Genomic DNA, 257,901 nt, shown 5'->3' on the forward strand with positions numbered 1-257,901 from the left:
CTCCAGCAGCACAGAGTATATCAGGAGAGGAGAGTTAGAGGGAGGAGCAGAGTCCTCCAGCAGCACAGAGTATATCAGGAGAGGAGAGTTAGAGGAAGGAGCAGAGACCTCCAGCAGCACAGAGTATATCAGGAGAGGAGAGTTAGAGGAAAGAGCAGAGTCCTCCAGCAGCACAGAGTGTATCAGGAGAGGAGAGTTAGAGGAAGGAGCAGAGACCTCCAGCAGCACAGAGTATATCAGGAGAGGAGGGTTAGAGGAAGGACCAGAGTCCTCCAGCAGCACAGAGTATATCAGGAGAGGAGAGTTAGAGGAAGGAGCAGAGTCATCCAGCAGCACAGAGTATATCAGGAGAGGAGAGTTAGATAGAGGAAGGAGCAGAGTCCTCCAGCAGCACAGAGTATATCAGGAGAGGAGAGTTAGAGGAAGGAGCAGAGTCCTCCAGCAGCACAGAGTATATCAGAAGAGGAGAGTTAGAGGAAGGAGCAGAGTCCTCCAGCAGCACAGAGTATATCAGGAGAGGAGAGTTAGAGGAAGGAGCAGAGTCCTCCAGCAGCACAGAGTATATCAGGAGAGGAGAGTTAGAGGGAGGAGCAGAGTCCTCCAGCAGCACAGAGTATATCAGGAGAGGAGAGTTAGAGGAAGGAGCAGAGTCCTCCAGCAGCACAGAGTATATCAGGAGAGGAGAGTTAGAGGAAGGAGCAGAGTCCTCCAGCAGCACAGAGTATATAAGGAGAGGAGAGTTAGAGGGAGGAGCAGAGTCCTCCAGCAGCACAGAGTATATCAGGAGTGGAGAGTTAGAGGGAGGAGCAGAGTCCTCCAGCAGCACAGAGTATATCAGGAGAGGAGAGTTAGATAGAGGAAGGAGCAGAGTCCTCCAGCAGCACAGAGTATATCAGGAGAGGAGGGTTAGAGGGAGGAGCAGAGTCCTCCAGCAGCACAGAGTATATCAGGAGAGGAGAGTTAGAGGAAGGAGCAGAGTCCTCCAGCAGCACAGAGTATATCAGGAGAGGAGAGTTAGAGGAAGGAGCAGAGTCCTCCAGCAGCACAGAGTATATCAGGAGAGGAGAGATGGAGGAAGGAGCAGAGTCCTCCAGCAGCACAGAGTATATCAGGAGAGGAGAGTTAGATAGAGGAACGAGCAGAGTCCTCCAGCAGCACAGAGTGTATCAGGAGAGGAGAGTTAGAGGAAGGAGCAGAGTCCTCCAGCAGCACAGAGTATATCAGGAGAGGAGAGTTACATAGAGGAAGGGGCAGAGTCCTCCAGCAGCACAGAGTATATCAGGAGAGGAGAGTTAGAGGAAGGAGCAGAGTCCTCCAGCAGCACAGAGTATATCAGGTGAGGAGGGTTAGAGGGAGGAGCAGAGTCCTCCAGCAGCACAGAGTATACCAGGAGAGGAGAGTTAGATAGAGGAAGGAGCAGAGTCCTCCAGCAGCACAGAGTATATCAGGAGAGGAGAGTCCTCCAGCAGCACAGAGTATATCAGGAGAGGAGAGTCCTCCAGCAGCACAGAGTATATCAGGAGAGGGGAGTTACAGGAAGGAGCAGAGTCCTCCAGCAGCACAGAGTATATCAGGAGAGGAGAGTTAGAGGAAGGAGCAGAGTCCTCCGGCAGCACAGAGTATATCAGGAGAGGAGAGTCCTCCAGCAGCACAGAGTATATCAGGAGAGGAGAGTTACAGGAAGGAGCAGAGTCCTCCAGCAGCACAGAGTATATCAGGAGAGTAAGATAGAGGAAGGAGCAGAGTCCTCCAGCAGCACAGAGTATATCAGGAGAGGAGAGTTAGAGGATGGAGCAGAGTCCTCCAGCAGCACAGAGTATATCAGGAGAGGAGAGTCAGAGGAAGGAGCAGAGACCTCCAGCAGCCCAGAGTATATCAGGAGAGGAGGGTTACATAGAGGATGGGGCAGAGTCCTCCAGCAGCACAGAGTATATCAGGAGAGGAGAGTTAGAGGGAGGAGCAGAGTCCTCCAGCAGCACAGAGTATATCAGGAGAGGAGAGGCCTCCAGCAGCACAGAGTATATCAGGAGAGGAGAGTTAGAGGGAGGAGCAGAGTCCTCCAGCAGCACAGAGTATATCAGGAGAGCAGAGTCCTCCAGTAGCACAGAGTATATCAGGAGAGGAGAGATAGAGGAAGGAGCAGACTCCTCCAGCAGCACAGAGTATATCAGGAGAGGAGAGTTAGAGGGAGGAGCAGAGTCCTCCAGCAGCACAGAGTATATCAGGAGAGGAGAGTTAGAGGAAGGAGCAGAGTCCTCCAGCAGCACAGAGTATATCAGGAGAGGAAATTTAGAGGAAGGAGTAGAGTCCTTCAGCAGCACAGAGTATATCAGGGGAGGAGAGTTAGAGGAAGGAGCAGAGTCCTCCAGCAGCACAGAGTATATCAGCAGAGGAGAGTTAGAGGAAGGAGCAGAGTCCTCCAGCAGCACAGAGTATATCAGGAGAGGAGAGTCAGATAGAGGGAGGAGCAGAGTCCTCCAGCAGCACAGAGTATATTAGGAGAGTAAGATAGAGGAAGGAGCAGAGTCCTCCAGCAGCACAGAGTATATCAGCAGAGGAGAGTTAGAGGAAGGAGCAGAGTCCTCCAGCAGCACAGAGTATATCAGGAGAGGAGAGTTAGAGGGAGGAGCAGAGTCCTCCAGCAGCACAGAGTATATCAGGAGAGTAAGATAGAGGAAGGAGCAGAGTCCTCCAGCAGCACAGAGTATATCAGGAGAGGAGAGTTAGAGGAAAGAGCATGACTCTGTCAGACCCCTAGTCACGTTTACCATAAAGATTTCATAAGAAAAATGTTGTTTTGTCATTCAAACCGCTCTGATCCTTTCTATTCTGGTTCATTTCCCTTCATATGTGAAAATAAGAATATGTCAATTTAAAGTGAAATAAAACTCTGACATAACATTCAATAAATATGTGGTTTCCTGCTCTTTATTGCCCATACAGTGATCATATTCGCTTTTGTGAACAAGTAATATTGCCGGTTTACAAATAACAAGGTTCCAAAGTACAGCATATCTGCTCTGAAAGCCGTCATTGCATTTTATTCATAGATTTTAATATATAAATACAGCAGCTAGCTATCTGTCTCTGCTTGTCAGCTCAGTACAGTTCTGTTTCAGCATGTGGCTGGCTGTAACTAATTGTAGTAACTGAGGAATGTAAACAAAGGGTAATGTTATCTCCTCTTCAGATGCGCATGACAAGCTGAAGGGGCTTTTCACTGCAAAACAAGGTGTTGTGTTGAACTATTTGAATGCTGTTCTGATATAATTGCTCTTCTGGTAGTAGATTTAAGGCTGTAAATAGACTTTTAGAGCAACTAAGATCGAGTTTCAGACCAAGGATGGGAATAAAGTTTAGAGAGAATTAAACACATTTTTTAGGAGATAAAATACATGTATTTACACAGATCTATACATCAGTCTTGACAGAGAGACAAATGAGGAAAAAGAGGGTCTGCTGGGCAGAGCCGGGACAAGGTCCTCCAGCACCCAAGGCTGAGACACCAAAGTGCCCCCCCTCCATCCCTCCCACCCCAGCCGTCACACACTGATTGCAATTACACTAAGAGGCCCCTCCCACCCCAGCTGTCACACACTGATTTCTATTACACTAAGAGGCCCCTCCATCCCTCCCACCCCAGCCGTCACACACTGATTGCTATTACACTAAGAGGCCCCTCCCATCCCTCCCACCCCAGCCGTCACACACTGATTGCTATTACACTAAGAGGCCCCTCCCCATCCCTCCCACCCCAGCCTTCACACACTGATTGCTATTACACTAAGAGGCCCCTCCCCATCCCTCCCACCCCAGCCGTCACACACTGATTGCTATTACACTAAGAGGCCCCTCCCCATCCCTCCCACCCCAGCCGTCACACACTGATTGCTATTACACTAAGAGGCCCCTCCCCATCCCTCCCACCCCAGCCGTCACACACTGATTGCTATTACACTAAGAGGCCCCTCCCCAATCCCTCCCACCCCAGCCGTCACACACTGATTGCTATTACACTAAGAGGTCCCTCCTCCATCCCTCCCACCCCAGCCGTCACACACTGATTGCTATTAGACTAAGAGGCCCCTCCCATCCCTCCACCCCAGCCGTCACACACTGGTTGCTATTACACTAAGAGGCCCCTCCCACCCGTCACACACTGATTGCTATTACACTAAGAGGCCCCTCCCCATCCCTCCCACCCCAGCCGTCACACACTGATTGCTATTACACTAAGAGGCCCCTCCCCATCCCTCCCACCCCAGCCGTCACACACTGATTGCTATTAGACTAAGAGGCCCCTCCCATCCCTCCACCCCAGCCGTCACACACTGGTTGCTATTACACTAAGAGGCCCCTCCCTCCCACCCCAGCCGTCACACACTGATTGCTACTAGACTAAGAGGCGCCCCAGGGCCCCCAACACCTTAGTCTCTAGTTATCTGGCTTGTAGTCACTTCCATGTATCTCCTTTTCTTATTTCTCTCTGCTTCAAACACAATAGGGGAATCATTGCGGAGTGAGTTGTGCACCCCCTCCTACACTGCACCCCGAGGCTGGAGCCTCTCTCGCCTCTGCCTCACCCTACGCCCCTTCCTACACTGCGCCCTGAGGCTGGAGCCTCTCTCGCCTCTGCCTCACCCTACGCCCCTTCCTACACTGCGCCGAGGCTGGAGCCTCTCTCGCCTCTGCCTCACCCTACGCCCCTTCCTACACTGCGCCCTGAGGCTGGAGCCTCTCTCGCCTCTGCCTCACCCTACGCCCCTTCCTACACTGCGCCCTGAGGCTGGAGCCTCTCTCGCCTCTGCCTCGCCCTACGCCCCTTCCTACACTGCGCCCTGAGGCTGGAGCCTCTCTCGCCTCTGCCTCACCCTACGCCCCCTCCTACACTGCGCCCTGAGGCTGGAGCCTCTCTCGCCTCTGCCTCACCCTACGCCCCTTCCTACACTGCGCCCTGAGGCTGGAGCCTCTCTCGCCTCTGCCTCGCCCCAGCCCTGCTGCTGGGAGCTATGCAACTTTCTAACACTGTAAGGGCATGTTCATACTATGAGCGTTTGCGGATTGTTTAAAGCGCAGGTGACTTTAGAAACCACCTTAAAAGCGCTTGTGCAATGATTTCCTATGAGAGTGCTCAGTGTTTTGATTGCTTTCCACTTGCAAAAGCGTTGCCTGTACCATTTTCTGTGCGCTTTGGCTCAATGGAAGGTATGGTGAATTCGAAAAGTGCTTTTAAAAATAAATACATTGTCTTTATTCCTTTCCAGGTCAACGAGCTCACTTCCTGACTGACGTCAGGAAGTAAAAATCTCAATCACTCATCAAAAGCGCTTTTCTAAGCTCAAAGCGCAGGGAAAAGCACTTTAAAAACTCTCAATAAATGGCTGAGTGCTTGCGATAGCGCTGGTCATTTATAATGTGAACAAGGCCTAAATGTTTATTTGGCCCAGTGCACACCAAAACCTCCAGCAGATCCGCAATACGCTAACGGTTTTGGGAGCTGATTTCAGAGCGATTCTAGGCATGTTTAGAGAGGTTTTCTACACATGCCTAGCGGTTTCTGGAGCGTTTTTGTGTAGCAGATGTCATATATTGTTACAGTAAAGCTGTTACTGAACAGCTTCTGTAACAAAAACGCCTGGAAAACCGCTCTGATCTGGCGTTTTTCAGAGCGGTTTGCGTTTTTCCTATCCTTTACATTGAGGACGAAACGCTTCAGAAAACCGCAAACGTGCAGCAGGAGGCACGTTTGCGGCTGGGCAAAAACCTCAAACCGCCGGTGTTTACCATCCCATAGAGATACATTAGCCAAGCGTTTTTACAGGCGGATGCAGCCGGCGGATCGCTCCAAAAACCGCGCAGTGTGCACTAGGCCTCTGACAGAGAAAGTACATGAAAGTCTAGGGGAGGAGCCTTTGTTTTTTAGCTGTAGAGGGTAGTTGGTGGAGACACTAGGGGGAGGAGCCTGTTTGGAGAGCGTGCGCTCGCATGCTCTCTGACTTTTTGGGGGGTGCTGCTGCTGGTGTTGTGTACAAATCTTTATATGTCACAAGGAAGTATCGACATATAGAGCAGGTTTTGTTGGGGGTCACAGAAATCCCCCCCTTTGGTCCAGTTCACATTGTCAGTCACCATTCTGCAATCTAACGCCACAGACTGAACCGGACACACATTGCCCTGGAGAGCAGGGCGTTTCAGGGGGGACCCTTCCGTGGACCTCAGACAGTTGGGGGTCTTCTGGGACATTTTTGTAGATTTAGGCCTCTTTCACAGTGGGACGGTGTGTTTTTGATGCAACGTTAAAGTCGCACAACGTGCCCCTAAAATTGGACGTTGTTTTGTACTGCGTTATGCGTCTCTTGGTGCGCCGTTTTCGTTGCATACTGATGGAACGAAAATGGCGCATGCATTACATTTAAGAAAAAAAAACAAAAAACATTACTGAGCATGTGCAACACACACAACGCAGCAGATTTATTGCTAAACGCACAGCATGCAGCACTTTCTACATATTGGTACACGGTACACACAACGCAACGTGTGCACTGTGAATGTCGCACAGACTTTGTATTGCTGTGCGTTACTCTGCGTTGGAACATTTTCCAACGTGCAACTTTAACGTCTCACTGTGAACGAGGCCTTAGGCTTCCGTAGTTTCTCTCTAGAGAGAAGAAACCACAAAACTAATTTTGTACACGGACTTCAGTGGTGCTGGGATTCAGGGCTTTCCTGCTGCTCCCCCCTCCATCACTGCGCCCCAGACACCTGCCTCCGCTGCCCATAGAAACAGGGATGCTTCCAAATCTCACATATTCAATTCTGTGGAACCAAAACTCAATCAACCAACGTCAAATTCCGGCAACATGAGAACAGAAAGGATGGCTTCTTCCATCGGTGAATTTGGTGTAAATGTTCTCCTAGGGCATATACAAAGACAAGACAAGACAAATAACATTTATATTGCGCTTTTCTCCTTGCGTACTCAAAGCGCCAGAGCAGAGCAGCAGCCACTAGGGCGCGCTCTATAGGCAGTAGTAGTGTAAGGGAGACTTGCCAAAGGTCTCCTACTGAATAGGTGCTGGCTTACTGAACAGGCAGAGCCGAGATTCAAACCCTGGTCTCCCGTGTCAGAGGCAGCGCCCTTAACCATTACACCATCAGCCAACTGCTGGTGGTGTAACATATACTGTATTTACTCGAGTATAAGTCTAGAAATGTAGGTCTGATTCACTTCATAAAAGTATAGGGGTCGACTTATAGATGAGTCACAGGCAACACTGAGTAAAGTGTGTACTGACGTTCCCATTTGCAGCAATGTACCCAGTGGTAGATGATACCATCCCAAGAAAACACAGGTGTGAAAGTCCTGGCCATGCCAAATAACAAGGAGAGGGGCGGGGGGAAATACTGGGCTGCATAAAAGGGAGTGAATAATTGCTGCACTTGGGGGCCTGGAGGATGTATTGGCTGCACTTAAAGGGGCACTTAAGTCTGTGGGAAAAAATGAGTTTTACTCACCTGGGGCTTCCAGCAGCCCCCTGCAGCTGTATTGTGCCCACGCTGACTCCATCAGATGCTCCTGGCCCCGCCGGCGGCCACTTCCGGTTTCGGCGACAGGAGCCGACAGGCCGGGAACGCGAGTGATTCTTCGCGTTCCCAGCCACCATAGTGCCATCTATGCTGCTATAGTATAAAGCATATAGCACATAACAGTCTGATCTGCAGATGACTGTCCGTTAACCTCCTTGGCGGTAACCCCGTGTGTGACACGGGGTAAGCCGCCGGAGGGTGCCGCTCAGGCCCTGCTGGGCCGATTTTCATAATTTTTGCTTTGCTGGACGCAGCTAGCACTTTGCTAGCTGCGCCAGCACTCTGATCGCCGCCGGCCCCTGCCCGATCGCCGCTATCTGCTGCGGCGCTGGCCCCCCCCCCTCCAGACCCCAGCGCTGCCTGGCCAATCAGTGCCAGGCAGCGCCGAGGGGTGGCCCGGGACTCCCAATGACGTCCCGACGTCAGTGACGTCGGTGACGTCATCCCGCCCCGTCGCCATGGCGACGGGGGAAGCCCTCCAGGAAATCCCGTTCTATGAACGGGATTTCCTGATCGGAGATCGCCGAAGGCGATCGAAGCGGGCGGGGGGATGCCGCTCAGCAGCGGCTATCATGTAGCGAGCCCTCGGCTCGCTACATGATAAAAATTTTTTTTTTTTTAAAAAAAACTGCTGCGCTCCCTCCTGGCGGTATTTTTCATACCGCCAAGGAGGTTAAGGTGTGTATGAGATCTGCAGATATTTCCAACGTTTGTGTGCACAGGCATGCGTGAAAAAGAAGGAAGGAAATAGACTATGAGAGCGTTTTGCAGGAAGTGATCTTTTGCAGGAAGTGATCTTTTGCAGGAAGTGATGTTTTGCATGTGTGCAGCATCTTTAGAAAGATCAGTCTTTCAAACCTCCCTGACAGACCTCTGTGACGGATCAATTCCTCAAGTTTGCAAAGATCTTCACCTGTGGGTGTACTCCGCTCAGGGCCTTTTCACACTTGTGCCCTTTACTTAGGCCCGGTTCACATTAGCGTTCGCTATCCAGATTTTCCGGATCTGATCCGGACCGCATACTGTACAAACGGAACGTACGTTCCGCATAGCAATGTAAAGTCTATGCGGACGTTCACACGCGTCCGTTCCGTACGTACTGGAGCCGGATCGGATCCGGACTCTTTTCCAACATGCGCTATTTTTTGGGTCTGGATCTCCGGCCCACGCACCCGGACCGGAGCCTGACAGCACCATCCGGAACACAGAAACCAATGGGAACGGAAGGCACAGAACACACTGCCTACAAAAACCTGACGTTCTACCCCACTTCCTATGCATATCCAAGCGGCCATTTCGGATGGGGACACATGGGCCAAGCATGTCTGGAGTGGAGCAGCAGTGACAGACGTGCTGGAGCTGTTTGGCAGAATGTCGGAGGTGGCGGTGAGGCCTACAGCGGAAGAACCTGATTCTACAGGTGCACCAGGTGCACCTTCTGCTGACCCCAACATTTTTTTATTTCAATTTCGCTATTTTTTGCGAACGGATCCGGATGGCAGCCTGATGCATGCCTGATGCAAACGGACCGGATCCGGATCGGAACCGTACGGTTCCGATCCAGATCAGGTCCTGATCTGATCAGGATCCGGTCCGTTTGCATGGCAAAACGCAAGTGTGAACGGGGCCTAACGCTTTCAGCATTGCTCAAAAGTGCTAGCATTAAAAAAACCGCTTGTTCAATTTATTATTTATAGTTCTGTTCTCAGCAAAGCGTTTAGCGTTTTGCTGAAACGCGTAGCATGCAGCATTTTCTGAGCAATTGGCGTTTCAATGTTAAGTATTAGCTATTAGCTAACCACTGAAAAAACTCTTTCTATAGAGTGAAAAATCGCTTGGAAATCGCTCATAAAAAACGCTGGAAAACGCCAGAAAATTGCTTAGCGCTTGCGTTTAGCGATTTTAGGTGTGAATAGGCCCTTAAAGTTAACCGGAGAGGTGGCAAAGGGAAAAATTACCATTACCTGGGGTTTCCTCCAGGCTAATCGCTCCCTCAATGTCCTCAATAAGCATCTGGATGCTCCTCAATTTGACCCGGAATGTTTCTCGGCTCAGCCACGCACCCACCCCCGTGGCCAGGAGCATTCTGCAGCAGCACGACTGGGAAGCGTGTGCAGCTGGACTGCGCCTGCACTGACTGGCCCCAACGGAACGATTTTCCAGGGCCTATTGCGGAGGATCCAGACGGCAACGCTGCATTTTATGCAGCAATGTTAGTCTATGGGACGCAGAAGGACCAGCGTTGCACCTGCGATTTACAGTATGCGTTTCGCAGACGCCGGTAGTGTTGCATAATATGCAGGCTGGCTGCCAAAACGCACATAATGAAAGTCTATGGGAACGCATATGCATTGCGTTTTCCATGCATTTTTACTGCGTTTTTAATTAAAAATTAATTTAAAATGCATTGCGTTTTCCATGCATTTTTACTGCGTTTTTAATTAAAAATTAAAGATCTCTGATGAGTTTCCACTTCCTGTTGTCTTGCTAGTGATTTTCATACATGAAAAAAAACGCATACAATGCGTTTTCCATTACGCATTAAAACACGTGCAAAATGCCTGCATAAAAACGCACAACGCACCAAAATCGCAAAGGCACCCTCCTCAAACGCTACTTTTTCACGCTGTCATATGTGAACCAGCCTCAGAATAGACTGTGTAGGTATGGATCTCATACTACATGGAGGGGGGTAAAACTGGCCTATGATCTTTCATTTTCCAAAGACTCTTATCTGATGTGTGTACCCAGCTTCAGTCATTGAGCCTCATGTGGACTGAACATGAACAATCACTCTAGGAAAGCCTCCAGATCTGGTCATTTATTACTGATTACTCAGCGAAGGTAGGGCTGGTGCACCCCAGAGCGGTTCTGGAGCGTTTTTAAAACCGCTTGCAGGGGGAAAACCGCTTGGCTAAAGAAAGTGAATGGGATGGTGCACACCAGAGCGACTCGTTTTTTCCACAAACGCAAACCGGGGTCTGCAGCATTTTTTAGATTTCTGAGGCGTTTCTGCCTCAATGTAAAGTATAGGAAAGTAGAAAACTGCTCTGAAAAACGCTACATCAGAGCGGTTTTCCAGGCGTTTTTGTTACAGAAGCTGTTCAGTAACAGCTTTACTGTAACAATATATGAAATCTGCTACACAAAAACGCTCCAAAAACCGCTAGACGGCCTAGTGCACACCGGAGCGTTTCCGCTGCGGTTTGCGATCTGCTTGCGGGTGCGGATCCGCTAGGGTAATGTATTTCAATGGGCTGGTGCACACCAGAGCAGGAGGCGTTTTGCAGAACCGCATACTCCCGGGCTGCTGCAGATTTTGGATTGCGGATGCGTTTCTGCCTCAATGTTAAGTATAGGAAAAACGCAAACCGCTCTGAAAAATGGCACTTCAGAGCGGTTTGCCAGGCGTTTTTTGTTACAGTAGCTGTTCAGTAACAGCTTTACTGTAACAATACATGAAATCTACTATACCAAAACCGCTACACAAAACCGCAAAACGCTAGCTGAAACGCTGCAGAAAAATAAGAAAAAGCGTTTCAAAATCTGCTAGCATTTTGCGGATCTGCTAGCGGTTTTTGGTGTGCACTAGGCCGACATGTTTAAAAAACCTCTCTCTGGCCTGGTGCACACCAAAAACCGCTAGCAGATCCGCAAAATGCTAGCAGATTTTGAAACGCTTTTTCTTCTTTTTCTGTAGCGTTTCAGCTAGCATTTTGCGGTTTTGTGAAGCGTTTTTGGTATAGTAGATTTCATGTATTGCTACAGTAAAGCTGTTACTGAACAGCTACTGTAACAAAAAACGCCTGGCAAACCTCTCTGAAGTGCCGTTTTTCAGAGCGGTTTGCGTTTTTCCTATACTTAACATTGAGGGAGAAACGCCTCCGCAATCCAAAATCTGCAGCAGCCCGGGAGTATGTGTTTCTGCAAAATACCTCCCGCTCTGGTGTGCACCAGCCCATTGAAATACATTACCCGAACCGCTCTGGTGTGCACTAGGCCTGAGGGTCCATTCACACTTGTAAAACGTAAAATGCTAGCGCTTTTGCTAGCATTTTGCTCTGGCGATTTTTGGCGATTAACGCAAAAAAAAATCGCCATTCACACTATTTTCGCGCTTAGCGCTTCTATAGCACTAAAAGCGATCGCCGGAAAATCGCCTGAAAATGGTGCAGGCTACATGTTTGCGTTTGGCGATTTGCGTTAATTGCCGGCGATTACTGCAAATCGCCCAAGTGAGAACGGGCCCATAGGGTATTATTGCACTAGCGCTTGAGTGTTTTGCCGAAATCGCCGGCAAAATGCTCTAGTGTGAATAGGCCCCCTAAGGGATTTTGAAAAGGACTTGTGCAATGTTAGTCTATGTGGCTGTTCTCATCGTAAGCGTTTTGCGATTAGCTGGAATGCAAATGCGTAGCCTGCAGTATTTTTCTGGCGATTCTGGAGCGATCGCATTAGCATATATAGATCCGCCAATCGCAATCGCTCCCAAAGCGCTGCAGTGTCCAGTGATTGTCCAGTGAAAAATCACTCCTGCAAAATGCTAGCGGTAATCGCCGGTGTTTTGCGGTTTTAGGTGTGAATGGGGCCTAAACATGCCTATAATCGCTCTGAAATCTGCTTCAAATACCTCCAGCGTTCTGCGGATCTGCTGGCAGTTTTTGGTGTGCACTGCCCCCCCCCCCAAACCGATCTCTACTCCCCGATAAATTCTCACCATATTCCACAGAAGACTTGGTCTCTCGCCACTGGGACGGGCGGATCATCCTCCTCAGCATTGTGGTACAATGGCCGCCTGCACTGGGTGCTCCAGTAAAGTATTGAAGCTGTCAGCAGAGGATGTGGCCCAAGTCTCAGCCCAGATCCTGTCCCAGGAGGAAAACCAAAACAAAGCGTAACCCCTTCATGTCCTCCCAGCAGGGCGCCGGCCCCGGGAGGCCAGACTAGGGACGGGAGTCAGAGTTATAAGATTATCCAGAGGTCAGGGCACCCACAATCCATAGATCAGTGTTTGGTGGATACTTTCCAAGGACACCTCCAGTAAATGTCGGGGGTGGGGGGCTTGTTCAAACAATCGATCAATTTCTCCACAATACGAAAATAGAAAAGATATTTTTTTATCAGCTTCCACCATGTGCTTTTGATGAGGTTTCAGAATAAATTTGAACAGGAGTTCATAAAACCACAGAATACACCAGCGCCCTGCCGATTGAGTGGTCATTACACACAGCCACCTGGACATTGTACTCAGCCACGTGGACATTGTACTCAGCCACGTGGACATTGTACGCAGCCACGTGGACATTGTACTCAGCCACGTGGACATTGTACGCAGCCACGTGGACATTGTACTCAGCCACGTGGACACTGTACGCAGCCACGTGGACATTGTACTCAGCCACGTGGACACTGTACTCAGCCACATGGACATTGTACACAGCCACCTGGACATTGTACACAGCCACGTGGACATTGTACACAGCCACGTGGACATTGTACTCAGCCACGTGGACATTGTACTCAGCCACGTGGACACTGTACGCAGCCACGTGGACATTGTACGCAGCCACGTGGACATTGTACGCAGCCACGTGGACATTGTACTCAGCCACGTGGACACTGTACGCAGCCACGTGGACATTGTACGCAGCCACGTGGACATTGTACGCAGCCACGTGGACATTGTACTCAGCCACGTGGACATTGTACGCAGCCACGTGGGCACTGTACGCAGCCACGTGGGCACTGTACGCAGCCACGTGGACACTGTACGCAGCCACGTGGACACTGTACGCAGCCACGTGGACATTGTACGCAGCCACGTGGACATTGCACTCAGCCACGTGGACATTGCACTCAGCCACGTGGACATTGCACACAGCCACCTGGACATTGCACACAGCCACCTGGACATTGTACACAGCCACGTGGACATTGTACACAGCCACGTGGACATTGTACACAGCCACGTGGACATTGTACACAGCCACGTGGACATTGTACTCAGCCACCTGGACATTGTACTCAGCCACGTGGACATTGTACTCAGCCACGTGGACATTGTACGCAGCCACGTGGACATTGTACGCAGCCACGTGGACATTGTACGCAGCCACGTGGACATTGTACGCAGCCACGTGGACATTGTACGCAGCCACGTGGACATTGTACGCAGCCACGTGGACATTGTACTCAGCCACGTGGACATTGTACGCAGCCACGTGGACATTGTACGCAGCCACGTGGACATTGTACGCAGCCACGTGGACATTGTACTCAGCCATGTGGACATTGTACGCAGCCACATGGACATTGTACGCAGCCACATGGACATTGTACTCAGTCACCTGGACATTGTACACAGCCACGTGGACATTGTACACAGCCACGTGGACATTGTACACAGCCACGTGGACATTGTACGCAGCCACGTGGACATTGTACACAGCCACGTGGACATTGTACTCCGCCACGTGGACATTGTACACAGCCACCTGGACATTGTACGCAGCCACGTGGACATTGTACACAGCCACGTGGACATTGTACTCAGCCACGTGGACATTGTACACAGCCACGTGGACATTGTACACAGCCACGTGGACATTGTACTCAGCCACGTGGGCACTGTACGCAGCCACGTGGACACTGTACGCAGCCACGTGGACACTGTACTCAGCCACGTGGGCACTGTACGCAGCCACGTGGACACTGTACGCAGCCACGTGGACACTGTACGCAGCCACGTGGACATTGTACGCAGCCACGTGGACATTGTACGCAGCCACGTGGACATTGTACGCAGCCACGTGGACATTGTACGCAGCCACGTGGACATTGTACGCAGCCACATGGACATTGTACTCAGCCATATGGACATTGTACTCAGCCACATGGACATTGTACACAGCCACATGGACATTGTACACAGCCACATGAGCGCTGGTAGGCAGCCATGTGTATATTGTCTGCCTCAGCTCCTTTCCGTTGCCTGGATGATGATGGGATATGGAGGCTGACATATTTATTTCCTTTTTAAGGACAACTGTAGTGAGAAGAATATTGAGGCTGCCATATTTTTTTCTTCCTTACCTGGCAGGCCCGATTATCCATTTGGCTGCAGTATTGTCTGAATCCCACAAGAAACAAGCATGCAGCTAATCTTGTCAGATCTGTTAAGGTCAGAAACACCTGATCTGCTGCATGCTTGTTCAGGGGCTATGGCTAATAGTATTAGAGGCAGAGGATCAGCATGACAGCCAGGCAACTGGTATTGCTTAAAAAGAAATAAATATGGCAGCCTCCATATCCCTCTCACTACAGTTCTCCTTAAAACAAAGCACTTTCCCTGGCTGTCCTGCCTCTAATACGTTTAGCCATAGACCCGGAACATGCATGCAGCAGATCAGGTGTTCTGACTGAAGTGTGACTAGATTAGCTGCATGCTTGTTTCTGGTGTGTGATTCAGCCACTACTGCAGCCAAATAGATCAGCAGGACTGCCAGGCAACTGGTATTGTTTAACAGGAAATAAACATGTCAGCCTCCATATGCCTGTCACTTCATGTGTGCTTTAAGCGATTGCTTGTTGGATTGTGCGGCTAGTAATCACCCCGCCACATACGGTAGATTGTCCAGCTGCCGACGCTCACCCCTCCCGTGTTCGCTCCATTCTGTACGGTGGTGAACATGCATTTCCCTCAGACACACCAGGAGATGACCAGAGCCCAGGAATGTATAAAACTGATATAAAAACTGAAATTAAAAAAGGGGAGGTGGCTACCGTCAATGATGACATCATATGACAATTACATCTTTTTATGCACAGGAAACGCGTTTCGTGGGTTTCCGCCCACCTCCTCAGGCCAATTGTATTGCCACAGTAGTCTGTGTAGCTGATCGAAGAGGCGCTTCTCTGTTCAGCTACAAACTACTGTGGCACTACAAATGGCCTGAGGAAGTGGGCGGAAACCCACGAAATGCATTGCCTGTGCCTATTAACATGTATTTGTCATAGGAGGGTTATTCATTTTCCTCAGACAGCCATCTACCCTTCAATGCCTGGGAAGAGGTGGAGGAGGGGCAGGAAACAACGCCTCACTTTGTAGTTCCGGAACTTCCTGGGTGTGTGCGGCCTGGAGACTGCTTGTTATTATGCTAAGTATTGGAGATAGATTTGGAATTTACACCTTTTCTTCCCAATGCCTCACCCCTAACCACCCATCCTCCGCCTAATGGTAACCCTATCCGATGCCTCACCCTAACCTTCTCCTCCGCCTAACGGTAACCTCTTCCTGATGCCTCACCCTAACCTTCTCCTCCGCCTAACGGTAACCCTATCCGATGCCTCACCCTAACCTTCTCCTCCGCCTAACGGTAACCTCTTCCTGATGCCTCACCCTAACCACCCATCCTCCACCTAACGGTAACCCTATCTGATGCCTCACCCTAACCTTCTCCTCCGCCTAACGGTAACCCTATCCGATGCCTCACCCTAACCTTCTCCTCCGCCTAACGGTAACCTCTTCCTGATGCCTCACCCTAACCACCCATCCTCCGCCTAACGGTAACCCTATCCGATGCCTCACCCTAACCTTCTCAACCGCCTAACGGTAACCTCTTCCCGATGCCTCACCCTAACCTTCTCCTCCGCCTAACGGTAACCTCTTCCCGATGTCTCACCCTAACCTTCTCCTTCGCCTAACGGTAACCCTATCCGATGCCTCACCCTAACCACCCATCCTCCGCCTAACGGTAACCCTATCCGATGCCTCACCCTAACCACCCATCCTCCGCCTAACGGTAACCCTATCCGATGCTTCACCCTAACCACCCATCCTCCACCTAACGGTAACCCTATCCGATGCCTCACCCTAACCACCCATCCTCCGCCTAACGGTAACCCTATCCGATGCCTCACCCTAACCACCCATCCTCCGCCTAACGGTAACCCTATCCGATGCCTCACCCTAACCACCCATCCTCCGCCTAACGGTAACCCTATCCGATGCCTCACCCTAACCACCCATCCTCCGCCTAACGGTAACCCTATCCGATGCCTCACCCTAACCACCCATCCTCCGCCTAACGGTAACCCTATCCGATGCCTCACCCTAACCACCCATCCTCCGCCTAACGGTAACCCTATCCGATGCCTCACCCTAACCACCCATCCTCCGCCTAACGGTAATCCTATCCGATGCCTCACCCTAACCACCCATCCTCCGCCTAAAGGTAACCCTATCTGATGCCTCACCCTAACCTTCTCCTCTGCCTAACGGTAAACTTACCTGATGCCTCACCCTAACCTTCTCCTCCGCCTAACAGTAACCTATTCCTGATGCCTCCCCCTAACCTTCTCCTCCGCCTAACGGTAACCTCTTCCGAATGCCTCACCCTAACCTTCTCCTCCGCCTAACAGTAACCTCTTCCTGATGTCTCACCCTAACCACCCATCCTCCGCCTAACGGTAACCCTATCCGATGCCTCACCCTAACCACCCATCCTCCGCCTAACGGTAACCCTATCTGATGCCTCACCCTAACCTTCTCCTCTGCCTAACGGTAAACTTTCCTGATGCCTCACCCTAACCTTCTCCTCCGCCTAACAGTAACCTCTTCCTGATGCCTCACCCTAACCACCCATCCTCCGCCTAACGGTAACCCTATCCGATGCCTCACCCTAACCTTCTCCTCCGCCTAACAGTAACCTCTTCCTGATGCCTCCCCCTAACCTTCTCCTCCGCCTAACGGTAACCTCTTCCGAATGCCTCACCCTAACCTTCTCCTCCGCCTAACGGTAACCTCTTCCCGATACCTCACCCTAACCTTCTCCTCCGCCTAACGGTAACCTCTTCCCGACGCCTCACCCTAACCTCCCCCTCCACCTAACAGTAACCTCTTCCCGATGCCTCACCCTAACCTTCTCCTCCACCTAATGGTAACCTCTTCCCGATGTCTCACCCTAACCTTCTCCTCCACCTAATGGTAATCTCTTCTCGATGCCTCACCCTAACCTTCTCCTCAGCCTAATGGTAACCCTATCCAATGCCTCACCCTAACCTTCTCCTCCGCCTAACGGTAACCTCTTCCCGATGCCTCACCCTAACCTTCTCCTCTGCCTAACGGTAAACTTACCTGATGCCTCACCCTAACCTTCTCCTCCGCCTAACAGTAACCTCTTCCTGATGCCTCACCCTAACCACCCATCCTCCGCCTAACGGTAACCCTATCCGATGCCTCACCCTAACCTTCTCCTGCGCCTAACGGTAACCTCTTCCTGATGCCTCCCCCTAACCTTCTCCTCCGCCTAACGGTAACCTCTTCCGAATGCCTCACCCTAACCTTCTCCTCCGCCTAACAGTAACCTCTTCCTGATGTCTCACCCTAACCACCCATCCTCCGCCTAACGGTAACCCTATCCGATGCCTCACCCTAACCACCCATCCTCCGCCTAACGGTAACCCTATCTGATGCCTCACCCTAACCTTCTCCTCTGCCTAACGGTAAACTTTCCTGATGCCTCACCCTAACCTTCTCCTCCGCCTAACAGTAACCTCTTCCTGATGCCTCACCCTAACCACCCATCCTCCGCCTAACGGTAACCCTATCCGATGCCTCACCCTAACCTTCTCCTCCGCCTAACAGTAACCTCTTCCTGATGCCTCCCCCTAACCTTCTCCTCCGCCTAACGGTAACCTCTTCCGAATGCCTCACCCTAACCTTCTCCTCCGCCTAACGGTAACCTCTTCCCGATACCTCACCCTAACCTTCTCCTCCGCCTAACGGTAACCTCTTCCCGATGCCTCACCCTAACCTCCCCCTCCACCTAACAGTAACCTCTTCCCGATGCCTCACCCTAACCTTCTCCTCCACCTAATGGTAACCTCTTCCCGATGTCTCACCCTAACCTTCTCCTCCACCTAATGGTAATCTCTTCTCGATGCCTCACCCTAACCTTCTCCTCAGCCTAATGGTAACCCTATCCAATGCCTCACCCTAACCTTCTCCTCCGCCTAACGGTAACCTCTTCCCGATGCCTCACCCAAACCTTCTCCTCCGCATAATGGTAACCTCTTCACGATGCCTCACCCTAACCACCCATCCTCCGCCTAACCGTAACCTCTTCCTGATGCCTCACCCTAACCTCCTCCTCCGCCTAATGGTAACCTCTTCCCGATGCCTCACCCTAAAAAACCTTTTCCTCCGCCTAACTGTAACCTCTTCCCGATGCCTCACCCTAACCACCCATCCTCCGCCTAACGGTAACCTCTTCCCAATGCCTCACCCTAACCACCCATCCTCCGCCTAACGGAAACCCTATCCGATGCCTCACCCTAACCTTCTCCTCTGCCCAACAGTAACCTCTTCCTGATGCCTCACCCTAACCTTCTCCGCCTAACGGTAACCTCTTCCCAATGCCTCACCCTAACCTTCTCCTCTGCCTAACGGTAACCTCTTCCTGATGCCTCACCATAACCTTCTCCTCCACCTAACGGTAACCTCTTCCCGATGCCTCACCCTATCCTTCTCCTCCACCTAATGGTAACCTCTTCCCGATGCCCCACCCTAACCTTCTCCTCCGCCTAACGGTAACCTCTCCCTGATGCCTCACCCTAACCTCCTCCTCCGCCTAACGGTAACCTCTTTCCAATGCCTCACCCTAACCTTCTCCTCCGCCTAACGGTAACCTCTTCCTGATGCCTCACCCTAACCACCCATCCTCAGCCTAACGGTAACCCTATCCGATGCCTCACCCTAACCTTCTCCTCCGCCTAACGGTAACCTCTTCCGAATGCCTCACCCTAACCTTCTCCTCCGCCTAACGGTAACCTCTTCCCAATGCCTCACCCTAACCTTCTCCTCTGCCTAACGGTAACCTCTTCCTGATGCCTCACCATAACCTTCTCCTCCACCTAACGGTAACCTCTTCCCGATGCCTCACCCTATCCTTCTCCTCCACCTAATGGTAACCTCTTCCCGATGCCTCACCCTAACCTTCTCCTCCGCCTAACGGTAACCTCTCCCTGATGCCTCACCCTAACCTCCTCCTCCGCCTAACGGTAACCTCTTTCCAATGCCTCACCCTAACCTTCTCCGTCTAACAGTAACCTCTTCCCGATGCCTCACCGTAACCTTCTCCTCCGCCTAACTGTAAGCTCTTCCCGATGCCTCACCCTAACCACCCATCCTCCGCCTAACAGTAACCTCTTTCCAATGCCTCACCCTAACCACCCATCCTCCGCCTAACAGTAACCCTATCTGATGCCTCACCGTAACCTTCTCCGCGTAACGGTAACCTTTTCCTGATGCCTCACCCTAACCTTCTCCTCCGCCTAATGGTAACCTTTTCCCGATGCCTCACCCTAACCTTCTCCTCCGCCTAACGGTAACCTCTTCCTGATGCCTCACCCTAACCACCCATCCTCAGCCTAACGGTAACCCTATCCGATGCCTCACCCTAACCTTCTCCTCCGCCTAACGGTAACCTCTTCCGAATGCCTCACCCTAACCTTCTCCTCCGCCTAACGGTAACCTCTTCCCGATGCCTCACCCTAACCTCCTCCTCCACCCAACAGTAACCTCTTCCCGATGCCTCACCCTAACCTTCTCCTCCGCCTAACGGTAACCTTTTCCTGATGCCTCACCCTAACCACCCATCCTCCGCCTAACGGTAACCCTATCCGATGCCTCACCCTAACCTTCTCCTCCGCTTAACGGTAATCTCTTCCCGATGCCTCACCCTAACCTCCTCCTCCACCTAACAGTAACCTCTTCCCGATGCCTCACCCTAACCTTCTCCTCCGCCTAACGGTAACCTCTTCCCGATGCCTCACCCTAACCTTCTCCTCCGCATAATGGTAACCTCTTCCCCGATGCCTCACCCTAACCACCCATCCTCCGCCTAACGGTAACCTCTTCCTGATGCCTCACCCTAACCTCCTCCTCCGGCTAACGGTAACCTCTTCCCCGATGCCCCACCCTAAACTTCTCTTCCCCCTAACTGTAACCTCTTCCCGATGCCTCACCCTAACCACCCATCCTCCGCCTAACGGTAACCTCTTTCCAATGCCTCACCCTAACCACCCATCCTCCGCCTAACAGTAACCCTATCTGATGCCTCACCCTAACCTTCTCCGCCTAACGGTAACCTCTTCCCGATGCCTCACCCTAACCTTCTCCTCTGCCTAACGGTAACCTCTTCCTGATGCCTCACCCTAATCTTCTCCTCCGCCTAACGGTAACCTCTTCCCGATGAATCACCCTAACCTTCTCCTCCGCCTAACGGTAACCCTATCCGATGCCTCGCCTTAACCTTCTCCTCCGCCTAACGGTAACCTCTTTCCCGATGCCTCACCCTAACCTTCTCCTCCGCCTATCGGTAACCTCTTCCCGATGCCTCACCCTAACCACCCATCCTCCGCCTAAGGGTAACCTCTTTCCAATGCCTCACCCTAACCACCCATACTCCGCCTAACAGTAACCCTATCTGATGCCTCACCCTAACTTTCTCCGCCTAACAGTAACCTCTTCCGAATGCCTCACCCGAACCTTCTCCTCCGCCTAACGGTAACCTCTTCCGAATGCCTCACCCTAACCTTCTCCTCCGCCTAACGGTAACCTCTTCCCGATGCCTCACCCTAACCACCCATCCTCCGCCTAACGGTAACCTCTTTCCAATGCCTCACCCTAACCACCCATCCTCCGCCTAACAGTAACCCTATCTCATGCCTCACCCTAACCTTCTCCTCCGCCTAACGGTAACCTCTTCCCGATGCCTCACCCTAACCACCCATCCTCCGCCTAACGGTAACCTCTTTCCAATGCCTCACCCTAACCACCCATCCTCCGCCTAACAGTAACCCTATCTGATGCCTCACCCTAACCTTCTCCGCCTAACGGTAACCTCTTCCCGATGCCTCACCCTAACCTTCTCCTCTGCCTAACGGTAACCTCTTCCTGATGCCTCACCCTAATCTTCTCCTCCGCCTAACGGTAACCTCTTCCCGATGCCTCACCCTAATCTTCTCCTCCGCCTAACGGTAACCCTATCCGATGCCTCGCCCTAACCTTCTCCTCCGCCTAACGGTAACCTCTTTCCCGATGCCTCACCCTAACCTTCTCCTCCGCCTAACGGTAACCTCTTCCCGATGCCTCACCCTAACCACCCATCCTCCGCCTAACGGTAACCTCTTTCCAATGCCTCACCCTAACCACCCATCCTCCGCCTAACAGTAACCCTATCTGATGCCTCACCCTAACTTTCTCCGCCTAACGGTAACCTCTTCCCGATGCCTCACCCTAACCTTCTCTTCTGCCTAACGGTAACCACTTCCTGATGCCTCACCCTAACCTTCTCCTCCGCCTAACGGCAACCTCTTCCCGATGCCTCACCCTAACCTTCTCCTCCACCTAACGGTAACCCTATCCGATGCCTCACCCTAACCTTCTCCTCCGCCTAACGGTAACCTCTTTCCCGATGCCTCACCCCAACCTTCTCCTCCGCCTAACGGTAACCTCTTCCCGATGTCTCACCCTAACCTTCTCCTCCACCTAATAGTAATCTCTTCTCGATGCCTCACCCTAACCTTCTCCTCAGCCTAATGGTAACCCTATCCAATGCCTCACCCTAACCTTCTCCTCCGCCTAACGGTAACCTCTTCCCGATGCCTCACCCTAACCTTCTCCTCCACATAATGGTAACCTCTTCCCGATGCCTCACTCTAACCACCCATCCTCCGCCTAACGGTAACCTCTTCCTGATGCCTCACCCTAACCTCCTCCTCCGCCTAACGGTAACCTCTTCCTGATGCCTCACCCTAACCTTATCCGCCTAACGGTAACCTCTTCCTGATGCCTCACCCTAACCTTCTCCTCCGCCTAACTGTAACCTCTTCCCGATGCCTCACCCTAACCACCCATCCTCCGCCTAACGGTAACCTCTTCCCAATGCCTCACCCTAACCACCCATCCTCCGCCTAACGGTAACCCTATCCGATGCCTCACCCTAACCTTCTCCTCTGCCTAACAGTAACCTCTTCCTGATGCCTCACCCTAACCTTCTCCGCCTAACGGTAACCTCTTCCCAATGCCTCACCCTAACCTTCTCCTCCACCTAACAGTAACCTCCTCCCAATGCCTCACCCTAACCTTCTCCTCCACCTAACGGTAACCTCTTCCCGATGCCTCACCCTAACCTTCTCCTCCACCTAATGGTAACCTCTTCCCGATGCCTCACCCTAACCTTCTCCCCCGCCTAACGGTAACCTCTTCCTGATGCCTCACCATAACCTTCTCCGCCTAACAGTAACCTCTTCCCGATGCCTCACCTTAACCTTCTCCTCCGCCTAACTGTAACCTCTTCCCGATGCCTCACCCTAACCACCAATCCTCCGCCTAACGGTAACCTCTTTCCAATGCCTCACCCTAACCACCCATCCTCCGCCTAAAAGTAACCCTATCTGATGCTTCACCCTACCCTTCTCCGCCTAACAGTAACCTCTTCCCGATGCCTCACACTAACCTTCTCCGCCTAACGGTAACCTCTTCCCAATGCCTCACCCTAACCTTCTCCTCTGCCTAGCGGTAACCTCTTCCTGATGCCTCACCCTAACCTGCTCCTCCGCCTAACGGTAACCTCTTCCCGATGCCTCACTCTAACCTTCTCCGCCTAACGGTAACCTCTTCCCGATCCCTCACCCTATCCTTCTCCTCCGCCTAACTGTAACCTCTTCCCGATGCCTCACCCTAACCACCCATCCTCCACCTAACGGTAACCTCTTCCTGATGCCTCACCCTAACCTTTTCCTCCACCTAACGGTAACCTCTTACCCGATGCCTCACCTTAACCTTCTCCTCCACCTAATGGTAACCTCTTCCCGATGCCTCACCCTAATCTTCTCGTCCACCTAACGGTAACCTCTTCCTGATGCCTCACCCTAACCTTCTCCTCCACCTAACGGTAACCTCTTCCCGATGCCTCACCCTAACCTTATCCTCCACCTAACGGTAACCTCTTCCCGATGCCTCACCCTAACCTTCTCCTCCGCCAAATAGTAACCTCTTCCCGATGCCTCACCCTAACCTCCTCCTCCACCTAACGGTAACCTTTTCCCAATGCCTCACCCTAACCTTCTCCTCCACCTAATGGTAACCTCTTCCCGATGATGCCTCACCGTAACCTTCTCCTCCACCTAACGGTAACCTCTTCCGATTCCTCACCCTAACCTTCTTCTCCACCTAACGGTAACCTCTTCCCGATGCCTCACCCTAACCTTCTCCTCTGCCTAACGGTAACCTCTCCTGATGCCTCACCCTAATCTTCTCCTCCGCCTAACGATAACCTCGTCCTGATGCCTCACCCTAACCTCCTCCTTCACCTAACGATAACCTCTCCCTGATGCCTCACCCTAACCTTCTCCTCCGCCTAATAGTAACCTCTTCCCAATGCCTCACCCTAACCTTCTCCTCCACCTAACGGTAACCTCTTCCGATTCCTCACCCTAACCTTCTCCTCCACCTAACGGTAACCTCATCCCGATGCCTCACCCTAACCTTCTCCTCCACCTAACGGTAACCTTTTCCCAATGCCTCACCCTAACCTTCTCCTCCGCCTAACGGTAACCTCTTCCCGATGCCTCACCCTAACCTTCTCCTCCACCTAATAGTAACCTCTTCCTGATGCCTCACCCTAACCTTCTCCTCCGCCTAATAGTAACCTCTTCCTGATGCCTCACCATAACCTTCTCCTCCACCTAACGGTAACCTCATCCCGATGGTGCCTCAACCTAACCTTCTCCTCTGCCTAATGGTAACCTCTTCCCTATGCCTCACCCTAACCTCCTCCTCCACCTAATGGTAACCTCATCCTGATGCCACACCGTAACCTTCTCCTCCGCCTAACTGTAACTGCTTCCTGATGCCCCACCCTAACCTTCTCCTCCACCTAACGGTAACTGCTTCCTGATGTCCCACCCTATCTTCCTCCTCCGCCTAACGGTAACCTCTTCCTAATGCCTTACCTTAACCTTCCCCTCCGCCTAACGGGCCTCACCCCAACCTTCTCCTCCGCCTAACGGTAACCTCGTCCTGATGCCTCACCCTAACCTTCTCCTCCGCCTAACAGTAACCTCTTCCCGATGCCTCACCCTAAACTTCTCCTCCACCTAACAGTAACCTCTTCCCGATGATGCCTCACCCTAACCTTCTCCTCCGCCTAATAGTAACCTCTTCCCGATGCCTCACCCTAACCTTCTCCTCCACCTAACGGTAACCTCTTCCGATTCGACACCCTAAACTTATCCTCCACCTAACGGTAATCTCTTACCGATGCCTCACCCTAACCTTCTCCTCCACCTAACGGTAACCTCTTCCGATTCCTCATCCTAACCTTCCCCTCCGCCTAATGGTAAACTCTTCCCGATGCCTCACCCTAACCTTCTCCTCTGCCTAACAGTAACCTCTTCCTGATGCCTCACCCTAACCTTCTCCTCCACCTAATGGTAACCTCTTCCCGATGATGCCTCACCCTAACCTTCTCCTCCACCTAACGGTAACCTCTTCCAATTCCTCACCCTAACCTTCTCCTCCGCCTAACGGTAACCTCTTCCCAATGCCTCACCCTAACCTTCTCCTCCACCTAACGGTAACCTCTTCCCGATGCCTCACCCTAACCTTCTCCTCTACCTAACGGTAACCTCTAATGATGCCTCACCCTAACCTTCTCCTCCACCTAATGGTAACCTCTTCCCGATGATGCCTCACCCTAACCTTCTCCTCCACCTAACGGTAACCTCTTCCAATTCCTCACCCTAACCTTCTCCTCCGCCTAACGGTAACCTCTTCCCAATGCCTCACCCTAATCTTCTCCTCCGCCTAACTGTAACCTCTTCCTGATGCCTCACCCTAACCTTCTCCTCCAATTAACAGTAACCTCTTCCCGATGCCTCACCCTAACTTTCTCCTCCACCTAATGGTAACCTCTTCCCGATGATGCCTCACCCTAACCTTCTCCTCCACCTAACGGTAACCTCTTCCCGATGCCTCACCCCAACCTTCTCCTCCACCTAACGGTAACCTCTTCCTGATGCCTCACCCTAACCTTCTCCTCTGCCTAACGGTAACCTCTCCTGATGCCTCACCCTAACCTTCTCCTCCGCTTAACAGTAACCTCTTTCCAATGCCTCACCCCAACCTTCTCCTCCACCTAACGGTAACCTCTTCCCAATGCCTCACCCTAACCTTCTCCTCCACCTAACGGTAACCTCTTCCCTATGCCTCACCCTAACCTCCTCCTCCACCTAACGGTAACCTCTTCCTGATGCCTCACCCTAACCTTCTCCTCCGCCTAATAGTAACCTCTTCCCGATGCCTCACCCTAACCTTCTCCTCCACGTAACGGTAACCTCTCCTGATGCCTCACCGTAACCTTCTCCTCCGCCTAACGGTAACTGCTTCCTGATGCCCCACCCTAACCTTCTCCTCCACCTAACGGTAACTGCTTCCTGATGCCCCACCCTAACCTTCTCCTCCACCTAACGGTAACTGCTTCCTGATGCCCCACCCTAACCTTCTCCTCCACCTAACGGTAACTGCTTCCTGATGCCCCACCCTAACCTTCTCCTCCACCTAACGGTAACTGCTTCCTGATGCCCCACCCTAAGTTCCTCCTCCGCCTAACGGTAACCTCTTCCCGATGCCTCACCCTAACCTTCCCCTCCGCCTAACGGTAACCTCTTCCTGATGCCTCACCCTAACCTTCTCCTCCGCCTAATGGTAACCTCTTCCCGATGCCTCACCCTAACCTTCTTCTCCGCCTAACGGTAACCTCTTCCCGTTGCCTCACCCTAACCTTCTCCTCCGCCTAACGGTAACCTCTTCCCGATGCCTCACCCTAACCTTCTCCTCTGCCTAACAGTAACCTCTTCCTGATGCCTCACCCTAACCTTCTCCTCCACCTAATAGTAACTTCTTCCCAATGCCTCACCCTAACCACCTCGTCCACCTAACGGTAACCTCTTCCCAATGCCTCACCCTAACCTTCTCCTCCACCTAATGGTAACCTCTTCCCGATGATGCCTCACCCTAACCTTCTCCTCCACCTAACGGTAATCTCTTCCCGATGCCTCACCCTAACCTTCTCCTCTGCCTAACAGTAACCTCTCCTGATGCCTCATCCTAACCTTCTCCTCCACCTAACGGTAACCTCTTCCTGATGCCTCACCCTAACCTTCTCCTCCACCTAACGGTAACCTCTTCCCTATGCCTCACCCTAACCTTCTCCTCCACCTAACGGTAACCTCTTCCTGATGCCTCACCCTAACCTTCTCCTCCGCCTAATAGTAACCTCTTCCCGATGCCTCACCCTAACCTTCTCCTCCACGTAACGGTAACCTCTCCTGATGCCTCACCGTAACCTTCTCCTCCGCCTAACGGTAACTGCTTCCTGATGCCCCACCCTAACCTTCTCCTCCACCTAACGGTAACTGCTTCCTGATGCCCCACCCTAAGTTCCTCCTCCGCCTAACGGTAACCTCTTCCCGATGCCTCACCCTAACCTTCCCCTCCGCCTAATGGTAACCTCTTCCTGATGCCTCACCCTAACCTTCTCCTCCGCCTAACGGTAACCTCTTCCCGATGCCTCACCCTAACCTTCTTCTCCGCCTAACGGTAACCTCTTCCCGTTGCCTCACCCTAACCTTCTCCTCCACCTAATAGTAACTTCTTCCCGATGCCTCACCCTAACCACCTCCTCCACCTAACGGTAACCTCTTCCCAATGCCTCACCCTAACCTTTTCCTCCACCTAACGGTAATCTCTTCCGATTCCTCACCCTAACCTTCTCCTCCACCTAACGGTAACCTCTTCCCGATGCCTCACCCTAACCTTCTCCTCTGCCTAACAGTAACCTCTCCTGATGCCTCATCCTAACCTTCTCCTCCACCTAACGGTAACCTCTTCCCGATGCCTCACCCTAATCTTCTCCTCAGCCTAACGGTAACCTCTTCTCAAAGCCTCACCCTAACCTTCTCCTCCACCTAACGGTAACCTTTTCCTGATGCCTCACCCTAACCTCCTCCTCAGCCTAACGGTAACCTCTTCCTGATGCCTCACCCTAACCTCCTTCTCAGCTTAACGGTAACCTCTTCCTGATGCCTCACTCTAACCTTCTCCTCCGCCTACCAGTAACCTCTTCCCGATGCCTCACCCTAACCTTCTCCTCGACCTAATGGTAACCTCTATCTGATGCCTCACCCTAACCACCCATCCTCCGCCTAACGGTAACCCTATCCGATGCCTCACCCTAACCTTCTCCTCCGCCTAACGGTAACCTCTTCCGATGCCTCACCCTAACCGTCTCCTCCACCTAATAGTAACCTCTTCCGATGCCTCACCCTAACCATCTCCTCCACCTAACGGTAACCTCTTCCCGATGCCTCATCCTAACCGTCTCCTCCGCCTAATAGTAACCTCTTCCCGATGCCTCACCCTAACCTTCTCCTCCACCTAACGTTAACCGCTTCCGATGCCTCACCGTAACCTTCTCCTCCACCTAATGGTAGCCTCTTCCCAATGCCTCACCCTAACCTTCTGCTCCCCTAACGTTAACCCTTCCCAATGCCTCACCCTAACCTTCTCCACCTAACGGTAACCTCTTCCCGATGCCTCACCCTAACCTTCTCCTCCGCCTAACGGTAACCTCTTCCCGATGCCTCACCCTAACCTTCTCCTTCGCCTAACAGTACCCTCTTCCCGATGCCTCACCCTAACCTCCTTTGCCTAACGGTAACCTCTTTCCAATGCCTCACCCTAACCTCCTCCTCCACCTAACGGTAACCTCTTCCTGATGCCTCACCCTAACCTTCTCCACCTAACTGTAACCTCTTCCCGATGCCTCACCCAACGGTAACCTCTTCCCGATGCCTCACCCTAACCTTCTCCTTCGCCTAATGGTAACCTCTTCCCAATGCCTCACCCTAACCTTCTCCTCTGCCTAACGGTAACCTATTCCCAAAGCCTCACCCTAACCTTCTCCTCCGCCTAATGGTAACCTCTTCCTGATGCCTCACCCTAACCTTCTCCTCTGCCTAATGGTAACCTCTTCCCGATGCCTCACCCTAACCTACTCCTCCACCTAACTGTAACCTCTTCCCGATGCCTCTCCATAACCTTCTCCTCCGCCTAATAACCTCTTCCCGATGCCTCACCCTAACCTTCTCCTCTGCCTAACAGTAACCGCTTCCCGATGCCTCACCCTAACCTCCTCCTCCGCCTAACGGTAACCTCTTCCCGATGCCCCACTCTAACCTTTTCCTCCGCCTAATAGTAACCTCTTCCCGATGCCTCACCCTAACCTTCTCCTCCACCTAACGGTAACCTCTTCCCAATGCCTCACCCTAACCTTCTCCTCTGCCTAACGGTAACCTCTTCCCAATGCCTCACCCTAACCTTCTCCTCCACCTAATGACAACCTCTTCCCGATGCCTCACCCTAACCTTCTCCTCTGCCTAACGGTAACCTCTTCGCAATGCTTCACCCTAACCTTCTCCTCTGCCTAACGGTAACCTCTTCCCAATGCCTCACCCTAACCTTCTCCTCCGCCTAACGTTAACCTCTTTCCGATGCCCCACCCTTACCTTCTCCTCCACCTAATGGTAACCTCTTCCCAATGCCTCGCACTAACCTTCCCCTCTGCCTAATGGTAAACTCTTCCCGATGCCTCACCCTAACCTTCTCCTCCGCCTAACAGTAACCTCTTCCTGATGCCTCACCCTAACCTCCTCCTAATGGTAACCTCTTCCCGATGCCTCACCCTAACCTTCCCCTTCGCCTAACGGTAACCTCTTCCTGATGCCTCACCCTAACCTTCTCCTCCGCCTAACTGTAACCTCTTCCCAATGCCTCACCCTAACCTTCCCCTCCGCCTAACGGTAACCTCTTCCCGATGCCTCACCCTAACCTTCTCCTCCGCCTAACGGTAACCTCTTCCTGATGCCTCACCCTAACCTTTTGTAACCTACCAATAGATTGGACCAGTTGAGTAAATTAAGAAAGACTTATGCAGTAAGATGGGAACCGTCTGGTCAGTCCAAGAAAGATTTAGGCTTCTGTCAGTTCTGGAAAGTCAAACTGCTATAAACTGAAGAAATATTTTAAGAAGATTAATTTACAAAAAGTCTTGTGGGGCAATCTTCAGCTGAGTTTTACTTAAAAGGAGCCATTTCAGTCAATATTCTCACTTCAATCGGAATGGACTCAAAGAAGGAAAATTATGAAATTAACCCTTGTGGCAGATCCATCAAAACGTCTTCAGAAAGGTCGAATCTACGGCATTGTTTCTGCCGAAATTGGGGAAAGCGATGAATGGAGAACGGTGGCGTTTCTCTATCGATGAGGGACGGGAATGGTACAGAATACTGCAGAGAATAGATGTATGGATTAATCTCATTATTAGTGAGCTCCTGGCCTCTGCAGTCCACCCGTGCCCGCCACACATACCAGCAGACAATGGCGGCTCGGAGCAGACGGGAGAACAGCACCCCGGGGACACTTTCTTGCAAAGAGTTTGGAAAAGCTTTTAGCTGCGCAGCTACAGAAACCTCTTAATGGGTCACAGAGAATAGAAGGAACAGACGCTGGTTTCCCTATCGCAGCAAATCCGCCGTGACTCAACCCTCGCCAGGAATACGCCACCTTCCTGCGAACCGCGCTTTCCCAGCAAGCGTGACTCACATTCTGCCTTCTGAGCTGGAAGAGAGGCCGGCACACGCCGAGGAAGAAACGCTGCAGACCGTTACTGCATACCCGACAAACATCAGGACCATCGACCACCACACGCCGAGGAGGAAACGCTGCAGACCGTCACTGCATACCCGACAAAAATCAGGAACATCGGCCACCACACGCCGAGGAGGAAACGCTGCAGGAATCACCGACCAACACTGCATACCCGACAAATATCAGGACCATTGGCCACCACACGCCGAGGAGGAAACACCGCAGGCACCACCGACCAACACTGCATACCCGACAAATATCAGGACCATTGGCCACCACACGCAGAGGAGGAAACGCTGCAGGAATCACCAACCAACACTGCATACCCGACAAACAGCAAGACCATTGGCCGCCACACGCTGAGGAAGAAATACCGCAGGCACCACCGACCACCACTGCATACCGGACAAATATCAGGACCATCGGCCACCACACGCAGAGGAGGAAACGCTGCAGGAATCACCGACCAACACTGCATACCCGACAAATATCAGGACCATTGGCCACCACACGCTGAGGAAGAAAGGACGCAGGAATCACCGACCACCACTGCATACCCGACAAATATCAGGACCATCGGCAACCACACGCCGAGGAGGAAACGCTGCAGGAATCACCGACCACCACTGCATACCCGACAAACAGCAAGACCATTGGCCGCCACACGCTGAGGAAGAAATACCGCAGGCACCACCGACCAACACTGCATACCGGACAAATATCAGGACCATCGGCCACCACACGCAGAGGAGGAAACGCTGCAGGAATCACCAACCAACACTGCATACCCGACAAACAGCAGGACCATTGGCCGCCACACGCTGAGGAAGAAACGCTGCAGGAATCACCGACCACCACTGCATACCGGACAAATATCAGGACCATTGGCCACCACACGCCGAGGAGGAAACGCTGCAGGAATCACCGACCAACACTGCATACCCGACAAATATCAGGACTATTGGCCACCACACGCCGAGGAGGAAACGCCGCAGGAATCACCGACCAACACTGCATACCTGACAAACATCAGGACCATTGGCCACCACACGCCGAGGAGGAAACGCTGCAGGAATCACCGACCAACACTGCATACCCGACAAATATCAGGACTATTGGCCACCACACGCTGAGGAAGAAACGCTGCAGGAATCACCGACCAACACTGCATACCCGACAAATATCAGGACTATTGGCCACCACACGCTGAGGAAGAAACGCTGCAGGAATCACCGACCAACACTGCATACCGGACAAATATCAGGACCATCGGCCACCACACGCAGAGGAGGAAACGCTGCAGGAATCACCAACCAACACTGCATACCCGACAAACAGCAGGACCATTGGCCGCCACACGCCGAGGAGGAAACGCTGCAGGAATCACCGACCACCACTGCATACCGGACAAATATCAGGACCATTGGCCACCACACGCCAAGGAGGAAACGCTGCAGGAATCACCGACCAACACTGCATACCCGACAAATATCAGGACTATTGGCCACCACACGCCGAGGAGGAAACGCTGCAGGAATCACCGACCACCACTGCATACCCGACAAACATCAGGACCATCGGCCACCACATGCCGAGGAGGAAACGCCGCCGGAATCACCGACCAACACTGCATACCCGACAAACAGCAGGACCATTGGCCACCACACGCTGAGGAAGAAAGGACGCAGGAATCACCGACCACCACTGCATACCGGACAAATATCAGGACCATCGGCCACCACACGCCGAGGAGGAAACGCTGCAGGAATCACCGACCAACACTGCATACCGGACAAATATCAGGACCATTGGCCACCACACGCTGAGGAAGAAAGGACGCAGGAATCACCGACCACCACTGCATACCCGACAAATATCAGGACCATTGGCCACCACACGCCGAGGAGGAAACGCTGCAGGAATCACCGACCAACACTGCATACCGGACAAATATCAGGACCATCGGCCACCACATGCCGAGGAGGAAACGCCGCCGGAATCACCGACCACCACTGCATACCCGACAAATATCAGGACTATTGGCCACCACACGCCGAGGAGGAAACGCTGCAGGAATCACCGACCACCACTGCATACCCGACAAACATCAGGACCATTGGCAACCATACGCCGAGGAAGAAACTCCGAAGGCACCACTGACCGTTACTGCATACCTGAAAAACATCAGGACTATCGGCAACTACACGCCGAGGAAGAAACGCCGCAGGAATCACCGACCACCACTGCATACCTGACAAACATCAGGACCATCGGCCACCACACGCTGAGGAAGAAAGGACGCAGGAATCACTGACCGTCAGTGCATACCTGACAAACATCAGGACCATCGGCCACCACACGCTGAGGAAGAAACTCCGCAGGTGAAAAACAGCAGCTTTCTGACTTGAATCCAATTGAGAATCTGTGGAGGGAGCTAAAGATCAGGGTGATGGCAAGAAGACCCTCCAACTTGAAAAGATTTGGAGCTCATTGCTAAAGATGAATGGGCAAAAATACCCGTGGAGACATGCAAAAAGCTGGTCTGCAAAAGCTGACATCTTCTGCAGCACTTTACAGAGTAGTATCCAAGAAAGCGATGTCCCGCTCGATGATCCAGCAATTAATAATCTTTATTGAAGCAGTAGGACATAGCACAACATGCCTGCTAACATGTTTCGAACACACAATGGTTCTTAATCATAGCATAAACCCACACTCTGTGAAAGCGACACCTTAATACTTAAAGGACTTACGAGGCGAACTGGCCCCAAAAAGTTAAATACTTGTATGAAATATCAATGCACGGAGGGCGCCATCCGCGCCGTTCCGCCGGGTCCCCGCATCTCAATGTGCCCCCCCCCGGCCGGTCCCGACCCCACAGCCCGGGTCGGGCTCTCCTTCCTCCAGTAAGATGGCCGACTGAGCTGGTCGCGGCTGCGCAGTCCGCATATGCACGTGTGCGGCTGCGCAGCTCTAGGGCCTCCCCCCCGATCCACGCTATAGGCCGTCTCCTGTTGCGTGGATCGGGGGGAAGGCCCTAGAGCTGCGCAGCTGCACTCGCGCATATGCGACGTGCGCAGCCGCGGCCAGCTCCGGCGGCCATCTTACTGGAGGAAGGAGAGCCCGACCCGGGCTGTGGGGTCGGGACCGGCCGGGGGGGGCACATTGAGATGCGGCCGGGGACCCGGCGGAACGGCACAGAGGGTGCGGACGGCGCCCTCCCTGCATTGATATTTCATACAGGTATTTAACTTTTTGGGGCCAGTTCGCCTCGCAAGTCCTTTAAAACCACACCTCCAAACATAGGAAAAGCCCAAAAAACAAGGGGTGGTTGGTTGAGCGGATTTTCACTTCACATAACATCCACTTTACGGAGTACATAGCCAGGTCACTAATTGATAGAAAAGCACAGAATCCAGGCTCATCTCCACAAGTAAAACTGAGGTGCTAACGAGAGGGTGGCCAAACCATAAAATCAATTAACTAAATGTAGAAACGAGGCTGGCATTGCATCCTGTTTTTTATCATCCTACAAGTTCCAAAAGCTATTCTAATGTGTTCTGGCTTACTGCAGCACGTTCTACTATCACCATCTCTGTAATAAATCAACTTATCTCTCTCTTGTCAGACTTGTCAGCCTGTGTCTGGAAGGCTGCCAAGTTCTTCAGTGTTGTGGTTCTGTGATGCACCTCCCCCTTCCAGGCCCCTCTCTGCACACTGCCTGTGTATTTAGATTAGGACAGCTTCTCTCTTCTCTCTTATCTTTTACAAGCTGGATAAATCCTCCTCTGAGCTGGCTGGGCTTTCACATACTGAGGAATTACATACAGGCAGAGCTGTCTGTACTCTGCAGGAAGAAACAGCCTGACACTTCAGTGGATGAGAGCTGAAGGGGGAAAGAAACACACAAATGATCTCTTGAGATTCAAAAGGAAGGGTGTATACAGCCTGCTTGTGTATGGATGTATTTTCTATGTGTGGACATACTGTACATCAACCTACTTCCTGTTTTGGTGGCCATTTTGTTTGTTTATAAACAAACTTTTTAAAACTGTTTTTAACCACTTTTAATGCGGCGGGGAGCGGCGAAATTGTGACAGAGGGTAATAGGAGATGTCCCCTAACGCACTGGTATGTTTACTTTTATGCGATTTTAACAATACAGATTCTCTTTAAAGGGAGGCCCACAACTAGTTCACAATCCTATGTGAGTGGAGGAGTTCTGTAGGAGCGGACCACACCGGCAGACAGGACACGGACTGGAATGTGTTATCGCCGCTGCCAGGTTATTATTTATACAGCACTATATAAATACTACATTATATTACGCAGCACTTTACAGAGTACATAGTCATGTCACTGACTGTCCTCAGGAAGAGCTCACACTCTAATCCTACCATAGTCATAGTGTAATGTCCTACCATATTATTATTATGTATTTATATAGCACTGACATCTTCTGCAGCACTTTACAGAGTACATAGCCAAGTCAATGACTGTCCTCAGGAAGAGCTCACACTCTAATCCTACCATAGTCATAGTCTAATGTCCTACCATATTATTAGTATGTATTTTATATAGCACCAACATATTCTGCAGCACTGTACAGAGTACATAGTTATGTCACTGGCTGTCCTCAGAGGAGCTCACAATCTAATCCTACCATAGCCATAGTGTAATGTCCTACCATATTATTATTATGTATTTATATAGCACCAACATCTTCTGCAACACATTACAGAGTACATAGCCATGTCACTGACTGTCCTCAGAGGAGCTCACAATCTAATCCTACCATAGTCATAGACTAATGTCCTACCATATTATTATTATTATGTATTTATATAGCACTGACATCTTCTGCAGCACTGTACAGAGTACATAGTCATGTCACTGACTGTCCTCAGAGGAGCTCACACTTTAATCTTACCATAGTCATAGTCTAATGTCCTACCATATTATTATTATGTATTTATATAGCACTGACATCTCCTGCAGCACATTACAGAGTACATAGCCATGTCACTGACTGTCCCCAGAGGAGCTCACAATCTAATCCTACCATAGTCACAGTCTAATGTCCTACCATATTATTATTATGAATTTATATAGCACTGACATCTTCTGCAGCACTTTACAGAGTACATAGTCATGTCACTGGCTGTACACAGAGGAGCTCACACTCTAATTCCTACCATAGTCATAGTGTAATGTCCTACCATATTATTAGTATGTATTTATGTAGCACTGACATCTTCTGCAGCACATTACAGAGTACATAGTAATGTCACTGACTGTCCCTCAGAGGAGCTCACACTAATTCCTACCATAGTCATATGTCTATGTATGTATCGTGTAGTGTATGTACAGTAGTCTATGGACAATTTAGGTGGAAGCCAGTTAAGTTATCTGTATGTTTTTGGGATGTCACGGTGCTGCCCGGATTGTGGTAGTTTCTGTAAAGGGTCCTCTGAAAGCGTTCACTCCACACTCTTCAAAAGTGATAAACCGCAACACAAACGTTTAAAGCATTTCATTGTTTATTTCAAAAACAGGAAAGTGAGGGCGGAAGTCAAGCAATGGGGCGAGGGTGGCGGGGAAGGGACTTGTATGTGAAGACAATAAACCAAATAAAAAAATCAAGATGGGTAACTCAGACCACAGACACAACTCTGAAGAGAGAGAAGGATAATAATAAAAAGTAAATTAAAAAACCACTTGGAAGATGGCTTTATTTGTTTAAAATAACCAGAAAACAAAAATGAAACATAAAATACAAATTTATTCACACTATAGTACTAACAATTTATCTCTTTAAAAAATGTGTTTTTTTTTCTGTTTTTTATTCCTTTTAGATCGACCTAAAATCAGCTTTATGTGTATGGTACAGTTCATAATATTTGTCCAGTATAGAAATTGGAGGATTGCGCAGCACCAAGTTTGTTTTTTTATTTTTTTCCCCTCAAATTTCCAAAAACTTTTAAATTTTTAAATCTTGTAAAAAGGTCCCGTGGGAATTTGTGATAACGTGTGTGTCAACTTATTGGTGGAAACGGGGAATATTCTCTACGGGTCGTCCTATTGGAGGAGACGGGGAGTAGTTTCTACGGGTCGTCCTATTGGTGGAAACGGGGAATATTCTCTACGGGTCGTCCTATTGGAGGAGACGGGGAGTAGTTTCTACGGGTCGTCCTATTGGTGGAAACGGGGAATATTTTCTACGGGTCGTCCTATTGGCGGAGACGGGGGAATATTCTCTACGGGTCATCCTATTGGAGGAGACGGGGAATATCTCTACGGGTCGTCCTATTGGCGGAGACGGGGGAATATTCTCTACGGGTCGTCCTATTGGAGGAGACGGGGAATATTTTCTACGGGTCGTCCTATTGGAGGAGACGGGGAATATTCTCTACGGGTCGTCCTATTGGAGGAGACGGGGAATATTTTCTACGGGTCGTCCTATTGGAGGAGACGGGGAATATTCTCTACGGGTCGTCCTATTGGAGGAGACGGGAATATTCTCTACGGGTCGTCCTATTGGAGGAGACGGGGAATAGTTTCTATGGGTCGTCCTATTGGAGGAGACGGGGGAATATTCTCTACGGGTCATCCTATTGGAGGAGACGGGGAATATTCTCTACGGGTCGTCCTATTGGAGGAGACGGGGAATATTCTCTACGGGTCGTCCTATTGGAGGAGACGGGGAATATTCTCTACGGGTCGTCCTATTGGAGGAGACGGGGAGTAGTTTCTACGGGTCGTCCTATTGGTGGAAACGGGGAATATTTTCTACGGGTCGTCCTATTGGCGGAGACGGGGGAATATTCTCTACGGGTCATCCTATTGGAGGAGACGGGGAATATTCTCTACGGGTCGTCCTATTGGCGGAGACGGGGAATATTCTCTACGGGTCGTCCTATTGGAGGAGACGGGGAATATTCTCTACGGGTCGTCCTATTGGCGGAGACGGGGAATATTCTCTACGGGTCGTCCTATTGGAGGAGACGGGGAATAGTTTCTACGGGTCGTCCTATTGGAGGAGACGGGGAATATTCTCTACGGGTCGTCCTATTGGAGGAGACGGGGAATAGTTTCTACGGGTCGTCCTATTGGAGGAGACGGGGAATATTCTCTACGGGTCGTCCTATTGGAGGAGACGGGGAATATTTTCTACGGGTCGTCCTATTGGAGGAGACGGGGAATATTCTCTACGGGTCGTCCTATTGGAGGAGACGGGGAATATTCTCTACGGGTCGTCCTAATGGCGGAGATGGGGAATATTCTCTACGGGTCATCCTATTGGAGGAGACGGGGAATATTCTCTACGGGTCGTCCTATTGGAGGAGACGGGGAATATTTTCTACGGGTCGTCCTATTGGCGGAGACGGGGAATATTCTCTACGGGTCGTCCTATTGGAGGAGACGGGGAATATTCTCTACGGGTCGTCCTAATGGCGGAGATGGGGAATATTCTCTACGGGTCATCCTATTGGAGGAGACGGGGAATATTCTCTACGGGTCGTCCTATTGGAGGAGACGGGGAATATTTTCTACGGGTCGTCCTATTGGCGGAGACGGGGAATATTCTCTACGGGTCATCCTATTGGAGGAGACGGGGAATATTCTCTACGGGTCGTCCTATTGGAGGAGACGGGGAATATTTTCTACGGGTCGTCCTATTGGAGGAGACGGGGAATATTCTCTACGGGTCGTCCTATTGGAGGAGACGGGGAATATTCTCTACGGGTTGTCCTATTGGCGGAGACGGGGAATATTCTCTACGGGTCGTCCTATTGGAGGAGACGGGGAATAGTTTCTACGGGTCGTCCTATTGGAGGAGACGGGGAATATTCTCTACGGGTCGTCCTATTGGAGGAGACGGGGAATAGTTTCTACGGGTCGTCCTATTGGAGGAGACGGGGAATATTCTCTACGGGTCGTCCCTATTGGCGGAGACGGGGAATATTCTCTACGGGTCATCCTATTGGAGGAGACGGGGAATAGTTTCTATGGGTCGTCCTACTGGAGGAGACGGGGAATATTCTCTACGGGTCGTCCTATTGGAGGAGACGGGGAATAGTTTCTACGGGTCGTCCTATTGGAGGAGACGGGGAATATTCTCTACGGGTCGTCCCTATTGGCGGAGACGGGGAATATTCTCTACGGGTCATCCTATTGGAGGAGACGGGGAATAGTTTCTATGGGTCGTCCTATTGGAGGAGACGGGGGAATATTCTCTACGGGTCGTCCTATTGGAGGAGACGGGGGAATATTCTCTACGGGTCGTCCCTATTGGAGGAGACGGGGGAATATTCTCTACGGGTCGTCCCTATTGGAGGAGACGGGGAATATTCTCTACGGGTCATCCTATTGGAGGAGACGGGGAATAGTTTCTACGGGTCGTCCTATTGGAGGAGACGGGGAATATTCTCTACGGGTCGTCCTATTGGAGGAGACGGGGAATATTTTCTACGGGTCGTCCTATTGGAGGAGACGGGGAATATTCTCTACGGGTCGTCCTATTGGCGGAGACGGGGAATATTCTCTACGGGTCGTCCTATTGGCGGAGACGGGGAATATTCTCTACGGGTCGTCCCTATTGGCGGAGACGGGGAATATTCTCTACGGGTCGTCCTATTGGAGGAGACGGGGAATATTCTCTACGGGTCGTCCTATTGGAGGAGACGGGGAATATTCTCTACGGGTCGTCCCTATTGGCGGAGACGGGGAATATTCTCTACGGGTCGTCCTATTGGCGGAGACGGGGAATATTCTCTACGGGTCGTCCTATTGGCGGAGACGGGGAATATTTTCTACGGGTCGTCCTATTGGAGGAGACGGGGAATAGTTTCTATGGGTCGTCCTATTGGAGGAGACGGGGGAATATTCTCTACGGGTCGTCCTATTGGAGGAGACGGGGGAATATTCTCTACGGGTCGTCCCTATTGGAGGAGACGGGGGAATATTCTCTACGGGTCGTCCCTATTGGAGGAGGCGGGGAATATTCTCTACGGGTCATCCTATTGGAGGAGACGGGGAATAGTTTCTACGGGTCGTCCTATTGGAGGAGACGGGGAATATTCTCTACGGGTCGTCCTATTGGCGGAGACGGGGAATATTCTCTACGGGTCGTCCTATTGGAGAAGACGGGGAATATTCTCTACGGGTCGTCCTATTGGCGGAGACGGGGAATATTCTCTACGGGTCGTCCTATTGGCGGAGACGGGGAATATTCTCTATGGGTCGTCCTATTGGCGGAGACGGGGAATATTCTCTACGGGTCGCCCTATTGGCGGAGACGGGGAATATTCTCTACGGGTCGTCCTGTTGGAGGAGACGGGGAATAGTTTCTACGGGTCCTCCTATTGGAGGAAACTGGGAATATTCTCTACGGGTCGTCCTATTGGCGGAGACGGGGAATATTCTCTACGGGTCGTCCTATTGGAGGAGACGGGGAATATTCTCTACGGGTCGTCCTATTGGAGGAGACCTGGAATATTTTCTACAGGTCGTCCTATTGGAGGAGACGGGGAATATTCTCTACGGGTCGTCCTATTGGAGGAGACGGGGAATATTTTCCAGGTTTGTGGACTGACCGAGGTCCCGCTAGTCTCCTCTCTGCAAACAAACAACAGTGAAGAGCAATTATAATTCTAGCCGGAGGCTTGTGGCAGAAGCATTCACTACAACACAACAGGATGACACTTTTTATTGGCTGAGAATTAATGAGATTTGATGCTGCTTTTAAGTTGAATTCTGGGGGTAAAAAAAGTTTCTCCACAAATCTTTATCAGGTTACAGTCCAGAGACTGCAATTTCTTGCAAGGCTTTTATGCGACCCAAGTCTGGTCTCAGAGACACCCAATGGCATGAGTTGGAGCTGAACAGTGTGATTATGTCACAACATGGGCCCTCTCCTTTCCCATCGAACACTAGAAAAGGCCAATGAGCTGATAAGGAGTGCGTTCAAATTGTACAATGGGCCAATTAAATTCACTTCCTGCTGAGTATGTTGGGCCAGATTCCAAATGCAATGCTATGTGCATACAATTTGTGTGGAAGCCAGAATTATCATCATCTCAATTCAACGTCTCTGCTGAGCAGCTTCCTTTTCGGTTTTACAACTGGTGCGTTTGGGGTTCTATGCTCCTCCCCCATCGCAGCGCACAGAATGCCTAACATATGACCCTGCGCCCCCCTCAACGTACTCCATGCTGGACAGGAAGTAAGTCACTGGAATTCCTGGGTTTCAGCGCCGCCGCCAACATGCTTAAAATGTCTGCATCGCCCGCAGACTTACATTACTTCCTCCATGGAATTCTGACGGAAACGCGTTGTTGACATTGCGGCAGCTGATCAGGCACTTCCGGTGCGATGCGGCGTGGTTAGTGTGCTAGGCCCCATTGCCGTTGCGTTACTTTGCGGTAAAACAGTAACACTACGCGTCATTCCAATGCAAGTGTAAAAGGGCCTCAGACATTCTCCACCAGACGGCATTTTACAAGCAGTTATTTCGTTATTGTACTTTAAATAAATATGTTCTCAAAATGACAAAAGTAAAACCTGAATTGCAGGATGTGGTTTTAACCTTCATCGGCCTCAGTTCATAAATCTCGCCACACGTGGGAAGCGCAGCTACACAAGAGCGATCTTCAGTGACCGAAACGCTTCCCAGTCACGCCACAAATAACGTTACTGTAATAGGAAGAACGTAGATAAATGACTATATTGTGAAATGAAGATCTTGCTGTAACGTCAGGTGTGGCTGATTAATTCATTATCAGGGGCTAAACAGGTCTTATCCGATGCCTGACACCTGAAACGGCATATATTTCAGGTTGATTGATCATCGCTGCCGTGTACAGCAGCCCATACACTATACAATATTTTTGCCCAATTCAGACATCTGATTGAACAACAATCGACGCTCTCCACCCCACCAGATCGGGATAGACTGTTTCTCCACGACTGATCTGAGCTATCGGTTGTAATCTCAATCGTGGGACGTTCGGGGCCGAGCTATGGGTAGCATTAGACTGGCAGCTTATTGGAGGAATTTCTCCCTTCTCTGCAGCCAGATACCCTCGGGTCTCACTAATCGTATTCAGTAAAGGGGACCCCCGCTGGCCATCTTCTAGGGACGATTACAGCTGATTAATGAGTCGCTAATAGTTCTGACTCATAGCAGCTTGGAATCAGCCAATGAGACACACTTCCTAATGATTCTATTGGGATAATTCCAAACCGCATACAATTTGTAGGCAGGCCAGAATGAGCACATCACGGACATCTCTAGAACAGATCACAAGCGCACACTAACCTACTGTACTCGGACCAGCACCGAAAGACGACTCACCCTGCTCTGACTATACCCTCCCCATTTTCTAATATATTCCCCTACCGACTACCTAATTTTGGTCCAATTACAAGCTCCCCCCCCCCCATAATTTGGGTTCCGGCTATTGTGTGCCGATATCATGGTAATTTATCCGTCTCTTCTCCAACACACTGAGCTCTGGTTCTGTGCAGATGTTGCAGAGGGTGTGTATGTGTCAAATCAGGGCATTGTGGGAATGCATAAACCCGCAACATTAAAGGGGGAGGTGTGATGGATTCACCTGCGTCAGATGCGCACCTCGCAGGAAAGTACACACACAAAGGCTTGCTTGTTACAGAATATGTTGCCGGTTTATAAATCCATAATAATAATTATGTGGGGTCCCCTGCTGTCCTATCACATGGCTCTCCAAAAGACTAAGCTCTGGTTCTGTGCAGACATTGCAGAAGGTGTGTGTGGGGCCCCCTGCTATCCTATCACATGGCTCTCCAATAGGTGCTCTACTGGATAAAGAACCATGAAATATTAACAAAAACCAAAATTTGGCGAGTTCTAAAACTACTAGTTTAAAAATGGGCTCTAGGTCTGTCACCGCCTAGCGCACGCACACACACGCCCACCTGGCCTATCCCAACGGCTGTTCCATGTGCAGTAGCACAAATGCATGTACACACACATACATGGACAGGATGCAGAGACACAGGGATTATTGTATAGGATTTCTGCTGAAATCTTAAGGTGGCCATACACTGGCCGATTTGCTATCAGATGGATCCCTCTCTGATCGAATCTGATCAGAGAGGGATCGTATGGCTGCCTTTACTGCAAACAGATTGTGATCGGTTTCAGGCTGAAATCGATTCACAATCTGTGGAGGTGGTGCTGCCGCCGCAGCCCCCCCGCATACATTACCTGCTCCGGCCGGCGCGTGGCCCCGCCGTCTTCTTCTCCGCTGGGCTCCGGGTTCCGGCTGGCTTCACTTCTTTCTGTCTGGGGAAGTTTAAACAGTAGAGGGCGCTCTACTGTTTAAACTTCCTGCCGGGACAAGAAGTTCAGTGAAGCCTGCCGGACTCGGAGACCAGTGCGGAGACGGAGCAGCGGTGACCAGGGGACATGCACTGACCGGAACAGGTAATGTATTGCCGCTGTATTGCGTCGGTCGTCGGGCATTCGAACACCGCTATCGACGCACTCCCGACCCGCCGGCGATCGAGTTAAATCTTTCTCACAGACGGCTCAACGGGAATCAACGGTAACAATTTATTTCGGATGGAAATCGATCGTTTGCGTAACGATTTCACAGCAGATTCGATCACAGTGAGTATATCGGCGGGAAAATCGTTAGGTGTATGGGCCCCTTAACTGAGGCCCAGTGCACACCAAAAACCGCTAGCAGATCTGCAAAACTCTAGAGGTTTTTGAAGCAGATTTTCAGAGTGATTCTAGGTATGTATAGACTAGAGAGGTTTCCTAAACAGGCCTAGCGTTTTCTGGAGCGTTTTTGTGTAGCAGATGCAGATGTCATATATTGTTACAGTAAAGCGGTTAGCGTTTTCCAGAGCGGTTTGAGCTTTTCCTATACTTTACATTGAGGCAGAAACGCTTCTGCAAACCGCAGACATGCAGCAGGAGGCACGTTTGCTGTTTGCTAAAAACCTCAAACCGCCAGTGTGCACCATCCCATAGAGATACATTAGCCAAGCGTTTTCACAGGCGGAAGCGGTTTGGAAAACACTACCAAAAACGCTTGGTGTGCAGTGGGCCTGACTGAGGTGAGATTGTAAATTCATATCTGATAGATATCTGACCGGGTATTGGTCAATCACTTGCTAAATCTTCCCTGATTGCGCAGTGTATGGGCGCCACATGCGGGCAAACAGGACGTCTCGCACTTTCCTGTTAGCGGACGAGTAAGTGGGCGGGGCTTAACTTCTGCTAACAGCTCAAATAGCATAAAGTGTTGGAACCCCATTTTGAACACTTATTTTAAAATATGCACGTTCTGAATGAACAGGTTTTGTAGAGAACCTCATTTAGGGCCCTTTCACGCTGGCGCGGTGCTTTACCTCAGCCTACCACTAGGGCAATGTAAGCCGATGGGGCAGGTCACACTGCCTGCGGTGCTTTACCTCAGCCTACCACTAGGGCAATGTAAGCCGATGGGGCAGGTCACACTGCCTGCGGTGCTTTACCTCAGCCTACCACTAGGGCAATGTAAGCCGATGGGGCAGGTCACACTGCCTGCGGTGCTTTACCTCAGCCTACCACTAGGGCAATGTAAGCCGATGGGGCAGGTCACACTGCCTGCGGTGCTTTACCTCAGCCTACCACTAGGGCAATGTAAGCCGATGGGGCAGGTCACACTGCCTGCGGTGCTTTACCTCAGCCTACCACTAGGGCAATGTAAGCCGATGGGGCAGGTCACACTGCCTGCGGTGCTTTACCTCAGCCTACCACTAGGGCAATGTAAGCCGATGGGGCAGGTCACACTGCCTGCGGTACGCCGGAAGCACCCCATGGCTCCTGCGGGGGAACTGGAAATCATGCAAGTTTATGATGACGTGCGTTTTCAAACTGGCCGCTGCGGTTTTTTGCGTGGCGCATGCGCAGAAACATATTCTAGCAATAGGCTACCGCACACGACATCGCTTCACCAACAGGAAGTGAGCTTACCTTCCTTCTTGGCCAGCTGCAAGACAGGGATTACCACGTACCAATGCAGCAATCCTGGAAGGCTGTTTTCGGCCTTGCCGCACCGCTACTGCCAATTTTCAGCGTGAAACAGACCATAAAAGAACTTGTTTTTGCAAAGTTAGGCTGCCCATTAGTGGTACAACATTCTCCTCAAATGCGAGCGTTTTATCAGATTTTTACAATCAAATTGTACAGAGAACCACGCAGTGTGTGGAGAAAATGGGTGTGAAAGGATTCTATGCTGGATTGGAACACAGAATTTTGTAGATTGGAATGTTGGATTTTAGGATCGTATCTGACAAGAGAACGTATGTTTTATGGGAAGAATCGATAATCACCTTCCGATTAGTTACCATCCCCCAGATCTGATGGAATGATCGCGTCGGAGGATAATATTGTACTGTTACTTGTAGCACATAGAAGATACTTGTAGAGCAGGTTACAGATCCTCTCTGAGGAGGGATTTCACCATGTTGTGCCAGAAGTGGCATGTTTTCTGATTACGCTTTGTTTTTGTATAGATTTATGCAGACACAGAAGCACTGGGCTAGTGCTGACATTGTGAAGCCCGTGTACACTTTGATATACTCTCCTCTCCCCTCCCCCCGCCTTTCCCCCGGGGGTTTCTACAAACACAAACCCTGAACCCCCCCTCCCCGCAATAACTGCACTCTGGCCTCCCATTGGGTCCTGGAGCTGTGTCCTGCCTCTTCCTGCCTTCCAGCAACCAATCAAAACATCTGATCCCAGTGCTCTCAATGGCTAATGTAGAGAGGGGAGGTGCACAGCTCTTCAGACAATAAAGGGTTACGTCTGCTTTTAAGTGCCCATGGCAGAAAAGTGTTTGTACTAAATGGGCACAGCACTGTCAAGCAGTCGGTCAGCATTCCCGGCCCTTCTGACACTGTAAAAAATATCATCTCATAAAAATAGCTTGTAATAAACAAAAGGTTATGTGTGGAATGGTCTTTGTAAAAGTAAGTCAACCGTGGCATTTGTCAGCCAAAGTTTCACAAGTTTTAAACAGCTGAGTCAGTATGGAAATATTACAAATTCTGACCAGTTTAAAGTGAAATGCCATCTTTTGTTCAGAATTGAATTCATAATCCCCTCCAGGCCTCCATGTGGCTACAGCAGAAGAAAATGCTACATGGGGGTGACACTCTGCTTGCATGACATCACAAGCACACCGCGGCTCCCACAGACCATGGGCGAAACATCACAAGGTTGAGTTTCACTTTAGATTTAAAAAAAAAGCGAGAAATTAATGTAATCAATATAGTTTTAATGAAAATGAAGTTAACCCCCCTCCCCAAATTGAAATTCATTAGATGCTCCCTACGGTGGGACTGCCCTGCAGATCAGCACTGCAGCCTCTGGTTACATGATTCTGGCAGCAGCATTACATCCTGTGGGGTGTGACTGTCCCCTGCTGGGGAAGAATGTCTCTGCAATAAACTCAGTACTGTCCCAGAGCAGGAGGAGGACATGTGACCAGAAATTCTTCTCCTTCACTATCGGGGGCTCCGGTGGTAACATGGAGGCTGCCATTCTGTGTACCTCTAAACAATGCCAGTACCCTCGACTGCCACGCTGAGTCATGGCCGGAACATGCATGGCAGCATTTATTAATAAAGGGGGCCACCACACATCACCGATTTTGGGGCCTCATTGACCATCCAGTTTGATAAATCAGCGCCGCAATGTCAGCCCAATCGAAGGTTCAATCGACTGATGGAAATCGATGGAATACAATGATCGGACACGCAGGATAGAACTTGGTTGACAGTGATTGATTACATGGCTGTAACGGCGTACAATATGGCAATGACCATAGAATGCGAGGGATCCCTGGCTGCTGCTCTCCCCCCCTACCCCGGGGCCCGAGGGGTGTAAAATCTCAACGCTACCTCGCCTCCTCCGCCGTCACCCCCGTGCTATGTGGTGGTGCTTGAGATTTTACATTGCACGGGCACCGGGGCAAGGATGGGCACCATAATATTACATCCATCGCTCTCAGCCACATACAGAGCAACCGGTGTGATCCCTCGAGATTCACCAACGCGTCTCATCCCTCTTCATCTCATCAAACACTTGTCACACCTTATTTCCAATCAGTCACACAGGAAGTGACTATCTGCCCTCCTTTCCTCCAGACGCAGTGAATCTGACACTGGAAGGAGGGGATCAGCCAGATACGCAGGTGAGAAGATGAGAGTATTGGAGGAGAGGACCAGCGTGACACACAGAAGTGACACACAGCAATACAGGCCTGACAGGCTGAGGCCCTCTCCATTTTGGACAGGATATACCCCAGGGACACTAAACCCTGCAACACCTGCACATGCGGGGCCGCACATCATATTAACCCCCCCCCCCCGCCCCCATTCCCCCGATTAGGAAGAGGCCTATGCAGCATCAAAGCCCATCAATGACTGCAGCCATCAGCCTATACAGCCAACACTTTGCTACATCGCAGCCTAGGACTCCGGGGAGCGTTCTGTTGTGGGAAGTGTTCCATTAGCGGGGAGCGTTCTGGTGTGGGGAACGTCACGTTGGTGGGGAGCGATCTGTTGGGCGTCGTGTTGGTGGAGAGCGTTCTGTTGGGCATTGCGTTGGTGGGGAGCGATCTGTTGGGCATTGCATTGGTGGAGAGCTTTCTGTTGGGCATTGCATTGGTGGGGATCGTTCTGCTGGGCGTCGCATTGGTGGGTAACTTTCTGTTGGGCATTGCGTTGGTGGGGATCGTTCTGTTGGGCATTGCGTTTGGTGGGGATCGTTCTGTTGGGCATTGCGTTGGTGGGGATCGTTCTGTTGGGCATTGCGTTTGGTGGGGATCGTTCTGTTGGGCATTGCGTTTGGTGGGGATCGTTCTGTTGGGCATTGCGTTTGGTGGGGATCGTTCTGTTGGGCATTGCGTTGGTGGGGATCGTTCTGTTGGGCTTCGCATTGGTGGAGAGCTTTCTGTTGGGCATTACGTTGGTGGAGAGCGTTCTGTTGGGCATTACGTTGGGGGGGGGGATCGTTCTGTTGGGCATTACGTTGGTGGAGATTGTTCTGTTAGGCGACGCGTTGGTGGAGAGCTTTCTGTTGGGCATTGCGTTGGTGGGTAGCTTTTCTGTTGGGCATTGCGTTGGTGGGTAGCTTTCCTGTTGGGCATTGCGTTGGTGGGTAGTTTTTCTGTTGGGCATTGCATTGGTGGAGATCGTTCTGTTGGGTGACGCGTTGGTGGAGAGCGTTCTGTTGGACATTACGTTGGTGGAGAGCGTTCTGTTGGACATTACGTTGGTGGAGAGCGTTCTGTTGGACATTACGTTGGTGGAGATCGTTCTGTTGGGCATTACGTTGGTGGAGAGCGTTCTGTTGGGCATTACGTTGGTGGAGAGCTTTCTGTTGGGCATTACGTTGGTGGAGAGCGTTCTGTTGGGCATTACGTTGGTGGAGAGCTTTCTGTTGGGCATTACGTTGGTGGAGAGCTTTCTGTTGGGCATTACGTTGGTGGAGAGCTTTCTGTTGGGCATTACGTTGGTGGAGAGCTTTCTGTTGGGCATTACGTTGGTGGAGAGCTTTCTGTTGGGCATTACGTTGGTGGAGAGCTTTCTGTTGGGCATTACGTTGGTGGGGAGCTTTCTGTTGGGCATTGCGTTGGTAAAGAACGTTCTGTTGGCAGAAAGCATTATGTTGGGCATCTGTTGGCAGAAAGCTTTCTGTTGGGCATTAAGTTGGTGGGGAGCGTTCTGTTGGGCATTGCGTTGGTAAAGAACGTTCTGTTGGCAGAAAGCATTATGTTGGGCATCTGTTGGCAGAAAGCATTATGTTGGGCATTCTGTTGTGGGGAGCGTTCTGTTGGGCGTCCTGTCGGCCAGGAGTTTTCCCGTTGGGCGTTCTGTTAGCAGGGATTGGTGTGCCGTTAGCGGGTAGCGTTCTGTTGTGGAGAGCATTGCGTTGGTGGTGAGGAATGTGCACAGATGGCCCCCTCCCTTTGCCTCTGATATAATCTCTCAGTATCTTCCTCAACAATAAACGGTTTGCGTTGCGATTTGTGGTTGCACAGAGCAGAATATTGCGCTGCGTATGAGTGACAACAGGGCTTTATAGAACTGCCCCCTCCTCCCCTTCCTGTTGGAGGGCTGGAAATACTTGTCTGTTAACTCCTTTCTATCCAAGGAGCTGCCGGGAGCCCCGTGGAAGGAGTCGGATTCACCAATGTCTGCAATGACTACAAAAGAGAGATAAGAAGAAACAGAATGGAGTCCAGGAATCATCTCCGTTAGTGTCGCAGGGCGGTCGCCAGAGGGCCCGTCTGTAAATCGTCTGTGTGGAGACAAGTGACGTGGCTGTCGGTAACGAAGGGTTCAGATTCTCACCGCTATCTCTCAATGGCCAAAAAGTAAGAGTGGGAGTAAAAAAATTAAACAAACAGGTCCAGAATTGTCCTCAGGAAAGGCTGGAGGAGCTGGTGTCCGGCAGCCCGTTCTCCTGCGGCTCCTCGGGGGCGGGCTGGCAGGGGGTGGAGCTCTTCAGCAGAGCATGTCGGCACTTGAGCGAGCCGCAGCGACAGCTGAACACTTTGCCTTTGATGTCCCAGAAGCGTTCGCCGTAATCAAACCTGCAAGGAAAAAAATCAGAGAGACGAATGAGTATTCCAGCGGCGGGAAGTGTCTGCATCTGCCAGCAGGCCTACTGTCATACTGAGCAACAACGCTGCCACAAGCTATGTACACATCTGTGATCACATCGGCTGACAGAACAGCTGCAATCACCATGCAGATATTCTCCCCCCCCCCCCCCCCCCCCCCCCCCGAAACAGAGTGTGATGTGACCAACAATACTCACCCGATCTCCTCCCCGGCGCTGATCTGTCGGCTGCTGAAGAGGGCGATGCGGGGGAAGCGTAGGTCTTGATGAGACATGAAGACCCTGACGGGCAGCAGGTTCGGCTCGCAGAGGTGGTTGATGAAGCGGCTGATGTTGCCGTAGAATCTGGCGTCAATACAGTACAGCTCTCCATCCTGCCACAGACAAGAGACCAAAGACATGTTACCCCGGCTAAAACACACAGGTAACACTAATCCAACAACACTAATCACACTAATCACACAGGTAACACTAATCCAACAAAATACACGTTACAGTCTGCAGATCGTTCCATACAGGTAACATTAACCTTACAAAATACACGTTACAGTCTACAGATCGTTCCATACAGGTAACATTAACCTTACAAAATACACATTACAGTCTACAGATCGATCCATACAGGTAACATTAACCTTACAAAATACATGTTACAGTCTACAGATCGTTCCATACAGGTAACACTAACCTTACAAAATACACGTTACAGTCTACTGATCGTTCCATACAGGTAACACTAACCTTACAAAATACATGTTACAGTCTACAGATCGTTCCATACAGGTAACACTAACCTTACAAAATACACGTTACAGTCTACTGATCGTTCCATACAGGTAACACTAACCTTACAAAATACACGTTACAGTCTACAGATCGTTCCATACAGGTAACATTAACCTTACAAAATACACATTACAGTCTACAGATCGTTCCATACAGGTAACATTAACCTTACAAAATACACATTACAGTCTACAGATCGATCCATACAGGTAACATTAACCTTACAAAATACACATTACAGTCTACAGATCGATCCATACAGGTAACATTAACCTTACAAAATACACATTACAGTCTACAGATCGTTCCATGCAGGTAACATTAACCTTACAAAATACACATTACAGTCTACAGATCGATCCATACAGGTAACATTAACCTTACAAAATACATGTTACAGTCTACAGATCGTTCCATACAGGTAACACTAACCTTACAAAATACACGTTACAGTCTACTGATCGTTCCATACAGGTAACACTAACCTTACAAAATACACGTTACAGTCTACTGATCGTTCCATACAGGTAACACTAACCTTACAAAATACACGTTACAGTCTACTGATCGTTCCATACAGGTAACACTAACCTTACAAAATACACGTTACAGTCTACTGATCGTTCCATACAGGTAACACTAACCTTACAAAATACACGTTACAGTCTACTGATCGTTCCATACAGGTAACACTAACCTTACAAAATACACGTTACAGTCTACAGATCGTTCCATACAGGTAACATTAACCTTACAAAATACACATTACAGTCTACAGATCGTTCCATACAGGTAACATTAACCTTACAAAATACACATTACAGTCTACAGATCGATCCATACAGGTAACATTAACCTTACAAAATACACATTACAGTCTACAGATCGATCCATACAGGTAACATTAACCTTACAAAATACACGTTACAGTCTACAGATCGTTCCATACAGGTAACATTAACCTTACAAAATACATGTTACAGTCTACAGATCGTTCCATACAGGTAACACTAACCTTACAAAATACACGTTACAGTCTACTGATCGTTCCATACAGGTAACACTAACCTTACAAAATACACGTTACAGTCTACAGATCGTTCCATACAGGTAACACTAACATTACAAAATACACATTACAGTCTACAGATCGTTCCATACAGGTAACACTAACCTTACAAAATACACATTACAGTCTACAGATCGTTCCATACAGGTAACATTAACCTTACAAAATACACATTACAGTCTACAGATCGTTCCATACAGGTAACATTAACCTTACAAAATACACATTACAGTCTACAGATCGTTCCATACAGGTAACATTAACCTTACAAAATACACATTACAGTCTACAGATCGATCCATACAGGTAACATTAACCTTACAAAATACACATTACAGTCTACAGATCGTTCCATACAGGTAACATTAACCTTACAAAATACACATTACAGTCTACAGATCGATCCATACAGGTAACATTAACCTTACAAAATACATGTTACAGTCTACAGATCGTTCCATACAGGTAACACTAACCTTACAAAATACACGTTACAGTCTACTGATCGTTCCATACAGGTAACACTAACCTTACAAAATACACGTTACAGTCTACAGATCGTTCCATACAGGTAACATTAACCTTACAAAATACACGTTACAGTCTACAGATCGTTCCATACAGGTAACACTAACCTTACAAAATACACATTACAGTCTACAGATCGTTCCATACAGGTAACACTAACCTTACAAAATACATATTACAGTCTACAGATCGTTCCATACAGGTAACACTAACCTTACAAAATACACGTTACAGTCTACAGATCGTTCCATACAGGTAACATTAACCTTACAAAATTATTATTATTATTATTATTATTTAGTATTTATATAGCGCCGACATATTACGCAGCGCTGTACAGTGTATATATATATATATATATATATCTTGTCACTAACTGTCCCTCAAAGGAGCTCACAATCTAATCCCTACCATTGCCATATGTCTATATTATGTAGTGTAAGTACTGTAGTCTAGGGCCAATTTTAGGGGGAGCCAATTAACTTATCCGTATGTTTTTGGAATGTGGGAGGAAACCGGAGTGCCCGGAGGAAACCCACGCAGACACGGAGAGAACATACAAACTCTTTGCAGATAGTGCCCTGGCTGGGATTCAAACCAGGGACCCAGCACTGCAAGGCGAGAGAGCTAACCACTACGCCACCGTGCTGCCCAAAATACATGCTACAGTCTACAGATCGTTCCATACAGGTAACATTAACCTTACAAAATACACATTACAGTCTACAGGTCGTTCCACACAGGTAACAATAACCTTACAAAATACACGTTACAGTCTACAGATCGTTCCATACAGGTAACACTAACCTTACAAAATACACGTTACAGTCTACAGATCGTTCCATACAGGTAACAATAACCTTACAAAATACACGTTACAGTCTACAGACCGTTCCATACAGGTAACATTAACCTTACAAAATACACATTACAGTCTACAGATCGTTCCATACAGGTAACATTAGGGTCCGTACACACGCCGGACTTTAGGCAACGACGGGTCCGTCGTTGCCTCCCGCTGGGTGGGCGTGCCAGCGACAGTCCGGCGTGTGTACGCTCTGTCGTCAGACTGATACGGCTGTTTCTGAGCGATGATCGCTCAGAAACAGCCGTATCAGTCTGACGACAGAGCGTACACACGCCGGACTGTCGCTGGCACGCCCACCCAGCGGGAGGCAACGACGGACCCGTCGTTGCCTAAAGTCCGGCGTGTGTACGGACCTTTAACCTTACAAAATACACGTTACAGTCTACAGATTGTTCCATACAGGTAACACTAACCTTACAAAATACACGTTACAGTCTACAGATCGTTCCATACAGGTAACACTAACCTTACAAAATACACGTTACAGTCTACAGACCGTTCCATACAGGTAACAATAACCTTACAAAATACACGTTACAGTCTACAGATCGTTCCATACAGGTAACATTAACCTTACAGAATACACGTTACAGTCTACAGATCGATCCATACAGGTAACAATAACCTTACAAAATACACGTTACAGTCTACAGACCGTTCCATACAGGTAACAATAACCTTACAAAATACACGTTACAGTGTACAGATCGTTCCATACAGGTAACACTAAACTTACAAAATACACGTTACAGTCTACAGACCGTTCCATACAGGTAATACTAACCTTACAAAATACACATTACAGTCTACAGATCGTTCCATACAGGTAACATTAACCTTACAAAATACACGTTACAGTCTACAGATCGTTCCATACAGGTAACAATAACCTTACAAAATACACGTTACAGTCTACAGATCGTTCCATACAGGTAACACTAACCTTACAAAATACACGTTACAGTCTACAGACCGTTCCATACAGGTAGCACTAACCTTACAAAATACATATTACAGTCTACAGACCGTTCCATACAGGTAACATTAACCTTACAAAATACATATTACAGTCTACAGATCGTTCCATACAGGTAACATTAACCTTACAAAATACACGCTACAGTCTACAGATCGTTCCATACAGGTAACACTAACCTTACAAAATACACGTTACAGTCTACAGACCGTTCCATGCAGGTAACATTAACCTTACAAAATACACATTACAGTCTACAGATCGTTCCATACAGGTAACATTAACCTTACAAAATACATGTTACAGTCTACAGATCGTTCCATACAGGTAACAATAACCTTACAAAATACACGTTACAGTCTACAGATCGTTCAATACAGGTAACATTAACCTTACAAAATACACGTTACAGTCTACAGATCGTTCTATACAGGTAACAATAACCTTACAAAATACACGTTACAGTCTACAGATCGTTCCATACAGGTAACATTAACCTTACAAAATACAAGTTACAGTCTACAGATCGTTCCATACAGGTAACAATAACCTTACAAAATACACGTTACAGTCTACAGATCGTTCCATACAGGTAACATTAACCTTACAAAATACACGTTACAGTCTACAGATAGATCCATACAGGTAACAATAACCTTACAAAATAAACGTTACAGTCTACAGATCGTTCCATACAGGTAACATTAACCTTACAAAATACACGTTACAGTCTACAGATCGTTCTATACAGGTAACAATAACCTTACAAAATACACGCTACAGTCTACAGACCGTTCCATACAGGTAACATTAACCTTACAAAATACAAGTTACAGTCTACAGATCGTTCTATACAGGTAACAATAACCTTACAAAATACACGTTACAGTCTACAGATCGTTCCATACAGGTAACATTAACCTTACAAAATACAAGTTACAGTCTACAGATCGTTCCATACAGGTAACAATAACCTTACAAAATACACGTTACAGTCTACAGATCGTTCCATACAGGTAACATTAACCTTACAAAATACACGTTACAGTCTACAGATCGATCCATACAGGTAACAATAACCTTACAAAATAAACGTTACAGTCTACAGATCGTTCCATACAGGTAACATTAACCTTACAAAATACACGTTACAGTCTACAGATCGTTCTATACAGGTAACATTAACCTTACAAAATACACGTTACAGTCTACAGATCGTTCCATACAGTAACATTAACCTTACAAAATACACGTTACAGTCTACAGATCATTCCATACAGGTAACATTAACCTTACAAAATACACGTTACAGTCTACAGATCGTTCCATACAGGTAACATTAACCTTACAAAATACACGTTACAGTCTACAGATCGTTCCATACAGGTAACAATAACCTTACAAAATACACGTTACAGTCTACAGATCGATCCATACAGGTAACATTAACCTTACAAAATACACGTTACAGTCTACAGATCGATCCATACAGGTAACATTAACCTTACAAAATACACGTTACAGTCTACAGATCGTTCCATACAGGTAACACTAACCTTACAAAATACACGTTACAGTCTACAGACCGTTCCATACAGGTAACATTAACCTTACAAAATACATGTTACAGTCTACAGATCGTTCCATACAGGTAACACTAACCTTACAAAATACACGTTACAGTCTACAGATCGTTCCATACAGGTAACAACAACCTTACAAAATACACGTTACAGTCTACAGATCGTTCCATACAGGTAACAATAACCTTACAAAATACACGTTACAGTGTACAGATCGTTCCATACAGGTAACATTAACCTTACAAAATACACGTTACAGTCTACAGATCGTTCCATACAGGTAACAATAACCTTACAAAATACATGTTACAGTCTACAGATCGTTCCATACAGGTAACATTAACCTTACAAAATACACCTTAGTCTACAGATCGTTCCATACAGGTAACATTAACCTTACAAAATACACGTTACAGTCTACAGATCGTTCCATACAGGTAACACTAACCTTACAAAATACACGTTACAGTCTACAGACCGTTCCATACAGGTAACACTAACCTTACAAAATACACGTTACAGTCTACAGATCGTTCCATACAGGTAACATTAACCTTACAAAATACACGTTACAGTCTACAGACCGTTCCATACAGGTAACATTAACCTTACAAAATACACGTTACAGTCTACAGACCGTTCCATACAGGTAACATTAACCTTACAAAATACACGTTACAGTCTACAGATCGTTCCATACAGGTAACAATAACCTTACAAAATACACATTACAGTCTACAGATCGTTTCACACAGGTAACAGCGATCACCCCTTCATTTCAAAACACATAGGCGGTTTCCAAATCTATTATTGGAAATATCTGTTCCCCTTCCCCCTCCACAAAAATGGGACAAATTTAAATAATCGTACTTAAAGTGTTCCGGAAGCGACATGTGACATGGTGAGATAAACATGTGTATGTACAGTGCAAAACATTCATAACCAGGGTTTTACACTTGTCTTATTTTGCTGCCTGGAAGAGTTAATTTGCAGGCATGGAAGTGGCAGCTTCTGTCTTGTCGGGAATATAGTAACCATCACTGATAAGCAAACCTCAGCCATAAAAGTTTTCCTGGCAGAATACAACTTCTGGGGCAGGGAGAGATACAATACATGAACTATTGACCTTTTTCTAACTCTGGGACACTTAGTAGGCTGCCACTGATTACAGACAGTACAACATTCAACCTACTTTGTAAATGTTAAATATAAAATAAAACCATAGGAGTAGGAGGATAAATATAATTGTTTATCATCTCCGTTCAATTTCACCTCGTGTTCACTTTAAAGGGGAACTGAAGAGAGAGGTATATGGAGGCTGTCATGCTTATTTCCTTTTAATCAATACCAGTTGCCTGGCAGCCCTGCTGGTCTATTTCTCTGCAGTAGTATCTGAATAACACCAGAAACAAGCATGCAGCTAGTCTTGTCAGATCTGACTTTAAAGTCTGAAACACCTGATCTGCTGCATGCTTGTTCAGGGGCTATGGCTAATAGCATTAGAGGCAGAGGATCAGCAGGGCTGCCAGGCAACTGGTATTGCTTAAAAGGAAATAAACATGACAGCCTCCATATACCTCTCTCTTCAGTTCCCCTTTAAGGCCAAAATGACCATTTTACTTTACACCTAAACGTATGAATATAGCTGCTATGGGAGTGTCTAGAATCCTGCAGCATGCCGGGCGCTGGTCAGTATGGCAGTTACAGACAAGAGTGCCGGGAATACACCAATCCTTGCTGACCAAACCTTCTGTGGGGCAAATATAATATATATATATATATATCCAGCCAGCATAATTTCCCTCTCCTGCCACCCCCGGAAGAATCAGGGCGTCTCTTGCAGTAACAGTTCAGACTGAAAATCACGTGAATTTTTGTCAGGACGCCACACGTGTTTCTGTGCGTTACGTTTTGACAGGACGATTATTAGCAAGACCTGTGCGCACGGTGAGTGATATTATACTGCAGCGCTTTACCTGGTGTGCAAAAACTTGCATTGGCTTTACGTTCTTATGCAATATTTCCATGTGGTAAATGGCTGTGAACCTGGCCTTGTGCTAACCAGCTGGGAGGGGGTAATATTACTGGCACATTCCATGCAAGCGAGGGAATCCTCTGATAACATCTGCTCATTTGTACCGGTAACTACAATATGGGAATATCTTCCGCAGAGGGATAAGCAGCTTGTAGAGTTCCCCCTTAGGATTGCCCCATGGGACGCCCCCATGATGATTGGGAAATACCAGCTATGTGATGCTCTCAGCAGCACAGGGCCGCCCCCGGAGCCGGTGTTAGGATGGCTCCTCCCTGTGCTGCAGCAGTGTGTAGAGTTCCCCCTTAGGATTGCCCCATGGGACGCCCCCGTGGTGATTTGGAAATACCAGCTATGTGATGCTCTCAGCAGCACAGGGCCGCCTCCGGAGCCGGTGTTAGGATGGCTCCTCCCTGTGCTGCAGCAGTGTGTAGAGTTCCCCCTTAGGATTGCCCCATGGGACGCCCAGTGATGATTGGGAAATACCAGCTATGTGATGCTCTCAGCAGCACAGGGCCGCCCCCGGAGCCGGTGTTAGGATGGCTCCTCCCTGTGCGGCAGCAGTGTGTAGAGTTCCCCCTTAGGATTGCCCCATGGGACGCCCAGTGATGATTGGGAAATACCAGCTATGTGATGCTCTCAGCAGCACAGGGCCGCCTCCAGAGCCGGTGTTAGGATGGCTCCTCCCTGTGCTTCAGTAGTGTGTAGAGTTCCCCCTTAGAATTGCCCCATGGGACACCCCCGTGATAATTGGGAAATACCAGCTATGTGATGCTCTCAGCAGCACAGGACCGCCTCCAGAGCCGGTGTTAGGATGGCTCCTCCCTGTACTGCAGCAGTGTGTAGAGTTCCCCCTTAGGATTGCCCCATGGGACGCCCCCGTGATGATTGGGAAATACCAGCTATGTGATGCTCTCAGCAGCACAGGGCCGCCTCCAGAGCCGGTGTTAGGATTGCTCCTCCCTGTGCTTCAGTAGTGTGTAGAGTTCCCCCTTAGGATTGCCCCATGGGACGCCCTGTGATGATTGGGAAATACCAGCTATGTGATGCTCTCAGCAGTGCAGGGCCGCCTCCAGAGCCGGTGTTAGGATGGCTCCTCCCTGTACTGCAGCAGCGTGTAGAGTTCCCCCTTAGGATTGCCCCATGACGATTGGGAAATACCAGCTATGTGATGCTCTCAGCAGCACAGGGCCGCCTCCAGAGCCGGTGTTAGGATGGCTCCTCCCTGTACTGCAGCAGCGTGTAGAGTTCCCCCTTAGGATTGCCCCATGACGATTGGGAAATACCAGCTATGTGATGCTCTCAGCAGCACAGGGCCGCCTCCGGAGCCGGTGTTAGGATGGCTCCTCCCTGTACTGCAGCAGTGTGTAGAGTTCCCCCTTAGGATTGCCCCATGGGACGCCCCCGTGATGATTGGGAAATACCAGCTATGTGATGCTCTCAGCAGTGCAGGGCCGCCTCCGGAGCCGGTGTTAGGATGGCTCCTCCATGTGCTGCAGCAGTGTGTAGAGTTCCCCCTTAGGATTGCCCCATGGGACGCCCCCCGTGATGATTGGGAAATACCAGCTATGTGATGCTCTCAGCAGTGCAGGGCCGCCTCCGGAGCCGGTGTTAGGATGGCTCCTCCATGTGCTGCAGCAGATTAATCACATTATCAGTAACAGGAAGCGCTGCGCGGGAAATCACGTGATCTCAAATTGCTTTAGCGATGCTGGCAACCTCTGCTGCTGCTGTTCACCCACAATGCCTTGCAAAGGCCAGACGCCAGGCCCAATTGATTCACTGTGAACTCCTGGTAACGACTGAGTAATCATCCAGCCAATGCAATAACTTACAGCAGCTGATATCCTAACAGTGAGCGTGCTGCTGCACAAAACCGAATATCTGCGCTATAAACGCAAGAAGTCCTCCAAATACTGAGGAAGGGAAGGAGAGGGGTAACGAAACCATGGAGGCCTTTACACCCCCCCCCCCCCTTCGTGTACTGAAGCCTACATACGTTCTGTAAGGCCAGATTACTGATCAGGACACACAGACCCTCCTGATGAGAGCTTCTCTGCAGAGGATGGGTGAGGAGGAGTGCAGGGAGCCAGGAATGAGGCCAGTACACTGAGGAGGAGTCACATCTTCCCTCATATCCTCAGGAAAAGAGAAAAAAGCTCTTTTCTTCAATTCTACAAGCCAAGTTTAATTAATGCTGCTAATTTCAGCCTTGTTGGGGCCGTGAGCGGAAAGATGCATTAAAGGAGTTGGATCTGCCTTCTGGGCACGCGGGTAATGATCTTTAATGGATGGCCGATGCCAGAGCCGCTCATCTGAAGCGAGGTCAGGTGTGGAGACTGACAACCAGCCAGCCCAGATTCAGCATCACCCGTCCCTACACAACCGTCCCTACACCGAGCCCTGACAGGAAATAACCCAGATACAGCGTCTCCCATCCCTACACAACCATCCCTACACCGAGCCCTGACAGGAAATAACCCAGATACAGCATCACTCGTCCCTACACCGAGCCCTGACAGGAAATAACCCACATACAGCATCACCCGTCCCTACACCGAGCCCCGTCAGGAAATAACCCACATACAGCATCACTCGTCCCTACACTGAGCCCTGACAGGAAATAACCCAGATACAGCATCACCCGTCCCTACACCGAGCCCTGACAGGAAATAACCCAGATACAGCATCACCCATCCCTACACCGAGCCCTGACAGGAAATAACCCAGATACAGCGTCTCCCGTCCCTACACCGAGCCCTGACAGGAAATAACCCAGATACAGCATCACTCGTCCCTACACCGAGCCCTGACAGGAAATAACCCAGATACAGCGTCTCCCGTCCCTACACAACCATCCCCACACCGAGGCCTGACAGGAAATAACCCAGATACAGCATCACCCATCTCTACACCGAGGCCTGACAGGAAATACACCAGATACAGCATCACCCGCCCCTACACCGAGCCCTGACAGGAAATAACCCAGATACAGCCTCACCCGTCCCTACACCGAGGCCTGACAGGAAATAACCCAGATACAGCGTCTCCCATCCCTACACTGAGCCCTAACAGGAAATAACCCAGATACAGCGTCTCCCATCCCTACACTGAGGCCTGACAGGAAATAACCCAGATACAGCGTCACCTGTCCCTACACCGAGGCCTGACAGGAAATAACCCAGATACAGCATCACCCGCCCCTACACCGAGCCCTGACAGGAAATAACCCAGATACAGCCTCACCCGTCCCTACACCGAGCCCTGACAGGAAATAACCCAGATACAGCATCACCCGCCCTACACCGAGGCCTGACAGGAAATAACCCAGATACAGCATCACCCGTCCCTACACCGAGCCCTGACAGGAAATAACCCAGATACAGCGTCTCCCATCCCTACACCGAGCCCTGACAGGAAATAACCCAGATACAGCGTCTCCCATCCCTACACCGAGGCCTGACAGGAAATAACCCAGATACAGCATCACCCGTCCCTACACCGAGCCCTGACAGGAAATAACCCAGATACAGCCTCACCCGTCCCTACACTGAGCCCTGACAGGAAATAACCCAGATACAGCCTCACCCGTCCCTACACTGAGGTCTGACGGGAAAACCCCCAGATACAGCGTCACCCGTCCCTACACCGAGGCCTGACGGGAAAACCCCCAGATACAGCGTCTCCCATCCCTACACCGAGCCCTGACAGGAAATAACCCAGATACAGCCTCACCCGTCCCTACACCGAGCCCTGACAGGAAATAACCCAGATACAGCATCTCCCTTCCCTACACCGAGGCCTGACAGGAAATAACCCAGATACAGCATCACCCGCCCCTACACCGAGGCCTGACAGGAAATAACCCAGATACAGCGTCTCCCATCCCTACACCGAGGCCTGACAGGAAATACACCAGATACAGCGTCACCTCTCCCTACACCGAGGCCTGACGGGAAATAACCCAGATACAGCGTCACCTGTCCCTACACCGAGCCCTGACAGGAAATAACCCAGATACAGCCTCACCCGTCCCTACACCGAGCCCTGACAGGAAATAACCCAGATACAGCGTAACCTGTCCCTACACTGAGGCCTGACAGGAAATAACCCAGATACAGCATCACCCGTCCCTACACTGAGGCCTGACAGGAAATAACCCAGATACAGCATCACCCGTCCCTACACCGAGCCCTGACAGGAAATAACCCAGATACAGCGTCACCCATCCCTACACCGAGCCCTGACAGGAAATAACCCAGATACAGCGTCACCCATCCCTACACCTAGGCCTGACAGGAAATAACCCAGATACAGCATCACCCGTCCCTACACCGAGGCCTGCCAGGAAATAACCCAGATACAGCGTCTCCCATCCCTACACCGAGCCCTGACAGGAAATAACCCAGATACAGCGTCTCCCATCTCTACACCGAGCCCTGACAGGAAATAACCCAGATACAGCGTCTCCCATCCCTACACTGAGCCCTGACAGGAAATAACCCAGATACAGCATCTCCCTTCCCTACACTGAGGCCTGACAGGAAATAACCCAGATACAGCCTCACCCGTCCCTACACCGAGCCCTGACAGGAAATAACCCAGATACAGCCTCACCCGTCCCTACACCGAGCCCTGACAGGAAATAACCCATATACAGCCTCACCCGTCCCTACACCGAGGCCTGACAGGAAATAACCCAGATACAGCGTCTCCCATCCCTACACCGAGGCCTGACAGGAAATAACCCAGATACAGCGTCTCCCATCCCTACACCGAGCCCTGACAGGAAATAACCCAGATACAGCATCACCCGCCCCTACACCGAGCCCTGACAGGAAATAACCCAGATACAGCGTCTCCCTTCCCTACACTGAGGCCTGACAGGAAATAACCCAGATACAGCCTCACCCGTCCCTACACCGAGGCCTGACAGGAAATAACCCAGATACAGCGTCTCCCATCCCTACACCGAGCCCTGACAGGAAATAACCCAGATACAGCATCACCCGCCCCTACACCGAGCCCTGACAGGAAATAACCCAGATACAGCGTCTCCCATCCCTACACTGAAGCCTGACAGGAAATAACCCAGATACAGCCTCACCCGTCCCTACACCGAGCCCTGACAGGAAATAACCCAGATACAGCGTCTCCCATCCCTACACTGAGGCCTGACAGGAAATAACCCAGATACAGCCTCACCCGTCCCTACACCGAGCCCTGACAGGAAATAACCCAGATACAGCCTCACCCGTCCCTACACCGAGCCCTGACAGGAAATAACCCAGATACAGCGTCTCCCATCCCTACACCTAGGCCTGACAGGAAATAACCCAGATACAGCGTCTCCCATCCCTACACCTAGGCCTGACAGGAAATAATCCAGATACAGCTCTAACAGCACTACAGCGTCACCTGTCCCTACACCGAGCCCTGACAGGAAATAACCCAGATACAGCGTCTCCCATCCCTACACCTAGGCCTGACAGGAAATAATCCAGATACAGCTCTAACAGCACTACAGCGTCACCTGTCCCTACACCGAGCCCTGACAGGAAATAACCCAGATACAGCGTCACCTGTCCCTACACCGAGGCCTGACAGGAAATAACCCAGATACAGCGTCTCCCATCCCTACACCTAGGCCTGACAGGAAATAATCCAGATACAGCTCTAACAGCACTACAGCGTCACCTGTCCCTACACCGAGCCCTGACAGGAAATAACCCAGATACAGCGTCACCTGTCCCTACACCGAGGCCTGACAGGAAATAACCCAGATACAGCGTCTCCCATCCTTACACCGAGCCCTGACAGGAAATAACCCAGATACAGCGTCACCCATCCTTACACCGAGGCCTGAAAGGAAATAACCCAGATACAGCATCACTCGTCCCTACACCGAGGCCTGACAGGAAATAACCCAGATACAGCGTCACCCATCCCTACACCGAGGCCTGACAGGAAATAACCCAGATACAGCGTCTCCCATCCCTACACCGAGGCCTGACAGGAAATAACCCAGATACAGCATCACTCGTCCCTACACCGAGGCCTGACAAGAAATAACCCAGATACAGCATCACCAGCCCCTACACCGAGGCCTGACAGGAAATAACCCAGATACAGCATCACCCGCCCCTACACCGAGGCCTGACAGGAAATAACCCAGATACAGCGTCTCCCATCCCTACACCGAGCCCTGACAGGAAATAACACAGATACAGCGTCACCCGCCCCTACACTGAGGCCTGCCTACAATTACTTTCCATAGAGGAAGTCCTGCCCACAATGTCTCTCTACCTAGGAAGTCCTGCCCACAATAAGTCTCTATAGAGGAAGTCCTGCCCACAATGATGATATAGAGAAAGTCCTGCCCACAATTAATCTCTACAGCAGGGCTGCACCTATACCTGGCTAACCTATACTGAAAGCACCTATACCTGGCTAACCTATACTGAATGCACCTATACATGGCTAACCTATACTGAAAGCACCTATACATGGCTAACCTATACTGAAGGCACGTATACTTAGCTAACCTATACTGAAGGCACCTATACCTGGCTAACCTATACTGAAGGCACCTATACCTGGCTAACCTATACTGAAGGCACCTATACCTGGCTAACCTATACTGAAAGCACCTATACCTGGCTAACCTATACTGAAGGCACTTATACCTGGCTAACCTATACTGAAGGCACCTATACCTGGCTAACCTATACTGAAGGCACCTATACCTGGCTAACCTATACTGAAGGCACCTATACCTGGCTAACCTATACTGAAGGCACCTATACCTGGCTAACCTATACTGAAAGCACCTATACCTGGCTAACCTATACTGAAGGCACCTATACCTGGCTAACCTATACTGAAAGCACCTATACCTGGCTAACCTATACTGAAAGCACCTATACCTGGCTAACCTATACTGAAAGCACCTATACCTGGCTAACCTATACTGAAGGCACCTATACCTGGCTAACCTATACTGAAGGCACCTATACCTGGCTAACCTATACTGAAAGCACCTATACCTGGCTAACCTATACTGAAAGCACCTATACCTGGCTAACCTATACTGAAAGCACCTATACCTGGCTAACCTATACTGAAGGCACCTATACCTGGCTAACCTATACTGAAAGCCCCTATACCTGGCTAACCTATACTGAAGACACCTATACCTGGTGAACCTATACTGAAGGCACTTATACCTAACTACCTATATGGGGGGGGGGGGGGGGGGGGGAATATTAAGCTTAGCATTCAAAACGTTGGTAGCTCTCCTGGCCTCTGCAAATTTTTAAGTATCTTGCAAATCAAAAAAGTGTGGGCACCCCTGCTCTACAGAATAAGTCCTGCCCACAATGACTCTCTATAGAAGTAGTCCTGAACACAATGTCGCTCTATAGAAGAAGTCCTGAACACAATGTCGCTCTATAGAAGAAGTCCTGCCCACAATGACTCCCTATAGAGGAAGTCCTGCCCACAATGACTCCCTATAGAGGAAGTCCTGCCCACAATGACTCCCTATAGAGGAAGTCCTGCCCACAATGACTCACTATAGAGGAAGTCCTGCCCACAATATCTCTCTATAGAGGAAGTCCTGCCCACAATGACTCTCTACAGAGGAAGTCCTGCCCACAATCACTCTCTACAGAGGAAGTCCTGCCCACAATCACTCTCTACAGAGGAAGTCCTGCCCACAATCACTCTCTACAGAAGAAGTCCTGCCCAAAATCACTCTCTACAGAGGAAGTCCTGCCCACAATGACTCACTATAGAGGAAGTCCTGTCCACAATGACTCACTATAGAGGAAGTCCTGCCCACAATACTCACTATAGAGGAAGTCCTGCCCACAATGTCTCTCTACAGAGGAAGTCCTGCCCACAATGACTCTCTACAGAGGAAGTCCTGCCCACAATGACTCACTATAGAGGAAGTCCTGCCCACAATGACTCACTATAGAGGAAGTCCTGCCCACAATATCTCTCTATAGAGGAAGTCCTGCCCACAATGACTCTCTACAGAGGAAGTCCTGCCCACAATCACTCTCTACAGAGGAAGTCCTGCCCACAATCATTCTCTACAGAGGAAGTCCTGCCCAAAATCACTCTCTACAGAGGAAGTCCTGCCCACAATGACTCAGTATAGAGGAAGTTCTGCCCACAATGACTCACTATAGAGGAAGTTCTGCCCACAATGACTCACTATAGAGGAAGTCCTGCCCACAATGTCTCTCTACAGAGGAAGTCCTGCCCACAATGACTCTCTACAGAGGAAGTCCTGCCCACAATGACTCACTATAGAGGAAGTCCTGCCCACAATGTCTTTCTATAGAGGAAGTCCTGCCCACAATGATTCTGTAGAGGAAGTACTGCCCACAATGACTCACTATAGAGGAAGTCCTGCCCACAATACTCACTATAGAGGAAGTCCTGCCCACAATGTCTCTCTACAGAGGAAGTCCTGCCCACAATGACTCTCTACAGAGGAAGTCCTGCCCACAATGACTCACTATAGAGGAAGTCCTGCCCACAATGACTCACTATAGAGGAAGTCCTGCCCACAATATCTCTCTATAGAGAAAGTCCTGCCCACAATGACTCTCTACAGAGGAAGTCCTGCCCACAATGACTCACTATAGAGGAAGTCCGGTCCACAATGACTCACTATAGAGGAAGTCCGGTCCACAATGACTCACTATAGAGGAAGTCCTGCCCACAGTGACTCACTATAGAGGAAGTCCTGCCCACAATGTCTCTCTACAGAGGAAGTCCTGCCCACAATGACTCTCTACAGAGGAAGTCCTGCCCACAATGACTCACTATAGAGGAAGTCCTGCCCACAATGACTCACTATAGAGGAAGTCCTGCCCACAATATCTCTGAGCCTATACAGCTTGAGGAAGGAGTTTGCCTTTGAAACAACGTCTGTCGCTGTCCCTGGGGGTTATCTTTATGCAATAAAGAGCTTAAATACATCTACGTGGTGTGCTGCTGATCTCTTCTACTTACACAATATCTCTCTATAGAGGAAGTCCTGCCCACAATATCTCTCTATAGAGGAATCCTGCCCACAATGTCTCTCTACAGAGGAAGTCCTGCCCACAATGACTCACTATAGAGGAAGTCCTGCCCACAATATCTCTCTATAGAGGAAGTCCTGCCCACAATGTCTCTCTACAGAGGAAGTCCTGCCCACAATGTCTCTCTACAGAGGAAGTCCTGCCCACAATGTCTCTCTACAGAGGAAGTCCTGCCCACAATGACTCACTATAGAGGAAGTCCTGCCCACAATGACTCACTATAGAGGAAGTCCTGCCCACAATGACTCACTATAGAGGAAATCCTGCCCACAATGACTCACTATAGAGGAAGTCCTGCCCACAATGACTCACTATAGAGGAAGTCCTGCCCACAATGACTCACTATAGAGGAAGTCCTGCCCACAATGACTCACTATAGAGGAAGTCCTGCCCACAATGTCTCTCTACAGAGGAAGTCCTGCCTACAATGTCTCTCTACAGAGGAAGTCCTGCCCACAATGACTCACTATAGAGGAAGTCCTGCCCACAATGACTCACTATAGAGGAAGTCCTGCCCACAATGACTCACTATAGAGGAAGTCCTGCCCACAATGACTCACTATAGAGGAAGTCCTGCCCACAATGACTCACTATAGAGGAAGTCCTGCCCACAATGACTCACTATAGAGGAAGTCCTGCCCACAATGACTCACTATAGAGGAAGTCCATCCAGTTTCTCTGTAGCTCTGCAAATAAAGAAGCGATCTGTTTACCCAACAGAACACTTATAGACGGCGCCGCCGATATAGGACAGGTAAATGTATCGATCAAAATCGGAAAATGCTGCTTAGGCCGGTGACAGAATTTAATAAAACTAGGAACTTTACACATGAAGGATGGCCTGATTCATAACGACACGCGTCTTGCTAGTCCCCGCCCCCTCATCAATACGCAGTGTGAGCTATGATGATCAGGACCCTCGACTTGCAGCTTCTGAGCTGACTCCGCCCCCCCATCAATACGCAGTGCGAGCTATGATGATCAGGACCCTCGAGCTGCACCTGCTGAGCTGCCCCTGTCCGGATACGCAGGGCCTGATACAGTGAGAGCTGTGTTAAGGAGGATCCTCGTTGCGTTGCAGCTGCTGTGCTAACCCCGCCTCCCCTCTCTCTCTGCCACGGGTGCCTGAACTGTATAAATATTGATTTTCCCTAATTATTCCTGAAACGCCGTTTATGCAGGTATAAATCACCGGTGTGTCAGTGGGGCATGTTCCTCTGCTCACCGGAGCCACTGGGTTGCCAGGATACATGTCACATCACCGATAAACACAGCGGCAGTTTTTTGCTTTTACAAAAGGGAATGTTACCTTGTTATCCAAATCAAACAGGAAGGTGTCGTCCTCCCGCACATCCGCTTCTGTGTCCGAAATCAGCTCCCCGACATACCTGATGTGAGGAAGACAAGAGACAAACTGTGCGTCAGACGGACGAGTACAAAGTGCGCTGCTCTGCACGAGCAGGTAGAAAAAGAAAAGTTATGTAAATGTAATACCTTTTAATGGCTAACTGGTATTACTAAAAGGTATTCCATTTACAAAACTTTGTTTTTTGTACTTAATTTTGTTTGGCCAACACAGAACAGAAACGTTTTTGCGGCTCTGCTTAAAGGGAACCTTAACTGAGAGAGATATGGATATTGCCTTTTAAACAATACCAGTTGCCTGGCTGTCCTGCTGATCTCTGTGGCTGCAGTAGTGGCTGAATCACACACCTGCAACAAGCATGCAGCTAATCCAATCTGACTTCAGTCAGAGCACCTGATCTGCATGCTTGTTGAGGGGCTGTGGCTAAAAGAATTAGAGACACAGGATCAGCAGGAGAGTCAGGCAACTGGTATTACTTTAAAAGGAAAAATCCATATCCTTCTGAGTTTAGGTTCCCTTTAAGAAAGTGCGCGACACGAAACTCCGCCAATCATTACTGCGACCGTATGACTGTCTTCTACCCTACAGGCCGTATACCTGTGTATTATGTGTATACCCTGTGTATTCATACTTTCAGCTGCTGTGCTTGTATAGCGCAGCGGCTGTATAGATGTGCAACAATAATAGCATTGCAGGTGTTGGATGCGGTGTCTGTATACCAGGCACTCCCATTACATGCCTACAGGACTTCTCAAGAGCCACCCCCACCCTATGGAACTCCCCTCCCACCTCCCCTCAGACATGCCTACCAAACGTTAACTCTCTTGGCTGAGTACCTTTTTTCACAGCTCTACCTTCTGTGTCCCTTCCTCACCCTTTAGATTGTAGGACTTTGGCAGGGTCTTCCCTTACGCTGGATCCACACTATAAGCGCTTTTTCCCATTCACTTTCATTAAAAATCACGGTAAAAATCACGTAAAAAAAAAAAACTGCCGCAAGTGGAAAAGGGCCCTTAGTGTGTTCTTCTTGATCTTGTAACCCAGCTATGACACCCTTCCCATGGACTAACTCGGACTTGAACTGCAGGATGTCTGTGAAATCACATGATCATGCATCTTCTACCGTTTTCATGGAAAACCCTGTGCTACCTTTGCCTGTCACCCCTTGTTTACATTGAATGCTCTAGCATCACACAGGTATCTGAAATGGTGTGAGACAAGCAGATATTGAATGGAACCGGGACCCTGATGCTCCGAGGCTCCCTGGGCAATGCGCTGTTTGACCGGTCTAATACTGGTTACTACTAATCGATGAGCCTGATTCCAGTCCGGTGCTGTCTGGTGGTGGTTGATAAAGAGCTGTGACATCAGAAGCAGTAATATTTTAAGGACTCAGCGGTGGATCTAATGGACAGAGCTTTGCTTTTAAGTAGTTTAATAAGTAGAAAATGTGCGCTGAACTTTTTGTGATATAAGTGCTGGAGTATTGGCCATACGTAGTTGAGAGCGCACTCAGACTATTGTTTGTTCATTTAAAGGGACCGAGCGCTTTGACTACAGGATATGTATCCCATGTGATGCCTGCCACCCCTTGTTTACACTGTATGTACCCCTATTTATTGTCCAGCGCTGCATAATATGTTATAAATACCATAAACTGAGCGCACTGCTGACCTGCCCCAGCACAGGAAGGATGATTTGTGAGCTCAGGCATTAGATCACAAGTGACTTGCAGCGCCTGTAGTGACTGCCGCCCTCCACCACTCACAGGAAGACCTTCAGTGTGTAAACAGGGCAGAAAATCCGGCCTGCAGGCAGCGCTTGTCACATGTGCTCTGCTGTCCCCACCTGGTGGCCAAAGCCGGAACAAGTCAGCAGAGACAGTCCCACTGACTGAAGGTGCGCACACATTACTCAATCTTCCTGCTCAATCCTCCATTCAATCAGATCGGGGGATAATCTTGTCCCATTCCGCTCCGCCCATGGAATCTGGACAATATCTGGTCAAATTGCCCAATTTACTCGATTGGGCAGGATGGAAATTATTGATAGATTGTAAAGGAATCAGCTGCTGTTCACATGATGTCCACTGACACAGAATGGATCTGTGGATTTCGGACAGATTGATTTATATACTCGGTACAAGTATGGTCACACGGTGGCTGGATAGTGTACTGGTTAATGAGACTCTGTAACACAATTTTTAGCCTTATTTCTTCTATCCTGTAAGTTCCTTCACCTGCTCTAATGTACTCTGGATTACTGCAGCCTTTTTTAGTTGCACTGTCTCTGTAATATATCCAATCATCTTTTCTTTGTCAAGCTTTGTCGACCCAGAGAGGAATGCACTGCCTCTGCTGTGATAGGGAGAAGTTATGCACGCCCCCTCCACACCCCCTGCAGGCTCTCTGTGTGTGTGCTTTGTTTATCCCTCACAGACAGTGTCTCTGCTCTCAGTTTCAGCTTGTCTGTCATGCAGTTTGTGAGGTTGAGGGAGCTGCCTGTCACATGCTAAGAAACTGTGAGAACCCCTGACTGGAGTGCAGATAATTCACTATGTAATAAAAACGTGTAGTATACTGTAACATGAGATACACACACACACACGTCACTTCCTGGTTAGCGGCCATGTGTTTTGTTTGTAAACACTGCCTAAAACTGGCGATTAAAAGCCAGGATCACGGCAGGGAGCGGCAGAAACGGCAAAGAGGGATCCAGGAGATCACAGTGACTTGATTGGTATGTTTTTTTAGTGTACAAATCGGACAGTACAGATTCTCTTTAAGGGCTCTGCCTTTGAAATGGGAGACCAGGGTTTGAATCCTGGCTAGGGTCAGTGCCTTTTCAGTAAGGAGTCCTTGGGCAAGACTTCCTAACTATGCAGGGTGTTATACACTTAAGGCTAGCTCGCACACCGCTAGCCAGCGATATTGCAAATCTGACGATTCATGCTTGTGATTCCCGTTCAATAGGACGAGAATCCCACGCAGCAGTGTGAATGTAGCCAAGTCCCCAAGTGTGAAGCGCCCCTTAGTGGCTGCAGCTCTTGAGCGCTGCAGAAATGTTGGGGTTATCTTCATGTTGTGGCTGCTCTGATGGAAAGGAACTGATGAATTGTGTCTTTGCAGAGAAACGACTCCCCCTCCCATCCAGGAGAGTCCCCGCCCCTCCTCCCCAGGAGAGTCCCCGCCCCTCCTCCCCAGGAGAGTCCCCGCCCCTCCTCCCCAGGAGAGTCCCTGCCCCCACCTCACCTCCCCAGGAGAGTCCCCCACCCCCCCCCCCCCCCCCTCCCCAGGAGAGTCCCGCTTGTAAGACATAAACCCTCTGTAAGTCTTCCTACTACTGGCGGGGAATGTATGCACGGTGTGTGCAATTCCATGACAGGACCATCACTTTCATTGTCTGACAGAATAAGAGGCGGACTTACTCGCACACAAATGTCCCCATGGGAATATCCTGCAGGGAGCGCACACCCCAGCCTTTGGTCTTGGTCCGGAACAGCTGTAATCTGACCCTGCAGCAAAAACACCAAGAGGTTAATAATATCTGTACTGAGCCAAAGTCTATATCCCCCCCCCAGGCTACAGATATCCTACCCCCAGTATGTACAGTATAAGCTGTTGCTCTGTGCCTGTACTGATAGTAAACTAGCTGCAGAGTGTGCTGATCTCTGCTACCTCCAGTATGTACAGTATAAACTGTTACTCTGTGCCTGTACTGATAGTAAACTAGCTGCAGCGTGTGCTGATCTCTGCTACCTCCAGTATGTACAGTATAAGCTGTTACTCTGTGCCTGTACTGATAGTAATCTAGCTGCAGTGTGTGCTGATCTCTGCTACCTCCAGTATATACAGTATAAGCGGTTACTCTGTGCCTGTACTGATAGTAAACTAGCTGCAGCATGTGCTGATCTCTGCTTCCTCCAGTATGTGCAGTATAAGCTGTTACTCTGTGCCAGTACTGATAGTAAGCTAGCTGCAGCGTGTGCTGATCTCTGCTACCTCCAGTATGTACAGTATTAGCTGTTACTCTGTGCCTGTACTGATAGTAAACTAGCTGCAATGTGTGGTGATTCCTGCTACCTCCAGTATGTACAGTATAAGCTGTTACTCTGTGCCTGTACTGATAGTAAACTAGCTGCAGCGTGTGCTGATCTCTGCTGCCTCCAGTATGTCCAGTATAAGCTGTTACTCTGTGCCAGTACTGATAGTAAGCTAGCTGCAGCGTGTGCTGATCTCTGCTGCCTCCAGTATGTACAGTATAAGCTGTTACTCTGTGCCTGTACTGATAGTAAACTAGCTGCAGTGTGTGCTGATCTCTGCTGCCTCCAGTATGTACAGTATAAGCTGTTACTCTGTGCCTGTACTGATAGTAAACTAGCTGCAGCATGTGCTGATCTCTGCTACCTCCAGTATGTACAGTATAAGCTGTTACTCTATCTGTACTGATAGTGAACTAGCTGCAGTGTGTGCTAATCTCTGCTACCTCCAGTATGTACAGTATAAGCTGTTACTCTGTGCCTGTACTGATAGTAAACTAGCTGCAGTGTGTGCTGATCTCTGCAAGCTCCAGTATGTACAGTATACGCTGTTACTCTGTGCCTGTACTGATAGTAAACTAGCTGCAGCGTGTGCTGATCTCTGCTGCCTCCAGTATGTACAGTATAAGCTGTTACTCTGTGTCTGTACTGATAGTAAACTAGCTGCAGCGTGTGCTGATCTTTGCTACCCCCAGTATGTACAGTATAGGATGTTACTCTGTGCTTGTACTGATAGTAAACTAGCTGCAGCATGTGCTGATCTCTGCTGCCTCCAGTATGTACAGTATAAGCTGTTACTCTGTGCCTGTACTGATAGTAAACTAGCTGCAGCGTGTGCTGATCTTTGCTACCCACAGTATGTACAGTACAAGCTGTTACTCTGTGCCTGTACTGATAGTAAACTAGCTGCAGCGTGTGCTGATCTCTGCTGCCTTCAGTATGTACAGTATAAGCTGTTACTCTGTGCCTGTACTGATAGTAAACTAGCTGCAGTGTGAGCTGATCTCTGCTGCCTCCAGTAAGTACAGTATAAGCTGTTACTCTGTACCTGTACTGATAGTAAACTAGCTGCAGTGTGTGCTGATCTCTGCTGCCTCCAGTATGTACAGTATAAGCTGTTACTCTGTGCCTGTACTGATAGTAAACTAGCTGCAGTGTGTGCTGATCTCTGCTACCCCCAGTATGTACAGTATAAGCTGTTACTCTGTGCCTGTACTGATAGTAAACTAGCTGCAGCGTGTGCTGATCTCTGCTGCCTCCAGTATGTACAGTATAAGCTGTTACTCTGTGTCTGTACTGATAGTAAACTAGCTGCAGCGTGTGCTGATCTTTGCTACCCCCAGTATGTACAGTATAGGATGTTACTCTGTGCTTGTACTGATAGTAAACTAGCTGCAGCGTGTGCTGATCTCTGCTGCCTCCAGTATGTACAGTATAAGCTGTTACTCTGTGCCTGTACTGATAGTAAACTAGCTGCAGCGTGTGCTGATCTTTGCTACCCCCAGTATGTACAGTACAAGCTGTTACTCTGTGCCTGTGCTGATAGTAAACTAGCTGCAGCGTGTGCTGATCTCTGCTGCCTCCAGTATGTACAGTATAAGCTGTTACTCTGTGCCTGTACTGATAGTAAACTAGCTGCAGCATGTGCTGATTTCTGCTGCCTCCAGTATGTACAGTATAAGCTGTTACTCTGTGCCTGTAATGATAGTAAACTAGCTGCAGTGTGTGCTGATCTCTGCTGCCTCCAGTATGTACAGTATAAGCTGTTACTCTGTACCTGTACTGATAGTAAACTAGCTGCAGTGTGTGCTGATCTCTGCTGCCTCCAGTATGTACAGTATAAGCTGTTACTCTGTGCCTGTACTGATAGTAAACTAGCTGCAGTGTGTGCTGATCTCTGCTACCCCCAGTATGTACAGTATAAGCTGTTACTCTGTGCCTGTACTGATAGTAATATAGCTGCAGTGTGTGCTGATCTCTGCTACCCCCAGTATGTACAGTATAAGCTGTTACTCTGTGCCTGTACTGATAGTAAACTAGCTGCAGTGTGTGCTGATCTCTGCTGCCTCCAGTGTGTACAGTATAAGCTGTTACTCTGTGCCTGTACTGATAGTAAACTAGCTGCAGTGTGTGCTGATCTCTGCTGCCTCCAGTATGTACAGTATAAGCTGTTACTCTGTACCTGTACTGATAGTAAGTTAGCTGCAGTGTGTGCTGATCTCTGCTACCTCCAGTATGTACAGTATAAGCTGTTACTCTGTGCCTGTACTGATAGTAAACTAGCTGCAGTGTGTGCTGATCTCTGCTACCCCCAGTATGTACAGTATAAGCTGTTACTCTGTGCCTGTACTGATAGTAATATAGCTGCAGTGTGAGCTGATCTCTGCTGCCTCCAGTGTGTACAGTATAAGCTGTTACTCTGTGCCTGTACTGATCGTAAACTAGCTGCAGTGTGTGCTGATCTATGCTACCTCCAGTATGTACAGTATAAGCTGTTACTCTGTGCCCATACTGATCGTAAACTAGCTGCAGTGTGTGCTGATCTCTGTTACCTCCAGTATGTACAGTGTAAGCTGTTACTCTTCGCCTGTACTGATAGTAAACTAGCTGCAGTGTGTGCTGATTTCTGCTACCTCCAGTATGTACAGTATAAGGTGTTACTCTGTGCCTGTACTGATCGTAAACTAGCTGCAGTGTGTGCTGATCTCTGCTACCTCCAGTATGTACAGTATAAGCTGTTACTCTGTGCCTGTACTGATAGTAATCTAGCTGCAGTGTGTGCTGATCTCTGCTGCCTCCAGTATGTACAGTATATAAGGTGTTACTCTGTGCCTGTACTGATCGTAAACTAGCTGCAGTGTGTGCTGATCTCTGCTACCTCCAGTATGTACAGTATAAGCTGTTACTCTGTGCCTGTACTGATAGTAATCTAGCTGCAGTGTGTGCTGACCTCTGCTACCTCCAGTATGTACAGTACAAGCTGTTACTCTGTACCTGTACTGATAGTAATCTAGCTGCAGTGTGTGCTGGTCTGTGATTGATGCCACTGCCTGAGAAGTTTTCCCTTTCTTAGCTGCATTTATGTAAGCAGTAACCGGAGGGAAGGAGTAATGAGAAACTGAGAAACTGCTTAGTGTAAAGAGGGAGAGGGATAAGCCAGTATTTCACAATAAAGGTCCACTGCACAGACTGTCGGTGTACAACACACCAAGCACACTCTAAAGGTGGCCACACACCATACAATAAAATGATCCGATTTTACGGCAATTCGATAAAAACGATCAGATCTCCTGGAAAAAACAAAAGCTTCTTTTTTTTCCATTCGACTGAAAAATCCGATCGGATTTCCCTTTTTCTTCAATTTTTATTGATCCGGAATGCCAGATATTTGACTTCAATCTTTCCAAAGATTGTATGGTGTGTGTTAGATTGTCAATTTATTAATATACTCACCCTAGCAATTTTCTCAGAGTTTCCAATCTTTTTTATCATAATTGGGGAAGGATTGAACATAGGTGTGTGGTACATTGCTCATATTTTTGAAATGTTCCAACCAGTCAGAAACATTGAATGCAATTCTGAAATTGAACAGATATTTAAAAAATTGTATGGTGTGTGGCCACCCTTAAGCTCAACACACACCATACAATCTTGGTTGTACAGATTTACCAAATCTATGTAATATAAGGGCCAACAGATTGAAAATACCTTGAATGATTCATTGGATAAGCTCTTATACTACATGAAAGTGGTAAGATTGAACAACCAAGATTGTATGGTGTGTGTTCAGCCTTAGGTACACAAACACTTTATACAACTTACTTCAAGCCGTTTTGCACCACACGGTTGCGACAATTTCTCCAGCAGGAACAAGCCTGATTGCATTCGAAAATCAGTGGGGGCTCCAGCATGTTAAACTCTGGCAACAGGCGGCCGCTCTGAAACAAGAAGTGTAAGTTTTATGGCCACATCTGTGAAGCGTACGACTTCCTGTGCAATACACGAGTCTGCCGAGAACTCACCTTATCATACCAGCACCTCATACTCAGCTGCCCGCACATGCAGTTACTGGAGGAGCAGTCGTCGATGCACACGCAGTACTGCACAGAGAGGAGACAAGACAGCTGTCATTTTCTGCACTGCACTCTCCAGACACTAGAGGGCGCCAGCTCGGGCCTCACCTGCAGATGGGTGATGTTTCGGTCCACGTTGAGCGGCGAAGTGACGCAGTTCTGAGCCACATACTTGTAATTAATGGGACAGGGCTCAGAATCCTCTCCATTCACGCACTGTATGGTCATGTTCTCATAGCCCCTCGAAATGTCCCTTATAAGAAAGATATAACACCATTATGAATTAGAACAAAGTTTACATAAAAATATAAAATCTATATAAATTAAAAAGCACTTAAAATGCCTAGTCAGCTCTGTTGTAGCCTTCAAACCTCAGCTTAAAGGGGAACTGAAGTAAGAGGTACACGGAGGCTGCCATATCTATTTCCTTTTCATCCATACCAGTTGCCTGGCAGCCCTGCTGGTCTATTTCTCTGCAGTAGTGTCTGAATAACACCAGAAACAAGCATGCAGCTAGTCTTGTCCGATCAGTCTGAAATACCTGATCTGCTGCATGCTTGTTCAGGGGCTATGGCTAATAGCATTAGAGGCAGAGGATCAGCAGGGCTGCCAGGCAACTGGTATTGCTTAAAATGAAATCAATATGGCAGCCTCTGTATACCTCTTACTTCAGTTCCCCTTTAAGTTAGAAGACATTAAACACCTTCCCACAATCCTCTGCTCCATGCCACATATTCACTAGAAGACGCTGACTGCAGCATACGCATAATCAAGGCAAAGAGCGATGACTAACTGTTCTAGGAGATGTCTGAGTGAGCAGCACATGGGTGGGGGTGGGGCATGTGCAGACAGATGTCAGTCGCTAAAGCACACCTGAAAGGACAACTGTAGCAAGAGGGCTATGGAGGCTGCCATATTTATTGCCTTCAGCGACAAGCTGTATTGAGAAGCATGTAGAGACACATACACAACATGTTTCGGGCAGAGCCCTTCCTCAGATACCTAAAAGAGGGCTCCGCCCCAAACATGTTGTGTGCGCGCCTCTGCATGCTTCTCAATACAGCTTGTTGCTGAAGCCATTTGTGTGCAGCCTCCATTTTTTACATTGAACTGCAGTTGAGGAGGAGGTGTGCCCCGGCACGAGGGTTTATTCATAGGCCTACAAGGTGGGTGACGTGTGAACACTTGAGCTACATATTTATTTCCTATTAAACAATACCAGTTGCCTGGCAGCCCTGCTGATCTCTATGGCTGTAGTAGTGTCTGAATCGCACACAAGCATGCAGCTAATCCGGTTACACTTCAGTCACCTGATCTGCATGCTTGTTCAGGGGCTACGGCTAAAAGCATAAGAGGCAGAGGATCAGCAGGGCTGCCAGGCAATCTGCATTGTTTAATATGAAATAAATATGACAGCCTCCATATCCCTCTCCCTTCAGATTCCCTTTGAGCCCCATGGTGGGCTAGATTGGATGCTGGTGACCCTCATCTTGGTGCCGCTGCTAGTTGTCTTCCCTGTCCTCTGGCTCTATCAGTGGAACAGTCCGGAGGACGTGCCCTTGGCTGTCCACGAGTAGCCCCCAACCACGCATGCGCAGTGACAGGAAGCAGAGAAGGCATGGATGAGGAATAGCTATTCTTATATTATATGACTATGATTGACCTTAGCTGTCACCACTGATCCGCCACGCACACACATGCCCACCCCTCCTGGCCCCCCGCTGCGTCATTCCCCCAGCTCTCCTGTGTCTCTGCCTCCCTCCCTGCACATGCGCATACAAAACACGGGATGCAGACACTTGCGTCTTATTAGTTAGGACTAGTATACCCAAGCCGTTTAGAAATGGGCTCTAGGCCTTTTTTTAAGGACTTCCGAGGCCAAAAAAAAAAAAGTAAAATACCTGCATCATATTTTAAGGCACGGAGGACACCGTCCGCGCCCTCCGAACCGTTCCGCAGGGTCCCCGCCGCTCAATAGCCCCCCGGGCCGGCTCCCGACCTCACGGCCTGGGTCGGGCTCTCCTGCCTCTACAAACATGGCCGCATGAGCTGGCCGCGGCTGCGCAGTCCGTATAGGCGCGAGTGCGGGTGCGCAGCGCTAGGGCCAACCCCCCGATCCGCGCCTATACGGATTTCGCAGCCGCGGCCAGCTCATGCGGCCATGTTTGTAGAGGCAGGAGAGCCCGACCCAGGCCATGAGGTCGGGAGCCGGCCCGGGGGGCTATTGAGCGGCGGGGACCCGGCGGAACGGTTCGGAGGGCGCGGACGGTGTCCTCCGTGCCTTATTTACTTTTTTATTTGGCCTCGGAAGTCCTTTACCGCCACCGCCCCCAGTCACTGCGCATGCGACGCGTGCCCGCAACTGTAGCTCCCTGGTCTCTCTAGAAGCCCGTTACTGCGCACATGCGCAGTAAAACAATACCAGGGACACTGCAAAACTGTTGGACGCAGCGACACTTGGACTTTATTGTATAGGATACAGTTATTCCTTGAAAATAGGCTTTAGCAGACAGAGAAAGGTGTCATGGCCTGTGTGTCTGGTCTGTGTGTGCTCTGTGCGTGGCCAGTGTGTGTGGCTTGTGTGTGGTCTGTGTGTGGCCCCCGTGTGTGCTCTGTGCGTGGCCAGTGTGTGTGGCTTGTGTGTGGTCTGTGTGTGGCCCCCGTGTGTGCTCTGTGCGTGGCCCATGTGTCTGGCCTGGCACGTGTGTAGCCTCTGTGTCTGGTCTGTGTGGTATGTGTGAGGTCTTTGTGTGTCTGGCCCGTGTGTCTGGTCAGTGGACAGTGAGCCGTGGCGTTGTGTCTCATCCATCAGTCCGGTAATCCTGATAGGTGGGTGTACCTGTTCAGCACGGTGTCCCGAGCTCGGGGGGTCTCCAGACTGCCGCTTCCCTTCTTCAGAGCTGCCCACACCGGAGAGCTGGGGCTGCAACACTCCAGGGGAGACTCTCCCTCCTTGTTCTTCAGGCTAATGTCCGCCCCGTGAGTAAGGAAAAGCCTGGAGGGAGGGCGAGAGAGAGATGGGGGGGGGGGGGGGGGGGAGGAGAGATAAGTGGGGGAAAGGAATAGAGGGTAGGGGGGTGAGGAGACATGAGCGGGAGAGAGTCGGAAGGGGGAGGAGTGAGAGGAAGCGAGTGAGAGATAGACAGGGGGAGATGGGAAAAGAGGGGAGGGGGTAAGAGAGCGATAGGCAGGGAGTGTAGGGGGGGGGGGGGGGAAGATGGGAAAGGGGGGGGAGGGGGTAAGAGAGCGAAAGACAGGGAGAGTGTGGAGGGGGGGGGGGGGGGGGAGAGAAGGGATAGACGGGGGAGGGTAAAGAGGGGGAGAGAGAAGAGGAGAGGGGGAGGCAGAAAGTGGCGATAGAACACATAAGTAATAACAATTCACAATCAATTCAAATCACAACATTTACAGTGTTCTCTGATTTTTTTCCAGCTGGGTGTGGCATGAGAAAGTAACCGGGGGGCATGAAGAAATAGCCAGGAGGGGCGAGATGAGAGAATGCAGGGCTGGAGCTTTTCTGCTTACAGCAGAGGAGGAGGTGAGCTGAGGACAGCCGGGTGGTCACCATAACTAGCTGGGTGGAGCACCCGCCTAAAAGAGCCTGGGGAGAACACAGCATTTATATGATAAAGAGGCCCTGCGTGGCTCCAACACCCTGGCCCTACGCTCTTACATGGAACCAGTAGAGATTCACCTTGGATGTGCCAGCTCTTCCTTCTACTGAATACTACACAGAGGGCACCATCCCTCTCCCTCTAGAGACAATGGGTTGGATCCTTTAGTGTAAGTGAGACAATACTACAAATGAGATACATGGTTTGCTGTGTCGAGAGGAAATCTTACGTGTCGTGCGTTGCTGTGTCTAGAGAAAATCTTACATGTAGTGTTTTGCTGTGTCAGGAGGAAATCTTACACGTGCGGTTTTAGGAGGAAATATGTGGTGTGTGGCGTCGGGAGGAAATCTTACAAGTTGTGCATTGTTGGGAGGAAATCTTCTTACAAGTTGTGCATTGTTGTGAGGAAATCTTCTTACAAGTTGTGCATTGTTGTGAGGAAATCTTATGAGTTGTGCGGTGTTGGGAGGAAATCTTATGTGCTGGGCAGTGCCGAGTGGAAATCTTACATGTGCAGTGCGGGGAAGAAATCTTATGTGTCGTGCAGTGTCAGGAGGAAATCTTACGTGTCGTGCGGTGTCAGGAGGAAATATGTGTCATGCGGTGTCAGAAGGAAAGATTACGTGTGGTGCGGTGTCAGGAGGAAATCTTATGTGTCGTGCGGTGTTGGAAGGAAATCTTACGTGTCATGCGGTGTCAGGAGTAAATCTTAAGTGTCATGTGGTGTCAGGAGGAAATCTTATTGGCTTACGTGACACACTCGAGCCGGTTCTCCCGCGAGGCGATGTGGAGCGGGGAGTCCCCGTGAATGTTGACCGCACTCAAGTCACACTTGGAGGCCAGAAGAATCTCAGCGATTTCTACAGATCCGGCGAATGCAGCCCAATGCAGACAGATGTTCTCCTCCTGCAAGGAGAGATCACATTGTGCACTACAGACGAGAACAACCATCATGCTGGAGACAGAATACCTAACAGAGCGATTCCTGGCCTATAACCATCATTCATAATGCAAGAAAATAACGTATTTCATCGATCAATCCAAGCTACTCCCAACACTGATACCAGATACGTGTGACAGCCCCATCCTCATGTACAGCGTACATCTGGTGATTTTGTGGCCTGATCGACCATCTGAGTCCATAATTTGATGGAATTGGCCAATAACTGGGGCAGCAACAAGCATGCCAAGCGATGATTTGAGCGATTTCGATTGAGAGATGGAAAATCTTGGCCTGAGGTTGTTGCTCAGGTGCACAGCGTCATCGGCCTGCGATATCACAACAAAGCTCCGGCTGCTGTACCCCCAAATGTAAAGGTCCCCACTCCCCACCCTGCGCCCGGGCAGTTTAAATCTCCTCTGCTCCAGCAGACCCGACTCCCGGTCTCCCCCGCGCACCGCCAGGAGGGCGTGTGATGTGGCGCTGCTGGGGGGAGACAGCGGAGCATCTGTACAGGTGAGATGTACACTGCACCAATTCAATCAGATTGAGATCTGTCCCTTAGCCAATCTGCCGATACATCCCTGGATCTAGGGGAACCTTACTCACCTACAGAGGAGGGGCCACATATAGCGGGGAAACAGCCAATCAGCATTACAGCATTCAGCCACTCCTCTCCCGACACACTAGGGGGATTTCACCAATGTTTATATTACACATAGATACTACTATTGGCTTTTGAAAGCACCTCTGAGCTGAGTGGGATACGGAGGCTGCCATATTTATTTCCTGTTAAACAATACCAGGTGCCTGGCTGTCCTGCTGATCTCCCTGGCTGCAGTAGTGTCTGAATCACACACCTGAAACAAGCATGCAGCCAATCCAGTCACACTTCAGTCAGAGCACCTGTTCTGCATGCTTGTTCAGGGGCTATGGCTAAATGTATTAGAAGCAGAGGATCAGCAGGACAGCGAGGCAATCTGCATGGTTTAACTAGTTCACCACTTAGGGGCTTTTTTTTCACCTAATGGACCAGAGCAATTTTCACCTTTCAGCGCTCCTCCCATTCATTCACCAATAACGTTATCACTACTTATCGTAACAAAATGATCTATATATCGGTTTGTTGTTTTTTTTCCCACCAATTAGGCTTCCCTTGGGTGGTACATTTTACTAAGAATTATTATACTCTAAATGCATTTTAATTAGACTAATAAAACAAAAATTCACTGTTTCTCAATTTTTGGCCATTATAGTTTTAAAATAAAATGTGCTACTGTGGATAAAAGCCACACTATTTATTTGAGCATTTGTCCCGGTTATAACAACGTTTAAATTATGTCCTCAGTATTATTATTATTATATATTGTATTTATAAAGCGCCAACATATTACGCAGCGGTGCACAATAGATAAATTGGTTAACATACAGGTAGAACATACGGAAACTTACAACAAAACAAGACAGTACAATGTATAGCGACAATACAGGTAGTCCACGACTTACAAACGCCCAACATATGAATGAAATGGCATTCAGAAACTTTCCAACCAATGGGTATGACTAAATTCGAGTAGACAAACGACCCCACACATAACATGCCAAAACTGTATACAGGGGCTTCTGCACTTACATTGTCCCGTATGTTGATGTCAGCCCCACAGGAATGTAAGAGTTTTACAAGATCCACATGCTTGTATTCTGTCGCCCAAATCATCGGGGTCCAGCCACCGTCATCCTGTAGCAGAGATAGTCACACGGTAACATGGAGACTCAGAGACAATGACACGGTCACAGGGAGACACAGAGACAATGACACTGTCACAGGGAGACACAGAGACAATGACACGGTCACAGGGGACACAGAGGCAATGACACGGTCACATGGAGACTCAGAGACAATGACACGGTCACAGGGAGACACAGAGACAATGACACAGTCACAGGGAGACACAGAGACAATGACACTGTCACAGGGAGACACAGAGACAATGACACGGTCACAGGGGACACAGAGGCAATGACACGGTCACATGGAGACTCAGAGACAATGACACGGTCACAGGGAGACACAGAGACAATGACACAGTCACAGGGAGACACAGAGACAATAACACGGTCACAGGGGACACAGAGACAATGACACGGTCACAGGGGGACACAGAGACAATGACACGGTCACAGGGGGACACAGAGACAATGACACGGTCACAGAGAGACACAGAGACAATGACATGGTCACAGGGGACACAGAGACAATGACACGGTCACAGGGGGACACAGAGACAATGACACAGTCACAGGGGACACAGAGACAATGACACAGTCACAGGGGACACAGAGACAATGACACAGTCACAGGGGACACAGAGACAATGGCCAATGACACAGTCACAGGGGACACAGAGACAATGACGCGGTCACAGGGGACACAAACAATGACACGGTCACAGGGGAAACAGAGACAATGACACAGTCACAGGGGACACAGAGACAATGACACAGTCACAGGGGACACAGAGACAATGACACGGTCACAGGGGACACAGACAATGACACAGTCACAGGGGACACAAACAATGACACAGTCACAGGAGACACAGGGATACAGAGAAAATGACAGTCACAGGGGACACAGAGAATGACAAAGTCACAGGGGACACAAAGACAATAAAACATTCACAGGAGGACACAGAGACAATGACACAGTCACAGGGGGACACAGAGACAATGAAACGGTCACAGGGGGACACAGAGACAATGACACGGTCACAGGGGGACACAGAGACAATGACACAGTCACAGGGGGACACAGAGACAATGACACGGTCACAGGGGGACACAGAGACAATGACACGGTCACAGGGGGACACAGAGGCAATGACACGGTCACAGGGGGACACAGAGGCAATGACACGGTCACAGGGGGACACAGAGGCAATGACACGGTCACAGGGGGACACAGAGGCAATGACACGGTCACAGGGGGACACAGAGGCAATGACAAGGTTACAGGGGGACACAGAGGCAATGACACGGTCACAGGGGGACACAGAGGCAATGACACGGTCACAGGGGGACACAGAGACAATGACACGGTCACAGGGGGACACAGAGACAATGACACAGTCACAGGGGACACAGAGACAATGACACGGTCACAGGGGGACACAGAGACAATGACACAGTCACAGGGGACACAGAGACAATGACACGGTCACAGGGGGACACAGAGACAATGACCAAGTCACAGGGGACACAGAGACAATGACACGGTCACAGGGGGACACAGAGAATGACACAGTCACAGGGGACACAGAGACAATGACACGGTCACAGGGGGACAGAGAGACAATGACACAGTTACAGGGGACACAAAACTGTCCAATGGGAGAAGCTACTCACAATATTCCATTCTCTACAATTCACATGCAGTGAAAATTAATCACGGCTACAAAAAAATTAATAAGCAAAAGTTCATCCCTGAAAGGGGGGAAAATAAAGACTTCAAAAGCGCCTCAGATATGCAAATAAGCAGGAAGGTGGGCGGAGGGTAATTGTCTCGCTAGGGGTGTGATTCCAACACCTCAGCAGGAATCACTTGATGAAGGAAAAATATCAAACTGCTCCACAAGTACTTGTGAGGTGATTGCAGACAAAACAAAGGAGAAAAACAAGGATGAACAAAAAGTCAAATGTGCAGCAAAACACAGGCGAGACCACCGCTGTGCGGGAACCGTTTAATAATCGCTGGCTATCAGCAAAGCGCTACACCAGCGGGGCCCTATGGTGGTCCTACCAGCAGCGCTGCAGACCGATTGCAAAACGCTATACGAGATCACATCAGTGACCACAGCAGCCAAATCGCTATCACTACAGGAAATTAGCAGCACTTCCGCCCTAAGTGTGTCACAGCCCTGAACCTAAAAATACAAGTGACCTAGTGATGTCACTGGTCTCTAGTGATTGGATAGGCTGCGTTCTCATGTATATGAGGCGTCAGTGATGTCACTGGTCTCTAGTGATTGGATAGGCTGCGTTCTCATGTATATGAGGTGTCAGTGATGTCACTGGTCTCTAGTGATTGGATAGGCTGCGTTCTCATGTATATGAGGGGTCAGTGATGTCACTGGTCTCTAGTGATTGGATAGGCTGCGTTCTCATGTATATGAGGGGTCAGTGATGTCACTGGTCTCTAGTGATTGGATAGGCTGCGTTCTCATGTATATGAGGTGTCGGTGAGGTCACTGGTCTCTAGTGATTGGATAGGCTGTGTTCTCATGTATATGAGGTGTCAGTGATGTCACTGGTCTCTAGTGATTGGATAGGCTGCTTTCTCATGTATATGAGGGGTCAGTGATGTCACTGGTCTCTAGTGATTGGATAGGCTGCGTTCTCATGTATATGAGGTGTCAGTGATGTCACTGGTCTCTAGTGATTAGATAGGCTGCGTTCTCATGTATATGAGGGGTCAGTGATGTCACTGGTCTCTAGTGATTGGATAGGCTGCGTTCTCATGTATATGAGGTGTCGGTGAGGTCACTGGTCTCTAGTAATTGGATAGGCTGCGTTCTCATGTATATGAGGTGTCAGTGATGTCACTGGTCTCTAGTGATTGGACTGGCTGCGTTCTCATGTGTATGAGGGGTCAGTGATGTCACTGGTCTCTAGTGATTGGATAGGCTGCGTTCTCATGTATATGAAGCGTCAGTGATGTCACTGGTCTTTAGTGATTGGATAGGCTGTGTTCTCATGTATATGAGGGGTCAGTGATGTCACTGGTCTCTAGTGATTGGATACGCTGCGTTCTCATGTATATGAGGGGTCAGTGATGTCACTGGTCTCTAGTGATTGGATAGGCTGCGTTCTCATGTATATGAGGGGTCAGTGATGTCACTGGTCTCTAGTGATTGGATAGGCTGCGTTCTCATGTATATGAGGTGTCAGTGATGTCACTGGTCTCTAGTGATTAGATAGGCTGCGTTCTCATGTATATGAGGTGTCAGTGATGTCACTGGTCTCTAGTGATTAGATAGGCTGCGTTCTCATGTATATGAGGGGTCAGTGATGTCACTGGTCTCTAGTGATTGGATAGGCTGCGTTCTCATGTATATGAGGTGTCGGTGAGGTCACTGGTCTCTAGTGATTGGATAGGCTGCGTTCTCATGTATATGAGGTGTCAGTGATGTCACTGGTCTCTAGTGATTGGACTGGCTGCGTTCTCATGTGTATGAGGGGTCAGTGATGTCACTGGTCTCTAGTGATTGGATAGGCTGCGTTCTCATGTATATGAAGCGTCAGTGATGTCACTGGTCTTTAGTGATTGGATAGGCTGTGTTCTCATGTATATGAGGGGTCAGTGATGTCACTGGTCTCTAGTGATTGGATACGCTGCGTTCTCATGTATATGAGGGGTCAGTGATGTCACTGGTCTCTAGTGATTGGATAGGCTGCGTTCTCATGTATATGAGGGGTCAGTGATGTCACTGGTCTCTAGTGATTGGATAGGCTGCGTTCTCATGTATATGAGGTGTCAGTGATGTCACTGGTCTCTAGTGATTGGATAGCCTGCATTCTCATGTATATGAGGGGTCAGTGATGTCACTGGTCTCTAGTGATTGGATAGGCTGCATTCTCATGTATATGAGGGGTCAGTGATGTCACTGGTCTCTAGTGATTGGATAGGCTGTGTTCTCATGTATATGAGGAGTCAGTGATGTCACTGGTCTCTAGTGATTGGATAGGCTGTGTTCTCATGTATATGAGGCGTCAGTGATGTCACTGGTCTCTAGTGATTGGATAGGCTGCATTCTCATGTATATGAGGGGTCAGTGATGTCACTGGTCTCTAGTGATTGGATAGGCTGTGTTCTCATGTATATGAGGCGTCAGTGATGTCACTGGTCTCTAGTGATTGGATAGGCTGTGTTCTCGTGTATATGAGGCGTCAGTGATGTCACTGGTCTCTAGTGATTGGATAGGCTGCGTTCTCATGTATATGAGGTGTCAGTGATGTCACTGGTCTCTAGTGATTGGATAGGCTGCGTTCTCATGTATATGAGGGGTCAGTGATGTCACTGGTCTCTAGTGATTGGATAGGCTGCATTCTCATGTATATGAGGTGTCAGTGATGTCACTGGTCTCTAGTGATTGGATAGGCTGCGTTCTCATGTATATGAGGTGTCAGTGATGTCACTGGTCTCTAGTGATTGGATAGGCTGCGTTCTCGTGTATATGAGGGGTCAGTGATGTCACTGGTCTCTAGTGATTGGATAGGCTGTGTTCTCGTGTATATGAGGCGTCAGTGATGTCACTGGTCTCTAGTGATTGGATAGGCTGCGTTCTCATGTATATGAGGTGTCAGTGATGTCACTGGTCTCTAGTGATTGGATAGGCTGCGTTCTCATGTATATGAGGGGTCAGTGATGTCACTGGTCTCTAGTGATTGGATAGGCTGCGTTCTCATGTATATGAGGTGTCAGTGATGTCACTGGTCTCTAGTGATTGGATAGGCTGCGTTCTCATGTGTATGAGGGGTCAGTGATGTCACTGGTCTCTAGTGATTGGATAGGCTGCGCTCTCATGTATATGAGGTGTCAGTGATGTCACTGGTCTCTAGTGATTGGATAGGCTGCATTCTCATGTATATGAGGCGTCAGTGATGTCACTGGTCTCTAGTGATTGGATAGGCTGCATTCTCATGTATATGAGGGGTCAGTGATGTCACTGGTCTCTAGTGATTGGATAGGCTGCGTTCTCATGTATGTGATGTGTCAGTGATGTCACCGGTCTCTAGTGATTGGATAGGCTGCGTTCTCATGTATATGAGGGGTCAGTGATGTCACTGGTCTCTAGTGATTGGAAAGGCTGCATTCTCATGTATATGAGGGGTCAGTGATGTCACTGGTCTCTAGTGATTGGATAGGCTGCGTTCTCATGTATGTGATGTGTCAGTGATGTCACCGGTCTCTAGTGATTGGATAGGCTGCGTTCTCATGTATATGAGGCGTCAGTGATGTCACTGGTCTCTAGTGATTGGATAGGCTGCGTTCTCATGTATATGAGGGGTCAGTGATGTCACTGGTCTCTAGTGATTGGATAGGCTGTGTTCTCATGTATATGAGGCGTCAGTGATGTCACTGGTCTCTAGTGATTGGATAGGCTGCGTTCTCATGTATATGAGGTGTCGGTGATGTCACTGGTCTCTAGTGATTGGATAGGCTGCGTCCTCATGTATATGAGGTGTTAGTGATGTCACTGGTCTCTAGTGATTGGATAGGCTGTGTTCTCATGTATATGAGGTGTGGTGATGTCACTGGTCTCTAGTGATTGGACTGGCTGCGTTCTCATGTATATGAGGTGTCAGTGATGTCACTGGTCTCTAGTGATTGGATAGGCTGCGTTCTCATGTATGTGATGTGTCAGTGATGTCACCGGTCTCTAGTGATTGTATAGGCTGCGTTCTCATGTATATGAGGCGTCAGTGATGTCACTGGTCTCTAGTGATTGGATAGGCTGCGTTCTCATGTATATGAGGGGTCAGTGATGTCACTGGTCTCTAGTGATTGGATAGGCTGTGTTCTCATGTATATGAGGGGTCAGTGATGTCACTGGTCTCTGGTGATTGGATAGGCTGTATATGAGGCGTCAGTGATGTCACTGGTCTCTAGTGATTGGATAGGCTGCATTCTCATGTATATGAGGCATCAGTGATGTCACTGGTCTCTAGTGATTGGATAGGCTGCATTCTCATGTATATGAGGCATCAGTGATGTCACTGGTCTCTAGTGATTGGATAGGCTGCTTTCTCATGTATATGAGGGGTTAGTGATGTCACTGGTCTCTAGTGATTGGCTAGGCTGCGTTCTCATGTATATGAGCGGTCAGTGATGTCACTGGTCTCTAGTGATTGGATAGGCTGCGTTCTCATGTATATGAGGTGTCAGTGATGTCACTGGTCTCTAGTGTTTGGATAGGCTGCGTTCTCATGTATATGAGGTGTCAGTGATGTCACTGGTCTCTAGTGTTTGGATAGGCTGCGTTCTCATGTATATGAGGGGTCAGTGATGTCACTGGTCTCTAGTGTTTGGATAGGCTGCGTTCTCATGTATATGAGGTGTCGGTGATGTCACTGGTCTCTAGTGTTTGGATAGGCTGCGTTCTCATGTATATGAGGTGTCGGTGATGTCACTGGTCTCTAGTGATTGGATAGGCTGCGTTCTCATGTATATGAGGTGTCAGTGATGTCACTGGTCTCTAGTGATTGGAAAGGCTGCATTCTCATGTATATGAGGGGTCAGTGATGTCACCGGTCTCTAGTGATTGGATAGGCTGCGTTCTCATGTATGTGATGTGTCAGTGATGTCACCGGTCTCTAGTGATTGTATAGGCTGCGTTCTCATGTATATGAGGCGTCAGTGATGTCACTGGTCTCTAGTGATTGGATAGGCTGTGTTCTCATGTATATGAGGGGTCAGTGATGTCACTGGTCTCTAGTGATTGGATAGGCTGTGTTCTCATGTATATGAGGGGTCAGTGATGTCACTGGTCTCTGGTGATTGGATAGGCTGTATATGAGGCGTCAGTGATGTCACTGGTCTCTAGTGATTGGATAGGCTGCGTTCTCATGTATATGAGGTGTCAGTGATGTCACTGGTCTCTAGTGATTGGATAGGCTGCGTTCTCATGTATATGAGGTGTCAGTGATGTCACTGGTCTCTAGTGATTGGATAGGCTGCGTTCTCATGTAGAGGAGGTGTCAGTGAGGTCACTGGTCTCTAGTGATTGGATAGGCTGCGTTCTCATGTATATGAGGCGTCAGTGATGTCACTGGTCTCTAGTGATTGGATAGGCTGTGTTCTCGTGTATATGAGGCGTCAGTGATGTCACTGGTCTCTAGTGATTGGATAGGCTGCGTTCTCATGTATATGAGGTGTCAGTGATGTCACTGGCCTCTAGTGATTGGATAGGCTGCGTTCTCATGTATATGAGGGGTCAGTGATGTCACTGGTCTCTAGTAATTGGATAGGCTGCATTCTCATGTATATGAGGTGTCAGTGATGTCACTGGTCTCTAGTGATTGGATAGGCTGCGTTCTCATGTATATGAGGGGTCAGTGATGTCACTGGTCTCTAGTGATTGGATAGGCTGTGTTCTCGTGTATATGAGGCGTCAGTGATGTCACTGGTCTCTAGTGATTGGATAGGCTGCGTTCTCATGTATATGAGGTGTCAGTGATGTCACTGGTCTCTAGTGATTGGATAGGCTGCGTTCTCATGTATATGAGGGGTCAGTGATGTCACTGGTCTCTAGTGATTGGATAGGCTGCGTTCTCATGTATATGAGGGGTCAGTGATGTCACTGGTCTCTAGTGATTGGATAGGCTGCGTTCTCATGTATATGAGGTGTCAGTGATGTCACTGGTCTCTAGTGATTGGATAGGCTGCGTTCTCATGTGTATGAGGGGTCAGTGATGTCACTGGTCTCTAGTGATTGGATAGGCTGCGTTCTCATGTATATGAGGCGTCAGTGATGTCACTGGTCTCTAGTGATTGGAAAGGCTGCATTCTCATGTGTATGAGGGGTCAGTGATGTCACTGGTCTCTAGTGATTGGATAGGCTGCGTTCTCATGTATATGAGGCGTCAGTGATGTCACTGGTCTCTAGTGATTGGAAAGGCTGCATTCTCATGTGTATGAGGGGTCAGTGATGTCACTGGTCTCTAGTGATTGGAAAGGCTGCATTCTCATGTGTATGAGGGGTCAGTGATGTCACTGGTCTCTAGTGATTGGATAGGCTGCGCTCTCATGTATATGAGGTGTCAGTGATGTCACTGGTCTCTAGTGATTGGATAGGCTGCATTCTCATGTATATGAGGTGTCAGTGATGTCACTGGTCTCTAGTGATTGGAAAGGCTGCATTCTCATGTGTATGAGGGGTCAGTGATGTCACTGGTCTCTAGTGATTGGATAGGCTGCGTTCTCATGTATATGAGGGGTCAGTGATGTCACTGGTCTCTAGTGATTGGATAGGCTGTGTTCTCATGTATATGAGGCGTCAGTGATGTCACTGGTCTCTAGTGATTGGATAGGCTGCGTCCTCATGTATATGAGGTGTTAGTGATGTCACTGGTCTCTAGTGATTGGATAGGCTGTGTTCTCATGTATATGAGGTGTGGTGATGTCACTGGTCTCTAGTGATTGGACTGGCTGCGTTCTCATGTATATGAGGTGTCAGTGATGTCACTGGTCTCTAGTGATTGGATAGGCTGCGTTCTCATGTATGTGATGTGTCAGTGATGTCACCGGTCTCTAGTGATTGTATAGGCTGCGTTCTCATGTATATGAGGCGTCAGTGATGTCACTGGTCTCTAGTGATTGGATAGGCTGCGTTCTCATGTATATGAGGCGTCAGTGATGTCACCGGTCTCTAGTGATTGGATAGGCTGCATTCTCATGTATATGAGGGGTCAGTGATGTCACTGGTCTCTAGTGATTGGATAGGCTGCATTCTCATGTATATGAGGGGTCAGTGATGTCACTGGTCTCTAGTGATTGGATAGGCTGTGTTCTCATGTATATGAGGGGTCAGTGATGTCACTGGTCTCTGGTGATTGGATAGGCTGTATATGAGGCGTCAGTGATGTCACTGGTCTCTAGTGATTGGATAGGCTGCGTTCTCATGTATATGAGGTGTCAGTGATGTCACTGGTCTCTAGTGATTGGATAGGCTGCATTCTCATGTATATGAGGCATCAGTGATGTCACTGGTCTCTAGTGATTGGATAGGCTGCTTTCTCATGTATATGAGGGGTTAGTGATGTCACTGGTCTCTAGTGATTGGCTAGGCTGCGTTCTCATGTATATGAGCGGTCAGTGATGTCACTGGTCTCTAGTGATTGGATAGGCTGCGTTCTCATGTATATGAGCGGCCAGTGATGTCACTGGTCTCTAGTGTTTGGATAGGCTGCGTTCTCATGTATATGAGGTGTCAGTGATGTCACTGGTCTCTAGTGTTTGGATAGGCTGCGTTCTCATGTATATGAGGGGTCAGTGATGTCACTGGTCTCTAGTGTTTGGATAGGCTGCGTTCTCATGTATATGAGGTGTCGGTGATGTCACTGGTCTCTAGTGTTTGGATAGGCTGCGTTCTCATGTATATGAGGTGTCGGTGATGTCACTGGTCTCTAGTGATTGGATAGGCTGCGTTCTCATGTATATGAGGTGTCAGTGATGTCACTGGTCTCTAGTGATTGGAAAGGCTGCATTCTCATGTATATGAGGGGTCAGTGATGTCACCGGTCTCTAGTGATTGGATAGGCTGCGTTCTCATGTATGTGATGTGTCAGTGATGTCACCGGTCTCTAGTGATTGTATAGGCTGCGTTCTCATGTATATGAGGCGTCAGTGATGTCACTGGTCTCTAGTGATTGGATAGGCTGCGTTCTCATGTATATGAGGGGTCAGTGATGTCACTGGTCTCTAGTGATTGGATAGGCTGTGTTCTCATGTATATGAGGGGTCAGTGATGTCACTGGTCTCTGGTGATTGGATAGGCTGTATATGAGGCGTCAGTGATGTCACTGGTCTCTAGTGATTGGATAAGCTGCGTTCTCATGTATATGAGGTGTCAGTGATGTCACTGGTCTCTAGTGATTGGATAGGCTGCGTTCTCATGTATATGAGGTGTCAGTGATGTCACTGGTCTCTAGTGATTGGATAGGCTGCGTTCTCATGTAGAGGAGGTGTCAGTGAGGTCACTGGTCTCTAGTGATTGGATAGGCTGCGTTCTCATGTATATGAGGTGTCAGTGATGTCACCGGTCTCTAGTGATTGGATAGGCTGCGTTCTCATGTATATGAGGGGTCAGTGATGTCACTGGTCTCTAGTGATTGGATAGGCTGTGTTCTCATGTATATGAGGCGTCAGTGATGTCACCGGTCTCTAGGAGGTAGTCTTACCTGGCAGTTGACATCCATTTCGGCATGGGAGAGCAGATATTTCACCACATCATAGTGACCCTTTTTGGATGCCAGATGCAGACATGTGGAGCCTTCGATGTCCTGGAAGAAGAGGATAATGAGAGGTGAGGCCTGAGAATGGGTTGGGGTTAGGGTGAGACCTGAGAATCGGTTGGGGTTAGGGGTGAGACCTGAGAATGGATTGGGGTAGGGGTGAGGCCTGAGAATGGATTGGGCTTAGGGGTGAGGCCTGAGAATGGATTGGGCTTAGGGGTGAGGCCTGAGAATGGATTGGGGTTGGGGTGAGGCCTGAGAATGGATTGGGGTGAGGCCTGAGAATGGGTTGGGGTTAAGGTGAGACCTGAGAATGAGTTGGGGTTAGGGTGAGACCTGAGAATGAGTTGGGGTTAGGGTGAGGCCTGAGAATGGGTTGGGGTGAGGCCTGAGAATGGGTTGGGGTGAGGCCTGAGAATGGGTTGGGGTGAGGCCTGAGAATGGGTTGGGGTGAGGCCTGAGAATGGGTTGGGGTGAGGCCTGAGAATGGGTTGGGGTTGTCTGGAGGAGGCTGCGGCGGTTACCTTGGGGTCCAGCAGCGCTCCGGCTTTCACCAGATACTTGACAGTTTCCAGGTGGTTGTTCTCCGCAGAGTCCATCAGGGGGGTCCTCTGGTCCTCACCACAGTTATCCAGGTTAGCACCAGCCTGCAGGGGAGAGACAGGACAGAATGGAGTCAGGGTGGGCAGCACAGCGGCTCCGGGGCTCCCAGCTGCTCTGTCTGTGGCTGATACGGCTGAGGTTATGGTGTGCTGCCAGGTGCCCCCAGCTGCTCTGTCTGGCTGATACGGCTGAGGTAATGATGTGCTGCCAGGTGCCACCAGCTACATGTCTGTGGCTGGCACTGCTGAGGTAATGATGTGCTGCCAGGTGCCCCCAGCTGCTCTGTCTGTGGCCAGCACTGCTGAGGTAATGATGTGCTGCCAGGTGCCCCCCGCTACATGTCTGTGGCCAGCACTGCTGAGGTAATGATGTGCTGCCAGGTGCCCCCAGCTGCTCTGTCTGTGGCCAGCACTGCTGAGGTAATGATGTGCTGCCAGGTGCCCCCAGCTGCTCTGTCTGTGGCCAGCACTGCTGAGGTAATGATGTGCTGCCAGGTGCCCCCAGCTACATGTCTGTGGCCAGCACTGCTGAGGTAATGATGTGCTGCCAGGTGCCCCCAGCTGCTCTGTCTGTGGCCAGCACTGCTGAGGTAATGATGTGCTGCCAGGTGCCCCCAGCTGCTCTGTCTGTGGCTGATACGGCTGAGGTTATGGTGTGCTGCCAGGTGCCCCCAGCTGCTCTGTCTGTGGCTGATACGGCTGAGGTAATGGTGTGCTGCCAGGTGCCCCCAGCTACATGTCTGTGGCCAGCACTGCTGAGGTAATGATGTGCTGCCAGGTGCCCCCAGCTGCTCTGTCTGTGGCCAGCACTGCTGAGGTAATGATGTGCTGCCAGGTGCCCCCAGCTGCTCTGTCTGTGGCTGATACGGCTGAGGTTATGGTGTGCTGCCAGGTGCCCCCAGCTGCTCTGTCTGGCTGATACGGCTGAGGTAATGATGTGCTGCCAGGTGCCACCAGCTACATGTCTGTGGCTGGCACTGCTGAGGTAATGATGTGCTGCCAGGTGCCCCCAGCTGCTCTGTCTGTGGCTGATACAGCTGAGGTAAATGATGTGCTGCCAGGTGCCCCCAGCTGCTCTGTCTGTGGCTGATACGGCTGAGGTATTGATGTGCTGCCAGGTGCCCCCAGCTACATGTCTGTGGCCAGCACTGCTGAGGTAATGATGTGCTGCCAGGTGCCCCCAGCTGCTCTGTCTGTGGCTGATACAGCTGAGGTAATGATGTGTTGCCAGGTGCCCCCAGCTGCTCTGTCTGTGGCTGGCACTGCTGAGGTAATGATGTGCTGCCAGGTGCCCCCAGCTGCTCTGTCTGTGGCTGATACGGCTGAGGTAATGATGTGCTGCCAGGTGCCCCCAGCTGCTCTGTCTGTGGCTGGCACTGCTGAGGTAATGATGTGCTGCCAGGTGCCTCCAGCTGCTCTGTCTGTGGCTGATACGGCTGAGGTTATGGTGTGCTGCCAGGTGCCCCCAGCTGCTCTGTCTGGCTGATACGGCTGAGGTAATGATGTGCTGCCAGGTGCCACCAGCTACATGTCTGTGGCTGGCACTGCTGAGGTAATGATGTGCTGCCAGGTGCCCCCAGCTGCTCTGTCTGTGGCCAGCACTGCTGAGGTAACGATGTGCTGCCACGTGCCCCCAGCTACATGTCTGTGGCCAGCACTGCTGAGGTTATGGTGTGCTGACAGGTGCCCCCAGCTGCTCTGTCTGTGGCTGGCACGGCTGAGGTAATGATTTGCTGCCAGGTGCCCCCCAGCTGCTCTGTCTGTGGCCAGCACTGCTGAGGTAATGATGTGCTGCCAGGTGCCCCCAGCTACATGTCTGTGGCCGGCACTAATGAGGTTATGATGTGCTGCCAGGTGCCCCCAGCTGCTCTGTCTGTGGCTGGCACTGCTGAGGTAATGATGTGCAGCCAGGTGCCCCCAGCTGCTCTGTCTGTGGCCGCCACTAATGAGGTTATGATGTGCTGCCAGGTGCCCCCAGCTGCTCTGTCTGTGGCCAGCACTGCTGAGGTAATGATGTGCTGCCAGGTGCCCCCAGCTGCTCTGTCTGTGGCTGGCACTAATGAGGTTATGATGTGCTGCCAGGTGCCCCCATGTAGGTGGGGGCACCTGGCAGCACATCATTACATTATTTACCAGACATCAGCCAGTGAGGCAGTCAGTGTCACTGAACAAGGATGGATCAGCAGTACAGAGATACACAGGGAACATTTACACGGAGTAATGGAACCTCATATATTAGACTAATAACAGGTATTATATTACCCAGGACTCCAGATGAAATGGAAAGTTTACAACCCCCCTAGGCCTATACTGTATAGGGCTGAGAGCTATCAGCACAAAGCCACTGCAGGGCAAATTCTATTCCTGTTTACCAGGTCTGGGTGCCATTGCCTAACTGTGCAGAGCCAGCGGGATTATGGGAAGGTTTTTTTTGTTTTTTTAAGCAACATTAACAAGCTTATCTAAGCATGCAAATTAGAGAAAGCTTCCTATTTCTGATAAGATAATGACACTATGAGGCATCCATCCCTCTATCCCTTTGAAGAGTTCACTTCAACTTGAGTCGCCTGCGCAGCAGAGTGGACGTGACTGGGATCGGCTATTTCCGCCTGATCCCGAGCCGAGAGCCACTACTGCGCCGGGGAAGGTGAATATTGCAGGCGCTACTGCCCCTGTGCCACAGCCTGACAAATTGTCAGCTGTGGCTTCAGAAGGGCACTGCGAGACCATGGGACAGAGGACGGGAGAAGCCTCGATAGGATCCAGGGGCTTCCCCCTCCCGAGGTAAGAAATCCCCAGGGGAACATTTTTTTCTTGTTACAGCGGCTCTTTAAACTACTTGCCGACCGCTCCACGCCAATTGGCGTGAATGGCTGCGGGTGGAGATAGCAGGGGAATGACGTAGGAATGACAGAGCTCCACCTTCAGTCTCCCAGCGGCGATCTCCGCTTGGAGACTGATAGACGGCGAGACCACCGTCTAATAACAATGCAGCGCTGTACTGGGGACAGCCGTGTGACACAGCTGTCCCTCCAGAGGCAGGGAAGTGATCGGCTGTCATAGGCTGAAAAAATAATAAATGAATGAGCAAATGTATTACACTATGGCAGGGTTGTCAAACTTTGCACAGTTGGTTACTGGATGACTTGTGTGAATACTCAGGAAAATGGGTGGAGCCTACAACAGCCAATCAAAATTCACCTGTTGATTTTCAAGGGGAATATTTAATTGCTACCATTCTTGCACTGTTAATGGCACAGGCCTCAAACCTGCTACAGTTGGTTATTGGGTGACTGGGGTTTAAATTCAGAAAAGGGGGTGGAGCCACAAACAGCCAATCAGATTTTTTCATTTCAATGCAAATTATTGATGCCAAAGTCCGCAAAGCTCAAAAACTTGGTCATTGAGTAATTATGTGTTAGGGTTAGAAAAAGTATGCAGAGCCAACACCAGCCAAATACATAACCGCGCAACGCCGGGCAATCAGCTAATATATATATATATATATATATATATATATATATATATATATATATATATATATATATATATATATATATATATATATATATATATATATATATATATATATATATATATATATATATATATATATAAAACACAACAACTGGGGAGTGATCAGACCCCACCAGAGAGCTCTGTTGGTGGGGATAAAAGGGAGGCGGAGTCACTTTTGTGCTGAGTTGTACGGCCCTGCAGCAAGCCCTTACAGCTGCAGTGGCCCAATTAAGAAAAATGGCCTGGTCACTAGGGGAGGATTAACATCGCGGTCCTCAAGAGGATAAATATAAAAGAAAACCATGGGATACTTAAAGCCATTTTTAGGAGTAGGAGGATAAATGTAATTGTTTACCTCATCAGTTTATTGTCACCTCGGGTTCACTTTAACACGATGTAGTGCGCTGAAAGTGTCCAAACCTCCGCATTCCTGACGCAAAGTCTGCAGCGCGCTGCCGCATGATCCAAGCTTACTGCACGGTGTGTGCAGCAATGCAAGTCAATGGAGGACACAGGTTACAACACACTGACGGGAATGCCAGTGACGCACATCCTGCCCAGCAAGGAGTACGTCACTAGCTGGGGGCGGGGCTATGCATATTACCGTCACCGTGGCGCAGGGTCATATACGGCTGATTTGTGCGGTGCTAGTGGAAAACCCGCCTTAGACTCTGGCGTCTGATGTAGGATAGATAGTTGGGCAAGAGCAGAGGTGCCCAACATTCGTTTCGGCTTGTGAGCTACTTAAAAAAATTAGTAAGTCAAAATGATCTACCTATGCGCAATTTTAGGAGCACATTTGTATATACTGAATGGAAAATGTAGTGGGGCCGGGATCTACCATAAGTCCTTTGCGATCTACCTAATGAGCCCCCCGAGCAAGACGATATTTCACACACAGGGATGACTTTCTACAGCCAATAACGTCTCTTCCCAATCTGCCTCATCAAGCTCAAGGCCACAACGCACACGTTTGGCAAAAAGTAAAAAGAGACAAGAAATGTGTGATGTTTCCACAAGTCACATGACCTCATGTTCTGCGAGTGTAAGAGAGGATTCTGAGTATCAATTCATGTATACTGGCCACATTAAGGGGGACTCCGGGGGGCAGAGCGATAGCCACAGGACTCTGAATATCAATACATGTATACAGGCCACATTAAGGGGGACTCCGGGGGGCAGTGATAGCTGAGCACAGCTGCATGATGGGATTCTGAATATCAATTCATGTATACAGGCCACATTAAGGGGGACTCCGAGAGGCAGTGATAGCTGAGCACAGCTGCATGATGGGATTCCTAATATTAATTCATGTATACAGGCCACATTAAGGGGGACTCCGAGGGGCAGAGCGATAGCTGAGCACAGTTGCATGATGGGATTGTTAGCAGGGAAAGGTGACACCTCCACTCCTCAGTATGGCCGCTTGGTGAATCGGCGTCCTCACACAGCAGCGAGACTCACCTGAACGAGCATGTGACATATGTCAGTGTGGCCCATCTCGGCGGCGGCGTGCAGCGGCGTTCTCCTTCCGTGCTGATCCATCTTGTAGTTCGGATCTATACCATCCACTGAAAAATACAGCACAACATTATCAGCCAACCATCTCTATATCGCTCACATGTATAGACATGCCATCAGCTGTTGCCAGGCAACAACCAGCAACTGCTGCCCGGCAACAATCACACCACCTCATTAATAGGTTTGCTGCATTAATAATGCAGTGCTTGCATTGCTGAATTGAAGCTCTGTTTTAAAATACTGGCAAGTGACGGGCTATTTACACAAAGAAATGACTCCTCCCTAGTCCCATACTCTCACTGTGTGCAGAAATTGGGGCACGACTTGCGCAGAGGGGGATAAATATGTGTAGCCAGGCGTGTGTGTGTTAGTGCACCATACATACGTGTAATAGAATCATCCTACATTAAAGCTATGATATATAATGCAGAATTCGAGATAGCATTACAAACTGCAGCTCCTCCTGTTCAGCCATGCTTCCACATACATCATTCTTTTACCTATAGGAGCAGTACTAGAATTCTGCACACTAAAGGGCTCTACTGTCTTAACCTCCCTGGCGGTAAGCCCGAGTTGAGCTCGGGCTATGCCGCGCAGGGGGAGATCTCAGCCCCTGGTGGGGCGATTTTTATATTGTAAATTGCTGTGCGCGCAGCCAGCACTTTGCTAGCCGCGCGCAAAGCTTGATCGCCGCCGCTCTGCGGCGATCGGCCGCACACAGCGGCGAAAGAGCCCCCCCCCGCCAGAGCCCTGCGCTGCCCGGACCAATGAGTTCCGGGCAGCGCTATGGGCTGGATCGGAGGTGTCTGACGTCAGGACGTCGGCTGACGTCCATGACGTCATCCCGATCGTCGCCATGGCGACAGGAGAAGCCAAACAGGGGAACGCGTTATATACGCGCTCCCCTGTTTGGTATAGATGCCGGCGACGATCGCACTAGAGGGACACATGCGCCCTCTAGTGGTGTTTCATGTAGCTACCACTCTGGTAGCTTTACATGAAACAAAATTTTTTTTAAAAAAAAAGGATTTTTGCCAATTTGGCAAAAAAAATTAACCGCCAGGGAGGTTAAAGCACATCTGACCAAAGAGGGATATGGAGGCTGACATGCATCATGCAGGGCCCTCTGTGCGCCGGTCCTACAGGGCCCTCTGTGCGCCGGTCCTACAGGGCCCTCTGTGCGCAAGTCCTACAGGGCCCTCTGTGCGCAAGTCCTACAGGGCCCTCTGTGCGCAAGTCCTACAGGGCCCTCTGTGCGCAAGTCCTACAGGGCCCTCTGTGCGCAAGTCCTACAGGGCCCTCTGTGCGCAAGTCCTACAGGGCCCTCTGTGCGCAAGTCCTACAGGGCCCTCTGTGCGCAAGTCCTACAGGGCCCTCTGTGCGCAAGTCCTACAGGGCCCTCTGTGCGCAAGTCCTACAGAGCCCTCTGTGCGCAAGTCCTACAGAGCCCTCTGTGCGCAAGTCCTACAGAGCCCTCTGTGCGCAAGTCCTACAGAGCCCTCTGTGCGCAAGTCCTACAGAGCCCTCTGTGCGCAAGTCCTACAGAGCCCTCTGTGCGCAAGTCCTACAGAGCCCTCTGTGCGCAAGTCCTACAGAGCCCTCTGTGCGCAAGTCCTACAGAGCCCTCTGTGCGCAAGTCCTACAGAGCCCTCTGTGCGCAAGTCCTACAGAGCCCTCTGTGCGCAAGTCCTACAGAGCCCTCTGTGCGCAAGTCCTACAGAGCCCTCTGTGCGCAAGTCCTACAGAGCCCTCTGTGCGCAAGTCCTACAGAGCCCTCTGTGCGCAAGTCCTACAGAGCCCTCTGTGCGCAAGTCCTACAGAGCCCTCTGTGCGCAAGTCCTACAGAGCCCTCTGTGCGCAAGTCCTACAGAGCCCTCTGTGCGCAAGTCCTACAGAGCCCTCTGTGCGCAAGTCCTACAGAGCCCTCTGTGCGCAAGTCCTACAGAGCCCTCTGTGCGCAAGTCCTACAGAGCCCTCTGTGCGCAAGTCCTACAGAGCCCTCTGTGCGCAAGTCCTACAGAGCCCTCTGTGCGCAAGTCCTACAGAGCCCTCTGTGCGCAAGTCCTACAGAGCCCTCTGTGCGCAAGTCCTACAGAGCCCTCTGTGCGCAAGTCCTACAGAGCCCTCTGTGCGCAAGTCCTACAGAGCCCTCTGTGCGCAAGTCCTACAGAGCCCTCTGTGCGCAAGTCCTACAGAGCCCTCTGTGCGCAAGTCCTACAGAGCCCTCTGTGCGCAAGTCCTACAGAGCCCTCTGTGCGCAAGTCCTACAGAGCCCTCTGTGCGCAAGTCCTACAGAGCCCTCTGTGCGCAAGTCCTACAGAGCCCTCTGTGCGCAAGTCCTACAGAGCCCTCTGTGCGCAAGTCCTACAGAGCCCTCTGTGCGCAAGTCCTACAGAGCCCTCTGTGCGCAAGTCCTACAGAGCCCTCTGTGCGCAAGTCCTACAGAGCCCTCTGTGCGCAAGTCCTACAGAGCCCTCTGTGCGCAAGTCCTACAGAGCCCTCTGTGCGCAAGTCCTACAGAGCCCTCTGTGCGCAAGTCCTACAGAGCCCTCTGTGCGCAAGTCCTACAGAGCCCTCTGTGCGCAAGTCCTACAGAGCCCTCTGTGCGCAAGTCCTACAGAGCCCTCTGTGCGCAAGCCCTACAGAGCCCTCTGTGCGCAAGCCCTACAGAGCCCTCTGTGCGCAAGCCCTACAGAGCCCTCTGCGCAAGTCCTACAGAGCCCTCTGTGCGCAAGTCCTACAGAGCCCTCTGTGCGCAAGTCCTACAGAGCCCTCTGTGCGCAAGTCCTACAGAGCCCTCTGTGCGCAAGTCCTACAGAGCCCTCTGCGCGCAAGTCCTACAGGGCCCTCTGCGCGCAAATCCTACAGGGCCCTCTGCGCGCAAGTCCTACAGGGCCCTCTGCGCGCAAGTCCTACAGGGCCCTCTGCGCGCAAGTCCTACAGGGCCCTCTGCGCGCAAGTCCTACAGGGCCCTCTGCGCGCAAGTCCTACAGGGCCCTCTGCGCGCAAGTCCTACAGGGCCCTCTGCGCGCAAGTCCTACAGAGCCCTCTGCGCGCAAGTCCTACAGAGCCCTCTGCGCGCAAGTCCTACAGAGCCCTCTGCGCGCAAGTCCTACAGAGCCCTCTGCGCGCAAGTCCTACAGAGCCCTCTGCGCGCAAGTCCCACAGAGCCCTCTGCGCGCAAGTCCTACAGGGCCCTCTGCGCGCAAGTCCTACAGAGCCCTCTGCGCGCAAGTCCTACAGAGCCCTCTGCGCGTAAGTCCTACAGGGCCCTCTGCGCGCAAGTCCTACAGGGCCCTCTGCGCGCAAGTCCTACAGAGCCCTCTGTGCGCAAGTCCTACAGGGCCCTCTGTGCGCAAGTCCTACAGAGCCCTCTGTGCGCAAGTCCTACAGAGCCCTCTGTGCGCAAGTCCTACAGAGCCCTCTGTGCGCAAGTCCTACAGAGCCCTCTGTGCGCAAGTCCTACAGGGCCCTCTGTGCGCAAGTCCTACAGGGCCCTCTGTGCTTAAGAGATTCGCAAGACTAAAGCCGTCTGCACAAAATACTGATATAGAGAATATGGGTAGTGGCTTTAGCTGTTCTCAGATGCTTATTCTAGTTGGTAAACTTGTGTTTTTATGCCCAATAACAGTGTGAGCGAACTGAACGTAAGGCTTATACACACTATGCAATCTCTCCATCAGATCGATGGGAAATTTCCTTGTCGATAGTTTCCAGCATGTGGAAAAGGGATCGATTTTGTGCAGTACGGATCTTAAAATTGTTCCATTTCTCCATTGGGAAGTGGATTGGACAAGGTGGAAGTGATCAGTCGGTGGATCTGGCGGGAAGATTGCATGGTGTGTACCAGCTATTAGGTGTGCCATGAATTCCTGGAGTGTAGCGGCTCATCTGGCTTTCTGCTGAGATTTCTCCCTCTGCAGCGCGTTAGGCAGAATACAGGTGAGGTTCTCTCTGGTAATGTGTGGTAAGTGTAGCGGATGGTGCCCCCCCCCCCCCCGGACCACGGGGCAGATCAGGAGAGGCAGAGGGGGCATCTCCCTTGGGGGGAGGGGGGGGGGCAGGGGTGTTGCGTTCCAGAGGATGGGGGGGGGGGGTGTAGGAGGGGGGACACTTCAAACGAACCCAGAACATTTATAATGTGCTTTTCTCCTGGCGGACTCAAAGCGCCAGAGCTGCAGCCACTAAGACGCGCTCTATAGGCAGTAGCAGTGTTAGGGAGACTTGCCCAAGGTCTCCTACTGAATAGGTGCTTGCTTACTGAACAGGCAGAGCCGAGATTGGAACCCTGGTCTCCCGTGTCAGAGGCAGAGCCCTTAACCATTACACTATCCAGGGGGGCTGTCAGGTCCTTCCGGGGTTCCTGAGGCACATATTAGGCTGAACACAGGTGAGGATCTCTCCGGTAATGTTTGGTAGGTGAAGCAGACGTTGTTGATGTTGTGCCCCCCACCCCCCCCCCCCGATCACAGTGCAGATCAGGAGATGAGGTAATGTTTGGTAAGAGCAGCTTATCCCCCCCCCCCCCATCACAAGAGGCATGGTGGGGGGATGGGGGTGCATTCCTGGGAGGCTGTCATGTCAGGTCCTGCCGGCGTTCCTACCGCACATATTTAATTCTCTTTCATGCCTCCTGCAGCTGGAGCGAGCTTATTAGCGAGCGGCGTGGAGTGCACACATCAGCACTTTAGCGTGCGTTTCCCGGCCTGAAACAGGCGCAGCCCACGTCTGCATGAAATGTCGGCCGCTCGGGGAATTCACGTCGTCTCTGTCCCCGGAGGAGGCTGATAAAGCAAATCCTGAGCGCGGCGTGCGTCTGTCAGCGAGGGGAGCGCCATCCGCCGCATCTACGAGAGGATTATACACGCTGTGGGGGCCAGAAGACCGCCAGAAACACGACGGGAAGTCTAAGCATAATATATCATCCGGAAAGTATACGCAGCGCATCACTTTTCCCACATTCCGTTATGTTACAGCCTTATTCCAAATTGGATTGCATTCAGTATTTTCCTCAGAATTCCACACACAACACCTCATAATGACAACGTGAAAAAAGTTTAATTGAGGTTTTGGCAAATTTATTAAGAATAAAAAACCTGAGAAATGCCATGTACAGAAGTATTCACAGCCTCCCCAGTACTCTGTGGATGTACCTTTGGCAGCAAGTAAAGCCTCAAGTCTTTGTGAATATGATGCCACAAGCCTATCCCTGGCCAGTGTCGCTCAGTCCTCTCTGCAGCTCCTCTCCCTGGCCAGTGTCGCCCAGTCCTCTCTGCAGCTCCTCTCCCTGGCCAGTGTCACCCAGTCCTCTCTGCAGCACCTCTCCCTGGCCAGTGTCACCCAGTCCTCTGCAGCTCCTCTCCCTGGCCAGTGTCACCCAGTCCTCTCTGCAGCACCTCTCCCTGGCCAGTGTCACCCAGTCCTCTGCAGCTCCTCTCCCTGGCCAGTGTCACCCAGTCCTCTCTGCAGCACCTCTCCCTGGCCAGTGTCACCCAGTCCTCTCTGCAGCTCCTCTCCCTGGCCAGTGTCACCCAGTCCTCTCTGCAGCACCTCTCCCTGGCCAGTGTCACCCAGTCCTCTGCAGCTCCTCTCCCTGGCCAGTGTCACCCAGTCCTCTCTGCAGCACCTCTCCCTGGCCAGTGTCGCCCACTCCTCTCTGCAGCTCCTCTCCCTGGCCAGTGTCGCCCAGTCCTCTCTGCAGCTCCTCTCCCTGGCCAGTGTCACCCAGTCCTCTCTGCAGCTCCTCTCCCTGGCCAGTGTCACCCAGTCCTCTCTGCAGCACCTCTCCCTGGCCAGTGTCACCCAGTCCTCTCTGCAGCACCTTTCCCTGGCCAGTGTCACCCAGTCCTCTCTGCAGCACCTCTCCCTGGCCAGTGTCACCCAGTCCTCTCTGCAGCACCTCTCCCTGGCCAGTGTCACCCAGTCCTCTCTGCAGCACCTCTCCCTGGCCAGTGTCACCCAGTCCTCTCTGCAGCACCTCTCCCTGGCCAGTGTCACCCAGTCCTCTCTGCAGCACCTCTCCCTGGCCAGTGTCACCCAGTCCTCTCTGCAGCTCCTCTCCCTGGCCAGTGTCACCCAGTCCTCTCTGCAGCTCCTCTCCCTGGCCAGTGTCACCCAGTCCTCTCTGCAGCTCCTCTCCCTGGCCAGTGGCACCCAGTCCTCTCTGCAGCTCCTCTCCCTGGCCAGTGTCACCCAGTCGTCTCTGCAGCTCCTCTCCCTGGCCAGTGTCGCCCAGTCCTCTCTGCAGCTTCTCTCCCTGGCCAGTGTCGCTCAGTCCTCTCTGCAGCTCCTCTCCCTGGCCAGTGTCACCCAGTCCTCTCTGCAGCACCTCTCCCTGGCCAGTGTCACCCAGTCCTCTCTGCAGCACCTCTCCCTGGCCAGTGTCACCCAGTCCTCTCTGCAGCACCTCTCCCTGGCCAGTGTCACCCAGTCCTCTCTGCAGCTCCTCTCCCTGGCCAGTGTCGCCCAGTCCTCTCTGCAGCTCCTCTCCCTGGCCAGTGTCGCCCAGTCCTCTCTGCAGCTCCTCTCCCTGGCCAGTGTCACCCAGTCCTCTCTGCAGCTCCTCTCCCTGGCCAGTGTCACCCAGTCCTCTCTGCAGCACCTCTCCCTGGCCAGTGTCACCCAGTCCTCTCTGCAGCACCTCTCCCTGACCAGTGTCGCTCAGTCCTCTCTGCAGCTCCTCTCCCTGGCCAGTGTCACCCAGTCCTCTCTGCAGCACCTCTCCCTGGCCAGTGTCGCCCAGTCCTCTCTGCAGCACCTCTCCCTGACCAGTGTCGCTCAGTCCTCTCTGCAGCTCCTCTCCCTGGCCAGTGTCACCCAGTCCTCTCTGCAGCTCCTCTCCCTGGCCAGTGTCACCCAGTCCTCTCTGCAGCTCCTCTCCCTGGCCAGTGTCGCCCAGTGCTCTCTGCAGCTCCTCTCCCTGGCCAGTGTCACCCAGTCCTCTCTGCAGCTCCTCTCCCTGGCCAGTGTCGCCCAGTCCTCTCTGCAGCTCCTCTCCCTGGCCAGTGTCGCCCAGTCCTCTCTGCAGCACCTCTCCCTGGCCAGTGTCGCCCAGTCCTCTCTGCAGCACCTCTCCCTGGCCAGTGTCGCCCAGTCCTCTCTGCAGCACCTCTCCCTGGCCAGTGTCACCCAGTCCTCTCTGCAGCTCCTCTCCCTGGCCAGTGTCACCCAGTCCTCTCTGCAGCTCCTCTCCCTGGCCAGTGTCGCCCAGTCCTCTCTGCAGCTCCTCTCCCTGGCCAGTGTCACCCAGTCCTCTCTGCAGCTCCTCTCCCTGGCCAGTGTCGCCCAGTCCTCTCTGCAGCTCCTCTCCCTGGCCAGTGTCGCCCAGTCCTCTCTGCAGCTCCTCTCCCTGGCCAGTGTCGCCCAGTGCTCTCTGCAGCTCCTCTCCCTGGCCAGTGTCGCCCAGTGCTCTCTGCAGCTCCTCTCCCTGGCCAGTGTCACCCAGTCCTCTCTGCAGCTCCTCTCCCTGGCCAGTGTCGCCCAGTGCTCTCTGCAGCTCCTCTCCCTGGCCAGTGTCACCCAGTCCTCTCTGCAGCACCTCTCCCTGGCCAGTGTCGCCCAGTCCTCTCTGCAGCACCTCTCCCTGGCCAGTGTCACCCAGTCCTCTCTGCAGCACCTCTCCCTGGCCAGTGTCGCCCAGTCCTCTCTGCAGCTCCTCTCCCTGGCCAGTGTCACCCAGTCCTCTCTGCAGCTCCTCTCCCTGGCCAGTGTCACCCAGTCCTCTCTGCAGCTCCTCTCCCTGGCCAGTGTCACCCAGTCCTCTCTGCAGCACCTCTCCCTGGCCAGTGTCGCCCAGTGCTCTCTGCAGCTCCTCTCCCTGGCCAGTGTCACCCAGTCCTCTCTGCAGCTCCTCTCCCTGGCCAGTGTCGCCCAGTCCTCTCTGCAGCTTCTCTCCCTGGCCAGTGTCGCTCAGTCCTCTCTGCAGCACCTCTCCCTGGCCAGTGTTGCCCATTCCTCTCTGCAGCACCTCTCAAGCTCCATCAGGTTGGAGCGGCTTCCGTCTGGCCACTCTACCATACAGGTCTGATTGGCTGGATGGTGTAATGGTTAAGGGCTCTGCCTCTGACACAGGAGACCAGGGTTCGAATCTTGTCTCTGCCTGTTCAGTAAGCCAGCACCTATTCAGTAGGAGACCTTAGGCAAGTCTTCCTAACACTGCTACTGCCTATAGAGCGCGTCCTAGTGGCTGCTGCTCTGGTGCTTTGAGTCCGCCAGGAGAAAAGTGTGATATAAATGTTATTTGCCTTGTCTTGTCTCTTGTCTTGTAGAGATGGTTGTCCTTCTGGAAGGTACTCCTCTCTCCACAGAGGACCTCCGGAGCTCTGACAGAGTGACCACCGGGTTCTTGGTCCCCTTTCTAAGGCCCTTCTCCCTCGATCGCTCAGTTTAGATGACCGCCGGCCAACTCTAGGAAGAGTCCTGGACCCCATATGCAATTCACCTTTTCTCCCAAGCTTTCTCCTAGGAGATAACTTTTAATCTTGCATTTAAAATAACTGTTCAGGCATTTTTTTTACCAGTTGTGGTTATATCACCCAGGAGAAAACTCAGGTGAAAAAGTGAATTGCATATGGGCCCTGGTGGTTTCGAACGTCTTCCACTTACAGATGATGGAGGCCACTGTAATCATTGGGACCTTCAAAGCAGCAGAAATGTTTCAGTAACCTTCCCCAGATTTGTTCCTGGAGACAATCCTATCTCAGAGGTCTACAGACAACTTCTTTCACTTCATGCTTGGTGTCACAGGAGCCCTAGTGGTCAGACTGCAAATTGCCTTCCAATTCGCCCACGTTTCTCACGGCTGTTCGGTGACACTTGGTTTGTGCTCTGACAGGAACGGACAACTGTGTGACCTTATATAGAACTGTGGGACCTTTATATAGACAGGTTTGTGCTTCTCCAAATCCTGTCCAATCAGCTGAATTTACCACAGGAGGACTCCAGTGAAGCTGCAGAAACATCTCAAGGATGATCAGAGGAAACAGGATGCAACGGAGCTCAATTTTGAGCTTCATGGCAAAGTCTGTGAATACTTGTGTACATGTGCTTTCTAGTTTATTTTTATTTGTAATACATTTGCCAAAACCTCAAGTAAACGTTTTTCCTATTGTCATTATGGGGCGTTGTGTGTAGAATTCTGAGGAAAAAAAGGAATTTAATCGGTTGTAAAATAAGGTTGTAGCCAGCTGACGGGTCCCCAGGGCCCCTGCAGATTGCTTGCATGTGCAGCTCCCATCCCTGATCACCAGTGCCTGTTCTCTGTGCTCCATGGCATGTATGCACTCGCATAACACGCTGCCAGGTCTGGGCACCGGTGACCAGGGAAGGAGACAGAAGAGGGAGAGACGCGGCCGGACAGGTGAGCTCACTCTGCAGGTGCTCCGGGGGACGCTAATAGCTGTGGGGGGGGATCTCACTACCATCTCACCTCAAACCCTTTCTAGTGAGATCCTCCGTCTGGAGCTGTCAAGTTCAATTGACTTTAGGCAGAAATCGATCTAAATGACAATCAGGCAGAGAGGTATCATACTCCAGCAGATCCAATCACAGCGATGGAATCTACCAGGAAAACCAATCAATGTACAAGAACCTCACATTCTATTTTACATGGTGCTAATTTACCTTTAACCTTTTTCCTGCTAGTTTTCTTTTTGTTGCGTGCCCTGCGGCCCGACCCAGGCCTAATACAGAGCGGCGCAGGGAGAGCATGATGTTTAATACAGACGCAGAATCTCCTGTCCTCCACCAACACCGAGCAGCGCTGTAACACTGACATCCTCCTCTGGGTCCTGATCACATGATGTGACGTGTGACTGGGACCTAGAGGAGGATGTCAGCATTACGCCGTCAATCTCCTCCTCCACCGAGCGGCGCTGTAACACTGACATCCGCCTCTGGGTCCTGATCACATGATGTGACGTGTGACTGGGACCCACAGGAGGATGTCAGCATTACGCCGCCAATCTCCTCCTCCACCGAGCGGCGCTGTAACACTGACATCCGCCTCTGGGTCCTGATCACATGATGTGACGTGTGACTGGGACCTAGAGGAGGATGTCAGCATTACGCCGTCAATCTCCTCCTCCACCGAGCGGCGCTGTAACACTGACATCCGCCTCTGGGTCCTGATCACATGATGTGACGTGTGACTGGGACCTAGAGGAGGATGTCAGCATTACGCCGTCAATCTCCTCCTCCACCGAGCGGCGCTGTAACACTGACATCCGCCTCTGGGTCCTGATCACATGATGTGACGTGTGACTGGGACCTAGAGGAGGATGTCAGCATTACGCCGTCAATCTCCTCCTCCACCGAGCGGCGCTGTAACACTGACATCCGCCTCTGGGTCCTGATCACATGATGTGACGTGTGACTGGGACCTAGAGGAGGATGTCAGCATTACGCCGTCAATCTCCTCCTCCACCGAGCGGCGCTGTAACACTGACATCCTCCTCTGGGTCCTGATCACATGATGTGACGTGTGACTGGGATCTAGAGGAGGATGTCAGCATTACGCCGTCAATCTCCTCCACCGAGCGGTGCTGTAACACTGACATCCGCCTCTGGGTCCTGATCACATGATGTGACGTGTGACTGGGACCTAGAGGAGGATGTCAGCATTACGCCGTCAATCTCCTCCTCCACCGAGCGGCGCTGTAACACTGACATCCGCCTCTGGGTCCTGATCACATGATGTGACGTGTGACTGGGACCTAGAGGAGGATGTCAGCATTACGCCGTCAATCTCCTCCTCCACCGAGCGGTGCTGTAACACTGACATCCTCCTCTGGGTCCTGATCACATGATGTGACGTGTGACTGGGACCCACAGGAGGATGTCAGCATTACGCCGTCAATCTCCTCCTCCACCGAGCGGCGCTGTAACACTGACTTCCTCCCCTCAGTCACACTTCAGATCTTGTGATCAGGACCCGGAGGAGGATGTCAGCATTAAAACGCCCATCTCCTCCACCAACACCGAGCGGCGCTGTAACACTGACATCCTCCTCTGGGTCCTGATCACATGATGTGACGTGTGACTGGAACCTAGAGGAGGATGTCAGCATTATGCCGCCAATCTCCTCCTCCACCGAGCGGCGCTGTAACGCTGACTTCCTCCTCTCAGACACACTTCATATCTTGTGATCAGGACCCGGAGGAGGATGTTAGCATTACAACGCCCATCTCCTCCACCAACACCAAGCGGCACTGTAACACTGACATCCTCCGGGTCCAAATCACCTTATATGATGTGCGACTGGGACCCGGAAGAGGATGCGAGTATCACAGCGCCAATATCTTCCTCCTCCACCGAGTGGCGCTTTAACGCTGACTTCCTCCTCCAGGTCCTGATCACATGATATGACGTGAGTGGGAGGGGCCCGGAGGAGAACGTAGGTATCACAGCGCCAAGCTCCTGCTCTCAGCATTCTATGTTACACGCTGTAATGCTGACTTCCTCCTCCGGGGTCCTTATCACATGATATGACACATGACTGGGACCCGAAAGAGGATGCCAGCATTACAGTGCCAATCTCCTGCTCTCAGCATTCTATACAATATACAATAAAATAACATTTGTAAAGTGCTTTTCTCCCATAGGACTCAAAGCACATTCTAGGTTACATGCTGTAATGCTGACACCCTCCTCTGGGTCCTGATCACATGATGACACATGACTGGGACCCAAAAGAGGATGCCAGCATTACAGTGCTAATCTCCTGCTCTCAGAATTCTATGTCACACGCTGTAAAGCAACATAAACAGTAATGCATCTGCTCTCTTATGGATAAGGGTTCCAGGTGGGGTCACATCAGACAGACGTCCTGCACTCACCCAGCATCAGGAGCACCTTCTGCAGCTCCCCTTGTCTGGCAGAGAAGTACAGCTGTTTGGGGTGGAAGCGGAGCTTCTTTGGCCTGTGAAAAACAGAAAGTGTGCGCAGAGGTTTTAAGTAGGAGGAGCTATAAACACAGAAAGCACCGGTCAGTGAGCAAACGCAAGTAGGAGGCGCTATAAACACAGGAAGCAGCGGTCAGCATGCAGAGATTGTAAGTAGGAGGAGCTATAAACAGGAAGCAGCAGTCAGTCTGCAGAGATTGTAAGTAGGAGGAGCTATAAACGCAGGAAGCAGCGGTCAGTCTGCAGAGATTGTAAGTAGGAGGAGCTATAAACAGGAAGCAGCGGTCAGCCTGCAGAGATTGTAAGTAGGAGGAGCTATAAACAGGAAGCAGCTGTCAGTGTGCAGAGACTAAGAGGAGCTTTAAACAAGAAGCGGCGGTGAGACTGTAGAGATTGTAAGTAGGAGGAGCTATACACAGGAAGCAGCAGTCAGTGTGCAGAGGTTGTAAGTAGGAGGAGCTATAAGCACAGAAAGCAGCAGTCAGTGTGCAGATGCTGTAAGTAGGAGGAGCTATAAACACAGGAAGCAGCGGTCAGTCTGCAGAGATTGTAAGTAAGAGGCGCTATAAACACAGGATTTCAGCAAGGCTTGGTGTACAGAGGCGCCAGAGTAGAATAAAAACTTTTAAAAACCGTCTAAAAGAGGGGGATGTTCAGGTGGACTTACCTCCCTCAAAAATATAAAACTCAATTGAGTCACAATATATCAATACAAAAATATTTTATTGAACTCCACTTAGTGCAACGCGTTTCGCAGGTGTGGTCCTGCTTCATCAGGCAAACAGAGGCAGAGGCGCTCACTTCGGCATCTAGACCCATTGAGTTATACTCCTGTTTGCCTGATGAAGCAGGACCACACCTGCGAAACGCGTTGCACTAAGTGGAGTTCAATAAAATATTTGTATTGATATATTGTGACTCAATTGAGTTTTATATTTTTGAGGGAGGTAAGTCCACCTGAACATCCCCCTCTTTTAGACGTTTTTTAAACGTTTTTATTCTACTCTGGCGCCTCTGTACACTAAGCCTTGCTGAAATCTTGAGTCCACCCTCGGTGGAGGGGTGCTATCCCGTTTCCTATCTACAGAGAGCGACATCTTAAAAACCTGAGTGGGGTCAGGTTCTAATACTCCCCACCTGCACTTGAAGTGGTTGCTTATGGGTAACCCATGTTTGTGAGTATATCTAAATATTTAGCTTTTAAAGAAAACCTGAACTGAAAATTAAAAGTCAAAATAAGCATACACAAGTCATACTTACCTTCCATGTAGTCTACTCCTCAGTGTCTTTCTCCTGTCCCGCGTCCTGTTTGTCCACTGTGATCAAGGGAATTTTCCGTCCTCCATTTTGAAAATGGCCATTACCTCCTAACAGCTTTCTGGTCAGCACACTGTTACACTGTAACATCGCCCACTTGAGCCATAGGGAAACATGGACATTACCTGGTACATCAGTTATCCTCTCAGCTGTAACTGACAGCAACTGATATTTTACTGACAGCAACTGATATATTTCAGATCTGACAAAATATTGTCAGAACTGGAAGGGATTATTGTCAGAAGAAAATGGTGAGCTTCTGAGAGGAACTGATGGCAAGGTAATTATGTAATGTTCATTTGAAGTTACCTCATGTGTTTATTTTAAATATTTTTACTCAGTACAGGTTCTCTTTAACCACAACCAACTTAACAATACTACACCATATCGGGCTCTCGATTTCTCTTTGTTCTTCCAAACCTATAAACACAGGAAGCAGTGGTCAGTGTGCAGAGGTTTTAAGTAAGAGGAGCTATAAACACAGAAAGCAGCAGTCACACTGTAGAGGTTGTAAGTAGGTGGAGCTATAAACACAGGAAGCAGTGGTCAGTTATATCAGGCAGTGGATGAGTCAAGGAAAAAATAACGTATTACTGAGGATGGCCAGCCTGGTGGTGACCCCAAAACCTGCAGCTTTTCATGAAATCCCAGCAACATATGGACGGGGTAGGGCAGATAATTGGCAGGTGACTGATGGTGGTTGGTTGCCGTAGCGATCTCCTAGCAGTCTCACTGCTGCTGTACAATAAATATGGTTGGCTTGTTGCCATAGCAATCTCCTGGTGGTCTCCCTGCTGCTGTACAATAAATACGGTTGGCTGGTTGCCGTAGCGATCTAACGGTCTCCCTGCTGCTGTACAATAAATATGGTTGGCTGGTTGCCGTAGCGATCTCCTAGCAGTCACGCTGCTGCTGTACAATAAATATGGTTGGTTTGTTGCCATAGCGATCTCCTGGTGGTCTCCCTGCTGCTGTACAATAAATATGGTTGGCTGGTTGCCGTAGCGATCTCCTAGCAGTCACGCTGCTGCTGTACAATAAATATGGTTGGTTTGTTGCCATAGCGATCTCCTGGTGGTCTCCCTGCTGCTGTACAATAAATACGGTTGGTTGGTTGCCGTAGAGATCTAACGGTCTCCCTGCTGCTGCCATACAATAAATATGGTTGGCTGGTTGCCGTAGCGATCTCCTAACGGTCTCCCTGCTGCTGCCATACAATAAATATGGTTGGCTGGTTGCCGTAGCGATCTCTTGGCAGTGTTCCTGCTGCTGTACAATATATATGGTTGGCTAGTTGCCATAGCAATCTCATGGCGGTCTCCCTGCTGCTGTACAACAAATATGGTTGGCTGGTTGCCGTAGCGATCTCCTGGCGGTCTCCCTGCTGCTGTACAATAAATATGGTTGGCTGGTTGCCGTAGCGATCTCCTGGCGGTTTGGCTGCCGCTGTACAATTAATATGGTTGACCGGTTGCCGTAGCGATCTCCTGGCGGTCTGGCTGCCGCTGTAAAACAAATATGGTTGGCTGGTTGCCGTAGTGATCTCCTGGCGGTCTCCCTGCTGCTGTACAATAGATATGGTTGGCGTAGCGATCTCCTGGCGGTCTCGCTGCCACTGTACAATGAATATGGTTGGCTGGTTGCCGTAGCGATCTCCTGGCGGTCTCGCTGCCGCTGTACAATGAATATGGTTGGCTGGTTGCCATAGTGATCTCCTGGCGGTCTCGCTGCCGCTGTACAATGAATATGGTTGGCTGGTTGCCATAGCGATCTCCTGGCTGTCTCACTGCCGCTGTACAATGAATATGGTTGGCTGGTTGCCGTAGTGATCTCCTGGCGGTCTGGTTGCCGCTGTACTGTACAATAAATAGGGTTGGCTGATTGCCTGGCGGTCTCCCTGCTGCTGTACAATAAATATGGTTGACTGGTTGCCGTAGTGATCTCCTGGCGGTCTCCCTGCTGCTGTACAATAAATATGGTTGGCTGATTGCCGTAGCGATCTCCTGGCGGGTTGGCTGGTTGCCGTAGCGATCTCCTGGCGGTCTGGCTGCCGCTGTACCGTACAATAAATATGGTTGGCTGGTTGCCTGGCAGTCTCCCTGCTGCTGTACAATAAATATGGTTAGCTGATTGCCTGGCGGTCTCCCTGCTGCGGTATTTTACAATAACACCCCTGGCAGTGCAGTAATTATTGCTGTCACTTCAGGGCGGAGCTCGGGAGCCCCCCGCAGCCAATTACAATCCAGCGTCGCTCCACAGCGATTCCTCAGCTTAGGACAGCTTCAAGTTCTCTTCCTCGTGTAATTCTGGTTACAGCATTTTATAGGACGTTACATCAGCTGTAGTGCAAACTGCAACCCAAGCGCATATCGTTCTATTTTAATGAGGAGGAATGTAAAGCGTTCAGCGAGTCCAACGTGCGGCCCGAGGCTCATACAATGCTGAGCTACGCGGCACCAGATCAGCAGAGCGGATTCACCGGAGCTTATACGGCACAACCAGCCTCCGCCGCAGGCTCACCACTGATAAACGCCTGACTGTGTGCTCATCCAGCGACCACCTGCTGTGCCAGCAATACCTGGCCACAGGGGGAAGGGGAGGAGATGAGAGGGGTGGAAGGGAGGAGATTTGGGGGGTGGAAGAGAGGCAATGGGGGCGGGAGGAGAGGAGGGGGTGGGAAAAGCGGAAGGATGGAGATGAGGGGGGAGTGATCGGGAGAGGGGAGAGAAGTGGGGCGGAGGAGAGGAAGGTAAGGGGGTGGAAGAGAGGCGAAGGGGGGAGAAGAGAGGGAGGAATGAAGAGGAGGGAGGGGGGGAGGTGAGGGGGGGGGGGGGGAAGAGTGTGAGTGCGTGTGAGAGAGAAGATAAGGGAGAAGCCCGGGTGATCTGTATTTTGGACACCCAGTGACCATGAGACAAGAGACTTTCACTCACTTTTCGGAGTCTAGAGCCAGCAGGGCGGTCTCCAGCGTCTCCTTCACGTGTCCCGGAGGCAGGATGGGGGATTTCCCTGCGTTGGGCAGGTCGTTGGGGTCGCAGGGCTGGGGGACCGGAGTCTTGGGTTCCTCCAATGCCTTTTGTGCGGTGACATCACTAGAACGAGACAGAGATACAGAAGAGGTGATTGGCTGATTCTCTACACTATAGGAGCTCTGCGGTACTTCAGGGCAGAGCTGATAGAAGCAGAGTGCTGTACAGGCACCCAGTATAACAAGTTGGAACTCTACTGAAGAAAAACATGCAGAGACATATCAGACAACACCATCAGGTAATGCTGCTTACTTAGAACAGAGAGGAACACACAGTGAGAATACAGGAAATAACAAATCCCAAAAAAGATCATCACCACATTTTACACACAGTGACATCTTGAGGTTGTTTTACTATGCTTTACTATGGTAATAATGTTGTTAAATCTCTAATAAGAGATGTAATACGTGGCATGACGTGGCAGCTGGACAGAGCTGGATAAAGCTGGACATGTAGCATGAGGTGGCAGCTGGACAGAGCTGGACATGTAGCATGACGTGGCAGCTGGACAGAGCTGGGGCTGGACATGTAGCATGAGGTGGCAGCTGGACAGAGCTGGATAAAGCTGGACATGTAGCATGACGTGGCAGCTGGACAGAGCTGGATAAAGCTGGACATGTAGCATGACGTGGCAGCTGGACAGAGCTGGATAAAGCTGGACATGTAGCATGAGGTGGCAGCTGGACAGAGCTGGATAAAGCTGGACATGTAGCATGACGTGGCAGCTGGACAGAGCTGGATATGTAGCATGACGTGGCAGCTGGACAGAGCTGGACATGTAGCATGACGTGGCAGCTGGACAGAGCTGGATAAAGCTGGACATGTAGCATGAGGTGGCAGCTGGACAGAGCTGGATAAAGCTGGACATGTAGCATGACGTGGCAGCTGGACAGAGCTGGATAAAGCTGGACATGTAGCATGACGTGGCAGCTGGACAGAGCTGGATAAAGCTGGACATGTAGCATGACGTGGCAGCTGGACAGAGCTGGATAAAGCTGGACATGTAGCATGACGTGGCAGCTGGACAGAGCTGGATAAAGCTGGACATGTAGCATGACGTGGCAGCTGGACAGAGCTGGATAAAGCTGGACATGTGGCATGACGTGGCAGCTGGACAGAGCTGGCCACCAGGGATAGGGCTCACAGGTGATCACGAGTCCGTAAGGACTTAAATTCGTAATAAAAATGAGCCTTAATTGCCGCAGCTCTGCGGCTGGATGATAAGGGGTTAATTACCCATAATTCCACCTTCCTGCCTGCACTCCTAACAGCTTACACATGTCCTACTGGACACGTTGCAAGCCTCACCACAACGCACTTCCTCCTTCCAGCTTGAAGGGGGAAGTGTCCATAGCAAGGCTTGCAACGTGTCCAATAGGACGCGTGCAAGCTGGAACGCAGGCAGGAAGGGGTAATTATTAGTAAATAACCCCTTATATCCCCGCCGCACAGCTGCGGCAATTAAGGCTCATTTTAATTACGAATTTGGGTCCTTACGGACTTGTGATCACCTGTGAGCCCATTCCTGTTGGCCACGTGGCACTGTGGAATGTCACGACAGAGCCGGACATGTTTTTGGTACGTCAGGATAGAGCTGGCCACGTGGCACTTTTAAAGTTCTGTGGTACATCAGGACAGAGCCAGGCACGTTTGTGGTATGACATGATAGCTGGATAGAGCTGGCCACGTGGCATGATGTGGAAGCTGGTCAGAGTTGGCCACGTGGCACTATAGGAGCTATGTGTTACGTTAGGACAGAGCTGGCCACGTGGCATGATGTGGCAGCTGGACAGAGCTGGCCACATGGCGTGACAAGAGATGAAGCTCACCTCTCTGTGGTGGTGTCGGCCTGGCCCTCGCTTGGCGCCTCTTTCTGTGGCTCGTACACGGTGGTGGACACGGTGGATGTGGTGTCGGCCTTCGCGATGGTCACCTCTTTGGCCTTGGAGGCCTCCTCCCCGCAGTGTGGGCAGTAGCTGGCATTGTTGACTTGCGTGGCACAAGCTTGGTGGAAGCGGTGAGAGATGCTGGTTTCGGGTTGGCACTCCATGAATGTGCCCTGAAAGAAGGAAAATCATCCGCTAAGACCTGATAACAACTTATATTTTAACATCGAGGAAGATCAAAACATAAAGCAAGAAACTAAGACCGACTTCATGAGGAAAACATCGTCTATTATTCATGAGAGAGTTTCATCTCATCCTGTGTGAATATGAAGCCTCTCGCCACATATCTGCTGCCTCTCATCATAGAGCTTCCTGTAACCGGGGCACGATACCCCCCCCCCCCCTCTGACGTGTGCCCCCGCATAGTACTGCCGTCCCATCAGGGAGGGAGTTTCCTGTAACCGGGGCACGATACCACCCCCCCTCCCCCGATGGGTGCCCCCGCATAGTACTGCCGTCTCATCATGGACCTGTACTGCGGCACCTATACACTGGCTGACCTGTCCTCTGGCACCTATACACTGGCTAACCTGTACTGTGGCACCTATACACTGGCTAACCTATACTGTGGCACCTATACACTGGCTAACCTGCACTGCGGCACCTATACACTGGCTAACCTGCACTGGGGCACCCATACACTGGCTAACCTATACTGTGGCACCTATACACTGGCTAACCTGTACTGTGGCACCTATACACTGGCTAACCTATACTGTGGCACCTATACACTGGCTAACCTATACTGTGGCACCTATACACTGGCTAACCTGTACTGCGGCACCTATACACTGGCTAACCTGCACTGGGGCACCTATACACTGGCTAACCTGTACTGCGGCACCTATACACTGGCTAACCTATACTGTGGCACCTATACACTGGCTAACCTGTACTGTGGCACCTATACACTGGCTAACCTATACTGCGGCACCTATACACTGGCTAACCTGTACTATGGCACCTATACACTGGCTAACCTATACTGTGGCACCTATACACTGGCTAACCTGCACTGCGGCACCTATACACTGGCTAACCTGCACTGGGGCACCCACACACTGGCTAACCTATACTGCGGCACCTATACACTGGCTAACCTGTACTATGGCACCCATACACTGGCTAACCTATACTGTGGCACCTATACACTGGCTAACCTGCACTGGGGCACCCATACACTGGCTAACCTATACTATGGCACCTATACACTGGCTAACCTGTACTGTGGCACCTATACACTGGCTAACCTATACTGTGGCACCTATACACTGGCTAACCTGCACTGCGGCACCTATACACTGGCTAACCTGTACTGCGGCATCTATACACTGGCTAATCTGTACTGCGGCACCTATACACTGGCTAACCTGTACTGTGGCACCTATACACTGGCTAACCTATACTGCAGCACCTATACACTGGCTAACCTATACTGTGGCACCTATACACTGGCTAACCTGTACTGTGGCACCTATACACTGGCTAACCTGTACTGTGGCACCTATACACTGGCTAACCTGTACTGTGGCACCTATACACTGGCTAACCTATACTGCAGCACCTATACGCTGGCTAACCTGTACTGTGGCACCTATACACTGGCTAACCTATACTGCGGCACCTATACACTGGCTCACCTGCACTGCGGCACCTATACACTGGCTAACCTATACTGCGGCACCTATACACTGGCTAACCTGTACTGTGGCACCTACACTGGCTAACTTGTACTGCGGCACCCATACACTGGCTCACCTGCACTGCGGCACTTATACACTGGCTAACCTGTACTGTGGCACCTGTACACTGGCTAACCTGTACTGCGGCACCTATACACTGGGTAACCTGCACTGGGGCACCTATACACTGGCTAACCTATACTGCGGCACCTATACACTGGCTAACCTGTACTGTGGCACCCATACACTGGGTAACCTGTACTGTGGCACCTATACACTGGCTAACCTGTACTGCGGCACCTATACACTGGCTAACCTATACTGCGGCACCTATACACCGGCTAACCTGTACTGTGGCACCCATACACTGGGTAACCTGTACTGTGGCACCTGTACACTGGCTAACCTATACTGCGGCACCTATACACTGGCTAACCTGCACTGGGGCACCTATACACTGGCTAACCTGTACTGCGGCACCCATACACTGGCTAACCTGTACTGTGGCACCCATACACTGGCTAACCTGTACTGTTAAACCTATACACTGACTAACCTGTACTGAGGCACCTATACACTGGGTAACCTGTACTGTGGCACCTATACACTGGGTAACCTGTACTGTGGCACCTATACACTGGCTAACCTGTCCTCTGGCACCTATACACGGACTAACCTGTCCTGTGGCACCTATACACTGGCTAACCTGCACCGGGGCACCCATACACTGGCTAACCTATACTGTGGCACCTATACACTGGTTAACCTGTACTGTGGCACCTATACACTGGCTAACCTGTACTATGGCACCTATACACTGGCTAACCTATACTGTGGCACCTATACACTGGCTAACCTGCACTGGGGCACCTATACACTGGCTAACCTATACTGTGGCACCTATACACTGGCTAACCTGTACTGCAGCACCTATACGCTGGCTAACATGTACTGCGGCACCTATACACTGGCTAACCTGCACTGGGGCACCTATACACTGGCTCACCTGCACTGGGGCACCTATACACTGGCTAACCTGCACTGTGGCACCTATACACTGGCTAACCTGTACTGTGGCACCCATACACTGGCTAACCTGTACTGTTAAACCTATACACTGACTAACCTGTACTGAGGCACCTATACACTGGGTAACCTGTACTGTGGCACCTATACACTGGGTAACCTGTACTGTGGCACCTATACACTGGCTAACCTGTCCTCTGGCAAACGGACTAACCTGTCCTGTGGCACCTATACACTGGCTAACCTGTACTGTTAAACCTATACACTGACTAACCTGCACCGGGGCACCCATACACTGGCTAACCTATACTGTGGCACCTATACACTGGTTAACCTGTACTGTGGCACCTATACACTGGCTAACCTGTACTATGGCACCTATACACTGGCTAACCTATACTGTGGCACCTATACACTGGCTAACCTGCACTGGGGCACCTATACACTGGCTAACCTATACTGTGGCACCTATACACTGGCTAACCTGTACTGCAGCACCTATACGCTGGCTAACATGTACTGCAGCACCTATACACTGGCTAACCTGCACTGGGGCACCTATACACTGGCTCACCTGCACTGCGGCACCTATACACTGGCTAACCTGCACTGTGGCACCTATACACTGGCTAACCTGTCCTGTGGCACCTATACACTGGCTAACCTGTACTGCGGCACCTATACACTGGCTAACCTGTACTGTGGCACCTATACACTGGCTAACCTGTACTGTGGCACCTATACACTGGCTAACCTGCACTGCGGCACCTATACACTGGCTAACCTGTACTGTGGCACCTATACACTGGCTAACCTGTCCTGTGGCACCTATACACTGGCTAACCTGTACTGCGGCACCTATACACTGGCTAACCTGTACTGTGGCACCTATACACTGGCTAACCTGTACTGTGGCACCTATACACTGGCCAACCTGCACTGCAGCACCTATACACTGGCTAACCTGTACTGTGGCACCTATACACTGGCTAACCTGCACTGCGGCACCTATACACTGGCTAACCTGCACTGCAGCACCTATACACTGGCTAACCTGCACTGCAGCACCTGTACACTGGATAACCTTTCCTGTCAAAACCTGAAGTCCTGCAGCAGACAGTATTTCTCTATATAAAGCATGTGCCAGGGTTTGCAGCTCAGCAGCAGAAGAGTTACAGACTGCTTTTCCCACCTATGTGAGCAGGCAGCATGAGTCGCTTGCTGTAGATTTGCAGGTTTACACAGGTGCACTTTATTTTATATACAGAAGTACTGCCTGCATTATTAGCCACACCCAGCTTCTATTAGCCCATGACGGGGGCAATGACTTACGGCTGTGCAGAAGTACCCGCAGCCGGGGCAACACTGGTGTTTGACCATCTTCCCCCGATGCTCCTCACATAAGACCAAATGTCGCACCTTGTTTGAAGGCCTCATCACCTCGTACTTCACCAACTCTCGCTCACACTGGCTCAGCTGCAAAACAGCAACAATGGCATGCGCCAATCAGAGAGGAACTCCGCCACCATGGACAGAAGATAAACACAAACACAATAATAATAATGTCTATAGGTCTTTAATGTGAAGCAATCTTGTCTTCATCTCTTAAAGTGAAAAATTGTAAAATCTAAAATACATGTAAACACATACAAGTAAGAAGTACGTTTCTCCCAGAGTAAAATGAGCCATGAATTACTTCTCTCCCATGTTGCTGTCACTTACAGTAGGTAGTAGAAATCTGACATTACCGACAGGTTTTGGGCTAGTCCATCTTCTCATAGGGGTGTTCTCAGAGTTTTCTTTATTTTCAAAAGCAGTTAGTGAATGGCAGTTGCTCCGTCCAACTGCCAAAATAGTGTGCAGCGAGCAGGGAGGCTGGGCAGCAAAATCCAGTTCAAAGCGTGTCCTTATAAAAAATAAAGGCCATGCAGAGAATCCCCCATAAAGACATGGACTAGTCCAAAACCTGTCAGCAATGTCAGATTTCTACTAACTGTAAGTGACAGCAACATGGCAGAAAATTAATTTATGGCTCATTTTACTCTGGAAGAAATGTACTTCTTATTTTTGTGTTTACATGTATTTTACATTTTACTATTTTCACAATACTGGTCCTTTAAGTTGGCTACACACGAACAATTTTTAAAATTTCTTTTCAATTCAAGAATTGCAATCAATTTTCTGACTGACTGTAACATTTTGAAAACCTGACCAAAGTATCATACCCGTGTGTTCAATCTTTCCTCAGTTATGAAAAAAAATGATTTAAAACTGATAAAATTGCTTAGGTCTATACATTAAGAAATTGACAATCTACCCCAACACCATTCAATGTTCATAAAAAAAAATTGATCAAAAGAATCCAATACTCTCGATGGTCTTTTACCAAAGAAAATCAGGAAGTTTGATCAGATTTCTCCAACGAAAAAAACAAAAGCTTTTTATCGAATTGCCGTAAAACTGGATTTTGTTGTATCATCTGTGGCTACCTTAACACAGCTGTCAATATGCATCGTACAGCCCTGTGACGGTATAGGACATAAAATGTATTATTCAAATAGACACGCATATAATAAAAGTCTACTTTTCTGCTGACAGAAGCTAAAAGCGAACTGATTGAGAGGTGGAGCCAGGTACAGTCCCCTCCCCACAGTGTTGAAAGGTGGAGCAAGGTGCAGACTCCTCCCCCAGCCCCATCAGTCATTGCGATTATTCTTCCAGTGCGGTTATAGGTTTAGTCAGATTGGTGCTGCGATAGTGCCGCTCCCGGTCAGATCTCTCACCTCCTGGTCGGAGCTCTCCACAGCCATACAGCGATCCCCCGCATCTGCCGTTGCCTCATCCTCTTTGGGGGTCTCCATCCTGCAGCTGCACAGGGGGATTTCCTGCAGTCCGTCCACCTCCATATTGTCCGATCCATTGGCGAGACCTGCAAGAAGAGATACAGGGCTCGATGTACAGAGAATGCAGGCAGAACATGACACCAGTCACTGTGCAGAGAGTGCAGGCAGAACATAACAATCACTATGCAGAGAGTACAGGCAGAACATAACAGTCACTATGCAGAGAGTACAGGCAGAACATAACAGTCGCTGTGCAGAGAGTGCAGGCAGAATATGACAACAGTCACTGTGCAACAGACAACAGAGACTAATCTCCTCACCTTTTTCATCAGATAAAATGTCTTTCACTCGCAGGTCCAGAGAGTCCAGAGACACCTCTGTATACTCCACGCTGGTCTCACGGCTCTCACCAGTAGCAGCTGCATGGCACAGAGACAAGGGTCAGTAACAGGTACAACCACCCGGACCAGCTGCAATAAAACCCTGGGCAAGCTGTAACAATGTCCAACCAACTGCATTCACCACAGGCGGACACCAATTACGCAGCAAAAACATCTCAAGGATGATCAGGGAAACAAGAAGAACCAGAGCTCAATTTTGAGCTTCATGGCAAAGGCTGTGAGCACTTATGTACATTGCTTTCTCCATTTTTTTATTCTTCATAAACTTGCAGAAGCCTCAAGTAAACTTTTTTTTACGTTGTCACTATGAGGTATTGTGTGTAGAATTCATAAAATGTGGAAAAAGTGATGTTCAATACTGTCAGGTGCACAGTATATACCTGTACATACACATGGAAAAGTGTAGCCCAGGGGTTTCAAACTATCACATAAGGGGCCAGAATCTAAAACCTAGTCTAAGTCGCGGGCCAAATTAGTTAAGATTTAACATTTATTGAAAAGTTTCAAATAAAGTGGTGTAACTATAGTGACCGTGGAGGTCCTGGAACCCAGCTCCTCCCCCTTCTGCATAGTAGCGCAGCGGAGTGTTGTGATATTTTGCTGCTCCTCCCCTTCTGCAGAGTAGCACAGTGGAGCAGTATGATATTTCCCTGCTCCTCCCCCTTCTGCAGAGTAGCGCAGTGGAGCAGTGTGATATTCCCCTGCTCCTCCCCCTTCTGCAGAGCAGCGCAGTGGAGCAGTGTGATATTCCCCTGCTCCTCCCCTTCTGCAGAGTAGCGCAGTGGAGTGTTGTGATATTTTGCTGCTCCTCCCCTTCTGCAGAGTAGCACAGTGGAGCAGTGTGATATTTCCCTGCTCCTCCCCCTTTTGCAGAGTAGTGCAGTGGAGCGGTGTGATATTTCCCTGCTCCTCCCCCTTCTGCAGAGTAGCGCAGTGGAGTGGTGTGATATTTACCTGCTCCACCCCTTCTGCAGAGTAGCGCACTGGAGCGGTGTGATATTTCCCTGCTCCTCCCCCTTCTGCAGAGTAGCGCAGTGGAGTGGTGTGATATTTCCCTGCTCCTCCCCCTTCTGCAGCGTAGCGTAGTGGAGCCGTGTGATATTTCCCTGCTCCTCCCCCTTCTGCAGAGTAGCGCAGTGAAGCGGTGTGATATTTTCCTGCTCCCCCCCCTTCTGCAGAGTAGTGCAGTGGAGCGGTGAGATATTTCCCTGCTCCTCCCCCTTCTGCAGAGTAGTGCAGTGGAGCGGTGTGATATTTCCCTGCTCCTCCCCCTTCTGCAGAGTAGTGGTGTGATATACCCCTGCCCCTCCCCCTTCTGCAGAGTAGCGCAGTGGAGTGGTGTGATATTTCCCTGCTCCTCCCCCTTCTGCAGAGTAGTGCAGTGGAGCAGTGTGATATTTCCCTGCTCCTCCCCCTTCTGCAGAGTAGCGCAGTGGAGTGGTGTGATATTTCCCTGCTCCTCCCCCTTCTGCAGAGTAGCGCAGTGGAGCGGTGTGATATTTCCCTGCTCCTCCCCTTCTGCAGAGTTGCGCAGTGGAGCGGTGTGATCTTCCCTGCTCCACCCCCTTCTGCAGAGTCGCGCAGCGGAGCGCTGTGATATTTCCCTGCCCCTCCCCCTTCTGCAGAGTAGCGCAGTGTGTGATATTTCCCTGCTCCTCCCCCTTCTGCAGAGTAGTGGTGTGATATTCCCCTGCTCCTCCCCCTTCTGCAGAGTAGCGCAGTGGAGTGGTGTGATATTTCCCTGCTCCTCCCCCTTCTGCAGAGTAGCGCAGTGGAGCGGTGTGATATTTCCCTGCTCCTCCCCTTCTGCAGAGTTGCGCAGTGGAGCGGTGTGATATTCCCTGCTCCACCCCCTTCTGCAGAGTTGCGCAGTGGAGCGGTGTGATATTTCCCTGCCCCTCCCCCTTCTGCAGAGTAGCGCAGTGTGTGATATTTCCCTGCTCCTCCCCCTTCTGCAGAGTAGCGCAGTGGATTGTTTCGTTACCAGACTGATGAATAGCCCTCCTCAGAGCATGCAAGCCTCACATATGCCACTATGTATGTGTATTTACACCCCACTGTGCAGCTCTAGGGAATGGCAGCCACTCTAATAGACTAAGTACCACTTCCTGTCAGAGGTCTCTGAGGCCACGTGGCAGCCATCTTTACCTGGACTGGCCTTTGTTTTGCTCCTCCCCCTCCTTTTCCTTGTGGCTTTCCTCCACAGGCTCTCGGCGTGTCCTTTGTGCTGTTTCTGATTCTTTTTCCGGAGGCTGGACTCCGAGCTCTGAAACGAGGGAGGGGAAATCAGCAGCGTGTCACAGCAACAGTAATTATTGCAGAATTCTGCTTCAATTCCTGCCATAAACTACAAAACTACCCCAGCATGTCGCAGATAGTCTTATAGTGATTTTATGAACCAGATCGGAAAGAAAACAGAAGCATTCAGCTGTGTAGCCAAACTACAGGATTCCTGCCTAGACAAGCTTGAGAGACAGCAGGCAGAACAGGAAACAATCAACATCAAGTGACTGAAATAAGCCTTGCCTGAAGCAGTATTGAGGATTGGAGGTTTTTTATACATATTGGACATTTCTGACCAATGAATTTGGTAACAGGAAGTGTGTCCTGCATCTGATTTCCTCAGTCTGTGTTAACAGGAAGTGTGTCCCTGCATCTGACTGCCTCAGTCTGTGGTAACAGGAAGTGTCCCTGCATCTGACTGCCTCAGTCTGTGGTAACAGGAAGTGTCCCTGCATCTGACTTCCCCAGTGTGTGGTAACAGGAAGTGTGTCCTGCATTTGATTTCCTCAGTGTGTGGTAACAGGAAGTGTATCCTGCATCGGGCATCCTTAGTGTGTGGTAACAGGAAGTGTCCCTGTATCTGACTTCCTCAGTGTGTGGTAACAGGAAGTGTGTCCTGCATCTGACTTCCCAGTGTGTAGTAACAGGAAGTGTCCCTGCATCTGACTTCCCAGTGTGTAGTAACAGGAAGTGTCTCTGCATCTGACTTCCTCGGTGTGTGGTAACAGGAAGTGTGTCCCTGCATCTGACTTCCTCAGTGTGTGGTAACAGGAAGTGTGTCCTGCATCTGACTTCCTCAGTGTGTGGTAACAGGAAGTGTGTCCTGCATCTGATTTCCTCAGAGTGTGGTAACAGGAAGTGTGTCCCTGCATCTGACTTCCTCAGTGTGTGGTAACAGGAAGTGTGTCCCTGCATCTGACTTCCTCAGTGTGTAGTAACAGGAAGTGTGTCCCTGCATCTGACTTCCTCAGTGTGTAGTAACAGGAAGTGTGTCCCTGCATTAGACTTCCTCAGTGTGTGATAATAGGAAGTGTTTCACATTCATTCTCACAAACATGGAGTAACTCCAATGCGGGCCGGGGACACACTTCCTGTAGCCACACACAACACCACAGACAGCAGGCATGTCCTTGCCTCCACATGACAGGACATGTGGAGAAAGGGGCAGGAAGTTTGCCCATAGCGGGGTGCACAACCAGTGGTAGCTGGTGGCACTAGTGCAGCAGGCGCACCATGCCGGACAGCACGGGACAGGCCTCAGCAATAAGCTTGTGTTCCAGGCGGAGCTCTCCCTCAGGCCTGAGAAAGGTTTGACCCTTGTGGAAGGGCTAAGCTGGTAACATGCCATGTGATCCCATCGTTCCTCTGAGAAAAAAAGGGACACCGAGAGCCCAATATAGTGTAGTAAGTAGAGGGACGGGTAAATGAAAAAGTATATGGTTGATATACTCACAAGTCAGGGTTACCAATTAGGCAACCACTGTAAAGGCAGGTGAGGAGATTAGTCCTGTCCTCACTCAGGATTAAGATGTTGCTCTCTGTAGATAAGGAGAAGAAAGGGGATTCGACCCCTCCACCGGGGGTGGAAACTGATATTGTAAGGAGAACAGAGGCGCCAAAAGAATAAAAGCAAATAACTAAAAGTTTTAAAATTCTTCAGGAGGTGGCGGTGGACTCACCTCCCCGAAGTAGACAGGATACTGTCGATTTTAGTACAAGGAAGTTTATTTATATACTCCAACATACAATGCAATGCGTTTCGCAGGTATATCTCCGCTTCCTCAGGGAATAACTGAAAGGACTACACACAAAAAGAGGTCACGATAAGCGCCTCTGTCTCTCTGCTTAACAGAGGTGCTTATCGTGACCTTAAGACTGACTGAAATCGACAGTATCATGTCTACTTCGGGGAGGTGAGTCCACCACCGCCTCCTGAGGAATTTCAAAACTTTTAATCTTTTGGCGCCTCTGTTCTCCTTACAACCATCGTTCCTCTGGTTCTGTCTGAACAGCGGAAGGATGAATATAAAGTCATGAGCTGATCACAGGATGACCTCAATTCATTATGAAGCCTGATCCATTAGAGGAAACGGTCACATAATGCGATTATTACCAGCCCAATTCCCCATCATATTTCTGATTAACTGGGGCATGACAAAGGGCATCTCTGTCCTCTGTCCAAACCCCTCACACACATCCAATCTTCCTAATGAGCGGAAATAGCCACGTTACTCTGTCACTCCTGACATTAGTTCCATTATGTCTCTAGCCGTAGTCCCACGTACAGCGTAGCCATGGAAACGACGAGGGGAGTGACATTTTACATGGCGATATTATTAAAGGGAACCCAAACGTACAACAGGAAGTCTTCCAGAGCATCAAATAACCCATCAAAGAACTTCATATATTTGTAGAACCCTGGCGATGCCTACAGCTGTGCATTGTGGGATATACAGTGGAGGAAATAATTATTTGACCCCTCACTGATTTTGTAGGTTTGTCCAATGACAAAGAAATGAAAAGTCTCAGAACAGTATCATTTCAATGGTAGGTTTATTTTAACAGTGGCAGATAGCACATCAAAAGGAAAATCGAAAAAATAACCTTAAATAAAATATAGCAACTGATTTGCATTTCATTGAGTGAAATAAGTTTTTGAACCCTCTAACAATAAAAGACTTAATACTTAGTGGAAAAACCCTTGTTTGCAAGCACAGAGGTCAAACGTTTCTTGTAATTGATGACCAAGTTTGCACACATTTTAGGAGGAATGTTGGTCCACTCCTCTTTGCAGATCATCTATAAATCCCTAAGGTTTCGAGGCTGTCTCTGTGCAACTCTGAGCTTGAGCTCCCTCCATAGGTTTTCTTTTGGATTAAGGTCCGGAGACTGACTAGGCCACTCCATGACCTTAATGTGCTTCTTCTTGAGCCACTCCTTTGTTGCCTTTGCTGTATGTTTTGGGTCATTGTCGTGCTGGAACACCCATCCACGACCCATTTTCAGTTTCCTGGCAGAGGGAAGGAGGTTGTCGTTCAAGATTTCACGATACATGGCTCCGTCCATTTTCCCGTTAATGCGATTAAGTTGTCCTGTGCCCTTAGCAGAAAAACACCCCCAAAGCAAAATGTTTCCACCCCCATGCTTGACGGTGGGGACGGTGTTTTGGGGGTCATAGGCAGCATTTTTCTTCCTCCAAACACAGCGAGTTGAGTTAATGCCAAAGAGCTCTATTTTGGTCTCATCAGACCACAGCACCTTCTCCCAGTCACTCACAGAATCATTCAGGTGTTCATTGGCAAACTTCAGACGGGCCTGCACATGTGCCTTCTTGAGCAGGGGGACCTTGCGAGCCCTGCAGGATTTTAATCCATTGCGGTGTAATGTGTTTCCAATGGTTTTCTTGGTGACTGTGGTCCCTGCTAATTTGAGGTCATTCACTAACTCCTCCCGTGTAGTTCTAGGATGCTTTTTCACCTTTCTCAGAACCATTGACACCCCACGAGGTGAGATCTTGCGTGGAGCCCCAGAGCGAGGTCGATTGATGGTAATTTTGTGCTCCTTCCATTTTCTAACAATCGCACCAACAGTTGTCACCTTCTCTCCCAGCTTCTTGCTAATGGTTTTGTAGCCCATTCCAGCCTTGTGCAGGTCTACAATTTTGTCTCTGACATCCTTGGACAGCTCTTTGGTCTTTCCCATGTTGGAGAGTTTGGAGTCTGCTTGATTGATTGATTCTGTGGACAGGTGTCTTTTATACAGGTGACTAGTTAAGACAGGTGTCCTTAATGAGGGTGACTAATTGAGTAGAAGTGTCTAACCACTCTGTGGGAGCCAGAACTCTTAATGGTTGGTAGGGGTTCAAAAACTTATTTCACTCAATGAAATGCAAATCAGTTGCTATATTTTATTTAAGGTTATTTTTTCGATTTTCCTTTTGATGTGCTATCTGCCACTGTTAAAATAAACCTACCATTGAAATTATACTGTTCTGAGACTTTTCATTTCTTTGTCATTGGACAAACTTACAAAATCAGTGAGGGGTCAAATAATTATTTCCTCCACTGTATAGTCGTCTGTGTGGAGCAGCTGTAAGGAAGGAGTTCAATGCAGAGTAAAGGCTAATGTACGGCAACTCTACGAATCCCCGCAGCAATCTTCCATCAGGGGTGGTGTGTGCAGCCTTTGCCACACAACCAGGACTGCAGGACAACATTCTATGAAGGGCTGTGGAGTCACTACAAAAATCTTACAACTCCTCTAATTTACAATCTTATTAATTGAAAGTATGTAACATAAAAGGCATTTAATCGCCGGCCAATATTTAGGATTATTAAAGTTATATTAAGATGGCGTCTGCTTTTGGGAACAAAAAGCTCCTGGCCAGGAAGCTGACACTCTACCCTGTCAGCCATCCCATCCTGTCATTGCCAATGTGAATGCCCCAGCATGTCATGTGTATAATAAGATTCCCCAGAGCCCATATGAGCTGAGCTCCAGTGTGTAGCTGTGCCACTCTGCAGGAAAAGCCCCTGCCTCTTCTATATCGGATATAGGCCAGGGCCATTTTCTGCAAGGGGGCCAACCTATGCAGTTGATACGGGGTTCCAGTGAATCTAATTAAACAGACAATGCGTTGGGACACAAACTTTTAAAGTGTACCGGAGCTGGTTCACAAGCGCTAATCTATACTTAACCCCAGGCTTTCTCCAGCCCCATGAGCAGCGCTGAGTCCCTCGCCAACCTCCTCAGTCCCTCCATCAAACTGATATGACTACCGATAACTACCGGTAGTTGCGGGCTTCTGCGCATGCACGGCTCAGCCGCGCGCACAACCCTCGTTGCGCTCCCACCCCCTGGATCATTCTGCACATGAACAGTAGTACTGGCCAAGTAGCGCATGCGCAGAAGCCCTCGACTGGTGGCAACTGACCAGATCACCAGGAGTCGTACCGCCCAAACGGAGCGGCTGAAGAGGACGGCGAGGGAACCCACGGTGCTAATGGCGCAGGAGGAAGCCCCAGATAAGTATAAATTAGCACTAGTGAACCATCTCTGGTACACTTTAAGCATTAGTGTTCCTTTGTGTTTTTTTCTTTTTTATGTACACAAAAGATGCATTTTAACTATCCTTAGAGTGAACCCGAGGTGAGAGTGATATGTAAGCTGCCATATTTAATTTCTTTTCAACAATACCAGTTGCCTGGCTGTCCTGCTGATCTCTCTGGCTGCAGTAGTGCCTGAATCACACACCTGAAACAAGCATGCAGCTAATTCAGTCACATTTCAGGCAGAGCACTTGATCTGCATGCTTATTCAGGGGCTGTGGCTAAACGTACTAGAGGATCAGCCGGACTGCCAGGCAACTGGTATTGCTTAGAAGAATATAAGAAATTACATATATAAAATGCTATATGAATGTCAGTTTACAGAACAGCTCAGCTGGCTGTTGCAATAGTGACCAGGGAAGGTCAGTGAGAGGCAAATAGGTCGGTGTTTATGCAAAATGTTGTAGGAAAATGTATCCAGCTTGAAAACGGACCAATCAAATCCTGCAAAGGTGGAAAATGATTGGTTCATTTTCAAGCTCAATACATTTGCATAGAGAATCTGCATAAACCGGCATCAGCACAGATTCACATCTCACTGACCATCTCACTGACCATCTCTACTAGTGTCACAACTACTCACTGAGCTTTATTCTTACATATTATTATATATAACAGATCCTTGTGCACACAGTCCGATCTATCAAGAACACGGGGACTGCTTTATTACAGCAGCACAAGTAGCTATTCTGTGATTGGCTTATTTCATGTTTGTGGACTAAGCACAGCTATTACTGTATATACAAGTTATTTATGGTGACTATTAGCTGAGAAATAGCACATTTTATAACTTTTCCCCCTTTTAATCGCAGTTTAAAGAAAAACCGTAACCAAGAATTGAACTACATCCCAATCAGTAGCTGATACCCCCTTTCCCATGAGAAATCTATTCCTTTTCCCAAACCGATCATCAGGGGGCGCTGTATGACTGATATTGTGGTGAAACCCCTTCCACAAGAAACTCTGAGGACCGTGGTCCTGGCAGTTTCCTGCCTGTGAGCCTCATTGCATTGTGGGAAACAACAGCTGTTTTACAGCGGTTTCCAACTGCCAAAACAGAAAGCAGCATCTCCTTCCACTGACATCACCGGCCAGCAGTAAAAGTGTCACCATGTGATAAATGTCAGAATGTAAATCAGGGAGGGGAAAGATTTTACAATGGGCAAACACTGACTAAATCATTTATACGTAATTATTGTAAAATGTAAGCACTTTTTTATTACATTATTTTTACTGGAGTTCCTCTTTAAATGTATTAGGAGTCTGAGCATTTTTTTATGACTGACTCCTGGGCTCCAATTCTACAGCCCTAGTTCTATATGTTGTGTGAATACTTCATCCTACCACCAACTACTGAATCAGAGAGAGCCCAGTGTTCTCCCCAGAGCCTTTTAACTGGGCGGAGCGCCCGGCTGGAAGTCAGTCCCCGCCCGGCTGCTGTGATCACTACTCCCTCCCTGTCTGCAGCGTATTTGCCGTTCTCCACACTCGTCCAGCACAGTGCTCAGCGGCTGTGGCATTGGAGCTGGCCGCTGTCACTCTGACACTATCTCCGCCCTCCTCAGCTCCTGACATTACAAGCCAGACCGCGGGAGCTTTGAAGGAGTCGGAGCACACAGAGAAAGAACTGAGAACGTGGGCTTACTGTGTTCCATCTGGTGAGCCACTGATCTGCCCGAGTAGTGCAGAGAACGGCTCTCCTCCTTCTGTCTTCCCATCATGCAGGACATTTCCCAGCACGTGCCCCAGCCTCCCCCGATCAGAGGTCACAGCACATAGAGAACAGCGTGGAGCAACGCTCGTTCATGCCGGGGAGAGCAGCAGCAGGGCAGATGGTTATCTGATAACAGTAATGGTCCCCCAGCAAGGGAATCCTTGTGATGACTGTCAGCTGCTGTCTCTGTGCTACCGAGACCCGTATTAACCTCCTTAGCGGTAACCCCGTGCTGGACACGGGGTAAGCCGCCGGAGGGTGCCGCTCAGGCCCTGCTGGGCCGATTTTCATAATTTTTTTTTGCTAGACGCAGCTAGCACTTTGCTAGCTGCGCCAGCACTCTGATCGCCGCCGGCCCCCGCCCGATCGCCGCTATCTGATGTGGCGCGCGGCCCCCCCCCCCCAAGACCCCATGCGCTGCCTGGCCAATCAGTGCCAGGCAGCGCCGAGGGGTGGTTCGGGACTCCCAATGACGTGTGACGTCATCCCGCCCCGTCGCCATGGCGACGGGGGAAGCCCTCCAGGAAATCCCGTTCTTTGAACGGGATTTCCTTATCGCCTGTCGCCGGAGGCGATCGGCGGGGCTGGGGGGATGCAGCTGAGCAGCGGCTATCATGTAGCGAGCCCTGGGCTCGCTACATGATTTAAAAAAAAAACAAAAAAACTGCTGCGCTGCCCCCTGGCGGAATTTTTCATACCGCCAGGGGGGTTAAACAACTTTACAGTCACTACTGCTTCCCTTCCCCCACTGCTCTGCCCGGAGAGGTTACATAGCTAGCTGTCTTGGACATCAGTCTGCAGACTTCCTGCACTGTGCTGTGCACCTCCCACACATTTTCTTTTCGGCATTAGTCTGTCTCCCTCTTATACATTTATCTCTCACACACTTTATCCCTCTTTTTTTTTTCTTTCCCAGTCCTTTTCACACACTCTCTGTCTCTGTCCCTCAAAGAATCTATCTCCCTCCCAGACACTCACACCTATTCCTCTTGTTTGTATTCACTTCTTCTACTGAACCCCCCCTCTGTCCTCTATATACTGTATTTCCTGTATACAGTATGTATGTCTGTTTACCAGTGCTTGATTTTTTTTTAAGGGGAGAAGCCACAGTAGAAACCCCCAAGCACTTTTATTTTCCTTTGTAGTGTATGCTGTTTAGCCATAGACAAACAACAAGCATGTCTACACGGTTTGCTACTGCTATGACAGCCAACACTATTGGGAGACTTTTTGAATTAGATAACAAAACAGTCTGTGGGGATGTGTGGTTTTGGGCCTAAATTAGTCACCCTGTCTACAGCTCCTTTCTGGTATTAATCCGGCTTTGGCAGCACTTTATCGGATTGCCCATCAAAACGGCACCATTCAGTGCAAGATGCCTTTCTCCATTAGCATCACTTAGTAATCCTCTCTCCCTATCGGAAATGCCTAGCATGATTACCTCACCAGGTAACAACCAGCGTGCTCCACCTACTCTTCTCCCCAGCATGATCCTCCCTGTCCATTCTCACCTAGTAGTAGCAGACATCATCCTCTTTCCCCACCCATCGTGACCATAATTTCCCACCCGGCTACTTTTTCATGCCCCCCGGCTGGAAAAAAATTCTGGGGAGAACACTGGAGCCTAAGCGCTTTGAGTCCTATGGGAATGTTATTGTTATATCTGATGGACCCAACTCTCACAAACTAACACTAGGTGGCAGTAGTGAAACAGAGAAAGAACTGTGGGGAACAGACAGCTGTATGGCCCTTCCAGCTGAGAGCAGGGGGAGGAGGCTGAAATAGCACTTCCTCCAATAAGCAGCAGTGTGGGCGTGTATGAGCTGCAGGGCAGTGTACCGCTAGTCAGCACTAGTCATGCTGCTGGTTATTTTACAATTCAGACGTCTGTCATAATGGGACAAAGCTTCACCAAGCTTACTCTTCTCCGATTTTAGGAATAGAGGGGCAATACTTAATAGGGGGCGTGCCTTGATTCCTCTCGCTGCCACCTCACAGGTGATTCTGGTCACATGGTGGTAACCAGGATATTCTATAAGCAGCTTGGTCCTGACAGCAGGAATCTAACTTTGCCAAAAAGCCAGAAATACGAAAATATTACTCTTGTAACATACAAAGTACTAGAGTATAATAATAATATAAAGTTATGTAATATAATAATAATATAAAGTGGTATTATAGTATAAGGTACTATTGCAGCTGAAACAGGCGGCATTTCCCATAAACACTCACTGCATCTGATTCGTTGCCGTCCTCTTCCTCCTCCTCTTCCTGTGACTCCATAGACTCCGCCTCCTCCTCATCAGATTCCAAATCGTCCACCTGCATCACAAAGCACAGATCAGTAATGGGCGAGGGCAAGCAGAAACATTATGTGTGTTCCTGGCTCATCCTATATACTAATAAGCAGATATATATATGCACGGTGCACATGGGTGGTGCTACACTGAGGCACTTGGCCCCTCTAGGAATCACTGTGCCCTCTGGCTCAATAATGTACAGTTAGCTGTTTTCAGCAGCATACAGTGACAAGAATAGGGTCTGTAAAAAAAACTCTCCATGTCAGCCTGAGTCTATGTTGGCATTAAGTAAACCAAGGGTCTTGTCTATTTGCCGTAAATACCTCACAATCCTTGCAAGATCCCTTGTAATTAATGTATCTGGATGACACTTATATTTGCAAAAACATCTCTGTACCTTCTTATGATTGTATATTCTAACATTTGTCATCAATAAGAATGGAGTCTGAAAAAGGTTTGCAAGCTGAAAGCTCACTGTTTTTATTTTAAATTAGCCAAGAAACTAGAGGTTGTATTTTACAGACAGGAAGTTTTGAATCAGGATAATCCCAATTCAAACCTTCCTGCCTGTAAAATACAAGCTCTGGTCTGCAGCAATGCTTAGCTACTAAAATAAGGAATTACACAGTGCATTTCTCTCCTGCTTCTTTCCTCTCCCCTTGCTTGTAGGGCCGTGAGACACTGGCTGGGGGCTGGAGTGATTCGTTTGTGATCTGTCCACACAGGAGCAGCTTGGGCAAAACATTTCTAAAGCTCACCATACAAACCTAGATTTTGGTCACTCAAATGGGCCGCACCAGACAGACATCTTGACCCCCCCCCCCCCCCGAAAAAAAAGAAAGAATAAACCAGTGGTTGTTTAAGCTCTCATATATTGTGTGTTGTTTAAAAACTTGAAATTCTTTCAAAATTATTTTTATATTAATATTAAAAAACAAAACAAGAACAGAAAAAAACAGGCAAAAACCTGCGTGACGGAAAATATTGTGGTACCGTAATTAGTTTTGGTGTAAGATCCTCAGACTTGGATCCTTTTAGCTGAGAGTGAAGTGTTAATATGCACTGTGTCTTCCAAGTCTGTACTATGTACCAGTGTCTATATATTGTGTGTACCATTGTCTGTTATCATGTACCCCACGCCTGTCTCTTAAAGGAACACTATCATTAATTAATAATCAAAACAACTTTTTTTTTTTTAATACTCTATATTAGGGTACACATTACCACTAGTGCTAGGGGCACTTTATTTATTCACCTAGTTCCCTCTCCTTGCTTAACCTCCTGGGCGATAATCCCGAGCCGAGCTCGGGGTATGTCGCGCAGGAGGATTTCTCAGGCCCTGGTGGGCCGATTTGCATAATTTTTTTTTGTTACACGCAGCTAGCACTTTGCTAGCTGCGTGTAATTTCCGATCGCCGCCGATCCGCGCAGCCCCCGCCCCTCCCAGACCCCTTGCGCAGCCTGGCCAATCAGTGCCAGGCAGCGCTGAAGGGTCGATCGGGACTCCCTCTGACGTCATGACCTCCATGACGACGGCGACGTCCTCCCGCCCCGTCGCCATGGCGACCGGGGAAGCCCAGCAGGAAATCCCGTTCTGAACGGGATTTCCTGCTTACTCTGATCGCCGAAGGGTGGGGGGATGCCGCTGCACAGCGGCTATCATGTAGCTAGCGCTAGGCTAGCTACAGGATTTAAAAAAAAAAATTAAAAAAAAAAAAGTGCTGCGCCCCCTCCTGGGCGATGTGATTGTATCGCCCAGAGGGTTAAAAATCATCCTTCATTCCTCACACAGCTCACAAATAAACTGTGTCACAGCATGCAGGAGACACGAGGAGGCGGCTGATATGAGGAGGTAATGGGTAACTAGATGTGCTGTAATATAATTAGCAGGGAGGTGTGCATACACTATTCCTAAATGACTGACTAGCTTGCTTATGATGATACATTCCAGGCTACATCTACTTCATAAGCTGGTAAGAGGGAGAGGCTGTTTACAAAGGCATTATCAGGATATTTATCTGTTAGAGAACAGAAGACAAGGAACACACATTGCTAGAATCTTTAACCCCCTTCCACCACCCGAATTAAGGGGCCCATACACTGGTCGATTTCAGCTATCGACCACTCAATCGATTGCATAGAATCGATCGATCAGAAATGGATTCTTTCAAATCGATCGATCGATCGATTTGCGTCCGATTTCAATGGATTTGATCTTTCTAACAGGATGGAAAATCTAGGTTGATCTGCGATGGCCCATAAGCCCCATCTACACGATACGATTCTTTTTGCGATCCGATTAAATTCAACATGTCCGATCGGGATTTGATTCGATTTGCCATTGTTCTGCAATGGCAAATCGAATTGAATCAAATCCCGATCGGACATGTCGGATTTAATCGGATCGTAAATGGAATCGTAATCGGATCGCACAAAGAATCGTATCGTGTAGATTGGGCTATGGAGTTGCATTGGATCTAATGGTCCAATAATGCATTTTATTCTGAAATCTATTGGAAATCTGTTTCTAGTGAGTGGCACACATCAGATAGATTCCTGTCAGATTCACCTTGACACGCAGCTGACAGAAATCTATCTGATGGTCGAATCTGCTGCAAATCTATTAGTGTATGGCCACCTTTAGATTCTTTCAGAAAGGTGATTATACACTGAGGAGTTGATAGCAACATCCCTGTGCAGTAACAAGGACTAGCCCTTTAAGAGCCTGACTGACAGGATTTTACAGCAGAGAGGCAAAGTTGTGTGAGGAAGGAAAATGCTCCTAGTACTTGTGGTATCGTGTGCCCTAACATACACCATTAAAAAAAATGCTTTAATCTATAGTATTCCTTTAAGCCAGGTTCACACTGCAAGAGCTTTTTTAGCGCAAGTGATTTTGAAAAGCTCTTGCTAATGCAATGCTATGTGGGAGTTTTATAAAATCACATCGCTCTGGTGAGATCACACTCCTAGCATTACATTAGAAAGAGCTTTTCAACTCACAAAGAGCTTAGAAAAAGCTCTTGCAGTGTGAACCAGGCCTTACTCTGCAAAGAATATGTTGGCACTTTAAAAAAATCAATAATATTATAATGTAATGTCCCCATGGTGTGCTGTTGGGTAATCAGGGAGAGTGGTACTCGTGTTTCGCCTGCAGGTGTCGCTGTTGCCACTTCTGGCCAGATATATATGGGCCTCCCTGTAGATATACAGTAGTAATATAGTACCAGCGGGTTGTAAAATGTAACGATCACCCAGGAATGGCTACATGAATGTCTGTGCACTGATCTGCTGATTACCGCTCCCTGGAATACAGTCCTTACCTTCTTCAGACTGTCGGCCTCTGCTGCCTCCTCCGCCGGACCTTCATCCTGGTTTTCCGAGATACTGGGGTCAGCGCTGTGATAATCCTCCTCGTCCAGCTCCTCAGAGTCCTCCTCCTCAGAGTCCATCTCCACATTCTCTCCATTCAGGTGAGGGCTGTCCGAATCCTTGTCACTCTACAAGACATAATGTGACCAGCTTCAATCACACCTGATGCACACAGGACAGCCTGACCAGAGGACACGCCCCTTCACACACAGACTGACCGCCTCTTGTTACCACTTCATGTTCATGTGCTTAATCTCTCCCCTACTTTGTGGCCATGTTAGTATAGTACAGGGCCTCTTCTGTTCCGGAGACAAAAGGTATAAAACACCGCATGGAGGGGGGCGTGGCCGGAGCTCAGCGTGGATGGCAGCAGTGTGAAGAGCTCCTGATCCCAGCCAGCTAAAGCGACATCACACAGCATGCCAGACGGGGAAATTCAGTCCCAAACCCCAGCGGAGGAGGAGATGGAAGCCTCCAGCACCTCACAGCAGGATACCCAGCGTCCACAACGCATCCCCGACATGTTCAAACGGAGAAGGTCTGGGCCGCATGGAGAGCAAGATGGCGCCGGCTCCTCCGGGACGCGTAAGTCCGCATTGCCAGTTCGCATGACGAACGCATCCCATAGCAATAAACAGGCGGCAAGCGTACAAAATTCCGCATCCAGCCGCGGAGGGGCCTCACAAATACCCGCAAAGCAGGCATCCAATGTGGCCCTGCCCCGCAGTCCATCAGCCTCAGAGTCCTCTGAACAGGGGGTACCCTCCCCCACCTTTCTTAGCCCAGCCAAATCTAAGCCCAGGCTGTCAGGCCCGGCAGACTCACAGGCAGAAGCTCTCTCCCTTCTCACAGCAGTCACAGGCCACAGCAGTGCATTCGCAGAGATCCCTGACTCCAACCAGCCAGTGGACCGTGCTTTTCTTAAGGATATGATGATTGCTCTGGAAACCTCCATGTCAAACAAGATACTGACTATAGCAAACTCTATGCAACAGTTTCATGATGATCTGGGAGCTCGTGTGTCACTTACTGAAGACAGTGTCTCCATGTTAATTGAGGAACACAATAAGACTGTCACTGAGCTTGAACGACCTGACTCAGCTAATGAGGCTACTCAGCTGAAGATTGCTGACCTAGAGGACCGTAATCGCCGCTGTAATCTTAAATTCAGGGGTATCGATGAATCGATAAATAGCACGCAATTGAAGGGCTATCTGATAGAAATGGTCAGGTCAGCAGTACCTCAGTTTTCCAGCATTGAATACACAATCGAACGGGCTCACAGACTGCCTAAGCCCGCCTTTCTACCTGAAAGGATTCCCAGAGATACCATAGCATGCTTTCAGTTTTACCATGTTAAAGATGCCTTTTCCTCTTACATGCGCCAGAATTCGCAACTTCCGGCTCCATACAGCAACATCAAAGTCTTTACTGACTTGTCGCAGTTCACTTTACAAAGGCGCAGGTCCCTGGCTCCTCTAACAGCCTTTCTCAGAGAGCAACAGTTGCAGTATAAGTGGGGTTTCCCCACTAAGCTTTTACTTTCCCGTGACGGCAAAATCCACATCATAGCTACACTGGAGCAAGGAGTTTCTCTTCTAAACTCACTAGGCCTACAAGTCACTCTCGCCCAATTGGAGAAATATCGTAAACAACCATTGAACAACACTCCCCGCACTTGGCGCTCTAATACTTAAAATGGCAGGGAAACGGTCCTTCACCGCTGCACCACTTTAACTGTTCTTTACCCAATTCGGGTTTAGGGATACGGGTATTACCCCCCCTCTCAGTGTGGTCCGGGTTAAGCCACTGAGAGTTTCTGGGCCTATTAGTCGTGGGACAGTTAGGAGTGATTGCCCAGAGATAATGTTGATTTTATGTCTGTTTTATATGTTTGGTTTAAGTAGTTATGTTCCTGCAATCTTAGGATATTCGAATCTCTCTTTTCATTCCACAGAAGTCCTGTCTATTCATATAGACCATGAGCCACTAAGTGTAAATGCTGTATTCTTCATCATCACAGTTCTCTCATGCCTAGAATGTTCAATATGATAACACATAATGTCCAGGGCTTAAATGAGCCAGTCAAACGTAGAAAAGCATTCCAACATTATCAGAGCCTGAAGGCCTCAGTCTTGTTTTTACAAGAGACGCATTTTATTAACTCTAAACCACCCACTTTTTTGCACCGGGCATATAATAGGGCCTATTATGCCTCATTTACCAAAAAAGCTAGAGGAGTTGCAATAGTGTTCCATAACTCAGTCTCATTTACACATATTGATTCCTTCATGGACCCGGAGGGCAGAATCTTAATTCTTAAAGGTATTCTGGAGGGTAAAGCTGTTACACTGATTAATTGTTATGCTCCCAATGCCTCTAAAACTGCCTTCTTACAACTTCTATCATCCCAACTGGATAGATTATCCTCAACACACTTGATAGTTGCAGGAGACTTCAATGCGGTAGCTAACCCACTTCTGGATAGATCGGTTCAATCCCCTTTCGCACAAACTTTCCCGAGAAAACTTACTAGCTTTCTTTCCAGAAATAAAGTAATAGATATATGGAGAGCCCATAACATCGGCTGTAGGCAATATACCTTTTTTTCTCACCCTCGCCAATCCTATGCCCGCTTAGACTATATTTACTTGTCCCCAATAATTGCCTCCAACTCTACCTCCACGGATATTATCACCTGTAGCTGGTCTGACCATCATATGGTTCAGTCCTCCTTGACTGGTTTCGGTATACCCTTCAATCCCGGCAACTGGAGACTTAACGACTCTCTTTTGGCTGAGGATTCAGATAGACAAGCCGTGGTGGGAGAGTTGGAGGAATATTTTTTGTTTAATAATGAGGATAACACCTCCCCTATTCTAAGATGGGCAGCACATAAACCAGTTCTGAGAGGTATCTTTATGGCAAAAGCAGCACGGGCAAAAAAACTAAAATCACAAAGAATTCAGGTACTAACTGCTGAGCTAGATTTACTATATAAACGGCATTATGGCACAACAATTAGAGAAATTTTACATGAAATTAATCTGAAAAGAACCGAATTGAACTCTATACTAGATAACTCTCATGCTAAAGCGTTGAAGTTTTCCAAAGCAAAGTTCCTCCTCCGAGGCAATAACCCTTCTACTCAGTTCGCACGTAAATTAAACCAATACTATAAACCCCCACATGTCTATAAATTAAAAAGCCCTGGAGGCAGAGAGGAGGTACTACCTCCCAAAGTCTTAAAAATATTTGAGGACTATTATAAAAATTTACTAGGAACCGATATATTAACTAACAATATGGAACTTAAAGCATGGTTGGATACTCTGCAGTTGCCCTCCCTTTCACCAGATCAGTTGCATACTCTTAATGCTCCGATCACCCCCATAGAAGTATTAGCATCAATTAAGCTGCTTAAATCCTCTACTGCCCCGGGCCCTGACGGGTTTTCACCCTTATATTATAAAAAATTTGCTGACACACTATTGCACCCTCTGATCTCTATGTTTAATGCTGTTCTCCAAGGTGAAAAACTCCCCCCAGATATGCTTTTGGCCAATATGACTCTGATTCCTAAACCGGATACTGATCACTCTACCCAGGCAGGTTTCAGACCTATATCTATCCTTAACAATGACATCAAACTTTTTGCTAAAATCCTGGCTACTAGATTAGCCTCCATGGTGCACGGTCTCGTCGCTCCCACTCAAACTGGCTTCATCCCAGGTAGGCAAGGCTCTGATAATGTTAGGCTAGCTGTTAACATATTACAGGATGCTGAACTCAAAAACTCTAGATTTATGATGTTGGGTTTAGACATTAGCAAGGCATTCGATTCAGTGGGTTGGCAGTATCTGACCGCTGCTTTGGAAGGCTTTGGCCTATCTGGCCCTATAATTACAGCAGTTTCAGCATTGTATGACTCCCCATCTACAGTGATCCGCATCCCTGGATCATCATCCGCTCCTGTTCAGCTCAAACGTGGAACCCGTCAGGGTTGCCCTCTCTCCCCATTGCTATTCGCTCTCGCTTTAGAGCCTCTGGCGGTGGCGATTAGACGACATCCTGACATCCATGGTTATGGAATCGACAACATCAAATTAACTCTGTATGCTGACGATGCTCTCCTGTTCTTGACTAGACTTATAACAACCATGCCTAACTTATTCCAAATATTGGATAAATTCGCAAAATTTTCTGGCCTTAAGGTAAATCCCGCTAAATCTACAGCCCTCCCGATTAATCTCTATCCACATACAATTAAATGGTTAGACTCTACTTACGGGTTCAAATGGAGTAAAACTAAATTTAAATACTTGGGAGTCTTTCTTACACCCAGCTATGGGGATTTATATGGAACTAACTTCTCATATACAGTCAATAATATTACTCAACTCCTGAAAACATGGTCCTCATTTAAGGTTTCATGGCTAAGCAGATGTGTAGCATGTAAAATGATTATTCTCCCCAAATTGTTATATTTGTTTCGCATGCTCCCAATAACTATTACTAAAAAATCATTATCTAGCTTACAGTCACAAATTAACAAGTTTATTTGGGACGGCAAACCAGCTAGAATTCGAGCACAAGTCCTGTACAGACCCCCTTTACAGGGTGGTATCGGCTTACCCAGCCTATGGCATTATTACTTAGCCTCTAAGCTCAGTCAAATCTTAGATTGGGGAATAAAATCTAACCCTCCCACCTGGTACCAATTTGAATCTACCACAATTTTCCCATTCTACCTATCTACTTTGGTCACGGTTGTAACTAAAAGAGATACATCAACTCTTGCTGGCAGGAACAGGATTGTTTCGTCACTGACTAAGCTATGGATCTCGATTGCCTCATCATATAAGCTTATGACCTTTCCCTCCTCCAGGATCTCCATCTTTGGAAATCCTCGCTTTATTCCGGCTTTTAGGAACCCACAGTTGTTTTCCTGGTGGAGAGATAAAGGCCGTTCAACTGCCAATAAATTTTGGATCAGAGATGTTCCAGTTACCTTTAATATGCTCAGATTTAGTCAAAATGCCCCCCCCAGAGGAGGTTTTTCGTTTTTGTCAGATAAAACATTACTTCTCTTCCATCTTTTCTTCACCCCCAGAGTTTGAACCCTCACTGTTTGAGTCACTCTATTTTGGATCTTCACGACAAAAAGGATTAATCTCATCTTTATATGCCCAGCTGATAGGTTGTGACAGTGAGAATAAACTGACATATATGAGAGCTTGGGAGCGCGACTTAGGCACTCAATTTGAGCCAACAGATTGGTCTTATATCCGGACCGCTGTCTCTGGTGTAGTCAAATCTAATATGGTCAAAGACACGGCACTCAAGATCTTATTTCGCTGGTATTACACCCCGGCAAAAATTCATAAAATATATCCCTCGGTCCCATCGACTTGTTTTAGAGGATGTGGATTGGAAGGAACGATACTGCATGTCTTTTGGGACTGCCCCAGAGCACAGCGGTTCTGGATCGCATGGACAACCATGATCCGAGAAGTGTTTGGCTTTCCGGTCTCGTTATCCGCCTCCCAGGCCCTGTTGTATACTTTTAATGATGATGTGCCAGGCAGATTTAGACCTTTATATAGATACATGCTACTAGCCGCTCAGTGGTCAATAGCCTTCAAATGGAAAACCACAGAACTAGAGTTATCACTGGTTACCCAACGTCTAGACCTAATGATGATAATGGATCGGGTTTATTTTTATAGCATTGAGAATATGACAAGATTTGATCTCATTTGGGAATCCTGGAAAACTTATAGGAGTGCTTAATTTCCCTCGGACATATGTGTTCATTCATTATAGTATGATGTTCAGGTTTGGATTTATTCAGGACTCTTGTAACCAAATACCTTATGCAGGAATGTATCTTGATAGTTCATTCTTTCTTTTTATCCTGTTTCTTATTTTTATGTATGTGGTTTTTTCTTTTTTTTTTTTAAGTTTTATGTATGTGTTAGAGGGAGCAATATAATCTTACACCAAAACAGGTAGGAGGGACTGACCCCTGGGATCTCAGAAGGAGGTTCCGAGTACCCCATTTCCCAGGCCGGACGGCCCAACTATCTACACTATGTCCTCTAGATGCTCCCCCATATTTTCTTGATGTTTAGTTGGTATGCTTATACCTTATGTTTTATCTGTTCTGCTTTCAAAAGCTTTGTATATTTGTTGATATGCTCAATAAAGCTTTTTAATACAAAAAAAAACACCGCATGGATTCTCAGGCTAAAAGTAGCCAGATACATAACCATATATGGGCATATCGACCAAGGGACAGATCTCTCTCTGATCAGAGAGATCCATAGGCTGCCCATACACCAAAAGCCGATTTCAGCATGAAAGCTCTAGAGAATCAGCTTTGTTCCACCGCCTGGCCGCTGTCCCCCTCCAAATATATATGTGCCCCCGAGCATTAAAATATTTTACCTGTTCGCTGTTGCCCACCATGGTGGCCATACATCTTCCACTTCTGCACTGGCGCTTTACGTGTCTACTGGCATATTGCGTGTGGGGCGCATGTGACGTCATAAGACTGTCAGTGCTCACAATAGAAAACTCTGATCACATGACCTGCAGGCTGGGAATCTCTGATCACATGACCCGCAGGCTGGGAATCTCTGTGATCACATGACCTGCAGGCTGGGAATCTCTGATCACATGACCTGCAGGCTGGGAATCTCTGATCACATGACCTGCAGGCTGGGAATCTCTGATCACATGACCTGCAGGCTGGGAATCTCTGATCACATGACCTGCAGGCTGGGAATCTCTGATCACATGACCTGCAGGCTGGGAATCTCTGATCACATGACCTGCAGGCTGGGAATCTCTGATCACATGACCTGCAGGCTGGGAATCTCTGATCACATGACCTGCAGGCTGGGAATCTCTGATCACATGACCTGCAGGCTGGGAATCTCTGATCACATGACCTGCAGGCTGGGAATCTCTGATCACATGACCTGCAGGCTGGGAATCTCTGATCACATGACCTGCAGGCTGGGAATCTCTGATCACATGACCTGCAGGCTGGGAACCTCTGTGATCACATGACCTGCAGGCTGGGAACCTCTGATCACATGACCTGCAGGCTGGGAATCTCTGATCACATGACCTGCAGGCTGGGAATCTCTGATCACATGACCTGCAGGCTGGGAATCTCTGATCACATGACCTGCAGGCTGGGAATCTCTGATCACATGACCTGCAGGCTGGGAATCTCTGATCACATGACCTGCAGGCTGGGAATCTCTGATCACATGACCTGCAGGCTGGGAACCTCTGTGATCACATGACCTGCGGACTGGGAACCTCTGTGATCACATGACCTGCAGGCTGGGAATCTCTGTGATCACATGACCTGCAGGCTGGGAATCTCTGTGATCACATGACCTGCAGGCTGGGAATCTCTGTGATCACATGACCTGCAGGCTGGGAATCTCTGATCACATGACCTGCAGGCTGGGGATCTCTGTGATCACATGACCTGCAGGCTGGGAATCTCTGTGATCACATGACCTGCAGGCTGGGGATCTCTGTGATCACATGACCTGCAGGCTGGGGATCTCTGTGATCACATGACCTGCAGGCTGGGAACCTCTCTGATCACATGACCCGCAGGCTGGGAATCTCTGTGATCACATGACCTGCAGGCTGGGAATCTCTGATCACATGACCTGCAGGCTGGGAATCTCTGATCACATGACCTGCAGGCTGGGAATCTCTGATCACATGACCTGCAGGCTGGGAATCTCTGATCACATGACCTGCAGGCTGGGAATCTCTGATCACATGACCTGCAGGCTGGGAATCTCTGATCACATGACCTGCAGGCTGGGAACCTCTGATCACATGACCTGCAGGCTGGGAATCTCTGATCACATGACCTGCAGGCTGGGAACCTCTGTGATCACATGACCTGCAGGCTGGGAACCTCTGATCACATGACCTGCAGGCTGGGAATCTCTGATCACATGACCTGCAGGCTGGGAATCTCTGATCACATGACCTGCAGGCTGGGAATCTCTGATCACATGACCTGCAGGCTGGGAATCTCTGATCACATGACCTGCAGGCTGGGAATCTCTGATCACATGACCTGCAGGCTGGGAATCTCTGATCACATGACCTGCAGGCTGGGAACCTCTGTGATCACATGACCTGCAGGCTGGGAACCTCTGTGATCACATGACCTGCGGACTGGGAACCTCTGTGATCACATGACCTGCAGGCTGGGAATCTCTGTGATCACATGACCTGCAGGCTGGGAATCTCTGTGATCACATGACCTGCAGGCTGGGAATCTCTGTGATCACATGACCTGCAGGCTGGGAATCTCTGATCACATGACCTGCAGGCTGGGGATCTCTGTGATCACATGACCTGCAGGCTGGGAATCTCTGTGATCACATGACCTGCAGGCTGGGGATCTCTGTGATCACATGACCTGCAGGCTGGGGATCTCTGTGATCACATGACCTGCAGGCTGGGAACCTCTGTGATCACATGACCTGCGGACTGGGAACCTCTGTGATCACATGACCTGCAGGCTGGGAATCTCTGTGATCACATGACCTGCAGGCTGGGAATCTCTGTGATCACATGACCTGCAGGCTGGGAATCTCTGTGATCACATGACCTGCAGGCTGGGAATCTCTGTGATCACATGACCTGCAGGCTGGGGATCTCTGTGATCACATGACCTGCAGGCTGGGGATCTCTGTGATCACATGACCTGCAGGCTGGGGATCTCTGTGATCACATGACCTGCAGGCTGGAAATCTCTGTGATCACATGACCTGCAGGCTGGGAATCTCTGATCACATGACCTGCAGGCTGGGAATCTCTGATCACATGACCTGCAGGCTGGGAATCTCTGATCACATGACCTGCAGGCTGGGAATCTCTGATCACATGACCTGCAGGCTGGGAATCTCTGATCACATGACCTGCAGGCTGGGAACCTCTGATCACATGACCTGCAGGCTGGGAATCTCTGATCACATGACCTGCAGGCTGGGAACCTCTGTGATCACATGACCTGCAGGCTGGGAACCTCTGATCACATGACCTGCAGGCTGGGAATCTCTGATCACATGACCTGCAGGCTGGGAATCTCTGATCACATGACCTGCAGGCTGGGAATCTCTGATCACATGACCTGCAGGCTGGGAATCTCTGATCACATGACCTGCAGGCTGGGAATCTCTGATCACATGACCTGCAGGCTGGGAATCTCTGATCACATGACCTGCAGGCTGGGAATCTCTGATCACATGACCTGCAGGCTGGGAACCTCTGTGATCACATGACCTGCAGGCTGGGAACCTCTGTGATCACATGACCTGCGGACTGGGAACCTCTGTGATCACATGACCTGCAGGCTGGGAATCTCTGTGATCACATGACCTGCAGGCTGGGAATCTCTGTGATCACATGACCTGCAGGCTGGGAATCTCTGTGATCACATGACCTGCAGGCTGGGAATCTCTGATCACATGACCTGCAGGCTGGGGATCTCTGTGATCACATGACCTGCAGGCTGGGAATCTCTGTGATCACATGACCTGCAGGCTGGGGATCTCTGTGATCACATGACCTGCAGGCTGGGGATCTCTGTGATCACATGACCTGCAGGCTGGGAACCTCTGTGATCACATGACCTGCGGACTGGGAACCTCTGTGATCACATGACCTGCAGGCTGGGAATCTCTGTGATCACATGACCTGCAGGCTGGGAATCTCTGTGATCACATGACCTGCAGGCTGGGAATCTCTGTGATCACATGACCTGCAGGCTGGGGATCTCTGTGATCACATGACCTGCAGGCTGGGGATCTCTGTGATCACATGACCTGCAGGCTGGGGATCTCTGTGATCACATGACCTGCAGGCTGGGGATCTCTGTGATCACATGACCTGCAGGCTGGGGATCTCTGTGATCACATGACCTGCAGGCTGGAAATCTCTGTGATCACATGACCTGCAGGCTGGGAATCTCTGATCACATGACCTGCAGGCTGGGAATCTCTGATCACATGACCTGCAGGCTGGGAATCTCTGTGATCACATGGCTTTCCCAAAACACAACTATGAAAAACACTAAGCTAGACACAGGTGCAAGAACACCTGGTCTCACACAAAACTATGATAAAGCAAGCCCCTCTGCAGCACACGTAACAGGGGTTAATGATTTAATGACAACTGCAGCAAGGGGGATGTGGAGGTTGCCATATTTCTTTTTAAACAACACAGATTGCCTGGCTGTCTTGAGGACCTTCTACCTCATAATACTTTTAGCTATAGCCCCTGAACAAGCATGCAGCAGATAAGGTAACTGAAGTGAGACTGGATAAGCTGCATGCTTGTTTCAGGTGTAAGGTTCAGACACTACTGCAGCCAAAGAGATCAGCAGGCCTGCCAGGCAACTGGTATTGTGTAACAGGAAATACATATGGCGGCCTCCATATCCTCTCACTTCAGGTGTGCTTTGCAGAGTGACATGGCACAACAAGGGGGCATGCACTTTATCCTCCTTCCTGAACATCACACACTTCATGCTAAAGTTCCCTTCTTGCTTATCATACAAGACAGGAGGGGGCGCACTCACCTTGGGGCTGCCGGAGGCGTTGGCCATGCTCCGGAACATCTCCAGGACTGTCCGCTGCTTCAGCACTTTGGTCTTCTTCTTGGGCACCAGACTATAGGTCCCCATCCGCCGCTTCTTCTTCCGACTGGCTGCAGCAGCTGCACCACAGGAGACAGTAGTCAGCCTTCTCCATGTCACTCAGGCTTCATAGATCACCATTTATATTCAGGCAGGATCAATCAATAATATCACAGAAAACCCATCAGCCAAACCTCAGCACTGCGGAAGAGACACATAACTACAAGAGCTCCAAAACAGCCAGAGGAAACTAAGGAGGAATCCAGACAGAGGAGAGACCCTCAGCCAGCTGCCCCTAAAACAACCCTACTCCCTCCTCCTCTGACTGATTGCCAGCGGGAACTAGGAAACTCTGAGAACCCTCCATCACTCCTCCTCTGACTGATTGCCAGCGGGAACTAGGAAACTCTGAGAACCCTCCATCACTCCTCCTCTGACTGATTGCCAGCGGGAACTAGGAAACTCTGAGAACCCTCCATCACTCCTCCTCTGACTGATTGCCAGCGGGAACTAGGAAACTCTGAGAACCCTCCATCACTCCTCCTCTGACTGATTGCCAGTGGGAACTAAGGAGGAATCTAGACAGAGGCAAGACCAGGCATGGGCAAACTTGGCCCTCCAGCTGTTAAGGAACTACAAATCCCACAATGCATTTGCCTTTATGAGGCATGACTGTGGCTGTCAGACTCCTGCAGTGCAATGTGGGACTTGTAGTTCCTTAACAGCTGGAGGGCCAAGTTTGCCCATGTCTGGGCAAGACCCTCAGCCAGCTGCCCCAAAAACCACCCTAATCCCTCCTCCGCTGACTGACGGCCAGTGGTAACTGAGAAGGAATGTAGCATAAGCGGACACCACTTCGAGCTTCTCATATGTTATTTTACAATACTTCTAAACTGGCCTCTTTGAGTTATACATTGTGCCAGACCCTTCCTGCGTCAATGCGGACTCTCACTGACCACCTTTCTGTAGACCGACGCCCACTAATATCACATGGCAAGAGGTGGGGTCCTCTGACCAATAGCTGCATCTTACTGAGGCAGAAAGGGGCAGACTTGGACTGTTCCATGAACAACTGGACACAAGTTCACCTCAACCAGCCTCTAGTTGGTGGAAAGTATGAATGCTTGTTGCCCAAAGCACCCAAACATGTCCCTTCAGTGTTTTCTCTTTTAGCTGGATGCTCCACCCAGCTAATTGTGGTGACCATCCGGTCATCATCGGCTCACCTCCTGAACCGCCTCCTATGCTGTAGGCAGAGTTGTAAAGAGAAGCACCGGCCCTGCATTCTCCCGTCGTGCCCCACTCAGCTACTTTTTGATACCACCCGGCTGGAAGAAATATCTGGGGAGAGCACTTGTTTCATGTGCGGACCAGAGATGTACAAAACAACAGCGAGACAGAGAAAGGAAGTCATGTGACAAAGACTTCCTGTACCCATAAATGCCAATCAATACATTCAAAACGAACTGCAAGATCTACAAGCCTCCTGATGTATAAGGCAGGGGGTTTACCAGACTGGGCCTTCGCTAGTGCGGCACTGCTCTGCCCCTGAGGTCCCGCCTCCTGTAGTGTGTTCGGTGAAGGCTGAGATAACCGTTCTACGGCCTCCAAACCGTTTTTGGGTGTGCTTTCTTCCGTGGCTTCTGTTTGTTCTGTGGATTCGCTGGAGTCTTTGTGGGCGGGCTTCAAGAGAAGAGAAAGACCATTATTTCCTAAAGACAGACGGAGGACAAAGAGATATAAACTGGAGGCGTGTTCCGACCCGACCGCTATGTCGGTGACCGCTAGGCCTGCAATGTGACAGCAACACTCAATCTAATGACATTCTGTAGTGAGAAAAAACTACTTTGATCTGTAGCGAAAATAAATAATTTTTTTTTTTTTTTTTTTTTACACTATTTCTTTATAAATGATTTAGTCAGGGTTTTCCCATTGTAAAAGCAAGGTGTTTTGAAACAGGATGATACCATTTATTGTATAACTTAGCGATGAATAAACCGTGAGCTTTCAGCTAATAATAAGCCTTCGTTGGGCTTGGCTCCTGACAAAATGAGAAACACACAGCTTATACAGTGCTGCCCATAATTATTCATACCCCTGGCTAATTTTGACTTAGTTACTTTTATTCAACCAGCAAGTAATTTTTTGACAGGAAATGATCTAGGTGTCTCCCAAAAGATAATACGACGATGTACAAGTGGCATTATTGTGGGAAATAAAAAAATTCTCAGCTTTTATTTACATCTGAGCAAAAAGTGTCCAGTCCAAATGTATTCTTACCCTTCACAAACTAACTGTGGGAAAATCCAAAGTTCTATACCATCCCAAATAGTCCAAGCTGTTCTAAAGCATCCTAATTACCCTGATTAATTGGGAGCAGCTGTTTTAATCAACTCAACAGGTGAAAAACAGCAGCTCTCTGCAGGGGGTTTGTGGACAGTCATGGCTAAGACAATGGAGCTCAGTGAGGACCTCCGGCTGCCCATTGTGGCTGCTCACATTGTGGCAAGAAGACCCTCCAACCTGAAAGATTTGGAGCTCATTGCTAAAGATGAATGGGCAGAAATACCTGTGGAGACCTGCAAAAAGCTGGTCTGCAATTATAGGAAGCATTTGCTGTAATAGCCTATAAAGGCTTTCTATTGATTATTGAGAAGGGTGTGAATAATTTTGTACTGGACACTTTTTGCTCAAATGTAAATAAAAGCTGAGAAATGTTTTTTTCCCGCAATAATGCCTCTTGTACATCGTCTTACTATCTTTCGGGAGACACCTATGTCATTTCCTGTCAAAAAATGACTTGCTGCTGGTTGAATAAAAGTAACTAAGTCAAAGTTAGCCTGGGGTATGAATAATTATGGGCAGCAGTGTATATACTGACATACAGAGGAGAAACATTCATTAGCAAATATAAATAAATGTAATAAGATGCCTTAATTGTCACTTCAGGAGGCTTTCCCAGGCATTCTGGCTAAATTGATAAGATCAACAGTTTCCTACAACAGAACATAAAGCAGACTCTGGTGATGGGGAGACATTGTAAACGATCGAGAGCAGAAACGAACCGAGTATTCCCAACCAACCGTGTACAGGTAGTCCCCGGTTTACAATCGCCCGACTTACCAATGCGATGACGTCACACAACCAGGGACTACCTCTTCTGCTGCCGTTGGTAAAGCAGAGTAAGCACAGCGGAAGGCAGATGGGGGACATCTCACCTGTTCCACGGTGATGTAACTTCCTGGCGTGCTGCCCGGCCCGTCCTCTCGCTCCATCCACTGTCCCCCTGCCGGCTTCACACGCTTCGCATAATGACGTAATCAGGAAAAGCCCCCTAGTGGCGGCTCCTCCTGATGCGTCATTATTCGACTCATGAGAAGCCGCCGGGAGGACAGTGAACGAAGAGAGGAAGGGCCGCACGCCGGGACGTTACACCACCGTGGAACAGGTGAGATGTCCCCTATCTGCCTTCCGCTGTGCTTACTCTGCTTATAGAATGGGGGCAAAGGTGGCTGGAACAGCGTCACGACTTAAGGACGGATTCAGGTTAAGGACGAACCGACGGCCCCTATCTCGTTCATTAACCGAGGACTACCTGTATTCCCAAGCATTACACTGGGAATACACGGTTGGCGACGGGTGCGCGCGCGGTGACGGGTGCACGCGCATGTGCACTGACTGGCTGTGGTGGCGGCGTGAGTAGACCTAAAGTCCGTTTTTAAACGTTCTTAGGTCAACTAGTAGTTTTATAATATGCATGTAATATGACAATACAGGTAGTGCCCGGTTACCTAACAGGGACCTGAATCTGTTAATCTGAATTTGTTCTAAAGTCGGAACATTGTGCCATCTCTTTCCCCTGTGCCTCCAGTGTCCCCCTCTGTGTCACCTCTGCCCTCTGAGTCTGTACCTCCTCTGTGCCCCCCCTGTAGCTCCAGTGTCCCCTTCCGTGTCACATCTGCCCACTGTACCTCCTCTGTGCCTCCAGTGTCCCCCTGTGTCACCTCTGTCCCCTGTACCTCCAGTGTCCCCCTCTGTCATATGTACCTCCTCTGTGTCTCCAGTGTCCCCCTGTGTCACATCTGCCCCCTGTACCTACTCTGTGCCTCCAGTGTCTCTCCCCCCCCCCCGTGTCACCTCTGCCTGCCTCCTCTGTGCCCCCCCCTCTGTGTCACCTCTGCCCCCTGTACCTCCACTGTCCCCCTTTGTCTCCTCTCTGCCCCCTGTACCTCCTCTGTGCCCCCAGTGTCCTCCTCTGTCCCGTTCCTCTGCTGTGACCCCAGTGCCCCCCTCTGTCCCCTGTACCGCCACTGTGCCGCCAGTGTCCCTCTCTGTCCCGTTCCTCCTCTGTACCTCCAGTGTCCCCCTCTGTGTCATCTCTGGCCTCTGTACCTGCTTACATAAGTTTAACCACTTCAGGGCCAAAGCAATTTTCAGATATCAGTGCTGCTCCAAGTACTTCACCAATAACTTTATTACTACTAATCACACCTAAATGATCTATATATTTTTTTGAGGACAAATTAGGCTTTTAGTGTGTGATCATTTTGTTTAGTAATTACCTTAATTTTAATGCATTTTAAAGGGAAAAGTGGAAATAATAGAAAAAACACACAATTTCTCCATTTACATCCATTATAGATTTACAATAAACAGGGCTAACTAAAAGTTAAAACTACAAATTTTATTTGCTTATCCATCCTGGTTGTATCAACGCTTAGGTTATGTTCCTAGCACAACGTATGGTGACAATATTGTATTTGGAAATGAAGGTGTCTTTTCTTTATCATTGTACACTACTGAGGATTACAAGACCTTATTAGCAAAAATAGCAGTAATAGACCTTTTATTTTGGTACAGAATATGCAAAAATGTAATTGCCTTTGATTCAGTTTGTGACTAAAAAGAATACACAAGACATGGGCCTCAACTCTAAAACGCTCTAAACTCTATTCTACTACTTATCACGGTTACAATGTTACCACACATGTCTCTTGTACATTTGCTAAAACTTTCCCAAGTTTGATCATCATTTTGAACATGGCTGTTTTTATGTAGGATTCAGTTTTTCTCTACCTATTTTTTATGTGACGTGTTTCCAAGCATTAAGACACACCATAATGTATTCTACAACTGGTCACGGCTAAAATGATACCATATGGGCCTCATTTAGTAACAACCTGGTGGTGAAGTCTCCCAAAATACACTGTCAGTATGTATGTGCCCTGTGGTCATCAAGTGGTTAAAGCGGTATTGTCACCATCAAATTTCAACAGCAACTGGTCTGAGTGTATTAAAGAGAGTCTGAAGCGAGAATAGATCTCGCTTCAGACCTCATATATAACAGGGGCACGTGTGCCCCTGCTAAAACGCCGCTATCCCGCGGCTTAACGGGGGTCCCTGTCCCCCCAAATCCCCTATGTAATGCGGGGGAGCGCTTCCGCATTGGGGCAGGGCTAACCGCCGCAGCCCTGCCCCACACGCGTCTGTCAGCGCGTATCTCCGCCTCTCCCCCGCCCCTCTCAGTCTTCCTTCACTGAGAGGGGCGGGGGAGAGGCGGCGATGCGCGTCTGATAGACGCGACTGGAGGCAGGGCTGCGGCCGTTAGCCCCTGCCTCCAGGAAGCAAAGTCCACGACCAACTTTGCGACCAACTTTTGCGGGGGGTGAGTTGGGGGTGAAGGGACCCCCGTTTAGCCGCGGGATGGCGGCGTTTTAGCAGGGGCACACGTGACCCTGCTACATATGAGAGCTGAAGCGAGATTTAGTCTCGCTTCAGTGTCTCTTTAAGTGATAAAGATGCTAATCCTGCATTGAAAACTTTCAAAATTCTTTCTGCTGTTATGGTTTGTAGCTATCACATACTTTAGGAGCACTGGCCCTAGTGCCAAACAGTGCCAAAAAGTTGAATGCTGGGAGTTCTTTTTATCTATAATATATTCCTCCTCTTCCATTTATTTCCCTGCCTAGCTGCTTATCAGATACACCCTCTGATCACTTGTGTTTACAAGCAAGGCTGAGTTGACTCAGTGATTGGATGTGTAAATAAAAAAAATAGACTCTGGTAGGAGGGCAGCTAATGAATACACAATGAGCAAGAGAAGGGAGGGGGGAAAACAAGAGTCAGGGAGGATATGATGTCAGCATTAGCTTGGCAAGATGGCCACTGCCTAGAATAGGATTCTCTGCTTTATCGAATTCACAGGAATCAGTACGTGGATAGCACAATACATCTGTTATGTAAGTAGAAGTAGTATTTATCTACTTATATATGTGTTTTTTATTTCTAGGTTAGCATGGGTGTCGCTTGTTCTTTGAAAGCAATTTTTTCTTAGAATTTTTTTAAATCAATTTTTTTTTAAAAAACTACACGTCTAATTTGAAAACTGTTTTTTCGACTTGTTGCCACAGAATCCATGCCGTTCGTATCGACTGGTCGTTCATAAGTCGGGCTTTCGTAAGTCGGGGAATACCTGGACTACAAAATAATTGTACATTAAAAATCAAAGGTTAAGTACATTTTTACAAATTAAACTGAAATGCCTACTATGCTAACTCACAGATCCTCAGTCCCACCCTTATGCCTGCTACACACGATGCAATATCCCGTCAGATTGCCAGTCCAAATGATAATGCTTGACCTGTCCGTTCTTATTTTCCATCGATTTTCTGATCACTTCTATACAAAACTGATCAGAAAAAATGATCGGTTCGCAGGAAAATTGCATCATGTATACCAGGGCATGAGGTGCTTTCTCACTGTCCCCTCCCATTTGCTAAAGCCACACCTCCCAACTAGTGGCTGGCAGCCAAGATAAGCTATTAGATAGTAGAACTGCAGCTTCCACTGAAGGAAGTATCATCCCCTCAATCTACCCATGTGTGTTAACAGGGGCGTGGTTACGAATAAGAAGCAGTGAGCGGGCAGCAGGTGCCTGCTGAGGATCTACGAATTGATCAAGTGGGTATTTTTACTATTTTTTGTTTTGATAATACCATAACTTTTTCAGCCCAATTCATCTAGATAACCACATAAGAGAGCTTTCTATACGCTGAGGGTGTGATGCATATATTATGCGTGACTGGCAGGCATTGCGCAGGCCCGTCGCACTTACCGAGTTGCAGCTGCTCTTGGGGAGGGTTTTGCGCGCTCGGTGGATCTTCGAGTCTGGAATGGGGGAGTCTGTGAGCCTCTCGTCTCTGAGCTGATCGCCCCCTTGTGGTGGTGAGGGGGAAGGGGGGACGTGTGCGCTGGCCTTGGGTTTGCTGCTAGGCAGAGTCTTAGCGGCGTGGCCGCTCAGCGGGGAGTTAGTAGTCCGTAGAGGCTGTGGCAGGGAAGGTTTGCTGAGGATGTAGCCGTTGCTCCCGACCACAGAGGTCTGCATGGGGTTATTGGTCTTCAGGGGGTGCAGCAGGCGCTCGCCCATGTCCGGCTCACACACCCCATTCTCTGCCACCCAGCAGGTCTTGTAGTTGGTGTCTGGAAGCGGGTTACCAGAGGCGTCCTGCTTGGAGTCGCTCTTGTCACCGAGAGTGTCACCAACGCTGTCCGGCAAATTCTCATCTCCGGCCATGGCATCGGTCACTAGAAGACAAAGGGCGATAGTCACACGGCATCAATAGACTGCGAGCCCTACCTGTCCTTGCAGGAGGTATACAAAACATTTATACCACCTCTGAGTCATTGCTGGAGGCATACAGACTATTCCTACCCCTTCTGAGTCATTGCTGGAGGTATACAGACTATACCTACCCCCTCTGAGTCATTGCTGGAGGTATACAGACTATTCCTACTGCCTCTGAGTCATTGCTGGAGGCATACAGACTATTCCTACCACCTCTGAGTCATTGCTGGAGGTATACAGACTATTCCTACCCCTTCTGAGTCATTGCTGGAGATATACAGACTATACCTACCCCCTCTGAGTCATTGTCGGAGGTATACAGACTATTCCTACCACCTCTGAGTCATTGCTGGAGGTATACAGACTATTCCTACCACCTCTGAGTCATTGCTGGAGGTATACAGACTATTCCTACCCCCTCTGAGTCATTGCTGGAGGTATACAGACTATACCTACCACCTCTGAGTCAATGCTGCAGGTATACAGACTATTCCTACCCCCTCTGAGTCATTGCTGGAGGTATACAGACTATACCTACCACCTCTGAGTCAATGCTGGAGGTATACAGACTATTCCTACCACCTCTGAGTCATTGCTGCAGGTATACAGACTATTCTTACTGGCTCTGAGTCATTGCTGGAGGTATACAGACTATACCTACCGCCTCTGAGTCATTGCTGGAGGTATACAGACTATTCCTACTGGCTCTGAGTCATTGCTGCAGGTATACAGACTATTCCTTCTGCCTCTGAGTCATTGCTGGAGGTATACAGACTATTCTTACTGGCTCTGAGTCATTGCTGGAGGTATACAGACTATACCTACCGCCTCTGAGTCATTGCTGGAGGTATACAGACTATTCTTACTGCCTCTGAGTCATTGCTGGAGGTAAACAGACTATTCTTACTGCCTCTGAGTCATTGCTGGAGGTATACAGACTATTCCTACCTCCTCTGTGTTATTGTTGGAGGTATACAGACTATTCCTACCCCTCTCTGAGTCATTGCTGGAGGTATACAGACTATTCCTCCTGCCTCTGAGGCATTGCTGTGGGTATACAGACTATTCCTACCACCTCTGAGTCATTGCTGGAGGTATATAGACTATTCCTACCCCCTCTGAGTCATTGCTGGAGGTATACAGACTATTCCTACTGGCTCTGAGTCATTGCTGGAGGTATACAGACTATTCCTACCCCCTCTGAGTCATTGCTGGAGGTATACAGACTATTCTTACTGCCTCTGAGTCATTGCTGGAGGTATACAGACTATTCCTACCCCCTCTGAGTCATTGCTGGAGGTATACAGTCTATTCCTACCACCTCTGAGTCATTGCTGCAGCTATACAGACTATACCTACCGCTTCTGAGTCATTGCTGGAGGTATACAGTCTATTCCTACCACCTCTGAGTCATTGCTGGAGGTATACAGACTATTCCTCCTGCCTCTGAGTCCTTGCTGGAGGTATACAGACTATTCCTACTGCCTCTGAGTCATTGCTGGAGGTATACAGACTATTCCTACTGCCTCTGAGTCATTTCTGGAGGTATACAGACTATTCCTACCACCTCTGAGTCATTGCTGGAGGTATACAGACTATTCCTGCCCCCTCTGAGTCATTGCTGGAGGTACACAGACTATTCCTACTGTCTCTGAGTCATTGCTGGAGGTATACAGACTATTCCTACTGCCTCTGAGTCATTGCTGGAGGTATACAGACTATTCCTACTGCCTCTGAGTCATTGCTGGAGATTTACAGACTATACCTACCCCCTCTGAGTCATTGCTGGAGGTATACAGACTATTCCTACTGCCTCTGAGTCATTGCTGGAGGTATACAGACTATTCCCACTGCCTCTGAGTCATTGCCTGAGGTATACAGACTATTCCTCCTGCCTCTGAGTCATTGCTGGAGGTATACAGACTATTTCAATCTTGAGCACCTGAGTCTCACCTCTGCTATCCCTTGGCCAGGTAGCAACAGCCAGTGCTCCTCTCCTGCAGGTACACCACCCCTGCAAAGCAACAACTTATCCAATGTGTAGAAGACGGCACTCCACAGGCTCCTAACTTGCGTTTGACTTCTTTATTCGAGCAACAGCATACTCTACATGTTACGGGTACTCTGACCCTTCATCAGGTGTCACCTGATGAAGGGTCAGAGTACCCGTAACATGTAGTGTGTGTTGTTGCTCGAATAAAGAAGTCAAACGCAAGTTTAGAGCCTGAGGTATACAGACTATACCTACCAGCTCTGAGTCATTGCTGGAGATATACAGACTATTCCTACCGCCTCTGAGTCATTGCTGGAGGTATGCAGACTATTCCTACCACCTCTGAGTCATTGCTGGAGGTATGCAGACTATTCCTACCACCTCTAAGTCATTGCTGGAGGTATACAGACTATTCCTACCCCCTCTGAGTCATTGCTGGAGGTATACAGACTATTCCTACCACCTCTAAGTAATTGCTGGAGGTATACAGACTATTCCTCCTGCCTCTGAGTCATTGCTGGAGGTATACTGACTATTCCTACCCCCTCTGTGTCATTGCTGCAGGTATACAAACTATTCCTACCAGCTCTGAGTCATTGCTGGAGGTATACAGACTTTTCCTACTGCCTCTGAGTCATTGCTGGAGGTATACAGACTATACCTACCAGCTCTGAGTCATTGCTGGAGGTATACAGACGATTCCTACCAGCTCTGAGTCATTGCTGGAGGTATACAGACTTTTCCTACTGCCTCTGAGTCATTGCTGGAGGTATGCAGACTATACCTACTGCCTCTGAGTCATTGCTGCAGATATACAGACTATTCCTACCACCTCTGAGTCATTGCTGCAGGTATACAGACTATTCTTACTGGCTCTGAGTCATTGCTGGAGGTATACAGACTATACCTACCGCCTCTGAGTCATTGCTGGAGGTATACAGACTATTCCTACTGGCTCTGAGTCATTGCTGGAGGTATACAGACTATTCCTACTGGCTCTGAGTCATTGCTGCAGGTATACAGACTATTCCTTCTGCCTCTGAGTCATTGCTGGAGGTATACAGACTATTCTTACTGGCTCTGAGTCATTGCTGGAGGTATACAGACTATACCTACCGCCTCTGAGTCATTGCTGGAGGTATACAGACTATTCCTACTGGCTCTGAGTCATTGCTGGAGGTATACAGACTATTCCTACCGCCTCTGAGTCATTGCTGGAGGTATACAGACTATTCTTACTGCCTCTGAGTCATTGCTGGAGGTATACAGACTATTCTTACTGCCTCTGAGTCATTGCTGGAGGTATACAGACTATTCCTACCACCTCTGAGTCATTGCTGGAGATATACAGACTATACCTAACGCCTCTGAGTCATTGCTGGAGGTATACAGACTATTCCTACCTCCTCTGTGTTATTGTTGGAGGTATACAGACTATTCCTACCCCTCTCTGAGTCATTGCTGGAGGTATACAGACTATTCCTCCTGCCTCTGAGGCATTGCTGTGGGTATACAGACTATTCCTACCACCTCTGAGTCATTGCTGGAGGTATATAGACTATTCCTACCCCCTCTGAGTCATTGCTGGAGGTATACAGACTATTCCTACTGGCTCTGAGTCATTGCTGGAGGTATACAGACTATTCCTACCCCCTCTGAGTCATTGCTGGAGGTATACAGACTATTCTTACTGCCTCTGAGTCATTGCTGGAGGTATACAGACTATTCCTACCCCCTCTGAGTCATTGCTGGAGGTATACAGTCTATTCCTACCACCTCTGAGTCATTGCTGCAGCTATACAGACTATACCTACCGCTTCTGAGTCATTGCTGGAGGTATACAGTCTATTCCTACCACCTCTGAGTCCTTGCTGGAGGTATACAGACTATTCCTACCACCTCTGAGTCATTGCTGGAGGTATACAGACTATTCCTACCACCTCTGAGTCATTGCTGGAGGTATACAGACTATTCCTACCACCTCTGAGTCATTGCTGGAGGTATACAGACTATTCCTACCACCTCTGAGTCATTGCTGGAGGTATACAGACTATTCCTACCACCTCTGAGTCATTGCTGGAGGTATACAGACTATTCCTCCTGCCTCTGAGTCATTGCTGGAGGTATACAGACTATTCCTACTGCCTCTGAGTCATTGCTGGAGGTATACAGACTATTCCTGCCCCCTCTGAGTCATTGCTGGAGGTATACAGACTATTCCTACTGCCTCTGAGTCATTGCTGGAGGTATACAGACTATTCCTACCACCTCTGAGTCATTGCTGGAGGTATACAGACTATTCCTCCTGCCTCTGAGTCATTGCTGGAGGTATACAGACTATTTCAATGTTGAGCACCTATGAGTCTCACCTCTGCTATCCCTTGGCCAGGTAGCAACAGCCGGTGCTCCTCTCCTGCAGGTACACCACCCCTGCAAAGCAACAACTTATCCAATGTGTAGAAGACGGCACTCCACAGGCTCCTAACTTGCGTTTGACTTCTTTATTCGAGCAACAGCACACACTACATGTTACGGGTACTCTGACCCTTCATCAGGTGACACCTGATGAAGGGTCAGAGTACCCGTAACATGTAGTGTGTGTTGTTGCTCGAATAAAGAAGTCAAACGCAAGTTTGGAGCCTGAGGTATACAGACTATACCTACCAGCTCTGAGTCATTGCTGGAGATATACAGACTATTCCTACCGCCTCTGAGTCATTGCTGGAGGTATACAGACTATACCTACCAGCTCTGAGTCATTGCTGGAGATATACAGACTATTCCTACTGCCTCTGAGTCATTGCTGGAGGTATGCAGACTATTCCTACCACCTCTAAGTCATTGCTGGAGGTATACAGACTATTCCTACCGCCTCTGAGTCATTGCTGGAGGTATACAGACTATTCCTACCCCCTCTGAGTCATTGCTGGAGGTATACAGACTATTCCTACCCCCTCTGAGTTATTGCTGGAGGCATGCAGACTATTCCTACCACCTCTGAGTCATTGCTGGAGGTATGCAGACTATTCCTACCGCATCTGAGTCATTGCTGGAGGTATACTGACTATTCCTACCCCCTCTGTGTCATTGCTGCAGGTATACAGACTATTCCTACCGCATCTGAGTCATTGCTGCAGGTATACAGACTATTCCTCCTGCCTCTGAGTCACTGCAGGAGGTATACAGACTATTCCTACCCCCTCTGAGTCATTGCTGGAGGTATACAGACTATTCCTACCATCTCTGAGTCATTGCTGGAGGTATGCAGACTTTCCTACCACCCCTGAGTCATTGCTGGAGAAATACAGACTATTCCTACCACATCTGAGTCATTGCTGGAGGTATGCAGACTATTGCTACCCCCTCTGAGTCATTGCTGCAGGTATACAGACTATTCCTCCTACCTCTGAGTCACTGCAGGAGGTATACAGACTATTCCTATCACATCTGAGTCATTGCTGCAGGTATACAGACTATACCTACCAGCTCTGAGTCATTGCTGGAGGTATACAGACTATTCCTACCAGCTCTGAGTCATTGCTGGAGGTATACAGACTATTCCTACCCCCTCTGAGTAATTGCTGTGGGTATACAGACTATTCCTACTGCCTCTGAGTCATTGCTGGAGGTATACAGACTATTCCTACCCCCTCTGAGTAATTGCTGGAGGTATACAGACTATTCCTACTGCCTCTGAGTCATTGCTGGAGGTATACAGACTATTCCTACTGCCTCTGAGTCAATCCAGTCTGTATGGGTCAACCCTGGCCTCCCACCGTCTGCTTTGAAGTGCGGAAGACGCCGTCTGCAGGTCTGCCCGATTGATTTCATCACAACACGTGACTCATCAGGGGCTCGGACATGCTGCGGCGCGTGTGTGCTCTAAGTCCTGTGATCTGGTGCGCTATTGGCTGGGAGGGACTCTGTCCCCTCCCCTCAAAAAACTTTATTTAAAATTTGCTCTAAAGCGTGGTTACTTATAATTAGGTGCTTGTAACCACGTCTGGTATAAAAATTTGGCATAATATTTTAATAAAAGAGCTAAAATAAGGATATATAAGGATATTTATGATAATTTTATTAAAATGTCATGCCAAATTTTTATACCAGACGTGGTTACAAGCACCTTATTATACGTAACCACGCTTTAGAGCAAATTTTAAATAAAGTTTTTTGAGGGGAAGGGACAGAGTCCCTCCCAGCCAATAGCGCACCAGATCACAGGACTTAGAGCACACACGCGCCGCAGCATGTCCAAGCCCCTGATGAGTTATGTGTTGTGACGAAATCGATCGGGCAGACCTGCAGACGGCGTCTTCCACACTTCAAAGCAGATGGTGGGAGGCCAGGGTTGACCCTATTATACTGTACGTGTGTGCGGGTGTACGTGTGTGCGGGTGTACGTGTGTGCGGGTGTACGTGTGTACGTGTGTGCGGGTGTACGTGTGTGCGGGTGTGCGTGTGTGCGTGTGTACGTGTGTGCGTGTGTACGTGTGTGCGGGTGTACGTGTGTACGGGTGTGCGGGTGTACGTGTGTACGGGTGTGCGGGTGTACGTGTGTGCGGGTGTACATGTGTACGGGTGTACGTGTGTGCGGGTGTACGTGTGTGCGGGTGTACGTGTGTACGTGTGTGCGGGTGTACGTGTGTACGTGTGTGCGGGTGTACGTGTGTGCGGGTGTACGTGTGTGCGTGTGTACGTGTGTGCGGGTGTACGAGTGTACGTGTGTGCGGGTGTACGTGTGTACGTGTGTGCGGGTGTACGTGTGTGCGGGTGTACGGGTGTGCAGGTGTACGTACGTGTGTACGTGCGTACGTGCGTGCGTACGTGTGTGCGTACGTACGTACGTACGTGCGGGGGTGTGCGTGTGTACGGGTGTGGGAGTGTACGGGTGCGTGTGTGTGTACGTGTGTGCGAGTGGGTACGGGTGTGCGAGTGGGTACGGATGTGCACGGGTGTGCGGGCGTACGTGTGTTGTACGGGTGTGCGGGCGTACGTGTGTTGTACGGGTGTGCGTGTGTTGTACGTGTTTGCAGGCGTACGTGTGTTGTACGTGTGTGCGCGCGGGCGTACTTGTGCGCGCGGGCGTACGTGTGCGCGGGAGTACGTGTGTGCGGGTGTACGTGTGTGCGGGTGTACGTGTGTGCCGCAGTACGTGTGTGCCGCAGTACGGGTGTGCGGGTGTACGTGTGTGCACGGGTGTGCGAGTGTACGGGTGTGGGAGTGTACGGGTTTGCGAGTGTGTACGGGTGTGCGGGAGTACGGTTGTGCGGGAGTACGGGTGTGCGTGTGTGTGTGCGAGTGGGTACGGGTGTCCGAGTGTGCACGGGTGTGCGAGTGGGTACGGGTGTGCACGGGTGTACGTACGTGTGTGCGTGTGTACAGGGGTACGTGTGTATGGGTGTACATGTGTGCAGGTGTGCGGGTGTACATGTGTGCAGGTGTACGGGTGTACACGTGTGCAGGTGTACAGGTATGTGTACAGGTGTACGGGAGACACCCCCCCGAGGTTAGCAATCTCCGAGTCCCACGCCCCCCGCAGTACCAGACACATTGCTAGCCTCTCGGCTAGTGACACATCTATGAAGAACTCGGAGGGACCCAATCCCAGCAGGCGGAGCTCCTCCCACACGTGTTCAAGGCTCTATACTTAGTGTGCCTGGAATAAATATTTCAGGAAGAGAAGTGAGACTCTGGTCACTAACCTTCTTCCTTGCTTTTGGAGGATTCTCTCAGCGGGTCGTTCCGAGGCTCTGGCTTGCTCGAGCTCACACACTGGAAGAGAACACACAAACATGGCATCAGCTGTGGTACGTCACATACAGACACGGATATAGCAGATAATGTGATTACTTCCACACATGCCACATACTGGGAGGATCCTCTGATACCACAAGGCCAGAGCAGCGTGGCATCAGCTACAGCACGCCATGTATAGACACGGATATAGCTGATAATGTAATTACTTCCACACGTGCCACGTACAGTCGGGATCCTTGGATACCACGAGGCCGGAGCAGCGGGCATCAGCTACAGTACGCCACGTATAGACACGGATATAGCAGATGATGTGATTACTTCCACACATGCCACGTACGGGGAGGATCCTCTGACACCACAAGGCCGGATCAGCGTGGCATCAGCTATGGTACGTCACGTATAGACACGGATATAGCAGATAATGTGATTACTTCCACACGTGCCACGTACAGGGAGATTCCTCTGATACCACAAGCAGCGTGGCATCAGCTACAGTACGTCACGTATAGACAAGGTTATAGCAGATAACGTCATGATTTTCACACGTGCCACGTACAGGGAGGATCCTCTGATACTACAAGGCCGGGGCAGCGTGGCATCAGCTATGGTACGCCACGTATAGACATGGATACAGCAGATAACGTAATGATTTTCACACATGTCCTGTATGGGGAGGCTCTCTGGCAGGTTCTCTTCTATCTGTAGAGCTGTGGGAAGCAGCGGCGGTGCATGACGCGCCCGGAGGACTGTATGATAATTACATAGTTATCGCAGGCTGCAGGCTACATCGCTTAGCATTACATCCGACGTGCACAGCCAGCTTCCCACGTTAATTGATTCGCTATCCGCCTTCTAAATATTGCAACTTATCCTATTCCCCTGATTGTATTCCGATGGCTGGGATTGAATAACGGCCAGGCCTGACCTCTCCTCCCGATTCTATTGGAGCGCTATGTGTTCATGGCACACCGAGGAATATGGATGTGTAATAACTTCCTAAAAGTTCATTATCATTTGGTGCTAATTTCTCTAGTGCTCATATGAAATCTCTCAGCACGACTAAACCCGGGTACACATAGCCAATATCGATTGGCCAATAACTGAACCTCCATGTAGATTCTGCATACTATGAACAGAGTGTCCGGGTAAGCTCTCATACTACTACATACATGGAAGTGGTAAGCTTGGCCAATCAGAATTGGATGTGTGTAGCAGGCTTTAGAGCGTAAGATGATTTTGTATTCGGTCGCTTTTGAGGACACCCATGTTCTGCCCACAGGTGCTGCGTCAGCGTGGATCTATTCATCGGAGAATTACCTGCCACAGTTATTAACCACTACAGTATATCTACGTCCTCTGTGACTTCATCAAAGCCACGAGTCAGTAGATATACGTCTTGTAGCAGAAGCAGCGCTGTGCAGGATTGGGCTTGCTCCTGTGCACATTTCTGGCACTATCTGATGCAGCACTAATTGGTGAATGGGAATATAGGTTTCCTGAGCCAATAAGATTGCTTTTTACCATTGAAAATACTTTTATTTTCTCAGTTCATAGTGAAAAATACGCACCGTAGCATTATTTCAGAATCAAATACTTTCACCATAAATTGTGATAGGAAAGTAATTAAAGTTTTGTGATAAATGGTAGAAATAGCCAATATATCTATATCTATCTATCTATTTTTTTTTATCTACAGTAGCGCTTTTTATTTTTAAACTGGAATTGGTGAAACTGAGAAATAACGTGTTTTTTTTTCAATTTTTTCCTCTTTTTCCTATTAAAATGCATAGAAAACATACAATGAGAGCCTAGTTAGTCTTGAAATGTCAAAACTGCTCTGGTCCATAATGGGGAAACAGTGTATGGATTCAAAGTGGTTAATATGTCACAGAACAGAAACTTATGGTGCAAAGTGTATTCTCGGAGGGAGGCTGCACTGTACAGTAACCATGTGACATACACTATCGCTCCAACACTGCCAAATGCCAGGTATGTCCAACCCGCAAGTACAGCAGTCAGTGAGCCGCCTGGATTAGGGGCAGTCGGTACAGAGAGCGGTTACCAGTTCTCACGCCAGCTGCCCACAGATGCCCCCGAAATTGGCAACAGCCAACAGGGAGAAGTGGTGAAGTCACCGCCTGTCAGTTGTCCATGGAAACAAAAAGCAAAGTAACTGACAAACTAAAAAGTGGGTACATAAGGGCCCATACACGTTAGATGAAACTGATGACGACCGTCTCTGCCGAGAATACAGCATAATAATTCCTATATTTGCACAGCGCTTTTCTCCTGTCGGACTCAAAGCGCTTGTGAGGCAGCCACTAGAGCGCACTCAGTAGGCAGTAGCAGTGTCAGGGAGTCTTGCCCAAGAACTCATTACAGAATTGGTTCAGCTTACTGAATAGTAAGAGCCGAGACTTGAACCCAGGTCTCCAGCGTCAGAGCCCTTAAAGTGTACCTGAGACGACAAAAAGAAAAGATTTGATACTTGCCCGGATCTTCCTCCAGCCCCATGAGCACCGATACATCCCTTGCTGTCCTCCGGCTATCTGTCCTGTCCTGGTAATCTGGAATGTGAGCTGGGCATGCTCAGAAGAGCCCGAGTGCTGCGCCTGTGCCAGATTACCGGGACCGATACCAGGCGAACGGAGGCACATGGAAGGATGGCGAGTGGTGCTTATAGGGCTGGAGGAAGCCCCGGGCAAGTATCAAACCTTTTCTTTTTGTCGTCTCTGGTTTCACTATCGTGAAAATCTTAACATTTATAATATAGGTAGTACATTTCTCCCAGAGTAAAATGAGCCATACATTGCTGTCACTTACAGTAAGTAGTAGAAATCTGACAGAACTAACAGGTTTTCGACTAGCCCATCTCCTCATGGGGGATTCTCTTGGTTTTATTTTCAAAAGCACTTAGTGAATGGCAGTTGGTCCATCCAACTGTCACAAAAGTGTGCAGCGAGCAGGGAGGCTGGCCAGCATCTTTGTATAAATCGTTTTCAGGGAATGTCTTAAACAATAAAGGCCATCATGTTGAGAATCCCCCATGAAGAGATGAACCAAAACCTGTCAGTTCTGTCAGATTACACTATCCAGCCACTACTAACTACTGTAGTGGCTGGATAGTGTAATGGTTAAGGGCTCTGCCTCTGACACAGGAGACCTGGGTTCAAATCTCGGCTCTGTCTGTTCAGTAAGCCAGCACTAATTCAGTAGGAGACCTTGGACAAGTCTCCCTAACACTGCTACTGCCTATAGAGCGCACCCTAGTGGCTGCAGCTCTGGCGCTTTGAGTCCACCAGGAGAAAAGCGCGATATAAATGTTCTGTGTTTGTTTGTACCGTAAGTGAAAGCAACATAGGAGAAAAGTAATTTAGGGCTCATTTTTACTCTGGAACAGATCTACTTGATATTTGTATGAGTTTACAAGCATTTTAACTGTTACAAGTTTTTGCAATAGAGGTCCTTTAACCATTACACTATCCAGCCACTGCTGCATACAACAAATGTAATATAGTCCCATATAAACACCAAATTAGTATATAATCCATTAAAAGCGATGGCAAATGCTTGGAAATGGTTTAGAAGCAATTCCCATGTGCTTCTACTAAATAGATCTGTGTCAAAGGTGTTCACAAGGGGTACAGACCAATAAAACGCTGAGTAACACCGGTGTAGACTATGACACACTTGTTATAAAGTGTAAACCTGGGACATCAATGCTGCAAACACAATAAAAGGCACACTGAGCCAACAAAACATCCAGCCCCTCACAGGTCAGCTGACTGCAGACATGAAAACAATCCATGCAAATCTAGCCTAACAACCCTATAATGTAACCAAGCCCACCAGAGAGCAGCCCGCCTTATCAGATCCCTCTCCAATACAGGCCACCATCAGCAGGCAGCCCAACCCCCTCCTCGCTAAGACATGTCTGACAGCCAAGACCCAACAAAAGCCAACTGCACATCACTGTCATGCTTCATAATAAAAGTCCTCACTACCTTCCTCCCCCTGAGCCAGGCGTACTCAGTCCTCCTCGGCCAGGGTTCACCACCGGCGACCAACAAAGAGGTGGCCTCTGTTATGGGTCTTCCAAGCAGAAGGACACAGAAGCCTTGAGGCTGCCTTCCCCGTAGACGAGCCTCGTGTTCTCATACAATGTAGAGAGGAAGTCACAAGAAGACAATACTACCGAGGAGGCTGCAACCATGCATCAATATCCACACACTTGTTGACACAGTTTAACCCAGAATCTCCTACAACTAATCCGAGGAGATGGATGTCAGAGCTCCGGTCAGCTTCAGAAAGGCACAGGATCTAGATTTCCTGCTCAGAGTGCAAAATAAAGAGTAGAGAACGCTGGAGAAATAGCAATATGTACATAAATCAGGAATCCCTTCTCAGCAATCCATGACGTGAGAAAAGGACGCGTTGGAGCCCTAAAGCTTTAGCAATATATTCAGTGCAACCCCCAAAGTCAAAGCTAAAAAATCAACTGTGATATTCGTAATGTAAAATCAACAATCAATATCCAATGTTTGCAATCCATAGATTAGCTGCACACCACCAATGAGTCATGGACTCCATGCTATAAAGCAAAATACCATTAGCCAAGGTTCAAACCCTGATAGCCATAGAGCAAAGGCCAGCCAAGGTCAAAACCCTGATAGCCATGGAGCAAAGGCCAGCCAAGGTCAAAACCCTGATAGCCATAGAGCAAAGGCCAGCCTAGGTCAAAACCCTGATAGCCATAGAGCTAATGTCAACCAAGGTTCAAACTTTGATAGCCAGAGAGCAAAGGTCAGCCAAGGTTTAAACCCTAAAGGACGAGAGCTAAGGGCATCCAAAGTCCAGACCCCGATGGTCAGAGAGCAAGGGCCAGCCATGGTGCAAACTGATGGCCAGAGAGCAAGGGCCAGCCAAGGTCCAATCCCTGAAGGCTGAGTGCAAAGGTCAGCCAAGGTCTGAACTTTGATGGCCAGAGAGCAAAGGTCAACTCTTAGTATTTACAAGAGAGAGATGAGGGTGTGGGCTGGTGATGAGGAAGAGGGGGATAGAGATGAGGAAGAGGGGGATAGAGATGAGGAAGAGGGGGATAGAGATGAGGAAGAGGGGAGAAAGGGAGAGACACACAAAAAAGGAGAGAAACACAAGCTGCACACACGCATGAAGACTCTCACCCGCCAGAATCAGGAGTAGATCCTTCGGGTGACAGTTCAGGGCCAAATGATGTATAGCCTCCCTGATGCATAGGTGGAGTGCGTCATCGTGTCTGCCGGGCGTATGGCTCCCCTCCTTACCTCTCCCGCAGGAAGTCCGCCCCGCCGTGCAACACATCATTCTCCCCCATCCATATGTGTTACCTTTCCACCCTGGTTATGGATGATACACAATGTAGGTGTGACTGAGGTGCACTAGCTATGGTGACATTACCACAGATGTGCGAGAAACACTCCAGAATTACAGGGAGGACAGATGCCATCATAAGGCTCAACACACATCATGAAAGGAGGGTGACATGTCAGAGACCTTCCACTCTCCACATCACTCTGCTGAGGGCCCATATACATCCATACATATACACACACACACAGCAGGGTGATATGTCAGAGGCCTTCCACTCTTTACACCCATCTGCAGTCTACATCCACTGATCAATGTACTCTGCTGAGGGTCCATATACACACACACACACACACACACACACACACCCTGTACATACACACTGTACACACACACTGTACACACACACACACACACACACTATACACACACACACTATACACACACACACACACACACACTATACACACACACACACACTGTACACACACACACACACACACACACACTGTACACACACACACACACACACACACACACACACACACACACACACACACACACACACACACTAAACTGGCCTCCAGCAACTACAAGCTAGGAACAAGTAGACAGCCTGGGATGAGCCCTACACACTGTTCCCACCTAGGCCTCCAAGCCTTCCACAAAGGATACAGCTAGAGAGGAAACATCATGGCCCCCAGGTATAAAAACACAGGCTTCGGCCTAGTCAGCCAGTCCCTGAAGTCTTCTGTCATTAATGTCATGCCTGGCCCTTTATTCCTGAGGATTGCAAAGAATTAGATCATCAACCACCTCCCCCTACAGGCCTGTTCTGAGCATGCTCCACACACACTCACTGCCATTTCCCTCCTCTGCAAACCCCGGCCATGTTCCAACCACTTCAACCAGCTCCTAACCTGCAAACAATGACTGTCACAACAAACTGCAGAGCTGGATGCAACATCTCCAACATGACCTACTTCTCTGCTGCTCTGACTTACTGCAGCCAGGCTATACTGTCACTACAGGATCTACAGCTCCCCACCCAAACTGTGACAGGATCCACAATCTACTGTCACTACATGATCTAAAACTCCCCACCCAAACTGTGACAGGATCCACAATCTACTGTCACTACATGATCTCCGCACCCAAACTGTGACAGGATCCACAATCTACTGTCACTACATGATCTACAACTCCCCACCCAAACTGTGACAGGATCCACAATCTACTGTCACTACATGATCTAAAACTCCCCACCCAAACTGTGACAGGATCCACAATCTACTGTCACTACATGATCTAAAACTCCCCACCCAAACTGTGACAGGATCCACAATCTACTGTCACTACATGATCTAAAACTCCCCACCCAAACTGTGACAGGATCCACAATCTACTGTCACTACAGGATCTACATCTCCCCACCCAAACTGTGACAGGATCCACAATCTACTGTCACTACATAATCTACAGCTCCCACCAAAACTGTGACAGGATCCACAATCTACTGTCACTACATGATCTACATCTCCCCACCCAAACTGTGACAGGATCCACAATCTACTGTCACTACATGATCTACATCTCCCCACCCAAACTGTGACAGGATCCACAATCTACTGTCACTACATAATCTACAGCTCCCACCAAAACTGTGACAGGATCCACAATCTACTGTCACTACATGATCTACATCTCCCCACCCAAACTGTGACAGGATCCACAATCTACTGTCACTACATGATCTACATCTCCCCACCCAAACTGTGACAGGATCCACAATCTACTGTCACTACATGATCTACATCTCCCCACCCAAACTGTGACAGGATCCACAATCTACTGTCACTACATGATCTACATCTCCCCACCCAAACTGAGACAGGATCCACAATCTACTGTCACTACATGATCTCCCCACCCAAACTGTGACAGGATCCACAATCTACCGTCACCACATGATCTCCCCACCCAAACTGTGACAGGATCCACAATCTACTGTCACTACATGATCTACATCTCCCCACCCAAACTGTGACAGGATCCACAATCTACTGTCACTACATGATCTACATCTCCCCACCCAAACTGTGACAGGATCCACAATCTACTGTCACTACATGATCTACATCTCCCCACCCAAACTGTGACAGGATCCACAATCTACTGTCACTACATAATCTACAGCTCCCACCAAAACTGTGACAGGATCCACAATCTACTGTCACTACAGGATCTACAGCTCCCCACCCAAACTGTGACAGGATCCACAATCTACTGTCACTACATGATCTACATCTCCCCACCCAAACTGTGACAGGATCCACAATCTACTGTCACTACATGATCAACTCCCCACCCAAACTGTGACAGGATCCACAATCTACTGTCACTACATAATCTACAGCTCCCACCAAAACTGTGACAGGATTCACAATCTACCGTCACTACATGATCTCCCCACCCAAACTGTGACAAGATCTACTCCTTACTGTCACCACATGATCTCCCCACCCCAAACTGAGACAGGATCCACAATCTACTGTCACTACATGATCTACATCTCCCCACCCAAACTGTGACAGAATCCAAAATCTACTGTCACCACATGATCTACAACTCCCCACCCAAACTGTGACAGGATCCACAATCTGCTGTCACTACATGATCTCCCCACCCAAACTGTGACAGGATCCACAATCTACTGTCACTACATAATCTACAGCTCCCACCAAAACTGTGACAGGATCCACAATCTGCTGTCACTACATGATCTCCCCACCCAAACTGTGACAGGATCCACAATCTACCGTCACCACATGATCTACATCTCCCCACCCAAACTGTGACAGGATCCACAATCTACTGTCACTACATGATCTACAACTCCCCACCCAAACTGTGACAGGATCCACAATCTACTGTCACTACATGATCTACAACTCCCCACCCAAACTGTGACAGGATCCACAATCTACTGTCACTACATGATCTACAACTCCCCACCCAAACTGTGACAGGATCCACAATCTGCTGTCACTACATGATCTCCCCACCCAAACTGTGACAGGATCCACAATCTACTGTCACTACATGATCTACAACTCCCCACCCAAACTGTGACAGGATCCACAATCTACTGTCACTACATGATCTCCCCACCCAAACTGTGACAGGAACTACTCCTTACTGTCACTACATGATCTACAGCCCCCCCCCAAACTGTGACAGGATCCCCAATCTACTGTCACTACATGATCTACATCTCCCCACCCAAACTGTGACAGGATCCACAATCTACTGTCACTACATGATCTACAACTCCCCACCCAAACTGTGACAGGATCCACAATCTGCTGTCACTACATGATCTCCCCACCCAAACTGTGACAGGATCCACAATCTACTGTCACTACATGATCTACAACTCCCCACCCAAACTGTGACAGGATCCACAATCTACTGTCACTACATGATCTCCCCACCCAAACTGTGACAGGAACTACTCCTTACTGTCACTACATGATCTACAGCTCCCCCCCCAAACTGTGACAGGATCCCCAATCTACTGTCACTACATGATCAACAGCTCCCCACCCAAACTGTGACAGGATCCACAATCTACCGTCACTACATGATCTCCCCACCCAAACTGTGACAGGAACTACTCCTTACTGTCACTTCATGATCTACAGCTCCCCCCCCAAACTGTGACAGGATCCACAATCTACTGTCACTACATTATCAACAGCTCCCCACCCAAACTGTGACAGGATCCACAATCTACTGTCACTACATGATCTACATCTCCCCACCCAAACTGTGACAGGATCCACAATCTACCGTCACTACATGATCTACATCTCCCCACCCAAACTGTGACAGGATCCACAATCTACCGTCACTACATGATCTACATCTCCCCACCCAAACTGAGACAGGATCCACAATCTACTGTCACTACATGATCTCCCCACCCAAACTGTGACAGGATCCACAATCTACTGTCACTACATGATCTCCCCACCCAAACTGTGACAGGATCCACAATCTACTGTCACTACATGATCTCCCCACCCAAACTGTGACAGGATCCACAATCTACTGTCACTACATGATCTCCCCACCCAAACTGTGACAGGATCCACAATCTACTGTCACTACATGATCTACATCTCCCCACCCAAACTGTGACAGGATCCACAATCTACTGTCACCACATGCTCTCCCCACCCAAACTGTGACAGGATCCACAATCTACTGTCACTACATGATCTACATCTCCCCACCCAAACTGTGACAGGATCCACAATCTACTGTCACTACATGATCTACATCTCCCCACCCAAACTGTGACAGGATCTACAATCTACTACTTACTGTCACCACATGATCTACAGCTCCCCACCCCAAACTGTGACAGGATCTACTCCTTACTGTCACTACATGATCTCCCCACCCAAACTGTGACAGGATCTACAATCTACTGTCACTACATGATCTCCCCACCCAAACTGTGACAGGATCCACAATCTACTGTCACCACATGATCTCCCCACCCAAACTGTGACAGGATCCACAATCTGCTGTCACTACATGATCTACAGCTCCCACCAAACTGTGACAGGATCCACAATCTACTGTCACTACATGATCTCCCCACCCAAACGGTGACAGGATCCACAATCTACTGTCACTACATGATCTACAGCTCCCCACCCAAACTGTGACAGGAACCACAATCTACCGTCACTACATGATCTACATCTCCCCACCCAAACTGTGACAGGATCCACAATCTACTCCTTACGGTCACTACATGATCTACAGCTCCCCACCCAAACTGTGACAGGATCCACAATCTACTGTCACTACATGATCTACATCTCCCCACCCAAACTGTGACAGGATACACAATCTACTGTCACTACATGATCTACAACTCCCCACCCAAACTGTAACAGGATCCACAATCTACCGTCACTACATGATCTACAACACCCCACCCAAACTGTGACAGGATCCACAATCTACTGTCACTACATGATCTACAACTCCCCACCCAAACTGTGACAGGATCTACTCCTTACTGTCACCACATGATCCATCTCCAGGGCTGCACGGCACCCACCCAAACTGTGACAGGATCCAGAATCCAGCCCAGAGAGTGCGAGACAAGCATGAGGTTCTCATATGGACAACTTAGGAGATGGACTCGTCCTGAGTAGAGCCAGAACTTCAGGCACAGAAGGCGGACGTTACAGATGATGGGCATCAATCATTATCCTTTCAATAGTCTTGTGCAATGTTCTAGTCCAGCCCACAGGAGATTTACATGGTAGAACATAAGAAACCACTAAGTCTGAATCCAGAGTCCATCTCTACCGCATACATGCAGGGATGTCACGGGTTGTGCCCAAATTCTCAGATACGATTAATAACGCTCATATCCTACAGGTTTAACAATAGCGCACGTGTTATACACACACATGAAGATTCCAGTCTTCTCAGTTATTTAGTAGAGCCTCATAAGGACTGGTTCAGAAGGACAGCTACTGATTGATGCCTTTCAATCGTGATCAATCGCAACAAATCGCGAGTGGTTTTTCGTGAAGTGTTTGAACGCGTTTCAGAGGTTTTTTTGCATGTAGTAAATGTGAAAACTGCTGAAAGCGTTTAGAGTAGAATAGCAGGAAAAGGTTTCGTCACAAGCAGGGCAGATGACAGCGATCACTTTGAGACGCTGCACACGAGGCATCTCCTGTGGCGAATGCACAAACGCTGTCACCTTTGTCTGACGAATCACTTCCACTTATTCCAATGGAGAAGCGGGTGATCTATTTTCAGGCAGGGATCACACTTGTCTTTCAGTTTTCCGTGTGCGTTTTTCTGCATACTTTTTCTGCACACCAAATGTGTTTCTATGCAGGAAAACGCGCACGTTTTTTCACAGCAGCTGATGGAATTGATAGAGAAAACTGTCAAAATGTGGAGAGTGTCAGGTTTTTTTCTGCACGCAAACACATTAAGTGTGACCTAGGCCGTTGATTAACATGAGTTCTCAGTCTTTCTGTGCAGAAAACACCAATAAAAACTGTCAAGCGTGTCCCCTGCATCAAACTCTGCGTTCAGCGGCCGGGGAAAAAAGCATTGCGTTTCCGTCCGTGTGAACCGGCCACAACTTTATTCCCATAACCCTTCGGGAGAGCCGCTGTACAGCGAGGCGTGTGTGGCTTTTCCTCTGGGCATGAGCAGAGCGTTCTCCTGGGCATGTGCAGACGTACTCGCCCACGACGCAGCCAGGAGAATAGGTGCAGAGCGTCCCTACGTGGTGGGCTCTACGGGGGTCCGGGAAGTCTGTGGACCGATCACACGCTACTGAGGCAAGTACCTAATGCCTACACACGATGAGATTTTCTGGCAGACCTCTTGTCAGATCGATTTTTTCCAGCATTTCCTATCTGCCTTCGATGGGAAATCAGATCAGACCTGCTGGAAATAATTGATCTGGCAAGGAATCTGCCAGAAAATATCATTGTATGTATTAGGCATAACACTTCATTACGTCAGGTTCCAATTGTCATCACATTGCAGAGTTATTCTATATCCATATTCCTTCCCAAGAGGCAGAGGTAATCCCACCCTCCAGCAAAGACAAGAAAGTGATTATATGGAGGAAGGAGAGAGGTGGTCTCCTGGGGATGCCATTATTTGCATGAAGACCGCCTGGGGGGAGCCGCATCCCTGGAGACAACTATGCAAATAGCTGTTCCATTTCCAGCAGTGCTCAGAGCTCTCCGCATAACTGGAGAGAAATTCACATGAAAGGGAACAGCCAGGTGTCAGCGTTACAATGCAATCAGCGGCTTCATCCCAACATACGCAGGGCTCCAAGACTGGACAATACACCGGCCCTGGCGGCATCCTCACGCAGCTCAATTACAACCATAATGCAGGGAATACACAATACAATAACATCTCTATAGCGCTTTTCTCCCATAGGACTCAAAGCGCTTAGGCTCTTCTCAGATTCAGTAATTGGTAGGATGAAGTATTCACACAACAAAAGTTATATTTCTGCAAATGCCAAACTGAACAGGTGGGTTTTCAGTCTGGATTTAAACACGTCCAGGGATGGAGCTGTCCTGATCTGCTGAGGTAAGGAGTTCCATAACGTAGGGGCAGCATGACAGAAGGCTCTAGGACCAAAAGTTTCCAGGTGGAATCTGGGTATGACTAGATTATTAGAACCTGTGGATCTGAGAATGCGGGGATTGCTACGCAGCTGCAACATTTCTTTCATGTATCCAGGGCCCAGATTATGTAGTGATTTAACCTGCTGAGCGGTCTGGACGAGCTCAGCTCGTCCAACACCGCCAGAGGCTGCCGCTCAGGCCCTGCTGGGCCGATTTTAGTCAAATAAAAAGCAGCACACGCAGCCGGCACTTTGCCAGCCGCGTGTGCTGCCTGATCGCCGCCGCTCTGCGGCGATCCGCCGCGAGCAGCGGCGAAAGAGGGTCCCCCCAGCCGCCTGAGCCCAGCGTAGCCGGAACAAAAAGTTCCGGCCAGCGCTAAGGGCTGGATCGGAGGCGGCTGACGTCAGGACGTCGGCTGACGTCGATGACGTCACTCCGCTCGTCGCTATGGCGACGATATAAGCAAAACAAGGAAGGCCGCTCATTGCGGCCTTCCTTGTTTATTCTGGGCGCCGGAGGCGATCGGAAGATCGCCTCCGGAGCGCCCTCTAGTGGGCTTTCATGCAGCCAACTTTCAGTTGGCTGCATGAAATAGTTTTTTTTTTATTTAAAAAAAACCCTCCCGCAGCCACCCTGGCGATTTAATCAGAACGCCAGGGTGGTTAAATGTCAGTAGGCCACCAGAGCCCCTCTGGCAGAGAAACGGCTTGATAGACCATTTCCGACATGTCTGATCTGATTTCAATCGTTTTTTTCTTATTTTCTAAGAGAACTGAATGAAAATCGATCAGAAAAACGATCGGAAAAATTATTGGAAAGATTGCCAAGTAAAAAAAAAAACCTCACTGTGTATTCCCAGCATAACGGCCACAGGTAATACTTCATCTCCTCTCCCTACAACCAGGCAGCTCAAAGCTCTGACATAACCGCTGCAATATCGACAGATAAACAGGCCTCCAATCTACTGACCCCCCCCTCGCAGACATGGAACAGACAAACACACCACCGATCTACTGACCCCCCTCGCAGACATGGAACAGACAAACACACCACCGATCTACTGACCCCCCTCGCAGACATGGAACAGACAAACACACCACCGATCTACTGAACCCCCCTCGCAGACATGGAACCGATAAACACACCACCGATCTACTGAACCCCCCTCGCAGACATGGAACAGACAAACACACCACCGATCTACTGACCCCCCTCGCAGACATGGAACAGACAAACACACCACCGATCTACTGACCCCCCTCGCAGACATGGAACAGACAAACACACCACCGATCTACTGAACCCCCCTCGCAGACATGGAACAGACAAACACACCACCGATCTACTGAACCCCCCTCGCAGACATGGAACCGATAAACACACCACCGATCTACTGAACCCCCCTCGCAGACATGGAACCGATAAACACACCACCGATCTACTGAACCCCCCTCGCAGACATGGAACCGATAAACACACCACCGATCTACTGAACCCCCTCGCAGACATGGAACAGACAAACACACCACCGATCTACTGACCCCCCTCGCAGACATGGAACAGACAAACACACCACCGATCTACTGAACCCCCCTCGCAGACATGGAACCGATAAACACACCACCGATCTACTGAGCCCCCCACACTGCTGATCGATCGCACGTCTTCAGGGGCAGCTGGAGATCCCCATGACAACAAGCTTGGACATTCGAGGTGACATGATGAGATAGACGTGTATGTACAGTGCCTAGCACACACATAACTAGGCCGTGTTCCTTTTTTTCCCCTCAGCTTGAAACAGTTAAAAATCAGGTATGCAAGTAGCAGTTTCTGTCTGGGTCGCGTAACCCTCACTAATAAGGAATTGCAGTCATAAAACACTTTCCTGACAGTAAATAGCTTCTAAGAGCAGGAAAGAGATAACAAGAATCATTAGTTCACAGATTTTAGCATAGAGAAGAGGGAATGAAACAGTAAAAAACTTAAAAAGTAGATTTAAATATATAATAAAACTGTGGGATAACTTTAAAAAAAAATAATCATTTTTAGAAGGAGGAGGACAGATGCAATTGTTTATCTCATTAGTTAATTTTCACCTCGGATGAGCTTTAAAGCTGGATTGTAACCATAAAAATCTAATTTCAACAGCAACTGGTCTGAGTGTATTAAGTGATAAAGGTGCTAATCCTGCATTCACAACTTTTTCTGCTGTTATGGTTTGGAGTTATTACATACTATAGGAGCACTGGCCCTAGTGCCAAACGGTTGCATGCTGGGAGTTCTTTTTATCTATAATATATTCCTCCTCTTCCATTTATTTCCCTGCCTAGCTGCTTATCAGAAACACCCTCTGATCACTTGTGTTTACAAGCAAGGCTGAGGTGACTCAGTGATTGGAGAATGAGAAAGTGTAGTTCCTAGTATACACCTCAGTGGGAGTGTCTGAAGACTCTGGGAGGAGGACAGCTAATGAATACACAATGAGCAAGAGAAGGGAGGGGGGAAAACAAAAGTCAGGGAGGATATGATGTCAGTATTAGCTTGGCAAGATGGCCACTGCCTAGAATAGGATTTTCTGCTTTTCCTTTATAAAATTCACAGGAATCATTACGTGGATAGCACAATGCATCTGTTATGTAAGTAGAAGTAGTAGTAGTATTTATCTACTTATATATGTGGTTTTTATTTCTAGGTTAGCATAGGTGTCGCTTGTCCTTTAAGGAAACTCACAAGAGATCTGTGACTTTGCAGACTGACAACAGTGACCCAATCCAGCCAGAAACACAACAATCACTTATAGGCAGTGTCACAGCATAACCAACCCGATACAGCTTCAGCCTGCTCAGAGGAGATCTGTGACCTGCCAGACTGACAACACCACCTAAACAAACATATACAAACAACAAAATCAACTCCAATCCACAACAAGAACTTCTATTCACATCTAAAGGAAGATCTCCAGTCAGCATTTGTTCTGAAATGACCCAGAGCTGAGAGGAGTTCAGGTTCCACACCTAGGTCTGCTGGAAGATCCATGCCAAGGCCACCCTCTCTGCCACCACCTCCCCCTGGCCTGGCCACAGCAGATTACTGGAAACACAAAGAGAAGACAAGATGGCCGACAGACGAGCTATACCTGACCCAGACAGGAATCTCAGAACAGGCCGAGTGCAGCATCTGAGGGATGGAGCTCCCTCTACTGATCAAGCATGGAGCATGGAATCCATTTCACAAACATCAGCAGCTTCCTTCTCAGTCACCGCTCACCTCATGCCTGGGCTTCATCAAAGCAGACCTCTCATGCAACAACCGATCCACACCAGACTTCACCTGGAATTACCAATCCACACCAGGCTTCACCTGGAATTACCAATCCACACCAGACCTCTCATGCAATAACCGATCCACACCAGACTTCACACGGAATTACCAATCCACACCAGACCTCTCATGCAATAACCGATCCACACCAGACTTCACACGGAATTACCAATCCACACCAGACCTCTCATGCAATAACCGATCCACACCAGACTTCACCTGGAATTACCAATCCACACCAGACTTCACATGGAATTACCAATCCACACCAGACTTCACATGGAATTACCAATCCACACCAGGCCTCTCATGCAACAACCGATCCACACAAGGCCTCTCATGCAATAACCGATACACACCAGACCTCTCATGGAATAACCAATCCACACCAGGCCTCTCATGCAATAACCGCACCAGACCTTTCATGCAATAACCGATCCACACCAGACTTCACATGGAATTACCAATCCACACCAGGCCTCTCATGCAATAACCGATCCACACCAGACTTCACCTGGAATTACCAATCCACACCAGACCTCTCATGCAATAACCGATCCACACCAGACTTCTCATGCAATAACCACACTAGGCCTCTCATGCAATAACCACACCAGGTCTCTCATGCAATAACCGATCCACACCAGACCTGAGGAAAATCTACAGACTGTCCTAAAATAATCACCCGAATGCAACAATGTGCAGAAGCATCCGCAGGATACTCACACCGGTCACAATCATGTACTGTCTACCTTACAGTGCAGACCTTACTATATACAGTCTTCATGCTGGATATAGAGGTCCTCCTCTGGCATCATAACACTGAGGTCATCACTGCTTCTAGAGACATGACAGGGGTACAGCTAGGGGAGCCATAGCCAATATGCCGTATATAGAGGCCTCATCGGACATTATCATCACACTATGAGGTCATCACTGCTTCTAGAGACATGACACGGGTACAGCTAGGGGATCCATGGCCAACATGCCGTATATAGAGGTCCTCCTCTTAAGTGAAATGAGGGGCAACACGCTTGATATAAAGTTTTCTCTCTCCCCACGCTGCCATGTTTTAAACCTGTTTTCAAGAGGTACACAAGTGCTGACCCTTGTCTTGTGGAGTCCAGGCCTGACCACCAGAGGAAGCTGCACTATATTATAGGCTGATAGTGTATTATATGTATTATAGATATAGTCAGATACCACAGGACACCTTCACAGGTCTTGTGGGGTCCAGGCCTGACCACCAGGGGGAGCTGCACTATATTATAGGCTGATAGTGTATTATATGTATTATAGATATATACTGTAGTCAGATACCACAGGACACCCTCACAGGTCTTGTGGATCCAGGCCTGACCACCAGGGGGAGCTGCACTATATTATAGGCTGATAGTGTATTATATGTATTATAGATATATAGTCAGATACCACAGGACACCTTCACAGGTCTTGTGGAATCCAGGCCTGACCACCAGGGGGAGCTGCACTATATTATAGGCTGATAGTGTATTATATGTATTATAGATATATAGTCAGATACCACAGGACACCTTCACAGGTCTTGTGGAGTCCAGGCCTGACCACCAGGGGGAGCTGCGCTATATTATAGGCTGATAGTGTATTATATGTATTATAGATATAGTCAGATACCACAGGACACCTTCACAGGTCTTGTGGGGTCCAGGCCTGACCACCAGGGGGAGCTGCACTATATTATAGGCTGATAGTGTATTATATGTATTATAGATATATACTGTAGTCAGATACCACAGGACACCCTCACAGGTCTTGTGGATCCAGGCCTGACCACCAGGGGGAGCTGCACTATATTATAGGCTGATAGTGTATTATATGTATTATAGATATATAGTCAGATACCACAGGACACCTTCACAGGTCTTGTGGAATCCAGGCCTGACCACCAGGGGGAGCTGCACTATATTATAGGCTGATAGTGTATTATATGTATTATAGATATATAGTCAGATACCACAGGACACCTTCACAGGTCTTGTGGAGTCCAGGCCTGACCACCAGGGGGAGCTGCGCTATATTATAGGCTGATAGTGTATTATATGTATTATAGATACATAGTCAGATACCACAGGACCCCTTCACAGGTCTTGTGGAGTCCAGGTCTGACCACCAGGGGGAGCTGCACTATATTATGGGCTGATAGTGTATTATATGTATTATAGATATATAGTCAGATACCACAGGACACCTTCACAGGTCATGTGGAGTCCAGGCCTGACCAGCAGGGGGAGCTGCACTATATTATAGGCTGATAGTGTATTATATGTATTATATATAGTCAGATACCACAGGACACCTTCACAGGACTTGTGGAGTCCAGGCCTGACCAGCAGGGGGAGCTGCACTATATTATAGGCTGATAGTGTATTATATGTATTATAGATATATAGTCAGATACCACAGGACACCTTCACAGGTCTTGTGGAGTCCAGGCCTGACCACCAGGGGAAGCTGCGCTATATTATAGGCTGATAGTGTATTATAGATATATAGTCAGATACCACAGGACACCTTCACAGGTCTTGTGGAGTCCAGGCCTGACCAGCAGGGGGAGCTGCACTATATTATAGGCTGATAGTGTATTATATGTATTATAGATATATAGTCAGATACCACAGGACACCTTCACGGGTCTTGTGGAGTCCAGGCCTGACCACCAGGGGGAGCTGCACTATATTATAGGCTGATAGTGTATTATATGTATTATAGATTCATAGTCAGATACCACAGGACACCTTCACAGGTCTTGTGGAGTCCAGGCCTGACCACCAGGGGGAGCTGCACAATATATTTTAGGCTGATAGTGTATTATATGTATTATAGATATATAGTCAGATACCACAGGACACCTTCACAGGTCTTGTAGAGTCCAGACCTGACCACCAGGGGGAGCTGCACTATATTATAGGCTGATAGTGTATTATATGTATTATAGATATATAGTCAGATACCACAGGACACCTTCACAGGTCTTGTGGAGTCCAGACCTGACCACCAGGGGGAGCTGCACTATATTATAGGCTGATAGTGTATTATATATAGTCAGATACCACAGGACACCTTCACAGGTCTTGTAGAGTCCAGACCTGACCACCAGGGGGAGCTGCACTATAGAAGTGTTCTCCCCAGAATTTTTTACCAGCCGAGTGGCATGAAAAAGTAACCGGGTGAGGCGAGATGAGAGAATGGAGAGCCAGTGCTTCTCTGCACAACTCTGCTTACAACAGAGGAGGTGGTGAACTGATGACAGCCGGGTGCTCACCAAAACCAGCCGGGTGGAGCAACCGGCTAAAAGATCCTGCGGAGAACATGGACTATAGTATAGGCTGACAGTGCATTGTATGCATTACAGAAATCCAATTTGGCAATTATGGAATCTGAAGGTTGATTGGCCGTACAATCGCTAGATGTATGGCCACCGTTACCCCTGCCTCTTCAGTGATTTCTGCGTTGATAAAACATGACCCTGGCACAGCGGTGATTATAGGAAAGGTGGGAAGAATGCTGAAGGATGCCATGGAAACTGCCAGCGGAAGACTTATGGCCTACTTTCACAAATATAAAAACACGCAATTACAATGCTGGAGAAAGAGATTGTGTAGAGCATTGAGGAGAGCAACCTATCGGTCCACATCTGCGAGCATCTCGGTACAATTCTGCAACACAGCGGCAGATTTCATTCATCTTCTTTCTACAACCAGAGAGATTAGAGAAATCCCCCCCGACGTGAGGAAGCGTGGAGGAGCTTTCCGCTCGTTCTGTCACTGCCGGTCTGCTCATCAATGAGATTTATCTAATCCCCAGCCCTGTCAATGGTTTTCCCCCGCATCGCGTGCCTCTGGCCCATCGCAAGGACAGCTCCGGAATGAGAGAAATCGCAGTGTGCTGTTTCCACTGCTGATATGTGAGTCAATTCTCCCCTAAAGCAAACGGGCGGCTTGCTGTACTTTTTCTACAGTTGTGTGTTGGGTCGTGTCCAGGGCTGCGGAGTCGGTACAAAAATCATTCAACTGACTCTTCAATTCATGAAGCCACCGACCAGGGCTGTGGAGTCGGATGAGATTTAAACCAAACCCATAGCCTTTGTAAAAAATTAGACTGAGGAGTTGGGAGTAATTTTAGTCTGAGGAGTTGGGAGTAATTTTAGTCTGAGGAGTTGGGAGTCATTTTAGTCTGAGGAGTTGAGAGTCATTTTAGTCTAAGGAGTTGAGAGTCGGTGTTTCACAAACTGAGGAGTCGGATGATTTTTGAACCAATTCCACAGCCCTACCACCGACTCAAGTTACCCAAAAGTGCTCCGTCTCCACAGCCCTGGTCGAGTCATTGCAGGTGGAAGAAGATAGTGAATCGATCTTCAAGCCACACAATCTTTTTTGCAATCACTTTTGCCAACGCTATGAATCGCCAGAAAACGGCAAATACAATCTGAAATGTCCGAATACACCGGAAGCCTTGTAGACTCATTAAAAAAAAAAAAAAAAAAAAAAGACTCCCGCTACAGACATACTACATCTCTGCGGGGGGCACTAGACCTGGAGACGAGCACTTGTGGTGGCCACACCCCTCATCTTCTGCCCCATAAGCCATGCACACAGCCTGACACACATACAGGCCTGGAGAGAGTCAGCAAAGTCTCTGCCTTTCCTGCTCTTACTTGGTCTACAAGCTTCTGCATGAAGTCACATGACCTAGCTCCCCCTAGAGGCGGAATGATAACCAGACACAATGCAGGCTTGGGTCACCATTTCATATCATACAGGCAGCCATTCCAGGGTGTTTACAAGGTCAGCCATGACTGCTGGGGCCACCAGATCTGCCAGTACACGGTCACCTCTGTATGAAGCTTGTCTATTGCTCTGCAGAAACATTATCCTTCCTGTGGCATCTGACAATGCTAGCCAGTAACCACAGCATGTTCTTATCTGATGATAAAATCCTCCTCACACCTCAGAGTAGAGAGACAGAGAGCACACGGCAGCCCTGATAACCTTCAGGATAGGATCACATGAAGACCTGCGGGTGACAGATCACTGCACATTGCTTTACAGTAGGATCGGCCAGAGCCAGGAGGACAGCCCAGCTATTCTGAAACCTCTTGTGGTTCAGGAACCTCAAATGTGCAGGATTAACTCTCTCCGCCCCGCACAAGTCCCACCAACATACCGGTAGAGAACCTGGTTCAACAACAGGGATGTTAGTCCAAAATGACCACAAACAAATGCTTACAGCAACTAAAAGGCCAAATGTTGTGGAAGAAACGGGTGGATGTGACAAACATCACAAATCAGCCACAACACGAGACAGGGGGGACGATTACTGGATAACTGAATAGATTGTACCCTACCAACAGTTTACAAACGTCTCTCAGCTGACCCTCTCCAAACATCATAAGGTACAATGAGAGGACATCAGCACATCAAGGTGTTCATCTAACACCTTTCCAGTGACCCCGGAAATCTGTCGTCAGGAAAGTCGGCTTTCTAAGAACCCCCGAAAATCTACTGTCAGGAAAAACAAAACAACTCCCTACATTGGAGCCGTCGTCAGGGAAAAAGGTGCTACGTGCCAGGGTGCTACGTGCCAGGGTGCTACGTGCCAGGGTGCTACGTGCATTGAAAAGAACACATTGCAATCACAACATATGGAAAACAAAAAGTGAGAGCTATGCTCTCAAGCTCAGTCAGTCATCGGCTCCAATGTAGGGAGTTGAAACATGTTGGGTTTGTGGTGGGGGTCTCTTTTTAATAATTTTGATACATAAGCAATCTCAGTGAGGACTAGGAATGATCAAGTATGATTTAGGACTTAATAGTCAATACATTGATCAGTAATATTGAAACCTACCTCAGTTACTAATATATATGGATTTTTAACGGTAAATAGTCAGAAAAGTCAAGTTTCAGATAACCACAAAAATATATTGTCAGGAAAGTAGAGTGTCCTATAACCCACGAAAATGTATTGTCAGGAATGTCGGCTTTCCAATAACCCCAAAAATATATTGTCAGGAAAGTAGAGTTTCCTATAACCCCCAAAAAATGTATTGTCAGGAAAGTAGAGTTTCCTATCACCCCAGAAAATGTATGGTCAGGAATGTCGGCTTTCCAATAACCACAAAAATATATTGTCAGGAAAGTAGAGTGTCCTATAACCCCCCAAAAATGTATTATCAGGAATGTCAGCTTTCCAATAACCACAAAAATATATTGTCAGGAAAGTAGAGTTTCCTATAACCCCCAAAAAATGTATTGTCAGGAATGTCGGCTTTCCAATAACCCCAAAAATATATTGTCAGGAAAGTCAGGTTTCCAATAACCCTGAAACTGTATTGTCAGGAAAGTAGAGTTTCCGTTAACCCCTCAAAAATGCATTGTCAAGAAAGTCTGTTTTCCAAGAACCCCAAAAAATGGATCGTCAGGAAAGTCGAGTTTCTGGCAACCCAATCCTTCCACATACGATGGCATAATGATGAGGTTTGATGCTGGGAATACACAGGTCGATTCTGGCACTCGATTCTGCGCCCGATCGTTTTGCCCGCTGGATTCTCTTATCTTTAGCTCGTTTTTATCTTTTTTCAATTAACTTAAATGGTGAATCGAGCAGCAAGAGGATCGAACGGTGATCGGACATGTCGGAGATTATCTATCGAGCCGTCTTAATGGCTCAGAATCGAGCCGTGTATTCCCAGCATTACAAGCGGTGAAACTACAACTATGGCAATAAAGAGAGCCACAAACTGATAGAAAGCTTTTCCCAGTATTGGGACCACAATGAAAACCAATCAATAATGACCGCGATAAACCTCATACCCAAAACACTCTACAGCATCTTTACACAGGATGTTTCATAGTAACCTGAAAAAGAGTCTAATTGACAGTATAAAGCTGCCCATTAATGGTGCAATCTTCCCCTCAGATCATTCCATCGGATTCGAAGGAGTCAGAAGTTATCGATTGTTTGCACAAACCTTCCCACAGAACGCGACCCTTCACGGATACTTATCCAACGTGTTTTTATAGGCAATAAAAACACGTTGTGCTGTTTGTTATGCTGTGTCACCGCCAGTAATGCATACTGGCGGGACACAGCATAACAAACAGCACAACGTTTCGGGCCAATCGCCCTTTGTCAAGTGCTCCATCGATTGTTCCCATAAACAGTAAATTAGGGAACGTTCTCTCTTCAGATACGATCCTAAAATCCAACATTCTGATTGAAAAAAAAAATCTGTATTTTAACCGACCATACAATCGTTTCATATCAATTATCTCCACATACTGCGTGGTTTTGATCATAAAAATCGAATTGATTGATTGAATCTAAGGAAAAGAGTATAGTGCATTGAAAAGAAAAAAAATGACTCCCAATTATAAACTAAGACCCAGGATTGTACTAATTGTAGTACAATTATATGCTTGAGTATGACCTTTTCTGAGATAGTAAACTTCTGATACAGTACACTAGTTTTTCCAGTCCATTGGTGTTTACTATAAAGGGATTGTTATGAAAATTTAGAAAATTAAAACAACAATTCTGGTGGTAGAATAACTTGTAAGGCAAAGTAGAGAGCTAGGTGCACGAAGTAAGGACCATCCACTGTACAGCAGGACCTCGTTAGGGTAAACCTCCGGCTATAATAAACTCAGTCCCCAAGCCCTGACCATGAATATACTATGATGAATCCTGATATAGTAAACTACCTGGCCATGTACCCTGCATGTTGCAATAAAGGGATTACTGTAACTGACCTGCACTGAGGATTATAATAAATCTGGCTTTGGTGATGGGAACGGCATATTTTTGCCTTGCAGCACTGGAGTCCAGAGCTGGAATCCCAGCAAAGACAATCTCTGACTGAAGCTTGCTGCCCCCCACACTGAGCGAGATTTCTTCAGACTGGCAGATCAGAAGGCTCTGCCAAAAACTCTAGAACAGTATTATTGCTGTAAACATTTTCTGAAGTCAAACCTGTAGGACATGCCTAGTGATTGCAGCACTGCCATATCACACAACCATCATGTTATTTCTCTAGCGCAGGCATAAGAGGGGAGCAAGCCTTGACTTGGAGGACAGACAGCTTCTCTTTCAGACCCCCTAATAAGTGGCTCATTGTTAAGCAGACATCAGCCAGTGTTAATAACGACCACAGACTCCCCCCAGCGTTGGGATCAGCCTCAGACTAACCTAATAAATGAAATAATACAAAGATTCAAAGCAATTTCCTTCCAAGGAAGACAGAAAAGTAAAATCCAATAAAAGCAGTGAGGTCCATGGCCAACAGCTGCGGTGACAACAACATCCATACCAGCAGATGAGAGGCCTTCTGCTCCTTCCTCACGGCTTCAGATCAGAGGAGGCTTCTAGAGCCTGGATGGCCTGATCTTCAGTGATGTAGACTTCAGGGCCTAGTCTACTGCTCTACCAACACGTTCCAGACACAGTGTGGGTGCAGCCAGAGTCGGGGCATGCTCAGTGCACAGCTCAGCCATTGCATAGCATTCAACAGCAAGAGAAAAAAAACACAGAGAGAGGAAGTGCAAACCAGACTAGCTAATCTCTCAGCTATACCGCTGCTGTCAATCTGCAGCCTGTTCACCTAGCAGAGAACCATGGACAGAGCAGTGCGACCAGCCACTGAACTGCTAGAAATACTCCATCCACACAGCAGATGTCTGCCAGGACAAGAGGACGTCTACAAATACAGTCACCAATCACTAATCTGCTACATAACCTCACCACATCCACACAGCAAGAGCCAATGTCAGCCTGGCCAGGAGGACTTCTACAAATACTCCCTCTCCATCCACACAGCAAGAGCCAATGTCTGCCTGGTCAGGAGGACTTCTACAAATACTCCCTCTCCATCCACACAGCAAGAGCCAATGTCAGCCTGGCCAGGAGGACTTCTACAAATACTCCCTCTCCATTCACACAGCAAGAGCCAATGTCTGCCTGGCCAGGAGGACTTCTACAAATACTCCAGTCACTAAACTGCTACAAATACTCCCTCTCCATCCACACAGCAAGAGCCAATGTCTGCCTGGCCAGGAGGACTTCTACAAATACACCCTCACCAGTCACTAAACTGCTACAAATACTCCCTCTCTCCATCCACACAGCAAGAGCCAATGTCAGCCTGGCCAGGAGGACTTCTACAAATACACCCTCACCAGTCACTAAACTGCTACAAATACTCCCTCTCTCCATCCACACAGCAAGAGCCAATGTCTGCCTGGCCAGGAGGACTTCTACAAATACACCCTCACCAGTCACTAAACTGCTACAAATACTCCCTCTCCATCCACACAGCAAGAGCCAATGTCAGCCTGGCCAGGAGGACTTCTACAAATACACCCTCACCAGTCACTAAACTGCTACAAATACTCCCTCTCCATCCACACAGCAAGAGCCAATGTCAGCCTGGCCAGGAGGACTTCTACAAATACTCCCTCTCCATCCATACAGCAAGAGCCAATGTCAGCCTGGCCAGGAGGACTTCTACAAATACTCCCTCTCCATCCACACAGCAAGAGCCAATGTCAGCCTGGCCAGGAGGACTTCTACAAATACTCCCTCTCCATCCACACAGCAAGAGCCAATGTCAGCCTGGCCAGGAGGACTTCTACAAATACACCCTCACCAGCCACACAGCAAGAGCCAATGTCTGCCTGGCCAGGAGGACTTCTACAAATACTCCCTCTCCATCCACACAGCAAGAGCCAATGTCAGCCTGGCCAGGAGGACTTCTACAAATACTCCCTCTCCATCCACACAGCAAGAGCCAATGTCAGCCTGGTCAGGAGGACTTCTACAAATACACCCTCACCAGCCACACAGCAAGAGCCAATGTCTGCCTGGCCAGGAGGACTTCTACAAATACACCCTCACCAGCCACTAAACTGCTACAAATACTCCCTCTCCATCCACACAGCAAGAGCCAATGTCAGCCTGGCCAGGAGGACTTCTACAAATACTCCCTCTCCATCCACACAGCAAGAGCCAATGTCTGCCTGGTCAGGAGGACTTCTACAAATACACCCTCACCAGCCACACAGCAAGAGCCAATGTCAGCCTGGGCAGGAGAACTTCTACAAATACACCCTCTCCATCCACCAAACACCCTACTTAACCTCCCTACATCCATCAAGAGTCAAAGGCACAAACGCAATTCCCCATTTTCTCCTGGGTGATGTTTTCACAAATGCCCTTTAAACTACTTGCAAACGGAAAAAATGTTGGCTACTTTTTCACCAACCTTTGGAAACTGCTTCAACTGTAAAATGCTTAAAAGTTGTTTTAAAGGATACCTTAGTGCAAACAAAAATTAAAAAAAACTCGGTAGTAGGCATGGGTAGTAGTGAGCTCCCCCCATTCTCCTCCGCTCCCCGCCGTTACTGTGTATCAATCCACTTACGTCCTGCATGGGGGGGGGGTCGCTGCGGACTGCACAGGCACTGCCCGGGGACGCACGTCCTTCATCGTGCGGCCAGGAGCGCTCTGCGCAAATGCACTACATCACAGCTACGTAATGCGCATGTGCTCCCTCCCGCCGGAAAAAACTCAGGAGTTAATTGTGTAAGGGCCAAATTCTTCTACAAATACACTCATTACAGGTCTATAGCTTGGTTATTTCAGTTACAAAGTTCACCAAAACTGATATAATGAAATGAGTCTATTAGTGTGTGATGTGCCAAGCCAATCAGAAAACTGATAAAATGGTGACTGATCCCTACATTACATGGCAAACTCAATCTCATATCAGCTGTCCAGACTGATCACATGCTTCTCCATGACTTCTCCTAGACACGATCATCACTAATCAGAGACTTACATATCTATCACCTGACCACACTGATCACATGCTTCTCCATGACTTCTCCTAGACACGACCATCACTAATCAGAGACTTACATATCTATCACCTGACCACACTGATCACATGCTTATCCATAACTTCTCCTAGACGTGACCATCACTAATCAGAGACTTACATATGTATCAGCTGACCACACTGATCACATGCTTATCCATAACTTCTCCTAGACACGCCCATCACTAATCAGAGACTTACATATCTATCAGCTGACCAGACTGATCACATGCTTCTCCATGACTTCTCCTAGACACGACCATCACTAATCAGAGACTTACATATCTATCAGCTGACCAGACTGATCACATGCTTCTCCATGACTTCTCCTAGACACGACCATCACTAATCAGAGACTTACATATCTATCACCTGACCACACTGATCACATGCTTCTCCATGACTTCTCCTAGACATGACCATCACTAATCAGAGACTTACATATCTATCACCTGACTAGACTGATCACATGCTTCTCCATGACTTCTCCTAGACACGACCATCACTAATCAGAGACTTACATATCTATCAGCTGACCAGACTGATCACATGCTTCTCCATGACTTCTCCTAGACACGACCATCACTAATCAGAGACTTACATATCTATCAGCTGACCAGACTGATCACATGCTTCTCCATGACTTCTCCTAGACACGACCATCACTAATCAGAGACTTACATATCTATCACCTGACCACACTGATCACATTCTTCTCCATGACTTCTCCTAGACATCACCATCACTTATCAGAGACTTACATATCTATCACCTGACCACACTGATCACATGCTTCTCCATGACTTCTCCTAGACACGACCATCACTAATCAGAGACTTACATATCTATCACCTGACCACACTGATCACATGCTTCTCCATGACTTCTTCTAGACATGACCATCACTAATCAGAGCCGTACATATCTATCACCTGACCACACTGATCACATGCTTCTCCATGACTTCTCCTAGACATGGCCACCACTAATCAGAGACTTACATATCTATCACCTGACCAGACTGATCACATGCTTCTCCATGACTTCGCCTAGACATGGCCATCACTTATCAGAGACTTACATATCTATCACCTGACCAGACTGATCACATGCTTCTCCATGACATCTCCTAGACACTACCATCACTAATCAGAGACTTACATATCTATCACCTGACCACACTGATCACATGCTTCTCCATGACTTCTAGACAGGACCATCACCTTTTAGTCCTCAGCACATACACAGCTCATAGAACTCCTGAGTGGCTCTAAAAACATAAAAATGGCAGGAAAATGCAAGTAATGTGCAAGCCAGCCATACCTCACCAACTCAATATCCATCCTCTCGCCAATACGAACACTCTTATGCACACATGGCAAGAAGTTTTGAATCAGGATGATACCATTTATTGGCTAACTTAAAGTTAACCTCCAGACTAAAAATCGACTCAGCAGCACTGAAAAGGCCTGGTGTTTCTTTAACAGTTTTACAGAATCAGAACTTTGTTTCTCTTATACAAGCCTAATTTTTAGCTGCACAAAAGAAAACTGCCTGGGCTTTTTTCCCCTGATGCTGTGCAAAGCATGATGGGATTTCTGATGTTGTTGTTCTCGTTCTGCTGTTTTGGTGCAATTTTTTTTTTTTTTTTTTTTTACATTTTGAATTTGAAATTGAAGTCTAGCGCGTGCAGCTGGGAGGGGTGATCAGGACACAGGATAGTTGGAACTGTGTCTCCTGCTCCTTGTCACCTCCTTTCAACCAAAAAGATGGCTGCCCCCATGACAAAGATGGCAGTCCCCATGAATCACAAACATTTGCCTGTTCTTTTAAAACAGGGCGAGTAAGAGATTATATTACTAATCTATTCTAATTAACATAACTAATGTAACTTAATGACAGTATGTTTGTTTAGGCTGAAGTTCCCCTTTAAGATAATAAGGTAAAGCTTATGGCTGTGCAGCCTTCTTCAGACTTCAATCTTGCATCTTGTAAGCAAACAGGATTGAAGTCTGATGAAGGCTGCACAGCCAAAAGCTTAAAGTGGATTCGAGATGAACTTTTACTCATTGCATAATTGTGTTCCTTTCCTATTGTTTATAGGGAATTCCTCAAGCCAAATACTTTTTTGTTTTTGTTTTAATGGTCTTATTCCCTATAAACTAAACAAGCCATGCCCACAGCTTTTCAGAGAGCCTTGGCATATTAGGAAAGTAGCAAGTGCTCATGGGAGCTCAGTCTGGGCAGGAGGAGGGGGAGGTATTACTAGCCAGAGATTGCAGAGGCAGAGGGGAGGAGGGGGGAGGAGGGGGATTAGGTTTTTTTGCTCAAGATACAGATAAGTCTGCCTCTGTGTAATGTTTACAAACAACATGGCTGCTGCCATTGTATCACAGTAAGAAATAATCATATTCTATTAAAGCTGTTTGCAGCTAGATTTGCTGTGTAAACTAAACTTTAGATAAGATATATAGACAAGTTACTTGTTATAGTTAGTTTTTCATCTCGGATCCGCTTTAACCTTATTATGTTAAGTTAGCCAATAAATAGTATCATCCTGATTCAAAACTCCTCCCTTTTACTGATGGCTGACATGGTACTACACTCTAAATCAGGGGTCTCAAACTCAATTTACCTAGGGGCCGCAGGAGGCAAAGTCAGGATGAGGCTGGGCCGCATAAGGAATTTCACAATCGCGGCGCATCGCCGCCTCTGCCAGCCCCTCTCACTACCTTCACAGAGAGGGGCGGGGAGAGGCGGCGATTGACGTCAGGAGGGGCAGAGCTTTCAGCTCTGCCACTTCCAGGAAATGCCAGCGGATTGCCCCCGGGTGATTTGGGGGCTCTGCAGCCCTCGTTTAGCGGCGGGGATGCGGCAGATTACTTGGGAGCACTGAAGCGAACTATAAGGAAGCTTTTGCCAGCGAGGGCCACAAAATATTGTATCGAGGGCCGCAAATGGCCCGCGGGCCGCGAGTTTGAGACCTCTGCTCTAAATCAACATAGCCACAAAATAAATGTTCCTCTATTAAGGGGGAACAAGATATTTATATTAATAAAAGAAAAAAATTGTTTATAGGTTATCTCCACATCCCGATGTACATTTATACAATTAAATATGGCTAAGTGGGACTTTAAAAGGGTATTCATCGATGTACCATTTTGAAAGAAAAAAAGGAGGTTAATTGGAGAATGTTGAAGACAGGTCAACCAATAGTAGTTAAATTCATAGCTTTATTAACTATATCAAAAAAAAGAAAAAAAAAATCACATGACAAAGATGATTAACAGTACAAAAACAGTTCACTATAAAAGGAGAAGGACTTTGTAATGTTAGAGTGCACACATAGCTGATTGGTACCACTCATGCTTACTGAATAGGATCTGATACAGGAGAATTCTGTTTTTAGGGAATAGCTCTCCACACCAAAAGATCCCTGTAGAGAAAAGGTGCCCGTTTCAATATTTCAATGTTTTATACATAAAAGTGTGTGAGCCAAGAAGTTCATAAATCTCAACGCATTTCGTGGAACATTTATACAGTAGTGTTCACTTCTTCAGGAGAGAATCCTGGCAACGCGTTTCGTGAAACATTTATACAGTACTGTTCACTTCTTCAGGAGAGAATCCTGGCAACGCGTTTCGTGAAACATTTATACAGTACTGTTCACTTCTTCAGGAGAGAATCCTGGCAACGCGTTTCGTGAAACATCTATACAGTAGAGTTCACTTCTTCAGGAGAGAATCCTGGCAACGCGTTTCGTGAAACATCTATACAGTACTGTTCACTTCTTCAGGAGAGAATCCTGGCAACGCGTTTCGTGAAACATCTATACAGTACTGTTCACTTCTTCAGGAGAGAATCCTGGCAACGCGTTTCGTGAAACATCTATACAGTAGTGTTCACTTCTTCAGGAGAGAATCCTGGCAACGCGTTTCGTGAAACATTTATACAGTACTGTTCACTTCTTCAGGAGAGAATCCTGGCAACGCGTTTCATGAAACATCTATACAGTAGTGTTCACTTCTTCAGGAGAGAATCCTGGCAACGCGTTTCGTGAAATATCTATACAGTAGTGTTCACTTCTTCAGGAGAGAATCCTGGCAACGCGTTTCATGAAACATCTATACAGTAGTGTTCACTTCTTCAGGAGAGAATCCTGGCAACGCGTTTCGTGAAACATCTATACAGTAGTGTTCACTTCTTCAGGAGAGAATCCTGGCAACGCGTTTCGTGAAACATCTATACAGTAGTGTTCACTTCTTCAGGAGAGAATCCTGGCAACGCGTTTCGTGAAACATCTATACAGTAGTGTTCACTTCTTCAGGAGAGAATCCCGGCAACGCGTTTCGTGAAACATCTATACAGTAGAGTTTACTTCTTCAGGAGAGAATCCTGGCATCATGTCAGTAAAGCAGGTTTCAGAATAAGTCTCGGTTCCCATGTGGTTCAATTTATGACAGACTTCCCCAAAATCCCCAAATCAATTTGCAGACTCACTTTCTGGGGAAGAGGGGAGTACTTTCATTCACATTTCTTGTGAAATCAAGTGTTGGAATCTGCACCGATCACTCCTCGATTTCTGTTTGTGGCGATCACTGGCATTATCAGGCAGCCATAGCGATAGCGCTGTATACAGTCCCGTCCAAATGTACAAAAAATGACAAAAGCGCATTCACTGCTGTGCCCCTCCCTGATGGAGACCACAGGAAGTCAGGGGTACATCTCACCCGCCAGACCGAAATGCAACCAGCAGATGGTCTGTCCTCCACCTGCACTACAACGATGGAACATTTGTAAAGCACATTTCTCCAAAAGCGCATACAACCAAAGAGTTGCAAAATAACTGACTAGAGTTTAAAGGGATACTGTAGGAGGGTCGGGGGAAAATGAGCTGAACTTACCCGGGGCTTCTAATGGTCCCCCGCAGACATTCTGTGCCCGCGCAGCCACTCACCGATGCTCCGGCCCCGCCTCCAGTTCACTTCTGGAATTTCAGACTTTAAAGTCTGAAAACCACTGCGCCTGCACGCCTGTGTCCTCGCTCCCGCTGATGTCACCAGGAGTGTACTGCGCAGACACAGATCATACATCATCAGCTGGATCGAGGACACGGCAACGCAGGCGCAGTGGTATTCAGACTTTAAAGTCTGAAATTGTAGAAGTGAACCGGAGGCGGGGCCGGAGCATCGGTGAGTGGCTGCGCGGGCACAGGATGCCTGCGGGGGGCGGAGCATCGGTGAGTGGCTGCGCGGGCACAGGATGTCTGCGGGGGATCATTAGAAGCTCCGGGTAAGTTCAACTCATTTCCCCCCCGACCCCCCTACAGTGTCCCTTTAACTGAAAATAAAAAATGCTCTATATTCACTGTAAAATGAACTCCGAAAGCTTACGTGAAAACGTTTACCACAAAAACTGTCTGTGTGCAAAAATGAGATTGTACAACGTTTACATAGTCCGACTGTAACGTGAACAGTCAGCTTAAGGGCCTTTTTCCACTACCCTGCGATTTGATTCCGATCGCAAAACGCAAGGTACATTAAACGAATGGAAACGGCAGCAGCAATTTCCTTTAGTGCGATCCGATTACGATGCGATTTTGGTCCAAGCGCAATAGTCTTCCTGCTGCGTTTTGGATGCGATTGAGCTCTACAATACTGAGTATAGTAGCTCACTCACAAGGTGGAAATTGAAATGCGATCGCATTTCATAGTGGAAGAGAGCCCTAAGGCCAGTTTCACACTGCACATCTGTAGTTACGGTGCTGCACGGGCCTTCGGGAATGACCGTGGTAATCCCTGCCTGGCAGCAGGCCACGCAGGAAGTGACACACCAGCTTCCTGTGGCCAAATTGATGATGTGCGCGGAAGTGTATTGCTAAAATACGCTTCCACGCATGCGCGACGCATAAAACTTGCTGCAGACGTTTTAAAACAGACGCATTGCCATAGACATATGAAAGGCCTCAGAAATGCAAATCAGCGACTGGCTTATGGAGAGGGGACGCGTTGTAACCTATAGAGCTGTCCTTGTCCCGGTTCCAGCGCCGTCCCCCTTCCAATCTGTCGCCTCCGGGAGCCCTCGGAAGGTTTCAGAAGCATTTGTGTCCCCAGGCAAAAAATCAGCACATTTGACCAGTACGGCCACGTTCACATCATGAAACGCAGATGGCCATGCATTTGGAAGGCAATGCGTACGATCACACGCCATACGCGTTTGTATGCTTTGCGTGGAATGGGTCAGCCGTGCGTTGTTAACAAATGCGTGCAGCATGTGTTCCCGGACGGCACTGGTACGGAACACATGCAGTGTGAACATTGTCTATGAACTGTCTGATGTCGTGTGTCTGCCTCCTGCACGCATTGCCAAAATCCGGACAGCAACGCGTGCAGTGTGAACAGGGCCTTAGTGGAATACCTGGAAAGAGGGCGACACACTGGAGTGAGGGGACAGACCAAGGACAGGGGAGGCTGTAAAGGATCAAGGTAAGTATAGGGGAGTATCTGCAGGGCTGTGGAGTCGGAGTTGGAGTCAGAGTCGAGTAGTCGGAATCGGGGCAATTTTGGGCACCCGGAGTCAGAGTCGTTGATTTCATAAACTGAGGAGTTGGAGTCGGATAATTTTTGTACAAAATCCACATCACAGTTAAGTATTAGACTAAGGAGTCGGAGTCGAGGAGTCGGAGCCATTTTGGTTACCCGGAGTCGGAGATGGAGTTGGAGTCGTGGTTTCATAAACTGAGGAGTCTGAGTCGGAAGATTTTTGTACAGACTCCACAGCCCTGAGTATCGGATTTATTTTTTATTTATTTCACTTCAGTATTTACTTAGGAATCCGGCGCAGGAGAGAGACCTAAAAAACCCTAAAATCTCTGTCGCCATTCTCCTGAGACAATCAAAACTTTACAGGCCCAGACACAGTATAAGCGCTTTTCTGAGCGCTTTGCGGTTGATTTGCGCTTTTTAAAAATTCCTCCTAGTCACTTTCATTAAAATTGCGGTAAAAATTACAGCGATTTTTCACGTACGCGTTTGCAGCGATTTTTACACTATTTTTACTGCGATTTTAATGAAAGTGAATAGGGGAAATGTTAAAAAAGCGCTCAGAAAGCGCTAATCAAACGCAAAACGCTCAGAAAAGCGCTTCTAGTGTGGATCCGGCCTAAAGCTGCATTTTTAATGTTTGAAATACCAAATAAGATTGCGTGCTTCCATAAAGGATCTATTTACAATTAGGATCTGAAGTACAACTGTATATGAACAGTTTATGATCACTTCAGGTTCGGTTAAAAGACCCACTAAATTCAGCAATAAACTCAACTGGTCAAAAATATTTTCACACCATCTGATCAAAAAACAGACGCAACATTCAGAGGAGTAATAAATTACAAACATATTTCACGATATTCAAATTCCTGAATCATTTTACAGGGTTTTTAAAGGGAAACTGTAACCAAGAATTGAACTTTATCCTAATCAGTATCCTATACCCTCTTACCCATGAGAAATCTATTCTTTTTCTCACCATAGATCATCAGGGGGCTCTGTATGGCTGATATTGTGGTGAAACCCCTCCCACAGTGTGATGTCAGGAGGACCATGGTGCTGACATCACACTGTGGGAGCCTTGTTGCATTGTGGGAAATAACAGCTGTTTCCAACTCCCAAAAAAGCAAGCAGCAGCTACTTCCACTGACATCACCTACCAGCAGTAAAAATGTCACCATGTAATAAATGTCAGAATGTACATCAGGGAGAGGAAAGATTTTACAATGAGCAAACACTGACTAAATCATTTATACATAATTATTGTAAAAATGAGGCACTTTTTTATTACATTATTTTCGCTGGAGTTCCTCATTAAGTTAGGGCTTGTTATGAGAGCTTTAAGATTTTTTTAAAAAGTGCTTGTGCAATGAATTTCAATGAGAGGGTTCTCACCAGAGATGGGCGAATGGTTAGCTTGAGAACACTACATGGAGAATGATCTGAGGGTCACATCCGTGTGCGCAAGCTTCCATAGTACTGCACAGACGCTCTTCCGCGGGGCCGCACGTCCCTGATTGCGCGCCCGCAGCCAGGAGTGCTCTGCATGATGTCAAGCGTGTGCGCAGAGCGCTCCTGGCTGCGGGTGCGCAATCAGGGACGTGCGGCCCCGCGGGAAAGCGCATGTGCAGTACTATGGAAGCTTGCGCACACAGATGTGAGGTCATTCCCCATGTAGTGTTCGCAAGCGAAGCATTCGCCCATCTCTACTTCTCACATGAGCATTGAGCTTTCTTTCCAATCAGGAACGTGGGTCCTGCACCATTTTCTGAGCATTTGCACTTCAATACAGTATAGAAAAATCGATAAGCGTTTGGATAAGCGATTTTGTGAGCGCTTTGCAATAGAAAGTACAATAAATATATTGAGTTCCAGGTCAAAGACGTCACTTCCTGATTGTCTGCAGAAAGAAAGGCTCAAATCGCCAAACAAAAACGCTTGTAAAAAATGCAAACCGCTCAAAAAACGCTTTCAAATCGATTTGCGATCAGCGGTTGCACATTATAATATGATCTGGTCTGGGAACGAGCATCTGTGACAGACAGAAATGAATTCCTCTCTCACCCCTCACACAAAATAAGCGCCTGTTTTCTGCGGAGGTGTAAAAGCCAAACATTTCATATATAAATGGCCAAACTGCGGCCACAATACAAAGACGCAGAGACTTACAAACGCCACAACTCAGCCAGGAAGGCTCGCATTTCCCCGCTATGCGAGTTTTTCTATTTATATCAGGGCTGTGGAGTCGGTCCAAAAATCCACCGACTCCAACTCCTCAGTTTAGGATTCCACCGACTCCGACTCCACGACTCCGACTCCTCTAATTTGCATATTACAATTTTGTTGATTAAAAGTATGTAACATGAAATTCGTCTCTTAACTGCCAACGCTTAGGAATTTTACAAGACAACTGAAGTGAGAAGGATATGTAGACTACTATATTTATTCCCTTTAGACTAAAACTAGTCCTTGGTAAGAGTACTTGTAAAAGGTACAAACCGAAACAAAGAACATCTATCAGGCCCTAGGCAATGTAAGTGTGGGTACATGTAAGAATGATGTGCAGGTACTCTGCAGGGGAATGAGGAGATTCTTTCTCTATTACACATTCTTCATGCACAATCTGAACATGGATCAGGCCCTAGGCAATGTAAGTGTGGGTACATGTAAGAATGATGTGCAGGTACTCTGCAGGGGAATGAGGAGATTGTAAACAGACAACACCTCTGTGTTCAATGTGCACAGCATTCTCAGTGGATTCCCTGCAGCTCTGTGGAGAGTGCATATGTAGAGTATAGTACTACTGTGTAACAAAGTAAACCTGAGACAGATGAAATTAAAGTTTTATACATACCTGGGGCTTCCTCCAGCCGCCTTCAGGATAATCAGTCCCTCGTTGTCCTCCTCCACCACCTGGATCTTCTGCTATGAGTCCAGGTACTTGAGCCAGTCAGGCGTAGTGCGCATGCACACACTCCACCGCCAGGAGCATACTACACCTGTGCAGCACTATTGCGCAGGTGCAGAATGTTCCTGGCTGTGGGAGCGGCATGCGGCCGGACAGCGCTGACTGGCTGAATTACCAGGACTCATAGCAGAAGATCCGGGTGGTGGAGGACAGCGAGGGACTGATTAGCCTGAACGGGGCTGGAGGAAGCCCCAGGTATGTATAAAACTTTACTTTTCATCCGTCTCAGTTACCCTTTAATTTGTAGTCACCAAACCAAATTTTAATAACATATCAAATTATTTGATTTCATCAGCAAAGGGAGTGCATATATTTGCATAAATCAGCATCAATGCAGAATTATTTCCATCTCATTGACCATCTCTATTAGTGACACAGCTACACATCAGGCTTTATTCTTACAGCATAGATGTTATTTAGTATATATAAGAGATTCCTGTGTACACATCATATATACAGTCACAATCAGATATGTATATCTGACTTTAAAAATACGGGGACTGCTTTATTGAAGCAGCACAAGTATCTAATTTTGATTGGTTTATTTCATTTTTGTGGACTGAGCACAGCTATTACTGTATATATACATTATTTTTAATGACTATTATCTGAGAAATAGAACATTTTATCATATTTTCTATTTTAATTACAGTTACAAATTCATTAGGAGTCGGTGCATTTTTTCCCGACTCCGACTCCAGGCACCCAAAATTGTCCGACTCCACGACTCCGACTCCACGACTCCGACTCCACGACTCCGACTCCACGACTCCGACTCCACGACTCCACAGCCCTGATTTATATTGAGTATTTTTTTCCCGTGTCTAGGCACGATTTTAGTGCGATCGTTTTCACATTGCGTTTTTTCAATAATTCGTTAGTAAAAAAAAAAACGAAGTTAAAATAAAAACAATTGTATTGTGACGCATTGCGTTGGCAATTTTCTTCCTCTCTGATTTGCTTTACCCTAAACACAGGAAAAATGCCTAGTATGCTATTGCCGTGTGCTGGCAGGTGAATAATAAGTATGTTATTTCCGTGTGCTGGCAGGTTGATGGGCATTGGGCAATCGCTGTGTACACAGACATCTCTCCATGAGAGGATATTGCTAGACCAGGCATGGGCAAACTGTTACGGAACTATAAGTCCCACAATGCATTTGCCTTTATGAGTCATGACTGTGGCTGTCAGACTCCTGCAATGCATTGTGGGACTTCCGTAACAGCTGGAGGGCCAAGTTTGCCCATGTCTGTGGTAGACCTATACACTAAGGCACTGAAGCTGTTGTGATGACCAAGTAATTACATGGACAGCTCCTGAACCCGATTAACCCCTGAAAAGTTTCCAGTAGCCCCACAATAACGCCAGATCCCGAGGAAACAAAACATCTCATCTAATTTTACAATCGACAAAAGTCAGACATACATAAATACAAGAGAGAGGAACAAGCTGATTGCCTGGAGATCACACTGAGATGATCAATAACAGCCAATAGCGTATGATCGATGAACCTCCAGATCCCGGCCACACATACGGCACATGGAACGTTTGTACGATATTGGCTTGGAGCATTTTGCTTGCATTTGAGGGGGAAGCATTCTGCAGTCAGTGAAGCAGTAAGGTGTTAATCTGTCCCCTCAATCTCCTGATTTCTCTGCAGACATCCCCCTTGCCTGATTATAAATACATGATTTCATCGGAACACCCCAAGGTGACCACACTCCGACCTCTACAAACTCCATCTACAGAGTTCCCTGCCCAGATCGCTGACAAGCCACCCAACCTGCAGATCCTTCACTTGCCAGCTTCAAACCTTCGCAGCAAGAATAGAGAGCAAGTCCTGGTGAGAAGTTCTGCAGAGCAGAGCCCGAGTCATACATGTCTACAGGGCAATGCTGGTGCCAAGTCACTATATGCAAACACACTTCCCATGTGCCTGGAGGAGACAACAGACAAAGATTGCAGCCAGCGACCAGCCGGTGGAGAGAGCTGAGCCTCCAGAGGAGCAAGGTTTCCAGGCCTCCCAGCCACCGATCACATGACATACCTCCATCGCAGGCCACTGGGCCATCCACTCCTTCCAGCAGCAGCTCAGGCCTAGTGTGGAGTCCTCATGAGCAGCTACAACACACAGAGACACACACTGAGCATGCTCAAACCTGGCTCTTCCCTCCAGCTGGAGATCATGAATAGAAGAGGGACCAGGAAGACCTTCCACCACTTCAGCTCTGATGAATAGACTGACCAACACAATGCTTTACAAACAATAGCCCAGCTAAGTGCCTGAACCAGCATTACACAAGCTGGGGGGGGGGGGGGGGGGGATTGTCTCAACTAACTATATTCAGACTTCACAGCCATCCAGGGATCAACACAGAGAAGGTTTCCAAGAGGTGGTGACCCAGGCTTGGCAGGAGACATCCCTGCAGCCATGCGGGCAAAGCTCCAAACACAGATCACACAGGGCACAACAGACACTTCAGCTCCACCACGGCGGATCCCCTCCGTGAATCCCTCCACTGGCTTCCTATCCAGTCCAGAATCAGATTCAAGATACTGTGTCTGACCTACAAATCTGTCCACAAAACCTGTCCAACCTACATTTCTGATCTTACTCAGAGGTACACACCTAGCCGCTCACTCCGCTCTTCCAATGAACTTCGCCTGACCGTCCCCCGCATCACCCAGTCCCATGCACGCCTCCAGGACTTCTCAAGAGCTGCTCCAACACTATGGAACACCCTACCTCCATCCATTAGGGCAGCCCCCTCCTTCAACATCTTCAAGAAGGCCCTCAAAACTCACCTTTTCACCCTACTACCTCTCACAAGTGCTCTAAACCTACAACGGAACTCTGGTCCCCTACCATTCGTGTCCCTACCTCTCCCTCTAGATTGTAAGCCTTTGGGCAGGGTCCTCCTCCTTTTGTGTCCTACCTGATCATGCACCTCCATTACTGTGAACCCATGCTATGCATCTGAGTGAACCTAACTTGCCTAATCTCCATGCTCCATCCAGTGACTAGCCATTACATTGTACTCATACTGTGCTGCCTGATCTGGTCTCTCTTGTATTCCTGTATTGTTGTATTGCTGTATGTCACCCCTAAATATTGTCTGTAACCTAAACTAATGTCCAGCGCTGCGTAATATGTTGGCGCTTTATAAATACAATAAATATATATGTCACAAATCCAATCCTAACACTTCAACACACAGGAAATGAGAGGATTTATAAACCATTCCCAGAATCTTTCCCAACAGCGGTACAATCCCCAAACCTGAAGAGCACCACTCTGCCTGGAGGAAACCCAACCTTACTGACGTCCAGGTAACTGGGCCTCACATATCCCAGCTGGGGCCTGGGCGTTGTTCCTGATCAGGGGAGTCAGCAGGTCACCCCGGAGTCCGGTATACATGTTATCCAGCCTGGACTCACACACAAAGGATTTCACTGATAAAATCGGGTGAACGTGTTGGGTCCAGTCTGACAGGAACCACAATTTCCACACACCAATCAAATCTGGAATGAAGTGGTAGCCGAAAGGCAGCTGTTGGCTAATCATCAGTTCCCTGAAGGTTTTATACACACGTGCAACATAACACACAACCAACCGCACGACATGACCAATCGCATGACATGTGGTTTACTCCAGTGTTTCTAAGCATTTAGTTGATATGTACCCCTTTTAAAACCCTGTACTCACCAAGTACCCCCTAGTATAGCAAACATTATCACAAGTACTCCTTGACAAATAATATTTCATCGTAGTACATGATAAGTGGTTATAAACAATTTCCAATCATTTACTATTGCTTTTAATTAGCTAAAATGCTAATTTGGTGTTTAAATAAGATTTATCATTTTTTAAAACTCTACATTTGTTATTCTTGGTTAAGTTTATCAAGCTGAGTACCCCCTGGAACCATCAGAAGTACCCCCTGGGGTACGCGTACCACGTGTTGAGAACCTAGGGTTTACCTGACAAGTACCTACACACACACCAACTAACTAAATACCCAACTCACTTAAAGGGAAGCTTCAGGGAGGGTGGGGAAAAAATAAAAATCAATTTCCACTTATCTGGGGCTTCCTCCAGCCCGTGGCAGGCAGGAGGTGCCCTCGCCGCCGCTCCGCAGGCTCCCGGTGGTCTCCGGTGGCCGACCCGACCTGGCCAGGCCAGCTGCCAGGTCGGGCTCTTCTGCGCTCCAAGTCCTTGTACTTCTGCGTCCCACGCCGGCGCTCTGACGTCATCGGACGTCCGCCGGGCTGCACTGCGCATGCGCAGAACTACTGCGCATGCGCAGTACAGCCCGGCGGACGTCCTATGACGTCAGAGCGCCGACGTGGGACGCAGAAGTGCCAGGAAATGGAGCGCAGAAGAGCCCGACCTGGCAGCCGGCCTGGCCAGGTCGGGTCGGCCACCGGAGACCACCGGGAGCGGCGGCGAGGGCACCTCCTGCCTGCCACGGGCTGGAGGAAGCCCCAGGTAAGTGGAAATTGATTTTTATTTTTTCCCCACCCTCCCTGAACCTTCCCTTTAAAGACTATGCGTGCAAGCTAAACGACAAATCGCAACAACAAAGCTGTTCAAAAGAGTTGTACACACGTCCCAACCTGCCTGATACTTGGTCAGATGGATCCACCAATTAGATCTGGCAAACAACCTGTTGTCAGTTGGTCATTATTATTATTTAGTATTTATATAGTACTGACATTTATATAGTCTTGTAATATAGTCATGTCACTGACTGTCCCTCAGAGGAACTCACTATCTAATCCTACCATAGTCGTATGTCTATGTATGTATTGTGTAATGTATGTATATTAGTCTAGGGCCAATTTAAGGGGAAGCCAATTAACTTATCTGTATGTTTTTTGGGATGTGGGAGGAAATCTGAGTGCCCGGAGGAAACCCTCACAGACACGGGGAGAACATACAAACTCCTTGCAGATGTTGACCTGGCTGGGATTGGAACCGGGGACCCAGCGCTGCAAGGCGAGAGCACTAACCACTACGTCACCGTGCTGCCCGGTGGTCATCGGGTTGTTTGCCAGCCGCACACACGGCCAACTGTCTTCTAACAGAGAAAGTTTAGAAGATTATACGCGTGTACATGCATTAACGTGGCCACACAGCATACAATTAAAAATTCAAATTTTTCACCAATTCGATAATTTTGATCGGTTGTCCCGAAAACTCGAGAGTTTTTCTTTGTTTTCTTCGAATTTCGATTTTTGGAGGTTGGACAAAAATTCAGACCAACTTTATGAAGAATTGTATGGTGTGTGATGGATTGTCACAGTTCCAATCAATTTTTTTCTGAGCTTTCAATTATTTTATTTATGATTGCGGAAAAATTTAACATCGGTGTAACGATGCAAAAATCTGACCAATTAACCAGTCAGAACAATTGATTGCCATTCTTGAATTGAACAGATACAGATACATTGTATGGTGTGTGTGGTCCCCTTTATGCACAATGACATTTTCTGGCAGATTTCGGCCTAGTTCACATTATAAATCGCAAGCGCTGAGCGCAGGAGAAGTGCGCCCTCTACGTATCTCTCCGGCTACAGCTGTTGGATAGAGGCGCAAACAGCGCACTTCTCTTACGTCAGACTGGCCGTGACTGACAGCAGTGCGGGGACCCGGTACTGGAGCTGCGAGCAGCGGAGGACGGCAGCGTGGGAACGATCAGAGTGGATGGGGCTGGAGGAAGCCGCAGGTATGTATAAATCTAATATTCATTTCATCCAGCTCTGGTACCCTCAGTCCAGCAACACGTCCAGAATCACCTGTCCTGATCACTGCCTGGCGACAGGAACGCACTGTGTGAGCTCAGCCTTAGCGTTCCCGAGGTGTTCATTTCAACTGAACATTGATCAAATCATTCCCAAGATCGGTTTTCACAGCTGAGAACGTATGTTACCGTCCAACCCTCACTGACCCTTTACCAGACCAACAGGGCCGGTTCAAGTAACAATTGGGCCCTAGGGCAAAATTAGCCTGGGGGCCCCCCAACAGACAACCCCCGACCAAAAAGAGTCATTAGAGGCCCTTTGTTGCAGCCACATTTCCCTCCTGGGCCCCTGAGCTGGCTGCTGACCCTCCCCAATCACCTCCCAACTTAACAGACTCTGCAGAGTCCCTGGGGAGCAACAGTTAAGATGGGGGAGGGACACCTTGAGGGACCCTACAGGCTCTGGGGCCACCGCCCATTTTTCCTATGGTAGCTCCGGCCCTGCAGACCAAACTGTTCACCAACGCCTTCAATCCATCAGTTATCCAAAATCAGTCCGACGTTAAACGATTTAGGCTCCCTGCGCACTGCACGTGATTCCGATTTTTACTCGTTACTGCATGCTGCGTTTTTTCCTCCGTTTTTCTGTTGATTGCATTCAGGGAAAATCGCAATTGCAAAACGGAATCGCCAAACGGATTTGCAGTGTGCAGGGAGCCTAAGGAGGGCTGTCCTGCTGATCCTCTGCCTCTAATACGTTTAGCCACAGCCCCTGAACAAGCATGCAGCGGATCAGGTGCTCTGACTGAAGTGTGACTGGATTAGCTGCATGCTTGTTTCAGGTGTGTGATTCAGACACTACTGCAGCCAAAGAGATCAGCAGGGCTTCCAGGCGACTGGTATTGTGTAACAGGAAATAGATAGGTCAGTCTCATATCACTTCAGGTGTGATTTTAAAATCTAGCATCCACAACCATCACCCAACATTGTGTAGCGCCCCCTTTTTGCCAGATCAATAAATGTCTGATATGAATGTTTAGTGCTTTCCAATCCCCTCTCCACAGACCTAAACAAGCTGCAGCCAAGCAGAGTGTCTGTACAGTGATTAATCCTGAAACCGTCACCCACAAGGATCACCACTGGTTATTATTCCCCATCTATGATGGTCTTATGGCTATGCTAATAATCTGTGGGACGTCACGCTGCCCTATAACTAACGAAATAATCCATCGTGTAGCGCACTGCGAATGGAAGAGCGTGACAGTGGTCCGTCCACGACTGAGCAGCGAGCGCGTCTCACACAGACCACTTACCCTCATTCCAGCCATCTGATCCAACTAACAAAGCAGGGAAACTGTGAAGAGGGAATAGAGAAGAATGGAAGGAGGATCTGTAGAAATATCGCATCATTATTCTGATTTGCTGCACAGTGAATGGAGTTCAGACAAGTGAAAACATCTAATGGGTAGAAACAGTGCAGCGTGCGTCCGGCGTGTAATGGAACGCGCTATTGAGGGTAGGCTGCCCTCTCCCTCTCTGTGCACGCTCCCTCTCCACGCTCCCTCTCTGTGCGCACTCCCGCATGCCTGTGTGTAGCAGATGCTGTCGGGAGCGCACTGGGCATCTGCAGTTACTGTGATGATATATTGGGGTGAGGAAGATATGTACGGTAATATGCGGAATATCGCCGCCGTATGGTATCGCACAGAAGCGTATTTCTTTCCTTTTTCTCGCTGTGTCACATGGGTATGTCAGCCAGTCTGGCTTTGAAGGTATTGGCAGCTAGCTTCATGGACGGTTAATGTGATTGTGTGTGTGTGTGTCAATAGACCTATATTTGCATTGAATTCCTCGGGAAGCAGGGAGCGACTGTGTGTGTCTGCGTGGCATTCTCGTATTCGGCCTAAGGGCTGGTTCAGACGGACGTCTGCGTAGCGTCGCGTCTGGGGGCGTTGCGGCGGCTGAGCGGTCAGGCTTTCAGTAGCCTTCGGTCGCGTCGTGATGCTGTTGCGGTTTTTTTTTCCCGTAGGGGAACATTAGCCGTCGCGGTTGGCCGCTCCCTGGAAGCTACATGTTGCTTCCAGGGGCAGCCCGAACGCTCGCGAAAATCGGGACCCGAACGCCGCGTTCGGGTAAAAGCGCGCAAAAGCTTGGTGTAAACGCTCTCATTCACTTGAATGGGAGCGTTTACCGCGACGGTCCGAACGCTTGCGGTAAACGCTCCGCAAGCGTCCGTCTGAACCAGCCCTAAAGCGCAAAGCTGACCCGAGTACGAAGACGCGAATTGCGTGCTGAGCACTCGACAGCAGAGTGGACGTGTCTAGCAACAGCTAGTGGTGGCAGTGAAAAGTGTTCTGAGGGGTCCCAGCCTTGTTTTTAGCTTGAATAAGGCTGCTCCCCGCTTGATCTGGTCAAACCCACAGTCGGGAACCGTATACGCAGGCGTGCAGCGGGTCGGTTCCTGACAGTTACTAATGTTTCTGGTCTGCGCATGCTCAGGACGCTCTCGGTCGAGGCTGCGCTGCCTAGTCGGTTGGGAACGTAATCAGTTTTGGTGCGATTGTGATTTTGGCGCTGAAGATGGATGCTCCTCAGTGACAAATATTAAAGTGGATCAGAGATGAAAAACTAACTATAACAAGTAACTTGTCTATATATTTTAACTAAAGTTTAGATCATTTACACAGCAAATCTAGCTGCAAACAGCTTTAACAGAATATGATTGATTATTTCTTCCTGTGATACGACAGCAGCCATGTTGTTTGTAAACATTACACAGAGGCAGACTTATCTGCATCTTCAGCAAAAAACCTAATCCCTCCCTCGTCCTCCCTCCTCCCCTCTGCCTCTGAAATCTCTGGCTAGTAATACCTCCCCCTCCTCCTGCCCAGACTGAGCTCCCATGAGCCCTCGCTACTGTCTGAAAATGCCAAGGCTCTCTGGAGAACCTGTGGGCGTGGCTTCTTTCGTTTATAGGGAATTAGAGTATTAAACAAAAACAAAAAAGTATGTGGCTTGAGGAATGCCCTATAAACAATAGGAAAGGAACACAATTATGCAATGTGTAAAAGTTTATCTCGGATCCACTGTAAAGTGTACCAGAGATGGTACAACTATCGCTAATTTATACTTACCTGGGGCTTCCTCCAGCCCCATCAGCACCAGGGCCTCCCTTGTCGTCCTCTATGGCCCCTCCTTTCTGGCGCTACAACTCCCGGTAATACAGTCAGTTGCTGCTTCTGCACATTCACACCCCTGCCACGCTCCCATCCCCTGGAGTGTTCTGCACCTGCAATAGGGACAGGAGCGCGACAAGGGGCGTGTGCGCGGCAGAGCTGCACATGCACAGAAGGCCGCGACTGCCCAGATTACCGGGACTCATAGCGGCATAACGGAGGGGCTAAAGAGGACAGCGAGGGAGGCCACGCCGATAATGGGGCTGGAGGAAGCCCTAGGTAAGTATAAATAACGGCTAGTGAACCATCTCTGGTACACTAAGAATTTAGCATGGTGCCAGGCGGCAGACACTACTGCAGCCAGAGAGATCAGCAGGACTGCCAGGCAATGGCAGTCCTGCTGATCTCTCTGGCTGCAGTAGTGTCTGAATCACACAAGAAGCAAGCATGCAGCTAATCCTGTCTGATCTGGCAATGTCAGAAACACCTGATATGCTGCATGCTTGTTCAGGGGCTATGGCGGAAAGTACTAGAGGCAGAGGATCAGCATGACAGCCAGGTAACTGGTATTGTTTGAAAGGTAATAAAAATGGCAGCCTCCATATTCCTCTCACTTCAGTTGTCCTTTCATCACACTGCACGTTGCGGAGCACAATTCAGCAGCACGTGCAGAGTGTGCGACACGCAGAGACATCAGAAGTGCATGGCCTGCGCTGTCTGGAAGTCTCACTTCATGCGCTGCACAGCAGGACGCTGCGATATTACAATGCTGCATTTTTGCACAAAGCAACGCTAACCCAATTACTGTAGTGGATGGGATCAGCAGCACAGAGGGCGTGCGACCGCCGCGGGGATTGCGTTCCGGACGCTCCGCCATCTGCGTGAGGCCTGATTGCGAGGGTGGGAAATAATAGATCATATATAATGTATCATAGATATGATGAGTGTGACCCCCTCGCTGGGGTCGCGAGGAGGACCGGCTGATCACGCTGGAGTTCCAGCCAGAGATTTTCTCGCTAGTTGTGGCTGCAGCACAGAAGGGATAAACCTTGCGGGGTCTGATAGTTCTGGTGTATTGCAGGGCTCTGGACAGAGGAGATATATACACATGTACATACATTACACACTCATATTGCTGGTACAACAGCACCACCATCAGGAAGTGTGCAGACATTGCAGGGCCTGGGAAAAGGGTACCTCTCCAGTCAGCTCAGCGACTCAGAACGGTGGGAAAAGCTTTGCTGCTTCTCTATTTCCATGGAGGAGTGATCAAGCACTTGCCAGACGAGCCTCTACACCCCCCCCCCCCCCCCCCCCCGCGCGGGGGCGGAGGGGCAAGAGAAGACGAGGGGGGGGGGAGGGACGAGAGCAGACGAGGGGGGGGGGGCGAGAGCAGACGAGGGGGGGAGGGACGAGAGCAGACGAGGGGGGGGAGGGACGAGAGCAAACGAGGGGGGGGAGGGACGAGAGCAGACGAGGGGGGGGAGGGACGAGAGCAGACGAGGGGGGGGAGGGACGAGAGCAGACGAGGGGGGGGGAGGGACGAGAGCAGACGAGGGGGGGGAGGGACGAGAGCAGACGAGGGGGGGAGGGACGAGAGCAGACGAGGGGGGGGGGAGGGACGAGAGCAGACGAGGGGGGGGGGAGGGACGAGAGCAGACGAGGGGGGGGGAGGGACGAGAGCAGACGAGGGGGGGGAGGGACGAGAGCAGACGAGGGGGGGGGAGGGACGAGAGCAGACGAGGGGGGGGGCGAGAGCAGACGAGGGGGGGGGAGGGACGAGAGCAGACGAGGGGGGGGGAGGGACGAGAGCAGACGAGGGGGGGGAGGGACGAGAGCAGACGAGGGGGGGGGAGGGACGAGAGCAGACGAGAGGGGGGGAGGGACGAGAGCAGACGAGGGGGGGGGAGGGACGAGAGCAGACGAGGGGGGGGGAGGGACGAGAGCAGACGAGGGGGGGGGAGGGACGAGAGCAGACGAGGGGGGGGGAGGGACGAGAGCAGACGAGGGGGGGGGAGGGACGAGAGCAGACGAGGGGGGGGGGAGGGACGAGAGCAGACGAGGGGGGGGGAGGGACGAGAGCAGACGAGGGGGGGGGAGGGACGAGAGCAGACGAGGGGGGGGGAGGGACGAGAGCAGACGAGGGGGGGGGGACGAGAGCAGACGAGGGGGAGGGACGAGAGCAGACGAGGGGGAGGGACGAGAGCAGACGAGGGGGAGGGACGAGAGCAGACGAGGGGGAGGGACGAGAGCAAACGAGGGGGAGGGACGAGAGCAAACGAGGGGGGGGGACGAGAGCAAACGAGGGGGGGGGACGAGAGCAAACGAGGGGGGGGGACGAGAGCAGACGAGGGGGGGGGGGACGAGAGCAGACGAGGGGGAGGGACGAGAGCAGACGAGGGGGAGGGACGAGAGCAGACGAGGGGGAGGGACGAGAGCAGACGAGGGGGAGGGACGAGAGCAGACGAGGGGGAGGGACGAGAGCAAACGAGGGGGAGGGACGAGAGCAAACGAGGGGGAGGGACGAGAGCAAACGAGGGGGAGGGACGAGAGCAAACGAGGGGGAGGGACGAGAGCAAACGAGGGGGAGGGACGAGAGCAAACGAGGGGGAGGGACGAGAGCAAACGAGGGGGAGGGACGAGAGCAAACGAGGGGGAGGGACGAGAGCAGACGAGAGCAAACGAGGGGGGGGGGGACGAGAGCAAACGAGGGGGAGGGACGAGAGCAAACGAGGGGGGGGGACGAGAGCAAACGAGGGGGGGGGACGAGAGCAAACGAGGGGGGGGGACGAGAGCAAACGAGGGGGGGGGACGAGAGCAAACGAGGGGGGGGGACGAGAGCAAACGAGGGGGGGGGACGAGAGCAAACGAGGGGGGGGGAGGGACGAGAGCAGACGAGGGGGGGGGGGAGGGACGAGAGCAGACGAGGGGGGGGGGGAGGGACGAGAGCAGACGAGGGGGGGGGAGGAGGGACGAGAGCAGACGAGGGGGGGGGAGGAGGGACGAGAGCAGACGAGGGGGGGGAGGAGGGACGAGAGCAGACGAGGGGGGGGGAGGAGGGACGAGAGCAGACGAGGGGGGGGGGAGGAGGGACGAGAGCAGACGAGGGGGGGGAGGAGGGACGAGAGCAAACGAGGGGGGGGAGGAGGGACGAGAGCAAACGAGGGGGGGAGGAGGGACGAGAGCAAACGAGGGGGGGAGGAGGGACGAGAGCAAACGAGGGGGGGGAGGAGGGACGAGAGCAAACGAGGGGGGGGAGGAGGGACGAGAGCAAACGAGGGGGGGGAGGAGGGACGAGAGCAAACGAGGGGGGGGAGGAGGGACGAGAGCAAACGAGGGGGGGGAGGAGGGACGAGAGCAAACGAGGGGGGGGGAGGAGGGACGAGAGCAAACGAGGGGGGGGAGGAGGGACGAGAGCAAACGAGGGGGGGGAGGAGGGACGAGAGCAAACGAGGGGGGGGAGGAGGGACGAGAGCAAACGAGGGGGGGGAGGAGGGACGAGAGCAAACGAGGGGGGGGAGGAGGGGCAAGAGAAGACGAGGGGGGGGGAGGGACGAGAGCAGACGAGGGGGGGGGGGGGACGAGAGCAGACGAGGGGGGGGGGCGAGAGCAGACGAGGGGGGGAGGGACGAGAGCAGACGAGGGGGGGGAGGGACGAGAGCAAACGAGGGGGGGGAGGGACGAGAGCAGACGAGGGGGGGGAGGGACGAGAGCAGACGAGGGGGGGGAGGGACGAGAGCAGACGAGGGGGGGGGAGGGACGAGAGCAGACGAGGGGGGGGGAGGGACGAGAGCAGACGAGGGGGGGGAGGGACGAGAGCAGACGAGGGGGGGAGGGACGAGAGCAGACGAGGGGGGGGGGGAGGGACGAGAGCAGACGAGGGGGGGGGGAGGGACGAGAGCAGACGAGGGGGGGGGAGGGACGAGAGCAGACGAGGGGGGGGGGAGGGACGAGAGCAGACGAGGGGGGGGAGGGACGAGAGCAGACGAGGGGGGGGGAGGGACGAGAGCAGACGAGGGGGGGGCGAGAGCAGACGAGGGGGGGGGGAGGGACGAGAGCAGACGAGGGGGGGGGAGGGACGAGAGCAGACGAGGGGGGGGGAGGGACGAGAGCAGACGAGGGGGGGGGAGGGACGAGAGCAGACGAGGGGGGGGGAGGGACGAGAGCAGACGAGGGGGGGGGAGGGACGAGAGCAGACGAGGGGGGGGGAGGGACGAGAGCAGACGAGGGGGGGGGGAGGGACGAGAGCAGACGAGGGGGGGGGGAGGGACGAGAGCAGACGAGGGGGGGGGGAGGGACGAGAGCAGACGAGGGGGGGGGGAGGGACGAGAGCAGACGAGGGGGGGGGAGGGACGAGAGCAGACGAGGGGGGGGGAGGGACGAGAGCAGACGAGGGGGGGGGGAGGGACGAGAGCAGACGAGGGGGGGGGAGGGACGAGAGCAGACGAGGGGGGGGGGAGGGACGAGAGCAGACGAGGGGGGGGAGGGACGAGAGCAGACGAGGGGGGGGGGGACGAGAGCAGACGAGGGGGAGGGACGAGAGCAGACGAGGGGGAGGGACGAGAGCAGACGAGGGGGAGGGACGAGAGCAGACGAGGGGGAGGGACGAGAGCAAACGAGGGGGAGGGACGAGAGCAAACGAGGGGGAGGGACGAGAGCAAACGAGGGGGAGGGACGAGAGCAAACGAGGGGGAGGGACGAGAGCAAACGAGGGGGAGGGACGAGAGCAAACGAGGAGGAGGGACGAGAGCAGACGAGAGCAAACGAGGGGGGGGGGACGAGAGCAAACGAGGGGGAGGGACGAGAGCAAACGAGGGGGGGGGACGAGAGCAAACGAGGGGGGGGGACGAGAGCAAACGAGGGGGGGGGACGAGAGCAAACGAGGGGGGGGGACGAGAGCAAACGAGGGGGGGGGACGAGAGCAGACGAGGGGGGGGGACGAGAGCAGACGAGGGGGGGGGGACGAGAGCAGACGAGGGGGAGGGACGAGAGCAGACGAGGGGGAGGGACGAGAGCAGACGAGGGGGAGGGACGAGAGCAGACGAGGGGGAGGGACGAGAGCAGACGAGGGGGAGGGACGAGAGCAAACGAGGGGGAGGGACGAGAGCAAACGAGGGGGAGGGACGAGAGCAAACGAGGGGGAGGGACGAGAGCAAACGAGGGGGAGGGACGAGAGCAAACGAGGGGGAGGGACGAGAGCAAACGAGGGGGAGGGACGAGAGCAAACGAGGGGGAGGGACGAGAGCAAACGAGGGGGAGGGACGAGAGCAGACGAGAGCAAACGAGGGGGGTGGGACGAGAGCAAACGAGGGGGAGGGACGAGAGCAAACGAGGGGGGGGGACGAGAGCAAACGAGGGGGGGGGACGAGAGCAAACGAGGGGGGGGGACGAGAGCAAACGAGGGGGGGGGACGAGAGCAAACGAGGGGGGGGGACGAGAGCAAACGAGGGGGGGGGACGAGAGCAAACGAGGGGGGGGGAGGGACGAGAGCAGACGAGGGGGGGGGGAGGGACGAGAGCAGACGAGGGGGGGGGGGGAGGGACGAGAGCAGACGAGGGGGGGGGAGGAGGGACGAGAGCAGACGAGGGGGGGGGAGGAGGGACGAGAGCAGACGAGGGGGGGGAGGAGGGACGAGAGCAGACGAGGGGGGGGGGAGGAGGGACGAGAGCAGACGAGGGGGGGGGGAGGAGGGACGAGAGCAAACGAGGGGGGGGAGGAGGGACGAGAGCAAACGAGGGGGGGAGGAGGGACGAGAGCAAACGAGGGGGGGGAGGAGGGACGAGAGCAAACGAGGGGGGGGAGGAGGGACGAGAGCAAACGAGGGGGGGGAGGAGGGACGAGAGCAAACGAGGGGGGGGAGGAGGGACGAGAGCAAACGAGGGGGGGGAGGAGGGACGAGAGCAAACGAGGGGGGGGAGGAGGGACGAGAGCAAACGAGGGGGGGGGAGGAGGGACGAGAGCAAACGAGGGGGGGGAGGAGGGACGAGAGCAAACGAGGGGGGGGAGGAGGGGAGAGCAAACGAGGGGGGGGAGGAGGGACGAGAGCAAACGAGGGGGGGGAGGAGGGACGAGAGCAAACGAGGGGGGGGAGGAGGGACGAGAGCAAACGAGGGGGGGGAGGAGGGACGAGAGCAAACGAGGGGGGGGAGGAGGGACGAGAGCAAACGAGGGGGGGGAGGAGGGACGAGAGCAAACGAGGGGGGGGAGGAGGGGCAAGAGAAGACGAGGGGGGGGAGGAGGGACGAGAGCAGACGAGGGGGGGGAGGAGGGACGAGAGCAAACGAGGGGGGGGAGGAGGGACGAGAGCAAACGAGGGGGGGGAGGAGGGACGAGAGCAAACGAGGGGGGGGAGGAGGGACGAGAGCAAACGAGGGGGGGGAGGAGGGGCAAGAGAAGACGAGGGGGGGGGGGGGACGAGAGCAGACGAGGGGGGGGGGGCGAGAGCAGACGAGGGGGGGAGGGACGAGAGCAGACGAGGGGGGGGAGGGACGAGAGCAGACGAGGGGGGGGAGGGACGAGAGCAGACGAGGGGGGGGAGGGACGAGAGCAGACGAGGGGGGGGAGGGACGAGAGCAGACGAGGGGGGGGAGGGACGAGAGCAGACGAGGGGGGGGGAGGGACGAGAGCAGACGAGGGGGGGGAGGGACGAGAGCAGACGAGGGGGGGAGGGACGAGAGCAGACGAGGGGGGGGGGGAGGGACGAGAGCAGACGAGGGGGGGGGGAGGGACGAGAGCAGACGAGGGGGGGGGAGGGACGAGAGCAGACGAGGGGGGGGGGAGGGACGAGAGCAGACGAGGGGGGGGAGGGACGAGAGCAGACGAGGGGGGGGAGGGACGAGAGCAGACGAGGGGGGGGGAGGGACGAGAGCAGACGAGGGGGGGGGAGGGACGAGAGCAGACGAGGGGGGGGGAGGGACGAGAGCAGACGAGGGGGGGGGAGGGACGAGAGCAGACGAGGGGGGGGGAGGGACGAGAGCAGACGAGGGGGGGGGAGGGACGAGAGCAGACGAGGGGGGGGGGAGGGACGAGAGCAGACGAGGGGGGGGGGAGGGACGAGAGCAGACGAGGGGGGGGGAGGGACGAGAGCAGACGAGGGGGGGGGAGGGACGAGAGCAGACGAGGGGGGGGGGAGGGACGAGAGCAGACGAGGGGGGGGGAGGGACGAGAGCAGACGAGGGGGGGGGGAGGGACGAGAGCAGACGAGGGGGGGGGGGACGAGAGCAGACGAGGGGGAGGGACGAGAGCAGACGAGGGGGAGGGACGAGAGCAGACGAGGGGGAGGGACGAGAGCAGACGAGGGGGAGGGACGAGAGCAAACGAGGGGGAGGGACGAGAGCAAACGAGGGGGAGGGACGAGAGCAAACGAGGGGGAGGGACGAGAGCAAACGAGGGGGAGGGACGAGAGCAAACGAGGGGGAGGGACGAGAGCAAACGAGGGGGAGGGACGAGAGCAGACGAGAGCAAACGAGGGGGGGGGGACGAGAGCAAACGAGGGGGAGGGACGAGAGCAAACGAGGGGGGGGGACGAGAGCAAACGAGGGGGGGGGACGAGAGCAAACGAGGGGGGGGGACGAGAGCAAACGAGGGGGGGGGACGAGAGCAAACGAGGGGGGGGGACGAGAGCAAACGAGGGGGGGGGACGAGAGCAGACGAGGGGGGGGGGACGAGAGCAGACGAGGGGGAGGGACGAGAGCAGACGAGGGGGAGGGACGAGAGCAGACGAGGGGGAGGGACGAGAGCAGACGAGGGGGAGGGACGAGAGCAGACGAGGGGGAGGGACGAGAGCAAACGAGGGGGAGGGACGAGAGCAAACGAGGGGGAGGGACGAGAGCAAACGAGGGGGAGGGACGAGAGCAAACGAGGGGGAGGGACGAGAGCAAACGAGGGGGAGGGACGAGAGCAAACGAGGGGGAGGGACGAGAGCAAACGAGGGGGAGGGACGAGAGCAAACGAGGGGGAGGGACGAGAGCAGACGAGAGCAAACGAGGGGGGTGGGACGAGAGCAAACGAGGGGGGTGGGACGAGAGCAAACGAGGGGGAGGGACGAGAGCAAACGAGGGGGGGGGACGAGAGCAAACGAGGGGGGGGGACGAGAGCAAACGAGGGGGGGGGACGAGAGCAAACGAGGGGGGGGGACGAGAGCAAACGAGGGGGGGGGACGAGAGCAAACGAGGGGGGGGGACGAGAGCAAACGAGGGGGGGGACGAGAGCAAACGAGGGGGGGGGAGGGACGAGAGCAGACGAGGGGGGGGGGAGGGACGAGAGCAGACGAGGGGGGGGGGGGAGGGACGAGAGCAGACGAGGGGGGGGGAGGAGGGACGAGAGCAGACGAGGGGGGGGGAGGAGGGACGAGAGCAGACGAGGGGGGGGAGGAGGGACGAGAGCAGACGAGGGGGGGGGGAGGAGGGACGAGAGCAGACGAGGGGGGGGGGAGGAGGGACGAGAGCAAACGAGGGGGGGGAGGAGGGACGAGAGCAAACGAGGGGGGGAGGAGGGACGAGAGCAAACGAGGGGGGGAGGAGGGACGAGAGCAAACGAGGGGGGGGAGGAGGGACGAGAGCAAACGAGGGGGGGGGAGGAGGGACGAGAGCAAACGAGGGGGGGGAGGAGGGACGAGAGCAAACGAGGGGGGGGAGGAGGGACGAGAGCAAACGAGGGGGGGGAGGAGGGACGAGAGCAAACGAGGGGGGGGGGAGGAGGGACGAGAGCAAACGAGGGGGGGGAGGAGGGACGAGAGCAAACGAGGGGGGGGAGGAGGGACGAGAGCAAACGAGGGGGGGGAGGAGGGACGAGAGCAAACGAGGGGGGGGAGGAGGGACGAGAGCAAACGAGGGGGGGGAGGAGGGACGAGAGCAAACGAGGGGGGGGAGGAGGGACGAGAGCAAACGAGGGGGGGGAGGAGGGACGAGAGCAAACGAGGGGGGGGAGGAGGGACGAGAGCAAACGAGGGGGGGGGAGGAGGGACGAGAGCAAACGAGGGGGGGAGGAGAGACAAGAGCAAACGAGGGGGGGGAGGAGGGACGAGAGCAAACGAGGGGGGGGAGGAGGGACGAGAGCAAACGAGGGGGGGGAGGAGGGACGAGAGCAAACGAGGGGGGGGAGGAGGGACGAGAGCAAACGAGGGGGGGGAGGAGGGACGAGAGCAAACGAGGGGGGGGGGAGGAGGGACGAGAGCAAACGAGGGGGGGGGGAGGAGGGACGAGAGCAAACGAGGGGGGGGGAGGAGGGACGAGAGCAAATGAGGGGGAGGGACGAGAGCAAACGAGGGGGAGGGACGAGAGCAAACGAGGGGGAGGGACGAGAGCAAACGAGGGGGAGGGACGAGAGCAAACGAGGGGGAGGGACGAGAGCAAACGAGGGGGAGGGACGAGAGCAAACGAGGGGGAGGGACGAGAGCAAACGAGGGGGAGGGACGAGAGCAAACGAGGGGGAGGGACGAGAGCAAACGAGGGGGAGGGACGAGAGCAAACGAGGGGGAGGGACGAGAGCAAACGAGGGGGAGGGACGAGAGCAAACGAGGGGGAGGGACGAGAGCAAACGAGGGGGAGGGACGAGAGCAAACGAGGGGGAGGGACGAGAGCAAACGAGGGGGAGGGACGAGAGCAAACGAGGGGGAGGGACGAGAGCAAACGAGGGGGAGGGACGAGAGCAGCGTGGGAGGAAGAGGGAAAGAGGCCAGCATCACATCAGGGACCTTTCTGTGCAGTTTTCCCAGCGCGTTGCCCTGTGCGTTCTGCAAGGTATTGATTTTCCCATGTAATTATATGTGCCTGGTTCCCATCTATGTGCTGCGCTGAGAAGCGTTACAAAAACGTTGTGCTGCTGCATTTCTGTGCGTTGAGCTGTAAAGCGCACATTAATGCAAGTGAATGGGAGTGCTTTAGCACATACAAGTGTATGCGTTTTTTACCCCTAACAAAAAAAAAATCTTTATTGACAACTGCTACAGCTACAATAAGCAAAACGTGCTTAAAAAAGTGTAGCACAATGCACAGAAACGCGCACTAAAGCGCGGACTAATGCATGTGTTTTTTATCATGCACTTTTACACATTTCTCAACGCACCCAATGTGAGCGAGGCCTTACCCTTTCTGCCTGAGTAACAGCATCCATCAGCCATGGACAGAACCTAATAACCGGGCCTTGTACCAAGAATACTGTCTCCAAACCTCCATAGCTGCAGCTGAACTCAGAGCAACTCTGAATCCATATATTCCATAACTAGCTGATTGCCCGGCGTTGCCCGGGTATGTTTCTTGGCTGGTGTTGGCTCCGCCCACTTTTTCTAATCCTAACACACAATTATTCAATTACTCAATGACCAGGTTTGAAAGCTTTGCGGTCTTTGGCATCAATGATTTGCATTGAAATGAAACAAATCTGATTGGCTGTTTTGGGTTCAAATTCAGAAAAGGGGTTGGAGCCACAGTCACCCAATGACCAACTGTAGCAGGTTTGAGGCTTGTGCCATTAACAGTGCAAGAATGGCGGCAATGTAAATATTCCCCTTGAAAATCAATAGGTGAATTTTTATTGACTTATCCTACATATCCAGTCACCCAGCGACCAAAGTGTGAGAACCCTGCCATTAACAGTGTAAAAATGGCTGCTGTTTACATTTTCCCAGTAAAATTTGTTTTTGTCTCTGCCCACTTTTTGGTTATGGGGATAGTGTCCTATATGTTATTTCAGGTAATGTACTATGTGTGTGGCCAAATGTCATTCACATCCGCTCAGCCATCGTTGTGTGATCAAGTAACAAACATCCAAACATCCGAACATCCAAACATCTGAACTTTCCCATTTATAATATTAGTAGGATACATGGTTTTCTAGAGGCAGGGAACATGCTAATCAAAGCATTGTGACAAGAATCACTATGGCCAGCCCGGCACACACACTGCGAAGTGTTCAGGCAGATCGTACATTCAGCCACTGAGGGATAAAAGTTCTCAGTAATACCTACAGATTAAAGGGAAGGTTCAGGGAGTGGGGAAAAAAAAAAAATCCATATCCACTTACCTGGGGCTTCCTCCAGCCTGTGGCAGGCGGGAGGTGCCCTCGCCGCCGCTTCGGACGCTCCCGGTGGTCTCCGGTGGCCGACCCGACCTGACCAGGCCGGCTGCCAGGTCGGGCTCTTCTGCGCTCCAATCTGCGCCTCACTAGGGCGCGCTGACGTCATCGGACGTCCTCCGGGCTGTACTGCGCAGGCTCAGAACTACTGCGCCTGCGCAGTACAGCCCGGAGGATGTCTGATGACGTCAGCGCGCCCACGTGGGACGCAGAAGAGCCCGTCGTTGGAGCGCAGAAAAGCCAGACCTGGCAGCCGGCCTGGCCAGGTCGGGTACCGGAGACCAATTGGAGCCTGCAGAGCGGCGGCGAGGGCACCTCCTGCCTGCCACGGGCTGGAGGAAGCCCCAGGTAAGTAGATATGGATTTTTATTTTTTTTCCCCACTTCCTGAACCTTCCCTTTAATACTCATGTTTGATGATATGTGTGAATTCATAACGCCTTACTAAATGTAAATATGCAATCTATTTATTGATGTGCATGGAGAAATCAGCCTAGGAGCTGGGACTCACTGGGGCGTTTTTGGCAGCATTTTGGTATCCCAGACAATCGCTGGCGATTCCCAGAAACGCTTTGCCAATGAAAGTAAGTGGCGTGGGAACCCATCAGTGTGATTTTGGGGTAATCGTAATCACAGGACATGCAGCATTTGGAGAGCTTTTGCACTCAATGCGCTTATCAAAGCAATTTTGCAGCGCTTTGGAGGGCCGAGCAGTTAGGCTTTTAATAAACTTTATTATACTTACTGCGTCTCTGTATTTCCTCCTTCCGTCTGTAGCGCCGCCCCCTAAAGGAAGAGGTCACAGGAGCTTCTCAGATTGGTCATAGAGAAGCACCTAATGAGCTGTTTCTTTAGGGGGCGGGGCTAAAGACGCATGGTAAGTATAATAAAGTTTTATACACACAAAAAAAAAGCAAATTGGAAGCGCTGCCCAGGCTACTGTACAGCGCTTCCAAGTGTTGGGTAATGGCCACTGCAAATGCCGAAGGAGTCGCTGCACACAGCGCTGCAGCAATTCCTAGTGGGATCCCAGTCTAACCGCTATTCTGGCAGATTTCTCCCCATCTGGCGTTATTGGGAGGGCATCAGCTCCCATATCAGCCCTTCCCTATCAGGACGAGCCGGTACTAGTCCTCTATCAACTCTCACACATTCATCATCAGTCTCTCTTTCCTTTATCTCCATCCAACTGCTAAACGTATTTGTTTGGCAGTTTTAAAGTGGAGCTGAACTCTTGCACAGGACAGAAGGAAAAACACAGATAAATCCATCCTGTGTGTATTTAGAGAGTTTACCCTGTTCTCAATCTCTCATATGTGACTAATCACAAGTTGTCATTTTATCTCTCAGCTGTGTCAGCTGACTTCCTCAGCAGAACAGCTAATTTGAAAGCATAGGAGGTTAACCCTATGACTGTGTCCGTGAAAGCAGGAAGTAGACACTGCAGGATTTGTATCAGCTGTAACAAAGAAACGTTTTTCTGTAAAGCTCATTAAGCTGTTGCTTATCTTTTAGCGCAGAGAGGAAGTTCGGAGTTCAGGTGCGCTTTAATGTAGATTTTGTGTGTACAGCTTGTATAATAAAATTAACTATTTAATGGTTCCACCCTTATGCTGGGTACACACTATGGCCCCATTCACACTTGAGCGTTTTGCCGGCGACTTCAGCAAAACGCTCGAACGCTAGCGCTTTTGAAAGCGCTAGTGTAATAAAACAGTATGGCCCGGTCTTACTTGGGTGATTTGCTCTAATCGCTGCAAATCGCTGAAAACGTGAAACGCAAACGCGTAGCCTGCACCATTTTCAGGCGATTTCCCGGCGATCGCGTTTCAGTGCTATAGAAGCGCTAAACGCGTTCACGGAGAAATCGCTGCAGTGCATTTTTCCACGTGAAATTGCGGAAAAGTCACTCCCGCAAAACGCCGGCAAAAAAAAATCGCCCGCATTTTGCGCTTCTAAGTGTGAATGGGGCCTAAGTGTTTCTTCGGTCGGTTTTCCGTTCGATCGATTCTCTTATCTTTACTTCTCAATTTCCATTCACTTCTATAAGAAATCGACCAGAAAAACAATCGAAAATAATTTCAGACATGATGGAAATTATCTATCGAAACACAAAATTGTATGGTGTGTACCAAGCATTAAACTGGACCTGAACTCTTGCACAGGACAGAAGGAAAACAGAGAAATGCACCCTGTATGTATTTAGAGAGTTTAGCCTGTCTAATCCCCCCTCCTCTGTGAGATGAATGCTTCCGCTCCGCCACACTCCATGTTTCCATCCTCCTGGCAGTGAGGTTTCCGGGAATGAAGCAGATGGGATGGGAATGGCAGCGGTGATTATGCTGATAGGAGGTGGGGTCCCCCCGGAGTGAGGCCAATGTGTGCAGACTGGTTATCTGCGTCCACCTGCAGGCCCCCAGACCCCATGAGACACGTGTGTGCCCCCTCCGGTGGAGATTAATCTCGACATTACCGCCATATTACAGTCTAATTGCCGACAGACTCCCGTGGGAAGATGGGATATTAACCCATGAAAGCCAGGTGTAAGTGCAAAGCATTTAAAGGGCCCCCCGCGTAATATCTGAAGAGGAGATAGTGAGCGCAGGAATCCCCTCCTCTGTCAGCCCCCTCGTTATACAGATAATTATTCCTATTCCAATGCAATTCTTTATTCGTCTTGCATAAAAACAGCCAATGTTTCGGAATCGCGTAGGGCCCCTTTATCAAGGCAAGATTTGCTCGTAGGCAGAAATCAGTGTGCAGCAATGAAAGGGCTCCTGTTGGAGAAGCTCGCCCCCCATGGGTCTGTCGCTTTAGGCCTGGTTCACACTGGCTGCTGCTGGCAGCGTGTTTAGCTGAACGCTGCTCCATCACTGTACCGCCAAACACAACATGCTCCGTCTTGGGAATTTTCATGGACCGCGACGTTCGTACAACTTTAATTTACCTTCTTATAGATTTTTATACCTGCCGTATCTGCCCACAATGGAGATGTGGATTTTATAACATTTCGGGATAAGATTGATACTAGTGTTAATATTGCAATATTTTTACCACGTTTGGATACACAGCGATATTTATCCTTGAGATTGGAATTCTATCAAATAAAAATATAAGTCCAGCGCCTCTCTCTATGGATTTTTATGTTCCTACAACTTCCAGCAAATGATGGTAAACGCAGGAGATGGATGCTTCCATTTGTGGGACTGCAGGACGGGGGCTAATCCGGCAGTAAACGACTCGTCTGTCCCCGGCATTTACCCCCGAGGGAGCCAGCCCCCGACACCCCTCATATTACTCCACACAACATCACTGGAAGGTTCTTTACAACGGCCATTTAGTGAAAGTTTTGGATAGCAAAAAAGAGATTAGAATGCTTTTATTGCAGTTGGTGTCCCTGGGGGTGGGATTTGGCATTACTCTCTGACCCTGTGACATCTGTCTGAGGGATAATGGCTCCCCCTGGTGGTGGGATTTGGCATTACTCTCTGACCCTGTGACATCTGTCTGAGGGATAATGGCTCCCCCTGGTGGTGGGATTTGGCATTACACTCTGACCCTTTGACATCTGTCTGAGGGACAATCGCTCTGCCTGGGGGTGGGATTTTGCATTACACTCTGACCCTGTGACATCTGTCTGAGGGATAATGGCTCCCCCTGGTGGTGGTATTTGGTATTACACTCTGACCCTGTGACATCTGTCTGAGGGACAATGGCTTCCCCTGGTGGTGGTATTTGGTATTACACTCTGACCCTGTGACATCTGTCTGAGGGACAATGGCTCCCCCTGGTGGTGGTATTTGGTATTACACTCTGACCCTGTGACACCTGTCTGAGGGACAATGGCTCCCCCTGGTGGTGGTATTTGGTATTACACTCTGACCCTGTGACACCTGTCTGAGGGACAATGGCTCCCCCTGGTGGTGGTATTTGGTATTACACTCTGACCCTGTGACACCTGTCTGAGGGACAATGGCTCCCCCTGGTGGTGGGATTTGGTATTACACTCTGACCCTGTGACACCAGTCTGAGGGACAATCGCTCCCCCTAATGGTGGTATTTGGTATTACACTCTGACCCTGTGACATCTGAGGGACAATCGCTCCCCCTGGTGGTGGGATTTGGTATTACACTCTGACCCTGTGACATCTGAGGGACAATGGCTCCCCCTGGTGGTGGGATTTGGTATTACACTCTGACCCTATGACACCAGTCTGAGGGACAATCGCTCCCCCTGGTGGTGGGATTTGGTATTACACTCTGACCCTGTGACACCAGTCTGAGGGACAATGGCTCCCCCTGGTGGTGGGATTTGGTATTACACTCTGACCCTGTGACACCAGTCTGAGGGACAATGGCTCCCCCTGGTGGTGGGATTTGGTATTACGCCCTGACCCTGTGACACCAGTCTGAGGGACAATGGCTCGCCCTGGTGATGGGATTTGGCATTACGCTCTGACCCTTTGACACTTGTCTGAGGAACAATCGCTCCCCCTGGTGGTGGGATTTGGTATTACACTCTGACCCTGTGACATCTGTCTGAGGGACAATGGCTCCCCCTGGTGGTGGGATTTGGTATTACATTTTGACCCTGTGACACCTGAGGGACAATGGCTCCCCCTGGTGGTGGGATTTGGTATTACACTCTGACCCTGTGACACTTGTCTGAGGGACAATCGCTCCCCCTGGTGGTGGGATTTGGTATTACACTCTGACCCTGTGACATCTGTCTGAGGGACAATGGCTCCCCCTGGTGGTGGGATTTGGTATTACACTATGACCCCTATGACACCAGTCTGAGGGACAATCGCTCCCCCCCTGGTGGTGGGATTTGGTATTACACTCTGACCCTGTGACACTTGTCTGAGGGACAATCGCTCCCCCTAACGGTGGTATTTGGTATTACACTCTGACCCTGTGACATCTGAGGGACAATCGCTCCCCCTGGTGGTGGGATTTGGTATTACGCCCTGACTGACGTCTGAGGGACAATGGCTCCCCCTGGTGGTGGGATTTGGTATTACACTCTGACCCTGTGACATTTGTCTGAGGGACAATCGCTCCCCCTGGTGGTGGGATTTGGTATTACACTGACCCTGTGACACCTGTCTGAGGGACAATGGCTCCCCCTGGTGGTGGGATTTGGTATTACGCCCTGACTGACGTCTGAGGGACAATGGCTCCCCCTGGTAGTGGGATTTGGTATTACACTCTGACCCTGTGACATCTGAGGGACAATCGCTCCCCCTGGTGGTGGGATTTGGTATTACGTCCTGACCCTGTGACACCAGTCTAAAGGGACAATGGCTCCCTTCCCCCCCCCCCCCCCCCCCGTGACATATTAATACATCACTGTCAATTCTCAATATTTTTTGGCTTGGTTCCCACCAATATTGTTATATTAGGATTTTCCTGTGTTTTGTAACATTTTTATAACTGTGGCTTTTATCAATATTATCACATCAATATTATCATATATATATATATATATATATATATATATATATATATATATATATATATATATATATATATATATATATATATATATATATATATATATATATATATAAAACTCCATTCAAATTGGTATTTCTGATGCAATCTGGGGTGGAATTATTTACTCATAGTTTGATTGTTGTCAATAGAACTGTCTATATATACACTCGCCTAAAGCATTATTAGGAACACCTGTTCAATTTCCCATAAATGCAATTATCTAATCAACCAAGAATTTATAAACCAGGATGATACCATTTATTGGCTAACTAAAAATGAATAAAAATAAGCAAGCTTTCGGCCTTGCATCCTGATTTATAACTTCTTGCTTTTACTGATGCCTAACACGGTACAATACCCTACTGCTAATCAACCAATCACATGGCAGCTGCTTCAATGCATTTAGGGGTGTGGTCCTGGTCAAGACATCTCCTGAACTCCAAACTGAATGTCAGAATGGGAAAGAAAGGTGATTTAAGCAATTTTGAGCGTGGCATGGTTGTTGGTGCCAGATGGGCCGGTCTGAGTATTTCACAATCTGCTCAGTTACTGGGATTTTCACGCACAACCATTTCTAGAGTTTACAAAGAATGGTGTGAAAAGGGAAAAACATTCAGTATGCGGCAGTCCTGTGGGCGAAAATGCCTTGTTGATGCTAGAGGTCAGAGGAGAATGGGCCGACTGATTCAAGCTGATAGAAGAGCAACGTTGACTGAAATAACCACTCGTTACAACCGAGGTATGCAGCAAAGCATTTGTGAAGCCACAACACGCACAACCTTGAGGCGGAAGAACACCCCACCGGTATCACTCATCTCCACTACAAATAGGAAATAGGCTACAATTCGCACAGGCTCACCAAAATTGGACAGTTGAAGACTGGAAAAATGTTGCCTGGTCTGATGAGTCTCGATAGAGTCAGAATTTGGTGTAAACAGAATGAGAACATGGATCCATCATGCCTTGTTACCACTGTGCAGGCTGGTGGTGGTGGTGTAATGGTGTGGGGGATGTTTTCTTGGCACACTTTAGGCCCCTTAGTGACAATTGGGCATTGTCAGCATGTCAGAAAGCTCAAATTATTTCACATTGGTTTCTTGAACATGACAATGAGGTCACTGCACTAAAATGGCCCCCACAGTCACCAGATCTCAACCCAATAGAACATCTTTGGGATGTGATGGAACGGGAGCTTCATGCCCTGGATGTGCATCCCACAAATCTCCATCAACTGCAATAGGGCTGCACAGTTTATCGGTTTAAAACCAAAACCGCGGTTAGTGGCAAGACGATCTGCTGATCATCAGTACCTTCGGTTTTTCGGTCCGCTGTCTGTAGTGTACTTTGTGTCTGGCCCCGCTGTGCGCGGATTGGCCAGAAGTAGTGAATATGTATGAGTGTTAATGAGCGGGGGGGGGGCAGATCCACTCGAGTGAGCGGACGGGCACATACAGCTTTACCAATCACTGGATAGCGATGGAATGACGGCAGCGGTAGGCGGAGCTGTATGCTCTGTACAGCTCCACCTACCGCTGCCGTCATTCCATCGCTATCCAGTGATTGGTAAAGTTGTGTGTGCCTAGCCGCTGCTCGAGTGGATCCGCCCATTAACACTCATACATATTCACTGCTTCTGGCCAATCCGCACACAGCGGAGCCAGACACAAGGTACACTACAGATAGCGGACTGGGCAGTGCGGGCACTATGAAAGCTGCTGCTGCACCAGATCGTCAACATGAACTGCGCCCGCCCCGTGCATCCCCCCGCTGACCTAAAGTGCGAAAGCAGGTTTTGGAGGGGGAAAAAAAAAAAAAAAAAAAATCGCGGAAAAAAAATCGAAATTGCAATTTGAGAGAAAAATCGCAGTTTCGATTTTTCCCTAAAATCGTGCCGCCCTGCTATCCTATCAATATGGGCCAACATTTTTAAAGAATGCTTTCAGCACCTTGTTGAATCAATGCCACGAAGAATTAAGGCAGTTCTGAGGGTGAAAGGGGGTCACACACCGTATTAGTATGGTGTTCCTAATAATCCTTTAGGTGAGTGTATAACTCCATTCAAATTAGTATTTCTGCAGCAATCTAGGGTGGAATTACTCATATTTTGATTATTATTATTATTATTTAGTATTTATATAGCGCCGACATATTACGCAGCGCTGTACAGTGTATATATATATATCTTGTCACTAACTGTCCCTCAAATGAGCTCACAATCTAATCCCTACCATTGTCATATGTCTATATTATGTAGTGTAAGTACCGTAGTCTAGGGCCAATTTTAGGGGGAGCCAAGTAACTTATCCGTATGTTTTTGGAATGTGGGAGGAAACCGGAGTGCCCGGAGGAAACCCACACAGACACGGGGAGAACATACAAACTCTTTGCAGATAGTGCCCTGGCTGGGATTCGAACCAGGGACCCAGCGCTGCAAGGCGAGAGAGCTAACCACTACGCCACCGTGCTGCCCGATTATCAATTTTTTATTTTTTTTGGTAATTCTTGGGATTGTTTTTTTGTACAAAGAATGATTAGTTATACTTTTGGTGACTATTTGTCGGTTTGCTGCTGCTTTATAGGTATTTATTTCCTTTTTATTTATATCTGCCCTTCACACATTCTGGCTCACTATGACAGTTTATAATTATGTCTCAATGAAGGATTGACCTGCATGGTGCTGGTCCAATTGGTTTGCATCATAGCAATGTAATGCAACACAAAACACACAGCTGCATTCTAAACGCATGGCAGAAGCATTGCCGTAACACTGAGATAGGCGAGGAATCTGCCTGGCAACAGGTGCACTGACCAAACTGCCCCCAGCACAGAACACACTGCCATGCAAGACAGATTGCACTGCATGCCTCAGCTGTAAAAGGTCACCATACACCATGTAAACAATAAGTATGTTGTCTTGTGTCACATCCTTACTGATATAAGGAGAGACAAATGCCCAGCAGGTAACAGCGCCGCCATGTTATGCTGGGGATACACGGTTCATTTTTTAGGTGATTAGATGGGATAATTTCCGACATGTCCGATCTCCCTTTCACTCGATTTCTGAGAGAAGTGAATGGAATAAGAAAAACAAGTGGACGATAAGAATATCGAGGGCAGAATCGAGAGGCAAAACTATCAAGAGGAGAAACGAACGGCAGAACTGAACCGTGAATTCCCAGCGTAATAATGAAACATTTCCTGTATGCACTCCGCAAAACATCTCAATGCAACCATTAGTGACCGACAACCAATCGCCAATCCGACCGATAAGCCGGGATATTCTCTTTATGGAAGAAGGGGATTTTTCCAAGATGTAAAACATAAGCTTCCCTTCCCGTTTTAGGTCTGGTTTACACTAAAATCGCAATGGCTAACGCTTAGCGATTATATAAGGAATGAACGTTTTTGCACATTCATATACGTTGAATCGCTCAAAGTAATGCTACATGCAGCACGGTTGCAATTTACAAAAAGACAACGCTGCTGTGGGAACACCCTCATAGGGTTAGGACACCTTCTCACTTGGGCCATTAGCAGGTGAATCCCGCTAACAGCCGATGCGCTAGCGCAATATTAAGTATATGGCAGTGATGTCACTGCCACCATTGCGGGCACTTTGCAATGAGCGGCAATCGCAAATGCGTTACATGCAGCATTTTTCGGCAATTCATGAGCAATCGCGAATACCATACTTATTGAAGCGCTAATCACCATCGCTCATCAAGCGCAAATTTGTACAGTAATTTTATCGCAATTAGCGTTTTGCCATTTTCAAGTGTGAAAGGGCCGTAACAGTAGCCAAACACTTTTCAAAGCAATCAAAAGCGCTCTTGGTGTGAACTAGGCCTTATTTGGTTTCTACACAGAAATAAGAGTGTTTGTGAAGTGAGCGGCTGTAGCCGTTTCTTACATTTCCACTGAGCACATTGTACAGCAAAGCACACTATCGGCGATACACTTTAAACTCCGGAAACGTTTACACATGCAGGGAGCGCACAAGTTTTACTGTTACTAGGGTAAGTGGAGCAGCGGCTGCTAACACGCATCATCATTTATGTTACCGCAGAAACGCAAGTGGCGCTAAGGCCCCTTTTAGAACACATGCTGAAAAACTCTCCATAGCAGCGCACTGTGGAAAAGCTTTCAGCGTACATTGTGATAGAGGCTGTAGGGAAACATGGACATTACCTTGCACTTCAGTTGTCCTTTCAGTTATAACTGACAGCAACTAATATATTTCAGTTCTGACAAAATCTTATAACTGGAAGGGATTGTAGTAAGAAGAAAATGTTGAGCTTGTGAGCGGAACTGACGGCAAGGTAAGTATGTAGTATTAATTTGCAGGTACATACTAAGTTTATTTTAAATAATTTTACTCAGTTCAGGTTGACTTTAAGGGCTACTCCACCTGCGCTAGTAAGGGAAGAGTTGACGAGTGCACCCCACGCCCAGCAACTTTACAGCAATGTACCTCTCCAGGGTCTGTATCATTTGTTTTTCAAATGTTATCAATTTTTAGTGAACACTTAATACATGACAACATATCTGACCTTCAGTATAAGAGACATGGGGAGGGGTACAGGGGGTGCTGTATATGGGGGAGGGATACAGGGGCGCAGGAGATAAGCGGAAGGGTACAGGAGATGAGGGGAGGGGTACAGTGGATAGGAAGAGGGGTACAGGACATGAGGGAAGGGATGGGTAGAGGGGGTGCAGGAGATAGGGGGAGGGGTACAGGGGGTGCAAGAGGTAGGGGGAGGGATACAGGAGGTAGGGGGAGGGGAATAGGGGGTGCAGGAGGTAGGGGGAAGGGTTCAGGGGGTGCAGGAGATATGGGAAGGGTTCAGGGGGTGCAGGAGATGGGTGGAGAGGTGCAGGAGGTAGGGGGAGGGGTACAGGAGGCTGGGGGGGGTGCAGGAGATAGAGGGAGGTGTACAGAGGGTGCAGAAGGTAGGGGGAGGGGTACAGAGGGTGCAGGAGGTAGGGAGAGGGGCACTGGGGGTGCAGGAGATAGGGGGAGGGGCACTGGGGGTGCAGGAGATAGGGGGAGGGGTACAGGGGGTGCAGGAGATAGGGGGAGGGGTACAGGGGGTGCAGGAGATAGGGGGAGGGGTGCAGGAGATAGGGGGAGGGATACAGGGGGTGCAGGAGATAGGGGGAGGGATACAGGGGGTGCAGGAGATAGGGGGAGGGATACAGGGGGTGCAGGAGATAGGGAGAGGGGCACTGGGGGTGCAGGAGATAGGGGGAGCAGTACAGGGGGTGCAGGAGATAGGGAGAGGGGCACTGGGGGTGCAGGAGATAGGGAGAGGTGTAAAGAGGGTGCAGGAGGTAGGGAGAGGGGCACTGGGGGTGCAGGAGATAGGGGGAGCAGTACAGCGGGTGCAGGAGATAGGTGGAGGGGCACTGGGGGTGCAGGAGATAGGGGGAGGAGTACAGGGGGTGCAGGAGATAGGAGGAGGAGTACAGGGGGTGCAGGAGATAGGTGGAGGAGTATAGGGGGTGCAGGAGATAGGTGGAGGAGTATAGGGGGTGCAGGAGATAGGGGGAGGAGTACAGGGGGTGCAGGAGATAGGGGGAGGAGTACTGGGGGTGCAGGAGATAGGGAGAGGGGCACTGGGGGTGCAGGAGATAGGGGAGGTGTACAGGGGGTGCAGGAGGTAGGGAGAGGGGCACTGGGGGTGCAGGAGATAGGGGGAGCAGTACAGGGGGTGCAGGAGATAGGTGGAGGGGCACTGGGGGTGCAGGAGATAGGGGGAGGAGTACAGGGGGTGCAGGAGATAGGGGGAGGTGTACAGAGGCTGCAGGAGGTAGGGAGAGGGGCACTGGGGGTGCAGGAGATAGGGGAGGGGTACAGGGAGTGCAGGAGATAGGGGGAGGGGCACTGGGGGTGCAGGAGATAGGTGGAGGGGCGGTGGGGGTGCAGGAGATAGGGGGAGGGGTACAGGGGGTGCAGGAGATAGGGGGAGGAGTACAGGGGGTGCAGGAGATAGGGGGAGTGGTACAGGGGGTGCAGGAGATAGGGGGAGGAGTACAGAGGGTGCAGGAGATAGGTGGAGGGGCACTGGGGGTGCAGGAGATAGGGGGAGCAGTACAGGGGGTGCAGGAGATAGGGGGAGGTGTACAGAGGGTGCAGGAGGTAGGGAGAGGGGCACTGGGGGTGCAGGAGATAGGGGAGGGGTACAGGGAGTGCAGGAGATAGGGGAGGGATACAGGGAGTGCAGGAGATAGGGGGAGGGGCACTGTGGGTGCAGGAGATAGGTGGAGGGGCACTAGGGGTGCAGGAGATAGGGGGAGGGGTGCAGGAGATAGGGGGAGGAGTACAGAGGGTGCAGGAGATAGGTGGGGGGGCACTGGGGGTGCAGGAGATAGGGGGAGTGGTACAGGGGGTGCAGGAGATAAGGGGGAGGAGTACAGAGGGTGCAGGAGATAAGGGGGAGGGGCACTGGGGGTGCAGGAGATAGGGGGAGCAGTACAGGGGGTGCAGGAGATAGGGGGAGGGGAATAAGAGGGTGCACTGGGGGTCTCACACGCACTACGGGGTCTCCCGCCAATCTCCTCACCTCAGCATCCAGTGTGGCCATAGCTCCGACCCCAGCGTAGCCCCGCCCGCCGTTTGTGACGCCTAAACCCCACCCACCGCACTCCAGCTGAGGCGAGAGGAAATGAGGATTCTGCGCATGCGCTGCTCACTCTGAGCTGAACATGGCTGCCCGGCCCCGCCTCCTTCGGTTTCCTCATCATCCGGCGCCGGACATAGCGTACAGTACAGCCTAGAGGGAGGGACAGCAACTACGTCACCGGAAGTGTGGCACTGAGCATGCGCAGGAAGGCAGCTCTGAGGCAGCACGATCTGACAGGGCAGCAGGACTTGTAATGGCCTAAAAATGTCCAGTAACTGCCAACCCACTGAGCCAATCCAATCCAAAAAGCTTTATTGGCAGGACCAAAAACATTTAGCATTGCCAAAGCAAAACAAAACATTAACATGGAGAGGGGGATTGTGGGAATAAGGGAAGGATATAGGGGGTTGGGGTATATAGTCCATAGGTGTGTGGAGGATGTAAGGGACAATATGGGGGGCTGGGATATACAGTCCATAGGGGGGTATTGGGTACGGTGACCATACGTCCCGCTTTACCCGGGACGCGTCCCGCCTTCGGGGGGCGCTGTCCCAGACTGCATGAGGTCCCGGGAAACGTCCCGCTTTTAGCAGCGGGACGTCCCGGCCTCGGGACTCTGGCCACCGTACAATGAACTAGCCGCAGCGTCTACTAGACGCTGCGCTAGTTCATTCCTCGCAGCCCCGCTCCAGCCTGCAATGTTCTCCTCCGGCAGGCACAGGCAGAGCAGGGCTACGGGAAGATGGCGTCCAGAGGCGGAGCCCTGTATTGGAGACTATTTGTCTCCAGTACAGGGCTCCGCCTCCGGACGCCATCTTGCCGTAGCCCTGCTCTGCCTGTGAGAGGCTGAGCGGGAGATTGAACATTGTCCAGGCCAGGGGGAGCTGCACCTGAGGCACAAGAGGCCGGCTGCGTGAGGGGACGTCTTCTGCCAGGTGAGTAAATGCCTTTTCCTGGACAGAAATGGCGGCATACTCCTGGTTCAACTCCTCCCCCTGAACCCGATTGGACAGATCTTTTGCATAAATTAAAAGAATCCAGCCCCCCCTGCCATTCTCTTTTTTACTGTCCTCGATGGACAAGGTCTTTTGGGGTGTCCGTTTTTGTTTTGTTTTTTCGAGGCCCGAGTTTTGTTTAAGCAGGTTCAGCCTCTCCTGCTTCAGCTTACATTGTGCTGCCTAAATGGTGGCTAAATATGTGCCCTACCTAGTAGAACTGCTGCGGATCTTCCGTCTGACTGCCTGGTCTTGCATCCGAGATCTCGCGAGATTGCGCGAGACCGCATCTGATTGGCTGGCGGCTGCCGCTGACGTCACCTCCGGCAGAGCGGCATATTTGTTCGCCAGACGCCAGAGCGGAGATAGCATCTAGCGTGGCTGCAGCACTGGCGTCAGCCGGAGAGACAAAGTTGATTTATATCCTTTTCGTCTGGTTACGGAGCTTGGTCCTGGATTACCTACTGGATTACCCACTGCGGGGCATCTAATCAAGCTACAGGACAGGTACACAAGTATCCATTATTTATGAGGAGTACTGTCTGTTTTTGCTGAGGATATGAAACTGACACAGATATATATATATATTGTCTGTAGGAATGGCGATGGAAGAAGCATTGCAAGTGGAAGTGATAGAGGAGAGGTAACTGATGTCTAAAAGACATCAATTGATTTCCTTTCTCTGCACTGGGTGTTAACTTTAATTAAGTGATTATCCTCACTAGGTGAAGGGCTGTAAAAAAGAGTGCTATCCCTCTAGAAGAAGCGGATGATTTTAGTGGAACATATGTTCTTTTTTATTATGTCTCCACAGTCCGCCTGTGAGGGAAGAAGAGAGCAGTGTGTCTAAAGGACACAAATCCTCTTCCAAGCCAAGATCTCGTTCGGGGTCAAGATATTCAAAATCAGGGGGCCAGAACTCTTCGTATGATGCAAGATCATCAAGAAGAGGATCTCCTAAAGAACATAAGAAATCCTCTAAGAAGATGAAGAATCATTCACCAAAGAGAGACTCTCCCCGGCGACATTCCTCAAGTGGAAGAGGAAGATCTCCTGAGAGACATTATTATTATTACACTTCCCATAGGAGCAGGTCCCCCAGGAGGAGATATTATTCTCCAGATAGATATTATTCTCCAGATAGGAGTTATAGATCAGAGAGGCATTATTCTCCAACCCATTCAAAGAGGCCTGCAGCTGATGATCAAAGATATCAACAACCTGCAAAGTCCTTGTGTTGGTCTTGTGCCCAGCCTGCACTACCTGATGAAATGGTGTGTGAGTCATGCTTTGCAGAGTTAGGCAGAGACCGGGATATAGACAACCAACAGGTTCTGTCTTTTATTCAGCAAACGGTCCAAGACACATTTAATAAATTGACAGTTACACAGCAAGGGTTGCCGGTGCAACCAGGCACGTCAGAAGACGCAACACAGCAGGAAGGTTCCGCACCACTAGGATTTGACTTCCCGCTGGTTCCCGCTTTTGTGACAGCAGTGAAGGAAGCTATAGCATGGGAGGAAGATAAGGATACAAATAAAGAACCGGATAGATATTATCCTCACTTGAATAAACAGCCTACTAATTTTCCTCTGATGGGGGTTATTAAGGATATCTTTCACAAAGAATGGAGCAAGATAGACCAAAAACCTTCTCTAACAAATCGTTTCTCCAAGTTATACCCGCTAAGCTCTGAAGATGTTAAAATTATGGAGTCTGCACCAATTGTTGATGCTTCTATTATGCGTTTAGCTCGTCATGTTACGCTGCCAATGGATGATGGAGTTTTGTTCAGTGATCCCTTAGATAGGAAGGTAGATTCAGACATTAAAAAGGCTTTCCTAGCTGCGGGAGCAGCCTGTAAGCCAGCAGTAGCGTTAACATCTCTGGCCAAGGCAATCAGAGTCTGGGTGGAGAATATAGAGACTGCCATTAACTCTGGCGCAGACAAGTCAGAGATCATAAAGGCATTAGACGAACTCAAGATATCGAGTGACTTTATTGGGGAGGCGGCCATAGACACAATTAGATCATCTGCAAGGTCGATGCTGCATAATGTCACAGCTAAAAGAGCATTATGGCTGAAACCGTGGTCGGCGGACCAATCTTCGAGGAATAATTGGTGCCGTATACCATATGATGGTGTCCACCTATTTGGCAGTCAGATGGATGGAGCCATTGCCAAGGTGACAGGAGGGAAGTCAGGCCTCCTTCCGCAGGATAGGAAGACCCGACCAGTCAACCCTCAAGCCACGAAAAGAACATTTCCCAGCAAGTTTCAGCAGGCCAAAGCATATAGACCAAGTAGACAATTTAATCGAAATTGGAGAGGAACCCAGTCCTCCTTTCTTAAAAATAAGCCAAGGTCAGCACCGGGATCACAGCAGAAACCGAAGCTCTTTTGAAGGTGCGCCCATTGAGACACCGGTCGGCGCAAGACTACAGGCCTTCTGGAGTGTCTGGGTGGATACGATACAAGACCAATGGGTATTAAGGACTCTCAAGAAAGGACATTCATGGAAATTCAAAAAACTTCCGCCTTCTTCAAAGTTTCGAGAAACTCGTCTCCCTTCCAATCATCAAAAGTGTCAAATTCTTATGGAATATGTGGATTCATTAATAAAATCAAGAGCGGTGATTCCGGTTCCAGAGAAGGACAAAGGATTGGGAATCTATTCTCCTCTATTCTTAGTACCCAAAGGATCAGGAGGATGGAGACCGGTCCTGGATTTAAAGTTTCTGAATGGCTTCATAAAGATCCACCACTTCAAGATGGAATCACTTCAGACAATCATAAAAATGATAAGGGTGAACGATTGGATGACAACGGTGGACCTTACAGACGCTTATCTGCATGTACCAATAAACCAGAAGTTCCAAAAGTACTTGAGGTTTGCAATGAACAACCAGCACTTCCAATTTCAAAGTCTCCCGTTTGGGATATCAACGGCCCCTCGAACATTTTCGAAGATTCTGTTACCAGTGATAGCACATTTGAGGACTCAAGGGTTAAGGGTATATCATTACCTGGACGATGTGCTATTGGTGAGCCAGAGCCGGGCGACTTTGCTAGTGCACCAGAAGATACTGATTCAAGAGTTAGAAAGATTGGGTTGGCTGATAAATTATCAGAAAAGTCAGCTCACACCATCTCAGGATATGTTTTTTCTGGGAGCCCGTTTCATCACACCACAGAACAAGGTATGCCTTCCGGAAGAGAAGATCGTATCCATTCAGACAAAGGTAAAATTGATATTATCACAGAGGAGACTGTCATCCAAACAAATCATGAGTCTACTGGGAACGTTCTCATCGACCATTCCGTTGGTAAGATGGGCCCATTGGCATTTGAGGATACTTCAAACTTTCTTTCTTCACCACTGGAACAGGTCCAATATGTTTCAGAGATTCATCTTACCGATACAAGTAAGGAAATCCTTGCAATGGTGGTTGAACAAATCACATCTACAGAATTGTCATCAAATTCAGCAGGAAGATCCAATCGTAATAACGACGGATGCAAGTCAGATTGGCTGGGGAGCTCACTGCCAGGAGTCCCGGGTGCAGAAGAAATGGAGGCTTCCACAGGAAAATGTTCCTTCCAACGTCCTGGAGCTGAGAGCAGCGCATCTAGCATTAAGGGCATTCAGGTACATGATCTTTCAGAAGTCGGTCATGTTACAGATCGACAATACGACTGCGGTGTCATATATTCGCAGACAGGGAGGAACCAGAAGTTGGAGGTTGATGAGGGAAACAGATCTCATGATGTCTTGGGCACAAGAGAATCTTCAAAACCTATCAGCAATATACCTGCCGGGTGCTCAGAACAGCCTAGCGGATCACCTAAGCAGAGACTTTGCGAACCCACACGAGTGGACCTTGAATGGCAGAGTATTCCAGATGATAGTTCAGAGATGGGGCATGCCACAGATCGACCTATGTGCCTCGGCGCACAATGCGAAGTGTCACAGATTCTTCTCGAGGTTCCCCCATCACCTAGCAGAAGGAACGGATTGTCTGATGCAAAGGTGGGACTTCAAAATAGGTTATGCCTTTCCCCCGTTTCCACTGATAACAGGCTTGTTGCGAAAGTTAGTGAAGGAGCGTTGCGTGATCATTCTTATTGTACCATATTGGCCAAGAAGACCTTGGTTCACGTTACTGAAGGAGATGAGTGTGGAAGATCCGTTGAAGTTACCGGCAATCCCAAATCTGCTTCAACAAAACGACCTATTGTACCCAGAAGTCAGCAAATTAAATTTGATGGCTTGGAAGTTGAGAGGAGGAAGTTGTTAGCACTAGGCTGTTCGGACGAAGTCGTTACAACATTATTAAAAGCCAGGAAGGCTTCGACAAATACAACGTACCATCGGATTTGGGAGAAATTTATTTCATTTTCTACAGAAAACAGACTGAGTCCAATCTCACCTAGAGTGCAAGACATACTCCTTTTCCTTCAATCTGGAGTGGAGAAAGGTTTAAGCTTGTCAGCTATCAAGGTTCAGATATCCGCATTATCGGCTCTGACAAACGAAAAATGGGCTTTCAATCCACTAGTGATCCAATTCGTTCAGGCAGTACAGAAAATGAGGCCCCCGAGGAAACCTTTTTTCCCACAGTGGGATCTGTGTATTGTTCTGGACGTCCTTTCAAATGCACCCTTCCATCCGGTGGAATCTGCCTCCTTACAGAATATAGCCCTGAAGACGCTGTTTCTAACAGCAATCTCGTCGGGAAAGAGAGTTTCTGACTTACAGGCTTTGGGTTGTTCGGAGAATTTATTACAATTCTTCCCAGATAGAGTTGTGATCAGGCCAGTGCTTTCTCACATTCCGAAAGTCGCCTCCACATTCCATATCAATCAGGAACTTGCATTACCTACCTTTTCATCAGATAACGATCTTCATCCACTAGATGTAGGAAATAGCATCAAAACCTACCTGGATAAAACTTCTTCCTTCAGAGTATCAGATCATCTATTCATTAACATCCAAGGAGCAAAGAAAGGTCAGCCTCTGGCGACCAGAACTATAGCGAATTGGTTGGTAAAACTAATTCAGCTTAGCTATAAGTTAAAGGGTCTAGAGGTTCCCAGAGAAGTCAACGCCCACTCTACCAGGGGTATGTCAGCTTCATGGGCAGCCTTTTCAAAGGTGTCAATTGATACAATATGTAAAGCGGCCAGTTGGTCATCACCTCATACGTTTATATCTCATTATCATGTTAATCCAGCATGTTTAACCTCTTTGGACTTTGGTAAAGCTGTTTTGTCGGCATCTGCTAAATAAATTGTATATTTTCTGGCATTTCCCACCCTCTACTTCTGATTTGTTATATCCCAGGAGTATGCCGCCATTTCTGTCCAGGAAATCGGAAAATTGTATACTTACCTTCCGTAATTTTCCTTTCCTGGATCAGAAAATGGCGGCATACGAATCCCTCCCTCTTGTCCATTCGAGGACTGATTTTCACGAGAATGGCAGGGGGGGCTGGATTCTTTTAATTTATGCAAAAGATCTGTCCAATCGGGTTCAGGGGGAGGAGTTGAACCAGGAGTATGCCGCCATTTTCTGATCCAGGAAAGGAAAATTACGGAAGGTAAGTATACAATTTTCCGATTTCTTGCAGGTGAAGTGTTTGGCCGCATTGCGTGTATTTTGTACTGACATGTTTGCCCGCAGTGCGTGTATTTTGTACTGACATGTTTGCCCGCAGTGCGTTCTTGTACTGACATGTTTGGCCGCATTGCGTGTATTTTGTACTGACATGTTTGCCCGCAGTGCCTTCTTGTACTGACATGTTTGGCCGCATTGCGTGTATTTTGTACTGACATGTTTGCCCGCAGTGCCTTCTTGTACTGACATGTTTGGCCGCATTGCGTGTATTTTGTACTGACATGTTTGCCCGCAGTGCGTTTATCTTGTACTGACATGTTTGGCCGCATTGCGTGTATTTTGTACTGACATGTTTGCCCGCAGTGCGTTCTTGTACTGACATGTTTGGCCGCATTGCGTGTATTTTGTACTGACATGTTTGCCCGCAGTGCGTTTATCTTGTACTGACATGTTTGGCCGCATTGCGTGTATTTTGTACTGACATGTTTGCCCGCAGTGCGTTTATCTTGTACTGACATGTTTGGCCGCATTGCGTGTATTTTGTACTGACATGTTTGCCCGCAGTGCGTTTATCTTGTACTGACATGTTTGCCCGCAGTGCGTTTATCTTGTACTGACATGTTTGCCCGCAGTGCGTTTATCTTGTACTGACAAGTTTGCCCGCAGTGCGTTTATCTTGTACTGACATGTTTGCCCGCAGTGCGTTTATCTTGTACTGACATGTTTGCCCGCATTGCGTTTATCTTGTACTGACATGTTTGCCCGCAGTGCGTTTATCTTGTACTGACATGTTTGCCAGCAGTGCGTGTATTTTGTACTGACATGTTTGCCCGCAGTGCGTTCTTGTACTGACATGTTTGGCCGCATTGCGTGTATTTTGTACTGACATGTTTGCCCGCAGTGCGTGTATTTTGTACTGACATGTTTGCCCGCAGTGCGTTTATCTTGTACTGACATGTTTGCCCGCAGTGCGTTCTTGTACTGACATGTTTGGCCGCATTGCGTGTATTTTGTACTGACATGTTTGCCCGCAGTGCGTTTATCTTGTACTGACATGTTTGGCCGCATTGCGTGTATTTTGTACTGACATGTTTGCCCGCAGTGCGTTTATCTTGTACTGACATGTTTGGCCGCATTGCGTGTATTTTGTACTGACATGTTTGCCCGCAGTGCGTTTATCTTGTACTGACATGTTTGGCCGCATTGCGTGTATTTTGTACTCACATTTTTCCCCGCAGTGCGTTTATCTTGTACTGACATGTTTGCCCGCAGTGCGTTTATCTTGTACTGACATGTTTGCCCGCAGTGCGTTTATTTTGTACTGACATGTTTGCCTGCAGTGCGTTTCTTTTGTACTGACATGTTTGCCCCCATTGCGTTTATTTTATGCTGACATGTTTGCCCGCAATGCGATTATTTTGTGCTGAAATGTTGCCAATTGCGTTTATTTTGTGGTGTCTGGAGTAACTGTTGCTGCATTTATTATTTAATGGTCATAGTTGGCTGTGTTTGCTGCTTTGCGGTTATGGCATACTATTAAATAGCATCACACAGTTTCTGCACACCTATGATGTGAATCCACGTTTGACCACATCACGGCGTAAACACTGCTTTCTTATGCCTCGCTGTTGCATCATTCTGTTAGCTCCGCACATAGAATGTCATGACCACGCCCATTTTTCGCGCGCGCTGCAGACACCAATTTTTCGGCGCGGCTCGCGCAGCGCCCCCCCCCCCCCCAATTCACCCCGTCCCAGGTTGAGCCTACAAAAATCTGGTCACTCTAGTATTGGGGGAATACAGTCCATGTGGTATCATGTTCCTCTCAGTTGGTGGCAGGCTGTGACATATCGGGCAGCTATTTGCACGGTTGTTTCCTCCTCCCCCAGTAGGATGTAGTTTCCTCTCCTCATCTGGGGAGGTAAAATCCTGGATGTGGGCGGAGAGTCTCTGGAAGTGGGCGGTCCTCACAGGTGCGTATTTGCTGCAGTGTAGCAGGAAGTGGGCCTCATCCTCCAGGACCTCCTGGTCACATTGCCTGCACAGTCTCTCCTCCCGGGGCTTCCATGTCTGTCTGTGTCGTCCTGTCTCTATCTCCAGGTTGTGGGCGGAGAGTCTCTGGAAGTGGGCGGTCCTCACAGGTGTGTATTTGCTGCAGTGTAGCACGAAGTGGGCCTCATCCTCCAGGACCCCCTGGTCACATTGTCTGCACAGTCTCTCTTCCCGGGCCTTCCATGTCTGTCTGTGCCGCCCTGTCTCTATCTCCAGGCTGTGGGCAGAGAGTCTCTGGAAGTGGGCGGTCCTCACAGGTGCATATTTGCTGCAGTGTAGCAGGAAGTGGGCCTCATCCTCCAAGACCCCCTGATCGCATTGTCTGCACAGTCTCTCCTCCCGAGGCTTCCATGTCTGTCTGTGGCGCCCTGTCTCTATCTCCAGGCTGTGGGCGGAGAGTCTCTGGAAGTGGGCGGTCCTCACAGGTGCGTATTTGCTGCAGTGTAGCAGGAAGTGGTCCTCATCCTCCAGGACCCCCTGGTCAGATTGCCTGCACAGTCTCTCCTCCCAGGGCTTCCATGTCTGTCTGTGCCGCCCTGTCTCTACCTCCTGGATGTGGGCGGAGAGTCTCTGGAAGTGGGCAGTCCTCACAGGTGCGTATTTGCTGCAGTGTAGCAGGAAGTGGGCCTCATCCTCCAGGACCCCCTGGTCACTTTGCCTGCACAGTCTCTCCCTCCCGGGGTTTCCATGTCTGTCTGTGGTTCCCTTTCTCTACCTCCATGCTGTGGGAGGAAAGTCTCTGGAGGTGGGCGGTCCTCACAGGTGTATATTTGCTGCAGTGTAGCAGGAAGTGGGCCTCATCCTCCAGGACCCCCTGGTCACATTGCCTGCACAGTCTCTCCTCCCAGGGCTTCCATGTCTGTCTGTGCCGTCCTGTCTCTATCTCCAGGATGTGGGCGGAGAGTCTCTGGAAGTGGGCGGTCCTCACAGGTGCGTATTTGCTGCAGTGTAGCAGGAAGTGGGCCTCATCCTCCAGGACCCCCTGGTCAGATTGCCTGCACAGTCTCTCCTCCCAGGGCTTCCATGTCTGTCTGTGCCGTCCTGTCTCTATCTCCAGGATGTGGGCGGAGAGTCTCTGGAAGTGGGCAGTCCTCACAGGTGCATATTTGCTGCAGTGTAGCAGGAAGTGGGCCTCATCCTCCAGGACCCCCTGGTCACATTGTCTGCACAGTCTCTCCTCCTGGAGCTTCCATGTCTGTCTGTGCCACCCTGTCTCTATCTCCAGGCTGTGGGCGCTCAGACTGTACAGACACAAGGTCTGTCTGTCTTTGTGGTGGTGTAGCCTCTCCAGATATGGAGCCATTGTGTACTCCCTCTGTAGTGATTGGTAGACAGTGAGTTTCTTGGAATTCTTTATGTCCCTTCTCCATTCCTCTATGTATCGGTCCTTGCAGCTTTCTATCGTTCCTTTTATTTGGGCTTTTGTCAGCCTGTGTTGGTGGCCTTGGCTGGGCTGGCTGCTGATGCTTTGCTTGAGAGCGCCTGGTATGCCCTCGCCCCCCTGGCTCAGTGAGGCTTTATGGTGGTAAGTGCTGGGGCTGCTGCTCTGTAAATGCGCCCAGTATGAGAGTGCCCTCTGCTGGATAGTCAGCCATAGTGGTATGGCCTCGCCCCCCTGGCTCAGTGAGGCTTTATGATGGTAAGTGCTGGGGCTGCTGCTCTGTATGTGTGCCCAGTATGAGAGCACCCTCTGCTGGATAGTCAGCCATAGTGGTATGGCCTCGCCACCCTGGCTCAGTGAGGCTTTATGGTGGTAAGTGCTGGGGCTGCTGCTCTGTATATGCACCCAGTATGAGAGCGCCCTCTGCTGGATAGTCAGCCATAGTGGTATGGCCTCGCCCCCCTGGCTCAGTGAGGCTTTATGGTGGTAAGTGCTGGGGCTGCTGCTATATATATATATATATATATATATATATATATATATATATATATATATATATATATATATAAGCACTGTATGAGAGCGCCCTCTGCTGGATAGTCAGCCATAGTGGTATGGCCTCGTCCCTCTGGCTCAGTGAGGCTTTATGGTGGTAAGTGCTGGGGCTGCTGCTCTGTATGTGTGCCCAGTATGAGAGTGCCCTCTGCTGGATAGTCAGCCATAGTGGTATGGCCTCTCCCCCCTGGCTCAGTGAGGCTTTATGGTGGTAAGTGCTGGGGCTGCTTCTCTGTATATGCGCCCAGTATGGGAGCGCCCTCTGCTGGATAGTCAGCCATAGTGGTATGGCCTGGCCCCCCTGGCTCAGTGAGGCTTTATGGTGGTGAGTGCCGGGGTTGCTGCTCTGTATATGCGCCCAGTATGAGAGCGCCCTCTGCTGGATAGTCAGCCATAGTGGTATGGCCTCGGCTCCCTGGCTCAGTGAGGCTTTATGGTGGTAAGTGCTGGGCCTGCTGCTCTGTATATGCGCCCTGTATGAGAGCGCCCTCTGCTGGATAGTCAGCCATAGTGGTATGGCCTCGCCCCCCTGGCTCAGTGAGGCTTTATGGTGGTAAGTGCTGGGCCTGCTGCTCTGTATATGCGCCCTGTATGAGAGCGCCCTCTGCTGGATAGTCAGCCATAGTGGTATGGCCTCGGCTCCCTGGCTCAGTGAGGCTTTATGGTGGTAAGTGCCGGGGTTGCTGCTCTACATATATATGAGCCCAGTATGAGAGCGCCCTCTGCTGGATAGTCAGCCATAGTGGTATGGCCTGGCCCCCCTGGCTCAGTGAGGCTTTATGGTGGTAAGTGCCGGGGTTGCTGCTCTGTATATGCGCCCAGTATGAGAGCGCCCTCTGCTGGATAGTCAGCCATAGTGGTATGGCCTCGCCCCCCTGGCTCAGTGAGGCTTTATGGTGGTAAGTGCTGGGGCTGCTTCTCTGTATATGCGCCCAGTATGAGAGCGCCCTCTGCTGGATAGTCAGCCATAGTGGTATGGCCTCGCCCCCCTGGCTCAGTGAGGCTTTATAGTGGTAAGTGCTGGGGCTGCTGCTCTGTATGTGTGCCCAGTATGAGAGCGCCCTCTGCTGGATAGTCAGCCATAGTAGAATGGCCTCGCCCCCCTGGCTCAGTGAGGCTTTATGGTGGTAAGTGCTGGGGCTGCTGCTCTACATTTATATGTGCCCAGTATGAGAGTGCCCTCTGCTGGATAGTCAGCTATAGTGGTATGGCCTCGCCCCCCTGGCTCAGTGAGGCTTTATGGTGGTAAGTGCTGGGGCTGCTGCTCTGTATGTGTGCCCAGTATGAGAGCGCCCTCTGCTGGATAGTCAGCCATAGTGGTATGGCCTCGACCCCCCTGGCTCAGTGAGGCTTTATGGTGGTAAGTGCTGGGGCTGCTGCTCTGTATATGCGCCCAGTATGAGAGCGCCCTCTGCTGGATAGTCAGCCATAGTGGTATGGCCTCGTCCCTCTGGCTCAGTGAGGCTTTATGGTGGTAAGTGCTGGGGCTGCTGCTCTGTATATGCGCCCTGTATGAGAGCGCCCTCTGCTGGATAGTCAGCCATAGTGGTATTGCCTCATCCCCCTGGCTCAGTGAGGCTTTATGGTGTTAAGTGCTGGGGTTGCTGTTCTGTATGTGCACCCAGTATGAGAGCGCCCTCTGCTGGATAGTCAGCCATAGTGGTATGGCCTCGCCCCCCTGGCTCAGTGAGGCTTTATGGTGGTAAGTGCTGGGGCTGCTGCTTTGTATGTGTACCCAGTATGAGAGCGCCCTCTGCTGGATAGTCAGCCATAGTGGTATGGCCTCGCCCCCCTGGCTCGGTGAGGCTTTATGGTGGTAAGTGCTGGGCTGCTGCTCTGTATGTGCACCCAGTATGAGAGCGCCCTCTGCTGGATAGTCAGCCATAGTGGTATGGCCTCGCCCCCCTGGCTCAGTGAGGCTTTATGGTGGTAAGTGCTGGGGCTGCTGCTCTGTATATGTGCCCAGTATGAGAGCGCCCTCTGCTGGATAGTCAGCCATAGTGGTATGGCCTCGCCCCCCTGGCTCAGTGAGGCTTTATGGTGGTAAGTGCTGGGCTGCTGCTCTGTATGTGCACCCAGTATAAGAGCACCCTCTGCTGGATAGTCAGCCATAGTGGTATGGCCTCGCCCCCCTGGCTCAGTGAGGCTTTATGGTGGTAAGTGCTGGGCTGCTGCTCTGTATATGCACCCAGTATGAGAGCGCCCTATGCTGGATAGTCAGCCATAGTAGTATGGCCTCGCCCCCCTGGCTCAGTGAGGCTTTATGGTGGTAAGTGCCGGGGCTGCTGCTCTATATATATGCGCCCAGTATGAGAGTGCCCTCTGCTGGATAGTCAGCCATAGTGGTATGGCCTCGCCCCCCCTGGCTCAGTGAGGCTTTATGGTGGTAAGTGTCGGGGCTGCTGCTCTATATATATATATGCGCCCAGTATGAGAGTGCCCTCTGCTGGATAGTCAGCCATAGTGGTATGGCCTCGCCACCCTGGCTCAGTGAGGCTTTATGGTGGTAAGTGCTGGGGCTGCTGCTCTGTATGTGTGCCCAGTATGAGAGCACCCTCTGCTGGATAGTCAGCCATAGTGGTATGGCCTCGCCCCCCTGGCTCAGTGAGGCTTTATGGTGGAGTGCCGGGGTTGCTGCTCTGTATATGCGCCCAGTATGAGAGTGCCCTCTGCTGGATAGTCAGTCATAGTGGTATGGCCTCGCCCCCCTGGCTCAGTAAGGCTTTATGGTGGTAAGTGCTGGGGCTGCTGCTCTGTATATGTGCCCAGTATGAGAGTGCCCTCTGCTGGATAGTCAGCCATAGTGGTATGGCCTCGCCCCCCTGGCTCAGTAAGGCTTTATGGTGGTAAGTGCTGGGCCTGCTGCTCTGTATATGCGCCCAGTATGGGAGCGCCCTCTGCTGGATAGTCAGCCATAGTGGGAACCTGCCTAGCTCTGCCCGGCAGGCTGAGTTAGAGGTGCTGCGATGGACTTGGAGGAGATACTTGCAGAACTCTAGATGGAAGATTTCTGTTGGGCTGGAGTCCCATTTTGATTGGTCAGGGTAGGTGACCGGGCCCCATACCTCACTGCTATAGAGCAGGATTGGGGTGATGATGCTGTCGAATATCTTTGCCCACACTCTCACTGGTGGTTTTAGGTGGTAAAGCTGTCTTCTGATGGCATAAAATGTTCTGCGGGCTTTGTCTTTCAGGGCCTGTACTGCTGGTTTAAAGCTTCCTGATTAGTTGATCTCCAGCCCCAGGTAGGTGTAGCTGTTAGTGGACACCAATGGGGAGCCATTTAATATAAATGAGGAGGTGGGGGTTTTTATTTCCATTCCTCCTCTGGAACACCATCACGTTTGTCTTCTTTGGGTTGATAGGTAGTGCCCATGTGGTACAGAAAGTCTCCAATACTGACAGGCTGTCCTGTAGTCCTTTCTCTGTTGGGGAGAGCAGCACAAGGTCATCTGCATACAGCAGGAACTTCACCTCACGGTCATGCAGGAGGAGGCCTGGAGCTGGGGAGGATTCCAGGGCTACAGCCAGTTGGTTAATGTATATGTTAAAGAGCGTTTGGCTCAAGCTGCAGCCCTGCCTGACTCCTCGACCCTGCTTGAAGAACGCACTTCTCTTCCCATCTACTTTCACACTGCATTGGTTCCCAGTATATGAACTCTTGATGACATCATAGGTTTTTCCTCCTATTCCGCTCTCTAGGAGTTTTAGGAAAAGGCCTGGGTGCCACACCGAGTCAAACGCCTTCTTAAAATCAACAAAGCAAGCGTGTATTTTGCCACGTGAGTTGTGGACATGGGTCTTGAGCCTCTCCCCCATCAGTGTCCCCCCTCCCCCTGCATCATGGTTGCAGTATTGCCGAGTGTGCTGGGACTTGTAGTGTTCTCACATTACTGCGGTGCATGCTGGGACTTGTAGTATCCTCACATTACTGCGGTGCACGCTGGGACTTGTAGTGACCTCACAGTACTGCAATGCATGCTAGTCAGTGGAGGGGGTTACAGGCTGGCTACCTATACTGGGGTACCAATACCTGGCTGCCTATACTGGGGGCACCTATGTCTGGCTGCCTATACTGGGGGCACCTATGTCTGGCTGCCTATACTGGGGGCACCTATACCTGGCTGCCTATACTGGGGTACCTATGTCTGGCTGCCTATACTGGGGGCACCTATGTCTGGCTGCCTATACTGGGGTCACCTATGTCTGGCTGCCTATACTGGGGGCACCTATGTCTGGCTGCCTATACTGGGGGCACCTATGTCTGGCTGCCTATACTGGGGGCACCTATGTCTGGCTGCCTATACTGGGGTCACCTATGTCTGGCTGCCTATACTGGGGGCATTTATACCTGGCTACCTATACTGGGGACACCTATACCTGGCTGCCTATACTGGGGGCACCTATACCTGGCTACCTATACTGGGGACACCTATACCTGGCTACCTGTACTGGGGACACCTATACCTGGCTACCTATACTGGGGACACCTATACCTGGCTACCTATACTGGGGACACCTATACCTGGCTACCTATACTGGGGACACCTATACCTGGCTACCTATACTGGGGACACCTATACCTGGCTACCTATACTGGGGACACCTATACCTGGCTACCTGTACTGGGGGCACCTATACCTGGCTACCTATACTGGGGACACCTATACCTGGCTGCCTATACTGGGGACACCTATACCTGGCTACCTATACTGGGGGCACCTATACCTGGCTACCTATACTGGGGACACCTATACCTGGCTACCTATACTGGGGGCACCTATACCTGGCTACCTATACTGGGGGCACCTATACCTGGCTACCTATACTGGGGGCACCTATACCTGGCTGCCTATACTGGGGGCACCTATACCTGGCTGCCTATACTGGGGGCACCTATACCTGGCTGCCTATACTGGGGACACCTATGTCTGGCTGCCTATACTGGGGTCACCTATGTCTGGCTGCCTATACTGGGGTCACCTATCCCTGGCTGCCTATACTGGGGTCACCTATCCCTGGCTGCCTATACTGGGGTCACCTATCCCTGGCTGCCTATACTGGGGTCACCTATGTCTGGCTGCCTATACTGGGGTCACCTATTCCAGGCTACCTATACTGGGGGCACCTATTCCAGGCTACCTATACTGGGGGCACCTATTCCAGGCTACCTATACTGGGGGCACCTATTCCAGGCTACCTATACTGGGGGCACCTATTCCAGGCTACCTATACTGGGGGCACCTATTCCAGGCTACCTATACTGGGGGCACCTATTCCAGGCTACCTATACTGGGGGCACCTATACCTGGCTACCTATACTGGGGGCACCTATACCTGGCTGCCTATACTGGGGGCACCTATACCTGGCTGCCTATACTGGGGACACCTATGTCTGGCTGCCTATACTGGGGTCACCTATGTCTGGCTGCCTATACTGGGGTCACCTATGTCTGGTTGCCTATACTGGGGTCACCTATGTCTGGCTGCCTATACTGGGGGCACCTATCCCTGGCTGCCTATACTGGGGCACTTATACCTGGCTGCCTATACTGGGGGCACCTATACCTGGCTGCCTATACTGGGGGCACCTATACCTGGCTACCTATACTGGGGACACCTATGTCTGGCTGCCTATACTGGGGTCACCTATCCCTGGCTGCCTATACTGGGGGCACTTATACCTGGCTACCTATACTGGGGACACCTATACCTGGCTGCCTATACTGGGGGCACCTATACCTGGCTATCTATACTGGGGGCACCTATACCTGGCTACCTATACTGAGGGCACCTATACCTGGCTACCTATACTGGGGACACCTATACCTGGCTGCCTATACTGGGGGCACCTATACCTGGCTACCTATACTGGGGACACCTATACCTGGCTGCCTATACTGGGGGCACCTATACCTGGCTACCTATACTGGGGACACCTATACCTGGCTGCCTATACTGGGGACACCTATACCTGGCTAACTATACTGGGGACACCTATACCTGGCTGCCTATACTGGGGGCACATATACCTGGCTACATATACTGGAGACACCTATACCTGGCTTTCTATACTGGGGCACCTATACCTGGCTTCCTATACTGTGGTCTCCTACACCTGGCTACCTATACTGGGGACACTCCTACCTGGCTACCTATACTGGGGACACTCCTACCTGGCTACCTATACTGGGGACACTCCTACCTGGCTACCTATACTGGGGACACTCCTACCTGGCTACCTATACTGGAGGCACCTATACCTGGCTTCCTATACTGGGGACACCTATACCTGGCTTCCTATACTGGGGACACCTATACCTGGCTTCCTATACTGGGGACACCTATACCTGGCTTCCTATACTGGGGACACCTATACCTGGCTTCCTATACTGGGAACACCTATACCTGGCTGCCTATACTAGGGACACCTATACCTGGCTTCCTATACTGGGGACACCTATACCTGGCTACCTATACTGGGGCACCTATACCTGGCTACCTATACTGGGGACACCTATACCTGGCTTCCTATACTAGGGGCACCTATACCTGGCTACCTATACTGGGGACACCTATACCTGGCTGCCTATCCCGGGGGCACCTATACCTGGCTACTTATACTGGGGGCACCTATACCTGGCTACCTATACTGGGGGCACTTATACCTGGCTACCTATACTGGGGACACCTATACCTGGCTACCTATACTGGGGGCACTTATACCTGGCTTCCTATACTGGGGGCACCTATACCTGGCTACTTATACTGGGGGCACCTATACCTGGCTACCTATACTGGGGGGCACCTATACCTGGCTACCTATACTGAGGGCACCTATACCTGGCTACCTATACTGGGGGCACTTATACCTGGCTACCTATACTGGGGACACCTATACCTGGCTACCTATACTGGGGGCACTTATACCTGGCTACCTATACTGGGGGCACCTATACCTGGCTACCTATACCGGGGACACCTAAACCTGGCTACCTGTACTGGGGACACCTATACTTTGCTATCCCACCGCATACCCCACCATCATCCGCACCGCCTCCCCTGGCATCACCACCGCCTACCCCAGCATCGCACCCCCATCCACACACTTTCAGTAACACCAGTTGCTACAAAATATTAAGTATTTTAATGAGATTTTTGGTAGTGAAACAGCAGTAAAAATAAGATACATAAAAACAATAGAGATTTAGTTGCACACAGGACAAACGTTAAAACAAAATAAAAAGATTAAATTAATAGTTTTACACATCATTCGATTGTGAATGAGACTAAAAGTGATAAGGTGCAGAGGACTCGCCTCGCTTCCGAAGAAGAAAAGGAGAGGAGAAGAATTCGCTTCTGATGTGGAGGAACGACCAGAAACTTAACAGCCGCCAGCCTGAGGCAAAATATCACAGTCCTCAAATATCGCAGCCCGCGAATAATTCAGGGAGCAGAGGAATGCTCTGAAAACAGGATTTACTTATCTTTCCCAACAACAAAATTCACCACAGCTACCACCAACGGCGGCCGGGAGGAGGAGGAGGGAACCCCCCCCCCCATGGAGACCAGGAGGGGCAAATCCACAATTGCAGCTAGGAGGAAACCCCCAACGGCAACCGGGAGGAAGGAAACCCCCACCGGCAGCCAGGAGGAGGAAACTCCCCACCGGCCGGAGGGAACTCTCTCTCTGGTGCTTCACTAATGCAATGCTTTGCAGCCCAGAAGGGAAGGTCAGTGAGAGGCTAATGACTGGCTTGCATGCAGAGTTCATGCGTATTGTATGCGGCTTGGAAATGTGGTCAGTCGGATGCACTTCCTGTGGAATCTGGCTGGCCAAATTCCAAGCTGCAGTCAATCCACATAGAATTTGCATGCAAGCCATCACGCAGGCATGAGTCTAGTTTAGGGGACCCAGCGGGACTCTCACAGGCTAGCGACCGCCACACTCACCTCACAAACGAATCTCGCAGATCCAGCGCCGTTACATTTGATAAAAATGATGTAAACTTCTAGCCAAATCATTTTCCTGATGAAATCTGTAATCAAGAAAAAAAACAAACAACTGATATTTCCCGAGTAGGAGGCTCTAGAATGGCGGCGTTCCCTGTGTGGCGGCCATCTTGCCTCGTTCTGCTGATCCGGCTCCTGATTGGTTGCTTTGTTGCAGAGTAAAAATGTAGAAAAACATTTTTTTTGACAGAATTTGGAAAATAACACAGGGATAGAACATGCAACTATTAGAGGAGTCGTTTTATTGCCACGCTCCGCCTGGGCTTCAGATTGAAATACAAAGCTGTTTGAGGGAAGCGAGGACAGCGAGCGGGAAAGGGGACCATTGATTCCAGTAAAGCAGGGGTCTCAAACTCAATTTACCTGGGGGCCGCAGGAGGCAAAGTCAGGATGAGGCTGGGCCGCATAAGGAATTTTACAAAAAAAGTCCTCAAATGTCATTAACAGTTTTAATTATTTCTTCTGAACATGAAGTGTCCTACCTGATAGTTCGCTTCAGTGCTCCCATTACAAGTAATCCGCCGTGTCCCCGCCGCAAAATGAGGCCTGCAGAGCCCCCAAAATCGCCCGGGGGGCAATCCGCCGGCATTTCCTGGAAGGGGCAGAGCTTTCAGCTTCAGCTCTGCCCCTCCTGACGTCATTCGCGGCGGATCGCCGCCTCTGCCCACCCCTCTCACTCTTCCTTCACAGAGAGGGGCGGGGAGAGGCGGCGACACGTGCAGCGATTGACGTCAGGAGGGGCAGAGCTACAGCTGGAAGCTCTGCCCCTCAGCGCAGTCGTAGATGTTTGCCCGGGGGATTTGGGGGCTCTGCAGCCCTCGTTTAGCTGCGGGGATGCGGCGGATTACTTGGGAGCACTGAAGCGAACTATAAGGTAAAATAGATCGCTTCCGTGTCGCTTTTGCCGGCTCGGGCCACAAAATATTGTACCGAGGGCCGCAAATGGCCCGCGAGTTTGAGACCCCTGCAGTAAAGCAAGTTATGCAATTAAAATACATAAAATTAAAAATCATTTAAGGTTATACCCTTTTCCACCACCAGGTGAAGTGGTTGCACAAGTTCTGTCAAGGATTGTTTTTGTTTCTTTTTTTTACATTCAGCAACAAAATGAACCGATTAGTAGCCAGGAATGGCTCAGAGCAGCGAGGCAAGATGGCTGCCAGACAGGAAACTCCATGCCAGAGCCTCCTACTTGGCAAGTATCCTTTTTTTTGCCTATTTCGTTAGGGAAATTATTTCGTTACAGGTCTGTGTAGCTTTCAGTAAATTTAACGGCGCTGGAGCAGCAAAGTGTGGTTGCAAAGTGTGTGGCGCTTGTCTGAAGTTTCCCGCTGAGTCCCCTAAACTAGACTAGCCCCGGAATCAGCATCTCATAGACCGGCGTGGAAAGTTCCAGCGTTCTGTTCCCTACATGTCGCAGAGTTTCTGATTTCTGTGGTAAGAAATGGGCGCTCCACTCATGCCACATGCAGCAGAGGTAAGTATCTCCCGGGGGGGGGGGGGGGGGGGAGTCACAGCGCTCCACTAACGCCACATGTAGCAGAGGTAAGCATCTCCCAGGAGGAGGAGTCACACTCAGCGCTCCACCAACGCCACATGTAGCAGAGGTAAGTATCTCCCAGGAGGAGGAGTCACACTCAGCGCTCCACCAACGCCACATGTAGCAGAGGTAAGTATCTCCCGGGAGGAGGAGTCACACTCAGCGCTCCACCAACGCCACATGTAGCAGAGGTAAGTATCTCCCGGGAGGAGGAGTCACACTCAGCGCTCCACCAACGCCACATGTAGCAGAGGTAAGTATCTCCCGGGAGGAGGAGTCACTCAGCGCTCCACCAACGCCACATGTAGCAGAGGTAAGTATCTCCCGGGAGGAGGAGTCACACTCAGCGCTCCACCAACGCCACATGTAGCAGAGGTAAGTATCTCCCGGGAGGAGGAGTCACTCAGAGGCCGGCTTTAGGGAGCATCAATGAGATGAGAAATATTTCCGAGTTCATGCAAATTTATGTACATTTTAATGCAAATATATTCAGCTTAAAATTGGTCCAATCAGTTTAAACCTGAGGGGACTAAAGCTGAGTACACACGTACGATAACGATCGTTCAAAAACGAACGATAACGACAATCGGAACGATAATCGTGCGTTCAAAAAGTGTGAACGATCGTTTTTGTGAACGATAACGATCGTTATCGTTCAATCGGACCGATCCAACCCGGCGGATTTTTTCGAAAGATAATCGTTCAATCGTTGCAGTGTGTACAAAGATCGTCCGATAACGCATGTTCTTATTGCTTATCATAACGTCACTTCCGTTTGCGCACGCATTTTTTAATCGTTCGTCGTTCAGTACTTTATACTTATATCGTTCACGTGTGTACACAATCGTTCATTACGAACGATCTTTTCGGTCTAATTTGAATATCGTGTAAACGTCACGAATCGTTCGTAACGAACGATCTTTATCGGACGTGTATACGAACCTTTAGTCTATTTTATAGCTGCATACATTTGCATAAAAATTTTCCTAAATTTGCATAAACTTAGAAATATTTGCATCTCATTGATCAATCCCTAGTCGGCGTCAACCAAAAGACCTAGGAGCGCGGTGTTGTAAGTACGCTACCAGCCTGCAAAATATGACAAGGTCCTCCGATTAACGTAAATAGTGTGTGTGGGGGGGGGGGGGGGGCTTTCTGATTGGAATACCCCCATTTCCTGGATGATACCCCAATGTACTATCGGTTCACAGCAGGACGTTCACAGAGATTTGACCTTTTACAGTTTATAGTTCGCCAGATACGGAAACGGCAAGAGCAGCTTTAGTATTTGCCCTGTGATGAGTGGTGCATGCTGGGATACCATCCACCCAGCATGCACCACTCCACCAATCCATGTTGTGCCTCCCACCTGTCCTGACCTGTGGCCTGATTGGCTGCTGCGGCCTTATGCCCATCTCTCTCATCACTCAATTGTTCTTCCTGCGAATCGAAAGGAACGTAACAAATTCCACCCACAAACGACAGCGGTGCCCCAGAAAAATCGCCATTTAAAAAAAAAAAAAAAATTATTCCATGTAAAACCTCAGCGGAAGGCGCGCTTCGCACAGTGTCCCCGCGGCACTTGAGATATTCGCACATCTATATAGAGATATCTTAGAATGTTCATTATTGTTAAGGCATCACAGGTGCATCAGACGATGGCGTCCGGACGTTCCTCTCGGTGGCACCGGGCGCAGGAAGCGGCACGGCGACTGAAGTCCGGCAACGGCTCCCCTCCTCCAGAATAAGGTGAGATTGCACGAGAGGAACGCCATCCCCAAAACTAAAATCAGAATAAAGAGTCAGGAGTGCTTCCAGGTATAGCCACAAGGGGGCGCTCAGTTCCCATTGCTGACTCCGGCCTCGTTGCAGCTCTGCTCGTAGGAGGGTGGAGCATCTAGGGGGGAGGGAAACAAACCTCATTAATATGCAAACTTTCATTAACCACTTCAGCACCAGCATACTACACCCAGATTTTACACTTCTGCAATGCGTTTTGAATTTGAAAATCTTGGTCAATTTTTAAAGGTGGCCATACATCCAGTGTCCTCCCCAGGCTCTTTTAGGCGGGTGCTCCACCCAGCTAGTATTTGGTGAGCACCCGGCTGTCATCAGCTCACCTCCTCCTATGCTGTAAGCTGAGTTGTGCAGAGAAGCACCTGCCCAGCATTCTCATCTCGCCCCACCCGGCTACTTTCTCATGCCACCCGGTTGGAAAAAAATTCTGGGGAGAACACTGACCTTTATCGACTTGGCGGCCGCCACGTGCATGCCCGATCAATGATGCGACCAATTTTGGGCAGAGCATGTCAATAAGACATGCTGCAAGATGTTGGGCTGTTGTGGTCAATCAGGTGCGCAGCACTAACGGCGAGCTATATCAGGGTGAGCGACAAGCGCAACCCCCCCCTTCTGCACTTTAATTTACCCGTCCGCGTCTGCCGCTGGCTCCGTCCATACACGCGTCCCACGTGGTTGCCAGCATGCACGTGGGTGTCTGACACACGATAAACAATCTACGTTTGTCCATACAAGTGCCCCACATGGTTGCCGAACTGAGGACAGAGCCAGCAGCAGACACCAAACAGGTAAAGTGCAGTATAGTGGACTGGGCATGGGACACTGAACATCAGCGCTGGGGGCGGCAAAGCGGCAGATGCAACGTCACAAGGCCGATTCCAAAAAGAATTTGTGCTGAAATCGGAAAATCGGCCTGTGGTGTATGGTGTAATCAGATTCGATTAGAGAGAGATTGGTCTCTAGATCGAATCTGCCCCTCATCAGTAGGTGTATGGCTACCGTTATAAACGAAAAAGGTTTTTCATGAAATGCAAAGTTTCATCCGAAGGCCGCTGTGCACAAGTAAGAAGCCTGCCATTTATGCACTGCTTGCATCTGACTTGCATGGTTATTGCTCACCTATTGTTACCATTTCTGCACAACTGCACTTTGTAGCAACAACTTGCTATGAAAACTATAGTGCTAGACAATCTCATTCTTTGGATCACAAAATGTGTTCAGCTTGTAAACATTTTGAATAAAATAAAAGATTTAAACACAACATCATGTAAATTAGCAGAAAACGTGCAGTTTTTTGCATGCGTTTTTCACATTAAAATTCACGTGTGTGCACATTTTCGCATGCGTGATTTCAGAGCATGCAAAATTTTACATATGAATGTTAATGTGAAAAATGCATGCAAAAAATGGAACCCTGCCTAGAACTGCTGGACGGACCTCTCTAATCCATACAGATTTCTGATAGTAAAACCCTCAATGATGGAATTGATTTTTACGTGTCCCCACTGCCCTCAGCTATCCACCTTCTGCCCCATTCCCCAACCCTACACCTTCCCGCTACAGATGGCAGAGACAATACCTATCCAAACACTGCTGCGTCAGGGAAAGGGAGTGGCTGCTGTGGCCACTCCTTATTTGATTGGTAGGAGGAGCCTCAGCAATAGCCACACCTCCACTCCCAGAAGACCAGGCTGTGCGGTCACAATGCAGTCAGGGTGAGAGTTGGGAATATAAATATAGCGCTCTGCTCTCGCCCCCAGCAGTACTGTTACAGGAGAGTATTCTAAGCTGAAGAGCAGAAATGGTGGCAGAATATTCCTGGGTCACTCACCGTACCCCCCCCCCCCCCCCCCCCAGTCATCCTGTCCCCTCCCCCTCTGCCAGCCTCACCCCTCCCTTTGCCAGCCTTGTCCCTCCCTCCCCCTCTGCCATCCTCACCCTTCCCCCATCCAGAATATTCCCAGGTCACTCACCCTACCCCCCCAGTCATCCTGTCCCCTCCCCCTCTGCCAGCCTCACCCCTCCCTCTGCCAGACTTGTCCCTCCCCCATCCAGAATATTCCCGGGTCACTCACCCTACCCCCCCCCCCAGTCATCCTGTCCCCTCCCCCTCTGCCAGCCTCACCCCTCCCTCTGCCAGACTTGTCCCTCCCCCATCCAGAATATTCCCGGGTCACTCACCCTACCCCCCCAGTCATCCTGTCCCCTCCTCCTCTGCCAGCCTCACCCCTCCCTTTGCCAGCCTTGTCCCTCCCTCCCCCTGCCAGACTTGTCCCTCCCCCATCCAGAATATTCCCGGGTCACTAACCCTACCCCCCCAGTCATCCTGTCCCCTCCCCCTCTGCCATCCTTGCCCCTCTCCCATCCAGAATATTCCCAGGTCACTCACCCTACCCTACACCCCCCCCCCCCCCCCCCAGTCATCCTGTCCCCTCCCTCTGCCAGCCTTGCCCCTCCTCCCCCCAGGATATTCCCGGGTCACTCACCGTAGGGATACGCCCATGTACTGTACTCCGGGGGTAGGATTAGCGTGCTTGCGGTTGGCACAGGAATGACGGCCCCCTCTGCATAGTACGGTACGGTGGCCCCGGTGGACAGGCAGAGGGTGGGGCGTGAGGGCGAGCCTAGGTCCTGCGAGTCTGGGAAGCTGATGTTCGGGGCGTAGGAGAACGGGGTGTTCGCTTGCTGCTGGGAGTGGCACTTGGTGGGGATAGATACATTGTCCATGGCCTGGGTGCTGCCAGCCTGGCCCTCGTCAGCAGGGGGCGCTGAGGGGATGACGGGCACTGGTGCGTGTGATATAGAGGGCTGTCTCAGTCCGAGGCGCGTCTGGCTGACCGGAATATTTCCAATGTAGATGGGCAATGTCACCGAAACGTCCGGACTCTTCACCGTCACCTGCAGGAAAACAAAGGGAAAGCTTACAGAGGACTTAATGTGCAGGAAAGTCCTAAAACTGTCCCTAATCTACATTTCACAACAGCTCCAGACCAATAACCAGCGTGGTCACACGACCGCAAGCCTGCAGTTCCCAATTCAAGAGAGGGACTGTGTGCGCAGCCACCAGGCAGCCCAGCATCTGCATCAGGCTGGGAAGAGGGCGGAGTTGTCAGGCCGCTACACACTGTCAGTAACAGCCTCTGAGCGGACCTGCTGAGCTCTGGCCTGTAATTATCCATCCACCGCTTCCCAGAGACTCAGCTCCCAGCATGCTGTGCAGTAAATTCAGCAGCTGCTATATGCAGGTGTCATAAGTCTGCAGGTGGTGGGATCAGGTAACCGCGGAGACACCAGGAAACCTGGAAAGTAATTTACATCCTTAATCACCACAAACACACAATGCTGACGACAGACACTTTTGCTGGGACCTCCTTCAAAGTTCAGTCATGTAACGTGTGATAATTTGCATCTCCTCTCCATTGAAAGGAATGCTGGGGAGTTTGCAAAGCATGCTGGGTTTCCCCTCCCCACTGCGCAGGTCCAGCATTGCCTGTTTAAAGGGGCACCACAGCGAAAAACTGTAAAATTTAAAATATGTGCAAACATATACAAATAAGAAGTACATTTCTTCCAGAGTAAAATTAGTTTTCTCCTATGTTGCTGTCACAGTAGGTAGTAGAAATCTGCCAGAAGCGACAGGTTTTGGAGTAGTCCATTTCTTCATAGGGGATTCTCAGCAAGGCTTTTATTCTTTATAAAGATATTCCCTAAAAAGGATTTAAACAATGATGCTGGCCAGCTTCCCTGCTCGCTACACAGTTTTTTGGCAGTTGGACAGAGCAGCTGCCATTCACTAAGTGCTTTTGAAAATAAATATATAGCTGAGAATCCCCCATGAAGAGATGGTCTAGTCCAAAACCTGTCGCTTCTGTCCGATTTCTACTACTTACTGTAAGTGACAACAACATAGGAGAAAAGTAATTTATGGCTCATTTTACTCTGGAAAAAAATGTACTTATTTGTATATGTTTGCACATATTTTAAATTTTACAGTTTTTCGCTGTAGTGCCCCTTTAATAATTGTAATATTTCACGTATATAGTAATTTAAACAATGCCAAAGTTTCACTTTTACAATCGTCTTGTTTTGGGGCCCTGCACCTCCATGTGCTGAGAGAGTCACTTTACTGCTACAGTAAATGCGTCTGAGTGCTGCTCGCCCCTCCCTCCCCTCTGCCAGACTCGCCTCTCCCTCCCCCATCCTCAACCCACCTTCCCCTCGACCCTCCCGCCTCTCCGCCATCCCTACCCCTCCACCAGCCTTGCCCCTCCCCTCCGTCATACTCACGTCTACCTTCGCCAGCCTTGCCCTACCTCTTCGCCATCCTCACCCCTCCCTCCCCTGCCATCCTCGCCTCTACCAGCCTTGCCCCTCCCTCCCCTCCGTCATCCTCACCTCTACCAGCCTTGCCCTACCTCCTCTTCGCTATCCTCACCCCTCCCTCCCCTACCATCCTTGCCTCTACCAGCCTTGCCCCTCCCTCCCCTCCACCATCCTCACCCCTCCACCAGCCTTGCCCCTCCCTCCCGTCATCCTCACCTCTACCTCCGCCAGCCTTGCCCTACCTCCTCGTCGCCATTCTCACCCCTCCCTCCCCTGCCATTCCTCACCTCTACCAGCCTTGCCCCTCCCTCCCCTGCCATCCTCGCCTCCACCATCCTCACCCCTCCACCAGCCTTGCCCCTCCCTCCCCTCAGTCATCCTCACCTCTACCTCCGCCAGCCTTGCCCTACCTCCTATTCGCCATCCTCACCCCTCCCCTGCCATCCTCACCTCTGCCTCTATCAGCCTCGCCCTTCCCTCCCTTCCCCTCCACCTTCCATCCTCACCCATCCGCCAGCCTCACCCCTTCCTCCCCTCCGCCATCCACACCCCTCCACCAGCCTTGCCC

The 257,901-nt window shown here is 49.8% G+C and overlaps 2 protein-coding genes across 11 annotated transcripts in view; both read right to left on the reverse strand.

Annotated features, from left to right (window-relative positions):
- Window positions 1-45,657: 45,657 nt before the first annotated feature.
- EHMT1 (euchromatic histone lysine methyltransferase 1) lies at window positions 45,658-231,074 on the reverse strand. Of its 10 annotated transcripts, none has more exons than XM_068249180.1 (27): window positions 230,997-231,074; window positions 162,594-162,663; window positions 154,386-154,855; window positions 148,783-148,954; window positions 147,215-147,351; window positions 136,533-136,709; window positions 133,142-133,231; window positions 123,953-124,070; window positions 121,724-121,822; window positions 121,344-121,489; window positions 119,893-120,036; window positions 115,736-115,965; window positions 113,811-113,969; window positions 109,495-109,577; window positions 97,604-97,710; window positions 92,543-92,665; window positions 91,965-92,066; window positions 81,640-81,744; window positions 79,818-79,972; window positions 78,292-78,447; window positions 75,561-75,705; window positions 75,402-75,479; window positions 75,202-75,317; window positions 70,768-70,854; window positions 67,284-67,362; window positions 49,230-49,405; window positions 45,658-49,002 (listed from the first exon to the last, which is right to left on the reverse strand). In XM_068249180.1, exons 1-27 carry the CDS (start codon window positions 231,015-231,017, stop codon window positions 48,831-48,833), a joined length of 3,717 nt encoding a protein of 1,238 aa, XP_068105281.1. In that variant the 5' UTR covers window positions 231,018-231,074; the 3' UTR covers window positions 45,658-48,830. The 10 variants fall into 10 exon arrangements, with proteins under 10 accessions (XP_068105281.1, XP_068105280.1, XP_068105285.1 ...); XM_068249179.1 differs by lacking the exon at window positions 230,997-231,074 and adding an exon at window positions 200,990-201,049; XM_068249184.1 differs by lacking the exon at window positions 230,997-231,074 and adding an exon at window positions 200,726-200,800.
- A 17,711-nt stretch (window positions 231,075-248,785) lies between these two features.
- The window catches only part of ARRDC1 (arrestin domain containing 1), a 48,767-nt gene continuing 39,651 nt past the window's right edge, over window positions 248,786-257,901 (reverse strand). The window contains exons 7-8 of the mRNA XM_068249187.1: window positions 255,497-255,908; window positions 248,786-253,107 (exon numbers count right to left, since the gene is read on the reverse strand). Of these exons, the coding sequence (XP_068105288.1) occupies window positions 253,049-253,107; window positions 255,497-255,908 (471 nt within the window). The 3' untranslated portion in view covers window positions 248,786-253,048. The remainder of the gene's footprint in view (window positions 253,108-255,496; window positions 255,909-257,901) is intronic.

Source organism: Hyperolius riggenbachi, chromosome 8 (genome assembly GCF_040937935.1).
Source record: "Hyperolius riggenbachi isolate aHypRig1 chromosome 8, aHypRig1.pri, whole genome shotgun sequence".
In the NCBI taxonomy this organism is placed as follows: domain Eukaryota; kingdom Metazoa; phylum Chordata; class Amphibia; order Anura; family Hyperoliidae; genus Hyperolius; species Hyperolius riggenbachi.

What these genes read in the sequence shown, in the direction of transcription:
- EHMT1 (XM_068249176.1), bottom strand. Translation starts at nt 165,528, where the DNA reads ATGAGGAGATGGGCTAGTCGAAAACCTGTTAGTTCTGTCAGATTTCTA. An exon ending in GCGGGTACTTCTGCACAGCC is followed by an intron (nt 115,966 to 119,892) that starts GTAAGTCATTGC and finishes TCCTTCTTTCAG; the next exon opens with GGCACATTCATGGAGTGCCA. An exon ending in GAAGGTGCTCCTGATGCTGG is followed by an intron (nt 97,711 to 109,494) that starts GTGAGTGCAGGA and finishes TGTATTTTTCAG; the next exon opens with TGGATGGTATAGATCCGAAC.